At 35.2% G+C, this 288,358-nt stretch overlaps 1 protein-coding gene across 7 annotated transcripts; it reads left to right on the top strand.

The window, feature by feature from the left end:
- Positions 1-86,476: 86,476 nt before the first annotated feature.
- GABRA2 (gamma-aminobutyric acid type A receptor alpha2 subunit) lies at positions 86,477-241,318 on the top strand. 7 transcript variants are annotated; one of them, XM_017958675.3, is made up of 11 exons: positions 86,477-86,818; positions 87,849-87,929; positions 90,396-90,511; positions 146,237-146,304; positions 168,081-168,301; positions 170,551-170,633; positions 175,106-175,249; positions 176,899-177,051; positions 222,723-222,925; positions 228,479-228,658; positions 234,230-241,318. In XM_017958675.3, exons 2-11 carry the CDS (start codon positions 87,859-87,861, stop codon positions 234,524-234,526), a joined length of 1,536 nt encoding a protein of 511 aa, XP_017814164.1. In that variant the 5' UTR covers positions 86,477-86,818; positions 87,849-87,858; the 3' UTR covers positions 234,527-241,318. The 7 variants fall into 7 exon arrangements, with proteins under 7 accessions (XP_017814164.1, XP_003898691.1, XP_003898694.1 ...); XM_017958673.3 differs by lacking the exon at positions 86,477-86,818 and adding an exon at positions 86,847-87,320; XM_017958676.3 differs by lacking the exon at positions 86,477-86,818 and adding an exon at positions 87,179-87,241.
- The last annotated feature ends 47,040 nt before the right edge of the window (positions 241,319-288,358 follow it).

Here is a 288,358-nt window from a genome sequence, read left to right as displayed (position 1 = left end):
TCCCATCTCTGAAATATTCTGTTTTCTGTCTTTTTTCTTGTTTGACATTTTCCTTACACTTTTTACCTTGATGATATAGCAAATTCTCTCACTCGTACTTTGATTTTTGTTGTTTTAGCTGCAATTTCCTCCCATTTGTTTTTCTGCTTTTGCTCTCTCCACAAAATATTTCTGCTGCCTTATAAAATATTGACTTTCTTATTGAAAGCCTTACCTTTACTCAGTCACTTTTAAAATCATTCTTCATATGATTTTTAACTTTTTCAGTCATTCTTCAACATCTTGAAAGGGTATCTGAGCCTCATTCCCTCAATCGTAAATTCTTCTTATTCTAACATCTCATCCTCCATTTACCATTATAAGTTAATTCATTTGGCTCTGAAATTGGCCTAGAAATTTCTTCATGAGTGTTTTCAAAGTACAGATTATCTACTATTGACTATAAGATAAAGCAAGCAAGAGAAATTTCCAGAAGTTAAGTCTGAGTCTAAGATAGAGGTTTTTCTATTAAATCTGCTTGGCACTCTGGAATGATTGTTTCTGTCTGGCAAAAAAAAAAAAAAAAAAAAAAAAAAAAAAATAGTCCACTCAAATATGCTTGTCCTTTTTCTTACAAGTGGGGCTTTGGAAGCAAGTCAGACATCACCTTGTTGGAAAGAATTGTAAGGGAAGGACTGAGTCTGCAGTTTTAGCAATTTGACTCTAAGAATGAGTTTTCTTAAATAACTGAGTGCATGCTCATCATCTGAGAGCGAGGTTTAGTGAACTTTATTTCCTTTCTCAAATGGACCGGATCTTCTCTTCCCTCACCTTGATGTCCTCACGCTGTATCCACTTCCTGAAACATTTTGATTTCCCATCTCAATATCCCACTAACTCTGCTTTATACTACAGGTTTCAGTTTAGGGGTGCTCTGATTTCCTGAGTGGGATACTTTTCTTATATGTTCCCACACCACTTTATATTTACCCGACAACTGGTTTTGTCACACTTCCTTGTAACTATCAGGTCCCTTGTGCCAGTTTCTATAAGTTTCTGCGAGCACAAGATCATCTCAGAGCCATCATCAGCATGGTGGCTAAGGGCACAGATTGGAGTCATGCCATCTGTGACCTTTATTAATGCATGATTTTGAAAGAGTTGGTCACCCCTCTATGCCTCATTTCTCCATCTGTAAATCCAGGATATTATTAGCATTTGCCTTATAATTTTTTGTTTGTGAGATTTAAATACTTAGAGCAATTCCAACTCTTACTCACAGTAAATACTTCGTAAAATTTGGTAGAAAGTTTACTATAATTATTAGAATAATAATTATTATTATTAGTCACAGACACATTTCTAGGATCTCTGACACAGTATCTGTCATACAGTAGTACTCAATGCTTGTTGAATAAATGAACTAATGAAAGAATAAATGATTTTGAAAATAATATACTCAGATAAACAATCTAGCAACACAAAAGAATCTGTATAAACTGGAATATGTATAAATGGGAACTTCCCAGATGCTGGATAGCTCTCTTTTTTCCTTTCTGACTGGCAGATATATCTAGAAAGGAGCAAACCTTCCAAAGGAAATTTCGTGTAAAAATAGCTGGGCACTGATAATTAGTAAGCACTTTAGAGATATCCTTTGTTATCTCCAGAAACTTCCTTTCTGGCCTCTTCCCAAATTATACTCCTGCCAAATTTCTCAGCTTTTCAGAAATTTCTGCTTTTGCCATAGCATTATAAAAAAAGGGAACTTCTTTCGTATTTCACAAGCTGAATTACTTCTTACACACAAATCCTATACATTCCTCTATCACATCTCCTTTTTACTTTTTTTTTTATTATTATACTTTAAGTTCTAGGGTACATGTGCATAACGTGCAGGTTTGTTACATATGTATACTTGTGCCATGTTGGTGTGCTGCACCCATCAACACGTCAGCACCCATCAACTCGTCATTTACATCAGGTATAACTCCCAATGCAATCCCTCCCTTCCCCCCTCCCCATAATAGGCCCCGGTGTGTGATATTCCCCTTCCCGAGTCCAAGTGATCTCATTGTTCAGTTCCCACCTATGAGTGAGAACATGTGGTGTTTGGTCTTCTGTTCTTGTGATAGTTTGCTGAGAATGATGATTTCCAGCTGCATCCATGTCCCTACAAAGGACACAAACTCATCCTTTTTTATGGCTGCATAGTATTCCATGGTGTATATGTGCAACATTTTCTTAATCCAGTCTGTCACTGATGGACATCTGGGTTGATTCCAAGTCTTTGCTATTGTGAATAGTGCCGCAATAAACATACGTGTGCATGTGTCTTTATAGCAGCATGATTTATAATCCTTTGGGTATATACCCAGTAATGGGATGGCTGGGTCATATGGTACTTCTAGTTCTAGATCCTTGAGGAATCGTCATACTGTTTTCCATAATGGTTGAACTAGTTTACAATCCCACCAACAGTGTAAAAGTGTTCCTATTTCTCCACATCCTCTCCAGCGCCTGTTGTTTCCTGACTTTTTAATGATTGCCATTCTAACTGGTGTGAGATGGTATCTCACTGTGGTTTTGATTTGCATTTCTCTGATGGCCAGTGATGATGAGCATTTATTCATGTATCTGTTGGCTGTATGCATGTCTTCTTTTGAGAAATGTCTGTTCATATCCTTTGCCCACTTTTTGATGGGGTTGTTTGTTTTTTTCTTGTAAAATTTGTTGCAGAGCGTTAACATAGGCGTGCAAGTGAACATTCTATAATCCTATGCTGTTTCTCATCGTTTCTAGCTATTTGCTTGTGTAGATCATTTATTATTGCTGTCATTGTTTCTGGTCCTATCACCTTTATGGTAAGGTAGCCAAAATCTGCTCAAATGGTTGGATACAGAGAAAAAAACAGGGTGTTTGTTCATTCCTTCTTCCTTCTTCCTTTTGAAGTAGATATACATTCATGTCTAATCACACATCAAATTGCTCCTGGAATTACTCCATTCTAAAATGATAAATATTCACAATTCATTTTTGTATTTTTTCCTCACTGACTTCACATCTATTGAAAACTTGCAATGGGATGTAAGGAAGGCATAGGAAATAGGTCTTTTTAAGAAATGTATAGTATAGTATAATATAGCATAGTCTTTTTGTAATGTTTAATAATTTGATAATGTTTTGCATACAAGAACAATAATAATTCTAGTAAAATCGAATATTTACTTAGCACTTCCTATGTGTCAGGTATTCTTCCAAGGATTTTATACACAGAAACTCATTTAATTTTCACAATAAGTCTAGGAGTACTATTAGTATTCCTACTCTACACATGAAAAAACGGAGCAACACATATCCAGAGATAACACAATTATTGCACATATATTTGTTGAGCAAAATAGGTATATAATTTAAACTAAAAAGTTAACAATTATTATGAATCCAATGAGATAAAAAAATTTGCTTTTTAATGTGGAATCTATAGAAATCCAGGAATGGAATGAGCATTGTAATATGTGGTGGCTGGAAATAAGTTTTGAATTATCATTAGTTTGGGCATTGAAGTGTAGATTGTGTAGATAAGATGTGAAATAGGTATGAAAAAAAGAATTAAAAAATCAAAGTTAAATGGGTGTGGTCATTGCATTTGACACCGTTCAAATATTTTACACTTATTATGTAATTTAAGTCTCAAAGTATTCTTATAACATGGGTCCCATTTTTATCTCTGTTTTACAGAAGAGGAAATCAAGGCAAAGAGAGGATAAGTACATTGCTTAGAGTCACAGATTGATTAAGTAATGGAGGAAGATTCAAATCAGGCACTTCAGTTAGAGAGGTCCACTTGTCCACTGCACACAGATTCCCTTGCTGAGGAGAATATTTCCTTTTACTGGGGACCATAAGTAAGAGAAGAATGGGTGCTCACACACAAAAAGCATGAAATAGAAGGTAAAAATACCATGTTCAAATAGGATAGTTGAAATTTACAGGCATAAGACAATAGCAGTAACCTCTTTAATTCCCAATATTGTCATCAGATATAATAAAATAATAAAATTGGGCTTTAAAATGTATTTACAGTATTGCCTGTATGTTTTTGCCTGATACTTCTAGATCCTTTTATACTTAACCTTTGATAGAGATACATAGCTGGCAGTCAAACAGTAGGATGATGAAAGAATTCTAGACAACCAGGTTATCCTCATAATGGCCTCAGTTGAAAGTACAGTCATGCACTGCATAATGACGTTTCAGTCATTATGGACCTCCTTTATGATGGTGGTCTCGTAAGATAATGCCATAATTTTACTGAAGCTTTTCCATGTTTAGATGTGTTTATATACACAAATACTTAAACTGTAACAATTGTAAATCAGTACAATTAACATGCTGTCCAGGTTTGTAACCTAGGATTAATAGGCTATCCCTACAGGTGAGGTAGGCTATACAATCTAGGTTTGTGTAAGGGCACATTGTGATGTTTGCACAATGATGAAATTGGCTAATGAGGCATTTTTCTCAGAACATATTCTTTTCATTAAGCAACACATGACTGTACTTTATCTTGAAATGGATTTGAACTTAACTGGCTGGGGTGACCTAAATGTCTTTTCTTTGTCTCTATTAAATATTACTAAATATGAAGTGCATAAACCAGACTAACTGGGCTGCTGAATATAGACATCCCAGAACCTTAAACTTTTTATCATTATTATTACTAAAATTATACCCTTCACAGTCACTCAAGGCTTCTTAGGATGTTTTTCGTTCTCCAGATGCTATACACTATTATAAGCTTATTGGTTTTTTTTCTTTTCCCTAGCTCTTACACAAATAAATCTCATTTTTACATCTAAAAAAATAATTTCCAAGGAGATTAAATAGTATTAGTTTCCTATTGCTGCTGTAACTAAGTACCACATACTTGGTGGCTTAAAACAACACAAATTTATTATCTTATAGTTCTGAATGTTATAAGTTCAAAATGGATCTTACAACATCATTCAAGGTGTTGGCTGAGCTACATTCCTTCTGAAGGCTCTGAACCTTGCTTTTTCCAGCTTCTAGAGGCTGCTTGAATGCCTTGGCTAGTGGCTGCATCACGCTCACCTCTTCTTCCATCATCACATCTCTTTTTTTGACTTTGAACCTTTTACCTCCCTCTCATAGGGACACCTATAATTACATTAGACACATGTCGATAATTTCCCCATTTTAACATCCTTAATTTATTTACATCTGCAAAGTGTCCTTTGCCAGGTGATGTATCACATTCACAGATTCTGTGAATTAAGATGCAGACACATTTGGGAGGCCATAATTCTGCCTACTAGAAGTACCAAAAATATGCTGATGAAAGAACAAAAGTAAAAGATTAGCAAATATGAATCTGTCTTGAGATAGGAAAAAATATTGTACAAACGGAAGTATTCATAAGGAAAAGAAAGACTTAAAACAAGTTTAAAAATCTACATATGTGGAAAAAGCATAACACAGTAAGCACCATAACAGGCAAACGAATTCTAGAATAGTAAATGCAGCAGATAGGGCGAAGGGTAAATAAACGACACTCGTAATTTTTTTAAAAAAGAGAATTTTGTCAATGAGGAAGTAATAGGTGAATATGCCAATAAAAGAATGAGCAAAGTATGTACACAAAATATTAATTTAAAAAGGGAAATTCAAGAGGCCAAGAAAAATGTAAAAAATATTCAACCTTACTAGGTAAAACAGGCAAATTATTACAAAAAAGTATCATTTTCCATATCACATCAAACAAAAGTTAAAAAAAAATAGTGACTAATGTTAATGAAATGTATGGCCCAGCAAGAATTTTAATTGTCACAAATTTTAGGATAAATAGGGAATACACATCAATAATCCTTAAAGTATTTAAAACTTTATTGCAATGACTACATTTCCAGAATTCATAATACATAAATGAAAATAAAATATTAATATTTCCAATATTTTCATACAGCTGAACTTATATTGAACAAAATTGGAAAAATAACTCATCTGGAAACTAATTACATCATTGGTTAAATACATTATAGTGGATCCTTATAGAATGAAAAGTTATATTGTCATAAATATGCCGTTTCCAAAAATGATTTTCAGAATATATTATTAAAGGGCAAATACGAAATACAAATATTGTATTAGTAAAAGTAGGTTATCCTCAGTAGTAAACATCAAAATTTCAGAGGCTTAAAAATAAAGATTCACTTATTGTTCATGCAAACTATACTATGGATTCAGCAGCACCTCATGGCAAATGGTGGCTCAGGGCCTCAGTCTGCTTCCACGCCATGTCCCTGCCAGCTCAACCTGAGACTACAAGGTTCACTCCCCCTCTTCAACGTATTGAACCAGTAATCTCAACTAACCATATGGTTCTGGATAACTGCAAAAGTGGTATAAAATTCTCTTTTCTTGTGCCTGGAATAAGACAAATATTAGTGAGAATTAGAAGTGTCTGAAACTTTGGGAGACCGAGGCAGGCGGATCACCTGAGGTTGGGAGTTTAGAGCAGCCTGACCAACATGGAGAAACTCTGTCTCTACTGAAAATACAAAATTAGCAGGGCGTGGTGGCACACACTGTAATTCCAGCTACTAGGGAGGCTGAGACAGGAGAATCGCTTGAACCCAGGAGGCAGAGGTTGCTGTGAGCCGAGATTGTGCGTGCCATTTAACTCCAGCCTGAAAAACAAGAGTGAAATTCCGTCAAAAAAAAAAAAAAAAAAGTGTCCGAAATGGTATATATTGTGTGGTGTAAATTTTTATTTTTTTTAATTTTTACTAATTGCTTATATCATGAACATATATGTAAATAAAGGGATATAACTATATCTGCATCTATGTGCCTAAACTAAGAGTCAACTTGGTATGGCTCTGGCCAAATCTGACCTGCTGCCTATATTTGTACAACTCACTAGCTAAGAATGATCTTTAAAATCTTTAAATGGCTGAAATATATCAAAATAATAATATTCAATGATACATGAAAATTAAATGAAATTCAAATTTCAGTATCTATAAATAAAGTCTTATTGGAAACACAGCCAAGACTCCTCATTTACATATTGCTTATGGCTGAAACAAGGTACAACAGCATAATTGAGTAGTCTAGACAGAGATCGTATGAATCATAAAGCCTAAAACATGTATTATTTAGTCCTTTACAGAAAGAATTTGCTCACCTCTGGTCTAAACACCTACAAAAAGTAGGCATTAAAAAAAAATTATCATAATTGTTACTTGTAGGTTTGAGATTTTATTTTCATAGATTCTTCTATTTACTAAAATTTCTATAAGGAATGGATACTATGGCTATATTTGAGAAAAATTGGAAAAATTTTTAAAAAGCTCATAGGTAGTCTCCGAGTAATATTCATACACCATTAGTTCCAGATAGTTGCTTTTTTTTGAATAATATAGCCTAGCACAAGAGACTAGGAAATTACTACTAAAAACAGGGCCCTTGCTTCCTTTACTATCTCTTCTAGTTCTTTTCCGTTCATTGAATTTTCTAACCCTACTTCCTATCAGTTCTGCTAATAAAACAAACACATTCTGTCATTGCAGTCTCTACATTTGCTTTTCCCTGGAGAGCCATTCCTCTAGATTTTCACATGGCTGAAAACTTTGTCACTAATATCTTAGCACAAATGTCACCTCATGAGTGATCTTTCCTGACTCCCCTGTGTTATGTTGTACGCTGCCACAGTCAACCTCTATCACATTTATGTTTTATTTTCTCTGTACACTTATCACTATATGCCTTATTTCATTTATTTGTCTGTTTTCATTCTTACTGTCTAGTATTCCCATTAGAATTTAAGATCAATGAGAGCAGACTCCTTGTCAGTCTTCTGTTATTGCTATATCTTAGAACATTGAAAAGCCAATAGTAGATGATTTTTTTTAATTGGCTAAATGAAAAATAATCATGTCAAGTCAGTACCACAAATATATACATACATACATTAACATCTTAGGGAAGCTCAATGAAAAGCCAAGTATGTGGAATGGAAATCCTCTTAGGCAGAGCAAAATTCCTTTGTGTTAGTCATTTATTAATACTTGAATACAACTGTGCCAAAGACAATTAAAATGTTAATGGTTCTTATATATCAGACATGACATGCTGTTGATTAAAGAATAATACATAACTCCAAAAGAATTTAGTGGAAATCCTTGAGAATAATTTCTTTGAAAAATCATGTAATTTGTGGATCCACCAGTGTTTTATGATTTTCCTGACAATATGCTTATATGTGGGCAAAATGTATAAATATATACATAAATAACAACAACAGCATGTATTAGATATCTGATTTGTGAAAAGATAAATGAGCAATGTTGCTTTATTCAATAAGCATATAGAAAAATGAGGGAGACCTTTATAAAAGAACTATTACAAAAGTGAAAAACATTGTCAATATAAATTTAAGATGCTATAAAACCAAATTTATGTTATGAGAATCATATTACCAATTTTTTCTTCCATTAGTTTTATTGGTACAAAATAATTATACTTTTTTGGGGGTTACTGTTTGTATTTTAATACATGCCCACACTGTGTAATGATTAAATCAGGGTAATTGAAATATCTATCAGCTCAACTACTTATTATATCTTTGTGTTGGAATATTCCAAATTTTCCTTGTTAGCTGTTTTGAAATATATAATAAATTATTGTTAACTACAACCACCCTATGGTGACTAGAAAACTAGAACTTTATTCCTTCAATTTAATTGTATTTTTGTACCCATTAACCACCTTCTTTTCTCTCTTGCTCCCTTCTATTCTTCCTTGCCTCTGGTAACCATTATGCTACTCTCTACCAACTGTGTTGCTGCAAATGACAGAATTTCATCCTTTTTCATGGCTAAATATTATTCCATTACATATATAAATATTATATATTTATATATATATCACATTTTTCTTAAGTATTCATTCATTGATGGACACACATTACTTTCATATCTTGTCTATTGTGAATAGTGCTACAATAAACATGAGTGCAGATAAATCTGCACTATATGCTGATTTCGTTAAGGATATATACTCAGCAATGGGATTTCTGAATCATATGGTTTACTCATTTTTAGTTGTTTGAGGAACTTTTATACTATTCTCCATATGGTTGTATTAATTTACATTTCCACCAGCAGTGTACTAGTGTTCCCCTTTCTTCCCATCTTCACCAGCGTTTGTTAGCTTTTTCATTTTGAAATAGTCATTCTAACTGAGGTGAGATAATATATTATTGTGGTTTTGATTTTTATTTCCCTGATGATTAGTTATGTTGAGCATTTTCTTCATATGCCAGTTGTCCATTTATATGTCATCTTTTGTGAAATGTTTTTTCACATCTTTTGTCCATTTTTAGTAGGATTATTTGTGATTTTTGCTATTGAGTTATTTGTGATTTTTGCTATTATTTGCTATTGAGTTATTTGAGTTCCCTTATATATTCTGGTTATCAATCTGTCCTTAGATGGATAGTTTGCAGATATTTTATCCTATTCCATAGGTTGTACTTTCACCATGATTGTTTTCTTTGCTGTGCAGAAGATTTTTAGCTTAATAGAATCCTGTTGTGGTTTTGATGCCTGTGCTTTCGAGGTCCCATCCCAAAATATTTGCTCAGACCTGTGTCCTAACACATTTCCTCTGTGTTTTCTTCAACTACTTTCATTTCAAGTATTGCATTTAAGTCTTTAATGCATTTTGAGTTCACTTTTGTATATGGTGAGGGATGTAGGTCTAATTTCATTCTTCTTTGTATGGATAGTCAGTTCTCCCATTACCATTAATTGAAGAGAATGTCCTTTCCCTATTGTGTTTTTTGGCACCTTTGTCAAAAATGAGTTGTCTGTAAATGCATGAATTTATTTCCGGATTCTGTATTTTGTTCCATCAGTCTATGTGTGTATCTTTATGCCTGTATCATGCTGTATTTGTTCCTATAGCTTTGTAGTATATTTGACATTTTGTAGTGTGATGCTTCCAGCTTTGTTCTTTCTGCTCTAGATTACTTTGACTATTTGGGGTTTTTTGAGGTTCCATACAATTTTTAGTTTTTTTTTTTTTTTTCTATTTCTGAGAGAAAATGTCACTGGAATTTTGATAGTGATTGCAGTGCATAGCACTTTCGGTAGTATGGCCATTTTTACAATATTAATTCTTCCAATTCATAAGTGTAAATTATCTTTCTATTTTTTGTGTGTCCTCTTCAATTTCTTTCGTCAGTGTTTTATAGTTTTGTTACAGAGATCTTTTACTTCTTTGATTGAATATATTCTTAACAGAAAACCAAATACCACTTATTTTCACTTACAAGTGGGAGCTAAATGATGAGAACACATGGACACAGAGAGGGGAACAACAGATGCTGGGGCCTGCCTGAGAGTTGAGGGTGGGAGTAGGGAGAGGATCAGAAACAATAATTATTGGGTACTAGGCTTAGTACCTGGGTGATGAAATAATCTGTACAACAAATTCCCATGGGATGAGTTTACCAGTATAACAAATCTTCACAGGTACCCCTGAACTTAAAAGTTAACAAAATTCCTAGGTATTTAAATTGTTTTGTAACCATTACAAATGGGACACATTTTCTTGATTTCTTTCTCAGATTGTTTTCTAATTGACACATAGAAATGCTACTGATTTTTGTATGTTGATTTTGTATCCTGAAATTTTACTGAATTCATTTATCAGTTCTAAGAGTTTTTGGTGGAGTCTTTTAGATTTTTTAGTATAGCATCATGTTACCTGTAAAGAAGGATACTTTCGATGCCCTTTATCTTTTCTTTGCCTAATTGCTCTGACTGGAACTTCCAGTATAATGTTGAATAAAAGTGGTGAAAGTGGACATTTTTGTCCTCTTCTAAATCTTAGAGGAAAGGCTTTCCATTTTTCCACATTCAGTATGCTGTTGGCTGTGGTCTTAATTGTTTTGAGTTATGTTTCTTCTGTACCCAGTTTGTTGACAGTATTTATCATAAGTATGTTAAATTTTAACAAATTTTTTTCCAGCATCTATTTAAATTATCATGTGGTTTTTATTATTGACTCTGCTAATGTGATGCATTACGTTTATTAATTTGCATATGCTGAGCCATCCTTGCATCCTTGGGATAAATTTTACTTGATCAAGATAAATGATTTTTTATCTTCTTGTTATATTTACTTTGCTAGTATTTGGTGGAGGATTTTTGCATTTATGTCCACGAGAGATATTGGTCTGTAATTTCTTTTGTGTGTCGTATCTGTGTGTAGTCTTGGTATCAGCATTATACTGACCTCATAGAATGAGTTTGCAATAGTCCTTTCTCTTTAGTTTTTTTTCAATAGTTGACTCAGAGTTGGTATTAGTTCTTGAAATATTTGGTGGAATTCAAAAGTGAAGTCTGAAGTGCTAAGCTTTTCTTTTTTTCTTTTTCTTTCTTTCTTTCTTTCTTTTTTTTTTTTTTTTTTTGAGACAAAGTCTCGCTCTGTTGCCCAGGCTGGAGTGCAATGGCACAATCTCGGCTCACTGCAAACTCTGCCTCCTGGGTTCAAGTGATTTTCCTGCCTCAGCCACCTGAGTACCTGGGATTTCAGGCACACTCCACTACACCCAGCTAATTTTAATATTTTTAATAGAGACGGGGCTTCATCATGTTGGCCAAGCTGGTCTCGAACTCCTGACCTCAAGCTATCCACCTACCTTAGCCTCCCAAAGTGCTGGGATTACAGTCGTGAGCCACTGTGCCTGGCCCCTAAGCTATTGTTTGATGAGAGACTTTTATTATTTCTTTGATCTCATTATTCATTATTCATTATTGGTCTGTTCAGGTTTTCTGTTTCTTTGTAGTTCAATCTTGAATTTCATATGTTCAGAAATTTATCCATTTCTTATGAGCTATCTAATTTGTTGGTGTATAGCTATTCATAATTGTCTATAATGATCTTTTATATTTCTGTATCACTTGTAATGTCTTCTTCATCTCTGATTTTATTTGTGTCTTCTCTCTTTCTTAGTCTAGCTAAATGTTTGTCAGTTTTATGCTTTCAAACCCACCTATTCCTTTTGTTGATCTTTCTTTTGGTCTCAATTTTATTATTTTGGTTCTGATCTTCATTATTTATTTCCTTTTGTTCGTTTTGGGTTTTGTTTTTGCTTTCTTAGCTCTTTGAGCAACTAGAAATAGTTCTATTTATTTTATTATTTTATTTTTTGATGTAGGCTTTTATTGCTATAAACTTCCCTCTTAAAACTTCTTTTGCTGGGTCAAATGGTATTTCTAGTTCTAGATCCTTGAGGAATATACCCAAAGGATTATAAATCATGCTGCTATAAAGACACATGCACACTTATGTTTATTGTGGCACTATTCACAATACCAAAGACTTGGAATCAACCCAAATGTCCATCAGTGACAGACTGGATTAAGAAAATGTGGCACATATACACCATGGAATACTATGCAGCCATAAAAAAGGATGAGTTCGTGTCCTTTTTAGGGACATGGATGCAGCTGGAAACCATTCTTCTCAGCAAACTATGGCAAGAACAGAAAACCAAACACCACATGTTCTCACTCATAGGTGGGAATTGAATAATGAGATCACTTGGACACAGGAAGGGGAACATCACACACTGGGGCCTAACGTGGGGAGGGGGGAAGGGTGAGGAATAGCATTAGGAGATACACCTAATGTAAATGATGAGTTAATGGGTGCAGCACAGCAACATGGCACATGTATACATATGTAACAAATGTGCACGTTGTGCACTCGTACCCTAGAACTTAAAGTATAATAATAGTAATAATAATAATAATAATAACTGCTTTTACAATATTCCATACATTTTGGAATATTGTGCTTCCATTTTCATCTGTCTCAAGGAAAGTTTATGTTTGATTTTTAATTTCTTTGTTGACTCATTTGTTGTTCAGGAGCATGTGGTTTAATGTCTTTTCTTTTTTTGTTTTTTTTTTTTTTTTAGTTTTAAGTTTTCTTTCTGTTACGTATTTCCAGTTTCATTGCATTGTGGTCATAAAAGATACTTGATGTAATTTTTATTTCTTAAGATTTGTTGAGTTGTTCTGTGACCTAATATATGGTCTCTCCTGGAAAATGTTCCATGTGTTGTTGAGAAAATTTGTATTTTGCAGATGTTGGATGAGATGTTCTTTAAGTGTCTGTTAGGTCTATTTAGTCGAGTGCCATTTATCTCTGATATTTCTTAGTCGTCTGGATAATCCGTTCATTGCTAAACGTGGGGGTGTTGAAATCCACTACTATTATTGTATTGCAGGCAAATTCTCCCTTTAGGCCTACTAACACTTGTTTTATATATTTGTGTGTTCCAGCGTTCGTTGTATATATATTGACAATTGTTACATACTTTTGCTGCACTGGCACCTTTATTATTATATAATGGCCTTGTTTGTCTTTTTTTGTTCTTGACATAAAGTCTAGTTTCTCTGATATAAATATAGACATTACCACACCTTTTCTGTTTCCATTTACATGGAATAGATTTTTTCTATCCCTTCACTTTCAGTCTGTATGTCTTTATAGGTGAAGTGACTTTCAGGTAGACAGCATATAGTTTGGGCTTTTAAAAAAAACCCATTCAGGTACTCTATGTCTTTTAATTGGAGAATTCAATCCATTTACAATCAAGATTAGTATTGATAGGTAAAAGTTTATTAATGCCATTTGGTTACTTGTTATCTGGTAGTTTTGTAGATCTTATCTTATTTTGTTCCTCTCTTACTGTCTTCCTTAGTGATTAAGTGATTTCTCCTTAGAAATACATTTTGATTCCCTACTATTTATTTTTAATACATCTATTATAGATTTTCGCTTTGTTGTTACCATGTGACTCACAAAAACATTAACAGGTTATTTTAAACTGATAATGGCTTAAATACGGTCACAAAGAAAAATAACAGAAACAAACTATAACGTTATCACCCCTCACATATTGGCTTTTTAATGTTTCAGTTTATATCTTTTTATATTGCCTATGTCTTAACTAATTGTTTTTACAGTTTTTAATAGTTTTGCTTTTTTTTAAACATACCTAAGATATAAGTAGTTTAATAACCCCATTACAGTAGTGGAGAATTATTAATTTTTCTGATTTCCTTCTTTTATAATAGTGAGTTTAATACTTTCAGATGCTATTTTGTTACACATTACCATTCACTTTTTTTAGGTTAAATAATTCTTTTCAACATTTGTTGGAAAGCAGGTCTGGTGTTGATGAATTTCCTCAGCTTTTGTTTGGCGGGGAACATCTTTATCTCTCTTTCATGTTTGAAGGACAGCTTTGCTGAGTACAGTATTCTTAGTTAGCAGATTTTTTTGTTTGTTTTTGGCTTTTGTTGTTCCTTTAGCACTTTGAGTAGAGCATCCCACTTTCTTCTGGTCTTGTAAGATTTCTGCTGAGAAATCTACTGAAAGCTGTATTGGAGTTCCATTGAATGTGGTATGTTTACTTTCTCTTGCTGCTTTGAGTATTCTTTATTTGCCTTTGGTTTTTGCTAATTTGATTATCATGAGCCTTGGAAATGTCTTGTGTGTGTGCTGGGGAGTGCTGAATTTGATGAACTCTAAGCTTGCTGTACCTGGATGGTGTCATCTTTCTCTAGACTTAAGACATGTTAAGCCACTGTTTTCTTAAATAGTCTTTATAGGCCTTCTTCTCCCTTGTCATCTTTGGGAAATTATTATGTGGAGGTTTGTTCACTTGATGATGTCTCATAATCCTTTTATCTATCTTCAATCTTTATTTTTTCTTTTTGCCATTCTGATTGGATAATTTTATATTTTCTGTTTTCAAGATTGCTATTTTTTTTTTCTGTTTCAAGTCTGCTATTGAAGCTTCCTATTCAACTTTTTGGTTCAATTATTGTATTTACTACTTCTGGAATTCCTATTTGTTTGAATTGTTTCTATTACTTTGTCAAATTTCTCACTTTTTTCCTTCTTATTTTCAAAATTCCATATAGTTTTCTATTTGTATACTCTTGTGGATGCCTGAACTTCTTTAAGAGGATTATTCTGAATTATCTCTCTGACATTTTATAGACCTTCAATTTTTCTGGGTCCATTGCTGGAGTGTTTTGGTTTCTCTTGATGATGCCATATATCCCTGAGTTTTTACAGACCTTGTGTCTTTATGTTGATCCTTGCATATTTGAGGAAAAAGTCATCTGTTTAAGTTTCTGCAGGTGTTTTCTGGTGGTGTTGGACCTTAACTGCTTTTACTTGAAACTTATATGCTGGCCTGTTGTTTCTTCACATTCTGGGGATTACTTATAGTGAGCACCAGAACTAAAACATTGCACTAGAACTAACTCATTAATTTGCCATTGTTTCATGGTCTGGAGAAAACTTACAGTGACCATCAGAATTTAAATGCTACTCTGGAACTAAAATGCTGCTCTGTTTTTCTTTTTTCTAGTCTTATGAAGACTTATAGTGAGCACTGGAAGTTAAACTTTGCCCCAGAACTAGATTAGTGGCCTGATGGTGTTTCCCAATCGGAAGAGTACTTAAGCAGGCACTGGAACTTAATCCTGAACTTTTGGTTAATTCTAGGCCAGAGGAAGACTCCATGTGAGCATCCGGGCTTTGTGGAAAATCCATCAAGGAATTCAGACCTTCCTCAGATTGTGACTTCTACAGCAATATGGGTCTTGGCCAGTCTCTTGACATGTTATCCCTGCAGATCAAAGTGCAGAGTAGCCACCGTAATTTCTCCTCCACTTGCTGTAATCAGCATGCCGTTATTTGTCTGCAGTTGATTTCAGGTGGTTTAGTCCTCCTGGCAATCTCAATGCTTCCCATGGGACAGGACTGGCATGGGCTTCTTGTAAAGGTTTCCAAACCAGTGGGAACATTAAACATCCACCTCCAAATCCCTACTTTTACCTCAAAACTGTGGGTCTAGGAAAATCCTCTGTGATAGCAGTAATGTTGGCTTGGAGAAGGAGGAGGCATAGTCTGAAATGACCTTTTTCTTACTGATCACAGCTTTTCTCTGTTCTGTGGGCCTTGGGAATTTCCTAGCTTCTCCTCTTAGTTCTGGTGAGCTCAGGGTGGTATTTTTGTATTTGAATAGTTTCTAGTTGCATTTTTGTAAGTGCAGTTATGCTGTGGGATCTTCTGTTCTGCCATTTTACTGACATCACTCAATATTTCTGATTCTTAACTGCTAATGCAAGAAAGTTAGATATTCCTGAAGGTCAAAACTCAGATCAAGTTTTTAAAAATTACAAAATAAATATTTTAAAAGGCAAAATACTATTTTAAAAGTTTCTTTAAAGTTAACATTTTGTCTATAGGATTTCAGAACTTTCTTTACTTTTAGAATAAAGACAGATGACTCAATAGTTTAAATGAAAAGTAAGTTTCCTTCAAACCTCTTTTAATATGGACTAAAATCTGATTCTCTTCTTCAAGCTGTAGTCTTGGGAATGTTATATCTGATCTCTCCTTTCTTAATACCATGTTTCATATGACATTTAAAAAATTACTGTATAAGTCAGCTATTGTCAAAACGTTTTTATTCAGTTTGAGGCATTCAATAAAATAAAAAATATATAGAAGAAAGAAAACTCCATATATGCAGAGTAGCTATAGAATTTTGTCTCCTTTCTAAAGGTTTTTATCTGCCATAGATCCTTACATTTCAACTTCTTACAGTTCTCATCTAATGTTTTGTGTTTGGATTTCACATACACCAACTTAGTTTCAGTATCACTCTTCTTAGTGTTAAAGAACACTCCTGTAAAGCACAGATGATTAAGGGAGGGGAGTACACTATTTGCCAAGGGGCAAAAAATACCTCATAGAGGAAAGACGGCAATTGTTACTTGCTTCTCCTAGAAAATGTTTAGATATTTAGTACAGTGTGAACAATCTTCTCCTAGAAAATATTTAGATACTTAATACAGTGAGAAAAATCGTGGTTTGTTTGTGTGGAGACAGATAAATTGTACCACCCAAAGCTTTAAATCTCACCATTGTTGTCATAGAGGGATATTTAAAGCCTTTTCATAATGACTTTTATAGATCAAGTCTTTCATCTGTATTATTTGCTAATTTCTTTCATATAGAATATCCATGGTAACATTTGAAATAATTTTTATTAACCCAACAGTATGATTTATCTTCACTGTTACTGTATTTGCTGTGTCTGTTAAAATTCATTTTCTATTCCTCCTGAAAATACAATAAATAAGTATGCTTTACTTCCCTGTCAGCACTGTAGTCAGATAAAGCTACAAGACTATACTTGTCAAATGAGATGTGAACTGAAGTGGAATATCACCACTTTGAGACTTGGACCATAAACACCTTCACCTTCACCATTTGCCAACTGAACGTTGAATCAGGCTGCAGAAGATTTATTGATCAACATATGGCTCCCAAAGCCTCTCATCCATGAGTAAAGGCATAGAGCAGAGAAGCCCTCATTCCACTCACTGCCTATGAAGTTCAGTTGTCTGTAAAAAATATACTGCTATTTTCATAAATCACTGATATTTTAGAGATTTTGCTTTATCATACTTTCTTATTACATTAAATAATTCAAAACTCTATAACAATATACCTAACAGTATTGATACCTTGCTCTTTCCCATGGCCATACATAACTGTCTTTTAATTGCTGTTGGGGGCACTTGCCAACATGGACTCAAAAGACAGCCTGGGTAAGAATTTATGCATGGAGCAATATAATAGATGAGAAAGAACATCCACCTATCTGTTCAACAAATATTTATTAAACATTTCCCTCATGATAAACACTATGTCTACTGGACAAATAAAGACGAATTGCACATGTGCTGGCATGTACTTTAGCCGTGATCATGTGGTTCTGGAGCCAGGAGCCTTAGTGTTAGTTTGCTGACTCAGGTAGGCAGTTCTATGATGTAGTAGCTGCAGCTCTCTTAGATGCTTATTTCTGTAACATTTTTGGGAATCATCTATTAGAATAGATTTTGTTAGACCTCCTGACGATTCTTGAAATCATTTCATAATACTATGTACTAGATTATTTTCCACTTGAACTTGATTCAGTAGCTTCCATTCTCTGAAATGGAGGCCTGGGCCCCAAGTATTCATCTTTCCAAGAATATATTTACAGATGTCTCAGTCTTTGGGCTTCAGTTTGATAACATTTTGTTTAATGTTAAATGTTATTTTAGCATTCCACTTGGTAAATAGTGTGATTGCACTCCCAAATTCCAAAACAGGAACTGAAACTTGTTCAATGATAAGGAGAAAATTCAGATAATTCAGAATAGGTTCATGCAGTTTATTAATAAAATGTAGTAAAATAAAAAAGTATGTATAATGATGTAAGAACCTACTAACACCCATGGTGCTACTGATCCAATATTGAAAACTGCTGGTGAGATACATATAGGTATGTAGGGCTTGGCAAAGTCGAAGAAAAATAAATCAAGTGTTAAGTAATTTTAATAATAATATTGTTATTCTTAAATACCAAATGAGATAATAACATAGAAGTACTTTGTAAAGAGATAAAGTGCCATACTCGTTACTGGTATTATCTTCTACATACATGCCGTACATTTTTCAGTGCCATTTAAAGACAATGATCCAATGTCATATTGTAACTGAAGGATGATGCACTGTATGTTTTATCTACTAAGGGTGTAGATGGAAATTAGATAAAGGACCCTTCACTCTACAGATGAGATTTGAATTAAGTAGCATTATTGTAAACAAAAGAGGAGTTCAACAATTGAATGCCCATAGTGACTCTGTAGGTCAAGGTAGAGACCTGTCTGTGAAACACTTTAAATTACTGCTTCTCATGTTCTACTTTACTTTGGGAAACTTGAGCTGCCATTATAACACCTTTCACCAGACTGAACTTGTAATTGAAAATAAATCAATCTTCAGGTGATTAAAATTATTATTGCTGACTTCTTTCACTCTGTCATTCCACAGGAAGCCAGTTGGCAGTGGATAGAGAGAATTAACTGACATTTCTCCTTTCATTTTATTACATCACAAACTTCCACAAAAATTAATTATAGTACATTTTTTCTGTGACTTATTAGAAATTGTATCTATATTTATTTTACCTGCATTTTCCCCACCTTATATGCCCTCTCAACTCAATTACTAAAATATCCTTTGCCTTCCAGAAGTTTTCAAAAATATTTTAAAACATGTTTGACATACTGTTGATATATATGTATATATAAAATGTTGTTAGCATATGTTTTTTGTACAAATAGCATGGATTTATAGTTTTCAATAAATACATGGCGCACATTTCATGGATTAAGTTATTAACTAGTTAACTATATTCTGCTTTATTTGAATTTACTAATTCCACTTTTATTTATTTATTTATTTATTTATTTATTTATTTATTTATTTATTTATTTTGAGATGGAGTTTTGCTCTTGTTGCCCAGGCTGGAGTGCAATGGCATGGTCTTGGCTCACCACAACCTCTGCCTCCCGGGTTCAAGCGATTCTCCTGCCTCAGCGTCATGAGTAGCTGGGATTACAGACGCCCGCCACCATGCCTAGCTAATTTGGTATTTTTACTAGAGACGGGGTTGCTCTATGTTGATCAGGCTGGTCGCGAACTCCCAACCTCAGATGATCTGCCCACCTTGGCCTCCCAATGTTTTGGGATTACAGGCATGAGCCACAGCACCTGGCCTACTAATTTTACGTTTACCCTTCATAGCATGTGCATATTCATTCATAGAACTTAATTTTTACCCCCCACGGACTTCTTTAAGCTCTTTTTGCTTTTTGAAAACAATAAAGAGAAAAAAGCTAGTAAGTAGCTTTTACTAACTGTTTTTGTCTCTCCCTTTTGTTCACTCTTTTATATCCAAGCGATCAATATGTTCTTTTCATTTGCCTCATTATCCCTTGGACTGCATCTTTTCTCATAATTCCCTCTGCCCCAGGTCTCATCCTCATGACCTCACAACTGCACCAGGGCATTAGCTGCCCTGCCAATTTCTGGACACAATTCCCCCTTCTCCTCACTACCTCCACATACTTCCTCCACCTAGATTCTGCTTCTAAACAATGATTTTTACCACGCTACTTTCTTGTTCAAGCATCTGTGCTCATTCCCACCATCATTTGCAAATTTTACCAACATAAAAAGTGTTCATCTTATGAAAAAGAGTTCAGTGACTTAAGTGAATGAATGTGAAGAAGTTTCTCTGCCACACAATAGCATAGTAACAATCATATGCTAATACTGTAAATTGCCATGAGGGCATATATTAGCTAGCAGTCCCCCAGTACAATGTATTATTACGTTGAAAGGGAATGGAGTTAGTATCTAACTCCAAACTAACAGAACTCCATTCTGTTACTTAATATCTAACAGAATACCAGTGTTTCACAAAATGCCATGAAAAGAATGCTAATCTAAGGAAATCATTTTGAAAAAGCCTTTTGTTAAAGTCTGGCTCTCAAACAGCTGACTCATTTTCAAAAATCTCTTCAATGATTGTGATGACCCACAGTCTAGTTGGTGTTACAATGTGGTCTGTGTAAGGCTGGTTCATTTCCACTTCTGTGACTTTTCTGCAGGCTGTGTTTCCAGCAAACAACACCTCTTTATTCCTCTTCACATGTCCAGAACCACTGTGATTTAGGTAAAGATTTCCCTCCCACAAAAAGTCATTTTAAATTGTCTTGATTATAAGCCATTATGCATTTATTTAAAAGCCATAGTAGATAGGCAAAATTTTCACTCTCCTATCTAAGAATTATATCTTTTTTGTTGTTGTTGTTTTTGAAACAAAGTTTCAGTCTTGTTGCCCAGGTTGGATTGCAATGGCACATCTCAGCCTACTGAGACCTCCACCTCCTGGTTCAAGCAATTCTCCTGCCTCAGCCTCCTGAGTAGCTGGGATTACAGGCATGCACCACCACACCAGGTTAATTTTGTATTTTTAGTAGAGACAGGGTTTTTCTATGTTGGTCAGGCTGTCTCGAACTCCCGACCTCAGATGATCCATCTGCCTCGGCCTCCCAAAGTGCTGGGATTACAGGAGTGAGCCACCGTGCCCGGCCTATATCCTCTTATATGTAAATCAATCATGTGTTTTTCGATTGCGGTGTATTCTTCTTTTTGAGGTGTGACATTCCTAATTTGTTTAATTAATTCTTAGTATTTGTTTATATGTATGGCTCTAGGATGAGTTATGTGATATAATATTTTATGTGTTTTTTTCTTATATTTTGTTTGTATCTACCTACATAAAATATCATTAGGCTGCTATACTAAATAAGCATGCTGTCAATATCCCTGGATATACTTCAATGGACAGTGGCAACATGGTCAGTCAACACCTGATGGTAACAGTGTGGCAACAGGGACTCCATACTTTCATATCAATGAACAGTATTTCTGGCGACTTATGCATGATTCCAGAAGACAACTTCCAAAAGTGATAGAGAAGAGTACCAAGTGGCTTTCATGGGAGAATTTATTTGTACATTTTTATAAACAGCTTTTTGGAGATATCATAGACATACAAAATTACATATACTTAGTACAAGTTAATGTTTTGATAGACACACACATTGTGAGATGATCACTACAAGCCAGGCAATATATCACCTCTACATAGTCATCGCGTGTGTGTGTGGTCAGATGATTTAAGATCCATTCTCTTAACGAATATCAAGTATACAATATTCTTAATTATCATCACCATTTACATGTAATGTTTTATGAGCAAAAAGACAATATATGCATTTACAATATGTATAATATAAATGATATGATATTTAAGTAGTAAGGAAGTAATTATTTAAAAATGAAATATATTAAAATGTTAACCTTTGTTAATTCTGAATAACAGAAATGTGAAGGACTATCATATCCTTTTGCAAATGTCTATACATTCATATTTCTTAATAAAGATGGAGACAGCAATGACCGTTCTACATAATTAAAAAGACATTCTGTGAGGTCAATAACAATTTATACCTTGATTTTTTTTATTTGAATCATGTGGATTATCTTATTTCAATTCAATATTTTCTAATTAGCTTTCTGATTATAATTGCCCTGACTTACTGACCAAAGTATACTGCCTTGCATGAAAGTTGTAGTTTTTTTTTTTTTTTTTTTTGAGGCAGAGTCTCGCTCTGTCGCCCAGGCTGGAGTGCAGTGGCGCGATCTCGGCTCACTGCAAGCTCCGCCTGCCGGGTTCCTGCCATTCTCCTGCCTCAGCCTCCCAAGTAGCTGGGACTACAGGCGCCGCCACCACGCCCGGCTAATTTTTTTGTATTTTTAGTAGAGACGGGGTTTCATTGTGTTAGCCAGGATGGTCTCGATCTCCTGACCTCGTGATCCGCCCGTCTCGGCCTCCCAAAGTGCTGGGATTACAGGCTTGAGCCACCGGAAAGTTGTAGTTTTAATTTTAAAAAATACTTCAGCATTTTGTTACATACCTTGCTCCCTGTGAACTCATGAATTCATGAGTTACATACGTTTTTTTCCTGTGAACTTGTTTGTGATATGAGTCTACTCCAGACAGATAGATCCATAGTTAATGAACTTAAAATCGTTTCAGCTTTCTGAGGCTGCCAGGTCGAGAGTCAGACCCTAAACCGATGGTCCAAGGACAATCTGCAGCAGAATCACCTGGGTAAAGGCCATGCATTTAGGTCTGGTAAATGGGGGGTCATTGTGTGTGAATATGGGGCATCTGTCCCCCACGTTCTCACACACATGTTGAGGAACATTGTCCTTAAACCATTGAATATATGCTACCTTCTAAGATTTCTTGTTCTGTGAGCATCAGGCTTTTCCTGGTAATACTCCAATCTTAGTATACTTCTTTTTTTCTTCCAACAATAAAACCTCAGGACAAATTAATACAAAATTCCCCATATAGTCTACCATCAAACATTAAGAACATAAAACTCTTCTATGAAGAAGAACATTCTACAACTATACATCACAATTTTATTGGAAATACTTCATTTCTTATTATTATACTTTTGGAATAATGATTTTTTTAATGATGTGTCTTGTAACTTTATATGTTGTAAGACCAACCATACACTTTCATAATTATTGTTTAATACAATTGTCTTTTAGATCAGGTAAGCATATGCTTAAGCAAATCTAAACTTCATGATTCAAAACTTCATGATTCAATCCAAATCATTTCTATAGAAAAGGTATCCCTTACTAAGTGAATAACTTCACAAAAATTATACAGAGGCCTAGTTAATTTTTTATGATATTAAGCAAACAATGAAAGTAATGTAAAGATTAAAACCTCTATGTTTAGGTTTTAATTGTCTTAGTGTCTTAGTTGTCTTAGTGTCTTGGACTTTATCCAAATATTCATTCAAATTTGACTCCTCCTTGAAAATGCATATGCATAGAATAAAATAGCAAATTTCTTTAAATATTTTTATAGGGATATTATTCAAGGCATATTCTGTGGAGAGTGAGTGGACTCTCTGTATTCTGAAAGATGATATTTAAGATTTCATTATTTCATGTTTGACTAACCTGTGATAAAACCAATTAGCATTGTTCTATTTTCTAAGTGTCTTCTTGCCTACATGCTGAGTTAGAAGGGCAAGAAATAAAAAAGCTATGACGGAAACTGTTCTCAGAAATATTCTGCTACTGTGCCTACATATGTAGTCCTTTCTTAGCTGAAGAGTATACCTTACATAATTTTAAGTGGAGTAGACATTTAGCAAGTTTGTTGCTATTAAAACAACAAATGAGATAATTTTAATCAATAGGAGAATGTAGATGATGGATTTTTGGCTTTAAAGATCTCTTTGTAGAGATATAAAATAGTATGATTATTGTATTTATTTAAAATGCATTCATTTCGGTTAAAAACCATCTTAATTCAATGCTCGCACTCGCTCTGAGTGCTATATCATGATTTTCCCATTATAGATCATTGAATAACACTAACTTATGACTTAAGCCCTTAAAGAAAATATTTTCAGTCTTAAAGTTAAGTACTTTGACGAGTTGAGAGAAGAAGGCTTCAGTTGATCAAACTTCTCAGAGCTAAGGAGGAACCATGTAATCAGCGCAAAGAAACTAAAAACCTTGAAAAAGGAATGGATGAATGGATAACTAGAATAATCAATGCAGAGAAGACCTTAAAAGAATTTTAAAATATATTATATAACTTAATAAAATATTACCCTTTGTGGTGAAATCTATATATTTCTCTGTGGTTTAAGGTCAATATTTAGAAGACTCTTTTACTCAATAGTATTGATGTTTATCATTGTTTGAAGGAGACTAAAGTAACAGTTGCAAGTCTGTCTTCTAAATTTGTAGTTTGTGAAGAAACATGGAAGGTAAGTACCAATGAGACTGAAGTATCTGTGCAAATTGAAGGAGATCATAATTTAAATGCCACGTATCACTCATCTTCAGTGAGAACACAGATAGATGAACAGATAGAGACACTACATATACTCTACAGATTCATGTATTCATCATCATTACTTACATACGGATATGTTTTACTTGGTACCTGCAAACAAGACAAATACATTTTTTGTTGTTGTTGTTCTTTCCTTCTTGTTCCTCTTCTATCCCATTTTCTCAGGAGCAGGAGAATAATTTAAACTGAATCCTCAGGCTCCAGCGTGTCATCCTCATTGGTCGATAAAAGGCCCCTCTCCTATTTTATTCCACCTCTGTCTCTGATCTCTATTCACTTTCCTCTTCCCCTTTCCAAAGATACCATTCACAATGCATTTGATTTGCTTTCCAGAATATATCAAGTGACTAAAATTTATTTTAATTTTTAAAGTTTAATTTTATTAAGAAGTTAGAGGTGTGAATGACCATGTCTAAACAAATGATTTGTTGCTAATTTTGATGAAACTAACCTATAGCTATCATCAAATTCAACATTTACCAAGGCCTTACTCAAAGAAATGCAGAAGCCACAATGTACTGCTTTAGGCACTTTCCAGAAATTTTCTCCTTTAATTTTCACTGTAATTATAATTTGTTTTGATTATTCATATATTAGAGATGTGAAACCTGAGGCTCAGGATTGTTAAATAACTTTTTGTAGTTAAATAAAGCAAAAAACAATAGTAGTGCTGAGTAATTTCATGATAAATTCTTTTCAAATGAATAAAATGTTTGCATGAATAAATAAACAGATGAATTTGACACATCAGTCCTTAATAGGCTTATGTTTAACATCTGGGAAAATATTTACCACCTAAGGAAAGAAGAACAATTGTGAAAGAACAATTGTGAACAATTGGAAAATTCAAGGCTGACTAATAGTAAAGGTCAAGAGTACTATTTAGACAATTAAGGCTATATTGAATTCCCTAGGGTGAGATCATCTTGAACTGGAGTTTTCAGGTTGCAAACATGCAGGCATTTGTAAGTTTGTGAATGAAGTCTTCGAAGTTAGGTTGGAAGCACATAGACACTATTAGAGAAAAGTAATGTTGTTCACTTGTTTGTTTTCTGCCGTGTTCAATATGCACAAAGCGAATACTGCTGATTGAAGCTCACTTGGGCCTAAGTCAGTAAAACGGATGGCAGGATAGCAAGCAAAACCTTTATGACTCACAATGCTAATTTCATAATCAATAGCAATAGCAACAGCTTCAGTGACTGGCATTGACTACTAAGATGCGCAAAATGAACCATGGAGGCTGTTTACTACACAGATGTGTTTTTTCTCTCCCTCACATAACCATGGTCTAACAAAGTGAGATAACTCACTATTTGACTGAACTTAACCTTTACTAACCATCCAATTATTCAAATTGTATAAAGGTATTTATAAGAAAAATCTGTGCGCCAGGCTCTGGTACGGATACAAATTAGTCCATTTAAAGACCTCCCGACAAGTTTCCTACATAATTTCTGTACATTACTATGTTTGTATAAAACTTTTTATTAAAAGAAGAATGATAATATTGGTTTTGCTACATGTAGAGTTGAGTGAATTTATTTGTATAAATTGACAATTTATATAATATTGGAATATGCAATGAAAAAACTGTATGCATATAAATATGTAATTATTTATATATTAACCTTCACATACATGTTTAAAATCTTGTGGACGTAACTTTATATCATTCCTCTCACCTATATTTTAATTATTATCAATGGTTTCATAACCCTTGATAAAGTGAAATAAGCCTTTTCTAAAGATGTTAAATAGCATATCAGTTTAGAAATGGGATCTGGCATCAGAAAAATGGGGCCTGAATTCCAACTATGTTATGTACTAGCTTTGTTGGAATATGATACACTGTTTAATTTTTAACACATAAAAAAACAAAAAAAAGTAAGAAGTTCATATTTTGGGGAGGAGGTTAAAAGAGATAATACATATAAAGAAACGCATTATCACTTATCACAGTATTTTATACAAAAAAACTCAAAGATGACACCTACTAAAACTGTTTTTATTATTATTCCATATATGTAGACTATAGCTCATTCACAACCAATAGGCAAATAACAATTTACAGGAAGTGTTTGAAGTTGAGAAACACCATTTGGAAAATTCAGATCTTACAATTTGCATCTGAAATACAATGATATTAAAGTACAGACAAAAAAATCAATTGCCCATTTCAATTTACTGTCTGAGACATGGCCTAACTTAGTTAAAATGTAGTCAGACAGACAGACGAAATATGCACATTCATAGAAAAATTATCATCTTGGTTTTGTATTATTCATTCTCCCTCATTTGTTCTTTAGCACTTGACGTGCCTTTAATGCATTTTTAGCTGTGCATTTCATTAATTGAAATTTCAATAAATCTAAAGTTATCTAAAAAGATTGGAAGCTGCCAAATTTGTTTTTTTTTTCTTTGAAAACTACATTGTGCAGTAATATTCATAGCTACACCCACTCTCCAGCAATTTTGAGTTGTGTGGAATGAGTCATACAGACATATGCATGTATATTTTTATCTGGCTAGAAAATGTCATGCCCATCGAATTTTCAGTCTTCCAAATACATGCATTTCTGGGCCTGAGTTATCTTTCTCACATGCATGGAATGCAAGATAGGAAATCCTATACTGTAATGTATGTAAGTCAATTTTTAAACCACCCAGTCAAACTTATTTGAAAAACACTCTTTTAATAAAACTTACCCTAGTGTTTACAATTTGTTAAATATTATTTTTATAAAATGTAAAATTAAAAATAATGGCTCATTACGTAGAACACAAAATACAAAACTGCCTATTAATTGAGATATTTTGGTATCTGTGTTTAATTTTATAAACCATGTAAAATAATAATAAATGTATGAAAAAATAGATACCTTATGTTTGGATTTTCTAAGAAAGTTAAATGAAGAAATAATCAGATTAACAATTTTTTTGAGACAGAGTACCACTCTGTTGCCCAGGCTGGAGTGCAGTGGTGCCATCTCGGCTCACTTCAATCTCCGCCTCCAGGTTCAAGTGATTCTCCTGCCTCAGCCTCCAGAGCCGCTGAGACTACTGACACGCCATCATGCCTGGCTAATTTTTGTATTTTTAGTAGAGGCAGGGTTTCACCTTGTTGACCAGGCTGGTCTCAAACACTTGACCTCAGGAGATCTGCCCGCCTCAGCCTCCCAAATGTGCTGGGATGACAGGCGCGAGCCACTGTGCCCAACCAATATTTTTGAGCAATAAATTGTTAAAGTTAAAAACTCTAAATTGGTTAATGAAGTAACTGTCAATTATCCAGTATTTTATTGTAGAGTACACAACAGATTGATTTGACTATTATATTTAGTCAAAGCAACTACTTATAGGTCAGTGTTGATTACTTTTATTTTTCGAAAATAACTACATACGATTAGCTTTCATTAAAGTTCATGTGACATTTCCCCAGTCTTGATACTTCTTAAAATCTGAGAAACGCATATACTTTAGTTGAAGACTGGCTCATAGTTCACATTAACCCTTGAGTTATTTGAAGCAAACTGATGTCACTGATCTTGCTATAAGTTCTAATTGTCATAACCATGCTGATGTAAATCCCCCTGAACAAACAAATATAGCTTATTTCTTCAGACAGAATATCATCAAAACATAGTGAAAATAGAGTCTGTGCACCCACAAGCACATACTCTGTCCCCACCATCCCTTACTTTACCCCCACGCTCTAGGCTAAAAGTCAAACTTTGTTGTCTGAGACTCAAGTTCCTTTGCAGTCTGGCCACAACCACCTTCCCTGTCTGGTTCCTACTAGCCTGCAGGCATGATTCACCAAAACTCACTCAAACACTCAACACTTCCCAGCTTTTGCACATGTATAGCCCTTTGAAGCAAAGCAAAATTGTTAATTTGGCTGAAGTAATGGTTGTATGGCTGGAAATGTGTGAAAGATAGGGCTAGAAAGATAAATTGCATCCAAAGTATAAAAGTTTTGACCTTTTGGCCATAAAATTTGTGTTGCTTTTATTAATCAATGCGAATATATTTATGATATTTTAATAAGGAGGTGACTTAGAGCTGTGCTGTAGGAATATCAGCTAGGCAGCAACATACGAGAAAGCTTAAGGTAGGATAAAAACGTGATAAAATACTGAATGAGGAGAATGAATTTCAATAGAAAGAAGGTGAAAGAGTACACGATAGTGGTGAGAGTATAAATTCATATTTCAGCTCCCCTGCATGCTAGATGCATGGATTTGGACAAATTATTCACTTGCTCTAAGCCTTTCCTCATTCGTAGAACGAAGATAATAAAGGTACTTGCTACATATTTGTATGGAAATGAAGGTTTAATGAAAATAAAAACCTACAAAGTATTTAACACAACTCCTTGCTCATAGTAAGTGTCAAGGAATATTGCCTATTTCATCATTATTATTATATCTAATGGATTTGACATCATATTGACTCTGATTGGCAAGACAAAGTAATTTAAAAATATTCTAAGATACCTAATCAGTATACTGAAGAGCTATGCACTCCGATGTTAGTTGCAGCACCATTCACAATAACCAAGTTAAGAAGCAGCCTAAGTATCCATCAACAGATGAAAGGATAAAGAAAATATGTTACATATACACAGTGGCATACTATTCAGCCATAAAAAAAGAATGACATCCTGTGATTTGCAACAACGTAGATGGAACTGGAGGTCATTATGTTAAGTGAAATAAGCCAGGCATGGAAAGACAAACTTCGCTTGGTCTTACTTGTTTGTGAGAGTTAAAAATTAATACAACTGAACTCATGGAGTTAGAAAATGGAAGGATGATTACCAGAGGCTGAGAAGGGTACTGGTGGAGGGATGGTTAATGGTTACAAAAAATAATGAAATAGAATGAACAAGGTTTAGTATTTGATAGCATAACAGGCAACATGCTATATTCATGTATAATTTATTATACATTTAAAAATAACAAAAAGAATCCAACTGGATTGTTTGTAAAACAAAGATAGTATACTCCATTTACTCTGATGTGATTATTACATATGATAGTCCTGTATCAGGATATGTCATATATCCCACAAATATATATGCCTACTATGTACACACAAAAAAAATTAAAACGATTTCTAAGGTTTCTAGCTTTAGTTCCTGGAATAGGAATGATCTCGCCGGGCGCGGTGGCTCAAGCCTGTAATCCCAGCACTTTGGGAGGCCGAGAAGGGTGGATCACAATGTCAGGAGATCCAGACCATCCCTGGCTAGCACCACAGGGTGAAACCAGTCTCCTACTAAAAAATACAAAAAACTAGCGGGCGAGGTGGCGAGCGCCCTGTAGCCAACTACTCAGAGGGAGGCTGAGGGAGATAGGAGTGTAAGCCGGGTGAGCTTGCAGTGAGCTGAAGGATCCAGAGCCACTGCACTCCAGCCCTGGAAGTGACAGGCGAGACTCCGTCTCAAAAAGTGATCTCAGTGGATCATTTATGGACTACCGGAAAAGGGCTGGAGAGGAAGATAATGAAGCGGCTATTTTTTTTTTCCTTTACAGCTTTTATTTCAGGGGTTGGCAGAATGTCCAGGTAGGACACATCCGGTAGGAAGTTAGAACTGTGCTCGGTAGTGAGCCTCCTGCTCACCATGATATAAATAGACTACGACAAAATCTGATCAGGTAATTGTGCTTTGATTATTATTCAGTAGATAGTTTTCATTAAAATGACCATTACGGTCATATGGGAATTTATGTATATCTTTAACAAAATATAATCAAAGAGATAAACTATTTTACAAACAAGTCTTGTAGTTTCACAGATTCTGAGTCATTTCCTACATTTATATAATCATATTGTATGTTTATTTGAAAGAGGAATTCAGACATAATTTTGTTTATTTTCATCTGTAGAAAAATGTTTTAATTACCTCAGAACACTAAAGATGACTCAGGGAATCTCCCTATAATCAATCCAAGGAATTTTCCCAATGTTGATGACTCCAAAATTGAACTGTGTTGTTTGGTTCTAGCCGGGTTCTCAATGAAACTAACATTATTCCTATTTTCGTGATTTGCCAACACAGTCACTGTAACGTTTATTCTCAAAGTTCCCTACTTCCCTCAAACTCTCCATTCTATTATTTTGCCTGTCCATTTCAAATTGCCACATTTCCTATTTCTTATGAAAATTTAGTGTGATTTCTCAATCTGGCCTGTTTTATGTAGGAAGATTGGTGTGATCTCTCTCATCTAACCAAATATTTACCTTGCTTTAAGATAACTTTATGATTTTTTTTCTGCCCATTTATAAGGTACGTGTTTTGAAAATACGCCCTTCCCATACTGAACTCCTTCAAGATCTGGCTTTCCAGTTATGTCTTCATTTCAGTGTCTTCAGTCTCATTGCCCCTGCCCTTAAACACATCAGGTCTACGGTTTCTGAAACATTGTACAGTGAAAATGTATCATATAATTTAAAAATAACAAAATAATTTCCCCCAAGATTAAAATTGAAAGGATAACTTGGTAGTGAAGCAAAACAAACAAAAGTTATTCACATTAGCCTTCACCCCTACCCCTAGAAAAAAGTGTTTCTTCTTCCCCTTAACATCTCTTAACATCTTTGTATTTTTTACATTCTTTGTCTTGCTACATAGCAAGCACCTTGAAATCTGATTTCATTTTTCATACATTCTTATATAGGCATTGATTGTAATATAAGGGTTGGATGAAAGGTTCTGGAAGCTTATATGTGTTAAGATTTCTAGTTTTAAAAGAAAACGTGACAATGAAGGCTATACACACCACAATAGCTGAGATTTTTATGGTAACAAAGAGCACAGCAATTCCCATCATCATATTTTTAGGCATGCTGGGGAAAGAAAGATAAATAACTCTTTATTCTTGTTTGAGTCCTGTCATCTGATTATGTATGCCTTCTGATTTAATCATTCCATAAGTACATCAAGATAGGGCTGGGAATTCACCCTTCCTCCCTATCACCATTATAGATTGAATTTTTACCATTAAAAATAATTTCTTTTGGGCTGGGTGTGGTGGCTTATGCCTGTTATCCCGGCGCTTGGGGAGGCTGACGTGGGTGGATCACCTGAGGTCAAAAGTTTGAGACCAGCCTGGCCAACAGTGAAACCACATCTCTACTAAAAATACAAAAATTAGCCGGGTGTGGTGGCATGTGCCTGTAGTCCCAGCTACTCGGGAGGCTGAGGCAGGAGAATTGCTTGAACAAGGGAGGCAGAGGTTGAAGTGAGCTGAGATCACTCCATTGCACTCCAGCCTGGGCAACAGAGTGAGACTCTGTCTCAAAAAATAAATAAATAAATAAATAAATAAAATAATAATTTATTTTGGAGGAGAAGAGGAAATGGAGGGATTTCTGTTCAGTGGGTATGAAGTTTCAGTCATGAATGATGGAAAAGCTCTAGAGATCAGCTGTACAAAACTGTGTTTACAGTTAATATTATGCTATACACTTATAATTTTGTTAAGATGGTAGATCACTTAGATGTTTTTAATACAATAAAAAATAATTTTTAAAAACATGTAGGTCTTTTAATTTTCACAATTTACTTATGAAATGCAAATGACCCTAAACTGTAGTGCATTCTATCTCTAGTAAATTATATTAGTGCTCAAAATGTGGTCCAAAGAATTGTGTTCATCTGTGAACTACTTGTCATGGATCTGTGATAAGTACAAAAATTGAGAGTAAGTGCTTAGACATTTTTACAGTAATTTGACATTGTCATATTTTCAAATTTTATTCAGTAACAGTGTCACTCTGCAGTACATTAGAGGTAAAAAGAAAAAAGAAGCGGTCTTTCCTCACAGATAATTTGAGAAGCAGCACCCTACAGTACTTCTCACTGGGGACTTGTTCCCAAGCCCCTGTAATGCTAAAAATTGTGTATATAATTTGATTTTTAAAGGATTTTTAGTACAAGAAAATGGAAATAATTACTTTCTGTAATGGAGAACATCTTTGTGGATTTCAATGCCCCAGAAGATAGCATAAGCTGGAAACCTAAATAGACATAAAAGATGTAAATCATTTTAAAGTTGGTGAATCATTATGCTGTTGTATCCAAGGTTTTGATGAAGAATGGTTCAGGATTATTGTCTACCTTTAGAGAAAATATGGGGGGTCATGGACTTCTTTGAGAAACTGGTGAGAAATATTGATTCTTCCCTAGAAAAAAAGTTGTAAAAGGTGCATATAGATAAATATCTGCATAATTTCTACAATGTTTGCTGTTTTAGTAGGGAATAGTCTGGTTAAAAGTAATGCCCAGGATGACTATTGGCATTCAGATTTCTATCTAATGGGTGTTTGTTTGAACATTGAACTGGAATTATTTTTTCACTATACAGTGAATGTGATGAAACATGCTTGTTCTTGCTACAGCTTGATTAGACACATAGGTTGCTGCTTAGGGGAATGGAAAATACAAATATAAGGGGTGAGAAAGCAAGAAGCCTTGCAAAGTGAGAGAAAACACCGTTCAGCAAGAACTCATTATCAGCAAATATCTTAGAAAAAATTATCCTCTCTCCATAGGCTCTGCTGTTAATTTCTCCCATCTCCACCCATCAGTCAGACTCTGTCTTTCATTTGTACATAATAGCCTCCCTTCCTTATAGCTTCATTTGCTTAGATGACCTTTACTCATTCTATATGACAGCATCATGATGATGGTGATGATGATAAAACTAACAATGATAATAATTGCTAGCATTCATTGAGTGTATTGTTTATTAGATAGCAGTCACTACACACAAACACATATGTATATAAAATTTATCTTTACAACAGACCCATATGCAGGTTATCATTTTACAGATGAAGAAAGTATTGCACAGAAAAGTTAATTAATTTGCTCAATATCACACAGCTGTTAAGAGGTAGAAGTAAATCAGAGATAATCTTTGCTGACAAGATTTTCAGGTGTTTTGATTGATGAGAGTTATTTCTGTTGTGTATAAGATAATAAAGCAATGTTAAGTTTGACAACTTGAGGCAGATCCTGTAACAACAAATTAAGAGCAAAATTCAGTTAAAGTGGATAAAAAACCTAAATGTAACACCTGAAACCATAAAACTCCTAGAAGAAAATATATACAGAAAAACTGCATGACACTGGTCTGAACAATTACTTTTTGTATATCCGAAAAAGCTCAGGCTACCAAATGGGACTATATCAAACTAAAAAGCTTCTGCATAGTAAAGGATCAACAAAATGAAAAGACAGTGTACAGATTGGGAGAGAATATTAGAAAACCACATACCTGATAAAATGTTAATATCCAATATATATGAAGAACTTACACAACTCACCAGGAGAAAAAAAAGTAACCTAATTAAAAAAAAAAAAAAGTCCAATGACCTGAATAAACATTTATCCAAAGAAGACATAAAAATGGCCAACAAGTATATGAAAACATGCTCTATCACCAGGGAAGTGAAAATTAAAACCCCTATGAAATATTACCTCACACCTACTAAGATGACTATTCTCAAAAATCAAGCAATAACAAGTATTCATGAGAGTATGAAGAAAAGGGAACCCTTGCATACCATTGGTGAGAATGTAAATTTGTGCAACCATTATGGAAAACAGTATGAAAGGTCTTAAGAACATTAAAGAGAGAACTGCCACATGACTCAGTAATTCTTGTTTTGTGTATGTTCCAAAGGAAATGAAATCACCACATCATAAAGCTATCTGCTGTTCTGTGTATATACCCAATGAACATGAAATCATCATGTCATAGAGATATTTACACTCCTTTGTTGATTGTAGCATTATTCACAGTAGCCAAGATATAGAGACAACGTGTCAATTGATAAATGAACAAAGAAACTGTGATATTATATATATGTATAATGGAGTATTATTCAGCCTTAATAAAGAAGATCCTGCCATTTGCCACAACATGGATGAATTTTCATTATGCTAAGTGAAATAAGCCAGATTCAGAAAAAAAATACTACATAATCTCACTTATGTGTAGACTCTTAAAAAATAGCTGAATACACAGAAATAGGGAATGAAGTGGTAGTTACCAGGGATGAGGTAAGAGGGAATGGGGAGATGCAGGTCAAGAAATACAAAGCAAGGAATATAGGAAAAATAAATCTAGAGATCTAACAGAGAATGTGAGGACTATAGTTAATGATATAGTATTTAACTGAGTATTTTTACTAAAAGAGTAGATTGCAGGTGTGTTTGCCAAAAAAATAAGAAGGGTAACTACAAGAGATAACTAATATTTTAATTGCTTGAATATAATAGCCATTTCTACATGTATAAAGATATCAAAACATTATGTTTTACTCCTTAAACATATAGGACACATAAAAACAGTGGAATGCGGGACTATCTGTCATTGATCTCCATTTTTCTCTTGTACCAACTGGAAACTCTTAGTTTGTGATTGAGCATGAACCTCAACCACAATGATTATTTCCAAAAGGATAAAGCCAATCAATGTCTTGCGTATCGATCTACATGTTATCAAATAACTTGCACTGGGTTTCCTTCTTGTACTGAATTGTCAACTCATTTAGATCAATTTAATTCTACTTAGTGACAGCCTTGCTTAATGATGTAAATTGTAAATATAACTTTTTTCTCATGACAACAGTGCTGCAGTGACCTATTCACAAGCACCCTGCTGCCAATCCTTCCCTTCTAATTCCACATACAGACACAAGGTTTCGCTTACAAGAAGATTACTTTCACCGTTGTACTTCCCTGCTCAAAACCGTCAATTATTTTCTCATTTTCAGGATCAAGGTCAGATTTCTTAACCTGGTGTCCAAGGCTTTCCACAGTCAGTTCAACCTTACGTGCTCCAATTATATCTGGTTTTTCTCTTGCATCATCCTTCTGTTTTATGATCTCTGTACACTTCTTTCTTAATTCAGCATTCTACCATGCAGAGTTAAAGAATAACATTGGAAATTATTTCCTCTTCCTTTCAGAATCTCCGTATTTTCTAATAGTCCTAATATATATTCCATCATCTTGTCCTCCACTTGTTTAACAGTCCTCATATAAACTCCATTATCTCTGAGTGTTCCAGGTTATGCTGATTTTTTCCCTTCTTGGATTGTGGAATTCATTTTTGATATCATTTATTTGGCATTTGGTTTTATACTATCTATAGCATTCTTTCTTCCTATTTTTTTTTCTTTACTCGTGCCTTCTTTTCTTAATTTGATGGTCAGTGTCATGAGGGCAGAGAACATGTCTTAGACTCATGCTGTATTTCATATGATCCATACTTTCAATAATGAATGACTGATAAATAACTGTTGAAAGTATATACTTATGCTATTGGGGTGAATGTTTGGTGAGAAGTTCCCAAAGCAGCACATTATTCCAGACAGGAAACTTGCCAGGCTGAGTCATTCAGCAGCTGCAACATGTTTGCAATTTATTTTCTTATCTGGGTGTGAGAATTAGGAATAAAAAAGTCTCAGTTTGAAGTGTAGTGAATAAGCTTGGGTTTTGTACCTGTTGTAGTTAAATAATTCCTTTTTTTAAAACTATTGCTGCATATGATTCTTCCTTTTGATTTTAAAGCAAAGATTTAAAATTTCCCATGTCTTGCTAGCTGAAACTGGGTTATGTTCTCACACCAAGACCAATAAATGGAAGGAAGGATTAGATCCCTAAAGATGTAATGTATAATAATGTGACTATGATTAACAATACTTTATTGATACTTAAAATTTGCCAAGAGAGTAGAGTTTGTGTTTTCATCCCCCCAAAAATTGATACTATCTGTTTTGATGAATATGTTAATTAACTTGATTGTGGTGATTATTTCACAATGTACATGTGTATCAAATTGTCAAATTGTAGGCCTTAAATATATAAAATTCTAATTGTCAAATATACCTTAATAACATTTAAAAAAAAAAAGAATTCTTGTTACCTGAGGTGGCAGGATAGATATCAGAACAAAACAAACTCTTCAGTAGGTTAAAGGGGAAATGACTGCTTTCAAAATAACCAAACCAATTTTAACCAATCCAACATTAGCCAATAACCCCCCTCAAAAAGGTAGGCAATGCTCTCACCCCTCCTATTTGTTTCCAAAGGACTGAATAAGGAAAAGCATTTCCTGACTCCGGGGGATATCATCCAGCTGATTAGTGATTGGAATCTTCTGCCAGAACATTTTAATAGTTTTAATGACTACAAAATATATATATTGTTTGCATTAAAATATTGGCTGTGACTAAGCCCAGAGATTTCTCTATGACACTTTTTAAAAATTAGACTAGATGCCTTCATAAGCCAACTGGTAAAGGAGAGAGATCAGTTATCCCCACCACCCCTTTTTGCTCCTTTCTTGTACCTAACCAGGTCACTTGAAATCTTTCTCCAGTGACCCAGAGCTATGTCAAAACCTGCTCTTGGATGCGTTCTCTTGCCAGTAAGTTACACTGGAAGGGAATTTGTTCACGTGTTAGGTTTACCTTACACAAATGGATTAAAAATAAATAGTAGAAATAAGGATGCTTTGGTTTTATGTGCCAAAATTGTAGATATCAGCTACAGGGTGTGTATAGTAATTTAAGTGATACTAGGAGTTTTCTGGCATCAAAAGCAATTGAACATACGTTTGAAGCTGTGAAAACATATTTCAATTAACCAGGTAGTGTGCATGTGTGTGTGCGTGTGTGTATGCATGTATATGTGTGTATGCATATATGTGTTTTGAGGTAGAATGAAGGAAACAGTTTTGAGATGCGTGTTTTATATTGTAAACTTAATTAGGCGTATATATACTATTGCCATCCATCAGCTTATAGAAGTTTTACATCAAATGCATGCAATATTTTCTACATAGAGAAAATAAACAGTATGGTGTTTTAAGCCACTTGAAAATAATTTTGTTTCTAATCAACTGCTTCTGAAAAATATTTTCTCAAAGATTATAAAAAAGTAATGTGACTAAAATATTTTCCCTCTTCATTATTTTCTTCTTAAAATCTGTTTCCATCATATGATCTGCTTACTTGAGCTCAATGCCATACATACAACACCCACAGTCACTACAGTTTTCAAAATTGCCTATATACATTTTATGTGAACATATCTTTAAAATTTAAACTCAGTTTATGTCAGATTTATGATCATGTGTTCTACATAACTACAGTATTCTTTTTCTCCATTTCCTTTGGATAGACATATAAGAAAACCACTTGTGTCAAATCTGTCAAGGAGAAGCAATACTAATTAAAGTAAGATTTTCAATGGAATATAAATAATGATTTCTAAGAATAAATTATGATTTCTTCATCAAGTTACTTATAATAGATTTAACAACATATGAGTTTTAGCCAAAAGACTAACTTGACACAAGAATCCTTTGTGAAGCTTTCTCCAACATGGTTACATCTAGCACAGTATGACCATTTTCTAATTTGGATTTCTACAAAGTATTTATGGGGCTGGTGCTTCAATTATTTTACTTACCACAGTGCACTACATTTATTTCTGCATTTTCTTAAACTACAAATATTTGAAACTTAGGGATCGTTTCCAAATTATCTCTGTGTGTCCAATATTCAGCCAAGTGCCAAGCTCACCTAAGTGCTCAATTCCCATTAGAAATGCCTTGCTCATTTCTGGCTCTTTTGTTTGAACTATGCTGGGTACTCAGAATTGAAGTAATGCTGAACTGCCCATGTGAGGGGAAAGCAGTAAGAAGTCAAGGCCACCTTGTTCATGTTTTACTCCTCTTTTTGATCTCAGACACTATCAGAGTGCTTTCATAATTTTCTCTTCCTTGTATCTGAATCAATTCATTTAAAATATATTTATTAGTTGTCTCCTATATTCTCTTCACTACTGCAGGCTCTGGGGTCCATCAGTGAATGAAACAGACAAAATACTGCTCTCATAGAGCTTACATTTAGTAGGTAGACAGCAGAAGAATGATCAAATAGATAAAAAATATAATGTTAGGTAGTGATAAGTATCATGATGAAAAATAAAAAGGGATAGAGAGTTTCCAGAGATGTTATTTTTAGATAAAGTGGTCATCACTCTGAAGTGATAATAGCTGATCAGAGACAGTGTATATCTAGTGATTGAATGTTACAAGCATAGAATGGCAAAGTCAGGGGCCAAGACGGAGCATGTGTGGTATGACTAACACACAACAAAAAGAATCATGTGGTTGTAGCATAGTAGGCAGAAGGGAGTATGGTAGAAAGAAGAAGTGAATGTTTGATATTGTGGGATCTTGAAGGAGTATTGTAGGACTCTGATACTGTAGGGCCTTGATATTATTGTGACATGTACACACATAATTATGTATTGATATATTTGCACATTATTTTAATATAAGAAACTACTTATGTTTGAATAAAGAACGGACAAGATATGATTTATCTTTGAAAGGATTACTCTGACTTTGTGAATTATAAACTGAAGAATAGCAAGAGTAAAAGCAAACAGCCTAATTAGAAGGCAATTGCCCCAATCCAAGGATGAAATGATTATAATGTGGATTAGGATAGTAATTGTTAAATTACTAAGTAAGAAATGGTTAGTTCCTAAATTTATTTTAAAGTGAGCTAATGGGAAATGTGAATGGATTATATGGAGGAGATGGAGGTCGAGGAAAGTAAAGAATGGCTCCATAAAATCTGGTCTGAGCTACTGATAGAACAATAGCATTATTTAGAGAGTTAGGAAGCACTGTAGGGTATGCAGAAGGAAGGCAGAGAGGAGTTGGTTTTAAAGTACAGCAGGAATCATAAATTCATCTTGGGAGAGTCTCTTAGTCCATTTTGTGTTGGTATAACAAGATATCTGAAATTGGATCATTTATAAATAACATAAGTGTATTTCTCACAGTTCTGGAGGCTGGTATGTCCAAGATCAAGGTGTCAGCATCTGGTGAGACCATCTTGCTGCATCCTTAAACCGTGGAAGGTGTAAGGGCAGGAGATAACTGAACACTGCATGAAGTCTTTTCTATAGAGGCATTAAATCCATTAAGCAGGGAGTAACTCTTATCACCTGGTCTTCTCGTAAAGGCCCCTCCTCTTAATACCACCACGTTGACAATATCTGCATTTTTGAGGGGACATTCAAACCATAGCAAAGATTTATTTTAAGTTTATGATGCTTATCAGACAACTAAATGTAATATCCTAGATTTCAGAAAAAAATGGGAGAGGCTGGAGGTTAAAATTTGGGAGTTATTAGTGACTTCAAGCCATGGAATCAGATGGACTCACCTAGGAACTAATTATAGGAAGAAAAGTGGGGGAGACAAGAGAATGGAGAAATGAAGTACTCCAACATTTATGGGTCAGAAAGAGGAAGATAATCCAGTAAAAGGAACTGAGAGGAAGAGAAGAAAAAAGAAAAAGAAAGAATAGAAAAAAAGCATTATCTAGTTAGAACCTACTTTTCTTTTTGCTTTGAATGTTTTCTTCTCATTTTCTATACATCTCCAAAAGTGAGATTGATCCTGTGATCCAACCTATGTATTAAAATTATTCAGGCAGGGTGTGGTGGTTCACACCTGTAATCCCACACTTTGGGAGGCCAAGGCTGACAGATCACTTGAGGTCAGGAGTCTGAAATCAGCCTGGCCAACATGGTGAAGCTCTGTCTCTACTAAAAATACAAAAGTTAGCCAGGTGTGGTGGCATGTGCCTATAGTCCCCGCTACTTGGGAGGCTGAGGCAGGAGAATCGCTTGAACCCAGGAAGCAGAGGTTGCAGTGAGCCTAGATTGCACCACTGCACTCCAGCCTGGGTGACAGAGTGAGACTTCATTTAAAAAATAAGTAAGCAAGTAAACAAGTAAGTAAGTAAGTAAATACATTTGTTCAAACTGAGGCCAACACATCCAGTTTCCCCAGTGTGTAAAGTGATGTCTAAAGTATCCATCATGGGTCTTGCCATCCCTGATTCCATCCGTCAGTTAGCTATCTCAGCTGACAGTTAGCCCCTTATTTTACTACAGAAGAAAGGAGCTGTAGGGTGGAGGCCCAGATGTTTGGATTATGTCCATTAAATTTATTCAGAACCAGACTCTGAAGAACATTTTATCTTATTAAGGTCAATTTTGCTAAAATTTATAAATGTTTTGAGTAATTACAGTAAATGCCTTCTTATTTGGTCTGTTAACAAGTAGCTAAGAATGTTTCCCATCGTTTTCTTAAAATATAATGACTAATATCCACAGATACCAATTGCTCCCATACATACATAGGCTTCTCTTCCACTGTATCTAGAATGCTTTCAAAATTTTTTGTTCCCCTACCCATTTGTGCCAATTGTACTAATCAGGGCAATACTCAACTTAATGAAATACTTGTAAACTGGTAAAATATGAAAACAAAATTAGTCACTTTGCTAAATATTGATGAATGTGAGTTATTATATGATACTAAAATAATTTTGATAATTTTGTGTTGTAGAAAGAACTAAAAACTACAGTGAAATTGTAAAAATTTGTAAAGAATTTGTAACTAAGTTATGAATCTAGATTTCTCCACCTGCCTCTTTAAGCACCCATGTAATGGGAGGAAGAAAGGGAAGAAGGAAGGAAAGGAGTGAGGGAAGAAGGAAGGAAAGGAGGGAGGGAAGAATGCAGGGAAAGAAGGCAGGCAGGCAAAAAGAAATACATAAAGAAAGAAGAGAGAAGAATTTTGAAAAAAAAATAGTGAACTGTAAGATGATGCATTTTGGATATGATTCATGTAAAAGAGATAATTTAAAACTTCAGTTAAGCCTGAAGAAAACATTACATGTTGGCATTTCTATATCAAAATATTGGCAAATAAATGGATACGCATGTGATTTAAGTTAAAACAAAAATGTTTATGTATTGTAAGTATCATTTTTATTGGATGCACCGTAAAATCGATTTTGATGTCCACCACTGTTTTTCTTATTACTTTGATATTTATGAATATGTATTTATTGTGGCTCAGAAGAACTGATTAGTTTTATTTTAAAACGGTCAAAGTTCCTGCAAAACAACCCAAGCAAAGTGCCTATATCTTTTCAAAATAGCCTATTATCATGATATAATTTAAGAATCAGCTGATCTGCATATTTTGAAACTTCCTTCCTATTCTCGATATTACATATTTAATTAAATAAGCTTTAAAATTAAATTTAAAAATATGGCATATTTAACAAATTTGACTTTAATAGTATAAAATCAACATGACTTATCAGTGTCCTATTTAACTTTGAAAACTATAATAAAAATAACGTAATTTAAAATGCTTATTTGGAAAACAAAATGAAACAGCTGAATCTTCTAAAAAAAGAAAGGGAAAATCAATTTAGAAGAAAAAAATAACAGAAATAACAGAGAGGACTATGAAGCAGAAGATATCTTTCCAGTATCATTTTCACATTCTCAGAATGAAATGGATGTACATCTTGTCATGTAGAGAATTGTGCAGCTTTCTATTTCTTCTTAGTATGAGTATCTGTGTTAACTGACTTCTATATGATTTAATAAAAAGAGAACACCCCAGTTCTAAGCTTAGTTTTACCATAAGCTCCCTATGAGATATTCACACTTTTCAAATATTTACCCCAAGCCAGGCACTATGCTTCCCATTTAATCCTCTTAATAATCCTTCCAGGTAAATTTTGTCAGCCTCATTTTTTTTAACATAGAAATACAGGCTTAGAAATGGACTAATAACACAATCAATGGTGAAGCAGGGGTGCCCGCAAATCTCTGCCTGATGACAAAGGCTGTATGTTTAACGCCACCCCTTACTGTCTCACCTCACTCATTCATGTGTCCGTTTCTTCTTCTTTATTTTTTTATTTTTATTATACTTTAAGTTCTAGGGTAACATGTGCGTAACGTGCAGGTTTGTTACATATGTATACATGTGCCATATTGGTGTGCTGCAACCATTAGCTCGTCATTTACATTAGGTATATCACCTAATGCTATCCCTTCTCCCTCCCCTCACCCCATGAAAAGCCCTGGTGTGTGATGTTCCCCTTCCTGTGTCCAAGTGTTCTCATTGATCAGTTCCCAACTATGAGTGAGAACATGTGCTGTTTGGTTTTCTTTTCTTGCCATAGTTTGCTGAGAAGGATGGTTTCCAGCTGCATCTGTGTCCCTACAAAGGACATGAACTCATCCTTTGTTATGGCTGCATAGTATTCCATGGTGTATATGTGCCACATTTTCTTAATCCAGTCTGTCATTGACGGACATTTGGGTTGGTTCCAAGTCTTTGCTATTGTGAATAGTGCCACAATAAATGTAAGTGTGCATGTGTCTTTACAGCAGCATGATTTATAATCCTTTGGGTATATACCAAGTAATGAGATGGCTGGTTCAAATGGTATTTCTGGTTCTAGATCCTCGAGGAATTGCCACACTGTCTTCCACAATGGTTGAACTAGTTTACAGCACCACCAACAGTGTAAAAATGTTCATATTTCTCCACATCCTCTCCAGCACTTGTTATTTCCTGATTTTTAGTGATCGCTATTCTAACTGGTGTGAGATGGTATCTCATTATGGTTTTGATTTGCATGTCTCTGATGGCAAGTGATGATGAGCAATTTTTCATGTGTTTGTTGGCTGCATAAATGTCTGCTTTTGAGAAGTGTCTGTTCATATCCTTTGCCCACTTTTTGATGGGGTTGTTTCTTTTTTTCTTGTAAATTTGTTTCAGTTTTTTGTAGGTTCTGGATATTAGCCCTTTGGCAGATGTGTAGATTGCAAAAATTTTCTCCCATTCTGTAGGTTGCCTGTTCACTCTGATGGTAGTTTCTTTTGCTGTGCAGAAGCTCTTTAGTTTAATTAGATCCCATTTGTCAATTTTGGCTTTAGTTGCCATTGCTTTTGGTGTTTTAGACATGAAGTACTTGTCCATACCTATGTCCTGAATGGTATTGCCTAGGTTTTCCTCTAGGGTTTTTATGGTTTTACGTCTGACATTTAAGTCTCTAATCCATCTTGAATTTATTTTTGTATAAGGTGTAAGGAAGGGATCCAGTTTCAGCTTTCTACTTATGGCTAGCCAGTTTTCCCAGCACCATTTATTAAATAGGGAATCCTTTCCCCATTGCTTGTTTTTGTCAGGTTTGTCAAAGATCAGATGGTTGTAGATGTGTGATATTCTTTCTGATGGCTCTGCTCTGTTCCATTGGTCTATATCTCTGTTTTGGTACCAGCACCATGCTATTTTGGTTACTGTAGCCTTGTAGTATAGTTTGAAGTTAGGTAGCGTGATGCCTCCAGCTTTGTTCTTAATGCTTAGGATTGTTTTGGCAATGCAGGCCCTTTTTTGGTTCCATATGAACTTTAAAGTAGTTTTTTTTCCAATTCAATGAAGAAAGTCCTTGGTAGCTTGATGGGGATGGTATTGAATCTATAAATTACATTGAGCAGTATGGCCATTTTCATGATATTGATTCTTCCTATCCATGAGCATGGAATGTTCTTCCATTTGTTTGTGTCCTCTTTTATTTCATTGAGCAGTGGTTTGTAGTTCTCCTTGAAGAGGTCCTTCACATCCCTTGTAAGTTGGATTCCTAAGTGTTTCATTCTATTTGAATCAATTGTGAATGGGAGTTCATTCATGATTTGGCTCTCTGTTTGTCTGTTATCGGTGTATAAGAATGCTTGTGATTTTTGCGCATTGATTTTGTATCCTGAGACTTTGCTGAAGTCTTTTATCAGCTTAAGGAGATTTTGGGCTGAGACGATGGGGTTTTCTTTTTTTTTTTTTTTTTTGAGGCGGAGTCTCGCTCTGTCGCCCAGGCTGGAGTGCAGTGGCGCGATCTCGGCTCACTGCAAGCTCCGCCTCCCGGGTTCAAGTGATTCTCCTGCCTCAGCCTACCGAGTAGCTGGGACTACAGGCGCCGCCACCACGCCCGGCTAGTTTTTTGTATTTTTAGTAGAGACGGGGTTTCACTGTGTTAGCCAGGATGGTCTCGATCTCCTGACCTCGTGATCCGCCCGCCTCGGCCTCCCAAAGTGCTGGGATTACAGGCGTGAGCCACCGCGCCCGGCCGACGATGGGGTTTTCTAAATGTACAATCATGTCATCTGCAAAGAGGGACAATTTGACTTCCTCTTTTCCTAATTGAATACCCTTTATATCTTTTTTCTGCCTGATTGCCCTGGCCAGAACTTCCAACACTGTGTTGAATAGTAGTGGTGAGAGAGGGCATCCCTATCTTGTACCAGTTTTCAAAGGGAATGTTTCCAGTTTTTACCCATTCGGTATGATATTGGCTGTGGGTTTGTCATAAATAGCTCTTATTATTTTGAGATACGTTCCATCAATACCAAATTTATTGAGAGTTTTTTTTTTTTTGCATGAAGGGCTGATGAATTTTGTTGGAGGCCTTTTCTGTATCTATTGAGATAATCATGTGGTTCTTGTCTTTGGTTCTGTTTATATGCTGGATTACATTTATCAATTTGCATATGTTGAATCAGTCTTGCATCCCAGGGATGAAGCCCACTTGATCATGGTGGATAAGCTTTTAGATGTGCTGCTGGATTCGGTTTGCCAGTATTTTATTGAGGATTTTTGCATCGATGTTCATCAGGGATATTGGTCTAAAATTCTCTTTTTTTGTTGTATCTCTGCCAGGCTTTGGTATCAGGATGATGTTGGCCTCATAAAATGAGTTAGGGAGGATTCCCTCTTTTTCTATTGATTGGAATAGTTTCAGAAGGAATGGTATCAGCTCTTCCTTATACCTCTAGTAGAATTCAGCTGTGCATCTGTCCAGTCCTGGACTTTTTGGGGTGGTAGGCTATTAATTATTGCCTCAATTTCAGAGCCTGTTATAGGTCTATTCAGGGATTCAACTTCTTCCTGGTTAAGTCTTGGGAGAGTGTAAGTGTCCAGGAATTTATCCATTTCTTCTAGGTTTTCTAGTTTATTTGCGTAGAGGTGTTTATAGTATTCTCTGATGGTACTTTGTATTTCTGTGGGGTCTGTGGTGATACCCCCTTTATCATTTTTTATTGCATCTATTTGATTCTTCTCTCTTTTCTTCTTTATTAGTCTTGCTAGTGGTCTATCAATTTTGTTGATCTTTTCAAAAAACAGCTCCTGGATTCATTGGTCTTTTGAAAGTTTTTTTTGTGTCTCTATCTCCTTCAGTTCTGCTTTCATCTTAGTTATTTCTTGCTTTCTGCTAGCTTTTGGATGTGTTTGCTCTTGCTTCTCTAGTTCTTTTAATTGTGATGTTAAGATATCCATTTTAGATCTTTCCAGCTTTCTTTTGTGGGCATTTAGTGCTATAAATTTCCCTCTACACACTGCTTTAAATGTGTCCCAGAGATTCTGGTACATTGTATCTTTGTTCTCATTGGTTTCAAAGAACATCTTTATTTCTGCCTTCATTTCATTATGTACCCAGTAGTCATTCAGGAGCAAGTTGTTTAGTTTCCATGTAGCTGAGTGGTTTTGAGTGAGTTTCTTAGTCCTGAGTTATATTTTGATTGCACTGTGGTCTGAGAGACAGTTTGTTATAATTTCTGTTCTTTTATGTTTACTAAGTAGTGCTTTACTTCCAGCTATGTGGTCAATTTTGGAATAAGTTCAGTGTGGTGCTGAGAAGAATGTATACTCTGTTGATTTGGGGTAGAGAGTTCTGTAGATGTCTATTAGGTCCACTTGGTGCAGAGCTGAGTTCAATTCCTGGATATCCTTGTTAAATTTCTGTCTCGTTGATCTGTCTAATGTTGAGAGTGGAGTGTTGAAGTCTCCCATTATTATTGTATGGGAGTCTAAATCTCTTTGTAAGTCTCTAAGGACTTGCTTTATGAATCTGGGTGCTCCTGTATTGGGTGCATATATATTTAGGATAGTTAGCTCTTCCTGTTGAATTGATCCCTTTACCATTATGTAATGGCCTTCTTTGTCTCTTTTGATCTTTGTTGGTTTAAAATCTGTTTTATCAAAGACTGCGATTGCTACTCCTGCCTTTTTTTGTTTTCCATTTGCTTGGTAGATCTTCTTCCATCCCTTTATTTTGAGCCTATGTGTGTCTCTGCACGTGAGATGGGTCTCCTGAATACAGCACACTGATGGGTCTTGACTCTTTATCCAATTTGCCAGTCTGTGTCTTTTAATTGGACCATTTAGCCCATCTACATTTAAGGTTAATATTGTTATGTGTGAATTTATTCCTGTCATTATGATGTTAGCTGGTTATTTTGCTCGTTAGTTGATGCAGTTTCTTCCTAGGATTGATGGTCTTTACATTTTGGCATGTTTTTGCAGTGTCTGGTGTTGGTTGTTCCTTTCCATGTTTAGTGCTTCCTTCAGGAGCTCTTGTAGGGCAGGCCTGCTGGTGACAAAATCTCTTAGCATTTGCTTGTCTGTAAAGGATTTTATTTCTCCTTCACTTATGAAACTTAGTTTGGCTGGATATGAAATTCTGGGTTTAAAATTCTTTTCTTTTTTTTTTTTTTTTTTTTTTTTTTGAGACGGAGTCTCGCTCTGTCACCCAGGCTGGAGATCAGTGGCCGGATCTCTGCTCACTGCAAGCTCCGCCTCCCGGGTTTACGCCATTCTCCTGGCTCAGCCTCCTGAGTAGCTGGGACTACAGGTGCTCACCACCTCGCCCGGCTAGTTTTTTGTACTTTTTTAGTAGAGACGGGGTTTCACCGTGTTAGCCAGGATGGTCTCGATCTCCTGACCTCGTGATCCGCCCGTCTCGGCCTCCCAAAGTGCTAGGATTACAGGCTTGAGCCACCGCGCCCGGCCTAAAATTCTTTTCTTGTGAGCTGAGATCTGGCCACTGCACTCCAGCCTGGGCGACAGAGTGCGACTCCGTCTCAAAAAAAAAAAAAAAAAAAAAAAAAGAATGTTGAATATTGGCCCCCACTCTCTTCCAGCTTGTAGAGTTTCTATAGAGAGATTTGTGGTTAGTCTGATGGGTTTCCCTTTGTGGGTAACCAGACCCTTCTCTCTGGTTGCCCTTAACGTTTTTTTTCCTTCATTTCAACTTTGGTGAATCTGACAATTATGTGTCTTGGAGTTGCTCTAATTGACGAGTATCTTTGTGGTGTTCTCTGTATTTCCTGAATTTGAATGTTGGCCTGCCTTGCTAGGTTGGGGAAGTTCTCCTGGATAATGTCCTGAAGAGTGTTTTCCAACTCTTTTCCATTCTATCTGTGACTTCAGGTACACCAATCAGATGTAGATTTGGCCTTTTCACATAGTTCTATATTTCTTGGAGGCTTTGTTCATTTATTTTTACTCTTTTTTCTCTACACTTCTCTTCTCACTTCATTTCATTCATTTGATCTTTAATCACTGATACCCTTTCTTGCACTTGATTGAAATGGCTACTGAAGCTTGTGCATTTGTCATGTAGTTCTCATGCCATGGTTTTCATCTCTATCAGATCATCTGAGGACTTCTCTGCATTGGTTATTCTAGTTAACCATTCATCTAATCTTTTTTCAAGGTTTTTAGCTTCTTTTCGATGGGTTTGAACTTCCTCCTTTAGTTCGGAAAAGGTTGATTGTCTGAAGCCTTCTTCTCTCAGCTCTTCAAAGTCATTCTCTGTCCAACTTTGTTCAATTGCTGGCAAGAAACTATGTTCCTTTGGAGAGGGAGAGGTACTCTGATTTTTAGAATTTTTGGCTTTTCTACTCTGTTTTTTCTCCATCTTTGTTTTTTTATCTACCTTTCGTCTTTCATGATGGTGGTGTACAGATGGGGTTTTGGTGTGGATGTCCTTTCTGTTTGTTACTTTTCCTTCTAACAGTCAGGACCCTCAGCTACAGGTCTGTTGGAGTTTGCTGGAGGTCCATTCCAGACCCCGTTTGCCTGGGTATCAGCAGCAGAGGCTGCAGAAGAGTGAATATTGCTGAATGACAAATGTTGCTGCCTGACCATTCCTCTGGAAGCTTCATCTCAGAGGGGTACCCGGCCATGTGAGGTGTCAGTCTGCCCCTACTGGGGGGTTCCTCCCCGTTAGGCTGCTGGAGGATCAGACATCCACTTGAGGAAGCATTTTGTCTGTTCTCAGATCTCAAACTCTGTGCTGGGAGTACCACTATGCTCTTCAAAGCTGTCAGACAGGGACATTTAAATCTGCAGATGTTTCTGCTGCCTTTTGTTTGGCTATACCCTGTCCCCAGAGGTGGAGTCTACAGAGGCAGGCAAGCCTCCTTGAGCTGTGGTGGGTTCCACCCAGTTCCAGCTTCCAGGCTGCTTTGTTTACCTACTCAAGCCTCAGCAATGGCGGGTGCCCCTCCCCCAGCCTCGCTGCTGCGTTGCAGTTAGATCTCAGTTTGCTCTGCTAGCAATGAGGGAGGCTCTGTGGGTGTGGGATCCTCCCAGCCAGGTGCGGGATATAACCTCCTGGTGTGCCATTTGCAAAGACCTTTGGAAAAGCGCAGTATTAGGGTGGGAATGACCCGATATTCCAGGTGCTGTGTGTCACAGTTTCCCATGGCTAGGAAAAGGAATTCCCTTACCCCTTGTACTTCCCGGGTGAGGCAATGCCTCGCCTGCTTCGACTTTTGCTCAGTGGGCTGCACCCACTGTCCTGCACTGACTGTCCAACATGCCCCAGTGATATGAATCCGGTACCTCAGCTGGAAATGCAGAAATCACCTGTCTTCTGTGTCTCTCACGCTGGGAACTGTAGTCTGGAGCAGTTCCTATTTGGCCATCTTGGAACCGCTCCCCCCCACATTTCTTCTTTTGTGAATTGAAGATAGAGACATTTGCCTTCCCTGGAGTAGGTCCAATCCAAATGTCACACAGTGTTTATTGTTAATAACATCTCTCAGAGAATATTAGAAAACATTAGGAAAACTGGGTAGAGGTGCTTTCCGTAGAAACATGGAATCATGTTCAGTCCTGAAGCTAAGCCAGTGCTTCTAGTCGGCCCTGTCCTGCTAAGCCACACTCCAAGCCAGGGCTCCTTTAGGCTACACAAATTGTCTTACATTATTCTACTGCTTAGAAGTGGCTCAAATAGTTAGCAGATTAACTTTTCACACAATTTACTTTTGCATAATGGAAGAACCAGAAGTTGCATAAGTTTCAGTTCTGATTTTAACAGGGGCCAGAGGATTGATGGCCAGTGACCAGCTATCAGCAAGCATGCCTGCTTCAGATACTTGCCCAACTCAGGAGAATTGCCTAATGACAGGAAATGATAAAACAAATACTGCAGAGAGTCACTGTATTGTCTTTTAGGTCAAAGGTAGGAATTCCCTTTGAGAATAAATTTTGAACACCTGCCTGAGTATTAATATGTGACCTCAACGACGAGACATACATAGTATTCCTTAAAAAAAAACTAGATTTATTTGAAAAAAAATTTTGAATGCAACATAAGGAAAATGTAGTGCCTTTTCTAATGAAGTTTAACAAATCAGTTTTAAAAATTTGTCACTAAACTAAATAGTTCATGATTATATTAGCAGCAGAAACATCAAGGGATTAGAAATTAGAATGGATGACCGGATAGAAAGTGGCTTAGGGGTAATTATTAATTGACATTTCACTGAACAGGATTAAGATGATGTTCCCCAAGAGTGAGTTTTAGGGCAACCAGTGTGAACAGTAATGGTATGTAATTGATTCCCAGGAAGAGACTTCAGATATTTGATAGAAGCATGTTCTTCAGGAAACCTAAGAATACAGTAAATCTGTATAAATATTTGTTATCAAACATAATGTGTTAGTTTTCACTCAATGAGCAGAGGGGCTAGAAGAAGATAGTGGATAGATAAGAAACATACTAAATAAATAATTTTAAAAAGTGAAGAAGTATATGTTCAAATTTCCAGCCTGATGTGCTTGATTTCACAGTGTCAACAGATGGTATTTCTTCTAGTTTCCCACAGTGTCCTAAATGAGAACGTTTTCCAAGCTATCTAAAAATTAGGTCCTTTAAATTTAAAATTCAAGTCCAATCACAAAAGAAAATGAAAACAATATTTAGAGGTGAACCTTTATGATATTTCTGACTCATGAAAGTGCTGTGATAAAACTGTGAAAGATGTTCCAGCTATGAAATTCTCCAGTGGTGATGTTCTACAAGATTTTATTAGGAAAACATGTAACTGGGCAAGCAAGTTTAGGAATCTGTATTTTTGGTTCTCTTTTGGACACTCACGATGCACAAAATCATGCTATAAAAAAAATGGTCTAGCCTTGCTGGGTTTGGTATTTCCTGTATTTTTCTTCCCTTCAGTAGACTAAATGTTTTGTTTTTCTAATGGAAACTAAATAATAGCTTCCTGCATATTTAGGGATGAAGTGGTGATGTTTTAAGGATAAATCATTATATGTCTTACTGTGTACTTGTCTGTAACCACTAATTACGTGGGTAGCAATTATTTTTGCCTATCTCTTCATTTATAGTAGTATGTTTGGCATCTAGTAGACTGCCCAACATGTAACAGATGCTCAATAAATAGCTGTCAAACTAAATGGAATGAGGAAAGTTATTACTTGATTGATATTTAGTTAGATATGTGGTCCTATTAATGAATTATTTACATGTAACGCACACAAACATACACACAAGTACTCACACATGGAGCTGAGATTTTAATTGTAAGTTAGAGTTTATAAAATAGTCTCATGCATTAAATTTAAAAGTAGATGCTCATATTTTATTTCCATAAATACTTGTGAAATAACTTCTATTCAACAGAGTACTGGAGAAGATGGTTTGCTTTCCAGCAAAACTTGCATTTTTTCACTTGTAATACTATGAAAGTAAAGTAGTTGCTGGAAAGTGACTAAGTAGAAATGATTTCTCAGTCTCCCTCCATCCCTTATATTATTTTTCACCAATGTAATATGAGTGAATGTGAGTCCTATCACTTCTGAACCACAGCTTTTTTTTTTTTTTTTTTTGAGATGGAGTCTTGCTCTGTCGCCCAGGCTGGAGTGCAGTGGCGCAATCTCCACCTACTGCAAGCTCCACCACCTCCCAGGTTCACACCATTCTCCTGCCTCAGCCTTCCAAGAAGCAGGGACTACAGGTGCCCGCCGCCACGCCAGGCTTTTTTTTTTTTTTTTTTTGTATTTTCAGTAGGAACGGGGTTTCACCATGTTTCCCAGGATGATCTCGATCTCCTGACATCGTGATCTGCCCGCCTCGGCCTCCCAAAGTGCTGGGATTACAGGCATGAGCCACCGTGCCTGGCCTGAACCAAAGCTTTTAAGCAACGTGTGTCCTTCTTTGTGCTCCCATTCCCCTTCGGCTACTGCATAAAATAGGCAAAACTGCCATGTGGGGAAAACTTGGGTCCATGTATTGTGTTGAGTAAGGTTGATTACCAGCCTAGAGAAACCACATTAGGCTGTTAAGTGTGCAAGAGAAAATACATTGTTGGGGTAAGCTATTGATACCGGCTTTATTACAGCAGCTAGTGTTACTCTGACTAATTAAAAACAGATAGCACAGGGATAGTTTAACATATGCAAGCCAATAAATGTGAAACATTACATATGCAGAATTTAAAACAAAAATCACATGATCATCTCAATAGATGCAGAAAAGGCATTCGAGAAAATCCAGCAATCCTCTATAGCTAAAACCCTCAGTAAAATTGGCATGGAAGAGACATACCTCAATGTAATAAAAGCCATCTATGACAAACCCACAGCCAACCTAATACTGATGGGGTAAAGTTGAGAGCATTTCCCCTGATAACTGGAACAAGACAAGGATGCCCATTCTCACCACTTCTATTCAATAGAGTTCTGGAAGTCCCCTAGTCAGAGCAATCAGACAAGAGAAAGAAATAAAGGGCATCCAAATCAATAAAGAGTGAGTCAAAGTGTCACTGTTTGCTGATGATATCATTGTTTATCTAGAAAATCCTAGACTTCTCCAGAAAGCTCCTAGAACTGATAAATGAATTCAGCAAAATCTTAGGGTACAAAATTACTGAACACAAATCAGTAGCTCTGCTATAAGCCAATAGCAACCAAGCTGAGAATCAAATCAAGAACTCAATCCCTTTTAAAATAGCTGCAGAGAAATAAATAAAATACTTAGGAATATATTTAACCAAGGAGGTGAAAGACCTCTACAAGAAAAGCTACAAAACATGGCTGAAAGAAATCATAGATGACACAAACAAATAGAAACACATCCCATGCTCATGGATGGGTAGAATCGATATTGTGAAAATCACCATACTCCCCAAAGCAATCTACGAAGTCAATGCAATTCCCATCATAATATCACCATCATTCTTCACAGAGCTAGAAAAAACAAACTTAAAATTCATATGGAACCAAAAAGAGCCCGCATAGTCAAAGCAAAACTAAACAAAATAAACAAATCTGGAAGCATCACATTATCCGATTTCAAACTATACTATAACGCCATAGTCACCAAAACAGCATGCTACTAGTATAAAAATAGGCACATAGGCTAATGGAACAGAATAGAGAACCCAGAAATAAAGCAATATACTTATAGCCAGCTGATCTTTGACATAGCAAACAAAAATATATATAAAAAAATTGTTGAATAGAGAAGAGGACACTCTATTCAACAAATGATGCTGGGATAGTAGGCTGGCCCCATGTAGAAGAATAAAACTGGATCCTTGTCTCTCACCTTATACAAAAGTTGACTCAAAATGGATCAAGGACTTAAATCTAAGACCTGAAACTGTAAAAATTCTAGAAGATAACATCAGAAAAATCCTTCTAGACATTGGCTTGGGCCAAGAGTTCATGACCAGGAACTCAAAAGCAAAGGCAGCAAAAACAAATGCAACACAAACAAATAGATGGAACTTAATTAAACTAAAAACCTTCTATACAGCAAAAAAAACTATTAGCAGAGTAAACAGACAACCCACAGAGTGTAAGAAAATCTTCAAAATCTATACATTTGGCAGAGGAGCAATATCCAGAATCTACAAGGAACTCAAACAAATTAGCTAGAAGAAAAGAATCTCATCAAAAGCTGGGCTAACAACATGAACAGAGAATTCTCAAAAGAAGATATACAAATGGCCAACAAACGCATGAAAACATACTCAACATCACTAATAATCAGGGAACTGCAAATCAAAACAACAATGTGATACCACCTTACTCCTGCAAGAATGGCCATTAAAAAAAAATAAAAAAATAAAAAATAAAAAAAGATGTTGGTAGGGATGTGGTAAAAAGGGAAAACTTTTACACTGCTGGTGGAAATGTAAACTAGTACAACCACTATGGAAAACAATGTGGCAACTCCTTAAATAACTAAAAGTAGAATTACCATTTAATCCAGCAATCCCACTACTGGGTATCTACCCAGAAGAAAAGAAGTCATTATACAAAAAAGATACTTGCACACTCATGTTTATAGCAGCACAATTTGCAATTGCTAAAATATGGAACCAGACCAAATGCCCATCAATCAAAGAGTGAATAAAAAACGTGGTATATGTATGTGTGTGTGTGTACATATATGTGTGTGTATACACATATGTGTAATATATATGTAATATATATGATATATATCAAAAATATGTGTGCATATGTATGATGTTATACATGATAGAATATATATATATATATATATATATATATATATATATATTGTGTGTGTGTATATATGTATGGTAGAATACTACTCGGTCATAAAAAGGAATGAAATAATGGCATTTGCAGCAACCTGGATGGAATTGGAGACCATTATTCTAAGTGAAGTAACTCAGGAATGTAAAGCCAAACATCATATGTTCTCACTCATTCATAAGTGGCAGCTGAGCTGTAAGGATTCAAAAGCATAAGAATGATACAATGAACTTTGGGGACTTGGGGGAAAGGGTGGGAAGGATGAGGGATAAAATACTACAAATTGGGCATGGTGTATGCTGCTCAGGTGATGGGTGCACCAAATTCTCAGAAATCACTACTAAAGAACCTAGTCGTGTAACCAAAACCACCTGTTTTCCAAGAACTTATGGAAATAAAAATAAAAGAAACTTAAATTAAAAAACCTCTTTCACATTGTATAAGCCATAAAAGACTCATAAGTTTGACTACATTTAAAAAGACTTTTATGTGTTGAAATAAAATAAAAACAAAGGCAAAAGACATAAAGAAACCAACAAAAATGAATCCCACAAATGTGTTGAACTAAAGGAGACAGACACAAGAGAATGAAGCAGTATGACTTCATTTTTATAACTACAATAAAAGCAACACTAATATGTGTTGTTAGAAATATCAAGGAGTTGGGTTAGAATGGGAACCCAAGAGGTGATTCTGGGGTGCTAGTAATTTTCTACCTTTTGTTAAAATGCTGGTTACAAGGGTGTGTTTAATCTGTGAAAAGTCAGGAAGTTGTATACACTTTTATGTGTATATATGAGTTGCTGTACCATACTCAGTGTTTTAAATGTTAAAAATAAAACAATGGTTTACTTAATGGTAGTTTACTGATTTGGAGATTTTTCTGATGTGCTATAATTATGTAAATATTATAAGAAGAACCTAAGCGATGTTACATGGGACCTCTTTGTGCTACTTTTGTAACTACTTGTGAATCTGTAATTACCTTAATTAAAAATTTATTTAAATAGAAAAAAATCAAAACATGAAAAAAAGCTAGTGCTATTATAGCATATTAGAGAAATTGAAATGGGAAAAAGTCAAATGACTTAACTAATATTAGTCAGTGAAACGCCAAAATGTCAAATCCAGGTCCTTTCATTATAAAGTCAAAGTTCTTTTGAATGCTTCATGCTGCCTCTCAGCCAGATATTCATCTGGGGTGGCCAGGCAGAGTTATTGATGGAAGAGCTTGTCCTTTCCAAAGTACCTTGCATTTGTGAAGTTGCTTTGACAATTCAACATGAGGATAATATTTTAATGATGATAATAATAATATTATCATTAATTTTTGGTACTTTTTAGTTGATAAAGTATTTTCTTAGATATCTCATTTAGTCCTCATAATAATTCTGCATGCTATATAGATTTGCCATGTCTGTCATAGGTGATAAAACTGAACCTCAGATAAATATTTTTGTCCAAAATCATATCATTCAGTTTGCAACAGTAGAATGAAGACTCCAGAAAAAAAGATCTTCAGGGGGAATAAAAAGAGGTAAAGAGAGAGGCTGTCTCAGAATTCCAATATAATAAATATTTGAAAGAATATTTGAGAATATAATCAAGAAAATGAGAGGTAATTAAAACATGAGGTGAAAATAAAATACTTAAAAGAAGGAAAATGGAAAATAATTACTCTGCTTGGCTCTCTAGTGCAAAATATATACCTAACCATAATCATGTATGCACTATTTATTCATTAAAATATTAAATAGCAATAAAACCATATAGTGCCTATGAAATAGATTAGTAGGGTAGAGTTGTAAAAGAACTAAATCCTCCTCCAAAATAGCAGAGACTCTGAGGATAATATTTGAAATAAATGAGCAAGGGGATATCAATGTATGTATGTTGTTTTTATAGAAGGAGGTAACTGCTAGACAAAACGATTAAGAGAGTTAAAAGTTGTTACCTCTGAGGTGGTGCAACTAAGGGGTGAGAAGCAGGGTTTAGGTTTTTGGTTTAGCTTTTTGTGATACTTGGGTTTTTGATCATACACAACTACTGCTCTGATTAGAAATGACATTTAAATGGCTATAAAAAGTCTTAATACTATTGAGAATGATATATATAGACATGGTGTCCACTCTTTATCCCCTGATGGCGAGGTCAGCTGTTAGCTCAGTTCCCACGCGGCTGGGGATGAAAGTGGAAGCTTCCACACAGAGATGCAGGATTACAGGGAAGAGACTATAGGGAAACATGAATGAACGCAGAGGGAATATTTAGGAGCGTTTACCATCACCCAAGTCAGGGAATTTAGGCCTGGAGTAGTTGTTGTGGTACAGTCAATGAGAATGGGAAGGATTCTGCTATGTTTTGAAGGTAGAAACAAAAGATTTGCAGATTGATTGGATATTGAGTGTAATAATAAAAGGTAGTAAACAAGGACTTTAAAGTTCGGGTCTGAACAATGTGAAGAATGAAATTGCTATTTTATGGATATGAAAAAGAACACGTGAGGAGGATTTGGGAGATGGAAATCAATATTTCAATATTAGACATGATAAATTTGTTATACCTATTAAACCTCCGATATGGTTTGGATTAGTGTCCCCACCCAACTCTCATGTCACATGAGAGGAGGAGCCTGCTGGGAGATGATTAGATCTTGGGGACAGATTTTCCCCTTGCTGCTCTTGTAATAGTGAGTGAGTTCTCGCGAGATCTGATTCTTCAAAAGTGTGTGGCACCTCCCCTCCCTTCTGTCTCCTGCTCCACCATAAGAGGTGCTTGCTTGCTTTTCACCATGATTGTCCTAAGTTTCCTGAGACCTGCCAGTCATGCTTCTTGTTAAACTTGCAGAACTGTGAGTCAATTAAACCTCTTGTCTTCGTAAATTACTCAGTCCCACGTGGTTCTTCATTGCCATGTGAGAACAGAATAATACAAACTCCAACTGGAAATGCCATGTAACACTTAGATATATGAGTCTGTAATTCAGGAATAGTTCTAAAATGGAGCTATAGACTGGAATATTAGCATATAGATGGTATTTAAAGCTATGAATGGATGAGGTCACTTAAGGAGTGACCACAGAGAGTGAAGGAATCCAGTCTCAGGATAGAGTCTTATTTTCTCTGAAGGTTAGAAGTAGGGAAGATGAGAAGGAGCCAGCAAAGGTGACAAAGAAGGAATGGCTAGAGAAGTAGGATAACTAAACAAAGTGGGGTGTCCATGTAGTTAAGTGAGAATAGTATTTCAGGGAGGTAAGAATGAACAACTGTTTCAAACACTCTTGAGGACTTAAATGAAGACTGAAAATAGATGATACTTGCAGCACGGCAACATGAAGATTACATAGCATTTTAGATTTGTTAGTGGGAGCGTGTGAAAACTCTCTCATCCGTTTTGCTTCTCATTTCCCTTGGAGAACAAGAAGCAAAATAATCAGCAGAGTGAGGCAAGGAGAAGTTGTGGATACTTGATGAGAGAGAAGAGGTGTGAAATAACCATCTAGCAGAGTGAGAGAGAGAAAGCTGCCTATAGAAATATGGTAGGAATTCCCTGAAGTGATAAGGTCATGATACTGTGTATTCTGTCTAGCCACATGCTGCTGTTCCCCAGATTGTCAGATTTGGCTTCAAACAGTGTTGGTGTTCTCCTAAATTAGTCTGACAAAGTAAGAGAGGAGTAAGGGAGAAGGAGTCTCTTCAGGGAGTGATTATGATTATTGGAATCTGGATCAGGTTAAAAAAAAAGACAAGAGCATGGTCAATGATGCTCATGGTTAATAGGGTCTCACGTATTTGTGGAATTATGGGAACTGAAATACTAGAAAAAAAGGATAAAATGATAGAATATAGGAAGAACAAGAAGGGATAAGGGGTGATGTATTCAAGCAATTAACTTCAAAAAGATGAGATAATGAGGTAGAAGGAAAGGACAATGAATGGTCTCAATGCCACAATGGGCAATAAGTAAGAGACCTACCCACCTTTCCTTCAACATCCATGACATCTGAGTGCTCCATGGGATGGATACAAGAGAAAAAATGGCCAGTTTAGGAGGGGCATAAGACATTTAGTCTTCTGCATGGATGAACAAAGTTCAGAGTAACTGACAAGAGAAATCATGCACATATATATTAGAATATATGTTTGAATTTAGGATTTAAGTATACAATATGTCACACTTTTTAAAAATTGTATAAATATATATAATAATTTTTTCTAGAAATAAACATTTCTACAGATGTTTTTCTGATTTTTCTTCTATGTAATCTATATAATTTTTAATAATATAGTCATATAACTATATAATCTATAGATATGTATCTGCATATCTATGCGTTTGTTTTCTTCTATTATTTTATTAAAAAAATAATAAAAGGGAAGCAACAAAAGTTCCAGGAAGCATTAATATTAAGCATACACTCTTTGTTTGTCATGGCTACTTTTTCTCTGAATTTCTTTAACTTAAATCTTACCCGTTAGCATAAGTTTAACATACTCTTTTTATCATTTAAATATTCACCACTCAGCATTTTGGAAATGACTTCGTAGTATTTTGTTAGCAATAACTTTCTTTGGCTCTTTTGCCAAGTAGTTCATATCCAGATGCTCGTAAGCACAATAATGTGTTGGCATAAACTAATTATCTGCCATGTGCAACTATTTATACGTCCTCACTACATTAGTAAGATATGAAAGAGATTTACAATTTCCTTTAAATAGCCACATGCACCTGCAGGCAGTTTTGGTTCAATAACACAGAAATGAATGATAAAGATATGTTCTTTATGGCTTTAAGAGTTCAAATGACTGCGAATAAAACATTTCCTTTCCCTTTGCAGCGTTGCAAATACTGTGACTTTTTTCGTTTTCTTTCTTTCTTTCTTTTTTTTTTTAAATCCTTAATTAATTCTGGAGTGTTACAACTTGGAAGCAAAGAAATTGGAGTTCTACAAACTTACAGAATTTAGACTGGGTAGATTGTGACATTAGTATTTTAAAAATCATTTTGAGAGAAGTGGGAAACATGTGAGGTTCACGATTTGACAGTGGCTGAGATGAGGGGCATGCATAGAAGGACGTCGCTATTGGACACATTCCATCAGCCCTAGTTTGAATCCTGTCTCTGCAGGGCCAACTTATTTATTAGGCACAGTAGGCACAATGCCAAGGTCTCATGATTTGGGGGGTTCTCACAAAATATTTTAATTTTAATTTATTTTGAATTCAAGAAAAAGAAACAATTGAATATAATAATAACACATATGTAAGACTAAATCCAGCCTGGAATATAATTGTCTTCATACTTAAGCAGTTATAAAATACAATTTTTGTTTTTCAATGAAGAAAGGGGCCCACAAAGACAAAAGTGCCTAGAGCTCATAAAAGTGATAATGCTGCTCTGAGTGGCTCAGTTGTCTTGAGTGAATAACTTGGAATGACTTAAATAGCTTGAACCTTTCTCTTTTAATCTTTAAAGCAGAGATAATATCTGAGAGGGCTGTTACAAGAAATCCATGAGACACTGTATGTAGAGTTCTCTGTAGAATGTCCTGCATAGAGGAAGGGCTTAATAAATGTGAGTTATTGTTAAGCTTTGCTAAAAATGGAGACTTTGGCACTATTATCACAGTCAAAGTGGCTTAAGGAGATCTTTCTTTCCTTTTTTTATATCCCCAAAATGACATTCTTTGCTACATTGCTGCTTGATGAAACTGATGGTAAGGTTTGGTGAATTCAATCAGGAACAGTTCCTTGTAAAGATTATTGATGGCTTTATAAATTTACTGCTGATCATAACCACTCAGGCATTAAACGGAAATATCTTGGGCAACAACCAGGTTCCTTGGTTTATGTAGAGCTTATGTACCTTGTGTACATTTACATTTATTTTTCATTTGAGTATTTACAAATGAGTAGAAAACTATGTTTTTGACCATATTCTTAAATATGGGACTATAGACAATCTGTCTTAATTTGAGAAAAAGAATGCTTATAAACACTTTTACTATGAAAATTTTGGTAGAATTCCTATGAAAAATAACTAAATAAACAAAAATAAAGTCTTAGTATCACTCTTTCCCTGGCACCCAGTAATAATACCCAGGGTTTCAGTCACAAAGAAAGAACTGGAGTTAGGCCAGGTGTGATGATTAGGGGTAACCCCAGAGCTTTGGGAGGCTGAGATGGGAGGATCCCTCCAGCTCAGGAGTTCGATACCATCCTGGGCAACATAGTGAGATCTCATCTCTAAAAAAATTTTTAAAATTAGCTGAGTTTGGTGGCACATGGCTGTAACCCCAGCTACTTGGTTGACACAGGAAGATCACCTGAGCCCAGGAGGTTGAGACTGCAGTAAGCTATGATCACACCACTGCACTCCAACCTCAGTGACAGAGCAAGGCCCTGTCTCAAAACAACAGCAACAACAACTACTGACTGGTATTGTTTCCAATTTTTTTCTGCTGATTTTGGAAAACGACAATGTGAAGTGAGGTGACAGAGGATCCTGAGTGTTATATAGTCAGATATGAATGTAAATCTGTAAGTAGAAACAATGTAGACCTTCCCAAGGTCAGATAGTCTGCTTGATTTTATATTCTTGCAATGTTATAGCCTTCCCAGCCCTGGTTATTAACTCATTAATCTTGCTCTCCGCCCCCAGTAGAGAATCTAATGGAATCTGTTGATTCCTTGGCTGGTAGCATAGACTTGCTAACCTTTCAGCTGTCTTTTGAGCTGTAATCTATGGCTCTAAATCTGTGATATTTCTGTCAGCAAACAGAGAGGGTCTTTAGGAATTATATGAATTTAATCAAATTTAACAATCAGCCTGTCGTACAGCATCTTGCCCTGAAGTCTGTTTTTCCCCAAACCCTGTGTGGAGTATAATCACCTTGTTGGTTGGAACCAGTTTCTGACAGACTCTGGCAACTTACAGATGGACCCTAGTGAATTTTCCTCATTACATTGCTAAAATATCCACCCCAAAGGAGTTATAGCTTTATTACCATAACATGCAACTTATGTACTGGCAAAATGACTCACAACATCTGTACAACTGGGACCCCTACTCTCCCTTATCTACATGTGATGATGTATTCTCTCCCCTGTTCATAATCCCATAAAATCTTTTGTTTCTTTCCCTCAGGAAAACACTGCTTTGGAGAATACTCTCAGTGTCCTCTTCCTTAACACTCCTATTGATGAAAACTCGTGTTCTTGAGATCAGTCATTTTTTACTCACCAGGTGAATGAAATCTGTTTTTTTTTTACTGGTAACATTCCCATTTCAGTCCTATTCATGCTAGTGTGTGCCACTGAAACCTCCCCCACAAGGTTAACGAGAATTGCCTGCTGGGTTCAACCCAGAAGGCAGAGTTGCAATGAGCCAAGGTTGCACCACTGCACTCCAGCCTGCGTGACAGAGTGAAACTCTATCTCAAAACAAAAAACAAAATTGCATGCTGGGTTCTGGACATAAATATAGTTAGTCATAATTACATATTAATCAGGCAGCACTCTGGTCCACTTCCTTGTTGCTAAAAGTCACATAGCACTAGATACTGACCCTTTATATCCCCCTTGTTCCTATAGATAAGAACTTCAAAATGAGGGTCTTAAAAGTGCTTAAGACTTGATGCATTCTCATTGTTTCTATAGATGGCATCTCTGACATTGGACTCATAAGGCTTTTAAGGGTTGCTTAGAATGATTTGCAGGACTAGAATTCCACTAACCAGTCTGAAGACCTCTACAGAGGAGTAAGAGCAGCATGAGAATACAGCTTCTTCATCTCTCATCTCCCTGTCCCATGACTTCATCATGCACTCTTAGACCAATCAATGATCTCCACGCTTGAGTCCAACACCCTTAGAAACCTTAACCCCAAGTTCCTTTGGGAGATGGATTTCAGGATTCTTCCTATCTCCTCATTCAGTGACCTACAATTAATCCTCTTTCTCTGCTGCAACCCAGTGTCTCAGTGTATTGACTTGCCATGTGCATCAGTCCATAAGCCTATTACAGTCACATCTTAGTGGTGATCCTACTAAGAGGCACCCCTTGTCAGTATCTGCCCATGGCTAGTGCCCCTTCCGTTTTGGAGGGCCCAGAGATAAGCTCAAGTAGCTGTTTGGCTCCTTTAAGCCAGGGGCCATCTCTGGAGCCTTCCTTGCCAGTGGAGCGTTGCCAACATTTGGCACATAAGCTTGCTTATGGGAGAAAATGATTTCTGAGTCTGAAAGATGTCTTCTGAATCTGGTGAGTAATCTCAAGTGCAATGAACATCCCTTTTCCCTTCTCCTGATATGGTGACCTTTTCAGAGGTCTGTTACCTGTTATAAGGTCCTGTTGACTCTCCCTACCCTGTAGGAAAAGCCCTGTTTAAGAGGACTTTCTCCAACTGAAAAGATAATAAAGAGCACTGTTGGGAGGAAGTACTCCTGAATGCTTTGAAACTCAGTTCTGAAATCTGGTTTTAGAATTCAGACTTGTAAGAGCTCATGCCTAGTCTTGTTCCATTTATGTGTGGGGAGTCCTGAAGGAGTCACTAGCAAATGCTCAACAGGCCTGAGTTGTGGGCAACCATTTTGTCTCTTTTTCTAGGTTAAAACTCAGATACCGAGAGGAGTGACTGGTATTGTGTCTTTGTTACATCTATAATTTTGTCTTGGCTCCTATGAGAAATGATAAGTTGATTTTTCTAAGCAGGCTGTTGGGCTGTGTATTATAAAATTGGGCATCGTTCACCTAAAAATCCATGAAAAAGAAGAAAATGATTTACATTTGTAATGCAGCCTGGTCCCAGTACTTATTAGAATATGGGGAAAGATGGCCAGAAATGGTTCCTTTGGTTACAATACCTTCTTTCAGCTAGACTTGTTCTTTAAAAAGAAGACAAGCAAGATGAAGTCTCTCATGCATATAGTGTTTTATATTGCTTTGGAAAAACAGGCAATAAAGAGAAAAAATGTAAAATTCAGATATCAGAGAATGTTAATAAACCTGTACTAGCAGAGTCCCAGTAAAGAGATGGTGATACTTTGCTAATTTAGTTAAACAAGTGGTCAGCTCCACTTCCCCTACTATATGGGGGAGCCCTGGCCACATCACCAGCTCCTGAACCATAGTTCCTGCCTCCAAGAGGCCAGAAATGAGGGGGATACAGGAGTGGTCATTTCTTACACCTATCAGGGAACCCTTCAGCCAGGGTGCCACTTCAGCTTCAATAGGGGAATTCTGCCTTTGGCAGCTACTTATGGGAGGTGTTGATGTCAATGCAGGGAAACCTATGGGGCTGATTTGCATATACTCTTTGTTCTCTACTTCTGACTTATTCAATTTGAAAAACAATATGCCCACTTATTGTTTTCATTTATATTTCCAATTCATAACCCCACCTGGGCCATTGCTCAAAGCTTGTTAAATATTATAGGCGGCATCCCAGATTTCAGTGCCTATAGTCAACGCTGATGGAATGTTAACCCTGGAGACAAGCCTAAGCTTGAGCATTATCGTGATTGCACTCTGGCTAGACTCCATAAAGAGGCACTGAAGCAAAGAAGTCTTAACAAAGATCAAGAAGTAATGCAAAAGCCCAATGAAAGCCCCCCCCCCCAAGTTCCTGGGATGCATTTTTAAAGTGTTCAGGCAATACACACATGTTGACCTCACTGTTCCAGAATATTTAAACATAATAAACATAACATTTATTAGCCAAAGTGCTTCCAATATTCTGAGAAATTTGCAAAATGTCAAAGGGGCATTGGGCATGTCTTTGTCTCAATCAGTGGGGATTTCTTTCAAAGTATTTACCAGCAGTGACCAGGTTCAGAAGCAGAAACAGCTTCAAAGAATCCAACAAGTCACCTTGCTGACAGCTGCTCTAACCCAAGGAACTCTTTACCATGTCAAGGACCCTGCTTGGGCACTCCACTTAAGATAAGACCCGATTTTCCCCATGCTTCCAATAAGAAGGAGCACTCCACTGCAGATCCTGACCAATGTGCTTATTGCAGACAGGAGGACCACTGGAAAAAACATTGTCCAAACCACAAAGGGGCAAATACTGACAGAAATCAACCTCTCATTCACCAAATGCATTTCCTGCTACCTGCAGGCAAGGGACTTGAGGCTGTGAACTTTGTTGATGAGGGACAGGAATTACAGGACTGCGGGACCTCCTTCTGATCCAACCAACAACCTTCAGTTTTCCCACACAGAGTGTTTCCCAGGTTGTTATGACAGTGGAAAATAGACATCCTTAGTAGATACTGGAGCTACTCAATTGGTATTAAATACATACCTGCACAAACTGTCTTCAGAAACCACAAAAGTGATTGGAGTCACAGGGAGGACCCTATAAAGACCACTTCAATCCCTAGATTGCCAACATAGTTTTTTATATATGCCTAAATGCCCCATTCCTCTCTTGGGACCTGATCTCTTGACTAAACTGAATGCAAAGGTTGCCATTTCCCTGGATGACTGAATATCAGCATGTCCCCATATGAAGTTTGCACCTAGCAAGCTGAATTGTTACAAGAAGCTCATAAACCTGAAGAATTGCTACAAAGGGTGAGCCACCATACTTGAGCCAATGGGAGACAAGAGAGGGATAAATCAAAAATCCCAGTACAGGTTAATGTATGTGTAGAAATGGTACTGCCGAATCTAAAACAATATCCCTGAGGAAAAAAGCACAATAAGATATTGAACCTTTGTTACCCATTTGCCTCCAATTTAGGCTCATTAGACCTTTCTGATCCTCATATTACACACCTACCTTGGTGGTCCGGAGGCCTGGGACTAAAGAATATAGGGTTGTTCAGAACTTGAGAGCCATTAACCAAATTGCAAAGGACATTCACCCCATGGCTCCCAATCCTTATATACTACTCACAACTTGAACTGGTGAACCTTGCTGGTTTACAGTCTCAGATCTGAAAGATGCTTTCTTTTTCATTCCTGTGAGAGTCACAGAATTGTTTGCTTTTGAATGAGAGGTTCCAGATACTAAGGAAAAACAGCAGTACTGTTGGATAGCTCTCCAAGCCTTTAAAAACTCTCTAATCATCTTTGGGGAAATTCTTACTAAGCACCTTCAGGACCTTCAGCTAAAACATGGGACTCTGCTCTAATATGTTAATGACATATTAGTTGCTGGTACAAACAAGGAGACTTCTAACCAGAGCACCATATTAACTTTAAATTTTCTGGCCAAAGAGGGATATGAAGCATGCAAGAAAAGGCAAAATGTTACAATCCTCAGTTAAACACTTTGGGGCTAATCTTTTGCAGGGACAGAGAAACCTGCTCCTTGACTGGAAGTAAGCTCTTTCTAGAGCTGCCAGGCCTATGACATGGCAGCGACTAAGGAGTATTTTAGACCTGGCTGGGTTATGCCACATTTGGATCCCCAACTTCAGACTCATAGCAAATTTGTTGCATTTTTTTTTAATTTACTTTAAGTTCTAGGGTACATGTGCAGAACATGTAGGTTTGTTACATAGGTATACATGTGCCATGTTGTTTTGCTGAACCCATCAACTCGTCATTTACATTAGGTATTTCTCCTAATACTATCCCTTCCCCAGCCCCCCACCCCATGACAGGCCCTGGTGTGTGTTGTTCCCCATCCTGTGTCCATGTGTTTTCATTGTTCACCTCCTACTTATGAGTGAGAACAAGGGGCATCTGGTTTTCTGTCCTTGTGATAGTTTGCTTAGAATGATGGTTTCTACCTTCATCCATGTCCCTGCAAAGGACATGAACTCATCCTTTTGTATGGCTGCGTAGCATTCCATGGGGTATATGTGCCACATTTTCTTAATCCAGTCTATCATTGATGGACACTTGGGTTGGTTCCATGTCTTTGCTATTGTGAATAGTGCTGCAGTAAACATACGTGTGCTTGTGTCTTTATGGCAGCATGATTTATAATCCTTCGGATATATCCCCAGTAATGGGATGGCTGGGTCAAATGGGATTTCTAGTTCTAGATCCTTGAGGAATTGCCACACTGTCTTCCACAATGTTTGAACTAGTTTACAGTCCCACCAACAGTGTAAAAGCATTCCTATTTCTGTGCATCCTCTGCATCTGTTGTTTTCTGACTTTTTAATGATCGCCATGCTAAGTGGCATGAGATGGTATCTCATTGTGGCTTTGATTTGCATTTCTCTGATGGCAGGTGATGATGAGCATTTATTCATATGTCTGTTGGCTGCATAAATGTCATCGTTTAAGAAGTGTCTGTTCATATTTTTTGTCCACTTTTTGATGGGGTTGTTTGGGTTTTTTTTGTAAATATGTTTAAGTTCTTTGTAGATTCTGGATATTAGTCATTTATCAGATGGATAGATTGCAAAAATGTTCTCCCATTCTGTAGGTTGCCTGTTCACTCTGATGATAGTTTATTTTGCTGTGCAGAAGTTCTTCTGTTTAATTAGATCCCATTGGTCAATTTTGGATTTTGTTGTCATTGCTTTTAGTGTCTTAGTGATGAAGACTTTGCCCATGCCTATGTCCTGAACGGTATTGGCTAGGGTATCTTCTGGGGTTTTTATGGTGTTAGGTCTTACATTTAAGTCTTTAAGCCATCTTGAGTTAATTTTTGTATACAGTATAAAGAAGGGATCCAGTTTCAGCTTTCTACATATGGCTAGCCAGTTTTCCCAGCACCATTTATTAAATAGGGAATCATTTCCCCATTGCTTGTTTTTGTCAGGTTTGTCAAAGATCAGGTGGTTATTTCTGAGGCTTCTGTTATTACTGAGGCCTCTGTTTTGTTCCACTGGTCTATATATCTGTTTTGGTAAAAGTACCATGCTGTTTTGATTACTGTAGACTTGTAGTAAGTTTGAAATCGGGTAGTGTGATGCCGCTAGCTTTGTTATTTTTGCTTAGGATTGTCTTAGCTATGTGGGCTCTTTTTCGGTTCCGTATGAATTTTAAGTAGTTTTTTCCAATTAAGTGAAGAAAGTCAGTGGTAGCTTGATGGGGATGGCATTAAATCTATAAATTACCTTGGGCAGTATGGCCATATTTTCATGATATTGGTTCTTCCTATTCATGAGCATGGACTGTTCTTCTATTTGTGTCTTTTATTTCGTTGAGCAGTGGTTTTTAGTTCTGCTTGAAGTGGTCCTTCACATCCCTTGTAAGTTGGATTCTTATGTATTTTATTCCCTTTGTAGTAATTGTGAATGGGGGTTCACTCATGATTTGGCTATCTGTTTGTCTATTATTGATGTATAGGAATGCTTGTGATTTTTGCACATTGATTTTGTATCCTGAGACTTTGCTGAAGTCTTTTATCAGCTTAAGGAGGTTTTAGGCTGAGACAATGGGTTTTCTAAATATACAATTATGTCATCTGCAAGCAGAGACAATTTGACTTCCTCTTTTTCTAATTGAATACCCTTTATTTCTTTCTCTTGCCTGACTGCTCTGGCCAGAACTTCCAAAGCTATGTTGAATAGGAGTGGTGAGAGAGGGTAACCTTGTCTTGTGCCAATTTTCAAAGGGAATGCTTTCAGTTTTTGCCCATTCAGTATGCTATTGACTGTGGGTTTGTCATAAATAGCTCTTATTATTTTGAGATATGTTTCATCAATACCTAGTCTATTGAGAGTTTTTTTGCATGAAGTGCTGTTGAATTTTGTCGAAGGCCTTTTCTGCATCTATTGAGATAATCAAGTGGTTTTTGTCATTTGTTCTGTTTATGTGATGGATTACGTTTATTGATTTGCATATGTTGAACCAGACTTGCATCCCAGGGATGAAGCTGAATTGATCATGGTGGATAAGCTTTTTGATATGCTGCTGGATTCGGTTTGCCAATATTTTATTGAGGATTTTTGTATCAATGTTCATCAGGGATATTGTCCTAAAATTCTCTTTTTTTGTTGTGTCTCTGCCAGGCTTTGGTAGCAGGATGATGCTGGCTTCATAAAATGAATTAGGGAGGATTCATCTTTTTCTATTGATTGGAATAGTTTCAGAAGGAATGGTACCAGCTCCTCTTTGTACCTCTGGTAGAAGTCAGCTGTGAATCTGTCTGGTCCTGGAATTTTTTTGGTTGGTAGGCTATTAATTATTGCCTCAATTTTGGAACCTGTTATTGGTCTATTCAAAGATTCAACTTCTTCCTGGTTAGTCTTGGGAGGGTGTATGTATCCAAGAATTTATCAATTTCTTCTAGATTTTCTAGTTTATTTGCATAGAGGTGTTTATTAGGTCCACTTGGTCCAAAGCTGACTTCAAGTCCTGGATATCCTTTTTAACCTTCTGTCTCATTGATCTGTCTAATATTGGCATTGTGGTGTTAAAGTCTCCCATTATTATTTTGTTGGAGTCTAAGTCTCTTTTTAGGTCTCTAACAACTTGCTTTATGAATATGGGTGCTCCTGTATTGGGTGCATTTTTATTTAGGATAGTTAGCTATGCTTACTGAGTTGATCCCTTTACCATTATGTAGTGGCCTTCTTTGTCTCTTTTGATCTATGTTGGTTAAAGTCTGTTTTATCAGAGACTAGGATTGCAACCCTTGCTTTTTTTTTGTTTTCCCTTTGCTTGGTAGATCTTCCTCCATCCCTTTCTTTTGAGTCTATGTGCATCTTTGCACATGAGATGAATCTCCTGAATACAGCACAATGAAGGGTCTTGCCTCTTTATCCAATTTGCCAGTCTGTGTCTTTCAACTGGGGCATTTAGCCCATTTACATTTAAGGTTAGTATTGTTGTGTTTGAATTTGATCTTGTTATTATGATGTTAGCTGGTTATTTTGCCTGTTAATTGATGCAGTTTCTTCATAGCATCTATGGTCTGTATGATTTGGCATGTTTTTTTTTTTTTTTTTTTTTGAGACGGAGTCTCGCTCTGCTGCCCAGGCTGGAGTGCAGTGGCCAGATCTCAGCTCACTGCAAGCTCCGCCTCCCGGGTTTATGCCATCCTCCTGCCTCAGCCTCCCGAGTAGCTGGGACTACAGGCGCCCACCATGTCGCCCAGCTAGTTTTTTGTATTTTTTTAGTAGAGACGGGGTTTCACCGTGTTAGCCAGGATGGTCTCGATCTCCCGACCTCGTGAACCGCCCGTCTCGGCCTCCCAAAGTGCTGGGATTACAGGCTTGAGCCACCGCGCCTGGCCCAGATTTGGCATGTTTTTGCAGTGGCTGGTACCGGTTGTTCCTTTCCATGTTTAGTGCTTCCTTCGGGAGGTCTTGTAAGCCAGGCCTGGTGGTGACAAAATCTCTCAGCATTTGCTTGTCTGTAAAAGGATTTTATTTCTCCTTCACTTATGAAGCTTAGTTTGGCTGGCTATGAGATTCTGGGTTGAAAATCCTCTTCTTTAAGAATGTTTAATACTGGCCCCCAGTCTCTTCCGGCTTGTAGGGTTTCTGCTGAGGAATCCACTGTTAGTCTGATGGGCTTCCTTGTGTAGGTAACCCAACCTTTCTCTCTGGCTGCCCTTAACATTTTTTTCCTTCATTTCAACCTTGGTGAATCTGACAATTATGTGTCTTGGGGTTGCTCTTCTTGAGGAGTATCTTTGCAGTGTTCTCTGTATTTCCTGCATTTGAATGTTGGCCTGCCTTGCTAGGTTAGGGAAGTTCTCCTGGATAATATCCTGAAGATTGTTTTCTAACTTGCTTCCATTCTCCCCGTCACTTTCTGGTACACCAATCAAATGTATATTTGGTCTTTTCACATACTCCCATATTTCTTCGAGGCTTTGTTCATTTCTTTTCACTCTTTTTTTTTTTTTTCTCTAATCTTGTCTTCTAACTTTATTTCATTAATTTGATCTTCAATCACTGATATCTTTTCTTCTGCTTGATCGAATCGGCTACTGAAGATTGTGCATGTGTCATGAAGTTCTCAAGCTGTGGTTTTCAGCTCCATCAAGTAATTTAAGGTCTTATGTACACTGTTCTAGTTAGCCATTCGTCTAACCTTTTTTCAAGGTTTTTAGCTTCCTTGCGTTGGGTTAGAACATCCTCCTTTAGCTCAGAGAAGTTTGTCATTATCAACCTTCTGAAGCCTACTTCTGTCAACTCATCAAACTCATTCTCCATCCAGTTTTGTTCCCTTGGTGAGGAGCTGCGATCCTCTGGAGGAGAAGAGGCATTCTGGTTTTTGGAATTTTCTGCTTTTCCACTCTGGTTTATCCCCATCTTTGTGGTTTTATCTACCTTTGGTCTTAGATTTTGATGAACTACAGATGGGGTTTTGGTGTGGATTACCTTTTTGTTGATGTTGATGCTATTCCTTTCTGTTTGTTAGTTTTCCTTCTAACAGTCAGGCCCCTCAGCTGCAGGTCTGTTGGAGTTTGCTGGAAGTCTACTCCAGTCCCTGTTTGCCTGGGTATCACCAGCAGAGCCTGCAGAACAGAAAATATTGCTGCCTGATCCTTCCTCTGGAAGCTTCATCCCAGAAGGGCACCCACCTGTTTGAGGTTTCTGTCGGCTCCTACTGGGAGGTGTCTCCCAGTCAGGCTACATGGGGGGTCAGGGACCCGCTTGAGGACGCAGCCTGCCTGTTCTCAGAGCTCAAACACCGTGCTGAGAGAACCACTGCTCTCTTCAGATCTGTCAGACAGGGATGTTTAAGTCTGCAGAAGCTGTCTGCTACCTTTTGTTCTGCTATGCCCTGTCCCCAGAGGTGGAACCTAGAGAGGCAGTAGGCCTTGCTGAGTTGTGGTGGGCTCCACCCAGTTTGAGCTTCCTGGTTGCTTTGTTTACACTGAGCTACTCAAGCCTCAGCAATGGCAGATGCCCCTCCCCCCGTCAAGCTGCAGTGTCACAGGTTGTTCTCAGACTGCTGCACTAATAGTGAGAAAGGCTCCATGGGTGTGGGATCCGCCAAGCCAGGCATGGGAGGATATCTACTGTCTGCCGGTTGCTAAGACCATGATAAAAGCACTGTATTTGGTCAGGAGTGTATCATTTGTCCAGGTACTGTCTGTCACAGCTTCCCTTGGCTAGGGAAGAGAAATCCCCCGACCCCTTGCACATCCTGGGTAAGGTGATGACCCACCCTGGTTCAGCTCACCCTCTGTGGCCTGCACCCACTGTCTAACCAGTCCCAGTGAGATGAACCAGGTACCTTAGGTGGAAATGCAGAAATCACCTGTCTTCTGCATCGATCTTGCTGGGAGCTGCAGACCAGAGCTGTTCCTATTCAGCTATCTTGGAAACGACCACAAGATGTCTTAAAGGGGGGATATGATAACCCAGACTCCAAGATGTGCTTATTTCACATTGAACACTTGTAGCAAAATATCTCACATACCCCATAAAAATATACACCTACCGTGTACCCCCCAAAAATTAAAAAATATGTATAAAAAGGGAATACAACAAACAGTTAGAATGGACTGGGGATTGCCAAAAGGCTTTTTTGACCATTAAAGAAAAGTTGATAACACCTCCGGTATTAGGACTCCCTAGTATGAGGAAGCCCTTTGACCTATTTTTGCATGAAAGACAAGAAACAGATTTGGGAATGATAACCCAGGATTTAGGGAACATCAAGAGGCCAGGTCTATACTTCTCAAAACAAAATGGATACTGTCACAAGGGGATGGTCATCTTGCCTTAGGATTATTGCTGCCACCTGTGATTTTCTTTAGGAAGCAGAAAAGTTTACTCTGGCCCAGTCAACTACAGTGCACATACCCCACTATGTATTTCCTTTACTGTAACAAGAGGAGGCTGTTGGCTGATCTCTAGAAGCCTATGTCAACATTATGCTATTCTCCTGAATAACCTAAATATGATATTGAGAGCTGCTGTTACTTAAAATTCTGCCACCTTGCTTCCTCAGATGGCATCTAAACCTATGCATGACTGCTTACAAATTATCCAACAAATTAATTCTAGCTGGCCAGATTTTATTGACATACAATTGGAAGATCCAGATGTGGAGATTTTCACAGATGGAAGGAGCTTTATGGATCAGGAAGAAAAAAAAAGGCTGAGTATGCTGTGGTGATACACTGGCAAGTTTTGGAAGCTGAGGCACTTCCCCCAGAACATTAGCACAGAAAGCAAAACTCATTACCCTCACCCACATCCTCCAACTAGGTAAAGACTCACAAATGACTATCTACAGATTCCAAGTATGCCTTCTCTGTTATCCATGCTCGTGGGGCTATTTGGATAAAAAAGAGGGTTTTTTAACTTCTGGTAACAAGAAATTAAATATGCTAAAGAGATTTTAGCTCTCCTAGAGGCCGTCATGGTCTCCAAAGAAGTGACTGCAGTTCATTGCCCTAGGCATCAACAGACTGTTTGGTGGCAAAAGGCAACAATCACTTAGACAAGTCTGCAAAGACAGCAGCAAGAGAAAAGGTCCTCCAAACTTTACTAATGCCATTAACACCTGGAATAATCCTTGACCTTGAACTACCTACATCCTTAGAAAAGGAGGACCTAAAAGAGCACTCAATTGGGGTTTAGACCCCGGTTGAAAAACGCAGGATGGATGGATGCATAACCACGAGGGGATATTCCTAGTATCTGAATGCCTTATGGATGGCATTGTTGGACATACTCAAGGAACCACTCAGTATAGGTGGGATGCCCTTCTCCATTGGAGTCAGAGATATATTGTTCACCCACGTGTCCATAAGATTTTTCAAATGGTCATACAGAAGTTTCTCTCCTGGGCCTGGAATACCCAGCTGGTCCTCCACCCATGATACAAAGGGTCCAGGCGCGGAGTGAAGGGCCAACTTGGGACTGGTAGATTGACTTCACCATGATGCTGAGGGTGGCAGGAAACTTTAAATATCTGCTCATGTTTGTAGATTCTTTTTCAGGATAGATTGAGGCATTCCATTGCAGAACAGATAAGACATCTGAAGTTGCTAAGGCTCTGCTTTAAAAACAATCATCCTTCAGTTTGGCTTGCCCATTTCTAATCAGAGTGACAATGGTGCCACTTTTGTGGCCAAAGTCACTAAGGATGTCTCTCAAGTCCTTGGTATAACATGGAAATTCCACACAGCCTGAAGGCCACACAAGGAAGAGTGAAAAAATGAATCATGTCCTGAGAAAAGGCTTTAGTTAAGATTTGTCAGGAAACCAGCTTGACCTGGGATAAGGCTTTGCCTATTTCCCTGCTCAGAGTAAGAGTGGCTCTTAAAAGCAGGCTCAAATTTAGTCCTTTTGAAATACTATATGGGATGCCCTTCCCATGCTCCACCCTTTGAATAAAAGACAACATACATAAAAAGGAGCAAGACACTGCCAGGTGTGTGCAATCCTGAGGCCTGATTCTACCTATTATTCATAAATTTGCTTCTAGCAGACTGCTGTTTCCTACAGATATGCCCTTTCATCACAGTCAGCCTGGAGATTGGGTGTTATTGAAGACCTGGAAAGCCAGAATCCTGACAACTAGGTAAAGCCTCAGTAGAACAGATCACATGAAGTCTTGCTGGAAATTCACTCCTCCATAAAGCTCATGGGGATTAGACCTTGAGTTCAGCACAGCCCCATCTGACTCAACAACCAAAGTGCAGCCTGATTAATGCTTAATTATAACTACTTTTTTATGCCCAGAATCCAGCGTGTAATTCTTGTAAACTCTATGGGGGTGGTTTCACCATGGTGAGCTTTCTTTGGGGAAAGATGCTAAACCTTAAAATATCTCTGGCTCTGACTTGGGTCAGAGCCAAGCTCTGAGCCTACCATAAACCAGGCTCAAGAGTTTCTTTCCATATTACCTACAAGTGTTCTAGAAATAAAACACCTTTTCTGCTCCATGCCCTTTCTTCCTGTGACATAAATTTTATTTTCCAAGGGAGGTCTTGTCTAAATTGAAAAACTTAGGTTCAGGTGTGAGTGCACCTTTCCTTTGTGTACTAGCTTCAGCCAACTTATGTCACTATTGCTACCGTTAGTCCTATCACAACTAAAGCCCTAGCAACACTTCCTTAAATAACAGCTGCTCTTTCCTTGTTTTCTCATTTTCAGACTCTACAGATCCTGTGAACAGTTCTAGATCACCCAACTATGCAAAACCAATTTGATCCTTTAGTGATTGTCAGGTTCTTCTGGTAAACATGAGTAACCACCACTGATTAGAGGTAGTCTCTATCCTACAATCTCTTCACTAGATGTTAACTCACAATGAAAGCAGGTCTCAGGTGAAAATCTTCCAAGCAGAATACATTTATTAACAAGCAGGTATAGTCATGGAACTTCTTAGATTGGGAAAAGTTCCATTCATTTGCCCTTAGTTCCATGGAACACCATCTTCCATGAAATATTTACTTTGAGTGTTACAAAAGAGAGTCTGATGGCAAGATCGGCTGGTCTTATAATTGGATCCAGTGGCAAGATGTCTCCAGGTCAATGTCTCTGGGGTTGACTGTGGCACTCTGGGCATTGCTGAGCTTGCTCTTTGTAGACCTTATTCATGCAAGGAGTTTGGGTCCTCTTAAAGTCTTCCTAGCTTCAAATCCCATTACTATTACCACCAAAAGGTTATTTATTATAGGTCTTATGCTAATTAGTAAGCCGAAAACAGGTTGATTTATGCTGAAAAATTTCTTAGGTTAATTAACTAAATATTAGTTAAACTTAAATTGTCTATATACATATGTCTACTACTTATACTAAAATGTCTACAGTTTGTTGCACCCAGAAAATATCATAAACCAGCTTGTGGTGGTGTTAGAGTGTTTGAGAGGGCGCCTCAGTGAGCTCCTAGGTGACTTGTAAATTCAATGGTTTCTTGAAGTTAGTCAGCTTTATGGCTCAGACATAGCCCTAGGTAGAAATAGATGGCAGGATTGGTTTCGATGCCAAAGTCCCTTAAAACACTTCAGGCAATGATTTTCTAATGTCAGTGTTCTTCTTTATCCATCAGACTTTAGTCCTATATCCTAGCTAAATAATAATAGATCATTCTATTTTAGGCAGAGATACTAAGGCAAGATTTGATGGATGTCAGTTCCTGAATACTGGCAATAACCTACATGCAGTTTTATCCTTTGAAGCTAATAGCCCACTGGCCTCTATCATTACCACCTACATTGAATGGCTCATGCCTGTACTCCCATCACTTTGGGAGGCTGAGTGGGTGGATCACGTGGTCAGGAGTTAAAGATCATCCTGGCCAAGATGGTGAAACCCCATCTTTACTAAAAATACAAAAATTAGCCAGGCATGGTGGTGGGTGCCTGTAATCTCAGCTACTCGGGAAGCTAAGACAGATAATTGCTTGAACCCATGAGGCACGGGTTGCAATGAGCCGAAATTGCACCACTACACTCCAACTTGGGAGACAGAGCAAAGCCTGGACTCAAAAAAAAAAAAAAAAAAAAAAAAAAAAAAAAATCTTCCTTATTGTGAACCAAATACATAATTTCCTTTTGTTCCTTTTGCTGGCCTACCTTGATTGAATTTCTCTCCCACTTTTTTACCAACACAAAATGTGTCCGCTTCTCATAAGTGTAGAGAGGCAGTGACATTGTCTTCAGCTCCTAGTTCTCCATAGGCTCTTTATGACAGTAGCAACAATCCAAATAATTGGACTATAGATTTAATTTTAGGGATAGGAGATGTTAGCTTTGAAAGTAACATTATACATCACATTCTGAGTTTGTTATACATTTATTCTTTCGTTTTTTTTTAAAACAATGATTTATTGCATGCTTACAATGAATCAGGCAATGCACTAATTCAAGGATGCACAATGTTAAGTAACAATAAGCGGGAGACCTGAACTCATGGAATATATAGCACTGTTGGTTAACAGATGTTAGTAAAATAATCACACACAATGATTAAAAAACGGAGACAAGATCTCTTAAAAAAAAAAAAAAAAGCACATTTAACAAGGGAACATAACAGAGACTGGGGTGGTGAGGTTACTGTGTCAGGGAAGGCTTAAGGAAGTGCTTCCTAATTTTTTCTAAGAGGAATGAATAGGTGCAAATCAGGTAAAGGAGGTAGGAGGCTTCCGTCAGAGGAAACATGTGCTATGATGCCCTATGGCAGGAAAAGAAATGCCATGAGGGAGTCTGGCACATTTCAGGTACTGAAAGAAGGTTGGTGTTCATGGAGCGAGGAAAATAATGGCTCAAGACCAGATAGGAGCCAAAGTATACAAGACACTAGCCATATAAAGAATCTAGTCTTGAATTTAAGAGAAATAGAAAGTGTTTAAAGAATTTTAAATTATGCAGTGACATGACACAGCCTACTGCATTGAGGCCAGGCTAGAGAGGGTCAAAATGGAGAAGGTGAGAACAGGTGTTCTACTATAAATGACCTTTGAGAACTTTTTGACACAATCTTTCATTCGTTAATTTACTCACATTTATTCACTTGCCTATTGTACTTTCTATTAATGTTTATTGAGCACTTACTGTCTGGAAAGCGCTGTGAGGAATATAAGGAGAGAGAAACAGTGTCTGCTCCCTCAAGGGCTTATTAAAGACAAGTACATTTTTCTTCTCACAATTTGAATGTTAAATTGTTTCAATGGTTTGATGTTGATTGACTAGCTAAAAGCAGTTTAAACCCATAAATTTTTGCTCCAGTGAATTGTGCAATGAAAACAAAATAGTCCATATTAAAACCTGTAACTAACTGGCCTTTTCTACCTTGTCAAAAATCTCTGAAAATGGCCTCAAAGTTCTCATTATATTTTTAGGTCAGAGCCAATTTCTTTTGTTTTTCTTTATGTAGTGAAAACATGGAGATGCTTTCCTAACATGCATTTCTACTCAGAACTGTTTTTTTTTTTTAATTGTCTCTCTTTCACTTTAACATGTAGCAGTTGCTGTCACATCAGTCCTCTTTTCCTTATCCCTTCTTTTTAAATCATTTTCTTTCCCATTTCTAATACCTGTCAGATGATTTGATAATCAGAGTTCCTGTTGGAACTCAATGAATATCATCCACCTACCCAATGTCTGTGCCACTCTAAGGAAGAATGAAACAGAGATTTAGAAGAAATGTTTGTCAGGAACAATCTCAGACTTTTTCTCAACCCCTCCGGGTGTTCAAGTGGAGGAGAAATAAAGATAAAAACAGTTAAGAAATGGGGAAAAAAAGCATAAATACAACTAAAGACCAATGAAATCATTTAATTTAGGCTTAGGCAAGAAGGTATTTATGGGCTGTGATTTTTGGATCTTTTAAAAAATCTTCTTTGCCAGAAAAGATTTTATATGTCACTTCACCAATCAATATTTGGTATCAAAACAAGATAAAAAAAAAAAAAGAACCCCTTGCTTTTCTCTTCAAATTTCAGCAGTAAGGATAGATTGAGTTATTCTGTAGTAGATAGTACCCCCAAATTTTAGAGGCTTAAAGCAGCAAATATGTATTTTTTGTCCATGCTATATGTTCAGTGCCAGTCAGTTAAGAGTTCTGACCTTTGTCATCCTCATTCAAGGACCCACTGAGGAACCATCACTATTTGGAGCATCACTGGTAATAACCAGATAACAGGGAAGGAGTAAACATGGTGAATCAGACACTCATTCATCCAGTTTCCATCTGGAAATGGCCTAAGTCTGTTTAGCTTCCCCATCATTGGTCAGAGCAATTTTCATTGGCAACTCTAATTTCAAGGAAAGTGAGAAAATTTGATCTGTTCATACCTCTATGCTGGAAACTGGCAGTCGTTGTTGGACAGCACTAATGTCCATCATTAGCCTCTTTAAAAACATCTCTCTCCCCACCAAAATGTTTTGGAATAGTTTGTTATTTTATTTGTTGTCCTATTTTAAGGATAATTTGTTAACTCTTAATTCATAATGCAGAAAATTTTCATATTTCTCTTTTCAAACTGAATATATACTGGATATCCAGAAGTCACAGGAAAAGGAAGGGCAACTTTTAACCATATTTGACTCTAGGGCATGGGTAGGAAGGGCAGCTGGATGCCTCCACATTGACAAATGAATTTAGCTCTCTAGGTGTTACAGATTTGGGCTTCATTTAAACATGTGGCTTTAAAAAAATATTGCAGGCAAATCAGTAGCCAATTCAAAAAATAAAGCCCCACTTGACTTTTCAATTCAATTAATATAATGGATCAATACTATACATTTGAGTGGATTTAATAGTATTGCTTACACAGAGGACTTTACCCAGAAACACAGGCAGGGATGCCCATCCATGTGCAGCATAAGCACTCACATTCTCATCTGCTTAAATAGACACTGTCTTCTTATCTGTATACACTCTTACAAACACACGTTTTTCCATATGCCAAAAGACAAGTGCATACACAAATGCAGATATATACTATGTAGGAATACTAATGAGAAAGAGGGAGGAAAAGGGGACATTAGAGAACTAACGAAAGATGGAAACAGTCCGAGCTGGAATAAAAAGGAGGGCATAGGATACTAAAAGGAGGACAGGAGGGAAAAAAAGAGCAGAAAAAAATGGGGGAATGAGGGAAACAATGTATTCACGAGAAAAAATAATCTAATGCAGCATAAGAGAATGTAGATATATGTGCTGGGTTCTGACAGGTCATTCTCTGAAGGTGGGAGCTTGAATGTGGGTGGGAAAGAGTGGATGGGAACTGTCTAATCCAAAGCTAAGAGCCAAAAGATTCAACAAATTCAAGGGCTGTGCATGCAACTAAATCTCATCAACTGAATGTGGAGGCAGTGATCTAACAGCTTTCAAATACTTCAGTAACACCAGCTAACACTGTGTAGTGTTGTCTATGATTCATGCGTTGCTCTGTGCACATATATCAACTCATAAAATACCTGTGATGACCAAGAGTAGTAGGTTCTACAAATACTTTTATTCTTCAGGTAAGAAAACTAAGACAAGATAAGGCTAAGGAATTTGTCAGAGGTTGTATAGTGAGTAAGTAGTAGGATTAGGATTTAGAACCAGAGTCTGAACTCTTAACCTCAACTCTCTGTAACATCTCATTCCTCTGAAGGAAGGATTATGATTCCCATATACATATTGTTTTAGTTCATTTTGCATTGCTGTAAAGAAATACATAAACCTGGATAATTTATAAGAAAATAAGTTTATTTGGCCTATGGTTCTTTAGGTGCTGTATAAAAAGCAGGGGACCAGCATCTGCCTCTGGTGAGGGCTTCAGGCTGCTTTTACTCATGGCAGAAGGCATAGGACAGAAGGCATCACATGGAAAGACAAAGAAAGAAAAAGAGAAAGGAGGCGGTGCCAGGATCTTTTAACAATCAGACCTCAAGGGAGCTAATAGAGGAAGAACTCATTCATTACTCAGGGAGGGCACAAAGCCCTTCATGAAGGATCTGCCCCCATAACCCAAATACCTCCCACTAAACCTCACTTCCAATACTGAGGATCAAATTTTAACATGAGATTTAAAGGGGACAAATATCCAAACTATATCACTTATGAAGGTACAGATGCTTATGTCCTCAAGAATTTCCTGAAAGATGATATATGCTTGATTCGCCTGTGCATGTAGACAGTAAAGATAGCTTAGATGAGTCTCCTTCTGCCTTTAAATAGCTCACAGTTCAATAGGGTGAGTGCTATGATCTGAATGTTTGTGTTCTCCCAAAATTCATGTGCTAAAATCCTAATCCCTGTGGTATTAGGAGGTGAGGCGTTTTGGGAGATGCTTAGGTCCTGAGAGCAGAGCCCTAATTAATGAGATTGGTGTCCTTATAAAAGATACTCCAGAGAGCTACCTTCCCTTTTCTACCATGTGAAGACACGGCAAGGGGGCACCACCTATGAACAAGAAAGCATGCCTTCACCAGACACGGAATCTTGCAGTGCCTGGATCTTGGAGTTCTTGACTTTCAGAATTGCGCAAAGTAAATTTATGTTGTTTAAAAGCCACACATTTTATGGTATTTTGTTATAGCAGCCCCCAATGACTAAGATAGTGTGATAGAAAAGTTAATAAATAAGTTCAGTTGAATATTTAGGCTTAATGTTAAACGCCTGTGCTAAGTTCAGCAGGAGTACAAAGTAAGGCATGGTAATTTTATCTGGAAGAAGAAGTAGTTTACAGGGCTGAAACTTGGAGTGTTCATCAGGTAGATAGGGTGAACACGGCATTCCAGTAGGAAAAGACAGTGATAAACAAAAGCATAGAGGCATAAAACCACTGGCTCTTGAGAGAAATGCAAAGTTATGTTTGCAGGAAGCATAGAGAAAAGAATGATGCTTGAAAAATGAATGCTGGTTATGGATGTGTGTGCATGTGTGTGTATGTGCACACACATGCATGAATGTGTGTATAACAAGGAGTGTGCAGAGAGAGCAGAGTTGAGGCTGGAGGTATAAGCTATAATTTGAACTCAGATGTGATATGCAAAAGAGTTTGCACCTTATACTGTTTTCAAGAAAACATTTTAGATGACTGAGTGACACTATCAAAATCAGATGTAGAAATATTTTTGTTGTTCCAGTGGAAGACAGATTGGAGAAAACGGAGATCAGAGGCAGAGAAACTAATTAGTAGGCTACTGTATATTGATATTCCAATATTTCAAGTGAGGATAGAGATAAGGCTATGGAATTGGTAATGAACAGAATGGTTTAGATAATGGATAGATAGGAGGTACTTTCTCAGCAATAGTAAATGTGTGTGTGTGTGGGTGTGTGTGTGTACGGTACTGGCGGGTGGTTGAGAAAGAGTCTACACTGAATATCTCCCAGTGTTCAGGATTTCAGTAGAGGAAAGGTGATAAGATAGAGAACACTAGAGTAGATACCTTTTGAGGAAAAAAGGTATCTAAGCACTGATAGTCAGTGATGGACAGAGATAGAGCTCTAAGAGGTAACAGCATATGCCATAGCTAAGACTGCCCAAGGTCAGGCTCTGGAACCAAGGCTCCCAATTTGTATTCCAAAGTGCTTAACTTTACAAAGATCAGCAATTATTTATTGAGCATCTATGAGCAAGCCACTCTCTCAAATACAAAAAGTCTCTACCAAAGATGAATGATCTATATTTGAAGTCATTTGATATCTATAATTAATTTGCTATAGTATTATTCACTTTTTCTTAGAAATAATTGGGTTCTATTTTCTCTTTCATTTTGCACTGATTGACCATAAAATGCCCATAGCCTGATTATATTTTTCATTTATTTCTTCACTATATATACCCTCTGTTCCTCTTAAGATGCAAGAGTTTTGATGCTATAAATAATGATATTGGAATAATCCTTCAGTTGGACCAATCTTATCCCACCTGAGGTGTTTATAAATGGGTTCAAATTAGGTCCTGGACTCTCTCTGTTTTCTGATTTTGTTGTTATTGTTGTTGCCTTTGTCTGAATAACTGCTCATGATAAGGTGTTATTACATAGAGTATAGTAGTTATGAGAACTCTGGAGCCATATTGCCAGGGCTCTACTCCTTCTGCCAGCCAGCACTGTGAGATCTTGAGTCAGCTTAATATTTCTGTGTCTAAACCTTCTTATCAGTGAAATGGAAATAATAATAACTTCCTACTTTGGAAGATTATATGAGTTAATACAAAACATTTAGAATGGGATCTAAGCTGTTATACCAATGAAGACATTACAGGTCTCCTTTTATTCTTGTCATTACTATGAATATTATTTAAAGGACATGTCTCACAGGTAAAGCTGCTGATCATGTAGCAGCTTATACTTCATTAACAAGCATAATTTTCAATGAGGACATTTTTGGTTTGAATTAGCAGAGTTTTATCTTTGTTTTAGGAAGCAATTTATTAACCTAAAAATAAATTATACCTATAATTTCACAAAAGGAAAGCAAAATAATTTTCTTACAAATAATTCTTACGTGTGTCATGATGTAAATTGTTTTAAAAATCTCAGAAACCACCAGGATATCCTGAATGCTTGATATATTCAATTTGCAAGTTGGATGAGAATTTGTAAAATTACTTGATAAACAGAGTTACTAATTCTATTTGAAGAAGGTAATGTGCATAGTTTATCCAAGCAAGTATACATATATATATGTATATGATGAAATGCGACCTAGATCCATGAATGTAAGAGAGTAGTTTTGGTATTATTTGTTTGTGAAACTAGTTACTTCCACTTCACAGCTGTTTCTTCTTTTAGAACCTTCGTGCCTAAGCCTCCATCTAAATGCAATATATGGGAAATATAGTTCTTGACCCAGTTCTGATTTTGAATTGATAATTGTCAACTAAGAAATTGCACCAGTTTTGTTTTGTTTTGTCTTTTGGTAATGTGGTGAATATGTGAGAACTGACATATACTCCAGGTCCATTTTGAAATTAGTAAATCGTTCAATGGGAAAAAGTAGAAGATAATATTTAATTGTTTGAAAACAGAATAATCTGTGCTTCAGTTCCTAATTTTTCATAAATTTGTATTCTCGTTCAAATGAATGAATCACAAAAGAATGTATGTAGTTAAAATATACACAAATTTATTATATGAAATATGTACTGAGAGTTTTAAAAGTTAAATATAGTGAGATGCTATTCTTGTTGAAGTAATTATGATATTGCTCTTCAAAGCATGTAAAGATCATCATGATTCAATTCATGTAGTAGTAAGATTAAATGTATTTTGTAGAATTGTGATATTTAAATGCTATTCTTATTAAAATATTCATGTCTATTTTTATTAGTTCTGATATATGTTTATCTACAGATATATTAGTATATTTGCATATATGTATGTATGCATATAAGTGTACAAAAATATAGGTGTATTATATATACATACATAATATATATACTTATATACACATATCAATCTATAGGAAGCTTAAAGATTAAGTCTTCAATAGGGCATATAAAGAAGTAGCTCTCTATAGCAGTAACGCTAGGCTGAGCTCTAAAAATGGAAGCTGTACAAAATATCTGTTCAAGAACATGAACAGTTTTTATAACAAATCTTAAAATTGTACAATATTGTGAGACATCAGCTCATAAGAAATCAGACAAAACCAAGATCTCCCAATTCTTCAGCTTTCTTTTATTCATGGTCTTTATGTGGAAATTTCCTTAGGGATTTCAGTGTTGGGGTTGGGGAATATGTAAGAAGTGACCACCTCCACCCACCAACCTAATTTGTTGATCAGTAATTCAAACTGGTTTGAAACAGAAGATTTTGTGCTGTCCAAGCCTGAGTGGGAATGGATTTACTGGTAGCCAATTAGTTGTCAATTCTTCCTCAGGATTGGTTGCCTTAGGACATGCTCTAAAAGGAGTGGGTAGGAAGAGCTTAGTCACGACCCACACAGGCTGGCTCAGATCTCAGGCAGTTAACCTGCACTCTATCACAAAGAGCAGAGAATAAAATCTGGTTGAGTTTGTCAGACGTTTGAGGAAGCTGGATAATCCTCCAAATTTCCAGAGAAATTTGTCTGGGCTAGTAATACAACAAAATAACAGTATAGATATGGCTTAAGCAGTAGAAACCTGCTGCCCACAAGCAGCTTTTCTAGTTCCATTTCCTTTAATGTGCTTTGAAGTTTAAGTTACAGCTATCCAACATTTAAAATTGTAAAACGTTTTGTGAGAACTGAAAATCAAGGTTTTATAATGAAAAAAATTAAATTTAGTTTTTACTTTGGGTCTTTCTCCAGTAAATGCATCTCCAAATCTGTGCGATGTAGTAACATACACTTACAGAAAAAAATCAAAATGGTGAAAATCATTCAAAGCAGCTTGAACTTTGTGAAGTGTCATGTAAGAGGGTCATATGTCGCCGGGCGCGGTGGCTCAAGCCTGTAATCCCAGCACTTTGGGAGGCCGAGACGGGTGGATCACGAGGTCAGGAGATCGAGACCATCCTGGCTAACACGGTGAAACCCCGTCTCTACTAAAAAATACAAAAAACTAGCCGGGCGAGGTGGCGGGCGCCTGTAGTCCCAGCTACTCTGGAGGCTGAGGCAGGAGAATGGCGTGAACCCGGGAGGCGGAGCTTGCAGTGAGCTGAGATCCGGCCACTGCACTCCAGCCTGGGCGACAGAGCGAGACTCCGTCTCAAAAAAAAAAAAAAAAAAAAAAAGAGAGGGTCATATGTCATTGAAATTACACATTTAATAAGGGTGCTAAAGGGAAAAGCTAATTTCTCAGAACAAACCATTCCCATTTAGATAAATGTTGAATGAAAAAAATTAAAACTAACATTTATAATTTGATATTACAATCCAGGATAAGACCATATAAGTATTAGAATAATATATGAATATATTTACAAAAATTATGACATTCATTAAAGAAAAATTTTGTTGGAGAACAGCAATTAAGGCTGGGAAGAACCATACACTGCTTAACTTTCATTATCAAAATATCAACAATTTATTAATAATATAAATGGAGAAGTGATAGAGATCTTAATGAAGATTGACTCACAGAAATGGAAAATAGGAAAATACAGTAGGAAGTGAACTGTTCATGCCAAGTATAAGACACTTAAGGTTCTCTGGTTGCAAGGTTTTAAATGGCATGCTTTTTATCTTTGTGAATTTCAATTAGGCTCTGCAATGGGCAAGTCAGGAAAGGAATATTAATGATGGAGGAGAGAGCTGGGTGGTGTTCCACTCTTCACAGAGCAAGCTAAATAAGAGAGTAAATGTTTGTTTAGGTTGTAACATATTAAATGCTCATCCAGAAAGTGGTGATTAATAGGTTAAAAAGGACAGCTGGAAATATTTACAATGTAAAGGTTTTACTCTCCTCCCATAATCTTCAAAGCAAAGCTAAAATTTACTGTAGATTAGCAGTGCCTGTTAGAAAAACTGCTCCATCTAGGAAAAACATCTGAATTTTTGGTGCATAACTAACAAAATTGAAGTGTTTGGCACATATTGACTCTGAATGTAAAATGACAGAAACATATCAGCATACTTAACTCTCTCTCTCTCTCTCTCTCTTTTTTTTTTCCTTTAAAGTGTCTAACGTTTATAACAACTTCTGGAGGAGATAAACACTGACTCTGCTTTGCCTTAGTAGAATGTGCATAACATTTTGTCTTATGTGCGGTACAAAAAGGAAAATGTCTCTCTCTTTTTTTTTTTTTTTTTTCTGTTCAAGTTGCACGTTTGGATTTTGTCACCTCATATAAAATAGAACAGAAAGGCCGGGCGCGGTGGCTCACGCCTGTAATCCCAGCACTTTGGGAGGCCGAGGCGGGCGGATCACAAGGTCAGGAGATCGAGACCACGGTGAAACCCCGTCTCTACTAAAAATACAAAAAATTAGCCGGGCGCGGTTGTGGGCGCCTGTAGTCCCAGCTACTCGGGAGGCTGAGGCAGGAGAATGGCGGGAACCCGGGAGGCGGAGCTTGCAGTGAGCCGAGGTCGCGCCACTGCACTCCAGCCTGGGCGACAGAGCGAGACTCCGCCTCAAAAAAAAAAAAAAAAATAAAAAAAAAATAAAAAAATAAAAATAAAAAATAAAATAGAACAGAAATAAGATAGATCAAACACACAGTGCTGAAAGTGTAAGATGGGACTGGAATTCCAAGTCCCTTTGCCAGTGAAAAGCCCTAAAAGGGGAAAACCTCAAACCTTGTTACCTTTCCTCCCCCTGGGGAATGAGTTGCAGAGGTAGTAGAAACACAGCAGGTCCCTTTTTGCTCCGGGGTAATGTAAACTTTTGGAGCTGTTGATTGAGTTTGATCACCTGCTAGGGAGGGCGCCTGTGAAAAGAGGTTGGAAAAGGATTGCTGGAAGTGAGCGGGAGGTTTCCCAAGGTGTGTGTGTAATCTGCAAATGGACTTTACTGACTGGCTCAAGGGAATTCTCCAGCTTTAGAGCTTTCAGGGGAAATCGGTCTTGATTGCAGTAGTGTGAAGGAATGAATGATATATCAGGAGGGTTCAGGAAATCAAAGAAACTTCCTGCTGTCTGATTTCACGCAACATGCTTTGAACTTGGTCCTGCGTGGATGCGCTGATGACTAAGTAAAGGCGTGATTAGTCCCCTTGCCCACCAGCGGGAGCGGAACCTCTTTACCTCTTAGCAGCCACGTCGCTCCACAGCAGGGTAATGTTGGGGGACGGGCGGCAGGGCGCGGCCCCAGGGATCTAGGGCATCACAGCCACACTGCATTTCCGACTTCACACCAACACCCACCAGCGGCCCTGCCAGGAACCTTGGGGGCTCTCGGGAGCCCCAGAAAGCGACCTCGGGGGGCAGCCCGGGGCGGCGCGTGGGCTCAGTTCCTCCTGCGCGGCGTGGGCGAGGGGAGCTGCGCTCCGAGCGCACCCGGGCGCCCGACGCCGCCCGGGTCTGCGCCGCTGCTAGTGCCAGGCGGGCGACGGTCGGTTACCAGGGATCCAGGCGGGGGAGTGGGTGTGTAGGGGGGGGGGTCCCTGCGTTCCCGGGAACCTCCTTAGCCCTGCTACCCGGCCTGACTCCTCCTCCTCCAGGCGCGGGGCTCGTGCCCGCCACCGCCGGCGCGCTCCGCGCCTCCGCCCGCGTCCCCCCAATTCCCCCCCCTCCGCCCCAGCTCCTGTCATCGTTTTCCCCCTCCTCCTCTTCCTCCTCCTCCTCTTCCTCCTCCTCCGCCCATACCGCCACTACGAACGCCTTTGCCTCCCTCTACACCTCACGCCGCCGCCGCCGCTCCTAGCGCTCCTCTCCGGCTTCCACCAGCCCATCGCTCCACGCTCGCTTGGCTGCTGCAGTCTCTCTCTCTCTCTCTCTCTCTCTCTCTCTCTCTCTCTCTCTCTCTCTCTCTCTCTCTGTCTCTCTCTCTCTCTCAAGTTTCCTATCTCGTAAAGATCAGGGCAAAAGGAAGAAAACACCGAATTCTGCTTGCTGTTTCAGGTAGGGTCGCACACGTTGGTCCTGATAGAGCCCCTTTCCTGTTTGTCTTTGCCTCGCGTGCATGCCTCATCTCCCCCACCCCACTTTCAGAGGCTCCCTGGAAACGGAGGAGGCTCAATTCCCGCACCTCCCTCCTACCCAGCGCACTTAAAAAATAATTTCGATACTTATCACCAGAAGCATATTTGCAACTACAATAAAATCCAGGACACCTGCCCGGCAGCACGTTAGCCTGGCTCTTTTATAGTCTTCAACTTTGCACACTGTGATTACCGCTGCCTGCCTGGCTGATGTTTGCTGCCGGAGCCTCAAGCTCCTTCTCTTATTGTGATCGTTGGCTCCGGAGCAGCTGTCAAACGCGTCGTTTCGCAGCACTTGATCCGAACCCGGCTGCCTCCAAGACTTGGTCTTGGGCAACCGTGGGTGGGCAAGGAAGGATATTATTTTATTTTATTTTGTTAAGGGGAGTGAAGAAACGAAAACGTGAGGACTGCAGTTCACTGTAATGAAAAGAATAATTGCAAAAGTGGGCTGCCTGCCCCTAGCTTTTCCCGCTGTGGTTGCGGAGGTGGTCGTGGTTGAGGGCGTTGTGGCGTGAAGTACCCATCTCTCCTCTCCTTTCCTCCCCTCCCCTCCAACCCATTCCCTTTCCAGCTGCTATGTCAATTTAAAGTCCAGGGTGTTATTATTACATGTGTGCGCAAAACAGTGTTTGCTGACGATGAGGTTGGGGGACATTCCTGGCAGAGAGAAGTCTGATTATTTGGTCATCTTGCTGTTAAAAAAAAAAAGAAAGAAAAAAAAAAAAAAAAGAAAGAAAGAAAGAAGGAGAAAGGAAAAGGGTGGGGGTGGGGGTCGATAAAAAAGAAATCTTCTCTCAATCATCAAGTCCCACACACAGTCCAGGAAGTAATCTCCGTAGCTTTAACACGAATCCTTAACTAAAAGGATATTCTTTGGGGTTACTTGGATAGTGGAACTGAAGGCAATATTAAGTGTATTTTGTTTTTCCTTTCATGGCTTTGTAAAGAGCGGCGGTGATGAAGACGAAATTGAACATCTACAACATGCAGTTGCTGCTTTTTGTTTTCTTGGTGTGGGACCCTGCCAGGTGAGATATTTATTGTATTTGACTATTTTAATTCAGGGTAAAGATGTGTTTCTTGTATGCCATTAATGCTTTTGAAAATCAAGGGTGTTTTAAAGAATTATTTGTCAGAAAGGGGGTGTATGGGGAAAGTGAACTATGAAGTAGTAGATTATAAAAACTTCACTGCTTCTCGTTCTTAGTGATAAGATCCAAAAGCAAACAGAAGCATTTTCCATGCAGAACATTCACAGAAGAAAAGAAAATCCTTTCAATGGCATATTCCTACAAGGAATTGAAGTAATTAAGTATAGGCACTTATAATATAACACCAGGATTCGGTAAGGAAGCCAAATTTTCCTTCAGGATGACAGAAAAGTACCAGCTAAGTGATTTGAGTGTTAACTATTTTTTTTTTCCTTTTCCTTTTCTTTTCTTTTTTAATGGTATGGGCTCCTTTAGTCACCATAGAAAACCCAAATGATGTGTGAGTCTTAAACCTCTAGGTGGAGGTAGAATGCAACTTCACAATCACAAACAATAAAACAAAAGCTAGATTTATTAATCATCAACTTTTTGCATTATTAAGATTTTTTTTCTCAAATGCTTACAATCAGGAGTACTGATTTTAAATATGTAATGAATTTTCTTTTGCCTATGCTATAAAAACATGAAATTAATTTTTATTGCTTTCAGTAACTTCATTTTATTTGTAGTTTTTCCTGATTTTCATCATCAGTGGGCATCTTTTCTTTAATGCCTTTAGGATATGATTCTCATAATATCAGAAGACCTAAGATACAAGTTTTATAAGAATGTTCTTGTAACTATTTATTTTTAAAAAACTAGTAAGTCTTTATTATATCTTTATTTATCTTTTAACTTTTTATTTTATTGTCCCAGTAATGGTCAAAGTATGAAAACATTTCATAGAATTGAGACACCATCTATCTCGTAAAGCCTTGTTTTTATTTGGAAAATATCTACTAATTTAATGACTGCATATTGGTTTGAGAAAGAAAATACAAAATGTGATTAAAAAACACTTTCAAGTGAAAAGCTCTATGTGGAACTTTATGAAAATCTTACTTATTGGTTTTAAAATTAGCTACTAAGTAGGCAATACAGAAACTTTTGAGGCTAGAGGGTATAAAGTGATACACTTATTTAATTTGTAGATGTTTATCTTCATTTCAATATTTTAATATTTTCTCTGCTCTTAAGACAATATTTTTTTGAGTTGGTTACCAGTTTTTGATGTATTTTGACTGCTTATAGCTACTAGCTCTGTTATCATTTAAATGCAAATGGACACTTTTGATAATATTTTATACAATGTGCCTTGATCAGAATGTAATTATATATTACTTTTATTTTAAAAGAGTGGACAATCCATGATCAATTAATAATCATTGAAAATCTTAGTGTTTAACCATATTTCTCTCAACTAGTTTTCTGTTCTATATTTGACCAGTAGTGCTTATGCCAGTCTTGTATTCTATTATATAAATGATTCCTTTTTGGGGCCAGTAATTTAAATATCTGATTCATTCTGAGGAAAAAAAAGACAATGAAAATGGACATTCTGTTTTATACATTTAGTTGCTTCTGCAACAAATTACTTCATGTGATAGAATCAGGGTTTGGCTTTATGATGGAGAAATAATGGAGAAAATCACAATTTCTAAAGCTTTTCTGGTGATATTTTGAGACCATTTGTTCTTTCTACAAATTTATCACCAAAACAAAATAACTAGGCATTTTAATCTTTACAATATTGCTCTTCTCAGAGACCAATCAGGAAGAACTAGGCTCTAAGGATCTCTGCAGCTGTGTATGTGTTGCTGATGCTTTCAGAGCCCACCTCCACCTCCTGGCTACATGGAGCCTGGCACATAGCCAGTGGAGTTTCCCTGATGTCTATATTGCACTTGGCCATTGGGTGGAGGTATACCCAAAGTAAGGAAAAAATCCTGTTTTAAAAGAGAAAAAGACATACAAAAAAGAAAGACTCTTATGAGAGAGATAGAAAATATATTTACCTTCAAAAAGCAATTTATTTCCCAATTAATATTGAAAACAGTTTTTCACGAGTCTGATTACTGGAATTTTCTAACTATAGGATAGCAATGCTAATAGTGTTTGCATGTGTTAATCTACAATCATAATATATCCCAGGAGATGGGTTTAGAAAGAAAATGAATAGTCCACATGAAATGTTAAAGGGATAAGAATCTCAAATAATGTTAACATGAAACTTCTGATAATCTACTGTTTAGAATCTATTTCAATTTCATGTTTACCTTGTTTGCAGACATACCAGTATTTATAGAAGTTAACCAAAAAAAAAAAAAAAAAAAAAAAAAAGGGGAAAACGGGTGGTACTAATAGCCCAGGGAGTGTTAAAATTTAAATTAAGGAAGAAAAGCAGGTTGGCATTTGCAAAACACACGTATGTATATATATAAGCTTTTAAAATTATCTGTTTAGGTTGGTGCTGGCTAACATCCAAGAAGATGAGGCTAAAAATAACATTACCATTTTTACAAGAATTCTTGACAGACTTCTGGATGGTTACGATAATCGGCTTAGACCAGGACTGGGAGGTAAAAATAGTTTTCCTTTTTTAAAACTCTCATAAAATAATGCCTTTAAAAGTTAAGGGTAATATTCCTATTTTAATACATTTTGTATATGAATGCATCACTGTGTATATAAAATTATAGAAAATAGAAAGTAAGATATATGAAAAAACATTATCTGTGATTCCTTTTATACATACATAATGTATTTAACATATCTTTCATAGAATGACTAAAGTCATATGGAGCCCAGACTTTCTGCATGAATAGTTTTTAAATTAACTTATTTTAAATGGCTAACTTTCTTACACTTAGAGTATGTTAAAATCTAGCATTATTGAGCAGATATACATATGAAAGTATATTTCATATGTAAAGAAAGTATACTTCCTTTGATCATATTTTCATATCAGCTCAGATACACAGAAATAAGGAACATAAAAAATATAAGAATATAGTGGTTGTATTTTAACAAATACACTTTTTAGCATTCTATGATGATGCTTCTTTACACTTGCATGTGATATTTCTAAAATACGCACAAGTTTGTTGTTTTTGAAACTTTCAAAGACACTTCAGATATACATTAGACATAAGTCTAAATTTTTAGATTGTGGCACAGTTTGATTTCAAATTTAAACATTAGTTTTCTATTCAGAAAAATATATTTTTACTCAAAAAGGGAAAGAAAATTTGGCTTGGGTAATATGTTAAATTTTAATGATTACAATTATCACTTGTTTGTTTCATAATCATTAAGATGTTTGGTCTCACAGTTAATTCAAAATTAAGACAAATTAGTTGAACAGTTGATAGTAATCAAAGATTTATATAGTTAATCTGGTTATTGCAAGTTTTAGTGACTTTGCAATCCTTAGTTGCTGGAAAAGATTTGTATATATATATATTTGCTAACTGTATGGTTTGGATTGTCCATGGGTAAGAAAAAAGTTGGAAGAGGCCCAACTGGTTCAATAATATGTCATTTAATTTCTATTAGTTTTTTTTACTTGAATCCCTGAGTGATATCTTACATTTTAAAAGAGAAATCCCAGAGAGGAATAATGTTCACAGACATGACACATTGTATCCTGAAGGAAGGATTCAGTTGCTTAATATATGCTTAGTTTCTAATAGGAAAAATAAAAAGGAAAAGAATATCTGATTAGTAATTAATATGCCTAATAAACATGAATATAAGGATTACTATCCATGTTAACATATGTGACAATGAACTATTGACCAAACTTGTATAAGAGAAGTAAGCCTAGTAAGTAAGAAGTAAGGCTCTCATAATTCACAATTGTGGTTTAAGAGGTAGTCTGCACTAAGGCAGATTTTTTTCCTAAGGCATATATTGTATTATTTTAAAATAAATCATCTGCTGTCAAATTTTAAAATATCGAAGTTAGCCTGTAGCCTTTGTCTCTTTGAATTTTTAAGAGGAGTATTTATCCTCTGGGTATACGGTTGGGTAGTAGAAACTACCTGTTTGAGGACTTAGGTATTGCCACTGATCTCCTTATATTTCTTTTGTAAAATCTTGCATCCTTTTTATTTCCAATGCTTTCATTCAAATAGAGATTTATGTTACCTTGTTAGTTGGGTTAATACAATACACTAAGTGGCTTTTCTTGAGTTATTCTCTTCCTTCCTCAATCCTCTGATATTGAACATATGCTATTATCTCACAGTCAGGTCAGTCTTCTTTTAGCTTTATACTTCTTTTCATATGTCACTCTCTTCTCTTGATCGAGTGCCAACGGTGGCTTCCCATTTCCTTTGGTAGATGGTGGTGAGGGATAGTGGAAGGAACATATTCCTTGGAGGAAGACAAGTCTAGACTGGAATTCTGCTCCATTCACACACAGAGCTGTGCCTTGGCCATATCACCTGTTTCTGTGGCTGTGATATAGTTACCTTTAGAGTTGTTGAGTTGACTATATAAACAAAAACTGTACATAAAGCGTGTGCTACATATTGGCAGTTCAATGATATCAATTCTTTCTCTCCTCCCTTAGATTGCTAATTTAACAAGGATTTCCACAGGCTACTTCTCTGGTTTCATTTACCACTTTACCCCACCTCCCATTCTTCCTGCCCTTCAAACACATCTATTTATTTTCTCTTGATAATTCATTCTCATCTATTCCCTTGGCTTTTAGTCATATGATCTCCTCTGGCTGGAATCATTTTTTCCTCATCCCCTCTGCTGATCTAAACCCTACCTTTCCTATGAAAATCATCTTAACACTAGTCTTTTTTAGTAAAGATATTTCTTAACTGAATTGAAGCACCCAGATTAAATTTTCTCTTATTTTTTTTTTAAACAGTCATTGGCACTATGTCTACTGGTACATATTATATACTATCTTGTATGATATATTACCATTTTATGTTTCTCTTGTTACCTTATTAAGATCTGAAGCTCATTGAGTCAAGATATTGTAAAATAAATCCTCTTTTCTCAGCAACTAAATATTGATTTGCATATTGTGGTCATGAAATAAATGTTGATGCTTGATTAACTTTTCTGTGACCAGCTCATTTCTGGAAAATGGGACTACCTATATCTGGCTGACCTTTTAGTTAGGAATGTTGAGGTTGTAAGTTGAGTATCGCTCTGCAGAAGAGCAGTGTGACTTAATGTAGAGAACCTTGCTTTAGACTGGAGATTTAGCAAAATCCTGGCTCTGGGGCTAAGCAGTTGTGTGACCTTTCAATCCCTAGCCTCTCTGGATCTATATTTGTCATCTGTGAAACAGGATTTCTAATGACATTCTTAAATTTTTTTGAATTTTAAATATGACATATGCCATGAATTTAGCATAGAGACTGGCATTTAGTGGACAGTTAATAAATGATAATAGCTAAAAGACTTTGAAGAACTTTCTAAATGTACTGTTGCAAGTTTAAATTATTATCATGATTACTTCTGTATCCAACATTTTTAGTCTGAATGCACACATGTCATTTCAAATAGAAAGCTCAGGGAAATTACCTGTATCATTATTTCCCAGAAATGAATAATAAGGGAAAAATGGGCTCAATTCGATTTTAATGTCTCAAACTGAACTTCTCTATTGATCAGTAATCTAGTTAATTAATCTCAGTTACTATTTTCTTTCCTTTATAACTATGACATAAATGAGTACATAGAAAAGAGGAACCAGTTTTGAACTATGAGTTAGAAAAAATGTTCTTTTCACCTGGCTCTATCATTACCAGCTCTTATTCTAGACATTTTGAGCCTGGATATTTTCTTTGGGAAAATGGGAATAATAGAATTTTATTCTAAGAGGAGGACACTCCATTGTGATTCATTTATATGACAAAAATTATATAATATATTGAGTAAAATATCTTAAGGTATTTAATGATTAATAATAGATCCCTTTAAAATTTTAAGTCAGAGCATGCCCCTCAACAGCTCAGATTCTTGCAATGGTGTCCTATTCATTCAGAATAAAAGCTGAATTTCTTGCGGTAGCCTGCAAGGCCTTGCAAAGTTTTTCTCCCCACTCTTTCTTTAACCTCACCTCACACAACTCTCTCTCTTGCTAACATTGCTTCAGTCACATTGGCTTCCTTCCTGCTCTTTGAACACACTGGGATACTCTGTGGAGCCTTTTCTCTGGTTGTCTTCTCTTCCCTGGTGTATCCACTGGTCTCATCTTCTCAACGAGGTTAACGCTGACCAACCTAATGAAACTCCAACCTGTCTACCCATCAGCAATCCTGATCCTCTTTGCCCAATTTCATTTTTTGTTTGTGCTTCTTTAGCACTATATATATACAAATATATATACATATATACTTTATTTATTGCCATTATATTAACTGCACATTTTTATCTCGTTTGCTAGAATGTATGCTCTATGAGCTCAGGGATTTTTTGCTTGTTTAGTAGCTTGATTCACTGATATATCTATCCTAAGCATCTGGAACCGTGCCTGGCACATAGTGAGCACTCAACAAGATATCTCTTGAATGACTTTCCATTTTATTAGTTGATTTCATTTTTGTTTTCAATGTGCCACCATGAAAATGATCAACTATAGAGTTTACTTCATCCTTAAAATCAATGGAATGATTATTTAATTACTACACCAAAATCAATGGAATGATTATTTAATTACTACACCAACCTCTCACTATTAACACCAACATATTTTAAGTTGATTTCTTGGTGAATTGGGATAATTATTATACCAATTACTTAAACTCCTGACTTACAGTACCTGTGATTCTGCCCCAAACTAACTGTGTGATTTTGAGTGATTCATTTTTCCTATCTATGACTTAATTTACTCATCTGTGAAGTGGGAGGAGGAGTTCCACTTATTCTATTTATATCTCACAGGGATAGTATATGGCTCAAGAACATTGAAATTCTTAAGAAAGTGCAATGTGACATAAAATTGATAGGTATTAGTATTTTTAGGTATAGCAGAGGAGAATTCTTCAAGGAGAATATTATGTTAGAAAGTAATATTATTTGAAAAACATATCAAGAAAATATTGGTAGGTCTTATGCGTTTGGTAGTCTCACTTCATTGTGGGCCTGAAAACTTGACATGGTATTGCCTCAAAATCTTATCTAACAAGACCGTAGATGCAGATTAGCCAGAACTAATAACTGTATCAAGTCTTCTCTTTGTCTTCAATTTAGTCATTAGAACTAACAAGTTGGGGTACCTCCCATGGATGTTTATATTTCAGAGGAGGCTTTCACACTGTTAAATGAATAAAAGGAGCAACATTTGTTTTTGGGGGCCAATTTTAGAAGGTCATTGGAAAACTGAATGTGAAGACAGGCCTCATATATTTATGAAAGCTGACATCCACATGATCAAGAGTAACAACTATTAGCTATGACAAGACTTGGAATCTAAATTATAGATTCAGTCTGGAAAATCTAGATTGAGTACCATGCTTAACTGCACATTGAAAAGCTGTTTTGAGGAGGTTGGCTAGTTAGAACCACCCTCCCCCAACCTGGTACTTTTGTTTTATACTCTGAAACCTTGAAGATGCTTTATGCTTAAAAACCATGAAAAACATGAGGTCTGAACACAGACTTAGTGTCTGATGGTCAGTTTTCAACTTCACTCTTGGATATTTATCCTCAGGCTGTGGAGAGATATACGATAAAATATTTCCGTTGATGTTATTACTCCTCAAATTTACAAAAAATGAAATAGAAGCTATTGAGTGGGAAAAAGTTAATACCGAAAAATCTGATCTCTCCCAGAACCTAAGAGGAATTCTGACCTCAAAAGAGCATTATATTACTTCATAAAGTAATGGTTAAGATCAGTGCCTGCTTTTGAATTCTGTTCCTATTGTATATACTTATATAACTTTCAGCACATTGCTTAACCTCTCCTTGCTTTGGTTTCTTTATTTGTAAAATTACAAGGCTTATTGGTTTTTTGAGGGCTTATTTTACTTTTTACATCTAATCCCTTTGGACAGTGGCTGGCAAGCAGAGTAAGAACTCAATACATGTAGAAATTATTATCGTTATTGTTGGTTCTACTACCACTTCTACTAGAAATGAAATAGAATATATCAACCCATGTCACATTTAATTTATAAAAGCTTTGACTTCTGAAACACGATAAACTTGGAGCACACAGGATTCAGCTTTAAAGAAAGAAGTTATTTGTGTGTTTCTTATGCATTCAGTCTTATTGTGGGCACATCTTTGTACATGAACAAAATCCCTGAAAACAAAACCAATGAAAAAGATGATGTATTTATCTTTCATGATTACTATCATGACATATAACAATTTGGCATCATTAATTCAAGATAATGAATTTGCCTATAGAAGCAAAGGTGTATTTACAGAATATAAGCTCATCATATGATATAAATGATAATTTTAGGGACACATCATAAAATTGAAAGCATAGTCACCACCCTAACCTGGGATGTACCAGACACTTCAACAGCAAAACCTCTGAGTCTTGAAACTTTAGAGTATATATCCTAATGCTTGATCACATCATACTTATCTTTATGATTATGGGGGTGGAGACATCAAGAGGGAGAGAACATGCCAAAAGTGTTTTGAGATCTCAGTATATAAAACTGAGGAGGCGAGGGGAAGATAGGGAAAGGTAGGTTGCAAGATGGTTGGAAAGAAGAGATCGAGCAGAGCTGTTAAGTAGTTCTAGTCTCAGATGAAGGCAGAGTAAACTCCAGATGTTAAAGCTTCTGCTTCTTTGAAAAGCTGTGATGTTTGGCATTCTCCTCAATCAGGCAGCTGCAGTCAAGGCTGATGCTCCTTCAGAAGCATGAGGCAGCTGAGAATCTAGTCTCCCTGCATTTCAGACTCAGATTCCTGGGGTCTCCTAAAGTTCACTGAGTAGGATAACCTTCAGAATAAGCCTTCTGCATAAGCAGATTTCAGAGCCCTTTCATGCTCCGCAGGAGAGCCACCCACTAGACTGCCTAAAGGTTACAGGGAACACTGCATTTTATTATTTCATGAGTGAGAAAATGAAAATAAATTGGGATGATTTCACACAAGTGTGTAAATAGCTTTTGATAAAAGTGTAAATGACTGATATCAAGTAGTTTGTCATTTCCTATTTATTTAAATTTACTTTGTGGGAGGCATGAAACATGTAATGGCTGCCTGAAGTGGGATGCCATTGGGGAGGCTGGAGACTTGTGGACACAGCTTTCAAAGTCAGTTTCTTGAATTGTGTCTGGGGGCTATCCCACTTCTCTCCATATGGCATGAAAATAGCATGCTGATGGACTTTAACACAGTGTATGCTAGGTTAAACTAGAAACATATTAATGTTAGGTACAGCTTTTTGTGATGATTTTTAATATTTTGAGGCATGACTAACAAGCATCTTAGTGTTTCTGCACACCCTCATTAACACTGTGTGTTGCTTGCCCACTCCTTGTTGCAGAATGGGACTAAGATAGACTTCTTAGGAAGTAATTACGGTGAGGTAGTTTTGCAGAATTTTGTCTCAGTTGGTTGCTTTAACCAGATATGTAGCATGTGATTGTTTTATAGAAAAGACAGACTGAATGTATGAGAGCACTGGATGCATTATATTGGATAGTAGCACTTTCTCTCCATACAGCAAGTGTCAGGCAAAGTTTAAGGTGATGTCAGTAAAGTGCATGGCCCAGAGAATATTACCTATTTTTTTTTTTTTGAGACAGAATCTTGCTATGTTGCCCAGGCTGGAATACCATGGACTCAGTCTTAGCCCACTGTGGCCTCCACCTCCCAGGTTCAAGTGATCCTCCTGCCTCAGTCCCCTGAGTAGCTAGGACCGCAGGTGTGTGCCACCACACCCAGCTAATTTTTAAATTTTTTGTAGACACAGGGTCTCACTATGTCTGGTCTTGAACTCTTGGCTTCAAGTGATCCTCCCACTTTGGCCTCCCAAAGTGCTGGGATAATAGGCATGACCCATTGTGCCTGGCTGCTACCCATGTTTTAATGAACTAACACTAGGGCTTTGTTTTCATCTGAAAACATTTTTGGTTAATAGCAGTTGGTTCTTTCAACCATCACTATTGTGAAGGTGTTGTCCTCAGTCATAATTTTGAGGGATGCTTATTTTGGCTGTTTCAGGCACAAGCATGCCTCACTCACTGTATTTTTTGCCTGTAGCACTTCAGCTCAGATGCAGTCAAAGTTTTTCTTTCTCTCCCCCTTAATACACAGTGGATAAATTGGACCATAAGCATGACTGATCCATTTGTTTTAGTGTTCTATTTTGATTGCTACAGATAAATCACCTTGTAGAAATCTATATTCGTAGTGAAGATAGTGAAATGAACAGATTGGCCAGTAAACAATTCATTACTTCTCAATGTGTTAACACAGAAAGAGTCAAATTAAATTATTCTAGTATTTTGTTCCTTAAAATGTGTATTGAAAGTGTGTGATATGCCAGCCACTGCAGGATATAAAGACATACAAGGTGTGGTGTTGGTCTTCCTGGAAATGAAGTCTCTCAGGGGGAGATGAGGCATATACCCTGTCATTCTCTAAATAGCTTGAAACCACACAACACATGGTCCATTATAAGAACATTCTATTGAAGTTTAGAGAAGTAGGAAATGATTTTTGCTTGTACCATTTAACTGGAGTTAGCCAAGTTTTGTAGCTGTAAGTATAACTCATTCATTCAACTGTTTCTTACTAAAGGCTTAGGATTTGCTGAGTACTATTTTAAATGCTAGAAATCCTATCATGAACAAGACCCAGTCTGCATAAATTCATATCACACCATATTTTGGCTTGTTCTGGCTTTCATGTGTTCTAGGCACTGGTTTCTTCTTTCTCTTCTTAATTAAGAATTGTATATAACCACTCTGTGTTTTCTTTATCGAACTTTAAGTATTCTGTCATAAAGGGAAGAGTGATTTCTGGTATATTTACTGTGAGACGGAGAATTATGATATCTACAGAAGAGAGTAAGACTCAGAGAGCACATTTTTCTATGTCTGTAGCAGGGATGTCGAGGGTGTTTAAGTGTGGCATTCCCAAAAGTACTAAGACAGTGTTAATTCCAATAGAAACTTCGTATACTATTCTGTTACCTTCTTTAGAAAAACTTATTTGTTTTGAGCTACAGGTGACAGAAAGAAAACTAGACATGAACAGCAAAATGAAAAACTTTTGAAGAGTTATGTGATGAGAATTATGTTTATTTCTTCTAAATTTTTAGTGTTGTTAACACAGAATTCTGGAAATTTTTGTTTTTCAGTTAAAATACCCTCAACCCATGAGGTACAGATCTTATCATTTACAAATAAGGTATTATAAAACTAAAATTAATCTTTAAATATTAAATGATTATATACAGAAGCTCATCAAATTAGGGATATCAACTTATCACCATATACAGATCCCTTCAAATTCTCCACTAGATTTTGCAGTGTAAGTAATTAGCATTAGTGGTAGTTTTGGTATCTTTGTGTTTTTTGTACAATAGTACCTTTTTAAGGTGTAATCTTAATTTGATATATGAGTTAAATCTATTTCATCTTCTCTATATTTCTTGTTGTTTATTTCAGTATTAAAACATGTTAAAAAGTAAAAATAGTTTCACATAATTTTTTTAAATAGTATTCTGCGATTTAATAAATATTTTTATTAACATTCAGATTGTCACAAGCTTATTAGGGGAGTGAATGCAAAATGTTTCGGGGATATATGTTATGCCTTTTTTTTTTGTATAGAAGCATATCGTTTTCTTAGAGAATGTGATTAATTAGGGCATTAATAATTTGATTTAAAACATCATACAAAGTAAGATGTTCCTTCTGATATATATAAATATGCATATAGTATCCATCAAAAATATACTAAAAATAAGGTCATAATATTTTCAAATGTTTGGTGGAGATGTAGCAAAGTCTAATAACTTCATGAATATTTCAGGAATATACTGAAATACATGAGTAGTTCAATATAATGGGTAGTACAATTGGATTTTGTTTATGAGCAGAGGAGTAGAGTTACATCTCAAGGTTAAGGAAAGTTGAAGAAGGGATAAAAATTATAAATGTCTCCAAGTAGTATTACAAAATACATTATTTAGATTGTGTTTTTTAATGGGACCTAACATATTTTAGTAAGTATTGCGTAGGCATTTGGTTTCCATTAAGTTGGCAAAAGGATCGGATGCTTTTAGAATTAAGTATGTTAAAAACTTTCCAGGACAGAAGATAACTCCAGACTTGAACTGGAGGAGTTTAGAGGAGGAAGACAAATGTCACGGGGGACTTTTAGAAAGTGATGAAAGATTTCCTGTTTACTCTTAATTACTTGTGAAGATTTTAGATTTTGTAGCAAAAGATGCTGAGTTACTAGGATTTTTTTGGTTGGAGAGTTCAAATTTTTTCAATTACACGCATTTTTAAGGGTCATTACAATAGAATTCCACAAGTTAGCAATAGTCAGAGAATCAGGGTAAACATATCAAATTCATTGTTGTTACTGTGATTATATAGAGAAACTCTTCAAAATTTTCAGGAAAAAAATAGTGGGCTAAAATGCTACTTAGGTTTGCAAAGAAGATTAAAATTTGGATACCACAAGAGAGTACTTCCTAATTAAAAGAAAATGGAATTGCAAGGCTGGTGTTCAGGTCAGGTAGAGGGGAATATGGGAGGATAGATTTAATTAGTTATCTAGGGCATGTAAGGGTAATCACTGAAGCAAAAAATGGGAAACTGATGATTCGTGCTTAGTAGAATTGCAAAAGAATTGTCCAACACATATTCGAGTAAAAGAAACTTCAGAATCTTAAGATACTAAATGGGGCAGGCTTACATTGTAAAAATATTATGAAAGAATTAGAGTTAATGTAGAGTCACTTTTAAGGAAGCAGAGGATTTCTAAGACAACAGTAATTAAAACTGAGGATCCTTTTATCATTTTGAGTAGTTTTGGCTTAGTGGCAATTATAGAGTTGCAGGATCAGAGATAACTAACAAGAAAACCATATATAGAACCATGTTATTAGTAATAATTATATTAGAATATGTCACCATTTAAAAAGATTAAATGTCGTAAGTTGACTTCTTATTATTCAGGTACATACATCAGAATAACAGTTATCTGAACTCTTAAGGGAGAAAAGACAATGTAGTAGTGAGGAGAATATTCATGCTGTAACAGATTCATTTCAACTTTCGTTCCTTCAAGCTTCCCTGATAATCTGCAGGGTTCTAGGAGGTATTTTTGACTGCTGCCAAATTGATGGCACAATTAATATCTTTAACAGGGAGGGTCATTTAGGATTTACATTATGATCTGTGAAATATAGGGGTGATCAAAAGTTCCATGGAATACAGTTGCTGACTCAGGATGAGGACATTTACATTCATATGCTTATTACACAGATGTTGACTGCGTTTGCCATTCTTTTTTAGCTGCTACCACATCCATTCTGGTCTTTGTCATTTTTGGTGACAGCTTCTAATACAGTCATCTCAGCCTCAGATATCTGACTGCCACCAGTTCCAGGGGGCAGCTGCAATTTCTGACTGTGTTGCCACTGCATTGGAACAGCTGGGATGTTAAGCAAAATCTATCAACACAAGGAAATTGGGCAGGTGCACATTTAAGTGACTGGATCTGAAAGTTAGCGGGGTGAAAGCAGATGTCTCTTCATCATATCCCTTCCCTTTAGGGAACAGTTTGTGGCCTCTTATATCTGTAATTTTCCCCACCCGCTTAGAGAGGGTGGTGTAACACTTTACATACTTCTGTCTGAAGACATTGGAAAAGGATATAATAATCTCAAGTGACTTTTTATACTGCAAATTTAATGCCAATTGGAAACAGGAAATTTTGCTCTCTAGCATTGGAATAAAATGATCAAATATAGGTAAGAGAAGAATTATCATAGTAGCCTTCATCGGTTAGGGATGTGTTTGCCTGAGTGTAATAGGAAATTCCACCTACAGTGACTTCAGTGGGGGTTTATTTTTCTCATGAACAAGAATTTTACAGATTGGTGGTTCCTAACACTAACTGAGTTCTTAAAAAAGGTGGCTTAAATAACATAGACTCTTTATTTTTTTCATCACCTTCCTTAGTGTTTCCTTCTCTTTATGCTTGTCACCTCATGATCTCAAGATGACTGCTGCAGCTCCAACTATCCTATCTATGATTAAGGCCAGAATAAAAGGAAGGAATGGAATCATCTGTTCCTTATGTCAGAAAAATAAGACTTCCAGGCACTTGCAGCTGATTTCTGCCTTTACCTTCATAGCTCTTTTCAGCTAGGAGGACATCTGGGGAAATTAGTGTCCTGCTTGGCATTGGGCACATTTCTGCCCTAAATAAAATTGGATTTATTAGAAAGGAGGAGGATGTATTTGATCAGTAAGCTACTGGCAATGCCTGTCACATCTGTTAACTCTCTAACAGAAAAGTTACTTATTCTCTCTGTGCCTCCATTTCCCGCTTTGTAAAGCGTGCATTTGAGTAACCTGGTTGGTGATTATTAACATGCATATGTTGATTCAATACATTTATGTGGAACTCAAGATGCTGCATTTCTAACAATCTCCTAGGTGATGCCAGTGCTGCTGTTCTGTGCGCCACACTTTGTGCAGCAAGGAAGTGATTAGCTCAGGCTACCATGTTGTACAACCCCAGGGGAAATTCATAAAGAATATAATGTAGTGAAGAGAAGGAGCCCTTTAAGTGCTCACTAAATATTATTATGATATCAATTTTTTGACACTTAGAGATTTATAATTTTTATTTCTAAATGTTGGTGGTGATAAACTTTATTTTTAGCAGAGTACAATCATAAACACATTTATTTCTTATACTTTTACAAAATTGTTGGTAAATATAAGACTGACCTTAATTTAGGTGGATATGATGCGTAATATTAAATACAATTTCTCTATCCAGTCATGACTGCACTTTACTTATATCATCCTCTATGAGTAAAAAAAACATATCTATATCTGTATATAGATATGTAGAAAAAATTAAAACTAGTCTGCAATAATGCTCAGTAATATTTGAACCTTGCTTTATAAAAACTGTATTGGATACTGCAGTTAATGAGTTGTGGAAAGAAAAAATTGAAATGAAGGTTTTGAACAAAATCTGCATAAAAAATTGATTATAAAAATAACTAATTTAAATCTGAATATGGTATTATGATAAAAAAATTACCACACTTAAAGTTTTGGCAGAAATATAATAGTACTCTCAATTTAAATTACTTTATGTTCTATTTAACATGTTCTAAATTTTCCCTTTGGAGAGATAAAAAGGGTGATGTTCTTTAAAACAATATTATATATGATTTGTATCAGAGCCTGACAAAGACCACTTTATAAATCTAGAGGATCCTGAATTGGTGAAAAATATTGTACTTTAATTTTACTGACTTGCTAAGAGGAGAAAGAGCCTTTAATTTGATCAGAGGATTTTGTGATGGCAAAGCTGTGTGCTAGAGTACAAAACAAACGCTAGTTTGTATATAAATTTTTTTTGTGTAAAAGCTGTGTGACTATGGACCAGTATTATCTCTGTGACTCAGTTTCTGGAACATGAGTATGAGGGGACTGTAGTTCAATAAGCTACAATGCCCCTTCGATCTAAAATTTCTCCTGTGGTTTTGTGAGTGTGTGAGTGTGTGTGTGTGTGGGGGGGGGGCTTGTTTCAAGGCAAATAGAGTAGAAAATAGCGTTCTTGGAACAGAAATCTAAACCAATTTTTTCTTTGTAGAGAAATAGACAGAGTATAGAGTTGAATAGAAGCTAGCAGAATAAGGCTGCAAACCTCTAAAGTCTGTCCAGCCTGGAAGGACACAAAGGCTGCTTTGGTTTTCTGACTCCTAGCAACTAGGAGTTTGTACAAAATTAAGTGCTCCCATTGCATGAAAATCCCAATTAAGAGCTTCTTTTAAACCTGAGTAAGGTTTGATTAGGAAGTGACTGATGTAAGAAAGATAGTAATAAATGCATTAAATTATATTTCTCAACTGTTTATGTTTCTAAATGTTGCTCTATATTCTTTATACATGGTATGTGAATGGCAACATCTCTTCAAATTCTCTGTCCTGTTGGACTTCATAGATCTATCTCCACTTGATACTCCTCTTTCCTGTTTTTTTTCCCCCCTCCACTATTCTTTATCAGGTTTTTTTTTTTTTTTTTTTTTTTTTTTCCTTTGGCTTCTCTTTATCTTCTCTCTTCTGAAGTATATGGGTGCATTCCAATGTTCTATACTTTTAACTCTTACCTTTTACTTTAATGATTTTCCCAAAACAGTTTAATTCGATTTCATGACCTTAAATATTAACCTATATGTAGTTTATTCACAAATTTTAATTTCTATCCCAGATGCTTTTTTTTTTTTCTCTGCTTTGCTTATTATTGTTCAGATGAACTCCTTTCTATGATTATCCACTACTTTCATGATTCAGGGCACTTAAGGTAGCTCATGTAGCCAATGGCCTCTGTTCATTCTTTTTGGCTCCATCTCTTACTACTTGTCACTAATTTTGTTTGTGGTGGTCCAGATTCACTGAATTAATTTCATTTTTTATGTTTTAGTAAAATTTAAAAATAGACTTCGGACCACTAGCCTGTGAGTCATTATGTAGACTATTGCTTCTATTAGGAACCACATTTTCCTATTTTTAGGTTTTAGATTAGATGTCACTACCATCTAGACGCCTTAAATGACTACCATCCACTTAAATACGCACATTTCCTTTGGAACAAATCTCCCATTACTATATTTAATGTAACTCTAACAGGCAGTTTTGTATTTCTATCATACACCCATTGGAATCTAAGATCTCTAAATACAAAGACTTATGACTCTTTGCCTGTTGATTTATCCACAATACTATATGTAATATTGTTAGGCTATAACAGTAATCACATATGTTGAATAGATAGACAAATGATGAACCGTGCCCTTTCATACATGGATTTCTCAAATTAAGTTTCTAGGAACTAAACTCATAATTCTGCCACCTAAAACTGTTTTTTTCAGCCTGTAGTTCTCTTGCATGGCTAATGGTATCTGTATTTGTCAAGCTACAATAACTAAAAATCCATCTGAAAATAATTTTTCAAATTCTCTTCACTCCTATCCAGTTTCTTGCTTCTAATCTCCATCCTCTAATCCACAGGTATCAACATAATGTATTGGCTTATTCTTGTTTTTAAATAAATAATTAACTTAAAACATTTGGAATCCAATAAAATGTGAACTTCTGTCTTCTCTTTTAAAGATGACAAATCTGGTGACCCCAAGCTGAAATTCCCGATGACAGTAGCTCATTGAAATTTGGTAATAGCTTCCCTGATTACAGGGGTGTGCCCTTTAGATTTAGCCAGAGATCCATCCAGCGTATGTCACTCAGTCGAGTAAATTGCTTGACCAGGAAATATTGTGCTGCCCCAAGGAAACATTTGAGTATATTAACCTAGCCCTACCCTATTTTCCATATTGCCAGATTTCTAACTTTTAGTTAGATTTGATTATGTAGTTATTTTGCTCAACATCTTTAATAGCTTTCTTCTTTCCCAGTTTCCAGAGTGGAATCTCCAGTCTGTGTAACATAGCCTTCAAGAGCCAGAACAAAGGGGCCCAAACTCAAATGCTCTCCATGGGCAGAACAAATAAAGGAATGAGTGGAGCATAATGGAGATTGAAGAACTGGAGAGCACATTTCTTGTACAAAGGATGTTGAGTTTTATCTGATTACTGCCATATAAGTGTTTAAAATCAGAGTTGCCAAATATTCCAATTATTTTTCAAAAGTTGTTGAAGATCTCCATTTTTATAGAAAGTTTTCTTAAGCCTTAAACGTCAACCAATTTTCATTTAAATCAAAGTAAACACATTCTGTGCTTCCCAAACAAATCACACTTGAGTATTAGCTTGCAGTCTCTGGCCCTAAACCAATACTTCTCATAAAAGGTATGAAAAAATCAGTCAGAAAACTTGTTAAGTGCAAATTTAACAAATCATCAAAGACTCATTCAGATTTGGTTTGGTCCCAGAACTATATTTCATCAAATGTTCTTGATTCTGATGCACATGGTCCAAACACTGGACTGAGTCATCTGTTTTCAAGGTTCTGGTTAAAAATGATGGTTTCTTTCTTCTTTCTCTCATAGTTCTTTATTTGAACTCTTAAGTAAAAAGGGAAAAATATATGTGTATAGTAAGATTGGTCTGTTACCAGATGAGTCTAGCTAGCATTTTCCTTAAAACCTCAAAGAGAGACCTTTGTCCCCCATTGTTCTGAGCTGGCTATCAGTGTTATAAGGTCAGAGTCCTACTTTTGTTTAGTGATTGGATTAGTCAGAATTAACTGACTTATGTTTCAGTAATAACTACCCAGTTTTATCTCTCTCTCATGTATCTTGCTCACAATCCAACCTTGTCCACTGAGGTTGGATGGCATGTAGGAATGAGCTCTCTTTTATGTCTTCCTCACTTATGGTCTCAGGATGGACCTCCACTATCTAAAACATTGCTAGCCACTGTGTCCAAGGGAAAGATGTAGCTAGGTGCACACTGTCATTTAAAGTTTCTGCCCATATGTGACACAATGTCCCTCTGCCCACAGTCCATCGTTCAAAGGAAGCCATATAAACATGTTTAACTTCAAGGGGACAGGGAAGTGCAACCCTACCATTTACTCAGAAGTAGAAGAACTAGCAATATTTTGCAAGTAGCTTAATGACTACCACACTTGGCAGGTAGAACCCATTTCTCAGGGTGCAAGTCATCTTCCATAGTGACTGATTATACAAACTGTTTGGTGGCACAGGTCATATCTCATTTTAAGATATATAATTCTGCAACTATGTTTTGTCTGTAGCATGCATAGAATATTTATGAAGTTAACTATTATATAAAATTAATTATTATGAAGATATGATGTTAATAACAACGCTTTTCTGGATATAGTCAACTTTATATACCTTCTCTTTTCTTGGTGTTAGAAGTCAGTGCTGTATGCTCTTTATCCCAAGCTCCTAGGAATAAAGAGCTTTGCCATTTGTGCTGTGAAGAGATAGTTCCAGTTGAAGATATTTAAAAAGAGATAGTCTTTGAAGTGTTAGTCTGAAATTTCAACCTCTGTGACAGTAATTGCCAGGGAGAATGGAGTTACATAGGTGAGGAACAGAGACCATGTATGGTTTGCTACTGTGTCCTTAGTGCCTGGCACAGTATGTAGAATTCATCATTTGTCAATTGATTATGTATGTGAATCCAACACTCACGTATGTAAAAACAGACATATCTGTACTTTGGAGAGCTACTTATTTTGGGTTCTCAGAAACATTTTTGACATTCAACAATCAATTTTGTCTGTATATTTTAGTGATTTAGACTTCTGACATTGCTAACAATGAGTCATCCTTTTCAGAAACAATGTTTGTTGCTTGATAGGTGGGTTAAATTGGTCTGCTGAAACTTAAATTCAGTAGTACATAAAATTAGAACCATTGGGTTGAACTTGGATTTAATATAGTGAAATGAACTAATTCAGTAGCTCTTGCTGTTACTGCATTTCAGACCATCTGAGCAGTGATCATGAACAAAGGCTCTATGGTTTCAGTTGTCTGTAATGCTTACGGCACTGCCTTCTAACCCCACAACAAAAGTTTTGGAAGAGTCACTAGATGCACATGATAGAGATAAAAACAAAAACTATAAAGATGTATTTTAAAAGACTGAGAAGCATAAGCCTAAAATGTCTCTCTATTTTGAGATTTTGCAAAACTATTATTAGTTTCACACAAACCATTTACATTTTTTCAGTTGTCTTGCAGAGGCTGTTAATGAAAAGTTATAAGATAATGGAATCATACTAAATTATAATTTCTAACAGGTTTTGAGATTGAGGTGCCATGCTAATTACTTTACATATCATTTAGTACTCATTATCACTCCCATGAGATAGATAAATTGATGACCCCTACCTTACAAGCAAGGAAATGAGAGCCACAGACCAATTACTTGCCTTTGGTCACCTAATTATTTTGTGATGGCATGAATGTTCTATTCAATATAATTTTCTCAAGAGCCTTTCTCCAGAGTCTCATCAATCAGGAATTATGCACCTTCAAATCTAACAAAGGTGGGGTCAATGAGTATATGTATGCTTTGGAGGAGAAGGTCATTATTTGTTACATTTGTGTAATCATTAGCCTCTGGATAAGTACCTCTGGAAGGGGAAGGATGGTGTGCAGTTTCATTCTTCTATTTGTTTAAGTGTTCTCACTATTGCATTTCTTGGTCAACCTGACTTTGACATGTATCCAGACTTGAAAATAGGTTTAGACATGAAGGATCAGAAAGCACAGTACAGTGGTTAGCAGAAAATCTATTAGGGCATTGTGAATTAAAGCCAGAATCTTTTACTCTCACTACTGATTTTACTCCCTTACTGTGTAAATCAGAGCTTTTGGTATTATTATGCTGGAGAATAGCTAATGAGAAGGAGACAAGAAGACCATGTGATCTAGATAGATAATCTCAGCATTTCTTGGTACATAGTACATTGGTACTTGGGTTATTTGTAAAATTAGTAATACAATGATGCAATTGTTCATATAAATTTCCACCATGCTAAGCTTATTATAAGTGATATTGAAGGAATATGGTACATGAAGAAGGGATAAGTATATGAAAGGCGAATAGATGAAGGCATATTAAATGCAAGAGCCCTCTTTCCAGATGCATTGGGTTACAACTGCTTCATTTCCCTTTGTTCCCATTTGAACCATGTACATCTTATGAGACACAATATAGTGTACTTTGGAAAAGACCAGGCTTTGGAGCTTGAAAAACTAGGTTTTGTATTCTGGTTTGAGCAAGTTCTTACCATGTGCTTTTTGTACACATGAGTTGCCTTCTCCCTGCCTCAGTTTCTTCATCAGTAAAATAAGTATAAAATAATTAATATTTATAGCAAGTTTACAAAGATTAATGAAATTATTTGTAATGTTCCTGTAAAAGTACCCACCACATGTTGGGTGCTCATTAGTGGCCAGTTTCGCATGTGCTCTTTGATTTTTGCAAACATGTCATAATGTGGAGATTTGTTCATAATTTAGGAAATAATGAGTGAAAATGAGAGATCCTTTAAAAATAGGACATGAGATAGTTATTTTTACTAAGAGAATTCATGGAGTTTGATAATCTTTATTTAACTGTGCATCCTAGGGTTACATGTGATTAAACTTCTCCTTTGTGAGATGCCCTTTGAGTAGAAGTTTATTGCAAAATTATCCATAGAATTTTTAAATTGCATGATATTTCTTGTCATACACTGGAATTAAATGAGAAGAAATTGTTGGATTTTGAGATTACATATACGGAAGTACAGAATCAAACAGGAGAATAAGGTGTTTCTGAGAAAACCTGAGCAGTTGAATAAATGATAGCTTAACTTCATCTGTGTTTTCTTTAGAAACTTAGACTTCCATAAATATGTTGTATTTCCCTTGTATAAATATTAGACATTAGTGATATAATTACTTGTTAGATTTCTAATCGTGATTACTTATGATTTCTTCAAAACTTAAAAAAGGTAACCTTTTAAAATGATTGAAAGTGTTATGCAATAGACAATTTTTCAAACATTTACTGAAATGAGTAGGAGATAGAATTCTAGGTTATCCCCAAATTTCATGTCATGTGTCTTACATGCTCTGTATAATTTCTGGGACTGTGACTGTGATTTCAGTCTGATGATTAGGTTTTGTTATATGGTACAGTTGACTTTAGGAAAGGGAGATTATCTGGGTGGGTCTGACCTAAACACATGAGCCTTTAAAATCTAAATCAAGAAGTCAGAGACAGAAAAGTCCGGGATATTTAAAACATGAGGGAGACTCTTCATTGCTGGAGGGGGCCACATGACAAAGAACACAACAGCCTCTAGGAGATGAGACTTAACAGCCTCTAGGAGATGAGACTTGACAGCCAGCAGGGAAAATGGGAACCTTAACTCTACAGCTGCAAGGAATAGATGTGGCCAACAATCTGAAAGAGCTTAGAAACTGATTCTTCCCTAGAGGTTCCAGAAAGGAGCACAGCACACCAATACCTTGATTTCAGCCATGTAAGAACCTGAACAGAGAACCAAAACATAGCATGCTGGACTTCTGACCTACAGAACTATGTGCTAATCAATGGGTATTCTTTTACATTGTTAAGTTTGTAATAATTTGTTACACAATAGAAAACTAGTATATCTACTATTACTAATTTTTAAAAACACATTTTTTTTTTTCAGTGTTTAACCTGTGCTAGGTATAGTGTACTTTACACCCACCATCTCATTTAATTATTTTAAAGTACTGTAAGATAGGCATTATAAGCCACATTTAACAGAAGAATATTGAAGCACATACAAGTTAAATAATATGCATAGGATCACAAATTATTAGTGTATAACTCTGAATTGAATTTAGATCTCTTTGATTCCAAGGCTTGGGATCTTACATGCTCCTTTATTATGTAGGAATAGATATTTCATGAAGATGGTAACATGCCATCTACAGAATATGATATGGCATTGATGTGACACTTTACCTACAAAATATCTTATTTCTTAGTCTTCAGCAAGAGAAAAAGCAATTTTATTTTTATGTGACAAGATTACTAGCTGTGGATGTTACATTTTTAATCAATTAAATGTAAGTGTATTCTTCCTTTAAAATTGCTATGGAAAAGTTTAATTATTTCCAACAGGATTTATGGCTATCAGTTATACCTTGAAGTTGTCATTAACTGAGTAAAACTACACATTCCAAAATGATTAACTCTTAAAGTGCATTACCAGTACATTCATAATGTTTAGTTTTATTTTTATCATCCTTGCTCATATTGAATAAATGCCTTTTAAAACCATTTTAAGATTGTTAATGTTCTTATATCTTTATTAAAATTCTTATTAAACATTCTCAAAATGTCAACATTATAGCTAAAAGGCTAAACTATTACACCTTAGATTTTATATAATAAAGTTTATTTTTCCTTAAGTCTTTTATTGCAAAATTGCTCTTTAAACTAAAAGCCATTATGTATTCTCAAATAGACCACTATCTTGTCTTATGTTTTAATAGTAGTAGTATGTTGCTGCCTCTTTCTTCTCTGAGGACCTCCTCTCTTTCCCTTTCAATCCATGTGGCTATCTCTTGCTCTCATTTTTATTCTTGGTGCTCTCCTCCTTTCCCATGGATTTAGCTGCCCTTCTGTGTACCTGATTCCAAAATCTTTCTTAGTCTGGAGACTACCTTTGTGGATGTTAATATCTCCTAGTTCTATCCATTAATGCTTAATTGTCACCTGTCTCCACTAACTCTTAATACTCACCTGGCCACTTTATTTCTTCTCTGGCCTATTGAAATACATCATTCACTTATTCCCTACATTCAATATTTCTTTCTTATCTGTCCTATCCTTGTCTCATGAATTCATATTTTTTAAGAAACATGATTTGGTGTATGTCTTGCAGGGAATGGGTATATAACTTGTTAGACTAGATGAAGTTAGAGAAAGAAAAATCAAGATTCAAAGGATATTGACATAGGCAAGGGGGTAGAAACTTTAATTTTACTTAAATAAGAAAGATTTGAATTATATTTACTATTGTACATGCCATGATTATCTGAGTAGATTACACATTTTGTTAGTAGAGATACAAAGTCTTCTTGTTTTATCTCTATGGCACTTGGCACAGCATCCTGCGTATAATATCACCCAATAAATGTTTAATAATTGAATACACCAGTTTAACTTTACTGTCTTTTGCCATTTTGCAAGCCATTGCTTTACTGCATGTAAATCAGCTAAGAATTTCTTTCTTAATAATGACCAGCAACCGTATGGCAGCTGCTTAAAGCCTGTCATTAAAAGTTCAGAGACATAATCTCAAATCATTTACTTAGTTCTTTTTGTGGTTCTGTTATCGTCATTTCATTTAAATATTTTTGAAGCTAATTCTATTTCCAACCTGAGTTTTTCTTATTGAATGAAATGTAAGTTAACATCTCCATATAAAACAGTGTATTTAAATTTATTTTTAGTTTTTGTGTTTCTTTTTTGAATTGATTGAAATATAATTTGTATTAGTCTGTTTTCATGCTGCTGATAAAGACATATCTGGGACCGGGCAATTTACAAAAGAAAGAGGTTTAATGGACTTACAGTTACACATGGCTGGGGAGGCCTCATAATCATGGTGGAAGACAACGAGGATTAAGTCACGTCTTACATGGATGGCAGCAGGCAGAGAGAGAACTTGTGCAGGGAAACTCCTGCTTTTAAAACCATCAGGTCTCATGAGACTTACTCACAGTCGTGAGAACAGCATGGGAAAGACCTACACTTATGATTCAGTTACCTCCAACTGCATTCCTCCCACACAGCCAAACCATGTCATTCCACCCCAGCCCCTCCCAAATCTCATGTCCTTACATTTCAAAACCAATTATGCCTTCCCAACAGTCCCCCAAAGTCTTAACTGATTTCACCAGTATCTCAAAAGTCTGCGACAAGTCCATTCCTCCTATGAGCCTGTAAAATCAAAATCAAGTTAGTTACTTCCTAGATACAATAGTGGGTACAGGCATTGCATAAATACAGCCATTCTAAATTGGAGAAATTGGCCAAAACAAAAGGGCTACAGGCCCCATGCAAGTCTGAAATCTAGTGGGGCAATTGGATCTTAAAGCTTCAAAATTATCTCCTTTGACTCTATGTCTCACATCCAGGTAATGCTGATGCAAGAGGTGGGCTTCTGTGGCTTTGGGCAGCTTGGCCCGTGTGGTCTTGCAGGGTATAACCCTCCTCCTGGCTGCTTTCACAGGCTAGTGTTGAGTGTTTGCAGCTTTTTCAGTTGCATGGTGCAGGCTGTTTCTGGATCTACCATTCCGGGATCTGGAGGATGGTGGCCCTCGTCTCACAGCTCCACCAGGTGGTGCCCCAGTAGGGACTCTGTATGGGGACTCTGACCCCACATTTCCCTTCCGCATTGCTTTGGCAGAGGTTCTCCATGAGGGGCCTGCCTCTGCAGCAAACTTTTGCCTGGACATCTAGGCATTTCCATACATCCTCTGAAATCTAGGCAGAAGTTCCCAAACTTCAGTTCTTGATGTCTCTGCACCCATAGACTCAGCGCCATGTGGAAGCTGCCAAGGCTTGGGGCTTCCACTCTGAAGCAACAGCCTGAGCTATAACTTGGCTTCTTTTAGTCATAGCTGGATCAGCTGGGATGCAGGGCACCAAGTCCCTAGAGTGCACACAGCAGGGAGACCCTCAGCCAGGTCTATGAAACCATTTTCCCCTCCAAAACTTCTAGGCCTGTGATGGGAGGGGCTCCTAGAAAGGTTTCTGACATGCCCAGGAGACATTTTCCCCATTGTCCTGTGATTAACATTGGGCTCCTATAGAAATTACTAATGCAAATTTCTATAGGTGTCTTGAATTTCTCCTCAGAAAATGGGATTTTCTTTTCTATTTCATTGTCAGGCTGCAAATTTTTTAAACTTTTATGCTCTGTTTTCATTTTAAAACTGAATGCCTTTAACAGCACTCAAGTCACCTCTTGAATTTGCTGCTTAGAAATTTCTTCTGTCAAATATCCTAAATAATCCTTCTCAAGTTCAGAGTGCCACAAATCTCTAGGGTAGGGGCAAAATGCCACCAGTCTCTTTGCTAAAACATAACAAGAGTCATCTTTTCTCCAGTTCCAACAAGTTCCTCATCTCCATCTGAGACCACCTCAGCCTAGATTTCATTGTCTGTATCATTATCAGCATTTTATTCAAAGCCATCCAACAAGTCTCTAGATAGTTCCAAATATTCCCACATTTTCCTGTCTTCTTCTGAGCTCTCCAAACTCTTCCAACCTCTGCCTGTTACCCAGTTCCAAAGTCATTTCCACATTTTCGGGTATCTTTTAAGGACCACCCCACTCTACTAGTACCAATTTATTGTATTTGTCCATTTTCACACTGCTGATAAAGACGTACCCAAGACTCAGCAATTTACAAAAGAAAGAGGCTTAATGGGCTTACTATTTCTCATGGCTGGGGAAACCTCACAATCATGGTGAAAGGCAAGGAGGAGCAAGTCACATCTTACATGGATGGCACAAGGGAGAGAGAGAGCTTGTGCAGGGAAACTCCTGTTTTTAAAACCATCAGATCTCTTGAGACTTATTCACTATCATGAGAACAGGATGAGAAAGACCCACCCTCATGATTCAATTACCTCTCACTGGGTTCCTCCCCAAAAAAACTGGGAATTGTGGGAGTTACAATTCAAGATGAGCTTTTGGGGAGGAAACAGCCAAACCATATCATAATTAACACACAAAAATTAAACATATTTAATATATACATTTTTATCAATTTGGTCTTATGCATATACTTGTGATGCCATCACCACAATCAAAATGGTAAATGAGCTTTAAGAAATGCTGGCTTTAATATTATTTAATTTCCTGTATAAATCACATTTTCAAAGAGCCAGGAGGAATTAATATATAGTTTCATTGCTCCCTAGATAGTAGCACAGAAGGAGTAACCCCCTTTTTACTAGTTGGCTTCCTTCTCCTTTCCTGTCTCTTTTAGGAATGTGAGTGGAGCTATCACTGTTTTTACAGTTCTTTAAGTTTTGATTTATTTTGCATTGTAATGTAAAAATAAAAATCACTATGAAATAATTAACTTCTCTCTTAAAGGTAATTGTTATTGAAAAACATATAGAGTACTGAACAATAGAGAGCTCACTAAAGATATTTCCATTATTAGTTGGTACAGGCAATTATAGATATGTTGTTGTGGTTACACATTTCTGAGTAAAGAAAGATATGGTACTTGTCAATTATCTTATCCTTGACAGTTTTAGAAGGGACTGACAGTACCTTCTCTTGAGTTCTACAAAGTTAAGTATAATGATTATAATGAAGATGGGCTCTAAAGTGTCAGAGAGTGTGAAGTCCTATAAAGATTTAGTTTAAGAATATTTTCTTAAATTTAGAGTGAGTGATTTTCATTAGACTTTACTATGTAAGTAGACTGTGTTGGTTAGTGTTAGGCTCCATAATGATTTAGTTTAAGAATATCTCCCTAAATTTGGAGTGATTTTTATTAGACTTTACAATATATTTGGGCAATTTTGGTAAACTTTGGCAGACCAGTGTCAGACTTTCGGTCAAGAAGAATATTTTTGGTTAACACTTCTGCTACTTACTGTCTTTATGACCGCATGTACGTTATATTTAAATTCTCCAAGTTTTGATGTCATGTCTGAAAGTGCAAATAAAATTACAGATCTCAATATTTGGTATAACGGGTGTGTGTTTATGATGGTGGAATGAGTGGACGAAGATATGATCTGTATTTGAAAGTTATCCATTTCCTGTGAAGGTAATTCGTCATTCCTTATGTATAGAACATTAATGTGGCTGAGATGAATGGCTTGATCACAGATGGTTAATCAGGTATCCAAATGGACAAATTCTATCAAGTGGCCGAGTTAGTGCATAAGATCGTCATAACTGGCATGACATGTGGATAAAAGGACTCTCTGATAGAAGATTGCTCAGAGATATTTAATCTGAAATGAATCCTAGATTAATTGCATCAGAGACAGTGGCTAGGTATCAATCTAAGTTCAACCATTTCCATACAAGAACTAACACAGCAAACGTGTGATCCTTGAATTTCTAACCATCCAATGCATGCAGTTAAAATAATGATTATTCTTAAAGAGGTGCAAATTCTGTGTGACAACATCCTTGTTGACTTCATAAATTATTTAGAGTCCTACCATCTATAAGAAGACAAAAGAAAATAATTTTTCAATATTGCCCATCAGAATTCAATTAACAATATGATATACTATATGGAACATCAGTATTGCAAAATAAAACAAAATGAAAGCCCTTTGCTTTCAAAGTCAGAAAATAATTCTACTGACACAGTATAGCAGGTTAAATAACAGTATCCTTTAAGGAGCTGAGTTCGGCATTAGAGAGTGGAATTTAGAAATCAGAAGATGTAACGTATTTTTATGTAAAGAATCATCATTGCCTCATGGGACATCCTGAAGCTCAGAGATAATCACAGAGAAAATAACTACGTTAATAACACAGATTGTTTGGTTAGAGCTGGCACTGCTTCCCTCAATGAAGCAAAGATCATCATTGTCATTATCATCATCATCCTCATCACCTGTTGAGTGCTTACTATGTCGAGGAAACACTGTAAGTGTGTCTCCTATACTAAGCTATTTTATACTCATACTAACATTATGTCCTAGGATTATTTCAATTTTACTGTATGAAAGCTTCACAGCTGGGTGTGGTGGCTCACGCCTGTAATCCCAGCACTTTGGGAGGCCGAGGTGAGTGGATCACGAAGTCAAGAGATCGAAACCATCCTGCCAACATGGCGAAACCCTGTCTCTACTAAAAATACAAAAATTAGGTGGGCATGGTGGAACATGCCTGTAGTTCCAGCTACTTGGGAGACTGAGGCAGGAGAAGCACATGAACCCGGGCGGCAGAGGTTGCAGTGAGCTGAGATTGCACCACTGCGCTCCAGCCTGGCAACAGAGCAAGATTTTGTCAAAAAAAAGAAAGAAAGAAAATAAAAAATAAAAAAGTTTCACAAAGGCAGACATTTTAGTCTATTTGTTTACTGTGTATCCTTAGACCCTAGAACAGTGCCTGGCACGTTGTATGTGCTCATTAAATATTATTTGAATACATGATTGAGGAAACTGAGGGACTAAAGTTAAATAAATTGCCCAAGGTTATACACATAGTAAGTGACAGAATTCAAATTCAAATTGAGTTCTTTTCACTCCACATAGATCTAATAAAACGAAATGCAACATACTAGATAAGAAGCATGCCTAATTGCTCCTTTGTTGCTGTTTAGGGCTTATGGGGCCTATAATAAGACCCTTTTTCTCCTCCTGAACCCCAAACCAAATAAAAAGTAGACATAGAAAGAAGACTTCCAGAGATCACATTATCAGTTTTATTACTAACAGGCTAGATTGGAGAATGTGGCTTAGATGTATGGTCAGAGTCAGAGTCAGGCTCCTTAATATTTCACTCTAGGAGTACTTGGGCCTGCAGAGAGACAGACATATTCCTGATCACTGTGTTGTGTATGTAGAGCCCCAATAGCACAGCCAGAAAGAAGAAAGGGATACTCTTTCTGACCTATGTCCAGAAGGCAGGCTTGTGTCCAAACTTGTGTGCTTATCACAGGAAGAAAAAAAAAAAAAAAAAAAAAAAAAGAAAAAAAAGGGGGGAAAAAAAAGAAGAAAAGAAAAGAAAAGAAAAGAAAAAAAACCCCAGAAGATAGGACACAGCTCTTCTGGGCAGGGGGATCTTAAATCAGAGAAAGTGGCAAAGCTGATCATGTTCAGTTTCTTTTCCCAATCCCTCTGGTCACAAAAGTTACTGTTTCTCCCTCAGGAGAGGTATTTATGGGTAGTGAATAGGGCTGGATACCTTACTTCAAAAATGTTCTCTCTAGGGAGGGAAATGTCCTGTGAAATGTGATAAAAGGGGAATAAGTGTTATTCCAGCAGTAGATCAGACTTCCACAGAGCAGCAGTTGTGTCTTGTTCATTATGCTCATCTCAGAAAATAGAATATACTAATCTTGAGGCCATTAGATTAGTTACTGATTGTCCTGCGATAATGTCTGCAGACCCAGGCTTCATGTGAATCTCAGAAGTGATTTTGATATGCAGAGTCTTGGTTTCTCAAAGGCATACTTATTCTGATGCAGCTGCCATGCACCCTGTAATTGCTTGATAAACATCAAAGAGAGGAGCTTTTAGATACTATACATTTGGGAAGCTGTAAAACAGTGGCTTTTTTTTTTTTTTTCTCAGTGAGTTTACCATATTCCCAGATTATTGCAAGTCTGTTTTCTTCCTGGGCAGGGGTGTGGAGAGACTGCAGCAAACAGATTCTTAAATGGGAGATTCAGAGAAAATCAGAAAATTGACAAGTAGATTGACTTTGGTAAATCCATAGAGGGAGGCTAGACAGAAGGATAAAATTAAAGGTCTTGGGAAAAGGGATTAAAAGCAGAACAAAAGAAAGTTGATTTTGATTGTCTGAGATGTCCAGCATTATTAAAGTTTTCTGAGGAGCACAATGGGGCAATGGTTGAAGATATTTAAGAGTTTAAGGAGTGAAGATTAACATGGGCAGGGGCATTGCGTGCCACAGTCCCCTTAATGATTAACAGGGGTATAGTGTTGGAACCTTATGCGCATTAAGAAATACCACATTTCACCAAGTTCTGTGAAGATGGATATGAGTCCACATGCCTCTTGAAGAGGTACTACATTTGCCCTTATGGGAATAATGATTGAGAATGTAAACAAGAGTGTTTTAACTACATTTTGTTTCAAGTGGTCTAATATGTAACCTGATGAGGTGTCTAGTTAGAAAGACCCTTAAAAAGTCTTACTAATGAACTGCCATTTTAATCAACCCAGTGATATTTTAAGGTAATACAGAAAATTATAAATAAATGAAAGCAAGATAGAAAACATACAGCGGATTAGGCTGTAATGTATTTTCTTCTAGCTCTGATAATGTTGTGCTTAGCATAGCCCTGATTATTTGGGGGTTCCTGTGCTTGGCAGAATCTTCGGCAAAGGGAGAATCAGAAATGCTACATATTGAAATGAGCTACCCTGCAGAAGTGCTGAAGTGAATGCTTTGCACTTGTAACAACCCTTCTCTAGTTTTCTTTGATTTAATAATAACTTTGATTTAAAAGGAAATTTGATAATCCATTTAAGAAAAGTTATTTGCAGTTAAAGGGTCTACTGGGGGAAATATGGAGCATAGCCTGACCCCAAAGGATATATTATCCCTTTACTGAGTTTGCAAAGGAAAGGACAACTGCTGTTTAAGGCACCATTTAGAAACACAAGCTGTTGGAGTATTTTTAAAGCATGATGGATGTTTAATTCTAAAAAATATTGTTTAGTGCATTGAAATGCAAAGAGTCTGTTGACTGCTTATATATTCCTCTATGTTTATAACACAAGACGTGAACAATTACAGTTATAAGGACTATTCAGGTTAAGAAAATGCTGGCAAAAAATAAAGTAAGACATTGGGATTGAAGCATTTAATATAAATTTTTAGCAGTGATATGACTCACCAGGCAAATGAGAAAGAAAGTGAAGTGTTGACGTGGGTGGAGGGTGCCTCGGAAGGGAGTAGACTAGGATATTTTTATCAGAATGCACATATTAAGAGTCTACTCAGTTCATGGCTGCCTGTGAGGTCTGTATAAAGTGACTTAGTACGTATAATTATATCCAGATCTCTTCTTCTCTCATGGAAGTTTAGAATCTAAGACACAGGTGGAGCCAGCCATGACACAGATGGGGCAAAACTGGATGACAAATTCAAGCTTAAAATAATGTAATGTGTACAAAAAGAGTGGCAAGCGGATACGCTGGCACCATGAGTGAGGGAAGTTAAAGGATTTCCTTGCTTTATCAAGCTGGGACCAAGTGCTAGCATTCTTGAAATTGTGGGTGATTTCAAGAGGAACCAAGAAAGTAAGTAGCTGAAGGTCAGCTGATTCCAAACAAGCAGCTTAAAGGATTTTTTTTTTTTTTTTCTTAAAAAAACATCTGGCTGACTTTAAAATGATGAATTTACCAATACTTTGGTTTTTGTGTTATTTGGAGGTCAAGAACAGAGATCAATCATTAGAGATACTTAGAAGCAATCTCCAAGAGAGAAATGAGAATCAGACTCTGATGAGATGAATGAAAAGGATAACCAATTCAAATTCGCCGTCATTCCCTGTGTTTTTCCTGCTTTTTTCTATAGATATTATAAGCCAGTGTCTTGTTTTGAAAAATTTTCTAAATTAGGATTAGATTCTGGAATAACATATATTTTGATAATTACTTTATGCTTCTCAGTCCAGAACGCTTAAATCCGTTCCTACACATAACAGAAACTCATAATTATGCAGAACTGTATAGTAAAACAAGTTGCTACTTTCAACATGTCACAGCAGTTAACATCCAATCCAAGCTTTAGAGCTGAATATGAGTTTCAATATTGGCTCTGCCACTTACCTGCTGTGTAACCTTGGGCAAGTTACAAACTTTTCTAAATGTTGGCTTCTGCATTTGCCAAGAAGAGGAGTAATACCTTACCTCATAGGGTTTATGAGACAAAATAAAATAATGTGTGCAAAATACTTAGCAAAGCACTGGCAGGTAGAATGCAGTCAGTAAAGGACATTATTTTTTATTAATTCTTCATAAATTTATTTATTTAATACATATTTATTGAGGGTCAAGTATGTGCCAGCAATTGTTCTAATCCATTGAAATTTATCAGTGAACAAATGAAATTCGTGTCCCTGTGAATTTACATTTTAGTGAATGGAGTGGAAATAAATAACAAACATAGTGAAGAGGTAAAATATATAGTATGTCAGGATGTGATGAATGCTATGGAGAAAATAAAAATAAATAAAAGAGCAGGGAGATAAGAAGTGGGGTAACTGGGAGCAAGATGAACAATTTTTTAAGTTTATATGAGGCTGTTAATATTAGTCTGATTGTGATGTTGAGATTTTGATGAGGGCTTATAGAAATTTGAAGGAGTCAGCTATATGGATGCCTGAAAAAAGGAGCATTCTACAATTTGGAAGAGTGCATTCAGTTCAAAAGATGTGAAATAGGAGTGTGCCCAGGAAAAGGAGGCAAAGACACAGAGGGTGAGATTAGCAGGAGATGAAGTCAGATATGTAACAAAGAAGACAGCTCAGACTACTTATGGCCTTTCTGGCCATTGTAAAAGCTTTGGCTTTTACTTCTGAGTAAAATCAGAAATTGTTGCAAAGTTCTAGGCAGAGCCATGGCATGATTTGATTTTCTTATATCTTATAAGACCCAGTCTCTTTGCAATGGTGAGGGTAAACTGTCTGGGCAAGGACATTGGTTAAGAGGGCACTGCTTTTATCTAGGTGAGAGACAGTGGTGGCTTGGACCAGGGTAGGAGCAGTATAATTCTTGACAGGTGATAGAAATCTGGACATATTTTGATGACAGAGTCAGCAGGATTTCCGATGGATTGAATATGGGCGTGAAAGAGGAAAGTCAAGGATAATTACAAGACTTTGGCTTAAGCATCAGGAAGGATTATCATAAATATGATTATTGTTATTTTATAATTTGTGGCTTCTTGTTTTCCACACTAAAAAGAGAACAGTGAACACACTTGTACTTCTTTATATGCTCCGTAGAACTTATTAAAAATGATAGGCACAAAATTGGTGCTGAGTAAGCAATAGCTGAAATTTTAAAGGTTAGGGAGACAACTCTACTGCTGAGAGAAAACAGTAAGATGTGAAAAGACAGTGAAGCCTTCCAGAGATAATTTTTTTTTTCCTTTACAGCTGGGTTAAACTTACTCTGGTCTTGAATTTTCATCTCCCATTAAATTGTCTGATCCAAGCACTTTACCATAGACTTTCTCCAAAATCAATATGGATGCCCATATCCTTCTTGATTGCAGAAAATGGTCTCCCCTTTTAAGAGCCTTAGAAGTGATGTAACCTCATTGTTCTCTGGCTACATAGAGGCAAGTACTCTACAGTCAATGGAAATGGACAGTGGATACAATCACCTGACAAAATCAGCCCCAAAAGGTCTGTCTAAAATTTTTCTTATGTGGACAGAAGTGGATCTCAGTTCTTCTCTTTATGTGGTAATATATCCTTAGGAACTGAAGAGAATTGCCACAATTCTTTCAGGAAATTATGCATTTCATTTTTATATTGGATTTATATTCTTGTGAACATTTACAGATGGAATATATAAAAACGTTCACACCGAGAGGAGAAGCAGACATTATTATTTCTCGGAGGACCAGAGGAAAAATAAATTATGTAGCTTACTTATAATTTGTTTTTTCTTCATAATCTGTGAGTCACAAATATAAACAGAATGTTGAGGCTCAACAGTTGTAAACAGAGTTCAGAAATGTCATGCCAATTTCAAACAGGAGAACTTGGGTGAGGAGTATCATGGAAAATACCCTGATTTAGTTGTAACTGTACCTGAGAGTACAAACTGGATGTGTTTTCATTACATGAAGTGCAAAGCCTCATTTATAGTGTTTCTCTGCCCTTAGAGCAAAAGTCTAACCATCCCACGTTCTGAGTTCAGTGAAGGCAAACATGGAGTGAATTATTTGATCTATTAGCTGGGGTTGTACCATAGCTGCCTTTAAAAACTGCCTGGAGAGCTGAAACAGCAGCTTAAAAGACTACCAGGAATGGCAGGAACAAGTAAGAGTGGACAGGTTAAAAAAAGAAAACAAACAAACAAACAAAAAAACAAAAAACAGTTTTTGGTAAAATCCCAAATGTATCAACCTGTAAGTTTATATAACAAATACTTTTATAAGAAGAAATGGTGGAAATTGAATTTAGGGTAGGAAAAAAATGATGAACTCTTCCTAACAGTGTATCAAAACAGATAAAGAAATGGATAAAATTTGAGTGAAAATGAAGAAAGAATAAAGGAACTTGAATGTTTACATTAAAATGTTTCCTATGGATATGATCGTACTGTGAAATTAGAGATATGTTTTAGACTGATAAATAGTAAATACAACTTTTTATTTCAGACGTAGTCTGTAATCATTTTTCTGGGAAGATTATTTTCTTTTCTATGTCTTCAATGTTATTACCCATTCATATATCTTTAAAAAATTTTGTCTGTAGAAAATATATTTCTTGCCTCTACTTTTTTTTAGCAGGAAATGTCTAAAAATATTTTATTGTCTGAAAAAGGTATGGACATAATTAGGATTCAGAGACAGATTTAGAATAAAATAAAAGTGTTGTAAATTGCAAAGAATGCTGAGTTTGAGAACTTGCATTAAATTAAAAAGAATATTTTATGATCAGATCTAGGTGTAGCCTCCAAAACAATTTTGAAGAACCATTAGAACATTCTATCATTAGCTTAATTTCATAGTTATCTTTCTTTCATCTTTTCATCTCTCTCCCCTGTCTAGTGAATTTCTTTTGTTAAATTTCTTCTACCAATTTCTGCCCTCACTTTGAGCCCCAAACTCTATTCTGCATCTATTTTCTTTCTAAGTAAACTCTAGATCTCCTAGCATTTAATCAAAGTAATATGAATACTTATCATAAGTATTAACATTCACTATGGTTAATAAAACCCCCTCTTTCTTTTTTTTTAAGCCTCCAACAATGACACCATGTAATAAAAAAGTGATAGAAGGTGAAGTCTCCTAAAGCAGAAGAAAAATTAACAAAACGACACATGCGTTATAGATATAAGGATGGCCTGGAAAGTCTTTTTCTGGGAAGCTTCTCTGGCTCCCCAGCTTTGAGTTCAGAACCATGTGCCTCCCCTTTCCCTATCTCTTACCTCCTACGCCACACCATTGCACTTTTGATTATTTTTATGATTTATGCACGCTTCATGGATATAATCTGTCTACTTGTTGTTTCTTTTTCCTCCATGACTATGGTATCTACATACTATGTTTTGTATTTGTCTTTTATCTAAGTATATTAAATAGTATAATAGACACTCAATTTTTTAAAAATTCTTTTTTTGGAAGGAGGAAAAACAAGAATGAAATAAGAAAGGATGTAAGAAAGAACATTCATTTATCCTTTTATCAGTGTCTTCATGTAGCCCTCTTTGGAAGTTTCGGATTTAAGATAAAGTGGTATAACTATTTTAATTTAAGTTTGAGGCAGTTCAACCTCAAAATTAAGATCTAAATATGATAGAGACATATATAGATAGATGCATGTATATTTATATACATGTATGTATGTGTATATACATAATATATATATGATCTATGATATAGACCAAAGATGATATATACATACATATATGCATATCATATATATAATGAGATGAAAATTTTAAATGTTATGTTTTCATAACTAGCATTGACTACTTAACTGAACTATAAGTTTCTTTAGTATTATCTATATATTATCTCCAAAACATTTAACATGAGGCTGTCCCATGAAGACTGTGTGGTACATATACATGGTTTGACTATACTGGGACTACTCAAGATACTGGTATAAGCTAAATAAAAATCCTTTTACTGGTTGTGTTTGTGAGTCGCATTTTATTACTGCAGTGATTAGGAGAATGGGATTTCACGTCAGAGTAAAATATTTCAGTGCAACTCCATCTCATATTAGCTGTTGAATTTGGATGATGGTAAAATGAATATAACGACAGTTCATGGGGGATCATGAAGATAAATTTTGATCATATATAAATTTAATCTAGTTCAGGCACACAGTAAATGCTTAATAGGTGGTAAATTCCTTTTACTATCACACACTTGGAATTCAAGAGATATGACAAGTACTTAACTGTTGCTACTTAAATTTCTAAAAGTTCTTAATTACATGTTAAGTATGGAGTAATCATAATATTTTCCTATATATATACATTCAAGAAACAGCATCCAGTAATATGTGGTAAAGTTAATTACTTTAGTAGATTTCATTTTTGCTTTTATACTATTTTAAGCTAAATTTATTTTTAGAAAAAAGTGATACTATCATCAAATTAGAATATCAATAAGCTCTGCGTTATAAGTACTGAGTTTCCTTTTGAGGCTGATCCAGGAGATCCAGGGAAAGATAGCAAGGGTTTGTACTATTGCCAACAAGGCTCTGAATGCATTTTACTTTGGAATGATGTAGATGAAAAATATTGGATTGTTGAAAGTGAAAACTGAACTCTACTTGAAACAAAAGCAACCAATCTTAAAACCTACGTTTTTTAGCATCTAAATCTAAAACATTGCTTTAAATGTTTTCCCATATATGATTAATGTAATTCAGCAATGTACCATCATAAAAATTTTCGTACATGTAAATTATACCAATTATCCATAAGTTATAAATTTGACTTATTTCATATTTAAGTGTGATAGGATTTGTATAGCCTTATACTTGATTATAATATGCTATCCAACAAGAAGGAGATAAAAACAAATTCCCTACATAAAAACCATATTTCAAAGATAATATAACTACAGGCATACCTTAGAGATATTCCAGGTTCAGTTCCAGACTACCTGAATAAAGCTAATATCTCAATAAAGTGAGTCACATACATTTTTGTTTCCCAGTGCATATAGAATTATGTTTACACTACACTATGGTCCATTGTATGACATAGCATTATGTCTAAAAACTGTACATTAACTAAATGTACTTTATTGCTAAAAAATGCTAACCATCATCTGAGCCTTCAGCAAAGTACAATCTTTCTGTGGGTGGAGGGTCTTGCGTGAATGTTGTTGGTTGCTGGCTCATCAGGGTGGTGGTTGCTGAAGAATGGGGTAGCTGTGGCAGATTCTTAAACGATGAAGTTTGCCACATTGATGAACTCTTCCTTTCACAAAGAATTTCTCTGCAGCATGTGATGCTGTTTGATAACATCTTACTAACAGTAGAATTTCTGTCAAAATTGCAATGAGTCCTCTCAAACTTTGCTGCTATTTTATCAACTAAGTTTACGTAATATTATATATTATTTGTCACCATTTCAACCACGTTTACAGCATCTTCACCAGGAGTATATTATATCTCGAGAAACCACTTTCTTTGCTCATCTATCAGAACAAACTCTTCATTAAAGCTTTTATCATGGGATTGCCACAATTCTGTCCCATCTTTAGTCTTTACTTTTAACACTTGTTCTTTTGCTATTTCTCCACTGAAGTCTTGAACCCCTCATAGTCACCTCTGAACACTGGACTCAGGTTTTCTTAAACCTGTTAATGTTGATATTTTGACCTCCTCCCATTAATCATAAGTGTGCTGAATGGCATCTCAAATGGGGAACCTTTTCCAGAAGATTTTCAATATACTTTCCTCAGATTCTTTCAAGGAATTACTATCTATGTCAGCGATAGCCTTACGAAATGTGTCACTTAAGTAATAAGAATTAAAAGTCAGAATTACATGCTGTGTTAAGCAGGCATGAAAACAACATTAATCTACTTGTACATCTTCATCAGCACTCTTGTGTGACTAGGTGCATAGTCACTGAGCAGTAATGCTTTGAAAGGAATCTTTCTTTTTGAACAGTAGGTCTCAATAGTAGTCTTAAAATATTCAGTAAAACATTCTGTAAACAGATATGCTATCATTAAGACTTTGTTATTCCATTTATAGAGCAGGGGAAGAATAGATTTAAGGGCCCTGAGATTTTTGAGATAGTAAATGAGCATTGATTTCAACTTAAAGTCACCAGCTTCATTAGCCTCTATCAAGAATCTGTCTATTCTTTGAAGCCAGATATTTATTTTTCCTATCTAGCTGTAAAAGTCCTAGATGGTATCTTCTACCAATCTAAGACAGTTTTGTGTACATTTAAAATCTGTTCTTGTGATAGTTTGCTAAGAATGATGGATTCCAGCTGCATCCATGTCCCTACAAACACCGCATGTTCTCACTCATAGGTGGGAACTGAACAATGAGATCACTTGGACTCAGGAAGGGGAACATCACACACCGGGGCCTATCATGGGGAGGGGGGAGGGGGGAGGGATTGCATTGGGAGTTATACCTGATGTAAATGACGAGTTGATGGGTGCAGCACACCAACAAGGCACAAGTATACATATGTAAAAAACCTGCACGTTATGCACATGTACCCTACAACTTACAGTATAATAATAATAAATAAATTTAAAAAAAAAAAAAAAAATCTGTTGTTTAGTGTAGCTGCCTTCATCAGTGATCTTAGCTAGATCTTTTGGGTAACTTGCTGCAGCTTCTACGTTAGCACTTGCTGCTTCACCTTGTACTTTTATTTTATGAAGGCTGTTTCTTTGCCCAAACTTCATAAACCAACCTCTGCTAGCTTGATTTTTTTTTTTTTTTTTTCTGCAGCGTCATCTTTCTCAGCCTTCATAGAATTAAAGAGCGTTAGGGCCTTGCTCTGGATTAGCCTTTGGATTAAGGGAATGTTGTGGTTGCTTTGAACTATTCAGCCCACTAAAACATTCTCCATATCAGCAATAAGGCTGTTTTGCTTTCTTGTTATTTGTGTGTTCACTGGAGTAGCATTTTTAATTTCCTTCAAGAATATTTCCTTTGCAGTCACAACTTGGCTAACTGGTACAAGAGTCCTAGCTCTCAATCTCTCTTGGCTTTTGATACGACTTTTTCACTAAGCTCAAGCATTTCTAGCTTTTGATTTAAAGTGAGATGTGTGACTTTTCTCTTGAACATTTTGAGTCTATTGTAGGATTATTAATTGGCCCAATTTTAAATATAAGAATATGATTTTTTGTCTCTGAGAATGGGGAGGTACACACACAACATTCATGAATTAAGTTTGCCATCTTATATGGGTGTGGCTTGTGGCCCTCAAAAACAATTACAATGGTAATATCAAAGATCACTGATTATAGATTACAATGACAGATATAATATTAATTGGAAAAATTTGAAGTAATATGAGAATGACCAAAATGTGACCCAGAGACATGAAGTGAGCACATACTATTGGAAAAATGATGCCAGTAGACTTGCTGGACACAGGGTTGCCACAAACCTTCAATTTGTTATGTCACAGTCTCTGTGAAGTATAGTAAAACCAAGTATGGCTGTAGATGATAGAAAACAGTGAAAGATAAAGTGGTTTTTCTCTAGGGTTGCTTTGTATATTCTTTGATTATCTAGGATGCTATATATATCTATGATGCCATATATGTGTGTATATATATGCTATATATATCTATGATGCTATATATGTGTGTGTGTATATATATACACACATATATGTGTAGAACCGTATAGAACAAAGTACTAGGAGTTATTGGGTGATGAATAGAAAGGAGGACTACATGCCATTTAATATCTTCTCATGCATTGAATGTTACAATGTGAATTATTTTATTTGAAGAAACAACACAATTATTTTATTTGAAGAAACAACACAAATCCCGGAATCCAACAGTAAGACTAATTAAATATCTGAGGGATGGCAAGGATAACTCCACAGAGGAAGGATGATTTGAGCTGATTTTTTAAGAACAAAGGTTAAATGAGAAGATATTTTATGTATGAGAAAGAACAAAAGTATGTATTTTGTTTTTACTTGTATGTACTTTGTATGTACTTGTATTTTATGTACAAAGAAACAAAGGTATGAAGGAGAATAACATGGAATTTGGTGTGGCTAAGCCACACAATACAGAATATCATTGGATTAGGAAGTGAACATGAACAAAGACCCATCATGAGAAGTTTTATGTTCCATGCTAAGGTAGTTGAACCTTAGGCAAAGAAGAGCCATTGAGAAAAATTTTGATTAGAAAAGCGACGCCACAAGACTTCTGATTGGGAAGGAACACTTGGGACAATATAATGAAAGGTAGAAGGAACTGGCAGGACTAGAGGCAGGAAAACCCTTAAGAGGTCATTCCAGAGGTCACTGCCAGTAGAGATGTGGAGGAAAGAAAAATTCAAGAAAGATATAGAAAATTTAACCAGCAGAACCTGATCAAAAATTAAGATGTAGAATATGAATCAGAAGCTCAGATTGAGTCTAAAAGTTTGACAATTGCCTCAATTATGGTGCCTTTTACCAAAACTGAAAATAAAGGAGGCAGAATTTTAAATGTTTGAAAGGCAAGGCATTAACACACATTTGAAATTATTGGGGTTGTACTTTCAATGTTATTTTTTTTTTTATTACACTGAATTCTTTCCTTCTACAAAAAGTAAAGAAAAAACAGAAAATTATTTTGCAAAGTAAGCAGAAATATTGTTGTCAACAGTAGTATTGTGTGGGACCGATAGAAATGTAAAAAAATCAATTAGTATGCTTTACCTTATGAACTCTTTGTAATAAAAATATGGCAAAAATTTTTAGTCCCTTACTATTAGTAATATACAAGAATTGAGTTTCTTAATACATTAAGAGTTTTCACTTTATGTTGATTTATAAATAACATCTTACAAAGATAAAAGTTTGCCCCATTACATGTTGACTTTTAAAGTTCTTTCTCATTAATATGGATATTAGAAACAACATGTAAATTTGTAACAGCAAAGTTTTTATTTTTACATTCTCCTAACTCAGCTGTTACACTAGTTTCTATCAGTACTTTAGAGAACAGCATGAGATTTCAGAATGGTGACTAATAAACCACAAATTACTAACTAACCCGGGAATACTAGCCCTGTATTATCCAGTGCTCTGACTAAAGTATAGACTCATAATGTTCTAGCATACTCCATGTGCTCTGATTTCCATCTTTAACAGCTTAAGATAAAGTGGGATTCTATTCTTACTAGGAGAATGCAGTTTATAATAGAAGTTGTGTCTTTGAGAACATCTTTACATCTTCACTCTTCCTTTCCCTTGTCAGAGGCCCAGACTGAGCATGCAGCAATTGCTTGATGAAAGGTTGCCTTGAGAAATGTAAATAACTGAAGGAACCACACATAGCTTCCCCTTGGAAACATTCTCTCCCTTGCCTGTCAGGCTGGGGATGTCTCCACGTTGTACTTTGTAAGCTCTTGGTAGATATTTGTTAATTGAACCAAATGATCCCACTAAATAGAAGTAAATCAGTGTGCATTCAGTCTCTGCTTCCCTTTCCTAGTTGAATTTTTTCATTGGTGCTTTGATGAGAGAGGGAGAGGTCTTCAGCTCCCTCCCTGGAATAAGCTGAATCACTAGATATTGAAGAAAGACATTTCAAAGACAGAAGGCACTCTAAATCTTCTACCTAGGTGATGGTTTAAAAGCTGGAACAGTCCCCAAATGTATTGGTGATATATAGACTTTGCATTCATTCTTATGTTATATTTATTTATAATTAAAAACCAGAGACTATCATGATGGGATGTCTTTAGTTTCTCCTTCATGAATTTTTTGTATCCTGTCTACAATTGTACAGGCATTCTTTAAAAAAAAAAGTAATTGGCAAATAATAACTGTATATATTTATCCCTTACAGTGTGATGTTTTGATACATGTATACATTGTGGAATGAGCTAATCAGGATAATTAACATATCCATCACCTCACATGCTTATTATTTCTTTGTAGCGGGAGTATTTAAAATCCACTCTTAGTAATGTTGAAATATAAAATACATAATTATTAATTATAGTGTCCTTGCTCTCCAATAGATGACCAGAAATTATTCCTCCTGCCTAACTGAAACTCTGTACCCTTTAACCATCATTTTCCCATTTCCTGCCTCTTCTCCCCATCCTCAGCCTATGGTAACCACCATTTTACTCTTTTATTCTATGATATAGACTTTTTTAGATTCCACTTGTGAGATCATGCAGTATTCGTTTTTCTGTAGCTGGCTTATTTTACTTAGCATAATGTCTTCTAGATTCATCCATGTTATTGCAAATGACAGAATGTTGTTCTTTTTAAAGGTTGAGTAGAATTCTGTTGTGTATATATACCACATTTAAAAAATTTATTTCTCCATCGATGCACATTTAGGTTGTTTCCTTATGTTGGCTATTATGAGTAGTGCTGCAGTAAACATGGGAGTGCAAATATCTCTTCAATATGCTGATTTCAGTTTCTTTGGGTATACTTAAAAGTGCAATTGCTGGATCATATGATAATTCTGTTTGTAGTTTTTTGAGGAACCCCCATACTGTCTTCCTTAATGACTGTACTAATTTACTTTCCTTGAAATAGTGTACAAGGGTTCCTTTTTCTCTACATCTTCATCACTTCTTGTTATCTTTTATATTTTTGAAGATAGGCATTTTAACAGATGTGAGGTGATATCTCATTATGGATTTAATTTGAATTTCCTGGTGATTAGTTATGTACGGCATTTTTCAAATATATCTGATAACCATTTGTATACTTGTTTTGAAAAGCATCTATTCGGGTCTTTTGCCACCCCCTTTTAAACAGAATTGTTTTCTTATTATTGGGTAGTTTGAGTTTCTTTTATAGTGTAGATATGAGCTTCTTATCTGACTTATGATTTGTAAATATTTTCTCCCAGTCTGTGTTTTTTTCTGTTCCATCTATTAATTGTTTCCTTTGCAGTGCAAAAAATTTTAGTTTGAAACAATTCTATTTGTTTATTTTTGCTTTTGTTGACTGTGCTTCTGGGTCATATCTAACAAATCGTGGCCCAGACCAGTATTGTATAGCTTTCTCTTATGTTTTAATCTGGTAGTTTGATAGTTTAGAGTCTTATATTTAAGTCTTTAATCAATTGTGGGTTGAGTCCTGTATCAAAGATAAGATAAGGGTCCAATTTCATTCTTCTGCAAGTGGATAGCCAGTTTTTCCAACATCGTTTATTGAGGAGTCTGTCCTTTCCCCAAAGTGTGTTCTTGAAACCTTTGTTCAGAATCAATTGACCGTGGATATGTGGGTTTATTTCTGTGCTTTCTATCCTATTCCATTGGTTGATATGTGTAGTTTTAAGCCAGTACTATGCTGTTTTGACTACTATAACTTTATAATGTATTTTGAAGTCAGATAGTGTGATGTCTCCAGTTTTCTTTCTTTTGCTTAAAATTGCTTTTGCTATTCAAGATATTTTGTCATTTTATTCAAATTTTAAGATTTTTTTTTTTCTATTTCTGTGAAGAACAACATTGAACATTTGATAGGAATTGCATTGAATCTGTAGATCACTTTTGATGGCATGGATATTTTGACAATATTAAATCTTCCAACTCATGAACATAAGGTATCTTTTCATATATGTGTCATTTTCAATTTATTTCAACAATATTTTATAGTTCTCATTGGTCTTTTAACTCCTTGGTTAAATTTACTCCTAAGTATTTTATGCTATTGTAAATAGGATTCAGATTCTTCATTGTTAGTGTATAGAAATGCTACTGATTTTGTAGATTAATTTTGTAGTTTGCAACTTTAATTTATTTATTAGCTCTGACAGTTTTTTTATGTATTATTTATGGCTTTCTATATATAAGATCATATTGTCAGTGAACAGAGAAAACTTCACTTCTTCTTTTCCTACTTGGATGTCTTTTCTTTTTTTAAGGTCTTCCTTAATTGTTCTGGTTAGGACTTCCAATATTGTTGAATAGAAGTGGTAATTGTGCACATACAGGCATTCTTGTTCAAGATTCCCAAATAGTCTATACTTTAAAAATAAATGTAATGTAATTATTTGGGAAAAGCAAATGTAAAAAAAGAAAACTACAACAAATGTAATATATAAATATGCAACACTTTTTAAAAGCACCAGGAATCTTACACTAAAAGGTCATGTAATATACTAAGCATGTGTTTATATTTCACTTTTCCAAATCATTACAATTTATCAAAGACAAAACTTAGAACTATAATAAAACATGATTGTACTTAAACAAAATACATGTCCTTTATTATTGTTCTTAACTGTTCCTGCCTTTATGGATCCTTTGTTGACCATCCAAATACAGTACTGTATTGTTTGAGTCATCCTTTTTATCAAATGTATGTTGTCTGCCCACTGGGAGTAGGATACTAGTTAAGGGGCAAGAGTTCCTTAGTGGTAGAATGGAGACAATTTTATTATCTAATTTAATGTTTTTAACTTTTACTAGAGAACACTAAGTACCATATACACAGAAGTCACTTAATAAGTATTTGTTGACTTTAATTCAATTGATGGATGACAAATGGCACATGTAGGTGTTATGGGAATCATCCCAGAAAGCAAAATGTCTTTGTTGTTGCTGAGAGCGTAAGTCAAAGCACAGCAATGACTAACTCATCTTAAAATGTGTGCATGACATTCTAGTTATGATACAAGATGAGCAAAATTATTAGCATCGTGATGTTGAAGGAATGTCATCTACAGCCTGATTTACTCTCAGTATTGTACATTCATGTCTTTACTGATATAACTGTTAATATCTAAATTACAGGAATGAAGACAGTATAACTTATTGCTTGGATGGTTAGCGCCAGTGAATATAATTGATATTTCTCTTGTGTCTGTAACTATTGTCATTTTTCCTTCTTAAGGTAAGCGAATGTTGTTTGTAGTTGCCTCTCATTTTCCCCAGAAGCAGACTCTAAAACATAGATTTGTTTGGGAAATGATATCCGGAGGGCCTAGAAGAGGGAGTAGCAAAATGAGCAAGTAAGGAAAGAAAGCCAATGCAAGGTATCCTAATGAGCAGCTTACTGCTCAGGACAACTGTGGTTTAGTACCACTGTGGACTCTTGAGGAGTAACGTGGAACATGCCTTAGAGTTGTCTCTACTTACGGGGAGAGAAAGCTGAGTTACAGTTCTTCCATCTCCCATTAGTCACTGATTACTAGTTGCTCTCAAGAACATAAACTCTGTACACTTCCAGGCTACCCTCACCACCAGAGAAAGCCCTCAGTCAGAGCATTACAGCTGCAGTAGAATGCCATTGCATGTATAGGAACTGTAATTCTCAAGGGAATATGAACAAGGAGCTGACACTAAATACTAAATTGGTCTTATGTGGTGTATTAGTCCATTTTCACACTGCTATGAAGGCATATCAAGACTGGGTAGTTTATAAAGAACAGAAGTTTAATTGACTCACAGTTCCACAGGGCTGGGGAGGCCTCAGGAAACTTACAATCATAGCAGAAGGGGAAGAGGCACATCTTACATGGTAGCAGGTGAGAGTGCAAACAAGCAAAGGGGGAAGAGCCACTTATAAAACCATCGGATCTCATGAGAACTCACTCACTATCATGAGAACAGCATAGGGGAAACCACTCCCACACTGAAATTGCCTCCCACTAGGTCCCACCCTTGACACTTGGGGATTATAGGGATTACAATTCAAGATGAGATTTGGGTGGGGACACAGAGCCAACCCATATCATATGGATATACGATATTTCATATTTTATTAATAGGATTGCCTAAACTATAAAACTTTTGACCTAGAGTCATTATTTATTATAAGAATGATGTGCATATATTTGGCAGCTAACTAGAAATTTATCTCCAGGAACATCCTCAACTTTCTTACCACTAGATTAAAAAATCTATTTCCATTTGTTTAAATACGCTCCTTACTCTTTCCTGATAAAATCAAGGATGTTCTCTCTTCCCTCTTCCCTCCATGTATTAGTTGCCAATCCCTTTTAGTTAATGTCCTGGCTGCATGCTAGAAAATTTTCCTCTGTCATTGATCTTTTCTCTCTCCTGTATATTCAGTTTCTCCCTTTCAACCTCAGTCTTTCCCATCTGCCTTGCCATATGTTCAACTATCTTCTGCCTTAAACAAGCAAAACAAAAAGCTGTCTCTTTTCCTCCACCTTGCCCTTTTGCTAGAGTTCTCTTACCCTTCACAGTCAAACTTCTCAAGGCTTGTTTAACATCTCTTTAGTCTTTTCCTCTTCTCTAATATCTCTCACACCAAGTTGGCTTCTGCACATTCTTTACTCCACTAGTGACTTCAAGATCTCTAAACCCAGCAAATATTCCAGGCCCCAGACCACTGGATCTCTTAGCAGCATCAACTGTACATCACTGTTTCCTTCCTAGGAACGTGAATTGCCTTTGTAGCACTCATCTGTAGTCTTTGAGATACTGTATTCTCCTCTACTTTTGGTTTCACTATCTCTCTGTATACTATTTTCTACCCTAATTTTCTGGCTTCCTTTCATTTATAAACTGTTTAAATGTTGGGACTGCATCCTTTTTTATTTCTTGGTGTGTATTCCAATATTAGGTATATTCCTATACTTTTTGGACTCCAATTATAATAGTAATGCTAATAATAGCTAGCATTATGGAACATTATTATTTGGCATTGTTCTATACTCCTTTCAAGCCTTAATCCTCACAGGAACCCAGTGAGGTGGCTTCTTTTACTTTTCTTGCTTTAGAGATAAAGAAACTTAGGTGCCTAGAGGTTAACTAAGTTGCCCAGTTATTATTCAGTGGAACCATGGACTCTGGAGTATGCATTCACAGCCTGAAACTCCCCAATTAAATACAGATATACATAGATGGCAAAATCTTTTATATTACCTTGTATGTGTCAGCTATAAGTGATTTTATAAAGTAACTCATTTAATCTTTATAACAAGACCATAAGGTAGGTATAGTTATTATCTATGTTGAATTATACATATTATACAGATCAAACTTGTTGTCCAAGATCACATAATGACAGAGCGTGCATGTTAGCTGTGCCTGTTTCTTCGGATTCACCTTGTACTATGCTTCTACTCCCTTTCTGTTCTCTTTCTGTACTTTTTTTCATTTCCTCATGAGATCCAACTATATTTTATATCACTATCTTTGAATCTGCAGGTTCCCCTATGCTCGGTTAGGCCTAATATTCTCTTATGTGTATCACTCAAGCTTACACATTTTTAAAAGATCTTTATAATGCACCTTTTTATATCACTGAAATATAATTTGTTTCAGAAATCCTACCCTTCCTCTACCCCAAACTGAGTCAGGCTAAATGGTTGGTTCCCTCAACAAATATTTATTCAGAGTCTACTGCGTTCCAGAATTGTTATGTGTTCTTGGAAAATATCAGTAGAAAAAACTATCTTTGTTTTCTTAGAGTTTTTATTTTAAAATATGTATGCAATATGTAAGAAGATTATAGGGAATGTTGAAAATTAAAGTTATTGTGGAAAAAGTGGGGAAAAGCAGGGCAAGTTAAGGGAGATCTAAAGTATTGGGGATAGAGAGATGGTGAAATTTGAATTACAATGTCCATTTCGGGCTTATTGGAAGAAAGTGATCTTTCAGCAAAGTCTTAAATAAGTTAATATTTTTAAAATGCTTAGAAAGTGTCAGGCATGTAGTCAACCCTATATAAATATTTGTTAAACATGAATAAACAGCCAGGGCTTTGTGGCTTATGCTTGTAATCTCAGCACTTTTGGAGGCCAAGGTGGGAGGATTACTTGAAGCTGGGAGTTCAAGTCCAGGTTGGGCAAAAAAGCCAGTCCCTGTTTCTAAAATAAAATAAATAAAAAAAAATTAGCTAGGTGTGGTGGTGTGCACCTGTAGTCCCAGCTACCCAGGAGGTTGAGATGGGAGGCTCACTTGAGCCCAGGATTTGGAGACTGCAGTGACCTATGATGTTGTGATCATACCACTGCACTCAGGCCTACGCACAGTAGTAAGACCTTTTCTCTAAAAATAAAATAAAACTGTAAGGTGAGAGAGTAAGCTATGCATCTGTGACAAGGGTCTACTAGGCAGAAGAAAATGTCTGTGAAATACCAGTCATGTTTGATGAACAGTCAAGAGATCAGTGAGGCAGCAGTTAGTGAGGGCAATAGCAGAGAAGAAACAAAGTAACAGGCTGTGGTTATGAAGTGTTATGTGGGACGTGAATATAAGGCCACAGCTTTTAATACTTGGAGTGAGATATAGAGGCATTCGGGAGTTTTGTGAAGGGAATTGGCACAATCTGATTTCTGATTTAAGAAGAGACTGTGGAAAAATACTTATGGAATGGAAAAAGTAAGGACCTCCAAAAGTCTGCTCCTCCATAAAAGCAACAAGAGCAGTGGCAGAAATTATATAATCAACCTTTTCAGTACTCTTGAAATTAACCAAAGCCTTGCAACAATTTGAGGAGCATTTACAAGAAAAATGTCTGAAGCTTGTTAAACACATTGAGCTTTGTGTCATTTTAACTTTCATTGTTTCATCTTCTTTTCTGCATTCTCCATGCTCAACTTAAAAATCAAGTCTTGCAACTCTGTTAATTGTGAAAAGTGGCCATGTAGCAGCCACTGGATTTGACAGCATTGAGTTGGAGCTTCCCCAAAAGTCCCATCACCAGCAAACTGTCACTATTTGACCTGTCTGTCCACTCTCAGGGCTCATCTTTATATGACTTGACTTAGCTTGCTCTTGTGGACAGCTCTATTTCCAGGGCATTTGATGAAAACAATTAGCAGGTATTGTTTAATGTCACAGTAATTTTAACAGAGATATAAGCTGGGGTTAACAAGAAGCTGGGCAAAATCTAAAGAAAAACTGAGCACTGAGATGACAATAGGGGGCTTTTAAAACCTCAAACCTATTCCTGGGAATCTAGAAAGCCTTGCAGAAGTGCCTGAGAATGACTTAAAATGACCTTAATCTTTAATGTCGGATGGCCTTGAGATTCTGCAAAAGCAGGAAGTGAAGGCTAAGGCAGAGTTATAAACTGTATGCTGGAGTGTTAAAGACATTAATTCCCCCTAATCCTTTCACCCCACAGAACCTTTGTGCAGAGGCTGCGAAACTTATTGGTTCAAAGCATTTAAGAAAATCACTGTGCTATTATTTGCCGGACACTAAGCTAATTGAGCAGAGACTTCAATGGCTGCAAAAGACAAAGAATACAGGCTTTACAGAAATAGTCCTCTAAAGTCACTAAACAAAAAATAGCAACAGAAACAAACAGCAACACATACACACACACGCACATGCACACGTACATACACACACACCTGGAAGAGTGGAAGAATTTCTTTAGAGTTATCATATAGTATTTAAAGTTTTAAATTTTCAACAGAAAACTATGACCCATGAAAAGAAACAGGAAAATATGCTCCACATACAGAAAAACCAGGAGTCAATATAAGTTGTCCTTCAGGAAACTTAGATATCATAATTACTAGTCAACAAGTTTAAATGATCTTTTCAATGAACTAAAGGAAACAATGTCTAAAGAATAAATGGAAAGTATAAAAACAATATCTCACTGAAAGAGAATAATGACAAAGAGATAGACATCATATAGTTTTTAAAGGATCTCATAGAAACCCAGGATATAAAAACCAACTGAAATAAAACCTTTGCTAGAGGGATTCAGTAACAAATTGGTGCAGTCAGAAGAATCAATAAATCTGAAAAAGGTTAATTGAGATTATTCATTATAAGGAACAGAAGAAAAAAAAACACACAAGAAAGGTATACAGCCATAAAGATCTAGAGAACACATAAAGCATACCAACATTTGCATAATAGAATTTCTAGAATGAAAAGAAAGAAAGGACAGGAAGAATATTTAAAGAAATAATGGTTGGGAAGTTCCCCAATTGGTGAGAAACATTATTCTGTACATCCAGGAAGCTCAACAAAATCAAAAGATAAACTGAAAGATGTATCTACAAAATACTAGCAAATTAAATTCAGCAACATGTAAAAATTATACACTGAACCAAGTTATATTTATGCCAGGAATGCAAAGTTACTTTAACACATAAAAATACATTGCTATAATAAACAATATCAACAGAAAAAGGGCAAATGCTTCATAATCATCTGCATAGGTGCAAAACAATAATTTGACAAAATCCAACACTCATTCATGACAAAAAATTTTACAAATTTGGAATAGAATAGAATAGAAGGGATTTAATTTATAATAAAAATTTCAAAATAGGCAGAGCCATAGAAACAGAAACTGAATTAGTAGTTGCCAGAGCTTGCGAGAAGGGAGAATGGTGAAAGACTGCAAATGGATACGGGATTTGTTTGTGGTAATAAAAGTGTTTTAAGTTTAGAGAGTAATATGGTATAACTTTGTGATGATACCAAAATCCACTAAATTGTATTAGAAGGATGTATTTCATATTATATAAATTATATCTGAACAAATCTATTATTTTATTTAAAAAAGAAAGAGATTCTAGGTGTGAATGAGTGCAAGCAGTATTCCCAGAGACAGATGATGATAGCTTTAAGAGTCATAACAACAGAGGAGATAATAAGTCATTGGATTATACCTATCTTTGAGAGGAGATTTACTACTGAAAAGAGAGAAGCTGTGAATAAAACCAGTAATTGTGACCTAAGAGTTGGAATAAATAAAATACAATAGGGAAGGCTGTAAGTGCTGTGATTTTGGAGAGGAAAATTAGTTTTGTTTGAGACATGATAAGTTTAAAAACTCTATTAGGCAGCTAAGTGGAGATGCCAAGTAAACAGTTGTATATACAAGTCTATATTTTGGAAGAAAGTTCTAGACTGCAAATAGAAATTTAGAAGTCCTTGACTACATGAAATAAATCATCAAAGAAGTGTAAATACAGAACACCAAAAACTGAAATTTGAGGCATTCCATTATTATTAGTTTAGGAGTTAGGAGTGAGTGAAGGATTTAGGGGAAAAGTAACCAGTAAGGTTGGAATAAAATAAAGTGATTACGATGTCCTGGAGAAGAAGTGAAGGAAATATTTCCAGGAGGAGTTCCCTTATTGTATACTCTCATAGCATATATCATGTCTGCAATTGTATATTTATTTAATTTTTGCATAGTATCTCTCTTCATTAAGCTATAATAAGCTTCATTATGATAGCAGAGGTTATGTCTACTTTAAATGACTGTGAACTAAGAGTAAGAATTTATTTAGTTAACCAAGATTTGCTAAGAACATATACTGTGTCAGGGGCTATTCTGTGCTGTGGCTTTATTTTTCTGAGCAAACAAAACCCAGTCTTCATGGAACTTAACTTCTATTGGGAGGATATAGACAAATACTATTTCACAGAACTTTCTGTGATAACGGAAATGTTCAACTCTTCTATCCAGCTACTATGCTACTCTATGTGGATGTTACTATACATAGCCACATATGAATGAAATACAGCCAGTGTACTAAGGAACAAAATTTTAAACGTTATTTAATTTTATTTAATTAAAATTTAATTTAAATGGCCACATGTGTCTCATGTCTACCATATGAGTAGATATATACAACAAAGAGAAAACAATAATAAGTAAATGAACCTATAGAGCTAGGGAGAGATTTGGAGTGGTCATAGTTTAAGATAGAATGACAACTTCATTCACTCACTCACTCACTTACTCATTGCTATGTTCAATTGTGTGGAGACCTATATACCCATCTATAATGAACAACAGGAAACAATAAACCTGATTAGCCTTATAGATGGTGGAAAAAACTTTCATCCTGTCTTAACTGCCTGATCTATATTTTGAAACTGCAGTAGCTTTAAATCGGAAAACTGGTTCAATCTTTCTACTTCTCAGTAGTTGTCTATTTATACTCTCGAACTCCAAGAAAATAGTAAGACTAGAAGGTCAGAAATGGGTAGGAGACATTAGCCACAGAAAATAATACCCTGAGAATTAATCCAAGAAAAAAGTCTATGGATAGGAACAGAGATGAAAGAATCTTTTTTATGGAAAATTGCAACTTTCCAAGATTTTCAATCTTAAATGCCTACAAAAGTCAAATAATTGGCACACATATGGACCACAGAGAATCAGATAGTTCTCTTCCCATTTATTGTGGATACCTCACTTTGGGAAGTGATATATTGAATTCCCTGTGATACAATCAATTCCCTGAATCTATTCTTAACTTTAAAAGACAAGATTTTAAAAATAATAATGAATGCCTGATTTTTATTTTCACTATTATTTAACATAATTATTGAAGATTGGCTAATGCAGCAACCTAAAATAAAAGTAAGACTAGAATAAAAGAGGTTGGAGTTTTTTTCCTAAATATACAGATGATTGTGTACTTAGAAAATTTACTGGCTCATTGCATGTGAATCAAATTATAATTAGTTTTCATGAATTCCACATCATTGATGTGGAGAACATTTTCCTAGAGGAGTTATTTTCCATTCCTAGAATGGCATCATTACTGACTAGATCAAATGATAAATGGTCAATATGAGTTCACTTCTTCTTTCATATGACGCACACAAAAACTTTCAGAAATATTTTTATGATTCTCTTTTCAACTCTACATATATACTGTTACCACTCTCTTGAGAAAATCAATTTTAAAATGGTGTGTATGTGTGTGTCTATGGTGGAGGAGAAAGAGAAGGAGGATCTGCTGCAAAGAATATACGTATCCAATGTCCAGCAATCATTTACAAGAAAGGATTTTGCTGTTGCCAAATCTTAGAAATTTTTGTTTGGAAAGTTTGCTTGCTATTGTGTATTATATTATCCAGTACAGTTCAACCACTATTGTGTTTGTCAAAATATTTTTTGACAAGCTTTTAAAAAGAATATTTTCCACTTACTGTCTTCATGTCCTTACCCTCCATTTACTTTCCAAACCTCTTCATTTGTTTTATGCCTTTATAGTTTTACTGAACCTACTCTTTTCCAGGCTCCACACATCCTCTAACACTCAAACCAAAGGGCCTAGTCCTGCAATATTACTTTACAACAAATTTTTCCCTTGACTTCTACCATTTCCTAATCTTGATCGTATTTCTTTTTCTTTGGTCTTAACAATGGCATAATGTTCCACACTGAATACATTGTCTTCAGTCTACTTTGTCTTGGCTTGCCCTATATAAATGTAACATAATATATCTGGTAACAGCCCTAGCCACAAAATTCTCCAAGTCAAAGTCCTTCAGTGAATCCCTTGCTGCCATGTATATAAAGACAATATTCATATTATTTTGGCATGTCAGGTCTGTTCGATACAACTCTGCCTTTCTTTACAACCTCATCACATCCTCTGTACATGCATGTTAACCATGTTTATGAGTAAAAGTTAACTATTTGTGGGACTTGACTTTTGCACAAAGGAGTTTCTCTGCCTTGAATCAGGACCATTGAAAATTACAAAAGAGTGAAACCTCCATGTTTTTCTCCAACATGCTTCTATGGGCATTGAGATACTATCTTTTTGGTTTGGTTGCAGCAGACGTTTCTTGGGTTACAATTTCTTAAATGTTTCTTTTTCTATTATGTTGTGAATCTTTCACAGGTAGATGTTTTGCTTTACTCACTTTTTATCCCCAACCATCTATTTTAAGTGAATCTTGTAAAATAAATCATAATCGAGCATTAATTTTGTTCTTTCTTAGTTTTGCAAAGATTTTTAAAGAAGTTTTTATTGTTATTCTACGCTGCATTTCTGAGCAAAAAGCAATTTTTCATTAATGAAATCCTTCTTGAAATTACTTATATGCGCATTTTGGATATCCTTTCAGGCCATTTATTTTTTCTGTGAATCAGTTTAAAAAAATCAGAGAAGTACACAGAAGAATAAGATTAACAATGACCACCACCATCATATCTTAAGATTTTGTCAAAATTGTTTAGAATTAATTTTAAAAGAATGAAATATTAGGAATACATTATGTGTTCCTCAGTACATGTCTGCAGGCTGTTCCTTGTCCTCTTTCACCATCCTGAATTTGACGATTGCTCTAAGGACTATACGTTCTTCTAGGTATGCCACATACATTACTTATTTTTCCTAAAGTACCTCTCATCAACCTTGTGTTTTGCCTCTGGAGAAATCTATACAGAACATCCTTTTACTTTTGCATATTACTCTTGGTATTTCTCATGTCAACTACTTAGCTGGCAAACCATTATTCTGAGGTAACTAATGGTGGATATTTCTGCTAGGAGCTGCTTAACTGTTCAGACTTCAGTTTTGGTTTGCAGTGAATCAGTGCTGTCTTCAAGTACATTCTTTCCCTTTGCTCAGCTTTGTTACTTCACTGGAAGCCTATTACTTAGACTCTCGACCTGCCTTTGTCAATGGAAAGTTTGGGCTCTGCCTTCACAAATGACGGGCATCCTTTCCTCAACTAGCAACAGCTGTGCATGATCACTTTTAACGTTGATGAAATATTTTGGGAAAAGATTGATGTTCTACATTAATTAAAATGAGAAATAATTTGTTCAAACATACAACACGTAACATGTGATATACATTGTAGTAAGCACTCGTGACATAATAGTGAACAGAAATGGTGCAGTCCCCTTCTTTGTGGAGCTTAAATCTTGGATGGGGAGACAGACCAAACACAAAACTAAAAGGAAGAAGGATATCTTAAGGCATTAAAAGAACAGCAAGGTTGAAAGTTCCCATAAAAAGAAAGTGTCAGAGAGCAAAAATGAGAGAAGAGGGCTTTATAGGGGATTATGAACTCCTACTCTGAAGAGAGAGCATTTAAACTGAGACTTAAATGAAGAGTAACAATTAACCAAAGAGAAAATGAGAGATAATAGCCATTTTGAAGGCTCTGAGTCAGAACAGATCTTGGTGTGTCAACTAAGAGTGATCAGGGCCAGGCACGGTGGCACATGCCTGTAATCCTAGTGCTTTGGGGGGCCCAGGAGTGTGGATCACCTGAGGTCAGGAGTTTGAAACTAGCCTGGCCAACATGGTGAAACTCCGTCTCTACTAAAAATACAAAAACTAGCCGGGCGTGGTGGTGAGCACCTGTGGTCCCAGCTACTTGGGAGGCCGAGGCAGAAGAAGCACTTGAACCCTGGAGGCGGAGGTTGCAGTCAGCTGAGATCACACCAATCCACTCCAGCCTGGGCAACAAGAGCGAAACTCCGTCTAAAAAACAAAAACAAGCAAACAAAAACAGTGATCAAGACTGAAGAGTGAATCATGGTACCTAAAATACACAGAGACTCAGGTTGCCACCAGACTATAAATTCACTTGTTTACTCTGTAACATACATCTTTTCAATGGATCAGAATATCGTAACAGGCATTAATAGCACAAATCCACCCTGTTCCAAATCCACATGGGAAAACAAACATAAGCAGATGATACTATAAAATGTCTTGACAAATCAGAGTCACAAGATTAGAATAACCTGTATTCTACAGGAAATAGCCTACATTCATATAATCTCCCTAGCCTCCTTTCCCCTCCATTCCTTTCTTTTCCTTTTTCCTTTGTTCACTTCCCTTTCCTTGTCTATGGAAAGCCAAAATATAATCAAAGATTGAGTTTTGATCGTAGAATTCTAGAAGATTGTGTTAGATATATCGAATATCTATACTCATTACACTAAAATATTTCATTAGCCCATGTTGGTTGTTTACAGCTCTGTGCATCCATCCATATTGAAATCTAAATTAAAAAAAAAAAAAAAAGAAAACTCATTGCTAAGAATACCTTTCCCTTAGACACTATTGGATGTTCATCGTCAGTGTTTGGCTTGCTGATTTTCCTTTTTCTGAACTTCCATAGCAGGACAATATCTCCCCAATGCATACATTATTTAGCTATGCTTATGAAGTCAGTAATCCATGAAACCATTTCTTTTTCTAAAAATAACTTTTTATATCTATGTTCTGAGTCTTAGGTGTTTCTCTTGCTGCTTAGAGTTTTGAGACTAACCTTATTTTTCATGTCAGTTCTTAGCTGACACCTCTTTATAGCCACTAGGTACTGATACCCCTTTACCCTTTACTTGCCATTTGGCATATAGTGAATATTATTCATATCATTAGCATCAATACATTCACACATTTTTGTAATTTCTTGGACTCTGCTACTTAAACTAAGGAGAATCATTTCACTTTCTTCTCTTAGAGTAAAAGCTTACCTTCATATTTTAATTTCTCTTCTCTGGAACATTTTAGGTCAACAGCTATTACAAAGATTTATCTAGTTACTAATTGAATAAATGTAATAGTGTGACTAATTTGGTGTGGGTAAAAGGAAAAAAAAATGTTGGTTCTCATTTCCACGATTGCTTTCTAGTATATATAAATTCAAGAACAGGACCAGCTACATAATTTGTGATGCCCAGTCCAAAATGAAAATACAGGACGCTTTGTTTAAAAAATAATTAAGATTTTTAAAGAAAGCGCAGATAAACCATTAAATTACGCATGGGACTCTTCTGAACTCAGGATCCTATGGGACTTTTTATACCCAGAAAGCTGCTCCTGAGCTGGTCTTTGGGGTAGGTGGCATCTGAAATTATTTCATAAATTTATTTTCAAATGCTTTTACAATAGAACTTCAAAAATACAGTTTTAGGGATGAAATAGTGTATACAACAAAGTTTAATGAACATATTTATTTGGAGCACTATAACTATGCCTTTGGCACGGAGTATTCTGGTGAATAGAAACATGCGTTTAATAAGAAACTACTGTTAGTTTTAAGTTTATCATTGACTATGGTATGACGCTTTGATTTAGCTTGAGTACTCAGAAACTAGATTGCTTGGGTTATAAATCATTGCTCTATCTACTCTGCTAGCTGTGGGTCTTTGGCAAGTTTGCTTACCTTTCTTTGAATCGTTGTACACATGCATAGGGATAACAGAGAATCTACCACATACGTTTGACATGCAGATTATGATATTTCAGGTGCTTTAAAGAGTACCTGTTATGTAGTAGCATTCAAAGTCTACCCTGTTTTATCAATAGCCTTTCTATTTTTTATTCTTGCCTTAATGGATACAAAATCCCAGACATAGTTTAGTCTCTTTGATGGTTGTAAATTAATGTCTAGTATAATACGAAAAACAATTCATGTTATTGTTTACGTAGAATTATAAATCTGACAGCTAATGAATAAGACATTTCGCTCATGATGATAAACATTAATGATATGTTTTTTTTTTTCTACTACAAGAGCAGTGAAAAGATTTTTGTTTTTCGATCTTTTTTTTGACCTTTTCCCCATCACCATTTGGCTTATTTAAAATTTTGATCTAAATTACCTAGTTAATAGAGCACTCCAGTTAATTGTATTACAGTTATGATGTTACATAATTTTAGAATCCAATTTAGTTCAGTCTTAGCATTTCAGACATTCTTAAATACATTTAAAAGCAAGCTTGTTTGAAAGCAATCTGTTATTTTTTTAATTTTTATGTCACTGAATGATAAAGCTTTTTATATTAATTGGAATTATGTTTATTTATAATTACCAAGCTGTCTTGTGCTGTATGGAGAAGATGTACTGATTTACAATCTGTAAATTGAATCTTTACCATCATGAGATACTGAAATATTAAGTTGAAACATCAAATTTAGGATTATATCAAACAATACCATACTTTATTTTTAGTATTGGTAATATATTTATTATAAACTGTTTCACTTATGATGTTTCCTAAGAAACTATTCATTTTGAGCAATATAAATGAGGATGTGCTAATCAGGTATGGTTTCCAAGTAAGAAAGTCATAATACTTCTATACATTTTGCAGTTAGGATGGTGAAAACCAATGAAATAACTGAGCATTATAGTCATTATGGTTGCGAAAGTTGACAAGAAAGTAAAACCCAGTAATCCCAAATTTATGATACAGCTTTCAAACCATACCGTGTACTCAAACCCTTCTCTCTCCTGTGGCTCTTATTATATAATATCTATATTCAATCTCTTTTCTCATATCAGACAGTATTACTGAAGTCTTCACTAACATCTACGTGACCAGTTTTGGCCCTGTCTCAGATACAGATATGGTGAGTTTTTCATTAAATAGTATTTTTACTTCACATAATGGGGAGTGGGGGTAATTTCAAATAAAGTAGCATTTTTAGTGTTACAGAATTATGTATATGTCTCATGTCTATTTAGTCTACCCAAATACATGGATAGTTAAAGATGTTTGGATCTGTGGTTTCCATTTCCAACTTCAGTGTTTGGATTAGTCCTGTGTATTTTATATCATTTTCAAAACATGTCTACCTAACTACAGTGCGATAAATAATTATTTAAATAAAATTAATTGTATTAAGAAGAAGAATTTTCTAGGAGGATTAAGGCAGAATTGCGAACTTCCGTAAGGAAAGTGAATATAGTTTCATAGATAAAGACTTCTTACAGAATGAGATCATGGTCAGTGTTGCACATTTAAAAACAACAACAACAACAACAAAACCCTGTGATTGGTATTGAGCAAAGTGATTGCCTCGTTATGCTATCTACATACATACCATACGTATAATCTGCACACATAGTAGGTATACATAAATCAACCTAAAAAATTAGAATGTTGGTACTCTTGGATTCTATGGAACTGGTGTTATTTTGTTTTTTCTTTAAAATGAGACAGGCCTGGTGTGGTGGCTCACAACTGTAATTGCAGCACTTTGGAAGGCCGAGGTGGGAGGACTGCTTGATCCCCGGAGTTTGAAATTAGCTTGAGCAACATAGAGAAACCCCATGTTTACCAAAAAATATAAAAAATAGCAGGGTGTGATGGCACATGCCTGTGGTCAGAAGGCTGATGTGGGAGGATCGCTTGAGCCCAGGAGGTCGAAGTTGCAGTGAGCTGTGATCGTGCCACTGCATGACAGAATGAGACCCTGTCTCCAATCAATTAAAATACAATAAGATAAGATAGGCAAGCGAGGAAAATTGGTTTGATGTGTTAGGTACTGATGGGCTAGAATCACCAAAGATGAATTATTGATGAAGCATTAAAAATTTAATGATAAGTCCTTCACTTTTACTGCTAACTATAGTGCTCTGCAATAGACATTTTTGATGAAAGAGTTTTTCATTCATAATAACTTGTCAGATTCCAGCACGTCAACTGACATTTGCTTTACTTTATATTCCCTTGATGTGCATGTCTCTTGTCCCCTGCTACCTCCCTGCCAAATCTGTGGCTCATTCACCCCTCAGGCATCCTTCTCTCTAGGACTTCATGATTCTTTAGACATTCATCTTCCTTATGACCCAGACACCGAGAAGCCCTTGTCCCTTTTTGCCCAGTATTCCCCACTGTGTCATTTCTCCTCAAATTCTTCCCTTTCTCTGATAACTCAGGGGGAAAATTGACAAGTTTGGACATTTTCTACCTGGATAAACTAACGAAACAAAAAGTATTCCATTTTTGCAAGCTTTCATAAACATTACCAGCTAATTTATCAGGAGCTCCCTAGGTTTCCATTAAGGAACCTAAATTTCACTTTTATGGGAAAAAATATGCTGTTTATTCCATCAGAGCCACATCTCTGACCTCAGAGACCTTTTCTTATATTGACCTGGGTGGCTGAACATGTTGAGGGGTGATCCCCACCTTTGGGGAGGTGGTTGATACTAAATGTTGGCAGTCCATTAAAATTCTTTAAAATGGGAATGTCATGATTTAAGTGCTTTTATTTTTCTCCTTCAATTCTGGGTCTTAGCTACGATTCTGGTACAAGAGGAAAAAATCCTATTCTTCAGTATAACCCTCCTTTTCCCCTTGCATTATTGTATATTTTGACCTGAAATATTAATCTGCCTCTTTCCATGGGTCAATTTAAGTGGACATATCCTTATAATGATGACAAAGACTATTTATTTTTAGTAAGAGTGTGCATTCCAAATGTTATTGTTTGGCTATAAATATAATTTTGTCCTAGTAAATACTCTTTGTCTTGGTGCAGATTGTCTTAAATGTTCCCAAATATTAGAGAGACACAGTGCAAATAAATACCTAACTTCTATCAAAAATTAAGTAGAGTCAGAATTTTGTTAACTACTACATTGAGAAATTAGCATATTATATAAATTGTGACTGTTATATCTGGTTAATTTGTGTCTTATTATCAGCCAAAGCAGAAAGACAAATGATATGACTCCCAAATATCAGTACATTTTCAATATTGTAGATTTTTTTCATGTTGTAAATTTCAGTAGTAGTAGTTACTGCATTGAAATTTTAGCTTTATTTTTTTGCAAAGTGAATTATTTTAGCTAAAACATCTCTCTCTATATATATATATGTATATACATATATACATACATACATGCAAACATGTATGTTTCTAGCAAGACATATTTGATATTTGGGGATTTTACACAAACTCACATCATACTTGTATGCCAAAATATACAAAGTCATTTGTTTTCCAGTGGCGATAATGGATTAGATTAATTCTCTACCTCTCCTTGTTGTGACTATTCTTTGGATTGCTAACATATTTAGAAAATTGGTAGTTGATGTTAGGTATATAGTCATTAGCAATGGAACATATTTAGCTCCTTTATGTCTGAAATGAACTAAAAGCAGTTGTGTTTCATCAGTAAATTGAACCCGATAACTTTAAAATTTTTTAGCAGACTCAAGATATGCTTTCTTGTTTGGGGGGATTCTACCACAAGTTATAATAAACATTAAAATATACTCACACTACCAATATAGGTTGCATTGAGTGGAATTTCAGTTGATAACATTTAAATAAAAAATCACTTACTTTGATTTTTTAGTTTTCTTTTTATATTTCAGAATACATGTGTGTGTAAGTATGTGTATGCACACCCAAATATAGATGTATTCTCAAAAATGGAATGCATATTCAGCATCTTAGTACGTTTTTGAAAATCTTGAAGGCCCTAGACATTTTCTCTAGTGATACATTTCCCTTAATGCATCTAGCCTAAAAAATTTCTAAGAAATTGCTCTGCTCTTGTCAGATTTCCTACTTTATTTCTGTCTTTATTTACCTCATTTAGTCGGGCTTGCCAACAGTTGTTTTAGAGGAAGTCTAGTTAATCACAAACCTACCAAATGGGAGCATACTATGTAAACACAGTCCAGTCATAGAACATCATAGGGAAAATCTGATATAAAGAATTATTAACTAATAAAAGACAGTTAAATTCGTTTTAAAACATGGATAAAAGAAGATTCCAAGCAATACAGAATTAACAAATGCAGACAGAACATCTACTTCTAGGGTTGCAGTGTCACCACTTTCAGAATCAGGAAGAAACTGAGGACTTGAAAGAGCACCCTTTCCCCCTAAGATCTGTGAATTCTGACCTCACTGGAGGGGTGCTGCTGCTACAGGAACATGCAGCTACTGGTGGTGAAGAAACATGTGATGGTATATGCTGAAGCTGGTCTACAGAAATATGCTGCATGGGCTGAAAACTCACAGCATGTCAGTCCTTTGAAGCTGTGCCAAAAAAATGACAATGCACATGACCCAGAAAGAGACCAAGAAAGAAAAGCGCCCTTCTCTACATTGGAGTGTCCCTCCAGCACCCTCTATTGACAAAGCCTGACATTGTGTGAGCTGGCAGAGGAGCAGTATTTATAGGATCCATCAGGTATCACAAAGGAAATGAAAGAAGGGTGGATTTGGAGTTGAGAGGCAATACACAGATAGCTGAAATATGAATAATGTGTAATACAGGGAAGATGTTAATTGAGGACCAGGAGATAGTTTGATCACTCAACAGGTATTATTGATATTTGTCCAAATCTAGAGAAGAAAGATGCAGCTGGGAAAAATTAAAGTTGAATAACCTATAGACACAAGTAACAGAGACACATACAAATACATCTTTTTACTCATATTGTAAGTCTATTAGGGAAGATGGTGCTCAACTAAAAAAACATATATACATTTTATGGAGAGAAACAATTTGGTTTTCATGATGATCAAAATGAATGATTTCCATGTTGATATTATTTTTACTGGAAATCAAGATAAGTAAGGAGGCAAAGTTTGAATTTATGTTTAGTATGGATGGAGCAATAGCTTGAGCAATGAGACGTGGCTGTGACACTCTAAATAAAAAAGAATGTCATGATGGGAAGGGAAAACGTAGACATAGTATTACCTACAAGTCAAAGTGGATGTGGAGCTATCTAATGAATATCTTACATGAACAATTTGTTAATGAAGAACAAAAGTAAAGAACAAATTTAGTTTTACTTTTAGTAGCTTAGCATATACACTTTTATTTCTAATCAGTGAGCATAGTCAGTAGCAAAACCTAAATTCCTAATTTCTTTTATTCAGGTCAGTGATGTAGATTTGTTATGACATTAGCCTGAGAGAAAAAAAGCAGCATAGCAAAAAGAATTAAGAACCAAAAAAATATGCAGACACACACACACACACACACACACACACACACACACACACTGCTTTCTTGGAATCATTAACTAGTGTAATTGTCCCAAAAATGTTGTAGATCTAAATTATAATTAAAGATTATACTTACAGTTTCTGCAACCAAGTTAAAAATATTTTATTTCAATATTTTGAAATTCATAAGGAGGTAATTAATTTTTGAAATGTACTAGTAGCTGGCAATTGACCAAGGTTGTAGTAGGCATTTTAGCACTTTCTAATTTACTGTACTGTTTTTTTCCCTTTTTCCTTGGTTTCTATAGGATGTCTTTTCTTATATTAGTAAACATTTTCACTGTGTGTGCATATTCTTATGGTGTAAGTGTTATGATTACCAATTATTTAACCTAAACCTAGACTAAGAACCTCAGTTCAAATGGTTGTCTATTGTGAAGTGTTAGGGTTAGAGCTTGGACAATGAAAACTTTGAAGTAATCTTGAGATACTTGATACAGTTTACCATTAGGCTAAGAAGCAGGCAGTGTGGTAAATATGACCTTGGTTTATTGATTATGTTGATTTTTCCAGATAATACTTTTCTTCTCTATAAAAACACAGAGTGCATTATCTCTTAGAATCTCCAGAAGGTACTGGGATATTATATAGTTCAGTAGTTAACATCAAAGAAGTTTAGAGAGTTGTGAGATTTAATATCTGGTCAAAATTGACACTGAACTTAATCTGTTAACTCTTTATCAGAGGTTGTCATTTGTAAATGTAGTTCATTAAGAAAACCTGTGATGAACATGGCGAACCCTTTGTATCAAAAGTAAATTAATAATGTTTACTCCCTTTAAAGTCAGCATGTAGAAGCTGGTTGCTGTAAGGTTATTGACATTTTGGAAAGTTAGAAAATAGACACTGGAAACATTCATTCATTCATCAAATATTTTTCAGCACCCTCCTAGAATTTATAATAATATTCCCCAAAATGTGATTTACAGGTACTTGGATTGTAACCATCTGAATTATTTTTAAAAATAGTTGTTTCCTGGGATCTTCCTATGATCTACAGACTAACATTTACTATTTGTAGAACATGAAAGTCTGTATTTTAACATGATAAGGTATTTGACTTTATGCTAAAGGAAGCACGAATCTATTATAAGACTGATGAAGAGGTGGAGGAAGGTAGAGGGTATGTGGCAGAGTAAGAGTTCTATGGTTCAATAATTTATATTAAAGGATTGGGAAAAGGAAGACTTGTTAGAAAGCTGTTTTATTACAGGCAAGAGATTAATGTGAATTGGCCCAGGGCAGTGGAACTGAAGATGGAGAGCATTGAAAAGAATCAAAAGTTCTTTGTGGGGTAGAAGTGTTGATCTGTTGGATGAAGGGGTGGAAGAAGTATAGAATGACATCTTGAGGAATTGGGATATGGAACACAGTAGGAGAAGTTTTGTTTGTTTTTGTTTTGTTGCTGGGGATGAACATTTATGTTTTACACATGTTGAGTTTGAAACTTTAATTGGAGATGTCTAGGTAACAGGCATAGATCTGGAGCCCAACAGAGAAGCTTGGAGTATAGATAACTTGGGGGCCATATAATGGTGGTTGAAACCATAGACATACATAAAATTTTACAAGGAAAGAGATTAGAGTGAAGTGGCCATCTTACTTTCACAGAAACTCTAGAACACCAATATTTAAAGGACAGAAAGTGGACAAAAAATGGAAGAGGAGACTGAGAAGGAGCAACTGTGGGTATCTGTCAAAATGAAGAGTGGTCCCATTTTCTGAGCTAGGCTGTGCTTTGATCCAAAAAAAAAAAAAAAAAAAAAAAAAAAAGGCAGAGACCACTGTCTTATTCCTTATCAGATGCAGTGCTGTGCTCTCGTCAGATATCTGTGCTACAGCCCTCTGCCGAAATGGGATTCTGTAGAGTTAAGGTGAGATGGCTTATTTGGTAACTGGGTAACTGTATGAACCCATGTATTTTGTGTACAGTAAAACATCACCTAAGGGGTGGGGAAACAGTTCCAGAAGGGCACAGGTAAAAGTAGTTTGACTCCATTCATTACCTTTCTTGGAGAAGGAGGGTTGTAGGAACTTAGTGCATCCAGTCATAGCTCTCTTGGTTTTCTAAGGTCACAAAGTAGTATTCCCTACATTCTCCCTATTCTTTTGTAAAAACTAAATAAGATTTATTCCTATCAAACTATCAATATCATTTTTAACATAATTAGAAAACAAATTCAAATATTTCAAAATTCACAGGGAGCCAAAGAAAGAGTCTGAATAGCCAAAGCAAACCTAAGCAAAAGAACAAAGCTGGAGCATCACATTACCCAGATTCAAACTATCTTACAAGGCTACAGTAACCAAAACAGCATGGTACTGGTACAAAAACATGTAGATCAATGGAACAGTCTAAAGAACCCAGAAATAAAGCCACACACTTACAGCTAGCTGATCTTTGACAAAGTCAACAAAAACAAGCAATGGGGAAAGGACTTCTTATTCAATAAATGGTGCTAGGATAACTGGCTAACCATATGCAGAAGATTCAAACTGGACCCTTCTTTTCACAATATACAAAAATCAACTCAAGATGGATTAAAGACTTAAATGTAAGACTCAAAACTGTAAGAATCCTAGAAGAAAACTTAGGAAATGCCATTCTGAACCTAGGCCTTGACAACAATTTCATGTTGTAGTCCCTAAAAGCAATTATAATAAAAACAAAAATAGACGACTGGGACCTAACTAAACTAAAAAGCTTCTTCATGGGAAAAGGCACTATTAACAGAGAAAACAGACAACCTACAGAATAGGAGAAATTATTTTTGAACTATACATCCGACAAAGGTCTAATATCCAGAACTACAAAGAACTTAAGTGAAAAACAAACATTCCCATTAAAAAATGGAAAAAGGGCATGAAAGGACATTTCTTAAAATGACACACATGTAGGCAACAAGCATATGAAAAATGTTCAGCATCATTAATCATTAGAGAAATGCAAATCAAAACCACAATGAGGGACCATCTCACCTCAGTCAGATGGCAATTATAAAAAGTAAAAATAATAACATGTTGGCAGAGTTGCGGAGAAAAGGGAGTGCTTATACACTGCTGGTGGGAATGTAAATTAGGTTAGTTGCTGTGGAAAGCAGTTTGGAGATTTCAGAAAGAACTTAAAGCAGAACTACTATATGACCCAGCAAGCTTATTACTATATACTATATGCTTATTACTATTCTACTTTTTAGCAGAATATCAGTTGTTCTACCAAAAAGACATATGCACTTGTATGTTCATTGCAGCACTATTCACAATAGCAAATACATGGAATCAACCTAGATGCTCATCAGTGGTGGACTGCATAAAGAAAATGTGGTCTATATACACCTTGGAAAACTATGCAGCCATAAAAAATAATGAAATTATGTCCTTTGCAGTAACATGGATGCAGCTGGAGGTCATTTTCCTAAACAAATTAATAGAGGAACAGAAAACCAAATATGATATGTTTTCACTTGTAAGTGGGAGCTAAACATCAAGTACACGTACACACAAAGATAGGAACAATGGACACTGAAGCTTATTTGAGGGAGAGGGAGGGGGAGGGTTGAAAAACTACCTATGGATACTATGCTCACTACCCGGGTGGCAAAATAATTTGTACATCATACCACAGCAACATGCAAGCTAGTTGTGTAACAAACCTGCACAGATACCCTCTGAACCAAAAATAAATGTTGACAAAAGAAAAAAAAAATAATAACTGTGATTTCTGAACATGAAGTGATTTTTTTAAGTAAAAATTTCAGGGATTGCGTGTTTTTTGTCCTAGGTTTCAAGTTTCGAGACTGTCTTTGGGAAAGCCACAAAGAACTTGTATGCCTAGATTAAGAATAATAAATATTATCTATTGGTGCTACTACCATATATTTTCTAGGGGATATCAGTACATGTAGATAGCTGACAGGCATCGAAGGTCTCACATCCCATGATGAGGATTTTAGCAATGGTTTCTCAGAGTACCAGGAAAATGTGACTTTAAGAATACCAGTACAAGAGAGCATTACAAAAGTAGGGAGCGAACATTGTATCATCTATTGTGGTAAAACCAAGAAAAGGTTTTTAAATATGTCATTAGATTAAAAACAGAAGTATTTGCTGATTGTGGTAAAAGCAACCAGATTGCGGTGGGTGGAGGCAAGTGGGAGGTGAGGAAATGGAGAAAGAGTGGAGGTAACATTTTTAAGCAGCGTGGTTGAAGAGAGGAGGCAAGACGGAGGGCAGTAGCTGTACGGCATTATAACTATCAGTGAGGCTTTTATTTTTAAAGATGGCATTGAACTTCTCACTGTTCCCTGAACATGTCATTATATTTAACAACTCTCTGGCCGTGCACATGTTTTTTCCTGTTCTTGTTATGCTTACCTCCTCCTTTGCCAACTGGAGGTATTTTATTTAGTCAAAACTAAGTTCAAATTTCATCTGTTTTCTGATTTCTTTCTAGGTTATTCCAAGTCGTCAGTCCTCTTTATCCCTGTGCTCCACCACATGGCGTTCATAGTATTTTTTAAATGACATTGTACATAGGCTTATGAAAATCTTCCTGACTTTTTTTATTTTTATTTTTTATGGCAGTCTGAGATACTAGAAGGCATAACTTGTGTCTGTACATTTCAACAAGATTTCCTAAGTATACACTCAGTGCTTCCCACCATGGTAGGAACTGAAGTATGTAAGTGTAGCCCTCAAATTGCTCACAGGATATTGGAGGACAGCTAAGGAAAATAGTTCATTTTACAAAGGTACAATAATGCTTTCATTGAAGTATTTATGGATTAATGTCTTATCAGAGGGGATGTGGGTGGTAGATATAGAGTTTGGTACGGATCTTAAGGAAAAAAAGATAGCTAAGAAGAACACATAAGGATTGACTAGCTACACAATGGAAAAGAGTGTTTTAACACAAATTGAAAGAGCTTGTTGAGTTTAGTAAAATGTGAAAGTTCAGTATAACTGGATCCTAGAATGCTCTTAGGAATTTTGGGAGAGATGAGGCTAGAAAAGTATTTCGAGCCAGACCATAAAGGCCATAAAGACTAAGAAGATCATAATCACCCCCCAAGAAGTTATAGAGATATGCCCAAATGACACTTTAAAACATGATGCTTTCCGTTACCAGACAACTTATAATTGCATGGCTTTTTTGGTATGTGTTGACTTTCTTTAAAATATCGCTATTATACTATATACGTTCTGTAAAAGGTAACTATTAATATTTTAAAATAACAATTATAGTTAAAATGCAACTATTCTATAAAATATAACTATTTATATAATTATAAAGTATATTGGTGATTAGTTCAATATAGTTACCTAGATGCACACATGCAAACACACAAACGAAAGTAACTGGACACCTGTGAATTTAAGGATTAGCTTGTTGTTTGCAGATTGCTGCCATAAGACATCTGAGAGCTTTTCTGCCATCTGCCTCTGCTAATGATGCCTTTCTTCTTATGTTTCATCAGAAACCTTATGGCTCAGTATCCTTCATACTACATTAAATTTACAATGACTCCCCTTATTCATTTATTCATAGGCAAAGTATTGTTTATTTCCTATGTTCCAAGTAGTTGTTTAGATGCTGGTGACACAGCATTGAAGAAGGTGGTCACGACGTCACGATCCTTGTTCTCAGTGTGGAATGAAAGTTGTCTAGATGTAGGGAGAGGATAGAGAAGACTGAACAACAGAGGTTAGTGAGTTTGCATAGTAAAATGCAGCATGATAAATCAGAGGCCTGACACGTACTTATGTCATAATTGTGGCAGCATAGAGGGGTACGTGTGTTGGGGTGTGGGTGTGTGGATGTGGTGCGGGATTATTGTAGGCAAGGCTAGAGGGGTAGAGAGGAAGAGATCGTGCAGGGCCTTGGAGGCTGTGAGAGTGTTTGTACTTCATCCTAAGGGCTTTAGAGATTCAGGAGACTGAAATCAGCAAGATTTTATTCTTTCAAACTCCCTTCCTCACATTACGGCAATGCTTCAATGCATACTATAGCTTAACGAGTCCAGTCCAAACTAATTTCAGCATCAGTCTCTTAGGCCATCTAGATGTTCTCTCCTTTTCCATGCCTTTTTCACAGGTAAGGGATGTACTGTGGGGACAGGCCAAGATCCACTCTTCCTCTTCTTTTTCTGTGTTTTTCAAAGTTGTTGCAAGGGTAAAGGAGAGTAGTAAAAGGTGAATATACCTTTTTACTGAACTGGTTCTATTGTAGTTCTCTGTTAGCAATATATGCTATTTGTATGGTTGGTAGATGAATACTGGGTCTCCCATGGAGCATACTTGTGCTATCTTCTCAGTGACCTCCTTATTGCAGTCACCAAAAACACAGGTGGCTTCTTCTCCAGTGGCATTCTCTGTGGTATCCCGTGTGGCCCCCACCTCTGGAACTTTATGACCTTTAATTACTGGGTGTCTCTACCTTGTCTGGCCACCCTTTTGTTGAGTATGGGGAGAGGGAGAAGGATCTTTGGAAGATGATTTATGCCAGAATATCTTCCTTGGTGTCCAAACCATTTTCTGAGAACTTTGCAAATATTATCTCACTTAATCCTTACAAGAGTCCTAGGAAGTAAGTTCTATTTTTCTTACCATTTTACAGATAAGTCAACTGATATAAAGAAAGGCTAGCCAACCTGCTTAAAGTCAGGTACCCTGATCTATCTGACTTGAGAACTCGTGCTTTTAACATCTATTTCTTCTTACTTAATATGTATCACTATTATTATTTGATATTGTGTTTCAGTTAGTTTTAATTGTGCAAAGAAGATTTTTTATTATGCACATTTAAGATGTACAACATTATATTTCAATGCACTTATAATAGTAAGTGGCTACTACAGTCAAGTAAAATTAACATATCTATCCTCTTGCATAGTTTCCTTTTTTTTTTTTTTTACAGTAAGAGCACTTACATTTCCAGTATACAATAATTATAGTCCTTATGTTTTACCTTAGATCTGTAGACATTCGTCCTATGTATCTAAGCTTTATACCCTTTGATTGACACCTCCCTATTTTTTTCCCTCTTCACATCCCACCCCAGTAACTGCTATCATTTTATTCTGTGTATTCAACCAACCAACCTACCTTTCTCCCTTCCCTTTTTCCATGTATAAATGAGATCATGCACTATTTTCCATCTGTGTCTGACTTATCCTACTTAGTATAATGCCCTCCATGTTTATCTATATTGTTGCAAATGACAGGGTCTCCTTCTCTAAAACTGAATAGAATTTCATTGTACATGTATACCATATTTAAATAATTTATTCATACATTGACGGACACTTAGATTGTTTTTGTATATTGGGTATTGTGAATGATGCTACAATAAGCATGTGAATGCCAGTATCTTTAAAGGTCATGATTTCATTTCTCTTGGATATATACCTAACAGAAAGATTCCTGGGCCTTATAGCAATTCTACTTTTAACATTTTGAGGAATATCAATATTGTTTTTCCTAATGGATGCACCAATTTACATCCCCACCAACAGTGTACACAGATTCCCTTTTATCCGCACCCTGGCCAACACTTGTTATCTCTTGTCTTTTTGATAATAACCATCCTAACAGGTGTGAGGTGATACTGATTTTAATTTGTAATTATTTGATGATTAGTGATGTTGAGCACCTCTTTATATAATTATTGACCATTTTTGTGTTTTTATTGGAGAACTGTTGATTCAGATTCTTTGCCCTTAGGTTGTTCTTTAACTATTGAGTTGTGTGAATTCCTTATGTATTTTGGATATTAATGTCTTATCAAATTTGTAATCTGCAAGTATTTTCTCCCAATCCATAAGACTACCTTTATACTTTGTTGATTGTTTCCTTTGCTGTACAGAAGATTTCTAGTTTGATGTATGCTCACTTGTTTATTTTTGCATTTGCTGCCTGAGCTTTTGGAGTGATGTTCAAAACACTCAGTGCCAAGATCAATGTCAAAGAGCCTATCTTCTCTTCTAGGAGTTTTATTAGTTTCAGGTCTTACATTTAGGTCTTTAGTCTGCCTTGAGTTGATTTTTGTGTATGGGATAAGATAGATGTCCAATTTAATTATAGTGCATATGGCTATTCAGTTTTTCCAACATCAGGCTTTGAAGAAAATACCCTTTTCAGAGATTCCAAAACTCCAGTCTCAGCCCTATAACTTAGTTCTTCCTGTAACTTCTCATAAGCCATGAGTAATGTCCATTTATTGATCTATGAAAGAAGAAAATTTTATTCTGACATTCTGCCTTCAAGTGTTGTTTTATGTATGGTATAATGAAAAGACCATGGTGTTTAGAAACACAGAATTTGAGACCAAATTTTTCCTCTCTGTCTTTTTTTTAAGTAAATATTGCTTTTGAAGTATTTTCCACTTGTGAAATTGGGATAATTTTGCATATGCAATAAAGTTGTTATGAATTTTAAATGACACATATTATATCAAAGTAGATCGCTGTCTACTATAACTATTAATCATATTGAATACTTTTATTAGATATATTTTAATTATTTTCTGTTAGAATATGAATCTTTAGTATCATTTTCTAATTTGTTAGTGAAATTTGCCTGGCCCCTGGTTCCAAAAAGAATGTCCAAACATCTTACCTCCACTATGTTTTGAATGTGCAGTAGCTATGTTGTTCTGCAACTGTAGTTTGTGTGAACTTCTTTACATAATAAGGCTTGTACTAATTGGGTTTATTGGCCCTTTGCTGATCTGTTCTTAAGATTCTCATTTTTCTTTGTAATTTTTTGCAATGCAAATACTGTGCTAAATTTGTTGTCTAGCCCCCTTTGAGTACCAACTGAAAGTATTTGAGCTTCATTATTCTTGCATATTCCAAGGGTGATATTTTTTACATTGTTTATAGATCTGTTTCATAGACTACATGTTCTTCATTATAGAAGAAACACACTGATTGGAATTTACTCAAGGGAGACTAGCCTTTATTAGCCACAAGAGTATAATGTAATAAGTTTTACTATTTTTAAATAAATGTAGAAAATCAAAGTAAATGAGAAATCACTCCAGGAGCAGTCCTACAATTTAGTTGTGTTTTAGTGAGTGGATAAGATTCTTCAGGAATTGGCTGCAAGTATTGATTTATAATTAATGTAGTCAGGCAATAAACAATATGGTGCCTTCATTAAGTTAATGTGTCCTTAAAATCAAGTTTATATGATAAACTGTGCAATGGCTTATAGAGAGTGATTTCTTTGTTTCCAGGACAAATTATGAATATAACACTTAAGGAGTTTACTGTATAAATGGAGATTTTTAGTAGTGGCAAAAACATTTGACTGGAAACTGCATCTTTGTCTGGGTTCGGTCACTAACAAATTTGAAAACAGGAAATTCACTGAATTTTTCTATAATCCCATCTGTGAGAGTAGGAAATTTGATTAAATTTCCTGTAAGGAATTTTTGAAATCTTGGAGTGTACGGATTTTTCAGCTCTTTAGTGTCACCCAACAGTCAGTCTCACTTCTGTGTATAAGCCATAGGATACATGCAAGCTGATCTATCCTTGTGGTTTTTTGTTTGTTTCTTATTAAATTTGCACTTTAGTTGTATGTGTATTCTGCAATGCATTGTGTAATTCAGCCTTTTATTATTAATTTCTTTTAGAATCTCAGTTCATGGATCTAAGCCTTTAAGTTTGTATGAAGGAGTTAGACCGTTTTTTATTTTTATTTTTGGTAATTTTCTTATAAAACACAAATCAAGTAATAACTCTGTTAGTATGTACTCATGAAAAATCTGAAGTTAATTTTAAATGCACTTTTCAAGAATATTCTTTTCAAATACTTAGAGTATGCATTTTATAAGCATTTAAGGGAATCACATGAAAATAATTTATTTGGAAATCTTGTTGTAGTTAGTGGCTATGCAATGAATATTATGTTATTGAAATGAATTCTTCCCCTGTCTTTTTAATCTAGAAAGCAAAACATACAAAAACTAGTTAATCAGCTATATTTATATATATATCTATACATATATTTTACACCAATATATAAAAATATGAAATATGGACTAAAGTGAACTTTTAAAAATAAATATTTATTTTAAGGAGTAATTATATTTATCAAAGAAATACATTTATTTTTGTTCCCACTTAAAATTTTTATATTTCTAGTAATTAATATTTAAGTGCAGTTTATTGTTTTTAATATTTTTCTTAAATAAATTACGTTGTAGCAATTAAAAGATATGATTCTAAATTTATATCACATTAATACTTGCCTTTACAACTATTATAGATTCAACTTTAAGAAGTATGTCATTGGCTATTGGTTACTGAATTATGATGCTCATATTTAAAAATCCACCCATCAACTTTTGATATTTGTCCTTGTGTTCTGGATTTTTAGTTTTTAAAATGACTTATTACTTGCAATGGTCTGATGCTATCATTGACCAGTATTTTAAATTACAACATGTGCTTAAGTCGAAATTTATTGCTATAAACAGTGGGTGTAAACCCATATTTTAAATAGCCTCACTGATAATTATAAATATTTTTTGGAGTTTTTTTAGAGTTTATTTGTTTACTATTTTTTTAACCTGGCTCCTATAGAGCTCCTATTAGACAGAGTGTTGTATTTCTTTTTCTTGTTTTCCACTTTCGTTTGTATAATTATTACTTTCTTCCATGGTGTTTTATCAGTAGTCTTCTGAAGCCAATTGCCTATTTTCATTAGAGCTAATTTAATCAAAAGTAAGTATTGTAAATTCACCTAACTAGACACAATCACAGTACACTGATAACAAATGCATTCACTCCCCCATTTCCTGTTGCCCCTTCTCTTCCCATAGAATGCCTTATAAATATGACCATAATTTACTTATTTACATTCTTACTCTTAATAATGTTTATATAGTTCCATATATTATCTTTTATAAAAGTTTCATTTACTTTTTATATTCTAAGTGATACATAAAAATCGAGATTCTAATATTTTCTTCCTGCACCCAAATGGATATACACACTTTACTTTGTAAGCTGTTGTCCTAAGCTGATTACCCTGCTTCCACTTAAAGGCTCGCTCTTTTCTTAAGTAAATACAGTTGATAATAGTTATATTTACTAAGTTATAACCAACCTGCCTCCCTGAGATTAGACTCATGTGACTTTCACTGAAATTTCAGATGACCTCAAACTCTTTTTTCATTCACCAACATCTTTTACTTTCCTCTCACAGAGGCCTAGTGTGTTCGGTTGCAATGATGAAATACTGGCTCAAGTTCTTTACCCCTTCCTATAGCCACGTTTTCCCATCTCATTTTGTAGTGTCCTCTCACTGAGAGTTGGGGTTACCTACTATACCAATTATCCATCAATTTAACTATGTAAATTGCTTTAGCCAATGGGCTGTTAAAACATATCACACAAGCACTAGCTTCAAATGGGCTTGTGCATTGGAGTTTGTTCTTTTGTACTTCTGCCATTGTCAAGAGAAAGAAAAGCCGGGTTAGCCCAGTGGTTTGTGAGGCAGGACAAGAGACAGTTCTTGCTGCGCGGAGTTGCTCCAGCAGCCCTACACAGTGACAGCCTAGATCAGCCAATGGCCACCTAACGCAGAGACCTATTAACAAGCTCAGCTAAGGTCAACTTGAGCCCAGGTGAGAACAACCAACTTCCAGCTTCATGACTTCTAAACTAATAATAAATGGTTGTTATTTTAAGCTCCTGCATTTTCTTTGTGTGTGTGTGTGTGTGTGTGTGTGTGTGTTTTAATACAACAATAGCTAACCTGTATTAGCTAGTCTCTAGGTTTTACTGATAAAACTAGATTTCCTTTACTGGCATTTAAATGCAGGAGCAGAGGAGAGAACTCTACTCTTTACTCACTTGTACCCTGTGTTCACTCCTCAACTCATTGCATTCTGCCTTCTACACTCTCTACTTCTAAGCGGTTATTACCTTTTAGTAATGTTTGATATTGTTGATTTCTATATACTTCTTACATTTTCTTTTAGTTTGATACTTTTTTCCTTATACTTTGTGTGTGCTTCAGTGTGTGTTCTTTTATTGTTTCTTTTAATTTTCTAGAGTTCTTCCTTTATTTTTATTGGTTGATCATGTAAAGTCCAATATGTTCTCTCTTCTATCCTTATAATTTTAATTCACTGCTAAAAACAATACAGCCTGGAAACATGTCCAATATTAGTAATCACAATAGGCATAAATGAACTGGATTATCATGAAAAGATGAAAATGGTCAGGTTCAACAACAAAAAAATCTCTTAAATGTTCAATGAATTGCAAAAAATTATTTTATAGTGTCTAATATCTTATTACAACTGCAGTAAAATCAAACATTAATGATGAAATATAAATGAAAGAAGCCAATACATTTGGAAATATAAAAACACAGTTAAAAATGTTTTCTATGTAAAGAAAAAGAAAAGCCATGATGGAAATTATAAAATAGCTTCAATTGGACAATAAACAGAATATTGTTAATTAAACCTTATATACAACTATTATAATAATGGCTTTGGAATTTAACTACGGATAGGTACATAATAAAAACAAAATATAAATCAGAAACAGATCCATACCCATATGGATACTGTATATATTATAGAAATGCCATTGCATATGTATAGGGAAAAAATGAAACAGTCAATAAATGATGCTGATAAAGCTAGTTTTCTATTATTAGAAAAAAAAGTTGGACCTTGATTTCATATCATATACAATAATACAAGATGGATTTAAGGCCTTCATGTAAAAGGCAGAGCTTTTATATCCATTGAAGAAACATGGGAATATGTTTATGATATTTTGGATATCTTTAGTGTGATTCTTGTTAAGTTGTATATTCTTTAAGAAAGTGTTAGTATAGAAACTATATAAATAATTATCATAACTTTGTAAGAAAATGACAGACAACCTAAAAGGAAACTGAGTAGATTAAGTGAACAGACAATTTATAGAGGAGAAAACTAGAATTTTTAACAAACATGAGCATATATTATTTGTTACTAATTAACAGAGAAATCCACATGATTACACCATGACCCCTCTCATACTAATCATGTCTAAAATGAAATATTCTGTCTCTACCAAGTTGTACATAAAGAAGAACATTTATCTACTTCTAGTGAGAATGTAAATTTGCACACCACTTAGGATTTCAATTGAAAAACATCTTGTTATTTTGAAGATGCACATACATGAAATTCCAGTAATCTTACTTATAGATTTAGTCTAGGGCAGTGTCAGCATACTACAGCCTGTGGGGAAAAAAGGCTGTCAGCTGCCTATATTTGTAAACAGTTTTATTGGAACATAGCCATGCTCATTCATTTATGCAATCTATGGTTGCTTTCACATTGCAGTGGCAGAGTTGGATAGTTGTGATACTAACCATATGGCCCACAAATTCTAAAATGTTTATTGACTAACCCTTAATGGAAAAACTTTGCTGACCTCTTGTCTAGAGTAACTCTTCTTATACCTTTGTATTACAAGTGTTGAACAATAATATTTGTAGCAATATTGCTTGTGACAGTGACAAGTTAGAAATAAGAAAAAAAGGATAAGGAAAAATGACAATGATATTGTAAAGTTTGTCTTCCAATATAATGCTATAAAGCAGTGAAAATAAATCAGAGGGCTAGATATATTGCCATGAGTAAATCTCAGCAAAGTAGCTAAAAGATGCAAGTGTCAGAAAAATATAGAAGGCAATATACAAGGTATGATATACATGTATATCAATGTTTATAATGTGACTCTCTCTCTCTCTCTCTCTCTCTCTATATATATATATATATATATATACACACACACACACACACACATACACACACACACACTAAATGTGAAAGTACATGTATGGGAATGGTATACACTACACTTAAGATACTTATTTCCTCGGGGACAAGGGGACTGTGATTGAGAAGGGATAAACAGAAGAGGAAGGGCTTCAATAATATTTGTGATGACATTTCTGCTAGGTGATGGTTACAAGTTGTTTGTAATATTCTTTACACTCTTGTGTATGTCTGAGAAACAAAAAGAAAATAAGCACAAATGAAAGCCATGGTTCCTTTCTTGAGGATTTATAAACTGTTTGGGAGGCAGAGAAGCAAATGTATAATTGCAACAGATGATGTTGAAAGAATGAAGAGCCCTATAGAAATACAAAGAGAGCTGGCTATGTTTTTTTTGCAAGTGTTCAAGGGTCTGAGGCAGGTGGAGAACTTGCTCTATTTGAGGAATGGCAAGGAGTGGGGATTGTTGCAGTTGCCTAGAGCATAACATGAGTTTGCATGGTGAGGGTGGGAGAAAAGGACTCAAACTATGTTAGATAGATTGGCAGGGCACACCTTGGGACACCGTGAGCCCTCAAAGATGAATAATAATTCTGGAAAGAATTTTTAAGAAACTTAAATAATTCTACAAGTAAAAGCAAACAACCTCATTAAAAAGTGGGCAAAAGACATGAACAGACACTGCTCAAAAGAAGACATACAAGCAGCCAACAAACAGATGAAAAAATGCTTCACATCACCAATCATCAGAGAAACGGAAATCAAAACCACAATGAGATACTATCTTATATCAGTCATAATGGCCATTATTAAAATGTTAGAAAAAACAAACAAACAAACAGATGCAGACTAAAGTGAATACTTACACACTGTTGCTGGGAATGTAAATTAGTTCAGCCACTGTTGAAAGCAGTCTGGAGATTTCTCAAAGAACTTGAAACAGACCCACCATGCAACCCAGCAATCCCATTACTGGTTATATATCTCAAAAGAAAATGAATCGTTTTACCAAAGAGACAGATGCATGCATATGTTCATTGCAGCACTATTCACGATAGCAAAGACATGGAATTAATTTAGATGCCCATCAGTGACAGATTGGATAAAGAAAATTTGGTTCATGTACATTATGGGATGTTAGGAAGCCTTAAAAGAGAACAAAATCATAGCTTTGCAGCAACATGGATGCAGCTGGAAGCCATTATACTAAGTAAATCGATGCAGTAACAGAAAACCAAATAAAGCGTGTTCTCACTTTAAGTGGGAGCTAAACGTTGGGTACTCATGGACATAAAGATGACAGCAACAGACACTGGGGACTAGAGCAGGGAGAGAGGGAGGAGGACAAGGGTTGGAAAATTAACTAATGGGTAATATGCTAACTCTCTGGATGACAGTGTCCCAAACTTCAGCATCACACAATATACTCATGAAACAAACCTGCACATATGCCCCCATATCTAAAATAAAAGTTGAAGTTATGAAAAACAAAAATAAACTAGTAAAATATATCATTAAAAATGTAAAAAAAAAAAATCACCTGCAACTTCTTGTTTGTAAACTTTAAGTATTTCCTGTGTGGTTGACCTCCAGGAAATGACTGTCATATCAACAGCTTCTGAAACAGATAAAACATACCCTCATCTTACAGAAATGAAATATAGAATTTGAAGTCTTATAAAAAGTTTTAAAATTCATTAATTTTGCCTGGAAAAGTAAGCAAGAATCATATGTAGTCACGTTAGGCTAGTATTTGAGGAATCCCAGCTAAAAAAAAATACTACATGAAACTTAGAGTGCAAAGACTCATCTCTTTGTTCATTATTTTTTTTTTTTAATTTATTTATTATTATTATACTTTAAGTTGTAGGGTACATGTGCATAACATGCAGGTTTGTTACATATGTATACTTGTGCCATGTTAGTCTGCTGCACCCATCAATTCGTCATTTACATCAGGTATAACTCCCAATGCAATCCCTCCCCCCTCCCCCCTCCCCATGATAGGCCCCGGTGTGTGATGTTCCCCTTCCTGAGTCCAAGTGATCTCGTTGTTCAGTTCCCACCTATGAGTGAGAACATGCGGTGTTTGGTTTTCTGTTCTTGTGATAGTTTGCTAAGAATGATGGTTTCCAGCTGCATCCATGTCCCTACAAAGGACGCAAACTCATCCTTTTTTATGGCTGCATAGTATTCCATGGTGTATAATTTTAGAGTTCCATTTAATGTTTAGAGTTAAACATTTAAAAAGATAACTAGATGATAGTGAGTGTGGATAAGGTTATGGAATATTCCTTTAAGGATTAACAGCCCAGAACCTCTGTTCATTTCCCACTCACATGCCATTACCTAGGATTTTCACTTGTTAGTATCATCACAGTTTCAAGTTTTGAGGGATCACTGGGATTCATGTATTTGATTCAGATTTGTACAAATGATTTTCTGTTTTATAAGTATATGGCCTTTTTAATCTGTTCTTTTCTGCAAACATTAATTTAGTAAAATTGGCATCACTGCATTGTTTATTTTCAAACATGTAATGACTATGGTTTTGTGCTCAAAGGACAGTTTCTGAACTTCCAATCTCAGGTGTGTAATTGAACATTTTAATTATTTATAGCATGTTTATACAAACATATATTGACAAAAAATTAACATCCAGTGGATTGTAAATAGTATTTACAATCGTGCATTTTGTATCTCATTTAAAATGTATACGTTACCTTAAGAAAGATAGGGTAAAGATAGAGACAGAGGTAAGGAGAGAGAGACAGAAAGAGAGTTTCACCTAAGTTAAAATTTGGAGAAAAATAATAGAGGACCTGATCACTAGTGGGTCTGTAACAATATTTTAAAGTACATTTTAATATGAGGGAGTTTCCCTGCAAGATAGTCATAATTGAAGTATTCTAAAAACTTGTAAACTGCTTGTATTACAACTAATTTCGTAAATAAACTTTATTGAAATCATCTCCTAAGACAGTCTTGCTAACATTATCATGTTCTCACCATTTTTTAGGATTAAAAAATAAATATGATAATTTACAGTTTCTTTGGCAACAGGAGATGATGATTCATGCAGATCTGACAATGTGCTTAAGTGTAGTGGGTTTTTTTTTCTTTTTAATTTTTAAAAATGTTGTTTATTTATTTATTTATTTGCTACTGGGAAAGCTGCCTACTCATTTTTTCTTGAAATAGGCTATTAAAATAAATCAACCAGACCCTGCCCAAGCTTATCCCCTCTCCAAGCAGTTCTAAACTACAGGATGCAGTGGAGCAGTTTGACTGAGACCTTGTTCAACTAAAAGAGGCCAAAGTGATATTTTTTCTTTTCGGAGGAATATATAGCTAATAGTATACACAGACATACTTTATCCCATAGTATGTGGCAACATGTATTGATAAGACAAAGGAGTAATTTTTCTGATTAAAAATGTTTTTCTTTCAATATAGCTCGCTCTCTGTTTAAATTAATTAGAATATTATTTTGTTGGAATTTTATAGTGTCTTGTGTGTACAACATTTACTATTTTCAAAGAAATTATATTTTTTATTTCAGGAATATACAATTGATGTTTTCTTTCGACAAAAATGGAAAGATGAACGTTTAAAATTTAAAGGTCCCATGAACATCCTTCGACTGAACAATTTAATGGCTAGCAAAATCTGGACTCCAGATACTTTTTTTCACAATGGGAAAAAATCAGTAGCTCATAATATGACAATGCCAAATAAGTTGCTTCGAATTCAGGATGATGGGACTCTACTGTATACAATGAGGTATGTTTTTAGATTTGATGTGATGCATTTATATACTAAGAAATTTTCGTGTATTAAACAACCAGTCAATCTAGCTGCCAGGTATTAGCAAAAGTTGAGTGTTTTCTACCAGATTATTGAAGTACCCATAATATGCTTTGCAAATGTTTTGATTTAAAAAAACTATATAAAATAGCATTTATGAGTTTGAGTCTCATCTTAGTTCTTTAAATGTTAAGAATGGCCTTTATTATTATGAATTGATGTTTTTGGTTATTCTTCACATGATGTTTTTATTAAGTACAGCTTTAGTAATATGACTTGAATTTTATTTGTATCAATATACAGTTTTAATATCTTATCAGATATCCCATCAAAATTTTTGTTATTTCAAAGTAAGACTTTATTTATTTATTCATTCATTTATTCATTTATTGAGACGGAGACTTGCTCTATCGCCCAAGCTGGAGTGCAGTGGTGCAATCTTGACCCACTTCAACCTCCGCTTCCCAGGTTGTAGCGATTCTCCTGTCTCAGCCTCCCAAATAGCTGATATTATAGGCATGTGTCACAACGCCATGCTAATTTTTGTATTTTTAGTAGAGACAGTGTTTCTCCATGTTAGCCAGACTGGTCCCGAATGCCTGGCCTTAAGTGATCCAACCACCTTGGCATCCCAAAGTGTTGGGATTACAGGCTTGAGCCTCCGTGCCCAGGCTAATTTAATATTTTAATTTTCCTTATGAAGTTACTCCAAAGAAAAAATAACTATTTTAAATTCAGAGAGAAAGCTTTATTTAATAAGGTTTACAAGTATATTGGATACCATAAACATGTACTGGATTGAACCATATGAAATTGCCATTTTGTAATTCAAAAAGTATCCTATAGCATTGTTTATATGATTTAAACTTTAATAAAATTTTCTTGCAGAATAGTTGTTGATCCTAAAACCTATTACATCTTAAGCATGTTCATGAATTAATTTTGTAAAATAAGTTACTTGTATTATATAAGAAAAAAATCACAAATCTAGTAAGATTATGTGGAATCTAAAGCTAAAATGTTTCATAAAAGATTTAAAACAGACATCTGACATCAGCGTTATATATAGACAGAAACTCGTATTCCAGTTATTTGATGTGTTGTTATTTCATAAGTGCTAGATTTCGGTTATGAAAGTTATTTAAAAGGGGACAACAATACAGTCCTATGCTATTTCTGATCTTCAAAGAAAAATTTCTTGAGGACTCATTACTAAATTGTTCATTGCCTAAATGGAAGTGCTAGTTAGTCTTTCTGCCTCTGTTTCTCTCTCTGGATCTTGCAATGTATTCAGATGCAATGCCCCTGTGGACTTTGTATGTTGATCATTTCTATGAACGAAGGCAATGAATAAAACTTTAGGGTTTAAATAAAATGCAGGCACAGGACACATAGAACTTTGGAATATATTGTCTAAGGTTCTATTTAAACATTCTCTTAGAATTTAAGCCATAACGAATTGTGGTCATATTTGTTTTGCTCATTATAACAGATTTCTCTATAAATTTTATTTAGCACCTGCTATATTCACTTTGTCTTTACATGAAATGGAATAATTGAAAGTTTGCATTATATCATATTTTCTATGACTACTCTTTGTTGCAATCATGTAGATACAGAAAAATATATATTTAACATTCGTAATTTGTGTTTATAATTTATCCAACAATCTAAACTTGATAAATTATTTCTAGGAAATGCATCTGTGTATGTATTTATATCTAGAATTATGTGTATAACTGTGAATATATATGCAGTATACAGTATTAATTCAGAATTCATATATGTTGAAGGGAGCTCCTCTGAACTAATATTGAATCCTTTGATCAATTTTACTATATGTTTGTTGATGAGATAATGGAGACAATAGCATTCTTTTAATGATAGAGTATTTTTTGTCCTTAAGATTTCAAGTGTTAATCATGAGCTTAATGAGAAAAGAGCCCTTCAAAATGAATATGTAATTTCTTCACTTCTTAAGAAACTAAAATGGCTAAAGTATATTTTTAATTATTATTTTCATTTATACTAATAAGTTGTATATGTCAATGTCTTCTGAGGGATCACCTAAACATGAATGAACAAAAGATTATTTAAATATTAATGAGCCTAATAAAATGCTGTGATGAAGACTCTACTTCTATCGAGTCTGTTGACAGTAATGACGAATGATTTTTCTTGACTTACCAATATACTTAAACAAATGGTGGAATTTTGACTTTTAGGCTTACAGTTCAAGCTGAATGCCCAATGCACTTGGAGGATTTCCCAATGGATGCTCATTCATGTCCTCTGAAATTTGGCAGTTGTAAGTACAGGGATGAAGGTACATGTTTTGGGTCAATAATACCAGGGAAATTCAGCAGTACTGCTTAATTGTCTAGTTTTTTTTTCTCAAATTATGAGATGATTAACAATTGTCAATAAGATATGGAAGTAAAAGCCATGCTAATTTTCCTTAAGGAACATCTCTGAAATATTATTATAATTTAATCACGGTGTTAAACAATTATAACCTATTTTTACTGCTAATAAAGAATATCATGTGTTTTAGTACATGTGTAAAATTAGACCAGGAGTTCCTTGAAGTTTAGGACTGTAATTTACCTTCTTTTCCAAGTGCTAGAACATTAAAAACTCAAATGTTACTTTTTTATCAACTAAGAATGAACTGGAAAGTATAGATTCTGTTGTTTATTAAAGTGGAAATCAGCCTGTTGCAAATGACATGCACAGAAGCTTAGTCTGTGTCATTGTGTTCTACTGTAACTAATGGAAGGATTTCTTTTTTATTTCTTAAATTAAAGGAGATAATGTAGCTGCATTGCTACATTCTGGCACCTTCTATGTACATAGGACATTTCAGAAAAGGTTTTGTGCAGTTAGCTCTTCTTTAGGTCAGAGGGGTTATATCTTGTATGTCGAGAAGATGCATTCATACTTCCAGAATAATTGAAAAGGCAGAAGGTCAAATCATCTCCCTAGTCCCACATGACATTCTGGATAGGTTCAGCATAAATCCATGAACACAGCTGAGCAGCCTCTCTCTTGTGTGAGGGTGTCCTATTGCCTGATCTTTTTAGAGAATGATCTTTCTGGCACCCTCATCTTTGTCCCTTCTGAATACCTTTTGACTTTTTCTTCATTGTTGAATAGAAATACAGTACTCCCACCTGATTAAAACTATGTATCACTGAATAGTGTGCCTTCTCATAAACTGTATTAAGCAAAAGAAAACGGAAGAATGGTGGCTCATATGAATGCAAAACTCTCTAATTATTTTGATGATCCTACTTCTGTGGTACAAGAAATGAAATCTTGTTTGTTCTTACAAAAGGAATCAGTTCTCAATTTTCTTTGAGAATCTCCTCTTTATTTAACTACAAAGTCTTCTTTTATTGTCATGGAAACCATAACTTCAGTACTGCCATTTCTTCCAACATTATTTAATATAGTCAATCATGTTATGCTATGTAAACATGATGCTGAGAAAACCACAGCAGATGCAGCAGAGAAAGAGTTATTTCCATTACATAAGTGGCATTATAGAAAAAACTGAAAAGCCTTGATACCAAAGAAGAGATTAATTCAAGATGTAATCATGCTGTAAGAAGGACTTTTTTTTTTTTCTTTTAGTCTACAAGCTATTGTTATTAAGTCATCAAATATAAGTGATGTGATGGATGTCCCAATTCTGAAAATGAAATAAGCACACTTGAAAATATTTAAATAATATTTAAAAATCTCTTATACTGCATCTATGGAGTGCAGAAATATCGCATGCTTGAGAATATAGTTTTCTGTACCCAGAAGGAGCTATGAGCAACAAATAAAGTTTGCTGCTAGGCATTTTTTGTTTAAGTAATTAGCACTAATTTTGTTTTCTTCACATGTATTTTCTGACACACTGAATAAACAATTTTATGTTATTTTATTGTCTTTGCTTGTAGTAGGTGCTTGATGCATAGGTATTAAAAGTATGGACACCAGTGTGGAATAATATACAAGCCAAGCCAAAGCTGACAATGTTGGCATAACAAAGTTTGGCAGAAGCAGCTGTGAATTTTTCTTTTATTCATTTATTCCTTCTTTACTTGAAAGCCCTCTTCTTCCCTACCCCCACTCCACAAAAAGGTTGGATTTCAGGAACTTCGTCATTGTCCTCAATCAAAAGAAGCATTTTTTTCTGTGTGCTTACAATTTTAAATTCAGTCCTGTTTTGTTTTATTCCTAGTGCTGCACATCTTTGAATTTTTCCTTGTTGTTTAACTTGATTTTAGAATTTCTGAATGAAAGTCTAGGGATAATCTATTCATTAAACCAAAAGAAGCTGTAAATTGTCTTTCAGATTAAAAACTGATAGGTAAAAATATTTTTGAAATATTTTTCCTGGTTACCAAATATTAAGAATCAGTTGGTATACATCTGCTTAATGCAACATAGGACTCAAAAATGGGTTAATTAAAACAAACAAGATTATTTAATGATAGCTTAATTTAGAAGTGGAATTCCTAATGAATTTTGTAAAACTGTCTTTCTCTCCTTTGATACTTTACTGAGAAACATTATTATGACCTCTTGGCTTATATGTGTGTTGATGTATATAACTCCCTTTTTTTGGGAGAGGCTTTAATCTGCACTGCATACATTTCTGCTGCATTATTTTCACCATACACAGAATCTCAAAACTATATTCTTATCTAACTAATGAAGTGCAGTAGCTGCTTTTTCAAAAGACATATGAAGAATCAGTCACTTTCCTTAATAAACTCTTGAGCTCTTCTCTAGAGTTCCCTCTTCCATAGCAGTAAAGAACACAGTTAAAATATTATGACTTAATTTATTAATCTAGTGAGAGTGAATTGAGAATCTTTCTTCTGTGTATCAGGCACTGTACCCGGTCCTGGAGGTACAGGCATGAATCAGAGATGCTGCCTATCAGAATCCCATTAGTGCCTTTAAAATGTCATCTCTTTTATAGGGTTTCATTTTTTCTTATTTATGTTTGAAAGAAACATTATAATTCAAAAGTGATGTCGTTCTACTTAAAAAAAACTTCATAATTTATGGACAACAACAGAGTATTCTGAGGCCCTTCCGACGTAAAGTAGATCATTTGATGCATCTTTTTGTTAAATTCTGTGCCATTTAAAATTTTATTGGAGAGTCAGAATATGTATTCATGGGGGAAACAAAACAAGCCACTTGATCTACAAATGAGTTGCTAGTTATTCACATTAGTAATGTTGCTGTTTAATTTTCTCAGTGTAATCAATCATTAATGATTAATGAATTGAAATTAATTAGAAAACTAAACCTTAGAATAATTAAAATTCATTCATATCAAATCATATGAACATTTCTCTGCTATTAAAAGTATATACATATATAAATATATACATATATATACATTTTTAGAATCCTATTTCAAAAATTGCTTCACATAATATAATTTAATTGTGAATGTAGGTGACTATATATGTAGTGGTAATGGTGTTTCACTGATACTGACATTTAGTAGCAACATTCAGAAAACCAGACAACATTGCCATTAGACAATGCCAAGTATGTCATTAGAAAACACAAACTCATAATCATTTACTCTATTGTTACTGATGGTTGAGTGGAAATTGATTTGCAGTCACAGACTTTATATCAATTTCAGAACCAGAGTCACCACAGTATGGTGCTATTAAAGTTAGGAAAATTATAGATTGCAGAGAATGAGATTTCCAGTGTCCTAGAGAGCTGGAGGTAGAACTATTGCCAGAGACAACTGGCCCTTTCTGTCCCTTAATTGGTAATGTGACTGTAATGTTGAATTTTGCTCAAGAACTAGGGGTAACTATACTTCTAAACATTCTCATGAGTAAAAGTGCATAGAAGTTCTTCAGAAAGTCAGTAGTATAGAAAGAATTACCTGTTATTCAACTGTGGGGGGACTCTGCCTACATGGAGAGGTTATCTGTTCCGCAGTGGTGCATAGAGAGGTAAGAAAATGCCACTGCCAGAGAAAGGCTAAGACCAGATATGTTGCCTGCATGCCAGGTCTGAAGTCATCTTACTTCTGCTAAGTTCTTCATCCGATAAATCAGGAAGTTATGTCTGATCTGGTTGCATTTTTTTCCTCTTCCTGCCAATCCATAGTTAAACTGGGATGCTATGAATGTGTAGTCTAGGATATCTGTGTGCATTAATTCATTTTAAAATGAGCATGATTTTAAAAGGATTTGCAACTTGATGCAAGTATAGCATTATTATTTGTCTTACATGTTTTATAATAATTACTTTTTATTCTAATGAAATGCATTGTATCATGATAGCTAACTCATTTAACTCTTAACTAGGATACATTTATGTCCAAACATTAATATAATTTTGAATTATGATTTTTATCTTATGTGTGATTGCTATTTATAAATAAGCTAAACAGCTTATTTTACCACAGTGTCTTCATATGCTACCTTTGGCCTAAAGGAGATGTTCTAATCATCTCAGGGCCCAGGAATTGTAATAGACTCTAACAAGAAATTTGTTCTTCGCCTTTCAAAGTGGTTGCAATAAATATACTGTCAAGGTCGTGATCATCTCTTTTGGTCCACTTCATAACCCTCATACTGAAGTAAATTCAAATGAGACATTTTTGCCCTAAATGTGACGTTTAAGTATTAGTATTGAAAGTATATAGTGACTGTATGATATACACAGCCATTCGTGTAGCACTAGATTGATGGTTCTTATGAAAATGCTTAAAATATTTTTTTTCCTAATTTCCTATAGATGCATATACAACTTCAGAGGTCACTTATATTTGGACTTACAATGCATCTGATTCAGTACAGGTTGCTCCTGATGGCTCTAGGTTAAATCAATATGATCTGCTGGGCCAATCAATTGGAAAGGAGACAATTAAATCTAGTACAGGTTAGTAAAATTCTTCTTAAAAAAAAACTGGTGCTTAAGAATATTGATAGGTTAAAGGACTTAGAAGTGTGTCAGATTGCTTAAAATCTTTTGCTCTTGAGGTCCAAGAACTAGCAGCGTAGGCTGTGTTTGGGAGCTTCTTAGACATTCGGAATCTTAGGCTCTACTCCTTATTAAATCAGAATCTACACTTTAACAAGATTCCAAGATTAATAGTTGCATTGAAGTTTGAGAAACACTGGCCTAAAATGCACTATGTATTTGCAACATATGTGTCTTCTCAAAGTAATAAATTTTAATTTTTACCTTTTGACAAGTGATTTTTTTTGAGACAGAGTCTTGCTTTGTTACCAGGCTGGAGTGCAGTGGCACGATCTCGGCTCACTGCAACCTCCACCTCCTGGGTTCAAGTGATTCTTCTGCCTCAGCCTCCCGAGTAGCTGGGACCACAGGCTCGCCACCATGCCCACCTAATTTTTGTATTTTTAGTAGAGATGGGGTTTCACTTTGTTGGCCAGGATGGTCTCGATCTCCTGACCTCGTGATCAGCCTGCCTCGGCCTCCCAAAGTGCTGAGATTACAGACGTGAGTCAGTGTGCCTGACCAACAAGTGATAATTTCTTTAGTGTTCTATTTTTTCACCCCTATTCTAGATAATTTATGATTATTCAACTTTTGATATTGATAATTACTACAGGCCCATGTAGAAAGCTGATTCCCTCTCTGAGGGCCACCTTCATTTAAAAATATTAATAAATAAATACAAATAAAAAGACAAAAAGAAACAGCTATGTGGACTAATTATTGACATTTGGCAATAATTAAAACACAGGGAGCAGAAAGGAAGGTAGATATGAGGATTAGATAGAAGTAACTGAAGCAAATTAGCACAGACATAAAACAGTGAAAAATTCAGAATTGGCGATAGGGTTAAAAGTGGGAAAATGAGGGCCAGAATATCAGCCTTGGAGATGTGGCCAGAGATCAATACTTTCGGAGCCAGAGAGCACTGAGTTAAAACAATCAAAACAGAGACTTGAGGTTTATACCAGAGGGAATGAGGGGCCTAACCAAGTAAAATAAACCATTGGCAGAGAGCATTTATGAATTCTGAATTCCTTTGGTCAATAAGCATGACTTAGAGAGGAAAACAAATACAAATTGAACATCTCTAATTTGAAAATCTAAAATCCAAAATGCTCCCCCCCGCAAAAAAAAAAAAAAAAAAAAAAAAAAAAAAAAAAAAACCTTTTTGAGTGCTGACATGATACTCAAAGGAAATACTCATTAGAGCATATTATATTTTATATATTTTGATTAAGGATGCTCAATTTGTAATAATGTAAATTTTCCAAACTCTGAAAAATCTAAACCCTGAAACACTTCTAGTTCCACATATTTAACATAAGAGGTATTTAATCCATACCATATCATGGGATGTGCACTGCAGGTTTTTTGATCCTAAAATTTTCTTTTAAACACTCATGCTATGCTAAGGAGGCTTTTAAAGGTGATATAAATTTCCTGACGTATGTGTGATATATTTTTTTAAAAAATATCAGTTTTTGTTCTACCTTTGATCCCTTCTATTTCTTAAATGTTCAAACTATTGACTATTACTCTTTGAGCTTCTTAAATTTTTCTTCCAGGTGAATACACTGTAATGACAGCTCATTTCCACTTGAAAAGAAAAATTGGGTATTTTGTGATTCAGACATATCTGCCTTGCATCATGACTGTCATTCTCTCCCAAGTTTCATTCTGGCTTAACAGAGAATCTGTACCTGCAAGAACTGTGTTTGGTGAGTGAATATACACTTTCCAGTACAGCACATTATGTTTCATAGCACACTTTCAAAAACACTATCTCTCTTGATCCTCAAACTAATTCTTTGTAGTATATGGGGTGGGGAGTATTGTTTTTGCCTTGTAGCTGAGGTAGTAGGCTCAGAGTGGTAACATAGTGCTATGCTGTTAATAAGGGATATAAGGAAAAAAGAGTACTCAGATATTCCGAAAACACACTTAGACTTCTTTCTGTTAAATCATACTGCCGTTCAACATTTGTCCTTACTATATTTATATAAGGAGAATTTTCTTAGAAGTTTTGATTTACAGTCTCACTACCATATTTCTAGGCTTTCTATATTTTTCTGTTGTTTTTAGATGAAGAGTGATGATCTTACAACTTTAAGTTAGAAACAGAGGTAGAAAGGGAGGGAAGAAGAGAGACCTCATTCACTTTTGTTAGAGTGTTTGATTTTCTTGAATAAAACTAGGGAGGGGAATTTTTAAATTTAGAGTATGGAATTCCATATAGCTAGACTTTATATGTTTGTTTTGGTTTTGTTTTGAGATGACTAAATATATTAGTACTTTAAATGAGACAGAGAGAAGCTGGTGCAATGCCTCATGCCTCTAGTCCTACCAGGTTGGAGGCCAAGACGGGAGGATCCCTTGAGCCCAGGAGTTGGAGACCATTCTGGGCAATATGGCAAGACCCTGTCTCCCTAAAAAAAAAAAAAAAAAAAAAAAAAAGAAATTCCATGAGTTTATTTAATAACAAAATTCATTTTCTTGATTGAAACCATGCAGAGGTTTTGGATATACAGATATATAAATTGGGCCAAGCACGTTTTGTAACAAAGTAGATTACCTTTGTGTGTTTGGTCCACTCTTTCATTTAGGAAAGTTTTATTGAGGACTTATTTTGTTAGATACTGTACCAGGCCCTAGAGATGCAAATATGACAAAATATAGTCAGTGAATTCAATTACTTGGTATAATGGATGGCACCGTATAACCAAGAAGGGTAATAAGGTAAAGATCTTATAAAAGAGGCATAGACAAGTTATCATAGAAAACAGCAACATGGATCCTTCCTAGAGCTGAGTAAGTGGCTGAGTTACCATTTGAACTGAGACTTGGAAGATGAGTTGGAGTTTCCCAGGCCGATGAGATGGGGCAAGAATCCTAGCTCAAAAGAATAGATTGTGCAGTGACATTAAGGGATGAAAGACAATGGTATGTTCATTGAAAGGGAGCTGTTTCAGTGGCAGTGGAGATATAGATAGAAAATAGTTTGAGGCCTAGATGAGAAGGGACTTATAAGTCATCGTAATAAAATGTACTTTTATCTTAACAGGTTATACCAAGTCACTATGGTGTTTTGGACCATAACATGTCTAAAGCTGTCAGAACAATGCCTAGCATTTAATAAATGGTATATAATTGTTAGCTATCCTTTTTCAAAACCACTTTGTTGAGGTTGATTGACATGTAAAAATCTGTACATATTTAATGTTGATTGACATGTAAAAATCTGTACATATTTAATCTAGTTGAAACAACTCTTTCAATTTGGGGAATAGAATACATCTGTGAAACTATCACCACCATCAAAGATATAGAAGTATTCATTACCTCCCCCAATTTTTCCCACCTCCTTTATTATTATTGAGTTGTGTGGAGGGAGGAAAGGTAAGGATACTTAACATAAGATGTACTCTCATCGCAAATTTTAAGAAGACAATACATTGTTTTTAGCTGTAGCCACATGCTATATAGTAGATCTCCAGATCTAATTTATCTTGCTTAACTAAAGCTATTATTCTTATTATGAATCTGATCCTATTTGTACTTTAGAAAGATATGACATCTTTGCAGAGGATGAATTGAAAGACAGAAATTACAAGAGGTAGGGGAAAAGTTAAGAGGCTACTAACATAGTTCATATGAGAAATTATTAGGTTATTTTAAAAGAAGAGAGTAGAAAAAAAGGAAGAAAGAAAAGAAAAGATGTTTGAGAGAGAGAATCAATGGATTCGGTGAAGATATATAACAATCATAGCAAAAAGAATAATTTAGGCTAACGTAGAATTTTTCTTGGATAATTTAAGTGGATAATGTTGCTATTAATAAAAGAAAACATGAAGAGAGAGGGCAAATAGGAAAACTGATTGTAGTTTGAGTTATGTGTATTTTGATGTTCCTTATACTATCAATTTGATGTTCAGTAGACAATAGAAATAAGTATATGGAACACAGAGGAATAGTAGAAACTATTGATAAATATGACAATCATTAGTGACAAGATGATAGAATTTGTAAGTCTGGAACTTATCTCCAAGAAAAATTAGGTGGGTGAATGTGAGATCAGAGGTTGGAATCTTTAAAAATCCTAAAATTGCAGAATAAAAACGATCCAATTGGAATGACCAGAAAATAAGGAAGGAAACCAGAGGATGACAATTTTCTAAAAGGAAAAGATGTTAATTTCAACATCTCAAAATGCGCGTGCACGCACACACACACACACACAGATCCATACTGAATATATGATATCAAATGTGCATCGATAAGTCTAAAATGCATTGAATCCATTTGACTAGTAGAAGGTTACCGATCTTCAGGAATTAAATTAGTAAAGTTGCTTTGGACTGAAATAGGATTGAAATTTAAATAAGAAATAAGAAAGGAAAAAAGCTGAGTATATAATCAATTTGGAAGAAGAAAAAGATTAAGACAACTATACAGAAAGGTGAGTCATTGTCATCATTATTATTATTGATACATAATTATTAACATGAAAATTTGAACAACATGGGGAACTACTTTATAAGAAGCCACATGCTATGCATGTTGCATACTTCCTTACTTATTGTTTTCCAACGAAGTAGATTATAATATGTCTTTTGTTTTCTTTTTTTTATATAATATCTCTTTTCTTAGGAGGAAAGAAATGAGGCTCTAAAATTTTAGGTATCTTTTCTAAGACCTTAAAGCAGAGCTTTACTCCAAGGCTTAAGTTCCTTAAATTACATATGCTGCTGTCATGACTCTCCTTTAAGCAGGAGGGATCAAGAAAGAGTAAGAAAATTGAACATTTGTATAGAAGAGGGAAGAATTTCAGATGAACAATTACCTAAAGAAAATACGTGGAATGTGGTTAGGTTGACCAAAAAATAAAAAAAATAAAAAAGAAACCCAATTCTCCAACACGTAATAAGCAACGCAAAGCAGACTTTGTTGGTACTTTCCTCTTTCCAAATTTTTGTCTGGCTGTTTAACAAACACATGTTTTTTTTCAACCTTAGAAAAACGTTTTATATTATTACATTATTGGGGAATAAGTTTGCTTTGAGACTATGTCACTAACTAGAAACATGATTCAAATGGTAAATAACCTCAAGGTATTATATCGAGTTAAAACTGCAACCTAGTTGTGTAAGATTAATAACAAAACCATTTAGCAGACTAGATTTGATGGGAAAATTTTAGAAAGAACTACACAAACACAACATGCATCAGAAATAAAGGAGTAAGAAGAGGAGTGAATGAAGAGGATAGTAAAAAGAGCAATTTTTAAAAAGTGAATGCACCTACATAAATTTCTTTTACATTTCAGGAATAAAAATTTTAAATCAGGATATGTCTGCCAAATCAAATTTAACTTAGGGTTACAAACATTCGTTTGTTATTACAATGTCACTCATGTTTCCTTTGTACTAATATTACACATGCTTATAATCTATTTATTCCATTTCATTACAGAATATTTGAAGCATTTCACATGGTGCTACATAAGTTGATTATTTTCCAAATAAATGCTTTGTTCAATATTTTTTGCTCAGTGAAAAAGAAGGTGATATTTTCATGACCTATAATTGAATTATGTAGAATATAATTTTAATATTAATAATTAGGATATATGATTCTAATAATCATATATATGTATAATGTATGATCTTTTAAAAACTGTACATTTAAGAAATAATATGCCCTCACTATATTTAGCAATTAAACCTAGGCATTATACTAGAATTTTATAGAAAATTCCAAGATAATTATAGTCTACAATTTTAGTTTATACACAATTTTCAATGTGTGGCACATACAATATATTAATACACTAATATCTTCACTTGTTAGTGTCCTAAATGTTTCTTAAAAAGCTCCCCTTTCCTTGTTCTCTTTTGGTGTTTTATAAATGCCTATATCATGGCAAAAATTAAATTTCATTATGGTAATTCTCTTTACACGGATTTCTCATTCTCCAGTCAGAGAGTTTCTACACACAGTTATTAACATAGAGCTTAGGACATTTTAAGTGCTATAAAATATATGATAAATAAATGACAGATAAGTTGGTGGAGGGACAATAAAGTGATCTATAGCAATGGACAATCTCTCCAAATTAAACTCTCCAAATGAACAATATCAAAAAATTAGAACAAGTTCAATTCTAAGCATCATCATATGTGTTTCTACTATTGTGAGTACAATAAAACAAAACAAAGCCCACATACACCCATACATATACAGAACTATAAAGATTGTCTCTGTAAGAAAAACACATATTAAGAGTTTTAAAAGAACACATAGGAAATGTAAGCAAAGAACATTAATAAAATGATGAGCACAATTACAAAGAGATAATCTTGGAGTAATAAAATTGAGAAATAAGAAAACAGAAGAGACAGTGAAAGAAAAAAATTACAACGCAAAAACAGCAATTACACATTCTTCTCAACTGAACATGAAATATATTTTAGAATAGGACTTATATTAGGCTATAAGGAATTCTCAATAAATGTTAAAAGGTTGAAATAATACGAAGCCTCTTCTCTCAACACATTGGAATAAAGCCAGAAGCAACTGTAGAATAAAAACTGGAAATTTTACCCATATGTGGAAATCAAATAACACACTCTTAAACAACCAACGGATTAAATAATAAATCACATGGGAAATTATAAAATTCTTTGAGGGAAATTAAAATGAAAACACAGCATACCAAAACTTACGAGATGCAGTGAAGTCAATGCTCAAAGGAAAATTTGTAGCTATAAATGCTTACATTAAAAAATATGGAAGATCTCAAATAAATAACTTTACATTCTAAGGGAATAAAAACATAAGGACAAACTAAACCCAAAGGCAGTAGAAGAAAAGAAATAATAAAGATTAGATCAGAGGTAAATGAAATCTAGAATTAAAAAAAAAAATGGCATCAACAAGACCAAAAGTTGGTTCTTAGAAAATATCTGCAGAATTGACAAATCTTAAGTTAGATTGCCTCAGAAAAAGAGAGAAAAATCAAAAACTAAAATCAGAAAGTAGGGCATTACTAGGGATTATAAATAATGATATCACACCAACACGTTAAATAATTGTATTAGGGTTCCCTAGAGGGACAGTACTGAGATATATATATGTGTGTGTGTGTATATATGTATATATGTACATACGTACATATGTGTATATATGTGTATATATGTATGTATATATGTACACATATACACGTACATATACATATATACATATGTATATATACACATATACACGTGTACATATATACATATATACACACACACACACATATATCAGTTTATTAAGTAGTATTAATTCACATGAACACAAGGTCCCACAATAGACCAACTGCAAGCTGAGGAGCAAGGAGAGCCAGTCTGAGCCCCAAAGCTGAAGAATTTGGAGACTGATGTTTGAGGACAGGAAGCATCCAGCACAGGAGAAAGATGTAGGCTAGGAGGCTAAGCCAGTCTAATCTTTTCATGTTTTTTCTTTTTTTTTCTTTTTTTCCTGCTTTATATTCTGGCTGCACTGGCAGCTGACTAGATGGTTTCTACCCATATTAAGGGTGGGTCTGCCTCTCCCAGTCCACTGAATCAAATGTTAATCTCCTTTGACAACACCCTCACAGACATTCCCAGGATCAATACTTTGCATCCTTCAATCCAATCAAGTCGACAGTCAGTATTAACCATCGCAAGTCCACCCCTTGTCAACTTGATCCCGTACACATCTCCTGAGATCATACATAATCTTCAAATAACGACAATAATAAGGGCATAATTACACCTAAGTTAATACAACTGTCTTTTGTACAACTGGAAATGCGCCAATCCCCAACCCAAATGCGAATACATCAAGTTAACAATATGAAGTCAGTAAATCTTGTGTCACATGATAAAGGAAAATGAGAACAAAATGAAGGCATTTTCTTTGTACAGGTGTATACATGCACAAACATTTTTAACAAAAGAAAGAGGAAATAGTCATGACAATGAATTCCTTGTATCTGCAACTGGTCCAGTGGTCATAGTTGGTATTGATGACTACCTTCTTCTACCACCCATTCTGTATTTCCTTTGCCTTCAGCAAACACCTCAGCAGGTGTTTTTGTTTGTTTGTTTGTTTTTTGTTTTTCTGGTGGAGTAACCCAAACCTTCATTCCTGAAGTGTCTGGGCCATTTGTAGTCCTGCCTGGGTTGGGTTGTTCTAGTTTCCCATTAACTTTAATGACAGGACATGGTAATACTAAGAGATGCCCTAATGGATCTGCTGTATTACTTGCATGCTCTTCCTTACCTCTGTTATGGAGTAGTAGACTGATTTCATTTTGATAGATCCCAGCCAATAATGTAACTCCTTTCTTAGTCTGTTGACTTAAAGATAGCAGGAACCCAAAGTGTCCAGGTGGCAATCTTAACTTGTAGTTTAAAGGAATCATTGATGTGTCCTCTGGTGCCAGCATTCCTCCCTCTGGAACTAAGATCTCTAAGACAGTAGAACGTAATGTCGTGGGAACAAGAAGCAAAAATTTTGCTAGTGGATCACTAGGAGTCATGGTGAGTGGTACCACTTCTACTTCCACCCCTTGATACCTGGACCCATGAATCCTGGCCATGGGAAAAACAGTATCTTATATGAGATGCTCATTCAGAGCATACACGGTCTTCTGGAGAACTTTGTCCCAGCCCTGCGAAGTATTGTCACCTAGTTGGTTTTGTAATTGTGACTTCAAAAGGTCATTTCACCGTTCTATCAATCCAGCTGCTTCAGGATGATGGGGAACATGGTATAACCAATGAATTCCATGAGCATGAGCCCACTGCCTCACTTATTTAGCCATAAAGTGAGTGTTTTGGTCACAGACAATGCTATGTGGAATACCATAATGATGGATAAGGCATTCCATGAGTCCACAGATGATAGTCTTGGCAGAAGCATTGCGTGCAGGATAGGCAAACCCATATCAGGCATAATTGTCCATTCAAGTGAGAACAAACCTCTACCTTTTCCGTGATAGAAGAGGTCCATTATAATCAAACTTCCACCAGGTAGTTGGGCTGATCACCCCGAGGAATGGTGCCACATTGAGGGCTCAGTGTTGGTGTCTGCTGCTGGCAAATTGGGGACTCAGCAGTGACTGTAGTCGGGTCAGCCTTGGTGAGTGAAAGTCCATGTTGCTGAGCCCATGCATAAGCTCCATCCCTGCCACCATGGCCACATTGTCCATAGGCCCATTGGGTAATGACAGGTGTGGCTGAGGAAAGAAGCTGGGTAATGTCCATAGACCAGATCATCATATCCACTTCATTATTAAAATCCTCTTCTCCTGAGGTCACCCGTTGGTGAGCACTCACATGGGATAAAAATATCTTCACAGTTGTTAACCACTCAGAGGGGTCCATCCACATACCTCTTCCTCAAATTTCTTTGTCACCAATTTTCCAATCATGCTTCCAAGTCCTTGACCATCCATCCAAACCATTAGCTACAGCCCATGAATCAGTATATAATCGCACGTCTGGCCAGTTCTCCTTCAATGCAAAGTGAACAACCAGATGCACAGTTCAAAGCTGCCCACTGGAAAGATTTCCCTTCACTGCTGTCCTTCAGGGATGTCCTAGAAAGGGGCCGTAGTGCTGTAGCTGTCCACTTTTGGGTGGTGCCTGCATATCATGCAGAACCATCTGTGAACCAGGCTTAAGTCATCTCTTCTTTTGTCAACTGATCATAGGGAACTCCCCATGAGGCCACTGGTGCAGGCTGGGAGAGAGAAGACAGGATGGCAGGAGTGAAGACCATGGGCATTTGAGCCACTTCCTCATGTAATTTACTGGTGCCTTCAGGACCAGCTTGAGCCTGATCACATACATATCACTTCCATTTGATGATGGAGGGCTGCTGTGCACGACCCACTTTATGTCTAGATGGGTCAGAAAGCACCTAGTTCGTTGTAGGCAGTTCAGTTTGCAAGGTGAATTGATGACCTGTAGTCAAATGTTCATGTTCTACCAAAGCCCAGTAATGGGCCACGAGCTGCCTCTCAAAAAAAAAAGTAGTTATCTGCAAAAGATGGCAGGGACTTTGCTCCAAAATCTTAGAGGCCTCCCTTGTGATTCACCTATGGGGGCCTGCCAAAGGCTCCAAGCAGCATCCCTATCTGCCTCTGATACCTCAAGCATCATTGGATCTACTAGGTCATATGGCCCAAGTGGCAGAGCAGCTTACACAGCAGCCTGGACCTGTTGCAGAGACTTCTTCTGTTCTGGACGCCTCTCAAAACTGGCAGCCTTTCAGGTCACTCAATAAATGGGATGGAGTGACACACCAAAATGAGGAATGTGTTGTCTCCAAAATCTAAATAGATCCACTGAGAATTGTGCCTCTTTCTTGGTTGTAAGAGGGGCCAAATGCAGCAACTTTTCCTTCACCTTAGAAGGAATATCTCGAAATACTGGACTCCTAGAAATTTTACTGAGGTAGAAGTGCCCTGAATTTTAGTCAGATTTATTTTTCATCCTCTGGCACACATGCGTCTCACCAATAAGTTCAGTGTGTTTGTTACTTCTTGCTTGCTGGTTGCAGTTAGCATAGTGTAATCAATATAATGGACCAGTATGATATCTTGTGGAAGCCAAAGTGACTAGTTTCTCTCTGAATAAGATTATGACACATAGCCAGAGAGTTGATATACCCAACGTAGGAAAGTAAAGGAGTGTTGCTGGCCTTGCCAGCTGAAGACAAATTGCTTCGGGAGGGCCTTATGGACAGGAAGGGAGAAAAAGGCATTTGCTGAGTCAATGGCTGCATACCAGGTACCATGAAATGTGTTAATTTGTTCAAGCAATGAAACCGCATCTGGTACGGCAGCTGCAATTGGAGTCATTACTTGGTTAAGCTTATAATAATCCACTGTCATTCTCCAAGATCCATCTGTCTTTTGCACCGGTCAAATAGAAGAATTGAATGGGGATGTGGTGAGAGTCACCACCCCTGCTTTTTTCAAGTCCTTGATGGTGGCACTAATCTCTGCAGTTCCTCCAGGGATGCGATATTGTTTTTTATTTACTATTTTTCTAGGTAGAGGCAGCTCTAAAGGCTTACATTAGGCCTTTTCCACCATAATAGTGTTCACCCTACCCGTAAGGGAGCCAATGTGTGGGTTCTGCCAGCTGCAAAGTATGTCTGTGCCAATTATACATTCTGGCAGTGGGAAAATGACCACAGGATGAGTCCAGGGCCCAACTGGACCCACTGTATGTCAGACCTCAGTTAAAACTCCATTAATTCCCTGACCTCCATAAGCCGCTACTTTAACTGGAGGACCACGTGATGTTTTGGATCCACTGGAATCAACGTCAGCTCAGAGCCAATGTCCAGTAGTCCCTGAAATGTCTGATTATTTGCCTTTCTCCAATGCACAGCTCCCTGGTAAAAGGTCAGAGGTCTCCTTGGGGAAGGATGGGAGAAAGATTAATGCCATGAATTGTTGGTAGTGTGGTGGGGTCCTTTCTCAAAGGGACCCCCCTTCATTCAAGGGGTTCTGGCTCAGGAAACTGGCTCAAGTCTGGAAACTGATTTAGGGGCCATGATTCTGTTTTTATAACTCTGAAATTAGTCTTCTGTCCATTCAACTCGAAAGTTTTCTGCTTATATAAACTAAATAGGAATATAAACTAGATCGGAATGCAGTAGGCTTTCTGTAAATTTCACTTGTAGAAAAATCGTGATTAGTTAGCCAATGCCAGAGCTCTATACAATTCAGACTATTCTGATTGCTGTTGTGCCTCTGCTGTCCATTACGGTAGCTCCACTCACTTTTCCTTTGAGGGTTGAGTGCCACTACTTGGCCCCTGCGAACTTGGGATCCAATTATTCCCATTATATTTAAATTTTGTAGTTGAGTGACTACAATTGTCACTGTTAGATCTGACATAGAGAGAGGAGCAATTACAGGGCTCTTCAAAGATGGAGGTGCTGCCCTCACAAATCTATTTTGCAAAGCACTGAGGGTATATCTTCTAGGCCCTCCCAGCTGGGATGAGTAGGTCTAAAGTGACTAATCCACTCCACCATCCCAATCCCTAAGCTTTTGGATCCCTTCCTCTGCATTAAACCAAGGGAGATCACGCATTTCCAGCTCACTCACAGTAGGCCATCTTTTAACTCATATTTCACCTAAACAATCAAATAAACTTTTAGAACCTTTTTTAACTCCCTGAGCTGCAACATTAAATGTAGAATCTTTACTTAGTGTGCCCAAATCGACAAATTCAGCCTGATCCAACTCTATGTTTCTTCCACCATTATCCTATTCATCAGAGTTTACAAGCTCAGTGTTTCCAGCTTCATCAGCGTCCTCCCACACATCTCCATTCCAAGTTGCAGTGTCCCATTCTTTTCTGATCAATGCCCTCACTAACAGTAGAAACCTGGCGAGGCTGTACATGCACCTCTTGTTGCAGGTCAGCCACTTGCATGATAAGAGCTTGTGTCTGATTTTTCACTATTTCAGCTCTTTGTCTACAGGAGATAAGACTCTCACTCAGGGCAATCTTAGCGGATTTGAGGCTCGGTATCTGCTTCTGAAGCCCAGAATTAGAATCCCTGAGTTCATCATTTGTTTTTCATCACTTTTTCCAGTCAACTTAGGAGCAACCAACCAACTTCTTTATGTTTCTTGGTTCTCTACATTCAGTCGAAGTTATTATGTATAGAGTCCCTGAACTCCTTTCCTCTCTCTAGCCATGAATCAGGAGTGTCAAATGCATTTATTTGGCATAACTCTCTAAACAGTTCATACCAAGGATCATCGCTGTTCTCCATACTATTAGAAGTACAGTTCTTAGCATTTTGGGGTCTAATTATATTAACAACAGTCAACTTCAGAAATCCCAAAACGATTGAAAGAACTCCATCCTTAATATTTTATTCCTCTATAAACACTTCTGACACAAAAGTCTGTATTAGGGTTCTCTAGAGAGACAGAACTAATAGGATATATATATATATATAAAATATATACACATATATATGAATATATATATGAATATATATATATATTCATTAATAGTATTAACTCACATGATCACAAGGTCACACAATAGGCTATCTGCAAGCTGAGGAGCAATGAAGCCAGTCTGAGACCCAAAGCTGAAGAACTTGGAGTGCAAAGTTTGAGGGCAGACAGCATTCAGCATGGGCAAAATATTTAGGCTGGGAGGCTAAACCAGGGTAACTTTTTCACGTTTTTCTGCCTGCTTTTTAATCTGGCCATGCTGGCAGCTGATTAGATCTTGCCTACCCAGATTAATGGTAGGTCTGCCTTTCCCAGCCCACTGCCTCAAATGTTAGTCTCCTTTGGCAGCACCCTCACAGACACACCCAGGATCAATACTGTGCATCCTTCAATCCAGTCAAGTTGAAACTCAGTATCAGCCATCACAATAACCTGCACACATTCCTAGAAAAATGCATTCCTAATAATGGACACATTCCTAGAAAAACACAAATTAACAATCCTGACCAAAAAAAAAAAAAAAAAATAGGAAAACTCAACAGACCTATTATAAGTGAATAATTTCCATAAGTAAGCAAAAACCTTCCAACAACAACAAGTCGAGCACCAGAGGGCTAATATTTGTTTAATTCTACCAAATACTTTTAAAAGAATTAACACCAATCATCTCCAAACTCCTCCAAATAATTGAAGATTAAATAACACTTCCCAACACATTCTGTGTGGTCAGAATTACCATCATACCAAAGTCAGACAAAGATACCTCAAGAAAACTATATGTTAATATCTGTTATGAATAGGATGCAAAAATCCTTAACAAAACACAAGCAATGTAAATCCAACCACACATGAAAAGATTATACACCAAGACCTGTGGAACTTAGATAAACAAGGATGGGTCAACATAAGAAAGGCAATCAATATACTATACCCCATTAATGTAATATTTCAAAGGGGATAACAAATGCCAAAAAAACACAAAACTCCTATTTTATGAGAAATTTGTCACATAGTCACAAATTAATTTAGAGAAGTGACATTTCTGAAATATCACTTATCTCCCATTAATTTCTTTATGTTTTTCATTACTACGTAATTATTCCTTGAAATTGTATTCCTGTATTATATATATGCCAAAAGAAACCAAAATAAAAATTACTTTTTTGCTTAAAAACAATTTTAACAATGTTGATCTCGCAATGTTTTAACAATGCAAGATCAATGCACAATAATCAGTTTGATTCTTTACATCAGAAGTGAAAAATTCAAAAGAAATTTAAGAAAATATCATTTATAATATCTCAAAGAATAAAATTCCTAAAACTAAATTTAACCAAAAAGATGAAAGACTTATCCACTGAAAACTACAAATCATTGCTGAAAGAAAATGTAAAAGATGTAATTAAATAGAAAGACATTCTATATTCAGGGATTGGAAGATTTAATACTGTTAAAATGGCAATAATCTCAGAAAAGATCTACAGATTCAATTCAATACTTGTAGAAAATTCAGTGGCTTTTTTTTTTTTCAGAAATTCAGAAACTGGTTCTCAAGTTTATATGGAATCAAAAGGAGCCTGAAGAAAACAAAACAATATTGAAGATTTAAAACAAAACTGGTATACTCACATTTTCCAATTTGGCACCTACTACAAAGCTGCAGTAATCAAAACAGCCTGGTGCTGGTGTAAGAACAGACACATAGATCAATAGAATAGAATTGAGAGCCCAGAAACAAACCCAAACATACGGACAATTGATTTTCTTAGTTTTTAATGTAACTTTAATTTAAGTTCAGGGGGATAGTGCAGATGTGTTATATAGGTACACTTGTGTCATGGGGGTTTGTTGTGCAGATTATTTCATTACCCAGGCATTAAGCCTAGTACCTATTAGTTATTTTTTCCTGTTCCTCTCCCTCCTTCCACCCTCTACCCTTGGAAAGGCCCCAGTGTGTGTTATTCCTCCCTATGTGTCCATGTGACCACATCATGTAGCTCCCACTTGTAAGTGAGGCTATGCAGTGTTTGGTATTCTATTCTTGCATTAATTTTCTAAGAATAATGACCTCCTTATCCACCCATGTTCCTGCAAAGGACATGATCTCATTCTTTTTTGTAGTTGTGTAGTATTCCATGGTGTATATTTACCACATTTTTTTAGTCTACCGTTGGTGGGCGTTTAAATTGATTCTATGTCTTTGTTATTATTACTAGTGCTGCAATGAACATATACAGGCATGTGTCTTTACAATAGAATAATTTATATTCCTTTGAGTATATACCCAGAAATGAGCTTACTAGGTCAAATGGTATTTCTGTTTTTAGGACTTTAAGGAATCACCACACTGTCTTCCACAATGGTTGAACTAATTTACACTCACACCAACAGTGCATAAACTTTCCTTTTTCTCTATATCTTGCCAGCATCTGTTTTTTTTTCTTTTTAATAGTAGCCATTTTGACTGGTATCAGATGGTATCTCATTGTGATTTTGATTTTCATTTCTCTAATCATCAATGATGTTGAGTTTTTTTCATATTATTGTTGGCTACATGTTTGCCTTCCTTCAAAAAGTGGTCTGTTCATGTTTTTTGTCCACTTTCATTGTTTTTTTTTCCTTGTAAATTTGTTTAAGTTCCTTACAGATGTTAGATGTTAGACCATTTTCAGATGCATAGTTTGCAAAAATTTTCTCCCCTTCTGTAAGTTTTCTTTTCACTCCATTGATAGTTTTCTTTACTGTGAAGATGCTCTTTAGTTTAACTGGATTCCATTTGTCAATTTTTACTTTTGTTGCAATTGCTTTTATTGTCTTCATCATGAACTCTTTGCCTGTTCTTATGTCCAGAATGGTATTGCCTAGATTGTCTTCCAGGCATTTTATAGTTTTGGGTTTTCAATTTAAGTCTTTGATCCATCTTGAGTTCATTTTTGTGTGTGGTATAAGAAAGGGATACAGTTTCCATCCTCTGCATATGGCTAGCCTTTACCCTAGCATAATTTGTTTAATGGGGATCCTTTTCCCAGTGCTTCTTTTTGTCAGGTTTGTCAAAGATCAAGTCGTTGTAAGTATGAAGACTGTTTGCAGTTGACATCATCCTATATCTGAAAAACCTCATAGCTTCAGCTCAAAAGTTCCTTAAGCTAATAAACAACTTCAGCAAATTCTCAGGATACAAAATTAATGTGCAAAAATCACTAACATTTCTATACACCAACAACAGTCAAGCTGAGAGCCAAATCAGGAACATATTCCCATTGAAAATTGCCCAAGATTGCTTTGGGTAGTATGGTCATTGATATGGTTTGTCTGTGTCCCCTTTCAAATTTCATCTTGAATTGTAACTCCCACAAATCCCATGTGTCATGAGAGGAAATCAGTGTGAGGTGATTGAATTATGGGGGTGGATCTTTCTCGTGCTATTCTCATGATAGTGAATAAGTCTCATGAGATCTGACAGTTTTATAAGGGGGTGTTTCCCTGCATAAGTTCCCTCTTTGCCTACTGTTATCCATGTAAGATGTGACTTGCTCCTCCATGCCTTCCACCGTGAAGGTGAGGCCTTTCCAAACATGTGGAACTGTAAGTTCATTAAACCTCTTTATTTTGTAGATTTCTCAGTCTCAGGTATATCTTTATCAACAGTGTGAAAATGGACTAATACAGCTATTTTACTGATACTGATTCTTCCTATCCATGAACATGGATAGCTGGGAATAAAAGTTGAATTCATGTTGAACCAAAAAAGAGCCTGAATAGCCAGGTAAATCCTAAACAAGAAGAACAAAGCTGGAGGAATCACGCTACCTACCAATTGATTTTCAACAGGGTTGTTAAAATTATTCAATGGGGACAGAATAATCTCTTTATCAAATGGTACTGTTATAGCTGGATAACTGCCACATTCAAAAGAATGAAGTTGGACCCCCTACCTCACTTAAGAAACAACAATTAACTCAAATAGATCAGAAATATATGACATCTCAACATAGCACCTAAAATATAAAACTATTAGGAAAAAAAGATAAGGATAAATCTTTATGACCTTGTATTTAGCAATGAAAGAATTCTTAGATTTAACATCAAAAGCACAAACAGCAATAAATAAATAAATGTTTTTTATCATGAAAATCTTTTGTGTATCAAAGAACGTTAACATTATTGAGTATGTGAAAAGACAGCTTACAAAATATGAAAATCTATTTGCAAATCTTGTATCTGATTAGGGTTTAATATCTGGAAGGCATAATTACCTCATAAACAAAAATATAAACAATTAAATCTAAAAACTGGGCAAAGACTTGAAAAGACTTTTCACCAAAGGAAGTATACAACTGGCAAACAAGCACATGAAATGATGTACAATAATACTGGTCATTAAGGAATTACAAATAAAAACAACAGTGTGATACCTTTCATAAACACTAGGTTGGCTATATAGTTATTTAAAAAAATATATAGTAATCATTGTCAAGGATGTAGAAAAATAGGAATTCTTGTATATTGCTGGTGATAATTTAAAATGTTGCATCCACTGTGAGCAAGTTTGGTGGCTCTTTACAAAGTTAAAGAATTACTGTATGACCCTGCAATTCTACCTCTCTATATAGATTCAAGAGTAATAAAAATATATGTTCACACAGAAACATGTACATGGATGTTTACAGCAGCATTATTCTCAATAGTCAAAAGGTGGACACAATCCAAATTTTCATTAACAGATGAATGTACGAAATATAGTATATACTTACAATAGGTATGATTTATCCATAATGAGAATCAAGTGCTGATATATGCTACAATGTGGATGAACCTTAGAAATTCTATGATTAGTGTAAGAAGTCAGACAAAAATGGTCATATATTATATGATTCTTTTGTATGCAATATCCAGATGGAAAAATCCATACAGACAGAAATGGTTCAGTGGTTGCCAGTGGATAGGAGTGGAATAAGTGGAGTGATTACTTAATAGACACAGAGTATCCTTCTGGGATAATAAAAAAAAAATTGTTTGAAACTAGAGAAAGATATTGGTTGTGGAACATTGTGAATGCATAAATGGCATTGAATTTTATAATTTAATTGTATGTCATATGAATCTCTCCTCTGTAAAAAATTTTTAAAAAGTCATGAGATTAAAATATAGCACTGAATTTCTATTCCAAGAGTATCCCAGGAATAAGAAGAATCTTCTCAAATATCTACTAAAAACTTTGCAAGTTATTGCACCAAAACCAAAAGCATAGGTATGGCCAAACGTGAAAAGAAATGTTTTATGCAGATGACTTAAAAAAACAAGATTGCATGATTTTCAGAGCACAAATAATACAGAAAAATAATTTCAGGGAATAGTTATATAGTAATAAAAAACAGAGAGGAAATAAATGGGACAGAAGTGACATTTTAGAAAGACTTAAATTAATTTGTGACTATATGACAAATCTCTAATAAAATAATGAATTACTTGTTTAATAAAGGTTATGAGGAAAATTAAATACTGCATTGAGGTAAAGACATAAATTTCCTAGTATAAGTCAAATAGGTGTATATTTCAAAGGGAGCCAACAGGAGACTCTACCAATCCTAGTACAGAGGTGATATAAATAGATGAATAGATATTTAACTTACAACTAGCAGAAGGTGTTTAGTGTCAAGGCTGCCAGGTTTAGCTATAACAAATATACAAATGTTTTTAAAGAATGATGATAAATATACAAAAAAAAAAAAAATCCAGACAATTTGAATGTGCAAATTTTATATGAGTTCTTTACAATATCACTTTAAGGATTCAAAAATCATACTTTATGTAAGTTGAGGTTGTCAGGTGGTAAAAGTATTCTACAAGTTGTTCTGTGTAAAGCTAGTACTAAATATTCTGTCTGAGTGTATGTGTATGCATGTGTATATTGGAGGGGGCAAGTCAAAGATAAACAAAAATGGTAACATTTGCCTGGAATGAGGCTTGAAAGCTGTCCAGCCTTATTCTATACCTTCATTTCATTATTCTATACCTTTATTTCATCCTTCGCTGTTTTCTGAGTTTTGTTTTTGTTTTTTTTTTGAGGGTGAGCATCATCATTGGATTATTGCATAGCAGTTACTTAAGGAAAGTTTCTACCTTCTTTAAATTTCTCACTTTAAATTGACAGGTTTGTAAACCCTCTCCCTAATGAGAGATAATTAAATCTTCTGCACTCCTTCTAAGTCCAAAGCTTTATATAGTGAGTAATCCACACAAGTTTTAATAAAATACTACTCTTTAATTTTTAAATTAATTGTAATGATTTTTTAAAAAATTAATATGCTCTACAAGACAGATGTCAAATTTTTCAACCTCTGAGGTCTTTATGGCCTTCATGCGCTGAATAGAAAAATAAAACGGAGCAAATAAGACAGTAGGCAGAGAAGTTAAAATTAGAATGTGTATGCCTTGATATTAGAGACTTTGATCCATTATATTGAGTTTTAGCTATTTGTTTTCTGGCATATTTCATTTATCTCATGGATATTTGGAGCCAGCCTGATTTCTTTCAAAGATACTCTTGTATTTTGCAACAGTAAAAGCCTCCTTTGACTTTCTCTGTTTATCCAATTCATTCCATAGCAACAGATACTTACTAAGCACCTATTTACATCCTTGAACAAAAAGTAAGCCCAACTCCCTTCATGGTGACATATTTGCTCTCTGTCGACAATGTAAGAAAGCACTCAGGAAAACTTATACCTTAGGTGTTCTGCTTTTGGGGTTCCTGAGACTAGACAGTGCATTAATGGTATACAAACCTCATTTCGTTATACATACATATAGCTTACTTTGTGAAGTTATGGCTTCTGAAATTTTAAAGAACTTTACAAAGAACTTTACATAAAAAACATAATTGTGATGAATTTGCCAAATATTATCTCTATATTTGAAGCAAAATCACTTATTAAGTTTTGGATAAGTTTATATAAATTATGAACTTGTATTTTTTCTTAATGTTATATTCAGGAAATAACAGTCGGGTGTTTGTTTTTTTGTTTGTTTGTTTGTTTTTTTCTATTAAATACTAAAATGAGGCCGGGCTTGGTGGCTCACACCTGTAATCCCAGCACTTTGGGAGGCTGAGACGGGCAGATCATGAGATCAGGATTTCGAGACCATTCTGGCTAACACGGTGAAACTCTGTCTCTACTAAAAACATAAAAATTTAGCTGGGCGTGGTGGCGGGCACCTGTAGTCCCAGCTACTCGGGAAGCTGAGGCAGGAGAATGGCATGAACCTGGGAGGTGGAGCTTGCCGGGAGCTCAGATCGTGCCACTGTACTCCAGCCTGGGCGACAGAGTGAGACTCCGTCTCAGAATAAATAAATAAATAAATAAATAAATAAATAAATAAATAAATAAAAGAAATAAAATAAAAAAAATAAAAATAACAAATGTCGGTTAGGCTGTAGGTTTTTGGTGAGTACAGAGTTCAAATGCATTTTGCTTCATACAAAATTCAAGTTATATTCAAAGACATTAGCTACTTGTCTTATTTAAATTTTAGAGTAATTAAAACTCCAAAAGGAGTTTGGATTAATCATTTTTCTCCTTAGTTCTACAGATAGCCCTGATTCATTTTGACGTTTTATACCAGAAAAGCCAAATATAGTGGTTTGAATGCATAATACTTTTCTTTTCCCATGTGGAAGAAGTCCACAAGTAGTTGGTCCAAGGCTAGTATGGCAGCACCATGGGCATCAGGCATTCAGTGTCTATTTTTCTGTTTTGATATCCTTAATTTATGGTTATGCTTAATTCGTGGGTTAAAATGGCTGTTGATTATTATTATACTCATATTACAGGAAACAGGAAGTCATTATACTCATATTACAGGAAAGAGCAAGAATAAAATGAGGAAGGGTAAAAGACTTCTTCTGCTCTCAGTTTGCCATAAAGTGAGCTTTCCAGGTGTCCCTCTTAATAATTTCTATGTGTCATTAGCCTAGTGTAGTCTTACAACTGGAGAATCTGAGAAATTGCTATCTTAAATAAATTCAGTTTTCTACTATCATGGGTTGACCATCTGTCAGACTGATAGCCAGTGGTTTCTGCTACAATAAAAATAAGTTGTTATGAAGGCCATAAGATGATTAAGAGCACATACTTGGCAGCCAAGCAGCCAGAGTATCTTGGTTCAAAACCTGGCCTTTTTACTACCAAACTATGTTGCATCTGGCAAGTTTCTTAACCCCTCTGTACCTTAGTTTCATCTCTTTGTAAAACTGGGTTAGTAACAATAACTTTCTTATAAGGTAGTTTAGGGAATTAAAACATATACTTGTGTGTACACACTCACATTTATTCATATATGGAACACTTAATGGAATACTGGGCGTATAGTAAATGCTATGTAAGTATTTGCTATTATTATTACTGTTTATTATCTGATGCTAATTCTCTACTTCATGTCAAAAACTTGTTTAAAGGATGGTCTGATCTTGTTTTAGTGTGAATAACAGTAATCATTTTGCAAAATGGCCTGTTTCAGAAACTATGGACCTCTATAAACTTCTGGGAAAAACAGATCTGGGCAGGAATCCAGCTTCTTTGACATCGTATCATTAGTGTTTGGTTTTGGTTGAAGGGAATTTCAGAATCTTTGTCATTCTGTTATTTAAGCAAATTATGCTAGTGTGGGTTCAGTTTTAGTAAAGGCTCTTTCAATTGTAGTGGAATAAAATCCATGTAAAGTTTTCTTATACCTCTCTGTTAATTTTATTCTTATTAGTCACAAGTTTATCTAAGTATATACAAGAAATACCGTCTCAGATACGTCTCCCATCCCAAAGTCCTATTCTTGGGTCTTGTTGTTAGACATAGGTCACATGCTCTTCCCTGATACAATTGTCATGGCCAGTTACACACTTATTAGCAAGGCTTGGGTCACAGGTCACTCCTTGAGCCAGTGAGAATTGTCAAATTCACCCTGAAGATGAAAGAGGAATATTCCTCCAATGGAAAGGAGAATAAGAGGTTGTCATTAGAAGGATTATCACACACCCTCACTCTGCTATTTGTATATATTTTCTTTGATGATGACCTTGATTTGTACTTCACTGAGAAAAATTGAAGCAACTAGAAGAGAACCTCCTTCAAAGCCCACAGCCTCATGTATCCAAGTTCCTACGCCTACATACTCTGCCTAATCATGTTTCTGCATATTGCCAACCCTTCCACCTGTGCACCAGAATGCATTCCTTCTCTCCTGCTTGACAGCATTATTCCAGGAATGCACCTCTCTCTTCCTAATGTCATCGGTGTCTTTGATTTTTTTACTTGATCATCTCTAGAAGAAAGACAAATATGGCATTAATTACCCAATGTTCAAATTCCCTTGACTCTTCTAATGCCCTAGCTAACACCTCATTTCTTTGTCTTCCGTTTAAGCTGATTTACTTGATGTAATTTACTGTTTTTACTGTCCTCAAAGTTTCTCCTTCCATGAGCTCTCAAATCTACCTAATCAAGCTTTTGCCTCTACTACTCTAACATCATCCTGGTAAGGTCTGCCACACTGCTGAATTTGGTCACTGTAGTGGCCAAATCTCAGGCCAACTTACTTGACATAACAGTTGCCTTTGACAGAGTACATTCCTTCCACTAAATGAGAAATATAATGTCTTGGAGATAATTTAATCTCTTTATTCTGTTTCTAGGACAACCACACTCCCTAGATTCACCCCCCACTTTTCATGCCTTCTTAGTGTCCTTTGCTGGTCCCTACCTTTGCCCAGAGCCCCTAAATATTGGAGTTGATCAGGGCTCAAAATTTAGCCACTATTTTTTTCTGTCTATGCTCTCTACTTTGGTGATCTCAGCCTTTATTGTGACTTTCTACTATTTATGTGTGATAATTACCAAACTTAGAACTTTGGTACAGAGCTCCTCCCTTAACTCCAAATACATACATCCAATTGTCTTCCTTATGTTTTCATTTGTATGTCCAATAGACAAACTCAATCTACACAAAACTTTCAAACTTCCTCCCCTAAAAATCTGCTTTACTTGTAGCCTTGCTCATACCCTAGACTGAACCACTATCATATCTCCTTTGGATTATTGCATGTCTGTCTTAGCCTGCTCAGACTGCTATTAACAAACATCATAGATAGGGTGGCTTAAAAAACAGAAACTTTATCTTCTCTTAGTCCTGGAGACTGGAAGTCGATGATCAAGGTTCAGCAAGATTGGTTTCTGGTGAGGGCTATCTTTTCAGCTTATGGATGGTCGCCATCTCTCAATGTTCTCATATGGCTTTTCTTTAGTCTATGTGCAGGAAGAGAGTGAGTGAGCTGTCTGGCATCCCTTCTTGTAACCACATTAATCCCATTTTGATCAGGACTCCACCACTATGACAAATTCTTCTATACATTTATGACCATATTTAACCTCAATTACTCCCCTAAAGGATCCATCTCTAGAAATAGCCACATGAGGAGTTAAAACTTTAACATATGAATTTGGAGGTAACACAGTCAATCAGTCCACAGTACTACACTAGACTCTTAATCGACTTTTGCTTCCACCTTTATGGAACTCTATGCCCAACATTAGCGGTCAGAAGGATCCTTTCAAAATGTAGGTCAGATCAATGTCATACCTGTGCTCCAAACTTTATTGGCTCTCCAATATACTCAAGGTAAAAGCCAAAGACCCTTCAGAAATCAGTAAGCCCTTAGGTGACATAAACTCCCTTCCCCTCCAAGTTGAACTTCTGCTACCCTTCCTATCCCTCACTGTCTCCACACTGGTTTTCTTTGATTCCATGATCATGCCAGACATTCACCTATCAGCTTTGTTTCCTTGTGCCTGCACCTCTCTTTTCCCAGGTATCTGTGTGGCTCACTCCTTCACCTCCTCAGTGCTTTTGTCAATTATCATCTTCTCAAAGAGACCTATTTTCCAGCCTGACTTAAAATTGCAAACTGTCTCACCATTTCTGACTCTTCTGCTCCCCTGGCCCTACTCTATTTTTGTACTCCATTGTATAGATCATCTTCCAACATGATATAAAGATATATATTCTGTTTAATTTCTGTTTTTCCCACTCTATTTTAAATTTCAGGAGGCAGGTATTTTTATCTCATTTTTTTTTTAAAACTCATAAGCCTAGAAGAATGTCTGGCATATAATAGGTACCTAATAAATATTTGTTAATCACATAGATTGATGCATGCTGGATAAGAAAAAAAATCCATTCCAATACTTATACAATCTGTCAGTATTACTTACACTATCTATAAATAGTGGGATGCAGTTTCCATTTCCACTATAATCCACTATAGATTATAGTATAGTTTTCTGCATAATAGCAATCATGAGTTGGATTATTTAAAGGGGAAGACAGTAGTGAACAGAAACTGTATTAGAATAGTACAAATAATGAATCTGTAAAACTGTGAAGTATATATTTGAATATATGAATATGTGAATATATAAAGACATATTTTCATATACAATTTTTATGACGTATCAATATGACTCTGTTTAATATAACTGTTTATGTGAAATAACACAGTTGTGAGGCAAAAAAGAAAAAAAATAAAAGAAAAAGAGATGAAAAGAGATTATCCATTGCCAGATTTTGTCATATAAAACTACAGTGCTTAAAAATTTTATATAGGTGTGAGACAATAAGTAGGTGGAAACTGATTTTAGAAAGTCCTGTACAGAGGTAGTAGATACAGACAGATATATAGAAAAATAAATATAAATTGGCTTATATGTTCATACATAGATGATAAATAAGTAAGTAAACATCTACATTCATCAATTCAACAGGAGTTAAGTCAGCAAGAGCAAATCCGTATAAATGAAAAGTGTACATTAGGTAGTTATCCATAGGAAATCAGAGTGCTGTATCAAAAAGAAATGTTAATAGATATCGGACAGAAAATAAATTAAATTTACTCATTGCAATAGATTCGCCGACTGTGAAGTTTATGGGAAACACAGCGCACAAAGCTGCTGTCACACTGACACTAACTGTAACTTCTGGGAGTTCCCAAAATCACTTTCTGTTTTGATAATTCACTTTATTGTACATATAGTATACATTATAAAATGAAATATTAAATATATAATTACTAAATTATCATGTTATCAATATATCTGCCTCCTTCATACCTTTATTGATACTGTTACTCTTTTATTTCCCATCTCTTATTTTTACCTTCCCTTCATTCTATTTCCCTCACCATTGTCTAATTCTCTACTCTTAACATTTAATTCTACTCTGGAGCATTCCTTTTTCCTCCCAATTAGTTATTCAAAGCTAGAAATACTTGTTTTCAGTGCAAGTGGTGAGTGAAAGCCATGCTCCTTCACATAGTCCTTGAAATCTATAAGGAAATGGGTTCATATCCTCGTTATATGGAACACAGCTATATATTGTATGTGATCAGAAAAACTAGTAGAAGAAAAAGAACATTTCTTTTTTTTTTTTTTAATTTATTTATTATTATTATACTTTAAGTTGTAGGGTACATGTGCATAACATGCAGGTTTTGTTACATATGTATACTTGTGCCATGTTGGTCTGCTGCACCGCTCGTCATTTTACATCAGGTATAACTCCCAATGCAATCCTCCCCTCCCCTCCCCACTTGAAGTAGGCCCCGGTGTGTGATGTTCCCTTCCCTACACAGGTCCAAGTGATCTCGTTGTTCAGTTCCCACCTATGAGTGAGAACTTATGCGGTGTTGGTTTTCTGTTCTTGTGATAGTTTTGCTAAGAATGATGGTTTCCAGCTGCATCCATGTCCCTACAAAGGACGCAAACTCATCCCCTTTTTATGTTGCATAGTATTCCATGGTGTATATGTGCCACATTTTCTTCAATCCAATCTGTCACTGATGGACATTTGGGTTGATTCAAGTCTTTGCTATTGTGAATGGTGCTTGCAATAAACATACGTGTGCATGTGTCTTTATGGCATAATTTATAATCCTTTGGGTATATCCCAGTAATGGGATGGCTGGGTCCGCCATGATTTCTAGATCCTTGAGGAATCATATACTGTTTTTCCATAATGGTTGAACTAGTTTACAATCCCACCAACAGTGTAAAGTGTTCCCTATTTCTCCACATCCTCTCAGCACCTGTTGTTCCTGACTTTTAGTCATGCATTCTAACTGGATACCACACATCTACAATAATCTGATCTTTGACAAACCTGAGAGAAACAAGAAATGGGGAAAGGATTCCCTATTTAATAAATGGTGCTGGGAAAATTGGCTAGCCATAGAGTAGAAGCTGAAACTGGATCTTTCTTACCTCCTTTACGAAAATTAATTCAAGATGGATTAGAGACTTAAATGTTAGACCTAATACCATAAAATCTAGAGGAAAACCTAGGTAGTACCATTCAGGACATAGGCATGGGCAAAAGACTTCATGTCTAAAACACCACAAAAAGCAACGGCAGCAAAAGCTAAAAATTGACAAATGGGATAATTAAATGAGGTTCTGCACAGCAAAAGAAACTACCATCAGAGTGAATTAGACAGCCTACAGAATGGGAGAAAATTTTTACAATCTACTCATCTGACAAAGGGCTAATATCAGAACCTACAAAGAACTCAAACAAATTTACAAAGAAAAAACAAACAACCCCATCAAAAATTGGGCAAAGGATATGAACAGACATTTCTCAAAAGAGACATTCATACAGCCAACAGACATATGAAAAAATGCTCATCATCACTGGCCATCAGAGAAATGCAAATCAAAACCACAATGAGATACCATCTCACACCAGTTAGAATGGCGATCATGAAAAAGAACATTTCTTTTCAATTTTTGGAAACCATCTTGTGGGCAGAAAGTCCCTTAATAATGATATTATTGTACCATAAAGAGAGTCATAATCTGAAGTAAGCAATATAGAGTTAATCTTTTAATAATAAGACAAATAGCCCTATCAAGCACTTACTACCTGGTTGAAAGAATATTGCACCAGGAATGAAGGAAGCTTATGTCAGTTTCTGACCTCACATTTAGCTTGAGTAAGTTATATTACCTCTCTAAATTCTAGATTTTCTCTACTGCAAATTGATGTAAGTATATGCTATCTACCCCATAGGGATCCTAAGAAGCTCCATGGAACAATATGTGTTAACGGGTATCTTAAATTTAAAGTCAACATATATCTTCGATTTTTTTTTTTTATTCAATAAACAGAAAGTTTGGATATTTTCTGAGAACCAAGGACACTGTAGAATATACTATGGATTCAAGTATTGTGTGAGTGTGTATAAGTGTGTGTGTATGTTTTTCTTGAATTAAAATTTCTTTATCCTGGGCTCTTAATCTTCACAACTACAAAGTTTCAACTACTTTCCATATTTGTATACAAAACTACTTCTTGCATTTTTTATATTTGACTATCTACTGAGTACGATAGAGTTATCTGAGACATGAAAACTGTCTAGCTAGATAGATAAGTAGATATAGATTATATACACAAAAATACATGTGTGAATTTGCATATGCTAATATTTTTCATTGATTAAAAAATAGGCAATGAAAAATCAGAAGACTTGGTAAGCAGGGACTCATATGCTTGCATTGGCAACCTTCAACTGGGACTGAACAGCAGCAGCCATGTTTAGACATGTGCTCTCTAGCTTACTGCAGCCCTTTTCACACTGTTGCCCACATTACCAGTTTATTTTTCCTGCCCAGTCCCTGTGGACATTTGAATTTGCAGCCCATGGATCAGGGCATGCAGAGAAAGGAAAGGACATTCTGTAAGAACTGATCAAAACAAACTAATGCCAAGAGAGAGACAATCAGAAAGTCACATGAGTTGAGTACAGTTTCAGCTTGTCCGAACTAAAGAGTTGAGGCAGTCTTAGATGGAGATATAGATGTTTTTAATTGGAAAAGTAAGTGAGAAGGTGGCAGCAGGAGTAGAATGCCTGGGTGGTAGCAGGATAGAAAATCAATGAGCACATAGCCTGTACAGGGTAGAAACTCATTCCAAATCCATCTTCCATAAGTCATGGGCTGGGAGTGCTAACAGGAGGCACACCTGGCATCACAGAATTGACTTTGGCACAAGACAGCACTTGATAATCAGATGCAAGCTGCCAGCCCACCAGCAGCCCTCCTCCCTGCTGTTGTCAGAGTCTCATTCCAGTTAGCTCACTGCCATTTAGGAAAGTGACTGAAGCAAAATACATTAATAAGCCATGACAAGGAAAATTAGAGAGCCTTGATTATTCTAGTCTAGAGGCAGCTTGAGAAGTCGTTTCAGGAATATAGGTGGCCTGACTTGATTGATAACATGAATTATTATCTCCTCATAGTAAGGACATAGAGGGGAATTAAAAGTATTCACTATTTTTTTGATGATTTCTTTTTAATTTTTAGATTTTGACCAGGACATGCAGATACCACTTTAATGCAGATATGACCATTTAAGTCATGACAGCAGGAAACCCACTCCTACTTCCTACACCAAAATTTATATAGTAATAATGATGAAAAAAAATAAAAGTAGCATTTATTGAATACCCTGTATATACCATATACTCTGTTAGACATTTCAGATTAACTCATTATTTAGTTCTGAAAAAAAAAAATCCCCAGTTAGGAAAGTGACATTATCCCCATTTTTCAGACAAAAACATTGAGACCCACAGGTGTTAAAATCCTACTCTGTTATCAAAGAGCAGGTCAGTATCAAAGAGAAAATTTGACCTTAGGTCTCCCTGACTCTAATGCTTTCACTTTTTCTATTACATAATTATGACATCAAACTACTTTGTCTTTTTCTGGGGGAGGGCGAGGGGGCCTGAAGTCACTAAGTCAGTAATACGCTTGGTGACTTCTTTATATTTCTGTTTGAGAATCAGGATTACTAAATCTCCATCAGAACATGAGGTGAACTTTCAGATTTGAATTCTCCTAATTAATTGTTATCTGTCAGCAGCCGCTTATTTAAGGATTTCGGATTCTTTTCCCTGCAGTAGAAATTGTTACTATCAGATGATACTACAGCAACTAATCCTATAAAGTGGCCTTTCCAAGTTCAGTCTTGCCCAGGTGTCATATTCTACAATTTTAAGGGAAATTAACCTAGTTAACTCATGTCTAGGTTAATTTTGCTCAAAATGCCCATGTCCCTGTAATCTGAGGTGAAGAATTTACTGCTTTTGATTGCATTAAGTAAACCCATTTCTCCATATTGTACTCTTTCTTGGAACTCATCTGTGATAGCTTTATAACTTCATTTAATATATGAAGCAGGTTGCAAGGGTTTCAAGAGAATAGTTTTTTTTTGTTCTTGTTTTCTTTGGATTTGATTATTTTTAGTAAACGTAATGTTTATTTTCTTCATTTAAGTTTTAAGAAATGTGGAAAATATAAACTATTCTACTCTGATTATTCCACTTTTTGTAAGGCTTAGGTTATCACTAGATAGTAAAATATTTACTTTCACTATAGCAAAATTTTGAGTGCATTTTTATTGCTTGTTTCATAACTCCCAAATAAATAATAAAAGCTATCCTTTGTTTTCAAATAGGGTTTTGTATTTCAAAAGAATAATTTCCAGTTGGGTGAATTTTTGTAATAAAAATTCTCTAATGATGTATTATTTATCAAAAATAACATATCTCCTCAGTTAAATCACCCCAAGGAGTTATAATAAATCATTAAAACTATTAACATAGGACCAGTCACCCTGCATTTTATGGCAATGAAACTTACAAGAGTGAAATAGAAAAATAATTTGATAACAATGGGGGGTTTATATAGGATAGAGTTTTTGATGGTCTTCTGTTATTTTATTGTCTGCTTTTCATTATTATGAATATGTTATTTTAAACTCATGAAATTGGAATATAATAGTGGTTCTTATAGTCACATCAGGTCGAACCTCTTCTATAGAAGGGCACAGGTACAGGGATCCCAGAGTGATACCCCTGGTCTGCCATCTTTGTCCATATTTAGATCCACCCTTACCTTAATGCAGAATCTCTAGGTCATAACTGGTTTCATTTGATGTGAACCACAATAGATTTATGATTTGATGGGTTATTCTTGCAAGAGATTGATTAAGATTAAGTCATAAAACGTTAAAAAAGTCTGCTAAATCCGTTTTATAACATCACTATCAAATTACACCTAATTAAGGAGCTGAATCATATCCTTTTAAAAATCTAGGAACAGAGTAGTTTGGTCATTAAGATGATGGGTTTAATGAGATCAGAAATAGGTGAATCCACTCAGAAGAGATTTTGTGCTTCATTGGAACAATGGAAGAATGAAGGGGAATCCAGTTCAAGGTTTTCCTTTCTTTTTCCACGAGAGCCTCATTACATTCTTTACCAAGGTGGGAAATGAATTAACTAAAATAAAACTGCCCAATGCTTCCTAGGCATCCATTTAAGCAGTGCAATTTCCAAGTGTCTTTTGATTTTTCTTAAACCACCACTAGATGGGACTCTTGCATCCTTGGTTTTGGTTTCTTAGCATCTTTGTCTACAATTTGGGGGTATAATTAACTCAGAAATAACAGGGTAGCTATAGGATTCTCTGCTTGACAGGTTCTACGTGGGGCCTCTGCATACATCATTTAATCTTTGGAAGTACATAAGACGCATATTCTAATTCCCATTTTAGAGATAAAGTCACTGAGGCTCAGAAAGAAAGTAGAGAGGGGAGAATTTAACATTTGTGGGCAAGTCTGTATTTAAGACATGTATGCTCATAGGTTTTCTTTCCAGCAACTCCCAAAATATCATTTTCGTTTTGCAGATGGAGGAAGATCTGCAGTTTAGCAAAGTCACATAGCTGCTGTGGCAGAAGCAGAATTCAAACTCTTGCCTGCTTTCAGGGACCATTTTTCTCTATGTATAGCCACTTCTTAAGCAATTTAAACACTTTAATGTATGATGTAGCTTTAAAATTCATAAAGATCTTAGGGACTTCACCAGTAAAATGCAAGGGTTAGATTAATTTTATTGAAAAATACACAATTTAGACATAAGTGTCTTTGAAAAAAATCTCATTTAGAGATTCAGCAATATAATTTAATAGTAAAGAGTGTGGACTTCTGAGTTAGGTTGCCTGGGTTTGTATCTCATCTCTACTACTTGCTAACAGTATGATCTTCAGTAAAGTGCTATACCTCATGTAAACTCAATTTCCTCATCTGTAAATGAGAATAATAATTACATGGTTACTTACATGGTTGTTATGTGAGCTACATAAATTAACATATAGAAATGTTCTTAGAATAAGATCTGTCCAATAGTAAGTGCTTCTAAGTGATGATTATATATGCAGTCCAGAATAGTGTAATATGAGATTTATGTGCAAAAGGCATCAATTTATATAATTCAAAGTTATGTTTATATTACAATATTGTGATTAAACTTCTGTTTCATTCAAAATTTACTATATTCTTAATCTGTGTATTCCTCCTTATACAATCTGTAAGTGTGGTCCACTTCTGTTACTATTCACAATTTTTTAAATCAATTCTTTCATTTAATGAACCCGGTGATAGTGAGTATTTACCTTTGTCTGAATCTGTGTTAAGTGGCATATTTTTTTGTTTGTTTGTTTTTTAAAAAGCACATGCACACAATCAGCTCAGAATGTGGAGGGATAAGCAGGGATGTAAACAAATATTTGAAGTGAAATATCATAAGTGCTAGGAAAGAAATAGTCCAAAATAAGCTAAGAGTAAAAAGAAAGGAAACACTGATATCAGAGGAGTCGGAGAAGCTCACTGGGAAGAAGAATCAAGTCAAGCTTTGCAAATTAGCCTAAAGGAAAGGCCATATTCTAAGCAGAAGGTATACAGTTATCAAGAGCAACATGGAGCATATGGAGAACAAATTGTGGACTGATGTATCTCTGGCCTGGGGTTCAATTGTTTATCAGCATGGTTAGATAGACTCCAGTTCATGTGCAGCCTTTTATCTCATTCTAAGGCCATGGAAACTACTTCAAGGGTATTTTAGCCAGAGAGTAAAATGGGTACATTTGAGTTTGAGGAAGACTGCTGTGGGAAGTATTGTATAAAATAGATTGCAATGGGGTGAAAGTGGATACAAGACGACTAGTAAGAGCTAATTGATATCTTTCAGGTGAGAAATATTGAAGGTCTAAAATAGGATCATGCATGTTCAGGGAGAGGGAGTTATAGATATTGGAGACAGTAGGGAGGTAGGATATGTAGGACATTGAGAATCTGAAGGAGAGAGAAATGTAGATGTGGGCTTTGTAGAAAACACGCAGCCCTCTGTGTTCATGGGCTCCACATCCATGGATTTAACTAACCATGGATTGAAATATTAGGGAAAAATGCATAGTTGTGCCGTTAATAGACAAATACAGCCATCTTTCTTGTCATTATTCTCTAAACAATACCGTGTAACAACTATTTGCTTAGAATTTACATTGTTTTAGATATTATAAGTAATCTACAGATGATTTAAAGTACAAGGAAGGATGTACATAGGTTATACGCAGACATGCAATTTTCTATGGGGACTGTAGCATCTGTGGATTTTGGTATCTACAGGGGGTCCTGGAACCAATCCCCCATAGCTACTGAGGAATGACTATACTCCTTGATTTCTAGTTGAGTTGCTAGCTAAAATCCAGTGATTTTTCATACATTAGAGAGTTATGAAAGATGCAATAGGTTTTCAGTTAGACTATAGATTCACTTGTTAATGTTTACATTTTAAGACTTCTATGAGACCCATTTCTCTTGGTATAGTGTAAAATTTTCTCTGATTTTCTGTCTCTAGTCTAACATTCCTTATTTAGACTATTCTACACATTGTGACAAGAGTAATTTCCTGAAAACTCAAACCTAGTTATGTAACCCTCTCCTGCATGAAAACTTTCAGTGACTCTATTGTGTCTATTGATTAAAACCCTCACCATGGATTACAAGACCTTCATGAGGCCTCCCCAGCTTAATCTGTTATAATTACTCATTTTGCTATGTTAACCTATGTTTAACCTAGGGATATGTTTTATTTTGTGTTGTTTTGCCTTGAACATATTCTTCAGACTTTTTCAAGTCTCCTTTTATACATCAATTCCTCCAGAAAGCCTTGTCTGATTCCAGAGTCTTCACTACCTCTTAAGTAGTCTTAGAGCACCTCATGCTTTATCACTTTTTATATTTACCGTGTAACATGCCTGTCCGTCATCTCCATCTTCCTGTAGGTTATATTTTCCGTGAGCATAAAATTTATGTTTTTCATATACTCATGTCTAACAAAGTGACTGACACATAGTAGGCTGGATACATTTTTAATTAATAAATGATGTCATGTGGAAGGTTTAACAAATGTTGATTGAATCCATGTGGACATATTCAGAGGAAGTGAGTTACTTGGCTCTGGAAGTCATGAGATACATGCTTGAACGTCTTAATCATCTGGGAGCAGGTTGGAAAATGAGAATAAATTAAATTGCCACGGGAGAGCAGTAAAGGAAGAAGAGTAGAGGGACAGTACTGAACCTTGTGGATTACCAACAACTAAATGACTAATGTTAAAGGGAATAAAAAAGAAATGCTCAAAAGATAAAGTGTGTATGGAATAGTAGTGGCTTTAGAATTTCTATTTTGATGAGAGCAAACTATTTGGAAGTGGGGATTTGGAATTATCTTGAAGCTGCACTTGCATAGCAAGCGAATTGTAACAGATTGAAGGAGGACAATATATGTGTGTTGAGTTTTGTTTGTTAGGTAGTTTGAAATTTTAGAGGGTGATTATAAAACATTTCTTTCTTCCTCTCTCAAATTTGAGCTAATTGATGCAGTCAGTGCCTAGATCAACAACATTCCTTCTGTCAGAGATGATTTCTGTCTCCCAATAACTTACAGAAAAATATAATTCCAGATTTCAGCTGTGTGTGTCAAATCAAGACTACATTTTTCTGTTCCTCCCTTTATAGCTATAGGAGCTAAGAGATATGAGTAAAGTTCTCAAAGAAATATGAGTAAATATTAGTTGTATAATTTTCAGTTTGTGACTAAATCTTAGGGAGATGCCCTTAATCTCAGGAACATCCCCTTAAAATGAATAGATATGCTTCTCCTTCCCTCTTCCACTTTCTGTGTGCTGGAAGGCAGTCTAGTGTTGGCAAGCCTTCCTGAACCTCAAGAACATGGCCAACACCTTAAATATGGCAGAGGTATAAGAAATGAAAAGCCTAGGTCTTTGATACTAAGACTATTCTATGCTTGGATGTCTTGTGCCACAATTGTTAAATGACAGATAGAGGAGGAGAAAATTTATTTCCATCTTATCTTGTTTGTTTTCTTATGTTCTCACTCCAGAGAATGGTGTTTAGTTGGTGCTTAGCTTAATATGTTCCTAAAACTTAATCTATTTTCCAAAACTTATCTCTCTCTCATACACACACACACACACACACACACACACACACACGCACGCACGCCGAGTGAATGGTCTATATAGAGAGAGACTGTCTAAATATATCTGGAGTGAACGGTGTGTATACACAAACACACACACACCTAGAGAGAGAGAGAGAAACAGAGAGAGTAGAAAGTGAGAATAAAGAAGAAATATTTGAGGTAATAATGGCCAAGAACTTTCCAAATAAAACCACAGATCCAGAAAGCTCAGAGAACACTAAGAAGGATAAATTTGAAAAATGAAATACAACAACAAGAATCACGCCTAGACTTATCACATTCATACTGCTGTAAACCAAAGACAGAGAAAATCTTTAAAACAACTAGGGAAGGAAAAACAATACTACCTTAACTAAAAATAAATAATAGCCAAAGTAATATTTTAAATAAGAAATACTGATCATGCCACTACACTGTTTAAATTTCTGTCAGGGGGTGGGGGGCTAAGGGAGGAATAGCATTAGGAGAAATACCTAATGTAGATGATGGGTTGATGGGTGCAGCAAACCACCATGGCCTGTGTATACCTATGTAACAAACCTGCACGTTCTGCACATGTATCCCAGAACTTAAATCATAATTTAAAAAAATAGTTTCCCATTGCTCTTGAAAGTAAGTTATATTACCTTAGCATAGTCAAAAAGGCTTTGAATAGTCTGACTCCTGCTTCCTCTTCTGGCCTCCTCTTCTTTCCTGAAACCCTTATTTCTTGCCTTCCTGCCTTGTAGCTTTCTCTCTATTCCTCCTAAATGCCTTGGGCTTCGCTATGTTCCTGGGATTTTCTGTGCACGCTCTTTTCTAGTTTAGGATTATTTTTCCTTTCCTGGGTACCCTGTTAACTTTGTCCCTATTTCTTAAGGGAAGTCCTACCCAACCTCCGTTTCAAGGTGGGCTGCTCTATTATAGGTCATCTTAAACCTTGTCCAGTTGTGATGTTGGGTTCTTTTGTACTTTTATTTTTTAATATCTCTTAGAGGGCTCATCTGGCTTTGCTAATATTCCAGTCACAGCTCCACAGTGCTCAGCACAAAGTGGGAACTAAGTTTATGCTTGCTTCATAAAAGAAAGTATAGGTTTCTTGCAATTGCCCTAAAAAATAAATATTTATTGATTATAGATTACTGGTGTAGTGGTTTCAATAAATATTTATTAATTTATTTAAAAAATGAAACACTACCCTCAACTAAGCACCCTTTTACATTTTGGGGAGAAGACACACAGGCTCTAATCCATATAATTTATTGGGGTATACAGTTGTGCCAACTAACAAAATTTTGAAAAGGACAATAAAACAAAGATATGCTTCAGACCTGGTTGTGTGTTCCTTTAGGAAAGAGATTCTACAGATTGCAAAACCTGAGCTATATATACTGCAGCATTAGCAGAATGGGCACTCTAGGGTGCAGCAACCTTTGCAATTTTGTTAATTGGTGTATTCTCAGCTTTTACAAGAGTACCTGATGTTTAGTAGGCACTTAATAATAATTTATCAAGTAAAGAAATAAAAGGTAGCTAAATACAAAAGAGGTAAACAAGTGGCAGTGGAAAGACTCCAGGTAGAGTAAACAGCATGTATAATTCCCTAGACTGACAACATTTTTATATCTCTGCAGCTTCATGTTGGTGCCAATATGAAAATGGCATCATTTAGATTGTGAAGTCTTTCACTGAGAGAAGGACTTCAGGAAGAAAAGTGAGGAGGGGAATACGAGTTTTGGATGAATTAAATCCGTGATATATTTAGGTAAATAGAACAATTTCAATTCCTTCAACAGTGTTGTCCACATTATTATTATAGCCTTTGAAACATTTTCTTCTAGATCATAATTTTTTCTTTATTCTCACCAATATTAAAGATGTGAGTTTGAGTTAAGCTTTTTGACAAAATATGTCATCCAAATTCTAATTTCTCTCTCTAGCACATAGAAATTCCAATGATGTTATCATTCAGATGCAGTACGGTTCTGAGTTAAAAATTATAGCCTTTTATAGTACACTTAAATTGCATTTGTAAATGTTTATTTTATTTTATTTGGGGAATAGGATATTTAACAAAATGTCAAAGCTTCTTGCACCTGAGAGTGCACATTCTACTAATGCTGCAGTATGCATAGCTCAGGTTTTGCAGTCTGTAGAACTTCCTTCTAGAGGCACATACGACCTGGTCTTGTGCATACGTTTGTTATATTCTGTACTTTCAATTTTTATCCATTGGCCTGAAGCAGGGGAAACCCAACACATGTTATCAGAGTATCTTTTGTTTCTGCCATTCCTAGCAGTAACCAGCAGGTGGTATCAAACAATTTTACATGTGTTCTAGTGCAGTCTTTCGTGCCTGTTTAGTTTCTGAGACTTTTCCTTCTTAACTTCCACCCCACACCCCAACCACAAATACACAGGAGGATTTTATTTTATTTTGTCTTTCTGGTTTAAATCTACCTTTGCTTTCAGAGTGATATTTTTTGCATATAGGCATTGAAGTATTTATTTATTTTTTTATAGTAGGGGCACAGCTTTACGTGAAGAAACTCATTTGGTCTTAGTAACAACACTATTAGAAAGCGCTATTGGTGATCCTAATGTTAGAAATGGGGAAGCTGCTGCAGCAGTGTCAGTCTCTGTGCTAAACTACCTACCTTGGTTTGACTTTCTTCTCAGCGTGTATTTTCACCCAAAACCCTTTGCTTAGACATCATTTGCTCACCTAGTATGAGTTAAAACATCAATTATCTAACATTTTTGGCCTATACCTTGATATAAAAATATTATATAAAATAAAGTGTAAAAGTGCTATAAGTTAGGTATTGTCTATGCATGGGGAATCCTCACATATATTTCACATATTATAGAGAATTTTAGTGCTAAAAACACTTTAAGGCACTTACCTTTTTTATTCTTAATTGACAAAAATAGCCTCCCAGATAAGTGAATTGTAGAGATCTCACCAGAGGTGATAAAAAAAGAAACAGTCTGTTAAAGAAATGCTGAGGAAACATTTAGAGAGTGCCCAACTAGGTGCAGAAAAATGCACATTGTTAGTAGACAGGTACAGGGAAGGTCTGTGAGCTTTCCAGGTAAGTGCACTGTCTCTTTATTTAATGTCCAGTACTCTTTGTTTATAGTGTCATGAGACCAGGCTACGATAAAGCAGTAAACAGAAAAGGTGGCATTTGAGAATCATATTTTTCCAGTAAAAAGACAAAAAGAAAGGGAAGAAAGGAAGGAAGGAGGATGGCATCTAGAGACAAAGTTAGTAAAATTATTGCCAAATTTCCAAAATCACATGAAAGAAAATATAATTTAGATATAGGGAAGATTGCCTCATGGTAGATTTGTATTAAAATTGCTGTAATGTTTTATTGCCTAGAATGAATAGACCAAAATCTAATTTTAAACTGTTAGTGTAGACTTAGAAACAAAATTCAACTTATGGTTTGCCATCATTTGGACTTGCATTTTATTGTAAATGTTTTCTGTTTTTTAAAAAAGTTAATCAGTATTAGTGCATCCATCAGATATTCCAAAAATTCACATTTGAATTAGAATTGATAGATGTCATCAACTATCCCTGCTTTAAATTAAAATTGTTGTATTATTTTTATCACAAATGAAAAGCAGTTTCACTGCAGAAAAGGAAAATAATATAATCTCACTATTAATTTTCACAAATAACTAATATTACCATCTTAAATTGTATCATTAGAGATTTTATGTTTTAATTTTATTCCTGGTATTTCATTTTAAAATAGCGAAAAATGTAAAACAAAAAAGTCAGCCACAAGTCCATTTTAATTTTCTTTATTCAATCTAAATACCACATTCTTCCCCCAAATGGTAACTGTAGGTGTTTCTTTTCTGACTTTTTTTTACTACATTTATACAGTTACATGTATATTGACATATAAATCTAGCTGTGTATATTTTCATTCAAATGGAATTATGAAACTTTTAATGCAGAATATTTGTAGTCAATATATAGCACTACTTTATTCTTTGTGGTATTGTCATGGTATTTATAATGTAGGTATTCAACAATTTTTCAGACTATTTCTGTATCAGTTAATAGACCAATTTGTGACTCTGGCTTTTGTAAGTAGTGTTCATAGAAGAGTCTTGTATAACATTTATCTCTATACTTTCTTTTTTGCTATCTATTGACACATTATAATTGTACATGTAAATATGGATTACAAAATGATGTTATGATTTTTTAATACAATGTGGAAAGATTAAACTCAGCTAATTAATATATCTGTCACCTCTAACATTTAACATTTTGTAATGAGAATATTAGAAATATTCTTTTAGTGAAATAGAAGTTACCGAACTTAATTAGCAGCTATATTTACCATACTCTGCAACTGTTCTCAAAACAAACATGAAAATTATTCTTCCCATCTGAGGCTTTGTACCCTTTGGCTATCATCTCCCCATTCCATTTCCCTGACCTCACAGCCTCTAGTAAACTACCATTCTTCTCACTGCTTCTGTGAGTTCAATTGTTTTAGACTTTACCTATAAGTGAGAACATGCTGCTTTTGTCTTTCTGTGTTTGACTTATTTAACCCAGCATATTATTCTCCAATTCTATTCATGTTGCCTCAAATGACAGAATTTCTTCTTTTTCTGAGGCCTAATACTCTTCCGTTGTACATATATACCACATTTTCTTTCTTAATTCATCCTTTGGAAGACACTTAGACTGATCCCGTAAGTTGGCTATTGTAAGTAGTGTTGTAATGAACATGAAAGTGCAGACATCATTTCAATATACTGATCTCAAGTCTTTGGGGTAAATTCGCAGAAGTAGGATTACTGGATCATACGGTAATTTCATTTTCTGTTTTTTGGAAAACTCCCATACTGTTTTCCGTAATAGTTATACTAATTCGCATAGTTCACATTCCAACCAAGAGTGTGCAATATACATCCTTGCCAACATGTGTTCTCTTTTGTCCCTTTGATAATAGTCATTCTAAAATATGTGAAGCGATATTCATTATGGCTTTAATTGATATCCTCTAATGTTTAGTGATGTTGGCCATTTTTTTCACGTATCTGTCAACTATTTATGTCTTCCCTTGAGGAATATCTTTTCAAGTCCCTTGCCTGTTTCTCAATTCGATTACTTATTTTATTGCTGTAGAGGTGTTTGAGTTTTTTATATACCTTGTAAATTAAGCGCTTTTCAGATGTGTGGCTTGCAAATGTTTTCTACCGATCCCAGATTTTTATCATTCTGTTAATTTTGTTTAATATATGGAAACCCTTAATCTTGATGTAATCTTACTCATTTATCTTTGTTTTTGTTGCCTGTGTTTTCACAGTCAAACCTAAAAAATCGTTACCCAAACTAATGTCATATACCTTTTACTCTATCTTTTATTCTAGTAGTTTTAGAGTTTGATGTAGCTCTAGAGTTTTGTTATTGTTGTTGTTGTTGTTTTTTGTCAAATCAGCAAGATACATTTTTTTAGAATGGCAGTACAGGTTGACTATCCCTCATCCAAAATGCTTGGGACCAGAAGTCTTTTGGATATTCTTGAATTTTGGAACATTTGTAGAATACACACTGGTTCAGCATCCATAATCTGAAAAATCTGAAATCTACAATGTCATCTTGGCACTTGAAACATTTCAGATTTTGGAGAATATTAAATCTGAGATTTTTGGCTGAGGGATCGTCAATCTGTTATAACAAAAGTAGGAAGAATAAAAATAGCTAACAATTACATATTCTGTCTACCCATTAGATGACCCACTAAGCTATTAAAACAGAGTCTTCGGTAGTCCCTAACTAAAAAGAACACAGACTTCATAGAATTAGTTAAGAAAAGCTACTAAACAAACAATAAGTTTGTCAACAATAAGAGCAAACTGCAGGGAAGGGTCAGAGTCTGATTTCCAGATTTGCCACATTACAATATTCCTAATGTCCAATTTTCAAAAAAGAATATGAGACATACAAAGTAAAGAGAAACTATAACCCATTTTCAGGAAAAAAAAAATTCGTTAGAAATTCTACCTGAGGAAGCCCAGACATTGTACTAACCACACAAAGTCTTTAACTATGCTAACTATGATAAAAGAGCTAAAGGAGACCATGTCCAAAGAACTAAAGGAAAGTATAATAATGATATTTCAAACACTTCATCAATAAAATAATATAAATTATTTAAAATTGAAACAATTAGAAATTCTGTAGTTCAAATTATCATAACTGAAATAAAAAATTCACTAGAGAGGCTTACCAGCAGATTCAAACAGTCCAAAAAGAAAAATCAGTTACCTCAATGATAAGCCAATTAAGATTGTTGAATACGAGGAACAGAAAGAGAAAAGAATGGGGAAAATTAATCAAAGTCTGTAAGACCTGTTGTACATCATCAAGCATATCAACAGATGAATCTTTTGTAGTCACAGAACAAGAGTAGAGAGAGAAAGGTAAAAAAAGAATATTTGGGCCATGCACGGTGGCTCACACCTGTAATTCCAGCACTTTGGAAGGCCAAGGCAGGTGGATCATCTGAGGTCAGGAGTTCAAGACCAGCCTGAACAACATGGTGAAGCACTGTCTCTATGAAAAATAAAAATAAATTAGGTGTATGTGGTGGTGCATGCCTGTAATCCCAACTATTCAGCAGGCTGAGGCAGGAGAATTGCTTGAACCTGGGAGGCAAAGGTTGCAGTGAGACGAGACCGTGTCAGTGACCTCTAACCTGGGTGACAGACTGAGACTCCACCTCAAAAAAAAAAAAAAATTGAAGACGTGATGGCTAAAACCTTTCAAACTTGATGAAAATCTTCTATCAGCACATCCAAGAAGCTCAATGAACTAGAAATAAAGGAAACTCTAAGACATCACAACTGGATATATCATAATAAAACTTTGGAATGCCAAAGGCCAATAGAGAATCTTGAAACAAGCAAATGTTACAAGCAAAGTAACATCTCATATAAAAGGGATTCTCAATATGATTAGCACCTAACAAAAAATCAAAAACCATGGAGACCAGAGGCCATGGGAAGATATTTGAAAATAAAAATATTCAACCTAGAATTATTCATCAAAACTAAAATAAAATATTAAACATTAACTAAAAATTTTGTTTTATATTTATTTATATTTAAATTTATAAATTTATTTTATATTTATTTTAAATATTAAAAATTAAATACAAAATTTAATATTTTATTAAAATAAAATATTAAAATATTAAAATTTTAATATTAAAATAAAATATTAAAAATATTAAAATGAATATAACTAGACAGAAGATCAGCAAAATGTAGAAGACTTGAATAGAGAATACACCAACTACACCAAACGTACTCTGGTCATAAAAAGCGGAATGTACATATTTCTCAAGTGGGCATGAAGCATTCTCTAGGAAGATAATGCATTAGACCATTAAACAAGCCTCAAGAAATTCAAAGATTGAATTATTACAAAGTATGTTCTGACACTACAATAGAATAGAATTAGAAATCAATAAAAAAGTAAATTTGGGAAATTTATAGTATGTAAACATTAAAGAAGACATTTCTAAATAACCATGAAATCAAAGAAGAAATCACAAGAGGTTTTAGAAAATACTTTAAGATTGAATGGAAACAAAAAATAACGTATGTTATGGAAAATGACAAAAGCTTGTTCTTAAAGAGAAATTTGTATCTCTAACCACTTATGTTACGAAGAGAAAAAAAATTCTCAAATCAATAACTTAACCATCTTCCTTGAATGGTAGAAAAGCTAAACCCAAAGCAAGGGGAAGAAAAATAAGAAGTGTTAGAGTAGAGATAAATTGTAGAAAGAACAGAAATAACAAATAGAAAAAATTACCACACAACCATAAGTTGGTTTTTGAGCAGATCAATAGCATTGAGTTACTTTTAGCTACAATGACCAAGAAAAAAAGAGACAAAAATCAAATTACTAAAATTAAGCAAGAAGAGAGGACATCACTTCTGACCATAGAGCAAAAGAAATTTATATAATATATATATATGTGGCAAGGCACAGTGGCTCATGCCTGTAATCACAGCACTTTGGGAGGCCGAGGCGGGTGGATCACTCACTTGAGGCCAGGAGTTTGAGACCAGCCAGGCCAACATGACAAAATCCGTCTCTACTAAAAATATGAAAATTAATTGGGCATGGTGACATGCTCCTGTAATCCCAGCTATTCAGGATGCTGAGGCACAAGAATTGTTTGAACCCAGGAGGTGTAGGTTGCAGTGAGCTAAGATCACATTACTGCATTTGAGCCTGGGTGAAATGTCAAGCAAGACTGACTCAATCTCTCTCTCTCTCTCTCTCTCTCTCTCTCTCTCTGTATCTATATCTGTATCTATATATCTATATCTATATCTATATATAAATTCTGGTAACGATTGTATGCCAAAATTTTAGACAATCTATATTAACTATCTAAATTCCTAGCAATGACACATGACTAAAATTAACTCAAGATTCTGAATAAACCTATGACAAATAAAACTATGAATTTAGTAAACTAAATATTCCAATTAAGAAAACCTCAAGGTCAAATGGCTTCACTGGTGAATTCTCCCAAACATATAAAGAATTAACAACAAACTTTCTCAAAATATTCCAGAAAATACATGAGAAGGAAACATTTCCTGACTCATTTTATAAGGCTGTATTACCAAGACACCAAACTAGAGAAAGAAATCACAATTAAAAACCTACAGATCCATATTCCTTTTAAATATAGATGCAGATGCCCTCAATAAAATACTAGCAAACTAAAATCAGCCATATTTTAAAAGTATTACATAGCATGACAAAGTGGGATTTATCCCAGAAATGCAAGGTTAGATCAGCATACAAAAATCAAATCAATATAATATAGCATATTTATGGAAAATAAAAAAATAAAAATGAAAACAATCATACCTGTAGGTGAAGGATTAAAGTTTCTCCCTAACATCAGAAATAAGACACAGATGTCTGCTTTCACCAATTCTATTCAACGTTATACTACACGTTCTAGGTAGGGCAATTAGGCAAGAAAAACAAATAAAATATGCAGATTGGAAAGGAAGAAGTAAAACTCTCTCTATTTGCATGATCTTATTCATAGAAGACCCTTAACGAACCACGTCAAAATTGTCACAGCTATTAAATTCAGCAAAGGTGCAGGATACAAAATCAACATACAAAAAGTCAGTTGTGTTTTTGTACATAAGCAATGAACAATCTGAACAGAAAGTTAAGAAAGCCATTCCATTTACATTAGCATCTAAACAAATACAATATCTATAAATAAATTTAACCAAGAAGATGAAAGACTTATATATCGAAAACTATAGAATGTTGCTGTATGAAATTAAAGAAGCCCTAAATAAATGGAAATGTTTATTATAGAGAAATAGAGAGAGACAGGAGAGAATGAGAGAAAGAATGATCTAGTGGAAATATATCCTGTGTTCAAAGACTGAAAGACTAAATATCATTAAAATGACATTACTACCAAAATATCATGTGCAGATTCAATTAAATATCTATTAAAATTCCAATGACCTTTTTACAAAACTGAACAAAATGACTATAACAACATACAGAAATGTAAGGGATGCTGAATAGCCAAAACAATCTTGAAGAAAACTAAGACTGATGAATAGGAATAAGAAGGGACTCAAGCTTCTTGATTTCAAAAGTTACTCTAAAGCTAGAGTCATCAAAACAGTGTAAAACTTGACTAAGGATAGATATGTAGATCAATGATATAACATTTGCAGTACAGAGATATCCCACATATCTATGGTCAATTGATTCTCAACAAAGTGTCCAAGATAATTTAATGGGGAAACAAAAGTCTTTTTTCACACATGGTGCTGGGACAACGGGCTATCTATGTGCAAAAGAATGAATTTGGACATCTACCTTACACCACACACAAAAATGAACTCAAAATGGAGCAAAGACTCACTGGTAAGACCTAAAACTCTAAAACTGATAGGAAATATAGGGCTAATTCTTCATGACCTTGGATTAGACGACAGTTTCTTAGGTATGACACAAATTTGTAATGCCCTATATCTTCCACACTATCAGGAGAGTATCAATTTTTAAAAATTTTACTAACATTTTGATGATAATATTGCTTTTAAAGAGCAACTATTTTTGGATTACCTTTACTGTTGCTGCTGATTTATTTTCATTTCCTATATTGAGTGTATATGCATACATATGTACATGTATATGTATATGTATGTATGTACATGTGTATCTGTCTTATATTCTATTCTTTTGTATGAAAGTCTCAAAGGAAAGCAATGTATTCATCAAAACCTTTCACAATTTAGCATGTGCAAACATAATATGTTTCTGTAAATGTGGTTTTTAATAACTCAGCAGCCGGTGAAATAAAGTTCCTTTTTTCTTTCATTCTTACTATTACAATCATAGGGTATTTCTAGATGCATTTACTCATGCTTTACTGGAATTATTGCTATTTTGAATTGCTAACTGTATTGTAAATGAATGAGAATACTGTTTTATTTTTTTTGAAACGGAGTCTCACGTTGTCGCCCAGGCTGGAGTGCAGTGGCGCGATCTCGGCTCACTGCAAGCTCCGCCTCCCGGGTTCACGCCATTCTCCTGCCTCAGCCTCCTGAGTAGCTGGGACTACAGGCGCCCGCCACCGCGCCCGGCTAATTTTTTGTATTTTTAGTAGAGACAGGGTTTCACTGTGGTCTCGATCTCCTGACCTTGTGATCCGCCCGCCTCGGCCTCCCGAAGTGCTGGGATTACAGGCGTGAGCCACCGCGCCCGGCCTGAACCACTCTTTATAAATATTTTCACATATCCCATTGGGCAGACTATTTCTTATTCATCTGTGCCCCTTCTAATTATTAGTCTAGTACATAGCTGGTCCTCAATAAACAACTCATGAATCTTGAAACCAAATGACAAAGGATGCCATAGGTAAGTTAGTCAGAGCCTCAATCAATTTCTATTATTCTTCCCTCTAAGTTAAATATGGGAAATATTTACGCTATAAGACCAATAAATGGGAGGGAAGTATTAGCAAAGATTTGTTTCAATAGAACAAATTGTGAGTTTATATTAGGTAATTCTACCACTGACTATTAACATTTCTATCACAACCCTGTATGGGTGGAATGTGATTGCATAATTAAGCTTGTTTGTAACAGGTTATTAATTTAAAAAAAAAACAACAGGTGCAGTGGCTCATGACTGTAATTCTAGCACTTTGGGAAGCCGGGGAGAGAGGATCACTGAAGCCCCATAGTTTGAGACCAGCGTGGGGAACATAGCGAGACCTCATTCTCTACAAAAAATCAAAAAAATTAGCTGGGTGTGGTGGCGTATGCCTGTGGTCCCAGATATTTGGAAGACTGAGGTGGGAATATCACTTTAAGTCGGGGTGGTCAAGGTTGCAATAAGCTGTAATCATGCCATTGCACTCCAGTCTGGGCAACAGAGCAAGACCCTGTCTCAAAAAATAATAAATAAATAAATAAATAAATAAATAAATAAATAAATAAATTCATGAGTTAAAAAAAAAAAAGAAAAAAAAAGAAAGAAAATACTGTTTTATCCTAAAGGAAAATAAAATACAAAGAACCTTCAAATATGAATGAACATTTCTTTAACATTTTCATATTTTCTTTTAATTTAATGTACCTCCAGTGCACATAATTAAACTTATATTGGATCCCTGACAAAACAGGTTATTGTAATGGTCATTTTGAGGACTTATAATGCAATTTACCTCCTGAATTATTGCCTTATTTTCTCTTATCAATTGTGACTTCCTTACCACTGTCAGAAAAGCTATATGTTAAAAGGAAAGGAAATATATTATTTTAAAACCAAGAAAGTTACAAAATAATTAATTATATTTTATGAGTTTTTGTTTTTAGTGGTTTGGTTCATATTTTATGGATTCTAAGTTATGTTGTAAAAGAAAATTATGTCCTCATAATGCTGAGCAATGCAGAATTATTGATTTAATACTGAAATAGCCAGGCTTGAAGTTTCTTTCTTTCCCCTTCCTTCCTTCCTTCCTTCCTTCCTTCCTTCCTTCCTTCCTTCCTTCCTTCCTTCCTTCCTTCCTTCCATCCTTCTCTTTCTGTTTCTCTCTCTCTCTGTCTGTCTCTCTTTTTTCTTTTTTTGGAGACGGAGTTTTGCTCTGTCGACCAGGCTGGAGTGCAGTGGTGTGATCTTGGCTCACTGCAACCTCTGCCGGTTGAAGCAACTCCCTACCTCAGCCTCCAGAGTAGATGGGATTACAGACGTCCGCCACCATGCCCGGCTAATTTTTGTATTTTTGAAAGAGATGGGGTTTCACTATCTTGGCCAGGCTGGTCTTGAACTTCTGACATTCTGACCCACCCTCCTCAGCCTCAAAGTGCTGGGATTACAGGCGTGAGCCACCGCGCTGAGCCTCTTGAAGTATTTTTAAATCACGGTTCCTTCATGATTACTTCTGTGGGTTATTGGTCCATTGCTTAACATGATTCAAATAAATAATGAACAAATTAATGTGAGGGTTTTACAAGATTTAAAAAATATATATTAATTGTCAATGGGCCCATTTAAAGTGCCTGCTTTTCCTTGAGTAATGCTATACCAGTATCCCAGTCTTTGCTTCAGGAAGAGGAAAAATGATTTCTATACAGAACAAAAGTGGAAACCGAAAATATTTTGAGAGTCATTACATCAAGAAATATCATACCTATTTAAGATAATTAACTTTACACTGTATTCTAGCATTTATTCATTTATTTATTATTTTTTAGTGGATAAGAGTAGCTAAAGCTTTGGAGGATGGGGGCAGAAAGAAAAGCTGCTTCCCATGCTGTCCTGCCAGTAACTATTGATGTTTTTGGTTCCTATCTTTTCTTTTGCAGGAGTAACAACTGTCCTAACAATGACAACTCTAAGCATCAGTGCTCGAAATTCTCTCCCCAAAGTGGCTTATGCGACTGCCATGGACTGGTTTATTGCTGTTTGTTATGCATTTGTGTTCTCAGCCCTAATTGAATTTGCAACTGTTAATTACTTCACCAAAAGAGGATGGGCTTGGGATGGGAAGAGTGTAGTAAATGACAAGGTAAGTGAGAGCTTCCGTGTTATCATTATTAAGAAAATACCCTAATGAATTCAGCTTGTAACAGATATGTTTCTAAAAATTGACATTAAAGACATCCATATATATATGAATTTAAATCACATCAATTTCTTTTAAAGTATTCTCACCTGAAATCCTTTAGGAGTGCTCGTAGTAGTAATACTTCCATTAAAACCACTCCATAGCATCTGTTGAGCTGTATGTGTCAGGCCCTGTGCTAAGTGTTTTACCTATGCTCTCTCACATAATCTTTATAGCATCTTTATGACTGGACTGCCTTCTTCTTCTCATTTTTACTCATGAAGAGTCTGAAACAGTAAAGCTGTTTACTTACCCAAGCTTACACAAATTGTTAGTAAATATACTTGAACCCCGATATACCTGTCTGACTGTTAAGTTCATGGTTTTAACACTACACTGGATTATTATAAAGAGATTGGAAAAAGATAATGGGCATTAGTTTTACTTATTATAGAATTCCAGGCTTTGTCAATGAATTGAGTCCTCTTCACCTGTTCCAATCTCTGTTGATTGATTGCAAAAGCCCATGTAACATTTTTTTAAAAATTTTTTCCCATGTTGTATGGAATAAATATGTCAGTACTGAAATGCCTAGGAATTTTAAATTGCTCAAATGGTCTAAAAGGGAAAAGTTATTTGTTTTTAAGATTAACTTCTTTTGAGATTATTGCTGTCCATATTCAGGTTTCAAGTACTGAATCTAATTAGAGATTTGTGCATTGATATAACAGCTGTTTCCTTTCATACTCTGTAGATTATGTATCTGCCTCAAGAAGAGGCTTAGAATGTATCATAATTATCTATATTCTTAATAATGGTAAAACGTATTCAGAGAATTTCTTTAACATTGTATCAACCTAAATGCTTCTTTTATTAAATTTGGATTAACATACTTGCAGATTTGATTTCTTTTTCAGTTATTTGAATATTTTTTTCATTGCTATGACAATATTACAGTTTAAATATATAAGCAGTAAATGTTATAGTTTAAAAGTCTTGGTCTTTTTCCTTAATTTTTTTAAGCCATAGAAATTTTAATAAGTCTGATGGTTTATTTCATTTTATAAGTTGTATTTTCTCTACTAACAGAGCCAACAAATAAATATTAAAAGGAATCTGGTCAATTTTGTATGCTTAACTTCTGGGCTGTTTCAGCATTTCCATTACATTTTAATATTGATTTATGTTTTCATTGCCCATATGGTGTACTGCTTTTTTATTGATGGTATCTATGCAATTATTTTTTAAGATATATTGGTTACATATGCACCTTCATACTAATTTTTTGGAGATAAAATATTAGACCTTTGTAAATATGTTGCAAAAGACAAATGTTTTGTGCTATGAATTCCCATATGTAAATTTATTGATATATTATTTTAATATTAGAGAGTGCCAAATTGACATTATGAAATGATATGCCTTCTCAACTCTTTACCTTGGAAAACAGAAGTACCTCTAAATGTGAAAAACAAAACAAATAATTGATAATGCTCTGTAAAAGCAATAGCTTACTCCTTGTGAATAGTGGATTTAAGTCTACCCATATGCCAAATTACACATAGCCAGGATAAAGCTATGTCAAAATCACTGAGATTCCAACCTAATTTTCAGGAAAAGAATTAACATTGTTTATGTTATTTTAGTTCTTGTGGTTGACTTCAGGAAAACAATATATCAGGCATTGCTTGTTCTCGTTTCCTTTCCCATAGCTACAGTGCCCAGCACAGTGTCTGGTCCTTAGCAGGCATTTCATAAATATTTATTGTATAAAATAATGAATGAGTTTGTGATCTTAAATCTGACTATGTAATACCAGTGGGAGGACTTCTTTGCCTTCATGGAAAGTTTTGTAAAAAAAAAAATATATATGTATATATATTTATATATATTTTTTTTATCACTGATAATGAATTTATCAGTGGGTTTTCTATCCAATTTCATGATTCAGATGAGTTTGAGAGTTGTTTCATAAACCTACCTTCGGACTAAGAACTAAAATGTCCTTAAAACTAAAAGGAAATCCAGAAGAGTGCCCTAAAGTAGCTTATCTGCTTTTACTTTAATATTCCTTAGTCTTAATTTTTAAGTAGAAAATTATAATTTTCTTTAAATACAGAGTTTTTGTCCACAGGCCGTTTGTAGTGCCCTTTCTGACTAACCAGGCTTATGGAAGTCCTTTTTTGTGTGACATTAGTAAACATGAGCAAATGTGGTTATCTATCAACCCAACGAGCAAATGAAAAGTTCTTTGAAAATTCATAAAATACCAAGTATCAATTTGCCCATAAGAATAATGATTCAGCTACATATTGATATTGTATGTTTTAAGAAAAAGACATTAATCTTTAGCCTGTTTACATGTGGATGGCACACTCAACATATTACATGTAGAATGTGCACTGATACTTAAATTTCGGTTTTGCAAATAAATAAACACTCTCAGTTATATTCATACTACGTTTGAGCTCTATATTAAAAGGCAAAGCTACCTTACTCTGTAGGCTTGGGCAGGATTTTATACTACTTTTAGCCTCAGTTGTGAAATTAGGCAAGAAAACTTTATCATTAGAAAAATACAATGCTGGATCAGATTATCAAACTCCAAATTGTTATGCCTTTCCATATACAAAGGTGTCTATTTATGCAACCCCAGGCTCTTATGGAACCCTTTTTCATATCCAATGTTTTTCCTTTTCTCCTTTTGCTCAATACAAATTCTTTCACCCAGCTCTTTATTTGATCTCTTTCCTTCTTGCTTTCTCAAACCTGTTCCATTACTTATTGTTTTATTATTTTATGTCTTCAAAGCCATCTTATTATTTTCAACTGCCTCCTTTCTTTCAGCTTATGAAGATGCTTAATATGCTTCATTTACCAAGGAGAAAACTTTTTCCAATCCTATGCCACTTTCTTCCCACATCCTCAGTTTCTCGCCTCTTTCTATATTCAAACTTTTTTAAAGCTTTACTTGCAATGTTACCACTTTCAACTTAATTCTCGATCAACTATAATCTAATTTCCTTTTCATTTACTATCTTGTAGCTGAAGAGCACTAATAACCTCCATACTTTAAGATCTGAAAATAATTTTCCTATTTTTCTCAAGGAATCCCCATTAAATTTTTTTTACTGTTATGCTCCAGAATCATTCTTCAGGCCCAGCACAGCAACTTTTTCTCTTCTCTTCCTTCTTAAATCAAACTTCGGAAGATCAGCTTTCCTCCCTCACATCCTGGCAGCTGCCACTATTCTTTTTCTGTTTTTTGATTCTCTGCCAGAGTTCAGAGTGGACCCAGCTTCCCTGGCATCTGTTCTTGTTTATCCCTAAAGACATTTAATTCTGCTTTCTTTAATGCTGTTTTTGTTTTCAGTATTCACTGTGTGATTCTCACTTTAAGAGTTTTACTGACAATGCTTGCATGAATATCTGCAACACTAAGCATACTGTCCCCCCATTTGCCATCCTCAGCACAAATATCAATTCCTCAGGAAATTTCTGTAATTTTTAAATGATGAGGCCTCCATTATAAGTGTGTACAGTACTCGGTTCTTTTGCATTAGAGCCTTTATTGTAGTTTGTAATTGCATGTTTCTGTCTCAGCTCCTTCACTGATTATGAAAATGACCATCTTTGTTTAATACATCACTTCTTTCTGGCATTTTGTACAGGCTCTTACATGTGTTAGGTGCTCAGTAAATATGGTATGATTTAAAAAGGTATTATCCAATCCAAATTTAAAACCCTTGCCTTCATTTCACTATTCAAGGTCATTATCAATAACTATACACCATACCTTTTAACTTACAAGATAGTATATCTAACCTCTTCCTGGAGCATTTCTACCTGAATATAACATCTCAATCTCAATCTCAACATGAACATAACAATATCTGTTTTAGAAAGGATACAAGAAAATTGATTTTATATCTTTCCACTGCCCATACCTAGTTATTCCTCAGTAATTGGTACTTCAGTTAATGCCACAACCTAATCTTACAAGCCAGCAACTTGGAAGTATCGCTCAACATTTAGTCAGTCATTAAACCTTGTCCATTATTTTCCTTACATATCTTAGACCATATTTTCACCATCTCTCATACTTTTTATAGTTTTTATTATTCCTTTATATTTTTAATCGTGTCTTCTTCTTATCTATCTCTACATTACTATCGGAGTTATTCTAAATCATAAATCAGATCATTTAACTAACTCTTCAGTTCTTTAATGAATTATTAAAGACAGTTATTCAAGGAGCTAAGCTAATAGGGCCCAAGTATATAGTTTTCTCTTATGTTTGTTTTTATGATGAATAATAAGGAAGATTTTTATTATGTTTTTACTTCTATGTGCCTGGAATATTTCTATTTTAGGAATGAAAATTGGACAATAAAGTTACTTGGTCAGAATCACACATCTAATAGGTAGTGAATCCAGGATTGAGGATAGATCTAAGTTTCATAGTCATATTATTTCTCTAATCATTACTAGCCACCATCATTTCCCCAAACATCCATGCCTCTACACAGCTCCATAACATTAGACCTCCTGACCCCTCTTGCAATAATATGTCTTCTTCTGCTAACTGACAAACTCCTATTATTTGTTAAGATCTATCTGATTTTACATAATATGAAAACTTTTCAGACTAATGTATTTAACTCCTCTCATTCCCAAAATTGTGTTTTGACACCACTTGGTATGAATTATTTTTACAACATCTCATTACATTATAGTTGTATTGCAAATAAGTCTGTTTCTTGCACTAGTTTACAAGATCTGAGTGGACAATGTTTTGCCTTATTCATCATCATATCTGCTGTTACTTAGCACAGTATTTAGTACATATTTTATTGAATTGATAAAAAATGTATTTACTTTAATTCTTTGAGATTGCTTTCAATTCTAAAGCTGAGTCAGTGAGTCCAAACTGGCTAAGGAAAGTATAGAAAACACTAGATAATAAATTACTCAAAACGTAGACATAGGAACAGAATATCCAAACAGTTATGGAATGTGCTATTGTTTGGAGTCATTTTATTTAATGCATAGAAAACATCATATTTTCAAGTGTATTTATTTATTTATTTGTATTCATAAGGTCCTGCCTTGTTCCAAAGTATTTCAGGCAGTTTATCGAAAGAATGTATTCACTTAAATTATAATTGAATAAAATAGAAATAAAATTAGAAAATCAAGGTGAAAGAAAATAGACTCAAATACATTCATCTTTGGGCTAGCACATTAGCTGCAGTCAATTGCAATAGTAGTTAAGCTTCAAATTCTCAGCTTCTTGGTGACCAAAGTAACACCTTGGGGGAGGGAAGAGTTATTTTTCTTTGGATATATAAATTTTCTCAGAGAAAAACTTGCCTTACTCTGAAATTGCCTTTTGAAAAAATTATCATGTTGGCTTTTTTTTTTTAAATTAGGGGAAGCTGGGTACTGTAGCAAGTGATGTCAATTTTTTCCCAATAAATGCAATAATGGATTTCATATTGATGTTTCTTGTAGTCCCCTTCAATAAAAGCTGAAGGCATTATATTAACATACAACTCAGTGAAAGCAATTCTTCAAGGAGCTAAGCTAATATGGTCCAAGTATATAGCTTTCTCATGGCCCAGTTTATTCCAAGAAAAGACTTTAGAGTACTTAGAGAAGTGGATGGACTGTTTAACCTTCAAAGAATCTTCTGTAAGTATCACTTTTCTCAGTCAGGATGATTAGTAGACAGTTAACAATAGCATTATCTGACCAGTGAGCATGTTGTTATTTTACAAGTAATGGGCTTTCTAGTAGCCGCAATAACTGTAAAAAGGCAACATGAGATGGTAGAAAAAGCATAGATTTATACTTTGGAGACCTGATTTTTTTCTCCAAAGCCTATTATATTTAGTGTTTGAATGAGAGCCCCATTTCTTTATTGTAAGGAACAGTCCCTAAAATTCTTTCTGACTCCAAACCATGTAATTGTTATTTTCATTCAAAGGCCAGGTCACTTTACTCATAGGTGTTTATATGTTAGCTAGAACATTGGCTGAAGTTACTAGCAAATTATTTTCTCTACAACTCATAGGAAGTCAAGATTGTTTTGATACAATGGTGTAAGACATTTTAATTTCTGTAATCCGGATTTTTCCAGACTTCATATTTTAAATATATATCCAAAGACTGCAATAAAGTGATACACTCAAACTATACTTAAGCCTGTTACATGCCATTTTAAAATGGAAAATCAATTTGTGTCGGTTATATTTTTTTTCATTCCACTTCATTGATAACTGAACATTCAACAAACTGTATAACAGCATAGTTTACCCCCACCCAGATAATACATAATATATAATATTTTATGTATATGTAGTTTTGTTTATAAATCAAATCTTCACCTTCTGATATGGGTCTAAATGACAAATAAAACAGCTTCCATAAGCTTTGATTTTTTAAAATTGAGCCTGTTTTATTATTTCCCAGTCTTACACATCTGTAGATGGTGAAATTGAAGACATTCAGGAGACTTACATAATAGAATTGAAGAATAAGCTTTTGAATTCTGTATCAATTGATCCAATAAAGTATTTATTATAGTCTATATAACATGTTATCTTAAGTTATACTTTATAAGTTATATATACATTTTTATCATAGTAAGCATTTTAGTTACATGCCACTAATTTATCATTAAGCAAATGTTTCTGAGCCTGCTCTGAGCCAGGAACTATGCTAGGAGCTCTGCAATACACAGTCTGTGCCTTCAAAGAGCTTGCAATGAAGTGAAAGGAAACACAAAAGTGAAAAAGATACATACATGTTTCATTGTAGAGGCAAGCACCAGGGTCCTGCAGAAAGGCATGAAATGGCAAGGAAGTGCAGGCAGTAGAAAGTGTTATCTCGGTCGACGTGACTCAGAGCTGAATCAGTGTTAGCCTGGTGATAGCAAGGAGGTAACCAGGGGACAATGTGGAGTTAATTATCAGTTCTGGCTGAATTGTGTCACCTGTAGCAAGTTAGGGGTAAAAGTGAGTGTACAGATTTCGGCAAGAAGTGAGAGTGGATGGAAGCTGAGTGCATTTCTGGACATTTTTTGTTTGTTTGTTTTAATTACCTGTGGGACATGTAGGTAGAGAAGTCTAGTGAAACTTAGTGGTTAAGAATTCTGGAGAGATATTGTATCAGTCATTCATGCATAGATTTCAAAAGTCATGAGAATTACTTACAATTAATAGAAAATAGTGTCAGTTTGCCTGCATGATCCCTAGTCTCCTTCCCACTGATCCCATTCTCAACTTGTAACATTACCTTTTTTGAAAATGGACTTCTGAAACACAGTGTATATTTTTGGCTATACCTGGCCTTATTCTCAAAAATGATACGAAGTGGACGATCTAGGTGCCTTAAAGTAGAAATACAGCATGAGATTAGACAATAGGAAGTTAGGCCATCAGAACTATCAGAACTTTTCTAGTTCTCAAAAGAAACAAAAATTTTTGTATAGGAACATGAGTATAAAAAATTCATTTATGAAAATGAGTACTGTTTTTAATTATTAACACAAAGGTTTTCATTGGATTATTTCTCTTCAGGTTCTGAGTGTAAACTAAAAGTTACATTAAATAAAGCAGAATCAGTCATATGGCCCAAGGATTCAGCCTGCTGATGGTCTGGCTTGATCCAAAGCCTGCATGATATTCAAAGAGGTCTCTAGTACGATTTCTCGCAACATAGTTATTTTTAATGGAAGTCGATAGTGAATAGGGCCATGTAATACTTCCCGGTTATCATTTACCTAGGGTATGGACATTCTTTGGTACTATCACTATCAAATCTGGGTCTTATAAAGAATATTAATAATATATATTATCCAGACTTAACTTATAGACTCTGCTTTAGAAGATCTTAGAATTCTAAGTCAGCTATGAATTCAACAGTATTTTTTTCTCCATAAACATGGTTTTAGTTTTAAATAAAGAGAAGCAGTCTGCTTCACTATAGATTTGCAGTTGTTACTTTCAAATGGACTGAGGGGAGTTATTTTCCCCTTTAAAATAAGACTTTGTAAAATTCTGAGCCAGAAAAGCTTTGCTGTGCTGTGGCTAGGAATTCAGAAGATGTAGCACCATAGGAATGCCCTGCCCTTCATTCAGTGAATTGGTAAAAAATTACAGGTGCCAATAACCGGGTTCTTAACTAAAAATGGTACTTATAGCTGTTGTACTTTGCTTACTTGGTCCTGAAAATGGTAGTTTCCAAGTTACAAGAGAACCAAAACCATTACCTTTTTAGGTTCTGAGCCCTACTCTGAAGTTTACACTGATTCAGAGATTAAAGCCATACTTTAAACAATTATGAAAATAAGGTGAATTTTGTCATTTATAGCTGTCAATAAAAATTACAAACATAACTTGAAACAAGTTTTAACACTGCTTATTAAAGAGTCCACAGTGTTAGCATGGAACAAAAAATGCCAACATACAAATATGCAGGGTTGATACTTGGCTGGTATGTGCTGCTTCTCATTTCTAATTGGTCAGAGTATCTGTTCACATTGATTAGTCCCTCTGCTCTAAAGTTTTACAAAGATTTTGTACCTGTATTTCTTGTGCATATATGTGTAATTGAAGGGTATTCGGGGGTGGGGGGGCAAGAAAATATCGGTTAAAATTAGTATAGGGTTTCTAGCTGGAGACTGCTGTTGCAACAAAAGACATTTATATCTTATGTTTCTTTGTCTACATGTCTAAATCCTACACCATAGTTCCTCATCCAACATAAATGTCCTACTTCCATCAAACTTTCCTTGAGTTCTTCAACAAAATATTTGTCTTCTTCAACCTAACACATAATAAATTATATTGCCTTAACATCTTGTATACCAATAATCACTGTCTGGCTTGTAATAGTTATGATTTGCAGCCCACTAGGAGAATATGTGTTTCTCAATGTGGTTAGAATAATATATTCACCCACTCGCTTGTTACAACAGTTTGATATACTTTTAGTATCATTATCTTCCTCTCGTCAAGTTACAAGCTGAAGAAAAATATTAAGGAAATTTCTCAAGGCCCAGATTCTTTATATGTGCAATTTGATATCATTTTAAATTATGTTTCAATTTGGTTCAAATAATAATATAAACACTATGTATTATATACATTATAAGTTGAAAAATCCTTTTTGAAGATTGACCTATTGGTATAAACCTCAACAAGAATATTTTAGGAAAAAGCACACTCCCATATCTCAAACAGCTTACTCAGACAGAAAATCATATGGCATGGTGTTTAAAAGCAGAGGTTTAGAAGTCAGATACATCTAAGTTTGAGTGCTCTTTCGGCCATTTAATACGCAGAGACCCGGTCAAGTCACAAAACTTTTTCAGCCTTCATTTTTGAACTTATATCATGGGGTTAATAAGGGAACTTCCTATCCCGTGGTGAGGTTTGTCAGAGATGTCACCTTGGCTAGCAATCAACCTGACACATTCTAGTGCTCAAAAAGTGTTAGCTATACTTTCCTTATCAGTTTTTCACTTGGACATTATCCTCTATTTGTAACACTGGAAATACTTGCATCATTACTGAAGAAAAGGTATTTTGTAGCTTTTATAAAGTTACAAATGGAGATCTCTCATCCTTCCTTCTTTCATAATTAAGCCAGATCTGGAAGAATGTCAGTAGGGGAAAGAGGAGAGGGAGAAACTCAGGCCAGTGAAAGATGGGTAATCCATGACTGTTTTTAGAATCTCTTGGGCTTTCAGAGCTCCTTTTGTAACTTATTTGAACACTTTGAAAGCTCTTAATTAAAATAACTAAGAGTCGAAATATGATTGTTGACCAATTTGTCCTCTCTGTTGCTTTACACATTGCTCACTATTTTGGCTAATTCACTGCTGTCTCAATTTACTTTGTATTTAAGTAACTAACAATATATTTACATTAGTAAAGAAACAGATAAATACTATTTATATTTTCATTTTATTAAATGAATTATATATTATTTCACTGACGTATTATCTGGCTAACTTGTGGAAGGCTTCATGCTAAGTGCTAAGATTGCAAAGGTGAACAAGACAGAAGCAGCACCAGCCTTCGTTGAATGAGAAAGCAAGATGCCAATCGAATAAACACATGACTAAGAAATAACACATTTTGAAAAATGTTATAATGGAAACAAATTAGGGTGTTATGAATGAGCATATATGGGGAGCAAAGATATGTTTAGTTAGGGTGGCCTTAAGAAAGTCCTGTCTTAGGAAATGGCATTTAAACCAAGACCAAAATAAGAGTAGGAATTGGTGGTCATGTGAAAAATGGGTTGGGGAGAAGGTATTCCAGGTTTTCAAAACTGAGGTCTTCTGGGCTGGGGAACTATCATGTTGAAAAAAGCATGGCACCAAAGCAAGAAAGTATTTTGAAAACTGAGGTTATTTCAGGGGAACCAGTAGGTAATGAGCAAAAGAAAGAAGCCATTGTAAAAAATGTTGTTTCCATTCTAAGTTCCATGAAATAGTCTTTAAGGGATGTAAGCATAGAAGTTAAGTGATCCAATTTATGTCTTAACAAAAAGATTCTTTTGGCTTTAATGTGTCTAATGGTTGGACAAAAGCAAGCCAAGCTAGGACACAAAGTGCAGGCAGGAGATAATAGTGACTGAGACCAGAGTTTGTGATAACGGAACTAGAGATTATAAAGAGAAACCGGATGAGCTAAGCAAAAATCCAAGACTTTGTATTTTATTCTTCTTCTATGTTTCTAGGATTTGTTGCACTGCCATCTTCATAAGGTTATGATTTCCCATTATCTGAGTAAAGCATTGCTATATGACTTTGACGTGAGGTGGGAGGGAATCCTGTTACGAAGCTAGAAATGTGGGATCATTCATTGTAGATTATCATTCCTCTTGTTAAAATATTTCTACATTTCAGTTATTCAGTCATTCATTTGACAAATGCTTGACTGGCTCATGAGAAAAGAAAAGTTATATTGATTTTTAAACTTGTACTTTCCATTGTTTATTTTCCATGTCAACCCACAACCAAAATGATTCTCCAGGAAAGTGGTACCATTAATTTTACTCTGGGGGTTTTCTCACCCTAATGGATTTTTAATTTAATAAATACCTTTATTTATTTTCCTAATTTCTGGATTTTTCTAATGCATGATCATTTGTATTAGGATACTTTCCTTCAGAATTTGAAGTGGACTTTAGAAAATGTTAAGTTGCAAACTCAACTCACACTCTGTTAATTTTTGTATTTTTCAATAGAAAAAAGAAAAGGCTTCCGTTATGATACAGAACAATGCTTATGCAGTGGCTGTTGCCAATTATGCCCCGAATCTTTCAAAAGATCCAGTTCTTTCCACCATCTCCAAGAGCGCAACCACGCCAGAACCCAACAAGAAGCCGGAAAACAAGCCAGCTGAAGCCAAGAAAACTTTTAACAGTGTTAGCAAAATTGACAGAATGTCCAGAATAGTTTTTCCAGTTTTGTTTGGTACATTTAATTTAGTTTACTGGGCTACATATTTAAACAGAGAACCTGTATTAGGGGTCAGTCCTTGAATTGAGACCCATGTTATATTTGGGATGTATAGCAACATTAAATTTGGTTTGTTTTGCTATGTACAGTCTGACTAATAACTGCTAATTTGTGATCCAACATGTACAGTATGTATATAGTGACATAGCTTACTAGTAGACCTTTAATGGAGACATGCATTTGCTAACTCATGGAACTGCAGATGGAAAACACTCCATGCCAAAACAGCCATTGCCTTTTTAAAAGATTTACCCTAGGACCTGATTTAAAGTGAATTTCAGGTGACCTGATTTATTTCCTATTCTTCTAATAGAGATGAAAATGGGGATCCTGTACGACCTTTTGTGGACCCTTTTGGTTTAGCTCTTAAATAGGAGTATTTTCTACTGTTGCTTGATTATGATGGACGATAACATTGTCATTTCTAGATGAATTATTTGAAGTAACAAACATTGTATCTGCAACATCAGCTCCGTTCATGAATGCTCAGAGTCCCTGCTAATGTAACTGGAAGCTTGGCACACATAAGAAAAACTGGAGATTTGAAATCAGCTTTTAATTACTCTGTATAGTATCTATAGCCATGAACATATTACAGCATGACAAGCTCAAATAATTTTGAGTCAGCCCGACAGGATGTTAATTATGCCTACGATTTAGTAACTATTGGAGTGTCATTGTCATTACACTTTTAGCTTCAGAGTTTATTTGAAAGTAATAATTGAAATCCTACAATTAATTTTAGTCATTGGATACTACCTTAATTTTAAAAAAAGAAAATAAATGTGTCTTAATCTTTCCAGGTATGTGTTGTATTGAAATTGATCAGCTAAATTTTACTGGTGCTGGAGACTGGAAAAAGCATCCAGTTTGGTTGCTGTGGAGCAACATGCATATTGGATTAGAAAATTGTGCCAAAAACTCCCACTGATGAGCATTCACAGGTGCCCCGCACTATGGCAAGCACTTACATGATACTCCTCTTTCCTGTTTACTGCAAATTCTGCCTTAAGGCTTCTTTTCAGGACTCAGAAGCCACTAATTATAAAGGAAAGGGCAGTTAATTGGCACATTTTTCTCTTGTGAAAGCAGTTCTTTCAGATAAGAATTAATGTAAATCTGCTTTTGTAAATTGCAACTTTAAATTTCACTGACTCAAATTTACAACAGCTTTGTATACCAGAAGAGGTTTTGGTAAGGGTTGAACATTTTTACACTGCAGCTTTAAAACATTGCCAATAGATTGTGGATTATTTCACGTGCACAAACATAAACACACACACACGCACACACATACTACACACACACACTCCTAAATTAGAAACCACAACTTTAAATTTTATATAAGTACTAGCTATTAATGGGTAAAATTCATTTTTCTTTTAATATTTTAAAATATTATTTATGCCCCTGAAATATACTAATACAAGTTAAAAATTGTGTATTATGCCTAGATTCAAAGTTTTTGGCAAACCTCAGATACTTTTGATTGACACATATATTAGCAGTTATTAGTTGACTTCTACCAATATATGCACCTTTACGATGGTGTTTTTGTAGAAACATAAGTAGTCAAATAGTAACATTTATTGCAGTTTTGTACAGTATTTGAGCATAGTGCATAAATAGGTATGTTAATAAAATCAATAAAAGGAGTATCTATGGAAATAAGGAAAATCTCAACAAAAATTGCTATTCCTTTGCCTCATTTTTAAAATTTTCTTTGTTTCAACGTGATTCTATTATATGCTTTGCATGATTGTATAAAACCAAGGTCACAAATGCAACTTATTAACGGAATTTGCCAAGAAGACAACGTTGACATTAAAAATTCCCTCACAAAAGGTAATCCATAATCCTTCATAAACTAAAATTGTTACATGAGCCAATAAATGTATTTCTTTAATTCCCTTCCAGTAACACCTTCTTTGTCACCTAGTTTTAAAATGTGCACTTTATTCATACATTGAAATAGAAGATATCCTGTTTTCTTATACTTTTAAATACAGCATAGTTCTTCTGTATAGTTTAGGGATGTGTGCAATTGTATGAGAAAGTACACAATGCTAGAAGGCAAACAATGAAACTGCTCTATATGGTATGCATTATTAGATACTTTAAGAATATTTTGCTTGTAAAGTCCACATTGCCCCCTTAATGTCTGACTATAAGTTATAAATTTATAAATATGTGTATATGTAAAAACCATTGTAAATAACAGTTTCTGTATGACCACAGAAAAGACTCATCTATACTTTGGGCAAAGAGCTGCTACTATATTGATGGCACCAGTATTATTAGCACTTGTGGCAGATCGAACAGGAAACTTATTGCTGTTACTCTTTTTTTTAATTTCAGTTAAAATTTTATTTGAGTGCAATGACATTCTGGCAGTTTAGATTTTTCAGTGATGGGGATCAGAATTCTCCGTTATTTCTTTAAACTTTGGTGTACTTTTTACATATTTCTTCTTCTTTCAATGTTTAAATAAATTAAAAGGAGCTTCTGCTCTTGTGGGGAGACTAGGGATGCTCCATGGAAATTGCTTTTAAATTATAGAACAAGATTCTTAACAATTATTCTCCTTTCCATGAACCAATTTAAAAACAAATTTAAAAGGATATTAATTTATCACAATAAGGCCAATTTTTCAGGAAATACATTTTATATATACTAACACTGATTTCTTTGGCCCATAAGATTATACCTATTTTATGCAGTTGTACAATTACATAAAGAGTTATGGTATGTATAAAATGTAGATAACTACATGTACATATATAGAGATATAATCTCATTATTTTATAGCTACTACTCTGATTTAACTAATATTTATTCAAAAATATTTTTTACTTCCTCTGCCATGCCTTGTAATTGGTGTTGATATCACTCATGTCATACTCACTGAATTTAGTTGAAATTTTAAGTGCATCTCATTCTTATAATGACTTGAAATGAAAGACTACATAAAACATGTAAATTAATTTAGTACTGGGAGTTCTTTAATGATGCCACTAATGTGCTAAGATGGGTGGCTGTTTTTCTCTTTTCTCCTGTTTATGTTCCTATATGTTTGACTATAAAATGGAACAAATATAACCATTTAATAATTTTTTAAAACTTTAGTGATTTTATTAAGTGCCAATCTTAATGTTTAGAAATGTTTTCAGGGATCTCTCTGTTTTGAATTTATCTCAGGTTTGGATAAATGATCCCCTTGAGCCATGTTTCTAATTTTTTTTTCTTAAATAGTTCATAGTTTATTTTTAAAAACAACGCAGAATCTATTATTTTACTCTCATTATTTCATATGTATAATTTGCATTTATGTGGCTCTTTTCGAATTCCTGGTTGAGGGACACAAACCCTGCCATGATATAATCATGGATTCTAGAAGAGCACCAAAGCTTTATAGGTACTTTACTTTGGCACGGCCTGTCATCACTCCAATGAAAGAAGAAAGGAAGTAGCTCAAGTCACCTCCTGCACTGTCATGGTTCTTCGGCATCCATTAGTAATTTGTTTAATATATTCTATGCCTGATGCCCTCAGACACATGTCTGTGAAACACAGATATATTTATTACCTACTTGGAAATATCAGGTTATGTTAATAGATTTACTAAACAGATTATTCTGGTTATTAGTCTCCTGGCACACCTACATTCATCTGCATATTTTTGAAGCAATGGCCAAATTTTTTATTATATGAAAAGATTCAGAATTTCAAGGGGATCAGTACCCGACCCACTGCTATCCTATAGTGCCATTTATTTTCCTTTTAATTGAGGTACCATAGGCACCTCGTGCTTCCCTTTTATTAATTTAAACTACCCAGAAGTGTAAGATTTTAACTGGGGAGGGGTGCAGTTATTTTTGACATCTGCATCCTTGAGAAACGTGGACACTACACCAAAACCACTTGTAACAGTGTGGAGAAGACAAGTTATATTTTTATCCACTGAATTCATGCTTTAAAAATTAAAGTAAATATTTAATATAATTATTTAATATCCATATTTTCCTATTAAAATTTATGTTAAAGTTATTAATATTTTCCATCAGTATTTAAGAGCTCAGAATTATTGAAAAGAAGAACCTACAGGAAACGTGAGGTTGTTGTTAATTAAACCAAGTAAGCATTTTTCCCTTTTTAACTTCTGAGAAAATAGATAAATTTTACATATGTAGACACACAAATATTCTAAGAGCCGTTATTCTATTGTAGATAAATTATACAAAAGTAGACAAACAAATATTTTAAAAGTCATTATTCTATCATAGCATCATAATGAAAATACTAAAGTAGAGAAAGTTCATGTGAAATCCATTTGGGAAGGTAATAAATTATTCAATATCTACTTATAAATATTATATATCATAATTTTGTTTTTTTGCTAAAATTCTTAATTATCAACATATCTAGATCACTGTGTCTCCAATCTTGTTAAGTTGAAATATTCTATTTTTATTTGTTTATATATGAAGAAAAACTTATACAGGTAATTATACATCCCACCTCAAACTACTCAATGATGCATTTAATACATAACATTACCTAATATTGCCAATAGGAAAGAATAATTAACAGGTTTATGTTTCAGCTTACAGTAATGTTCCCAAAGATCTTTTAATAAGGTCTTAGCTGTGTGTGTCAGTGATTTGTGTGTGTTTGTGAGTGTGTATGTGTGTAATTCCTAGGTATGTTTGGAATAATATTTTAAGAAATTTGAATAAATTTATGAAATCTAAACAATTTGTTTTATTGATGGATCCTATCACAAATTCAGCTCTTATTAAACTAGCAGTTAGCTTACACAATATAATACCTTTTTCAGTAAATCCATAACAAACTTATTAATTACAATTAGGTTTGAGCTATGCATATGGCTAAAAATATCTTTTCTATGTTGGTGTAAACATTTTTGAATGTATTTCTAGTTTTTTTTTTTTTTTTTTTTTGAAAAAAGATTGAATTCAAAATGATCTTGCAATTCTGCTTAATGAGATAGAATAGAAACATCTTTGAATGCCAGATCTCTCAATGGAGGTTTGTGTAAGCTCTTTTAAAAGTTAAATATCTGGTTATTTACAAATACAAAGTTATGTATATTCATTACTGGTTTGTTTCATACCTTACTTTTTGAATTGGAATGGTTCAGTCTTACAGAGAGCCCATCACATACTAGTCAATGTTCTAAGTTTTTTATGCATATTAGTTCATTCAGTCCTCACAACAGCCATCATCACTGTGTGATTCTTGAAGCTCTGGAAATCTAGAATTTCTGTATAGTACACCAACATGCCAGTTTATGTATATTATTGGAAGAGTAAACAAAACAAACAAAAAACCCCCGAAAATTTGCATTTTTTCTTTGCTTTAATTCAAATTTATATTTATGCCTTTTGGGGAATATTCATTCAATAAGGAAGCCATTACATGGTTTTCTACACAACAAAACAAACAAGTAAAAAACAAACACTAAACAATAAAACCGTACTGTACAGTAAGCAATACCCATTTTTGTGACGCTAGCTATTTACTAACGTTCGTGCAATTTAGTTTCTGGGAATATATTGCAGTTTTCTTTTTTGGTTCACAAGGAATGATCATGTATTAAAAATGATTAATGTTGATTAAGCAAAACTAAGCACTTCCTTCATTTCTTTTTTTTTTTTTCCCCTAGTTTTGCCAGTTTTATTAGTGGTTGGAGAGATTTGTTTTCATTTGCCATATTGTTGGTTTCATAACATTTAATCTCATTGGACTTCAAGGATTACGTATTGATTTCATCACTTTGTTGTAAGCTACAGTTTATAGAATGAGGCCTGAAATGATTCCAATGGATGCCTTTGGTGGGATTGTAATTGTTCAATTAGCTTACTAGGTTTGAAAATGTCAGTTTTCCATGCTTCTTTTTAGAAGACTTTACCATAACATAATGCCAAATGCAAACTATATTGCATTGGCTATATAAACTATATTATTGGCTATACATGAATATTTCCAACAAAGTTTATTTGTAAAAACAACTGATGCTAAGAAATCAAGAGTTAGTTGCAGAATTACTTTAGAAATAGTACTGATAGATTTGTTCACAATTTATTTTTAACATATTCGACATAGTCATTGAAGCAATTGTGCTTTAAATTGATCATAATGTGTAAAAAGGTGTAATGTATAATTAGAAAGATACAAGTAAAACTCAATTATTGAGTCACAATTTTCATGAATTAAACTTTACCATCCACAGATAAGTCCTTATTGCTTGTTAATCTGGGATGCCTGCACTACACTTGATTTTAAAATTGTTGGTCTTCTATACATTTTCAAGATTTTCCTGAGCAGATACAAATTCAGGTTTTGATGTGCTTCAAACTAAGGAACATCACCTTTCATTAAATGTGTACAGTAGTTGTGATGTGAGTGAAAACTTTAAAAAATGTCATACTTATTGCTACATTTGAATACAAAATAAAAGGAATAAAGTATTTTCCCTTTGCTACAAATTAATAATACAATCACATGCATAGAGAATGTGAAGAACTTCCAACACCAAACTTTGATATTCACATTATGTGAAATTCGAAATTTTCTGGGTGACAGTATACTTATTGGTAGGTTTTCTGGTTCAAGAAAATAACTCAAGAACTAACAATATTTGTAATTGTGACCTTGTTGTAATTGGGAAAAGCCACTAGTTGATCATATGACCTTTATTGAATATGTCATGCTTGCTGTTTAAAAAATTCCTAACTAATCACATGTAAATTAATGCTAAACAACTTTTTTGTATTAAAAATAATTTAAATATATTTGATCTGCAAATTGTGTTTTTTATACTCTATTACATCTTTGCTTACAATAATTGAATTTATTGTGAATGTGGCTTTTATATATTGGGATATAAAATGATATTTTGTAATAGCAGTTTTAAAAGTTGTCAGTTTCTTCAACTTCTCTTTAAGATAAAAAGCTGTAGGGTGACAGGAAAAGCATAAACATACCCTAAAATTCGGGGAGGAATCATATATTGCTAATGTTCATCTCTTCAACACTTTAAGAAAGTGGAAAGCAGAAGCTCACCCAGAAAATTGGCTACCTGCTATTATATAAAAGTGTCACATTTACATGAAGCTATTAAATAAATAATATTTTCTTTTCTTTAAGGTATATTTAAGTTCACCATTATCTCTGTAAACCCCCACATCTTGTAGTTTTCTTGTTTGACCTATTTTCTAAATTTAATGCAATATTATTTAAAAGAGTTCCTCTTTTGACTATTGCTACTATTGTTAATGGTACCATTATCAATATTAACTCTGGGAAGTTTTCAGATGTAGATAGGAAAATAGAAAAATGGAAAACAGACATAAGTGGTAAAAATATGGAATCCCTCAGATATCCCTTGAGAGACTGTGGAAGTATATCCAATTTTCTTGGTTTAGAAAATCAGGGATATGGGTATGTTTAATTTTTTTTAAATTTTCTCCATCAATTAACAGTTAATATATTAGAAATTAATTGAGCTTCTTTTACCTGGAAAATTCACTTCTGTAGAACACCTTATTCTCTTAATAGCTTGAAATTTTGTAACATTTCTTCTATTAACCAATAACAATTTCTAACTCACTTTTTAAGATGTAGAATAATCAGAAGATGTAAACTAATAGTTGAAGAATATCAGTTTTAAACTGTCCATGGACTTACTGTTTGAAACTAGTTTTATTCCCAAAGTAAAATATACATGAAATTCCAGATAAATGGAAAAATGCAACAGTTTTAAAGGTCATCTTGTCTACCACTTAAATCAGGCTGTCTACAACCACAGTTTATAGAACGTTTTCATAAGAAGTATATACAGAGGTCACCCTAAGCTATATCTGAAAATCCCATCCATTTCGGAAAACTGAATCTGTACACCAGGAGACAAATGTCTATAATTCTATAATTCTTGTTTTGTTAACTTTTCCTCATACTAATCATTGCATTTGTCTTTCAGTATTCTGGTATACTATGTAGTAATTGTATTGAACTTCATGCCACTTGTCAGTAACTTTAGGAAGTGTTGAAGATAGAGTTACTGAAAATCATGTTTTGCTTTCTGAGAGTCAATATATTAGACATGACTCCTTTGACTAAGAGCACGAACAACTCCAAACTAGTTGAAACATAGAAGGAATTTAGGAAAAGGATTGAAGATGTCTCATTCAATTGCAGTTAAGCATTAAAACTCCTGACCTCAGACTGGGCGCAGTGGCTCAGGCCTGTAATCTCAGCACTTTGGGAGGCCAAGGTGGATCACTGGAGGCCAGAAGTTTGATACGAGCCTGAGCAACATACTGAGACCCCATCTCTAATTTTTTTTTTTTTTTTTTTTTTTTTTAATTAACTGGATGTGGTGGCAGGCACCTGTAGTCCCAGCTACTTGAGAGGCTGAAGCGGGAGGATACCTGGAGCTCAGGTGTTTGGGGCTGAAGTGGGCTGTGATCCTGGCATTATTACTCCCAAGTGGGGGATACAAGTAAGACCCTGTTCCTAAGAAACAAAAACAAAGAAAAAAAAAAACTTACGGAAGTCAGAAATGTTAGGAATTAGGCTATGGATTATATTAATGTGATGAAATAACAAGACTCATTGTCTGTGTAGCTCAGTTCAAATACTGGAGTAAAATAATCTGATAGGGACCATTTGTTCCAATCAGCTGTATTATCTTGAATAAAAAATACAAGCACAATTGCTGGGTCACCCCTCATCAGTGGAGAGAGTGAAGGTTTTGCATACACTTCAAAACATAGGCCGTTACCATCAAATAATGTTTTTCTATTTTGAAAAATTATAAAAATGAAAATGGAATTTAAAAATATGTAAAAAATGAGAAAAAATAGACCCTCTCAATACTAATATATTTTCTGATTGACACAAATCAACTACATAAGGATGTTATAATTTATTATTGAATTGTCAGTATTTATGTGTCTGCATTATGTATGTATGTATGTATTTATTTTGATACACAATCTCACTCTGTCACCAGGCTGGAGTGCAGTGCTGTGATCTCATCTCACTACAACTTTCACCTCCCAGGTTCAAGCGATTCTCCTGCCTCAGCCTCCTGATAGCAGGGACTACAGGTGCATGCCACCACACCTGGAATTTTTTTTTTTTTTGTATTTTTAGTAGAGACGGGGTTTCACCATGTTGGTCAGGTGGGTCTCGAACTCCTGTCCTCAAGTGATCCTCTTGCCTTGGCCTCCAAAAGTGCTGGGATTTCAGGTGTAAACCACTGTGCCTGGCTTGCATAATGTTTTTAATATAAAAATAAATACAACTATCATGAAGAAGATCAAAGAACACATGCACATTAAAGATTTTGTTATATACATTTCTATTATCAAAGTTACTTGGGCTTAGCTTACACTGGGATGACAGGCTGTTTATATTCACAATTGCCTCTATCGGCACAGTCTCTCAAGAAGTATGGAGGAGACTGGTGGCCCAGGCAAGTGGAGTCATGATTTGGATATGGGTTCCTACAGGGCAAAATTGGAACTGTGTTGCCTATTCTACAGAATCCGGGAATAGAAAGAGACTAAAACTTAATATCAAACAGAAATTATCTGGCAAGGAATATTCCAGGAAAATTGCTATCAACATGTCCAAATGACAGGAACATGGCCAAAACAAGAAGATTAGAAGAAGAAACAGAACTGGAATGGAATTGAAACATGTGTTATAAATAATGAAAATAGAGTCTTTATTGAGGACTAAGAAGGAAACTAGAATATCTACCTGTCTTCACTACCCACTATCCTCATAATACATGCTGGGTAACACTAACATCATGTAAAATAAGTAAGATGAAGCAAAAGTTATGAGAAGTGAATGTAATTTTATTTGAGTCTAAAGTAGCAGAAGATAGTGACCAATAATTAGCCAAGATTTGAGTAAATAGAAGTAGCAATCAAGATTTGATGATTTGGTCTCATATGTTTTCAAAAATTAGAGTTTCCCATTTACCCTCACTATCAGTTTATACCACTAATGTACATTCTGCATATTATTGTTTATTCAGAGGTTACAATTAGTATACATTTTATGCCATATGAGAAATTTTGATACAAGAATAGTGATCACATGTAATATAACATAAACTTAACTGATTGGCATATTTCACAATAGTATACTACTACTTATTGAAAGCATGATATTATAATTTCACTTTCTGCTAAGTGAATAAAATTAGTTTTATTCATTATCAATGGCTTGTTATTAAACATACAATATTACAGTTTCTATAGTTTCAAACCTCATCTCTTAGTACTTTAAAATAGATGAAGCTACAGCTAATATTTTAATAACAGCAGTACTAAAACCTTGGATAATAATTTATGTGTTTTGAGCACACCATAGACAAACTATTATAAAACTTTAAAAACTTGTGCTTGATTTCCTGTTCACTGATCTCCTGTGTTGCTCACAATTACTTAGCGATTGCTTTCTCCATTCATCTATAATATTCTTAATGGGAGGGATTATACCTATCGCTTTCAAATATTTTGATTGAAATTTATTGGGATTCTGTGAATCTGGGCATTGGTTTATCAGTTTTGGAACGTTCTTAGTCATTATCTCTTTAAATAACATTACTTCTCCCTACTTTCTCTGCCCTATCTTTCTGTAATACCAATTACATATATTTAGATCTTCTTACTCAGCCCTGCATGTCTTTTAACCTCTCTTTTATGTTCCGATGTCTTTGGTCTGTATTCTAGATAATTTCTTTTAAGCACTGGATATAAAACCAGCGTAAAATCATATTTTCAATTTTGAATTTTTAATCCAGAGTCTGACCGTTAAATTACACACTGGTTCTGTAATTCTCTTGCTTTGAAAAAATTGATTTGAATATAAAATATTTATATAATTAATAAGACTCTGTAAAAATCATTCTTTAGCCCATGGGGAACCTCCAGGCTAATATTCAGTGATCTGAAATTCTTACAATTGACTTCAACCAACTCGTAAAAGATGAACACTCTCCATATTCCTGTACATTTTTCTTCTAAAATTTTGAGGGACAATTCCAATTACTTAAAAACTAAAATGTAAATTAAATTGTGTAAATATGACTCTTTGGAATAAGCATCCTATCCAAGCACTGAATTTTAAAATCATTTTATAAGGCTATTATCAATAAGATCTCTATAAACATTGTGCCCATTTATGGAATGGCACAATTATGAAATAGACACAATGTTTACAGAGATCCTACTGATAATAGTCTTAATTAAATGCTGTATAAGACAAATCGATCAAATATAATTTCAGCTTCTGTCTGTCAGATCAGGTAAACCATTAAAGTGTCATATACATAATCATAGAAAAATTCACCGGAAGCCAAGATAGTATATAAACCAGGGATAGATGTTTTAAGAAACACTTCTCCATGAGTGTCACATTTTTGCACAACTTGTCAGCAAAAGGAGTGACTGCCTTTGTTCCAGGCTTACTTTTCAAATATGTATGTAGAGCAAGCAGCCTTGAGAGAAAAATATAGCAGCAAATTTTGCTCATTTATACTCTAGTATGATAAAGATATTGTGTCTCTCTGTGGCAAAGACCAGGCAAGTTTATCACCTTTCACAAAAGTTTCAGGTTCCCTAATCATGATTCTCTCATAATGTAATTCATTATGTGTGTAGATATCTGCTGAATATACTTTTATTGCCCTACAGAAATTGAGACTTAGACTGTGGGTGCAAACATGATGATATTCTGGCTATTGCTATTACTGTTAGTAATAAGTCTCCGATCCGGGAGTTTCATGACTTCTGCCAGTGTGCAGAACACTATGCCTGGTTAACTTTTTAGCTTGCATGTGAGGTAAAATCTTGAACTTCACAGTTCTTACAAATCACCACCACCACAACAATAATGGTAAAAATAATAATAACAATATTTATGAACAGAAAAGAAAGCACACCATACCTGCCATCTTTCAAGGCATTTTAAGTGTATTAATTTATTTTATCTTTATAATAAAGTTATTAAACTAATACTATTATGCAGATGAGGAAACTGAGGCAGATATGTTAATTACCTTGCCAAAGATCAAACGGCTAATATATGATAGAAGTTAGATTCAAACATAGGCCACAAATCTCCAGTCTATGACTTCAAACAACTTTGTGTAGTTGCTTATTCAAGTAACCCTTTCACTATTGTCTATCATAGACTATCCATGCTCCATCTTATAATGCTAGTAAAAATATTGCCAACTAAAAACTAAACCAGGTCACTTAACTCCAAACTCTCATTTTCTTAAGAAGTGATTATTTTCAAACATTCTTGTTACCAATTACTTTTGTAGTCAGTATTCATATGCACATCAAACAAAATCCACTATATTTTAAGCAGGAGTAGACTTCTTATAGAATATGAGTTACATACATATTTATTTAACATTTATAAAAAAAGATCTACATTAAAAAAAAGTCTCTCAAAGATGTGCTGCAAAATATCTACCAAGGGTAACACCTCTTCTGCAGTCAGGAGGCCACAGGTGTCAGACCAACATCACTGCCACAATAAATCTTCATAACCAGGTAAGTAACTCTGTGTTATGTTAGGATGGACAAGCACACCATGTTAGCCATAATCCAAATGAACAAAATGTATGTCCATGCCCTACCTTTCAAGTACTATGAAGCTAGAAGTGTGAGAACTCTGTTAATACTACTGCAGAAAACCCCCAACTATCCTAAACTATCCTTCAGTAAAATAAATAGCAGAAGTAGGAGATTTTCTTCCTTCTCTTGGTTTCTGCTTTTCAAATCTTGTGTTAGATTATCTGTTTGGCTGAATCGGAATCAAATCCAGAACTCTAGTTACATAGGAATCTGAAAAATGATATTAAGCTTCTGGGTGTCACAGAAAATAATCTATATTCAGAATATGGGGGCATAGGAGCTGAGAACCATTCCAGCAAATTCTTTCTCGTGCATTGATTTTTAACATAGTAGAAATAAGATCTATTCCAAATAAACTATACAACTCAAAAAATCTCAATGATATTCAACAGGTCTTTTTGTTTTTTTTTTTAATTAAGTGGCTATTAAGCAGGCAATAAAAAGTATTTCAATGAGATCTCTACTCATTTCATGATGTCATCCTGCTACTCCTAATTTTAGGGAGGTGGGTTTGAAGCTATCTTTTGAGGCCATGAATATAAATTGGAACGAATAAGACAGTGATTAGAGATTATGTATGCCAGGTCCCCGAGGCAGGGACAAGAACATTTACTTGCCATGTTGTGGAAAGACTAGGAAAGAAAGAATGATTATAAAAAATGGAATCTGGTGAGAAAATATAATATATGATAAGAATCAGTACAATTTCAAATTGTTTTTTTCTTTTTCCAGTGACAGTTGTATAGATCTAGAATAAAAACTAGATTGAAAAACCTGGGCAAGAATTTTTTAAAATGTGAGTTGTCTATCTACTGAATACAACTGAATCTCTGTAACACACTTGAAATTGAAGAACTCTTTAGGGTACTAAATGAGGAAATGCTTTAAAAATGGTTACTTGGCAAACGTGGCTGTAAAATATCGCAAAATTATAACATTCCTCAAGCTAAAAGATATCGACAATGAAATCCTGTGGTAGATAAATTTCTGGCAGTGTTATATGGTGATTTTGTGGGTAGTGAAGAGAGAAATTAAGGGCATGGTACAATCTGTTCCTCAGAGATTCATTGCGCAGTGCTCTCATAAGAATGACAAGGGAATAATTGAATGCATTTTGTGAAACAAAATATTGAATAAAGAAGGGACAACTCTTGGGTAAGAAACAGAGCCATGAAAGACAGGTAATTTTCAAACTTTAAGTTGAGTTTCTCGGTGAGATATAGGAGAGAATGAATGTGAGGCAACTCTGAAATTATAATTAGAGGGAAATCTATAACAATTACTTTTGCAAACACTTCTAAAAGTGACAGTGGGAAAGATTTTTAAACAAATAATGTTCAGGCCTATTGAAAAGATAATGGAGTGTGTAGTTCTTTCTTGGCAGAGACAATAGCTCACTCTGTCCAGAAAATTATAGGGCAAGCAATACAGAACACTTGGGCTTCATTAAGAAGAACACAGCACACTGCCGACTGGGAAGCAAGTCACGCAAGAACAGAAAGCATGGAAAAGCATCCACATCTTGCCTATTTGCCATTTCATTCAAATATCATTGTAAATGTTTTAAATTATTCTCTCATCTCATTTTATGTAGGGAAAAAATGTTCTGCTTTTGTAATGAGTCCAGCTGTTCATGAAAGTTAAGAATAATGGGATAAGTGGGTATGCATATTTAAAGCTAACATACAAAGAAGTTATTTATGGTATAACAATTGCAGAATGAAAGTCAAGAAAAATGGCATTTGTCTTGCTGAGCTTCTAGCCAAGCAGATCATGACTGCATGTGTGTCTACTTTTTTTGTGATTCTAATTAGTATTCTTAGGCTCTTCTAAGAATTACATAGTAAATTCACATATGGCACACTGAACTTCTCAGTTGAAAGGCATTTGATATATGGAGTAGAAATGTCCTTGCTCTATAATAGTTCTTTGTTACTACAGATTAGTGTTATGGTATTCTGGATTTTTACATATCAATTTCATACTCTGATTACTATGAGTCTACATTAATAGAAGAAACTGCCACAGATCTACTAACAACGTCTTAGTTCTAAACCTGATATTGAATTTGGGCAAATTCAGCAAAATCACAAGTGGAATTCTGAGAGTTCTTTTGGAGGAAAGCTGCTAAATTTTTCTCCATTTCTGTATCACTGTATCAGGAAGACAAAAATTATTCCTTATTTCCACAGGACATATTTTCTTGCACTGATTAACCACAATATAGTCACTGCCCATTTTTATTTTCCCAGTATATTTAATGCAGTTTATATTTATTGTCATCTCCTCTGTGAATTTTCTATGAATACTTCTGGTCTGTGAGTAAACCGTAAGTTTTTCATAGTCAAAGACTACAGATTGTACATTTATTTTTTATATTTCATAATAAACACAGAATTTTAAACACAGTTTTTAAATTAAAATTTGATTGGTCACTGTTGATTCAATCATTTATTTGTAAGTATAATTAAGCCTCCAATTAATGTCTATATATTTTAACAGTCATATTTTTTTCTCTAATATTTATGCTGTCACTTCTTTAGTCCCTTTAAAGTATTTTCTTAGCTCCTATCATGTACCTCTTTTATTACGTTTTGATAGGCATTCTATTAATGTTCTTAAGGAAAGTTTTGCTTCTTATGCTGCATGCCCTGTGTGAATTACCAGTGGTCTCCTTCTGAGATAACCAGTACAATATTCTCTGAGTTATCACCTCTCTCACAGACTGAAGTCCAGAAAGCAAAATAGCTGTTAAAGAGGCGCCCCTGTGTGTACTATTTATCCAGGCTTCTGTGACTGGGTTGGGGATACAGGATCACATGGTAGAGACACAGGTGTATTTTAGGACCAGGTCAAATAAATGCAGAGATCAGTCCCTTCATAGCAAAGATAAAAGATGAAACTGAGAAAAATAAAATAAACAAAAAATGTTGAAAATTATAACAATGAAAGACAAATTTCCTTGGAGTTGATGTGATAGTTAATTTTACATGTGTCAATTTGCTGTGTTAAGGAATGCCCAGATAGCTGGTAAATCATCATTTCTGGGTATGTCTTTGAGGGCATTTCTGGAAGAGAGTAGCATTTGAATTGATTGTGTGAGTAAAAATACTAGTAAAAAGAAATAGAATTTGGCAGAGCACTGTCTCACACCTGCAATCTCAGTGTTTTGGGAAGCCAGGACAGGAGGATTGTTTGAGTTCAGGAGTTTGAAACCAGCCTGGGCAAGATAGTGAGGTCCAAATCTCTACAAAGAAAATAAATTAAAAGAAACAGACCAAATAGGATCTATCTATCTATCTATCTATCTATCTATCTATCTATCTATCTATGTATTGAGCTATATATTTATGTATTGATCTAAGATATAGCTACAAGATAGATAGATAGATAGATAGATAGACAACTGATTAGATAGATAGATAGATAGATAGATAGATAGATAGATAGGAGAACATTTATTATGGGAATTGGCTTGAGTGATTAAGGAGGCCAAGGAGTCCAAAGATATCCAATGGACAAGCTGAATAGCCAGGAAAGCTGAATAGCCAGTAATTCAGTTAGAACTTAAAGGCCTGAGAACCAGAGGAAGTGATTGAGTAACTTCTGGTCTGGTTCCAAAGGACTATAATTCAGGGGCTCTGATGTCTGAAAGCAGGAAAAAATAAATGTCCTGGCTCAAGAAGAGAGAGAATTTGGCCTCTCTCTATTCAGGCTCTTAAGGGTTTACGTAATGCTCACCAATATTGATGAGCGCAAATCTTCTTTATGTAGTCTCTTGATTCAAATGCTTATGTCTTCAGAAAACACCCTCACAGACACACCCAGAAATAATATTTCACCAGTTATCCAGGCATCCATTAACCTAATGAAATTGACACATGAAATCGACACATGAAATCAACCATCACATATCCAACCCTTGTTAAGTTGGCACCCATGTACATCTCCTTAAACATACTTAATCTCTAAGTAAAAAGGATAACAAGGTCACAATTTTACCTACAATGGTACCACTGTTTTGCATACAACTGAGGAGAAACTAATTTCTTTCAGAATAGATGGTCAAGTTTTTAAGTGATATTTACTCTTCCGATATTCCAAAGTTTAAATACTATGTTGTAAAATGAATAATATGTAAATACTGATATAAATTTAATATGTCATGTTATAGGATAAGGAATAAGAGGAAAAACAGCCAAATATTTGCTTAAATATGTTTATATATACACAATTGTATTTGTAACAAAATAAGGACATACCCATGAAATATCACAATTCTGGATTCTGTAAAGCATCATGTGGTCTTATCTGATCCCCACCCTGAACACTCAGTTGCGTTAATTAGCTAGTATTTTCAAGTACCTTCCTCTAGTATCCATTCTGTATTCTCCTTTCCTTCAGAAAGAACTTTACCTTATCATGGTTCTTTATTTAGCAAAGTCACCCAAACTTTTATTACTGAAGAGTTTGGGACATTCATAGTCCTGCCTGGACTGGGTTGTTTTATACTGACCTTAATCGTAAGGCAGAGTAATACTAAAACACACCCAAAAAGGATCTCCTGTATTTCAGACATACTTTTTCTTACATTCATTGTGGAGTAGAAGTCCAATTTCCCCTTGAACATTCAGATCAATCAGTACAGTCGACACCTTAATTTCCTTCTTGGCCAGTTGACTTATAGGCATGAGGAGACTAAAATGATTAGATGGCAGTCTTAACATCCATTTCAATGGAATCATTGTCGTGTTTCCTGATGGAAATATTTCTCCCTCTGGATCTAGACCTCTAGGCCAGGAGAGCATAAACCTGTGGGAAGAAGCAGTGAAAATTTTGCTAGTGGGTCATTAGAAGTAATGGTGAAAAGCACCACTTCATTTTTAGCCCTTGATTCCTGGACACATGAATCCCGGCTACTGGAAAAAGAGTAGCATGTAGTGGACATGGATTCAGAGCATACATAGTCTTCTGTAGAACCTTGTCTCAGTCTTGCAAGGTATTGCCCCCTGGGTGACATTGTAACTGAGTCTTCAAAATGCTGTTCCACCCTTCTTTCAAACTCTATGCTTATGGATGGAGGAGAACATGGTAACACTAGTGATTCCACGAGCATGGGCCCTCTGCCACACTTCTTTTGCTGTGAAGCGAATTCGTTGATCAGAAGCAATGCTGCATGAAATGCCACAACCGTGAATAAGGCATTCTGTAAGTCTTTGGATGGTATTTTTGGCAAAATCATTGTATACAATGAGACAAATTTATATCCAGCGTGTCTATTCCAGTGATGAGTGGAATGCAGAGTAAGTGTCTATTCCAGTGATAAAGTGTCTGCCCCTCCCTGGATGAATATGGTTCAATGTAATTAACCTGGCACCAGCTCCAATGTAATCAGCCAATATAAAGTGGTGTCATATGATGGGTTCAATGTTGGTCTCAGTGACTGGCACACTGGGCGCTCAAAGCTGGTCACAGACAGGTCAGTCTTGGTGAGTGGAATTTCATCTTACCAAATCCATGCATAACCACCATTTCTGCCACTATGCCCACTTTGTTTATGATACCATTAGACAATGACAGAAGGGACTGGGGAAAAAGTTGACTAGTATCTACCTAATAGGCCCTTCTATCCACTTGATTATTAAAATCCTACTCTGCTGAGGACATCCTTTGGTGAACATTTGTGGATGTGGACTCAGGCATCCTCATGTTTTTGCCCATTCATAGTGGTCTATCCACATACCTCTTTGCCAAATTTCCTTGTCACAAATTTTCCAATTATATTACCTCAAAAGTCCCTGACCATCTAGCCATACCATTGGCTACAGTCCACGAATTGGTATATAATCACAAGTCTGGCCATTTCTCCTTCCAAACAAAGTCCACAACCAGTTGTACTGTCCAAACTTCTACCAATGGAGATGATTTTTCTTCACCACCGTACTTCAAGGATGTCCCATAGAGGGGCTGTAATGCTGTAGCTGTGCCTAGGTCTTCCCTTCCCCTGTCAGGTGATTGAAATAATTCTCCTTGAGGCTAGGAGAGAGAAGTCAGTGTAGCACAATTGGGGACTATGGACACATAGGTTACTTCCTCATGTAACTTACTTGTGCTTGAAGGGCCAGCTCAGGCCTGATCATGTATACTCCACTTTTATTTGATGATGGAGTGTTGCTGTGCATGACCACATTTATGGCTTCATTGGTCAGGTAATAACCAGTTCATAACAGGCAGCTCAGGTCACATGATAAGTTAATGGCCCGTGATCAATTTTTTGGTTCCTACTATGGCCCAGTAGGAGGCCAAGAGCTGTCTCTCAAAAGGTGAATAGTTATCTGAGGATGATGGCAGGGCCTCGCTCCAAAATCCTAAAGGTCTGCATGTTAACTTACCCTTGGGGATCTGCTGTAGGCACCTAACAGCATCCCTATTTGCCATTGACACTGCAAGCACCATTGGATCTGCTAGATCATATGGCTCAAATGGCAAAGCATCTTCAAAGCAACTTAAACCTGTTGTAGTATCTTCACTTGTTCTGAACCACATTAAAAACTAATAACTTGCTTGGTAAACTGGCTGAAGTAATACACTCAAATGAAGGATATGTTTCATCCAAAATTCAAATAGGCTCACAGCATTGGACCCCTTTCTTGGCTGTAGGAGGGGCCAGATGCAACAATGTATCCTTCATTTTAGAGGACTATATTGATATGTCCCATACCACTAGGACCCTAGAAATTTCACTGAGATAGAAGACCCTGGATTTTATTTGGATTTACTTTCTACACTTTGACACCCAAATACGTATGCAGGAACTCCGAGTAGTTGCTACTTCTCAGTTGCTAGGTCCAATCAGCATAATGTCATCAATGTAATAGAGCAGCATGATATATTGTGGAAAGAAAAGGCAATCAAGATCCCTATGGAAGAAATTGTTGTACATGGCTGGAGAGTTGACATACCCCTGAGGTAAGGGGACAGTGTGGGTAGACTTCTGGCCTTCCAACCTGAAAGCAACTACTTCTGGTAGACTTTATTGACAGGTATGCAGAAAAAAACACCAACAAAACACTTTCCAGATTAATGCCACATACCAGGTACCCGGGGTTATGTTAATTTCCTCAATCAGTTAAACTGCATCTGGTACAGAAGCTTCACTTGGAGTCTTAACTCCATGTGGTTAAGCTTATAATAATCCACTGCATTTTCTAATATCCTTCTGTGTTCTGCACAGGCCAAATGGAGGAGTTAAATGGGGATGTGGTGGGAAATAGCACCCCTGCACCTTTCGAGTTTTTGATGGTGGCACTGATCTCTGCTGTTCCTTCAGGAATGTGGTATTACTGTTTCACTAGGTATAGGCAGTTCTAATGCCTATCGTTTGGCATTTCTCACCATAATAACCTCACCTCACAGGTCAGGGAACCAATGTGGGGATTCTTCCAGCTGTAAACTATGTGTATTCCAGTTGTGCACCTGGAACTGGGAAAATAACAACAGGCTGGGTTTGGGGTCCCACTGGACACACTGCGAAATTGTCCTGAGATTAAAACTCCATTGATCCCCTGGCCTTCATAAGGATCTACTCTGATTAGTAGACCACAGTGACATTCTGGGTCTCCTGGAATTAATGCCAGTTAAGAGCCAGTGTTGGTGGTCCCTGAAGAGTCTGATTATTTCATTTCCCCAGTGCACAGTTATCTTGCCAAAAGGATGTAGGTCCCTCTGGGGAAGGATGCGTGTAATATTAACAATATACATTCTTGGTAGTATTTGCGAGTCCTTCCTCAAGGGGACCTGGCCCCCATTCATTCACGGGGCTTGGAGGTCTGTTAATTGACTTAAGTATGGGAATTTGAGGGAATTTGAGGAGCCATGACCCTATGTTTTTATGATTTAAGTTAGATTTTTGTTCATTTGACTTGGAAAATTATCTGCTTATACAGAGCAAGTAAGAGTTTAGTGAGCATCCCAGTAATTTTATTCCTAGGAACACCAGAAGCCTGCAAGGGTCTAAATATTCTGGTTGGTGCTTTGACTCTGCTGTCCATTATCATACCTATGCCCATCTTGCCATTTGGCTTCTGCCACCCTAGGAACCAATTACTACCATTGCATTTAGATTTTCTAGTTGATTGTCTATGGTTCCCATTGTAAGGTCTGAACTACAGAGAAGAGGAATCACTGAGATCTTCAAAGATGCTGGGGCTTCCTTCATGAATTTATTTCTCAAAATATTGTTGAAAGATAGGACTTCTGAACCCATCTAGTGTGAGTGAGTAGGTCTTAAATGATACGTCTTCTCTGACATTCCATTCTCTTTAAGTCTGAACCATTTCCTCTACATAAAACCAAGGGAGATCAGGCATTTCCAATTTACTCACAGTGATGTGCTCTTTAATCCATGTTTTAGTCAGTCAACCAACCAGTTAAAAACCTTTCTAACACCTTGAGTGCAACATTAAATACAGCATCTCTGCTACTGGGCCTGTATTAATAAATTTGGCCTGATTCAACTTAATGTCCTTCCACCTTTATCCTACAGCTTTGATATCCATTAGCACACATATTCTCCGGATTTCTGCTGTTATAAATTAGAAAACTCAAGTAGTTCTTTTGGAGAGTAGCATATCTCCTCAGGTGTCACACTTTGTGTCTCACTTCTAGGGGCCTGCTGGGGCATGAGTCTAGTTATGATTGTAGAAGTAAACAGTGACGGTAGGGTTGGGTCCTGAGGAGAATCAACAGGGACTTGCATGACCACTGTTTCAGGGAAGACCACAATCTTTTCCTCAGGCAATGCAAGCTGAATTCCCTCATAAGAAAATGGAAAGGCTTATTTCAATATGGCAGGGATGCTGCTGCTACTGGAGATAGGAAGGCTGCTTTTGCTGGAGTTAGAAAGCCTACTTCTAGTAGTGGTGGAGAGACCACTTCCACTGCCAAAGAAGACTCATTGGAATTCAGATGCTAAATGTTCCCAGCTTCATTAAAGTCTCCTCACATGTCCTATCTCAACTTATAGGATCCCATGCTTTCCTAATCCATGTTGTCACCTTATCAGGAAAACCTAGTAAGGCTGGGAGTTCAATTTGCCTTGTAATTCAGCCAATCACAGTATGAGGTCCTACATTTGATTTTCAGCTCTTGCAGCCCTCCAGCAGTAGGAGATAACACTTTTCTTCAGGGCACACCTAGAACTCTTAAATCATTGATGTGGCTCTTGAGTTTGTAATTCAAATCACTGAACTTATTTTTTTATTTCATCACTTTGTCCAGTGACATTAGGAACAAGCAACCAGTGTCATTATATTTCTTAAATTTCCAAAATGTTAGAAAGTGTCATATACGTAATTTCTTACCTCCTTGCTTATTATAAGTGGTTAATTAAGATATCCAATGCAGACATTGTGCATATTGCACCATGGACTGTCAGTGCTCTCTTTAGTACTAGAAATAGAGTAATTAATGTCTTTAAATATAATCAGAGTAGAGATCCAATTCTAGAACCCCTAAATACTTTGGAAAACTCATTCTTAAAATTATGTTCCTCTAGAACCAATTTCAGTACCAAAATCTGTTCAACTCAGGGTTATCCAGAGAAATTGAACAAATAGAAAATATATATGGAGAGATATATAGGTAGATGATGAGATATGGGTACATTTATTAAGAAATTGACTCACATGATTAATGAAACAAAGAAGTTCCATGTTACATAGTCTGCAAGCTGGAGAATCAGCAGAGCTGCTGGTGTAATTCACTTTGTATCTGAAGGCCTGAAAATAAGGACAGCTGATGCTGTAACTTCTACTTTGAAGCCAAAGGCCTGAGAACTGGTGAGTGTGGTGGAGGACTGGAGAAGTGAGGCTGGCATAAGTTACAGAATCTGGAGTCTGAAGGCCAGAGAACCAGGAGCTTCAAAGGGCAGAAGAAAATGTTCCAGCTCAAAAAGAAAATGTTCCAGCTCAAGAAATGTTCCTCCTCAATCTTTTTGCTCTGTTCAGGTCATTAAGGTATTGAGTGATGCCCACCCACATTGGTGAAAGCAAATCTTCTTTACTCAGTCTGAGGTGGGTGGATCACGAGGTCAGAGTTCAAGACCAGCCTGATCAACATAGCGAAATCCCATCTCTAATAAAAATGCAAAAAAAAGAGCTGGATATGTTGGTGGGCACCTGTAATCCCAGCTACTCCGGAGACTGAGGCAGCAGAATTGCTTGAACCCAGGAGGCTGAGGTTGCAGTGAGCTGAGATCATGCCAGTGCGCTCCAGCCCAGGTGACAGTGTGAGACTCTAAAAAGAAACAAACAAACAAACAAAAAACCTTTTCTAAAAATACCTTCCCAGATATACCCAGGAATAATGTTCAGTGAGCTGTCTGAGCATCTATTAGCTCATTTAAGTTGATACATAGAATTAACCATTGCATTCACTCTCACCAATACAGGTTAGCACCATCCAGTCTATTGAGGGCCTAAATAGAACAAAAAGCCAGAAGAAGGTAGAATTCACTCTCTCTGTTTGAGTTGGGATATCTATCTTCTCCTGCCTTTTGGCATCAGCACTCCTGGAAATCCAGTCTTCATACTCCAACTGGAGCTAACACAGTCAATCGCCTTTTTGGAACTTGGACCAGAATTTATACCATTGGTTCCCATTACATCATTATTTTTTAGTTTGGTACCCCAAATTGCTGGAGTATATATATACACACACACGTGTATCCTAAAATCCTAATGGTTCTGTTTTCTGGAGAACTCTGAGTAATATAGTTTAGATACCTAGAAATTAATTTAAAATGTAATGGTATTTACACAAGGATGACATCATCATCAGGGTTTTTAAAGAAAGAAAAAGTCAATCATGTGTTATGTGATTTTTGCAACTGAGTAGTAAGAGCTCTATATTAGTCTGTTTTCATGCTGCTGATAAAGACATACCCAAGACTGGATAATTTATAAATAAAAAGAGGTTTAATGAACTCACAGAGGTTTAATGGCCTCCACGTGGCTGGGGTTATGGCAGAAGTTGAAAAGCACATCTTACATGGTGGTAGATAAGACAGAAAATGAGAATCAAGTAAAAGGGATTTCCCTTTGTAAAACCATCAGATCTTGCGAGACTTATTCACTACCACGAGAACAGTATGAACAAAACTGCATCCATGATTCAATTATCGCTCACCAGCTCCCTCCCACAACACATGGGATTATGGGAGCCACAATTCAAGATGAGATTTTGGTGGAGACACAGCCAAACCATATCAAGCTCCTCTTATATTTGGGGTATCAACCCTTCATGAAATATATGGTTTGAAAATATTTTCCTTATTCTATAGATTCTATTGTCATTTTTTTCCATTGTTTTCTTTGCTGTGCAGGAGCTTTTACTTTGATGTAATCACACTTAACTATTTTTGCTTTTGTTGTGTGTACTTTTGGTGTCATATCCAAGAAATTATTGCCAAGGCCAATGTCAAGAAATTTTGTTCTTATGTTTTCTTCTAGGAGTTTTATGTTTTCAGGTCTTACATTCAGGTCTTTAATACGTTTTGACTTGATTTTTGTATATAGTGTAAGATAAGGGTCAGTTTTATTCATTTACATGTGGATATCCATGTTTCCCAACATAAGTTATTGAAGAGGCTACCCTTTCCACATTGGGCATTCTTGGCGCCTTTGTTGAAGATCAGTTGCCCATATATACTTGTGTTTACTTCTGGATTCTCTATTCTGTTTTATTGGTCTGTGCAGTCTTTCTCCCTTTTCCATGGGGGGTACATTCCAAGACCCTTACCAGATGCATAAAACCACAGATAGTACTAAACCCTATATGCAGCCATCCCTCAGTATCCACAAGGTATTGATTTCAGGACCTCCCCAGCAGATACCAAAATCCATGGATGCTCAAGTCCCTTATGTAAAACAGCATAGTATTTGCATATAACCTATGCACATCTTCCCATATATTTTAAATCATTTCTAGCTTACTTATACTAGCCAAAACAATGTAAATTCTATGTAAATCGTTGATATACTGCATAGTTTTTAATTTTCATTATTTTTAATGTTTTTCCATTTCAAATATTTTTTATCTAAGTTTGGTTGAATCTGTGGATGAGAATCTCATAGATATAAAAAGCTGAGTAGGCATTATGGTTTTTCTACATAGTCATACCTATGACAGTTTAATTTATAAATTAGGCACAGTAAGAAACTGTCACTGTTCACAATGACAAAGACTTGGAATCAACCAAAATGTCCATCAATGATAGACTGGATAAAGGAAATGTGGCACATATGCACCATGGAATACTATGCAGCCATCAAAAAGTATGAGTTCATGTCCTTTGCTGGGACATGGATGAAGCTGGAAACCATCAATCTCAGCAAACTATCACAAGAACAGAAAACCAAACACTATGTTCTCATTTATAAGTGGGAGTTGAACAAGGAGAACACATGGACACAAGGAGGGGACATCACACACTGGGGGCTGTCAGGGGGTAATGGGATAGGGGAGGGATAGCATTAGGAGAAATACTTAATATACGTGATGGGTTGATGGGTGCAGCAAACCACCATGGCATGTGTATAGCTATGTAACAAAACTGCATGTTCTGCACATGTACCCCAGAATATAAAGTATAGTAAAAATAAATAAATTAATTAATTAACAATAACTAATAATAAAATAGAACAGTTATAATAATATACAGTTCATCATTTCAATTATAGGAGATTTATTCTTACCATAGGTTTTAGCAACCTCAGCATCAGATTATTTTCTTTCCTTATTAAGTGGAATACTGTCACATTTCCATTTAAAGAAAATACTTTATGGCTTCCCTTGGGTATGTCTGAACTGTCTGCATCACCAGTCTTCTCTTTTGGGTCTGTCATTAAGTAAAATAATTGCTTGAATACAAGCACTGTGATACTGTGACAGTTGATCTGATAAGACAGCTACTAAGTGACTAAAAATAAGTAGCACAAACATCTTGGATACCCTAGATAAAGGGATGATTTTGTGCCAGGTGGGACAGAGCAATAGAGCATGAGATTTGTTAGTGTTGGGCATGTTGTTAGTGTATGATACTTAAAATAGTGCACAATTTAAAAGTTTAGAATTTTTTATTTACAGAATTTTTATTTAATATTTTGAGATAACAGTGAACCATGGGTAACTGATACCATGGAAAGCAAAACTGAATAAGTGGGGCCTATTTGGATATGTTCCAAGATACCCAGAGGATGTCTGAAATCTCACATGATACTAAACCCTATATATACTATTTTTTTCTATACATACATATATATATATATATGATAAAATTTAATTTGTAAGTTAGGTACAGTAAGAGATTAACAATAATCAATATAAAATAGAACAATTATAACCACTACACTGTAGAAAAAATTATGTGAATGCGATCTCTCTTTCACTCTCAAAATGTCTCATCGTACTTTATTCATCTATTTTCAGACCACAATTGACCACAGGTAACTGAAACTGACAAAAGCGAAACCAGGGATAAGGGGAAACTACTCTCTGTCTATTGTTTTTTGTTTGTTTGTTTGTTGTTTGCTGCCACTAACATACTGTTTTGATGACTAGCTTTATGATATATTTTGAAATCAAGAAGTGTGATTCTTCCAGCTTTTTTCTTTATGATCAAAATTACTTTGGCTATTTGGGGTATTTTGCAGTTTCATAAAAATTTTAGAATTATTTTGTCTATTGCCTTTGGGAATTTGAGAGGGATTACATTGAACCTGTATATTGCTTTTGCTAGTATGGACATTTAAACAATATTTATCATACCAACCCATTAACAAGGGATATCTTTCCATTTATTTATGTCTGCTTTAATTTTTCATCAGTGTTTTATAGTTACCAGTGTACATGTCTTTCCTCACTTTGCGTAAGTTTATATCTAAGTAATTTATTCTTTTTAATATTATGGTATATGAAATTGTTTTATTAATTTTATTTTCTCATAATTTGTTGTTAGTGTATAGAAATGCAACTAATTTAGCCATTTCTTCAAAGAAGTCATACAAGTGGCCAGCAAATGAAAAGTACTCAACATCAGGGAAATGAAAATCAAAACTAAAATGAGATATTACTTCACATCTCTTATAATGGCTGTTATCAAAACAAAAACAAAAACAAAAATATAACTAATATTAGTGAGAATGTGTTGAAAAGCAAAACTTTGGACAACATGATGGGGATGTAAATTGGTGCAGCCAGTGTGAAAAACAGTATGGTGGTTGCTCAAAAAATTAAGAACAGAACTATCACATGATCCAGCAATCCCACTTTTGGTTACATATTCAAAGGAATTGAAATCAGAATCTTAAAAAGGTTATCTGCATCCCCAAATTCATTGCAGCATTACAATAGCCAAGAAATCTTTGATACTAAATGTCAACTGATAGACAAATGAATTAAGAAAATGAAACATTATTCAGCTTTAAAATTAAGAAAATCCTGGCATTTGTGACAATGTGGATGAACCTACAGGACATTATGCTAAGTGAAATAAGCCAAACAAAGAATGGCAAATGGTATATGATACCACTTATATGATAAATATAAAACAGTCAGATTTAAGCAGAGAGTGGACATGGTTTCTGGGGGGAGAGGAAAACAGGGACGTGTTATTCAAAGGGTACAAAGTTTCAGTTATACAAAATGAGTAAATTCTAGGAATCTACTGTACAGCATAGTGATTGTAAATAATAATACATCATTATTTACTTAAAAATGTGCTCGCTGGACAGTGGTGGCTCATATCTATAATCCCAGCACTTTGGGAGGTGGAGGTGGGCAGATCACTTGAGGTCAAGAGTTCAAGGCCAGATTGGCCAATATGGTGAAACCCCATCTCTACTAAAAATACAAAAATTAGCCAGGCATGGTGGCATGTATCTGTTTTCCCAGCTACTCAGGAAGTTGAGGTGGGAGAATCTCTTGAACCTGGGAGGTGAAGGTTGCAATGAGCCGAGGGCTCACCACTGCACTCCTGCCTGGGCGACAGAGTGAGACTCTGTCTCAAAAAAAAAAAAAATTGCGAAGCAGTTATTGCTTATGTTAAGTGTTCTTCTCACATGCAGAAAAATAATATATAAAGAGAGTGGGAAGAAACTTTGGAGGCGATGGATAGGTTTCTGGCATAAATTGTGGTAGTGATTTCAAGAGTATATGCTTATCTCCAAACATATTAAGTTGTATATATTAAATGTGCCCAGTATTTTTGTATTTAAATCATACTTCAATAAGTTGTTTTTTTAATAAGTCGTTTGCGGATTTTAAATGCCAAACGGGGAGTTAAATAACCAGATATATTTAAATCAACATGTGGGTAGTGAGTGGATTAGAAATATGCTGTAAACATTGTATATCTGGATTGCACAAAATATTTGGGCATCCTGTACATGATATTGTAAGTAAGCTAAGGAAATAAATTTTGATACAGTTTCAAGGACAGAACACCTGTTCTTAAAGTCAAAGAATACTAACTTTAACAATTGAGGTCAACCTGTTGAAATCTAAAATATGCAGCAGAAACTAGATGTTTGACTCCGATTGTATTACATATCTGATGCCTTAGCAAAAATGCTATATTACAAAATGTTTACAAATATTTATTTTAGAATACTGCAAAAAGAGAAAAATTAGGAAAATATTATCCACAACTTTAGTGGTTAGAGATGAGTACTATTTATAGTTTAGTATGTTTCTAGTAAAATTTAGTCTTGTAAATTTTAAAAGTTTATTCTTTTAAAGTTTTACCTTTAACATATCTTTTATGTACTAAATTGTATATAGTGAGTTTTACATTTGCTTTTCCTTGATGGCAAAAATAATGCATGATCTTTGCAAAAAATTGGTATAAATAAGTCAATAGATAAAGAATGGAGAGAAGGAAAAAAGGGAGGGAGAGAGAAAGAGAGAGAGAGTAGAGAGGAGAAAGACAAAAAAAATCAAAAGCTACTTAAAATGTTCCCAAATTTACCACATTTATCATTATGGTATATTTATTTAATATATTCATATGAATATTTATTCTCAGATAAATGTCATTATTAGGATGATCTCAACAGACTATCAGCAGTTATTGGTTTGGGAGATTAAAAAAACCTTTATATTTAAAAAAACCTTAACTATTATAAAGTAAAGTATGTAGTATGTAGCCCAAGAAGCCCATTTTCTATTCATGAAAAAGTGAAAATGATGAAGATTTCAATAAATTATTTCCAGATTTCTATGCTTGGGCCCACATGTTGAAAGAGAACATCTTTGAATAACTTTGATCTCAAAATAATCTTCTCCGAGAGGTTGTATTTCTTGGTGGTTTTGAACCTTTTTGGTTTCCAGTTGTACTATTTACATTTGACTGCATACTCTGACTTAAAATGAACTTTGACAAGTTACTTAATTTCTCTGTGCATCAGTTTCTTCGTTAATACTCTCTGGATGTGTGTCCCCTCCAAATCTCATGTTGAAATGTGATCCTCAATGTTGGAGGTGGGGCCTGGTGGGAAGTATTGGATCATGAGGGCGGATGCCTCATGAATGACTTAGCACCAACCCCTTGGTAATAAGTGATTTTCTCTCTCTCTCTCTTATCCTCCCACTCGTACCATGTGACAAGCCTGCTGCCCCTTCACTTTCCTCCATGTTTATAAGCTTCCTAAAACCTCACTAGGAGCAGATGCCAGTGCCACGCTTCCTGTACAACCTGCAGAACCATGAACAAATTAACCCTATATACCCAGTCTTAATTATTCTTTTATAGCAATACAAAAATGGATTAATACTCTTGTCTTCAAAATGGACTTAATAATTGTTATGAACTGAATATTTATGTCCCCACAAAATTTATATGTTGAAATCCTAATTCCCAGTGTGATGGTATTGGGAGGTGGGATCTTTGGGAGGTGATTCGATCTTGAGGGTGGGGCCCTGAATAGTGGGATTGGTGCTCTTATAAAAGGGTACCTGCAGAACTCCCTGCTCCCCATTACGTGAGAATATAAGAAGAAGATAGGCATCTGCAAACCAAAGAGGAAACCCTCCTCAGGGAGGGGATCTGCTGGACTTACCAGCCTGCTGTGAGAAACAGATTATTTTAAGTTTATGGTACTTTGTTATAGCAGCCTAGACTGACTAAGACAGAAATATTGCCTAGTCCCTTGTGTTATAGTAAGAATTTTACAAGTAATGAATGTGAGAAACAGATAACACTATATCTGACAAATAATTTGTGCTAAATGAATAATAGTTATTATTATTTAAAACTTAATTTCCAGTCATTTCTCTGTTAGCTGGAATAAGTTTCTCAAGCAATATGCATTGGTGATACAAATTCTGCTTTGTTACTTTCAAACTTTTTATTTGTTGTAATTATTTATTAAAGACAATCTCACTGAGTATAAACTTTCTTGGTCATAAATTTTCCTTTTAGGCTTTGATAGGGCCTATACCTTTATTTTCAGTCACCTAGTGTTATAGAGGAGAAAACTAAGATTATGCTACTATCTGATCCTTCATTATTTGGATATGTAAAGATATTTTTTTAAAAATAAAATACTTTCCCAGATTAGTTATTGGCACAGACTACTTTTTGTTGGCTTTGCTTAGAAAGTGGTGAATATTTCTGACTTTATGTTGAAATTAAAAATAATAACAATGACATACTTCCAAAATCTTTTTTTCTGATATGGCAATGTTTCTCAACATTGAAGTAAAATAGAGTTACCCAGTTCTAGAAGTTTCCAACATACAGTTACACATTATGCCCTTAATTCCATTCTCTGTTCATTTCGTTTTTGGTGTAATCCACTTCTCAAATCTATAGCTAAAGTCATTTTATGCCCCTAATTTTAGAATATTTTTCTGTATCTAGTTGGTCTTTATTTACGATTGTGCTCCTGGCTTGAAATATTTACTTACTCACCTCAGCTACATGGATTTTTGATGCTCCTAACAGAGTGCTCTGCTATTACTAGTCATGTGATCTTGAGTAACTGATTTAACTTGTCTGGTTCAAGTTTCTTCATCATTAACTGAGGATAGTATCTATCCTTGTAAGTACCTAATTCATGGAGCTGCTGACAGCACTAAATTATATAACATACAGTGCCTGGTACATACTGATGGCTCAATGAATGACAAAAATTATTGGCGTTCTTGTGTCTATCATCATTTTAAATCCAATCACCAGAAGCTACTGTTATCACAAGTCCTCCTTTCTTTGCCCACGTCACTTAATTTGGGGGAATAAACTTTTCAAGGCACAAGGCATTCGTGTCATTTCCATTTCCCAGGTCGTTAACAACTTTCTGGGGGAGTTGTCTTTCATAATCGATAATATTAGTATGGACTTTTCGTTTCTAATTCAGAGGAGATATCAGTGCTGGAAAAAAAAAAAAAAGTCTTGCTTATACTTTCAAGTGGGCAAACTTGTATAAATGGTCCATGTTTCATTTTCAAAGTTCCATTATCTTTGCAATTAGCAAAATTTCCTCACAGAAACTAGCAACAGGTTAACTGTTAGATCTTTTTTATTATGTATATTTTTTTCTGTGTGCAAATTTGTTAATATTTAAATTAAAACATGGAGAAGTTGTATCAGGATGTGTTAGAATCATGTATAATAGAGTTGATGTGTCTACTGCTAATCTTGTTCATAGATGTCTTTGTTAGGGCTTCTATGACAAAGTATCATAGGCTAGGTGCCTTAGAAACAATAAAAATTTATATTTCATACTTCTGAAGGCAGAAGGTTTCAGATCTGGTTGCCGGCATTGTCAAGTTTTGTGAAGGTCCTCTTTCTGTTTAATAGATAGCCATCTTCTTGCCAGGTCCTCACATGCAAGAAGGTTGGGGGGTGGGGGGGGAGGAAGCAGTGTTAGGGAGCTCTCTGAGGTTTCTTTTATAAGGCACAACTCCCTTTCATGAGGGCTCCATCCTCATGGCCTAATCACCTCCCAAACGTCTCGCCTCCAAATCCCACCACATAGACTCTTATGCCTCAACACATCAACTTGGTTGGGACATAAAAATTCAGTCTACAGTAATAGGAAACTCTCTCTGTCTCTCTCTCTGCTCATATCCAGTTCCACTTTGATCACAGGGTGAAGCTGACTCAATCTGCCATGATTCTTTACCAGGTTACTCATCTACATGTTTGTAGGTATATGGTGATCAAATATCAAATGGTGATCAAGCCTGTGGTTGGCTGTCCACAGGCTTTCATTCCCAGGTTCTGGTTTCGGAATGGATTTCTCACACATTTTGGCTGAGTCGCTCCACATTCTGCTCTCAGGTCTCCCTGACAGAAAAGTCTTCACTTTTATCAGCCTTCCCACACAGCTCACCAGGATCCAGATTTCTTTCTTTCTTTGTTTTCTTTCCAGGTTTATTTTATTTTTTCTTCCCTTCCTCACAGTTCAATTCTTATGAAAAATGACTAACATTTATTGACCTAGATTGACTTTGATAGGCACTGCACAAAGAATTTTACATGAATCTATTCACACATGTATTTTACCAATAAGAAGCCTGGATACAGTGTAGTTAAGTAAAGTAACTTTCCCAGTATTATACAACCAGGGAGAGATAGAGCAAGGGATGTGAACACCAGCTTTACCGTTATGCACCACTTATTGTCTCCTGAGGGCATAAAATCTTGCTTGTATACATGTATAGTAGTACGTGTATTTAATTTTATTATTTAAATTTATCACAATTTAAATGTATTGTGATAGCTTGTTCTTTTTAATTTTATGTTATTTCTTGAGTCAGGATCTCACTGTGTTGCTCAGGCTGGTCTTGAACTCCTGGACTCATGCAGTCTTCCCTTCTTAGCCTCCTGAGAAGCTGGGATTACAGGCCTGGCCACTGAGCCCAACCCCCATTGTTATTGCTTCTGATGTAAATATCTAAAGCTGAATAATACGTATTTTTAAATGGGGTAGCAAAAAACCCTGCAGAATTATAGCAAAAACATCTAGAAGAATACTTCAAGTTAAAACTCAACCACAATTTATTATCATTCTCACAAATTGTACAAGATTCTTTTAAAATAGTTTGATGTATGAGATATTCTGAATTTTGCTGATTTGTACAAGTTCTGAGTAAAAGGTAATATTTGTTCCATCTTCTTCTTTAATAAAACTTTAATAAATTGCTCATCTTCAGTGAAGCAAACTCATTTGGCTGTATTATTGGAAACTGTTTTAAATATACTGGTATTATTAAAATGTTTTTGCTCTTAGATGTAGTTTTTTATTAGATTCTTATGATTTAATTGCATAGATATATGGAGGTCAAGGAAACCTGGGAACAAAGAATGATATGATGATCTAATGTTCTGTTTTATAACCTTAATATTATCATACAGTGTGACAGAAAAATTTTCAGTACACTGTAAGAATGATTTTTAAGTAAGAGGGACACAATTGAGTAAAAAGAAGTAACTAATAAGGGCATTTATGACTCCATTGAGGTGTATGACTCACCCACTAAACATCTTCTCAAAGTAGTCTATATAACTCTGCATCTTCATTTTTTTTAGAGCTTTGTCGTTTGTCATGATGCCATGAAATGACATAAGCTGATCTGTGGCTTTGTGAAGACAATGACAATAATTGTCTTGGTATCCTTATTTGTGATCAATAAACTTTGATATGGATAACATTAAGCTCCTTATTACAAAACAGTCCCAAAGTGCCTATCTTCAAGGCCATCAGTAGCAAATGCCAGTTGAGAAGGCCGGACTCACTAAGGAGAATCATCTTAGAATGCTGTTGTCCTTTCATAACATTTTACACCTTTTAGTCTCTGGGAGATATGGTCTGTGTAAGTTGTGTGACCAGTCTCCGTTATTTAGTATCCAGGTGAGTGCTTTACAAATAATTTTTGTTAGTCAATAACAGTGATAAAGTTTAGGCAAATGTGATACATATATATATGTGTGTATTAGATGTGTGTGTGTGTGTGTGTGTGTATGTATTTTGTGTGTGTCTGTGATCAATGTCTCAATTTAACAAAAAGAATTTGCCTGAGTATCATATGTTTGACTGTCAGAGTTCTTCAGTGATATGAAGTGTTTTAGTATTCATTTTATCTGCCAGTAAGACTCATTGTCTTGTTTTGTTTCATTTTGTTTTCTGTTAAGAAGCCCTTTCAAAGTGAAGGGCATTTAATGTCACTGTGGAGATACATGTATTAACACTTTTCATGAAAATTCACAAACTTAGCACCATAGAAATCCATGAGCAGCAGAACCACCCATTCAGAAAGGTAACTTAAGCACTGATCTTCTGGGAGTTCACACCCATACTATTTGTAGAAGAGAAAGCTTGCAGTCACTGATGTCTCTATTCTCTTTCTGCTTTCACATTAAATCCCTCGTCAATTCTTGTGTCTATAATATTGGAAAACTATTATATGTCCAGTTGACAAAAAAAGTTGCTTCTTTCTCTCGAGGATCACTTGAACCTTTCCATTTTTCTTTACCACTTAATGCCTCCTCTTTCACTGTCAGGTGCCCATCTCCTTCCCTTTCCAGTCCTATTGATCTTCTATTACCCCAGCAGAGTGGTCTTTCTAAATTTCAAACCTGATCATGTCACGGTACTGCTTAATGACTATTTTACAAGGATAAAATTCAAGCTGAAAATATTAGCTTGAATATTTCCATTCATAATAGGGTCATATCTTAAATTATATGACCCTATTTTTTGGCCATTTTTTCACTGACCTTTTCTTTCAAGCGTTTTAGCCTCCATCCACAGTGGATTCTTCCTAACCTCCAAATGGTTGTATGCATTCCTTCTTTGTAACTTTGTATGTGTTCTTTATTCTCCTAGCATGTGCCCTCCTTTCCATCTCTACCTGCTGAATACCCTTTCAGCTTTCAAGACACAGTTTTACTTGCAGTTTTTTTTTCTGTGAAGTATTTTTATATTTTCCCAGAGTTATTCTGACTTTGAGCCTCCTTAGAACTTTAAACTAAGCAATTTATTATGTTTAAAGTGCATTAGAACAATGCCTATTGAATTAGAATACATTCTTTTTAAGTCTGACTATAGTAGATCCTTTAGGCTCTGTCCAATGTTTCTTAATAGCCTATAGATGCCTGTGATTTCTTTAGCTCATTTAAAATCATGCCTTTAATAAATTTTAAAGTACAGAATTCTTCAAGAGCTATACGTTATATTGATGTGGCGACTTTTTTTACTTTTATCTCTAATGAAAACAATAAGGAGGTTAAAACTTGTCTGTTTCAACCCTCCTAATTCCACTTGGAATAAAATTAACACCCGCAATCATATATTACAATTTATGCACTTTCCTTGTCTGCAGACTTCCAGCCACCTGAAATTACATTCATAACCCATCCAATTTAAATCACTTGGCAATGTTAATGAACCCCACCTGGGAAATACGAACGAGCCATAGATACCCATTAATAGTTGCAATCTCAGCCAAGCTTAACCACCTCTGCACATTAAACAGCACTCTTTGAAAATGACTTCTGACGTGCAGCTGTTTGAAATCTTATAAGCCATTTTGCATGAAAAAAATTCAGAAACATAGATTTTCTATGTTATTTTATGTTTCTGTTAAGATTGCTTTTTAAAAAATAGCCAAATGAAGATAAAAGTGAAATGGTTTAAAAATGTTTGAAGAGGCACAAAACTTTTAAGATTGAAGTCAGCAAGATATCACTGAAGAGGTCAAATATATTAAATGGAGATGTGGAGAAAAATGTTAAAATACTTTGCTATGGTTTATTATTAAGCCATTCAAAGATTTTAAGAATAAAATCATTGAAAATTGTAAGAAAAAGGTAACATATACACCTAAATGGTTTTCCTTCTTATACATATATATTTGGATCCTTAGTTCTGATACCAAAGATAAATCAGACGGTAAGAGTTTAGATAGTAGAGGATACAATTTCCTCTAAGAAAATACATGAAAAACTATATTGAACACTAACAGATTGGTGAATTTCATGTGAGAGTTTTTATACTTTTATTAGCATTGTTCATGTTTATACTTATTTTTAGAATAATTCCTTATGCAATAGTAGGTCCAATTATTTTAGGATCACCTTATGTATAGACATTGGGAACGTGTCTCTCTGAAGACCATTTTATTTTATTTTTTGAAATGTTTTAAAATTTTCCATTAAGTAATATAATACTGATTTCATTTGTAATTACATGGACAATTTTTCTCAAATTTGCAGCATCTTGTTTTTACCAAGGAGGGGGGGAAATAAAAAGTATTAGGCTGAGCACAGAGTACTTGAGGAGAAGTTTAAAAATCTTGAATTCAATCATTCTACTCTAAGATAATGATCTTCAGATTCTCCACAATCTTGCCCAAGTACTTCTACAACATTCTTGAACTTCCTTAAAGACCCATAGCTTCTTGCCTTGATTTTTATTTATTTATTTATTTATTTATTTGTTTGTTTGTTTGTTTGTTTGTTTATTTTAGGAAAGGAGTCCCACTATGTTGCCGAGGCTGGCTTCAAAACTCCTAGGCTCAAGAGATTCTCTTGCCTCAGCCTTCTGAGTAGCTGGAACTGCAGACACTTACCCACTCATTCAGTTTTTCTGAGCTCATTATTTTCTAACTTCTTATATACTTTTCCAACTTCTTATATGCTTTTCCTTTTGAACTGATCTGGGTCTTGTGCTTCATTTATTATAATTGATCTCTGGCAAATACTCTCAGCTTTTTCCTATATTTTCTTTTCTTAATTCTCTCAGAGTAAAACTCATATCTGGATGATTCCAACTAGCTGCCTTCTCTCTACTTCAATCTGAACATCCGAACCACAATCTAGATAAGTTACACCACCTGGCATATTGCTGCAACTTCAAATCACTCTCACCACTGCCAGAGTTCACTTAGAATTCTCTGTCAATTCTAGCTTGTTCCCTAATAAGCTTATTTTCTGAAGTAATCATTTCTCCTCTCTGAGAAGAACTTCAACGTCTATCTTCTTCCCAAGTCATTCTCCATTGATGATTCACCTTATTTTTGATTGAAAGAAATAGAAGATATGTCTTGGAAGAGTCTTTTCTTCCCACAAAATAGCTCTATCAACTGCAAGCAGGTTTGGATCCAAGTTAACAGTGACTAAAAATAACAGTGGCTTAAAATAAGTTTTAAATATTTAAATTTACATTCTTTCAGGTCTGAAACCAGGCAATCCAGGGCTGATATAAGCACTTTGCTTTACAGGTGCATAGGCTTTCATTTTGTTCTAATCCATTGTTGACCCTTTCTTAGCCTCCACTCCCAAAGGCAATTTATGGACTAAGATGGTTCCTTCATCCCCAGTCATCATGTTTGCATCTAGCCAGAAAGAAAGTATAAAGGACCAAGTAAAAGTGACATGTGGCATGTGTCAGTTGTCTTATAAGGAAGACTCAGCTTTCATATCAATGCCCAGAACTTAATCACATGGACAAAACTAGCTGACAGAGAGGTTGAAGAATCTAACTATTATTGTCGGCAACCATGTACCCAGTCAATAAATCAATAAATAAGGATTATATTACTACAGAAATCTAACAGGAAGTTTGCAAGTTTTATTACTCTTTTCCAAGAAGAACTACCTTTGGGTTTGGGTGATATAGATATAGTCGTTGCTTTTAATTTTGTCATTTTCATTATTATTCCATAGATCGTCAGGTTTTGGGTTTTTGATCTTTTACGACCTTCTACATTCAAATATTGAAATCTTTAATTTTTAAGCTTTCTATTCTTCTAATATAAACAATGATAGCTATATATTACCTTCAAAATATTGCTTTCACTGCACCCCACAATTTTTTTTGTGTATGCTTATTTATTTATTTAAATTTGTATAAATGTCAGGAATTCAAGTGCAATTTTGTTACATGGACATATTGCAAAGTGGTGAGGTCTGGGTTTTTAGTGTAACCACGATCCAAATATTTTATATTTTGTTCACTAACTAATTTCTCATCTCTCATCCATCTCCCACCCTCCTACCTCACCATCATTTTGAGTCATCAGTGTCTATTATTTCATACTCTATGTCCATGTGTACACTTTATTTAGCTCCTACATATAAGAGAGAACATGCAATATTTGACTTTCTGTTTCTGAGTTTCACTTAAGACAATGGTCCCCAGTTCTATCCATGTTCCTACAAAATACATAATTTCATTCTTTTTTATGGCTAAACCCGCAGACACCGTATTTTCTTTATTCATTCCCCAGTCGATGGGCACTTAGGCTTATTCCCTATCTTTGCTATTATGATATGAATAGTGCTGTGATCAACATACAAGTGCAGGTATCTTTTTGATAGAATGATTTATTTTCCTTTGAGTAGATATGCAATAGTGGGATTGCTAGATAGAGTGGTAGTTCCATTTTTAAGTCTTTGAGAAATCTCCATAGAGATTGTACTAATTTACATTTCTCCTAGTAGTGTATAAATATTTTATTTTCTCTACATCTTTGCCAACATGTTATTTTTGACTTTTTAATAATCATTCTGATTGGTGCAAAATGATATCTCATTGTGATTTTAATTTGCATGTATGTGATCATTAATGATGTTGAGCATTTTTTTTCACATGCTTGTCGGCCATTTGTATGTCTTCTTCTAAAAAAAAAAATTTATTCATGCCTTTTGTCCACTTTTTAATATGGTCATTTTTGTTTCTGTTGTTGAATTGTTTGAATTCCTTGTAAATTCTCTTTTCTTTTACATTCTTTTTCAAGTGGGCAGCTATTTCTTCTATAATCTTACACATTTCTCTTCCTAATTAATTTCCTCTTTTTACTATATCCTGTGGTATTTCTATAAATATAATCCTGTTGTAGTAACTTTTCCAAAATTATAAATACATTATTCTTACTTTAGCCATTCATTTTTTCCTTTAAAATTGTCCTCAAATCTTTGATAATTTTCCCAATGTTGTCTGGCTTACACTGCTTGGTAGACAGTCCAATTTCAATATTATTGGATTTTTTTTTATAATATACTTTTTGTGTTTGATGTTCTGTAGTTTACAAAGATATATTTTCCCCCATCCTGCTTAATGTATCTGGTTCTTTCTGTCTCTATGGATTTATGCCCATCATCATTCTGGAGTATACCCAGTCATATTCTCTTCAAAGCTCAGGTCTCTTCCATTTTTGCTAATCTCATTTCTAAATGTCTAATTAGATTTATATTGGAATACTGTACTTTATCGTTTATATTGATTTACCCGTTTTTTTCTTAATAATTTTCTTCTCTTTGCCCTCTGCATTGCATTCTGAATACTTTCTGTGGATTTGCTTTCTGTTTCACTATATTTTTCCTCAGCTTTATCTAATCTGTTAAATTTATCTATTGATGTTTTAATTTAAAAATTATGTCTTATGTTTCTAAAATTCTCTATGATTCATTTTCATATCTCCTTGGAAATTCTTACACTCACTACTTTCCTAATCACTTGTCTTTAATTTGATCTTTCATTTTTAATAAAATGTTTTCCACATAATTACTTTTATTATTTATCTTACGTTCTAATATCTGAAGTGTTTTTGAGAATTTAAATTGGTTAGGGATGTCTGTGTGTTTTATTTCTCTGACCCTAATAGCTCCATATTTTTTTATATGCTTGGTCATATTTGATTATAAATGTACATCTTTTCATCCTAATTTGTGGGAATTCTGTTGGCTTATTTAGGTATTCTTTATTCCAGAGAAAATTTGCATTTCATTTTGCATGATTCCAGGGATATTATTTTCCTGAGATGGTTTTGGTCCTCTAAAGGAGGGTGATTATAGAATACTCTGGCTTATGGTCACGACTTTAACTTAAGTTCAAGGTTGAGTCTTTAAGCTGATATTAGTATTTGCTTCAGGTCCCCACATTTTACAGCTTGCTAGTAATTGTGGCTTGGTTTGTGTTTGTTTTCCACTTACAGAAGATGTTCCATCGATATGGTATTTCCTTCTTGGTAGCCCAGTAATTCATTACAATGATGTTTAACATGGAATCTAGTTATATTATGTTAGGATTCCCTTCAAATTCCCACCCTATTATATTTTCAGGCAACGTCTTTCCATAATGCATTTGTTGTCTTTATTGTGATTGATTTATTTATTTCATGGTTCATTTCCTTTTTGGGAAGACTTATGGTTTTAGCACCTAAAAATATTCAACAATTACTTAAAATATAGTATACAGAGCATATTGTCTCCAATACACTATGCTATACTGGTTGTTTATTCTTTAACTTGTAAATAAAAATTTCAGTCATAGCAGTGTTCATTAATATCCACTGACAGCAAGAATAACGTGTGAATCTTCACATGTCTAAAGGAAATTTTTCCTCATTTTGGAAATTAAATTAAAAAATAATTTAATGGGAAGGCACTTTGGGCAGCCAAACTTTCATATAAATATATTTTGTAAATTATATGTTTCAGAACAAATTTTGGTTCATTTTTTAGCTTATAGTTTATATATCAAAGTGTTTACTACTATGAAATGTGAGTGTATATGAGTATGCATGTATGAAACTCTGAACTATGTATTCACCTCATTTAATTTCCACTCCAAATTTGTACATACATATTAATGATGCCATTTTATAGATGAGGATACCTCTGCTCAGAGAATTTAAGTAACTTGCTTAAAGTCAAATACATGCTGTGCCTAAACTTATTTTTCCTTTCCCAGTTGAGTCAACTTCTCATTGAATCATTACAAAGCGCATTCTTTTCACTTCATAAAATATTTTTGTCCTGATATCACCAATCAAACTGGATCTTTAAATCTCACTTCCCTATATTACCTGTTTTGTCTGTATTATTTGGTTTACTTATAATTTTGGAGACATACATAAAAATAACAAAATTATATAAAGTCATTTTTAATTTTTTTGTGAGTCAATAATCTATCAAATAAAGTAAAGCATAATAGTATTGTTACTGACAGAAAATTAATCATCATTTTTATATTTGTTCACATCTGTGTCAACTGGAATTTTACAAAATAATTTAAATTGGGCATTGTTTTGGTAGATTACCGAAGTACCATCCAATATTAGATATCAAGATTGGATAACAAGACTCTTTTTGATAAAAGTTAATTTAAATTATCTCACAAACTATTTTCATCTAAATATCTCAAATTACAAGCTATAATCTATTTTCTTTCTTTCTCTAAGGAACAAGTGGAATTAATTGGTCTAGCCAATAAAAGTTAAAAGGAAATGTTTTTATTTCCCATTTATTATAATTAATTCATATGACTATAAACAGTATGTTTTAGAAAAATTTAAATGATACAAGTATTATAAGAATATGAAAATGAAGTTATATAGGAAATTTAGTTTAAAGATGAAAAAGTATTTGAAAAGTCAATATTGTATTAAGAAACACGTATATGTTACACGGCTACATTGGAAACTATTATATCCATTTTATTTTCTTCACTTAAATTCTTAACCTTTGCTTCTGATAAAATTAAAGTAACAGTGATGTGATTTGCCCTCACATCCAAAAAATTCCTCCCCTGCCAAAAATTCAGACAAAAGGCTGAAGTGGCGTTTTTGACACTAGACCTCAGGTCACAGATGATAGAGATCCTTTAAAGGCAAGAAAAAAAAATGAAGTGAGTACTATAGCTTTGAGAGAGTTTCTAGGCTGTAGTCATAGAAAGACAACTGAAGCAGAGGCTAAATTTTATGAGTTTAGAAGATAGAGCTGAGAGTCCAGAGTAACCAAGCCAACTATAGTTCATAGGACAGATGATATGGTTTCTCTATGTCATCACTCAAATTCTCATCTTGAGTTGCAGCTCCCATAATCCCCACATGTCATAGGGGGACCTGGTGCCAGGAGGTGGGGGGTTTCCTGTGCTCTTCTCATGATAGTGAATACGTCATGAGGTCTGATGGTTTTATAAAAAGCAGCTCCCCTGCGCACACCGTCTTGCCTGCCACCATGTAAGACCTGCCTTGCTCTTCCTTCACCTTCTGCCATGATTGTGAGGCCTCACCAGTCACATGAATCTGAATCTATTAAAGCTCTTTTTAACATAAATTATTCAGTCTCAGGTATGTCCTTATAGCAGTGTGAGAACAGACTAATACAATAGATCACCAGAAAAGAGAGAATTGCACAGAGAGAGAGATCCCGGGAGATATGCAGATGGTTCTCCTTGAGTTTTCTGAAAGTTATTCATCAGAGCAAATATCAGAGGAAGCTACTCTCATTTTGGAAGAGAACTTTCAAAATGGACCAAGGAAATATTAGCCATTCCTCAAATAGGGCTGGTATCAATGCTTATTCCTATGAGCCAGACTCATGAAACGCATAATACATACGGCATTGAGTAGAGAACTCAGGAAGCTCTTGCTCAAGTAGTGTAGAATAATTAGCCAGACACTCAGCTCCATTCCAGAACTACCTAAAAATCATAGAAGCAAAGCATGAAAAAAATCAGTGTTTCCAAGTAACAAACTGCATGCCAAAACAAAGCTCAAGAACTTATAGGAATGAAAATGTATCTAGCACTCAATACGGTAAAATCCACAATGTTTGACATATAGTCAAGTATGACTCAAGGCAGGAAAACACAACACAAAATGGCAAGAAGAATCAGTCAATAAACACTGACATGGCCTTTAGATTAACAGAAAATGACTACTGAAATAGCTATTATAACTGTATTACATATGTTTAAATAAATAGGTAAATAGAGACATAGAAAATATAGATAAGATTCAATCAAACTTCCAGAAAAAAAACTATAATGACTCGGGGGATAAAGATGCTAGATGGAATTAATGGCAGATTAGACATGACAAAAGAAAAGCTTACTAAATTTGAAGAGAGCAGTAGAAACTATTCAAAATGAAACAGAAAAACAAGGGTTTTTTTTTGGTGTGTGTGCAACTAGAGGATGGAGTTTCTCTTACCTGAGATGGGAATAAAGGAGCGTAGCCTGTTGTATTTTTTTCTTCAGATATGTTTAGTTTTGAAAGCTGCTAGATGTGTAAGTAGAGATATCACACAGGAAGTTATAAAATTATATATGATCTAGTGTCCTGCAGAAAGGTCCCAGATGCAAATATTAATTTGGGTATTGTCAGCATATAGATGGGGTCTCCTTGGGGCTGGATTCAGACAGAAAACATAAAATTCTCCAACTGGGAACACTCATATATTAAGAGTTTGGTGAGAAGGAGCACAGAAAACAAAAGAAAATGAAAATAAATTTTGGAGGGGCAGAAAAATCAAGAGTGTGGTGTTCTGAAAGCTAGGTGTATATAGAAAATTTATCAAGGATAAGGGTGAGCACTTATCTTGGTTAAATGCTCCAGAATGGTCTAATATAATGAAGACTGAAAGTGACCACTAGATGTAGCCAAGTGAAGGTCATTGGTATACTTGACAAGAGTAGTTTCTGAAGAGTGGAAAAGTCAAAGCCAGACAAGTAAATTTAAGAGAGAAAGATTGACAAAGAAATTGGATACTGAGAAGATAAAGATTTTTCAGAGTTTGTTTCATAGAAGTCTGAGTAAATGGGACAGCACATAGTCAGAAAATAAAAGCGAAGGCTTTTTTAAAAAATGGGAAAAATTTCACCATGTTTATATGCTAATATAAGTGTGTTCAGCTACATGGAATCAGGGGCAGTGTAGATCGTAGTTTGGATTTAACTAGGTTGTGCCCTGCAAGGAAGGGAATGTGCAAAAATGATCAGGGATAAGAGTGACATCCGTTACTTATTTGTGGACTTGTACTTTTTTCCTTTTTATACTTCCCCATTTCTCAATTGTCAATCTACCAGAGTTGTTATAAATTAGAACTTTTTGTGAGAAAGTGCTGAGTTTAAATCTATTCCCATTGCAAATGTGTGTAATGCTGGGTAAATTAATTAGCTTCCCTGTTCCTCAGACTCCTCCTCTATAACATATTCTTAATAATGTTGTCTATCTCGTATGATTATTAGGGAATTAAATGAAGTAATGTTCATAAAACATAATGCAGTGTCTTGAACACAGCACATAGTAAAATCACAATTACTGTTGACAATTTTAGAGTTATTACATTTATGGTCCATTAATCACTCATTTTGACATAATTGTATTCTTCTTAATAATTTAAATGATGTACTTGTAACTTAAGAATTGGACTATTGCCTACCATTTGTGTTTTTGGTATTTCCCCCAAGTTTTTAAAAAATTTTTATATTACATTACTTCGAATGCATTCAAGTTTTATGTCATTAAACCTACTGATGTTAATTTGATGTCCTTCTGTGGCTTTTGAACTTACAAACAGTTGTCTCATAGAAGAATCAAACTAAATATCACATACGTATTTCTTTGTAACCCCTTCTCTATTTAACCATTTAATCAATTTGGGAATTCTTCATGGTGACCAATATCTATGATATGCCATCCATCTTCAGTTTTCTGTGACCTACACCAACGGTCTCCAACATTTTTGGTTCCAGGGACCAGTTTTGTGGAAGACAATTTTTCCACATATGTTGGGTCGTAGGTGCTTTTGGGATGAAACTGTTCCACATTAGATCATCAAGCATTAGATTGTCATAAGGAGCACAGAACCTAGATCCCTCACACATGCAGTTCACAATAGGGTTTGAGCTCCTATCAGAATCTAATGCCGCAGCCGATCTGACAGGAGGCAGAGCTCAGGCATAATGATTTCCTGCTGGCCACTCACCTCCTGCTGTGCAGTCTGTTTCCTAACAGGTCAGGGAACTGTAATAGTCCCGGCCTAGGAGTTGGGGACCCCTGACCTACACAACTTCCTTTTCTTGAATTCATGAGAAAGCACATTGTGTTAATTCATTCACTTGACACGTTTTTATTGAGCACATACTAGATATTGGGTAACATGCTAGATCCTAGAGATAGACTGGCAAATGAGACAGACATCACCTTTTCCTTCATGTAGTTTAACAAGAAAAACTAAAAGTAACAAACATTGTTAAAATTGTGATTGAAATGGCATGAAGCAAACACAAAAGAACAGCTGAATATGGAAAATATAACAGGAGAAAACTACTTCTTAAAATTTGGTCAAAATCATATTCTAAAAATGATGCTGATGAAAACACTGGGAGCATGAGAAGAAACTTTATGGTGACAATAGCTATCCATTCCTCACAGAATAGCATGTAAAAAGTTGGAATGGGACTGAGTTATTCAAGAAAGAAACTGCAATGACTAGAGCAGGGTAAGAAGGGACGTGATATAGTTAGAGTCAGGGGACAGATCTTGCACAACATAGATCATAAGAAGTAATTATAATAACACTGCATAGTAAATGCTTAACAAATAGATGAACAGATAAAATGTACTACTGTGCTCTTGAAATTTGCATCACATAACCAAATTGATTTTCATGAATTGCTGTTGAAGCCTGGCTGGCTTGTTGGAAATCATTTTTATATTAAATAGAAACAGCCTTTTGATTTTTATAACCATTCCATTAGAAATTAATGTTTCCCAGAGGTACTGCTATTATTGTTATGATGATAGAAAGTGTCTTTCAAATTTAATACTATACATTATGTACAATATAAAAGGTAGATTTTGAAGACTATAAATGATTCTGGTCAAGATATAAGCTGGACAGAATTCTCATATATCTTTCTTTAGCAATTCACTACTTCCAGAAATAAAAGTTACAGAACAATGAAAGGTGGTTTCATTTAGAATGATAAAGGACCTGTGTGAAAGAGATCCTTGATATCATTGTTCAGTTTTGCTCAAGAAAACATCTTTCCAGAGATGCTGACTTTTCAGAATTCATAAAAGATATTGAATGTTATGAACTACTTTTATTTATAGGATTTTACTCATCCTAAAATTACTACTACTAACAGCATTTATTGGATGAATGCTATGTGCTGGACAGTGCCTATAAGAACTTTTTCAGTACTAACTCCTTTATTTACCATAGTAACCCTATGAGAGGTATATCATCACTGTTCTTTTTCAAGAAAGAACACCAAAATTCACATGAATTAAGTTACTTTCTGACATTTTTAAAGCTAGTAAACATTAAAGTTGGGATTTAAAACCAATTTGACAATAGTAGCTACAGCTTAATCTTTCTACTAGAATCCATTTATATACAACTTTTAATTTTTCTTCCTCCAGTTTTGGTGATCTTTGATTCATTTTAAATAATCATGTAAGATTACTATTATCTGTCTAAAATCTTTATGACAAAACATTAAGTTGCAGAAAGATTTTTTAATGTTGTCCATTTATATTAAATTAACAGTAAATGTAAGCAGTCATTTTAATCATGTTGTTACTGTAAGAGCCTTTTAAGGAAGATTGTGTATTAGGCATTTTTACTCTGTCCTCATCACTCTGCCCTTGGGGTGAACGGTGAGGAACAGTGTTCACAAAAAGACTCCTCAAGGCAAAGAACATCTAGACTAGGAACTGAATGATGACAATGTATTGGGAAGGAAACAAAAAGATTCTTCAGAGACACAGTATGTCAAGCATGTGAGTGGAAAGGAGTCACAGGAGTACCATGGAGCTGAAGTATTAATTGTTGATGTGATGGGGATTTTATGTTGAAGAGATAAGGAAGGGTCAAGTCAGAGAATCATGGAAGCTAACATAAGAAGTGTGGACTTTAACTGCTTTGGAGAAACAGTAAAGACTTACTAATGGTAATAATATTTCCAGAGTTTCATTTTACAATCACCCTGACTACAGTGGGGGGTAATGGAAAGTAGGGAAATAAAAGGACAACTAGGGATGTTGTTGCAGTGATCCTAGCAACAAACGATGTTATCTCAACTAGGTGCAGGAAATGTGGGCATACACAGATTTGAAAGCCATTTAGGAGGATTGAATAAATAAAACCCAGTGATCAATTAGATGTAAACCATAAAGGAAGAAACAAGATTTTAAGATTATGTCTATGCTTCTGGTTTCAGAAACAGGATGAATAACATAGGACACCAGTAACTAAATAAGACAGCATAGGCAGACACATGTTTTGTTGGAGTGGGGAAAGGAAGATGAAAAGTTTGTCTTTCCTGAATTTGAGATAGCTCTCTTAGATCGGAAGAGCCTTACAGTGATCTGAGGTAGTCCTAAAGACTTGAGAATAATCAGAAAATCAGTGATTCATGAAGCATTGGGGTGGATGTTTCTGAGAGAGACAAGGGAATTTTTAGGTGCTAACATGTAGGAACATTGGAATTTATAAAAATAACATAATTATTGATGTCTCCAAATAATATGAAAAAGAAGATCAGGGTCATTATTTTTGTTAAAAAATTTACTATTAATAAGAAACCTTTAAAATAATAACGTTATTTCACTTCCCAAACATTCCTGAGTTGACCTTTGTTACTAGGTTAATCAACTGGTCCTTGAGTTATGCTATTCCAATATGCTCATCTTATTAGTCTCAGGAAGACATGCGGAAAATGGGGAATGTGAATGCTGAGTTCAACCCCAAAGAATTTAGACGTAAAGCAATCTTAGGACAAGGGTCCAATTCGTCCAAAATTAAAAATTGGTTTGAATTCCCTGTTGCATTACAGTCAAGAAAATCAAGTTCTTGTATTTTGACCTCAGTTGAATTGCAGGCTCAAGATACCTAAATAGCAAGTCTATTTAGTAAGAAATAATTCAAAGAAAAATGTTGTACTGTACAGGTGTTGTGGAAATGTATGATTCCTTATTATTTAAAAACTTTGAACTAGTGTATATATGCTGCAGCACGCCACTAATTACATCATTGAATCATTGGAACAACTCTTCTAGGTAGGAAAAATTGTGCCCATTTTACAGATCAGGAAACTGAGGCCCAGGTGGTTTATATAATAGCTAAAAATATCATAGTTGTTAAAGGGTAGAGGTAGAAGTCAAAATCTCTCTGGTTCTAAGACCACATTACTCCAATTTTCTTTTAGTTTGAAATTTTATGAGTAATGTTTGTGCATGGTATTTCAGAAACATTTAATAATAATAATAATAATCAGTACATACATGATGCTTATTATGTGGCAAGCACGAATTAAGTACTTTACATAAATTAACTCACAGAAACCCTATGGAGTAGATCCCATTACGATTTCCTTTTATAGTTAAGGAAGAGCGTTTAAGTAATTTGCCAAAAGCCATCTAGCTAAAAATTTCAGAACTGAGATTCAATCTCATTGAATTATTTTAGGAGCATGATCCCCTTTAAGAGTAAATTTAGACACAATATTTTGAAAACAATTCCATGAATTTCTGAATTACTGAAGTTGACCAAGAACTGTATCCTTACAGGAGTCCATCAATCCTGAGGTTGGAAGATAAGCCTTAAACTAAATTTTAAAAAGATATAAATACATCCAGTGCAGGATATACAGTGTATTATAACATTTATTATAAATAATTATAAAGAATAAATGCAATAGAGAAAGGAAGCAAAGAAATGTCAATTTAAAACTACAACTGATGCAATCAGCTTGCAGCAATAATGGAGAGAATTTTTTCCTTTTAAGTTAAATGTATTTTTGTTGAAGCAAAATTTCTATGATAGCCCTAATTTGGCGTTTAAAAAGTGGGGTCAGAGGAGATTAAGAGAAAAGGAATTCCTCCTCTCTGCCTGAACCAAGAAGACAATCATCTGAAGATAAAAGAAGGGTTTTGGGTGTCCAACTGAGTGGATGAAGAGACATCAGTTTATCTGAATTATAAAGGAGAAATATTCTCAGCAGCCTGGAAGACTTAGACCATCTCAACTGACATCTATGTTTTCATTGGAAGCCATAATATGGATGGACTTTCTAATTCAGAGGCAACATATCTTGTCAGAAGTCTTCATCTGACTGAACATTAGTGACAGCAAGCCAAGAAGTAGTTTGGATAATGTAAATGAGTAGTTTTATTCCTTGTCACATGTATTTAAGGATTTAACTGTTAAGTTTCTCTTTAATCATGATGCATGATCTTGGATTCTTTACAATCCGCATCAGGCTAGAGAAAATTCATTCTACACGTATCATCAATAATACGGCATTTCTGAATAAGATGTCAGAACAAGCCCTTTAACAGTCAAGCAATTTTGAAGTTGAATACCTTGGAAAAGTTTTATGATTAATTGTTGAAAGTTGAAATAGAACACTGTACAATAAAATTTTGATTTTCACATGTAAAAATATTGATTTTTCAAGATTCATTCTGCTATTTGCAATAGATTTGCTTGTACTGCATATGTTTTAAATAATGCATGCAGTTGTTAATAGTTTTTAAGAATATTTATAAAGTTTATGTTTTCAAATTTAAAAAAAATCAATATCAGAGATATAATGATTAATTAGCTAGTGGTCTATTACGCTCAATACCCAAATATGTACCAAGAGTATAATGGATGAAATAATTGTGGCAGAGTCATATAATGGAACATCATACAGCTGTGTACAGATTGAGAATAAACAAAATCATATGCAACACTATAGATAAATAGGTACAATTTCATTAGTTAAAAATTGATAAAACTAACCTGTATGTTTAAATTAATTAACACATGGGATTATAAATTAGAGGGAGTTATGAGGGAGTTTTCTTGGATGCTAATAATGTTCTCTTTGGCTGATGGGTACACAGTTGTGTTCAATTTGCAAAAGTTCATTTAGTTGTACACTTGTGATTTATGCTTTTCTGTGTGTGTATTCTTCAAAACACAGTTTATATTTACTTTAGAAAATATATGTTAATATAAACACAAGTATCTATGTATACACATGTATTAAATACAACATCTTGAATATCTATATCTTATTTTTAAAAGTCTACAAATGATAACTGATGAGTTTTAAGAAATATGCTTGCCAGTAAGTAAGTAATAAATGCTCACCAAAGGTATAATTACTGATGAACTCTTTTATTTTTGTAAATATTCTATACCTAAGTAATAGTTATTTCTTTTCTCCAAAGTGCTTCAGAATAATTGTTAATTTTTTAACTATGTTTACTTCCAGGTCTATTTGCTATTCTAGAAATGAAAACAATATGTACAGATATACTTTTATTTGAAGAGACATTGATAATATATGCCTTGAGTTGGTTACAAAAGATATCTCCAAATTAGTTACCCATGACTATCAATAATTTATTAAGATGTAGGCTAATTTCATTATTTTAGACTATTTTTCTAAAGCCTTTTTCAAAAAATATGTCATTACATACTGTGTATTTTTAAAGCTCCATAAATTCTTTTTAGTATAAAATGAATTAAAAATAAACAAATCTATAGAGTTCTGCAATGACATAGTTACAAGTGAGGATTTTCCTCAATTTGTTTCTGAGATCTTTAAGGTCTAGGAAAGTTTTTTCATCATTTTGTAATCACCTCCCATACCTAAAATAATACTCTGTTTTTGAAAGATTTCAATAAATAATTGACGATGAGTGGATGAATGCTGTTGGACCTTCCATCTTGTTTGTAGGTGTTTATCCTGATAGAATTAAATGATCCATGCTTGTATTATTCATGTTCTATGGTGATTGGATAGGAAGAACTGAATGAAGTTACAAAGGAAATACAGAACAGAAAGAATACCCAAGCTAAAGATGCTGACACCTCATTTGGTGCTGAATAAATGGTTTTCACTCTGGATTTACTTTATTTTTACTTTCAAATCATTTTCATTTTGGCAACTTTCTCAGGTTTGGAGGAAGAAATATCTCTAGACTTTATTTTCTAATCTCATTACTACTTCATTTCATACCATCAATGATAAAAATTAGCCTAGTTTGGGTTTTGTTTCTAGTTCATTCTGTCCATTAGCAAAAATATGTAGATTGGAGAAACCAAGAATAAACTTAACCTATATGTCCAGATAATCCAGGGAAATAAAAATAAAATAACCATACACTTACACATAGTTTACAATTTTTCAGTATATTTTAGGACAAAAATATATTTCTGGCATGAAAAAATAATCACCTAAATGTAACAGTCTCTCCACTATCCTAATAAGTACCAAGCACTTTAAAAGTATATAAATTTAAAAATTAATCTGCTTTTAGATATTATTATAAGGTTTGTCTGAGTTGAACTGTCTCCCTTAAAAAGATATGTCATAGTCCAACTCTTTACCCCCAAAGGCCCCCAAAGCAAGTCCTTATAAAGTGACCTTATTTGGCCGGGCGCGGTGGCTCAAGCCTGTAATCCCAGCACTTTGGGAGGCCGAGGCGGGCGGATCACGAGGTCAGGAGATCGAGACCATCCTGGCTAACATGGTGAAACCCCGTCTCTAATAAAAATACGAAAAAACTAGCCGGGCGAGGTGGCGGGCGCCTGTAGTCCCAGCTACTCAGAGGCTGAGGCAGGAGAATGGCCTGAACCTGGGAGGCGGAGCTTGCAGTGAGCCGAGATCGCGCCACTGCACTCCAGCCTGGGTGACACAGCGCGAGACTCCGTCTCAAAAAAAAAAAAAAAAAAAAAAAAAAAAAAAAAAAAAATAAAGTGACCTTATTTGGAAAAAGGGATGGTTGCATATGTAATAAGTTAAGATGAGGTCATACTGGAGTAGACTGTGATGTTAATCCAATAGACAAGTACCTTGTAAGAAGAGGAGAGAGAGACATATAGAGAACACCATGGGAAGAAGCAGGTGCAGAGGTAAGGCAGTGATAGGAAGAGAGAGGCAGAGCTTGGTCTTATGCTACCACAATGCAGTGCCTAAGACTTACTTGAAGCTGGAAGAGGCACAGAAAGATTCTCTCCTAGAAGGTTTGGAGGGAACATGGCCCCACCAACATCTTGGATTTCAGGTTAACTAGCATTCAGAATTGTAAGAGAATAAGTCATTCAGTATATGATACTCTGTTATGGCAGTCCTAAGAAACTCTTGCAAACAACGTGTTAAAAACCATCATCAATGCTGAAGAAAACACTCTTGAAACATATGCCAAACACAACATGGCCAAGTTTGTAGGCTAGTGGTGGGAGTTCTGGTTAGTGGCATTACGGAGGACACTTTTGTGGTCATTAAAAACTCACACTTGAGAATCATTTTTAATTTATTCTGATATTGATCCTTTGAGCTTCATCAATTTATATTACCCTTTAGAGTCTTATTTTTCTCATAATAAAAAGGAATCTAAATATTTGTACTGCATAGCTTCTAGAGATAAATGAGTTAAACGTGAGAAATCCTTTAAAAGGGGCCTGACAATTTGAAAATGCTTGACAAAGATTCAATACTCATTTCATTGTGTTTTTCTTTATTCCTCATCTTTTATGAAAAATTGTATAACACTTTTGTAAAAATAATAGTTATTGTCAAAATTATATAAAAAAGAAGAAGAAAGATTATTAGAAAATCTCTAACATTTATTGAGAACTTACAATGTGTCAAACACCATGTTAAGTATCATACATGTATTATCTCCTTTAGGCTTCAGGTGTATTATAAGATGTGTATTATTTCAAGTCACACACTACATATAAGGCTTGTGAGGTTCAATAATGTGAAATAAATTAACCAAAGACCTGAGGTTGGGAAATGACAGAATAAATCTAATTCATTAAACCTTCCAAAGACATTTTGTTAATTACTACATATATTACCTGTTGGATCCCTCATCAGTCCCTCTCTACTGCCAAATAATACAATCTGTATCAACTGATTATGCTCTGTGTGTTGTTAACAGTGTTGGTGTAGTCAAATTTAGTTTGCTGTTCTTTTAAATTGTGATATTCAAGTTAGAAAAGAGGAACTGTCTCACTTCTCTTTGCCAGAAATCCTAGTTTATAGCCTATGGTTTGAATCCCCTGTAACCCTCATTCTTTTTATTAACTTCTTATATCATTACATTGCCTTTGTATAAGATACCAGCTTTTAGATAGGGATGTGTACAAGATGTAAATATTGACTGAACTTCATTTCATAGTCAGGTCAAATGAGGCGTCGCGCTCAGATATCCACTGACATCCCTTATAAGTTTGTGCTTTGAGTCTTTTGTACATTATTTTGTTTAACATAATCAGATGTAATTTTAAATCTTTGAAATCTCCTTTTTTCTTTGCTTGATTTTATTAGCCATATGTAGGATTTAGCCCAGGGTACATGTGCATAGCGTGCAGGAGTTTATTTATATGTATACTTGTATTTGCTGTGCTGCACCCGTCAACGTCATTTATCAAGGTATAACTCCCATTACATTCCACTCCCCCCCTCCTCCCATAGTAGGCCCCGGTGTGGCATTAACCTTCCTGAGTCAGGTGGCCGTCACATTGTTCCTTCCCACCTGAGTAGGAACATGCGGTGTTGGTTTTCTATTCTTGTGATAGTTTGCTAGGAAGTAGTGATGGTTTCCAGCTGCATCCATCCCTGCAAGGACACAAACTCATCCCCTTTTTATGTGACATAGTATTCCATGGTGTAAATCTCCTTTTATTATGCCAATATGTAAGACTGTGATCCCAGGAGTTTAGAGGTAGTTTAAAGGCAAAAAATAATTTTACTATTACGTGGACATATTTATCTTAGCCACAAATATTATCAATTACTTTTTTCCTACTTTTTCTTTTCTGGTAATTCAATTTTATCCGTTATTATGTCTCTTTGGCAATAAATTACCTTGTAATTATAAAATGGCTTTCCAGCAAGTGTTGGAAGATTTGTTTTTCCTAGAGGAAGATTTTCATTGTAAGAGCGTGTCTCTGAAGAATTAGATGTTTTAGAACCTATTAGACTACTTCCTGATTTTTGTTTACATCAGTTTTTTAGATGTTGCAGAAAATAGATAACTTCTTCATATATTCTTTTTCTTAGTTAAAAATACTTATTCTTTTCTTTGTATAACAACTGTTAAGATGAATACATCAAAAATGATTGAAACACAAGAGAAATTTATTTCTTGTTCACATAAAAAGTTTACAAATGAGTGTTTCTGATCAATAAGTGGCTCTACACAAGCTGATTTAGGGTCTAGGCCCTTTCACCTGTGGCTCCACCATCTCCAATATATGGCTTTTGGGCTTACAGTATTAACTTTCATCAGTTTGACAGCTGACACAACACTGTTGCAAGTTGCACATATGAGATATTTATGGGTCAGTTC

The sequence above is a fragment of the Papio anubis genome, chromosome 3 (assembly GCF_008728515.1).
Source record: "Papio anubis isolate 15944 chromosome 3, Panubis1.0, whole genome shotgun sequence".
Classification (NCBI taxonomy): Eukaryota; Metazoa; Chordata; class Mammalia; order Primates; family Cercopithecidae; genus Papio; species Papio anubis.
Note: the sequence above shows the minus strand (reverse complement) of the source record. Positions and strands in the feature narration are given on the sequence as shown.

Bases quoted from the DNA above. Each gene is read 5' to 3' on its own strand.
- GABRA2 (XM_017958673.3), top strand. From the start codon at position 87,109: ATGTTTGCTGCCGGAGCCTCAAGCTCCTTCTCTTATTGTGATCGTTGG. The intron at 87,930-90,395 runs GTGAGATATTTA...TTATCTGTTTAG, and splicing joins TTGGTGTGGGACCCTGCCAG to GTTGGTGCTGGCTAACATCC. The intron at 222,926-228,478 runs GTAAGTGAGAGC...TGTTTCTTGTAG, and splicing joins AGAGTGTAGTAAATGACAAG to TCCCCTTCAATAAAAGCTGA.